We start from the raw sequence: 288,358 nt of genomic DNA on the forward strand, positions 1-288,358 counted from the left end.
AACTCTCCTTTTACACCCACTCCTTCCTTTCTAAACTCTCTTTTTTACACCCACTCCTTCCTTTCTAAAACTCTCCTTTTACACCCACTCCTTCCTTTCTAAACTCTCTTTATACACCCACTCCTTCCTTTCTAAACTCTCTTTTTACACCCACTCCTTCCTTTCTAAACTCTCTTTTTACACCCACTCCTTCCTTTCTAAACTCTCTTTTACACCCACTCCTTCCTTTCTAAACTCTCTTTTTACACCCACTCCTTCCTTTCTAAACTCTCTTTTTACACCAACTCCTTCCTTTCTAAACTCTCATTTTACACCCACTCCTTCCTTTCTAAACTCTCTTTTTACACCCACTCCTTCCTTTCTAAACTCTCTTTTTACACCCACTCCTTCCTTTCTAAACTCTCTTTTTACACCCACTCCTTCCTTTCTAAACTCTCTTTTTACACCCACTCCTTCCTTTCTAAACTCTTTTTTTACACCCACTCCTTCCTTTCTAAACTCTCTTTTTACACCCACTCCTTCCTTTCTAAACTCTCATTTTACACCCACTCCTTCCTTTCTAAACTCTCTTTTTACACCCACTCCTTCCTTTCTAAACTCTTTTTACACCCAATCCTTCCTTTCTAAACTCTCTTTTTACACCCACTCCTTCCTTTCTAAACTCTCTTTTTACACCCACTCCTTCCTTTCTAAACTCTCCTTTTACACCCACTCCTTCCTTTCTAAACTCTCTTTATACACCCACTCCTTCCTTTCTAAACTCTCTTTTTACACCCACTCCTTCCTTTCTAAACTCTCTTTTTACACCCACTCCTTCCTTTCTAAACTCTCTTTTTACACCCACTCCTTCCTTTCTAAACTCTCTTTTTACACCCACTCCTTCCTTTCTAAACTCTCTTTTACACCCACTCGTTCCTTTATAAACTCTCCTTTTTACACCCACTCCTTCCTTTCTAAACTCTCCTTTTACACCCACTCCTTCCTTTCTAAACTCTCTTTTTACACCCACTCCTTCCTTTCTAAACTCTCTTTTTACACCCACTCGTTCCTTTCTAAACTCTCCTTTTTACACCCACTCCTTCCTTTCTAAACTCTCTTTTTACACCCACTCCTTCCTTTCTAAACTCTCTTTTTACACCCACTCCTTCCTTTCTAAACTCTCTTTTTACACCCACTCCTTCCTTTCTAAACTCTCTTTTTACACCCACTCCTTCCTTTCTAAACTCTCATTTTACACCCACTCCTTCCTTTCTAAACTCTCTTTTTACACCCACTCCTTCCTTTCTAAACTCTCTTTTTACACCCACTCCTTCCTTTCTAAACTCTCTTTTTACACCCACTCCTTCCTTTCTAAACTCTCTTTTACACCCACTCGTTCCTTTCTAAACTCTCCTTTTTACACCCACTCCTTCCTTTCTAAACTCTCCTTTTACACCCACTCCTTCCTTTCTAAACTCTCCTTTTACACCCACTCCTTCCTTTCTAAACTCTCTTTTTACACCCACTCCTTCCTTTCTAAACTCTCCTTTTACACCCACTCCTTCCTTTCTAAACTCTCCTTTTACACCCACTCCTTCCTTTCTAAACTCTCTTTTACACAAACTCCTTCCTTTCTAAACTCTCTTTTTACACCCACTCCTTCCTTTCTAAACTCTTTTTTTACACCCACTCCTTCCTTTCCAAACTCTCTTTTTACATCCACTCCTTCCTTTCTAAACTCTCTTTTTACACCCACTCCTTCCTTTCTAAACTCTCTTTTTACACCCACTCCTTCCTTTCTAAACTCTCTTTTTACACCCACTCCTTCCTTTCTAAACTCTCTTTTTACACCCACTCCTTCCTTTCTAAACTCTCATTTTACGCCCACTCCTTCCTTTCTAAAGTCTCATTTTACACCCACTCCTTCCTTTCTAAACTCTCTTTTTACACCCACTCCTTCCTTTCTAAACTCTCTTTTTACACCCACTCCTTCCTTTCTAAACTCTCTTTTTACACCCACTCCTTCCTTTCTAAACTCTCTTTTTACACCCACTCCTTCCTTTCTAAACTCTCATTTTACACCCACTCCTTCCTTTCTAAACTCTCTTTTTACACCCACTCCTTCCTTTCTAAACTCTTTTTACACCCACTCCTTCCTTTCTAAACTCTCTTTTTACACCCACTCCTTCCTTTCTAAACTCTCTTTTTACACCCACTCCTTCCTTTCTAAACTCTTTTTACACCCACTCCTTCCTTTCTAAACTCTCTTTTTACACCCACTCCTTCCTTTCTAAACTCTCTTTTTACACCCACTCCTTCCTTTCTAAACTATCTTTTTACAACCACTCCTTCCTTTCTAAACTCTCTCTCACCTCCTCCCCTTTCCCCCTTCTAACTCCCCTCTTCCTCTGGGAGGTGGGTGAGGGTGCTAATGGCTCTTCTTGATACTGAAACCACATTTACGTCATGGACTGTTTCCACCGCATGAAAAGACAAGGGAAGAAAATGGAGAGCAAGAGGGAAAGAGAGAGTGAGAACACACTCCATCATGCTCAGAGGCGTTAAGATTGACAGGCCTTATCTCAGGGCTTGTGTCGCAGGATCCTAACGTTGGTTTCAGAGGCCCCAGACACTACTCTGAGTTAGGAATACTACACACCAGGGCAAGGGTTCCTAAATCTATGGGAGCAACTGTTGGCCAATGGCCAATTTCTACTGAGTCGCAGCTTAGGTTTGGCTGTGGCTACTTGGAGATCAGGAGATGAGTATGGAAAGATATTCAGAAGCATTGAGACGAACCCTCATTACAACCCCCGACCCCTGACCCCGAATTGTACCTTTCGCTTCCGGGGTATGGGGTCCACAAACGGAAAGTGAGTGCTCTCTGTGACGTCCTCGATGACGTCATCACCCTGGGAGGGGAGCAGGAAGCTCTTGCTGGCATCGTTGGAGAGGGGTGGGGATGGTGTGGAGGGCACTGATTGGTCGCTGGTGTCCCAGCTCCAGTTGCCACTGGTGGAGCTGCTGTAGCTGGTCGACAGCGCCTCCTTCCACCCCCTGCTAGCCGACTCCGGAACTGCAGCTGGAGACAGCGAAGGGCCGGTCATTACCATGCTATCATAGCCAAGGAGGAAGCCAATCTGAGAATTTAGCTTTAATTCACGTATTACTCTAAAAGCCTTGTCACAACATGTGTTTTGCATTGCCTTGTGGTGAAACATAATGACAAATAAGAGGTAGAGCCTCCTAGCAGGATGAGGTGTGTGTTGGGGATTTTATTAACTCATATGAATCAATGACTGACTGGTCCATGGGCGCCAGTGTAGATGAGAAGGATCCTACAGAGAATAGAGTCATAGGAGTGTTGTCTTAGGGTAGATTAACATCTTATCCCTCAAAGACATTGAGAGTTAAGCACAACAGCACAACAATGAAACCAGGGGAAAGAAAATAAGATATTGGAGGGAAAACAGGTACAGTTGAATCATGTACTGTATGAAAAGAGTTTGATGACATTTCTGATGTATCATGAAAATGTAATACAGCTTTGCCCTTTCTCCCCACATACAGCACAGTATACCCTCCCAGCACCTAATACAGTGCATTCGGAAAGTGTTCAGACCCCTTCACCTTTTCCACATTCCACAACCTTACTCAAAAATGTATTAAATTGCCCCCCCCCCTCATCAATCTACAAACAATGCCCCATAATGACAAAGCAAAAACTGTTTTTTGACATTTTTCAAATGTATTACAAATAAAAACTGTAATATTACATTTACACAAGAATTCAGACCCTTTACTCAGTACTTTGTTGAAGTACCCCAGTCTAACGTCCTGAGCGCTCTGGTGCAGATTTTCATCAATGATCTCTGTACTTTGCTCTGTTCATCTTTCTCTCAAACCCGACAAGTCTCCCTGTCCCTGCAGCTGAAAAACATCCCAACAGCATGATGCTGCCACCACCATGTTTCACCGTAGGGAAGGTGCCAGGTTTCCTCCAGACGTGACACTTGGTATTCAGACAAAATACTTCAATCTTGGTTTCATCAGACCAGACAATCTTGGTCTGAGAGTCCTGTAGGTGCCTTTTGGCAAAATCCAAGTGGGCTGTCATGTGCCTTTTACTGAGGAGTGGCAACCGTCTGGCCACTCCACCATAAAGGCCGGATTGGTGGAGTGCTGTAGAGATGTTATTCTAGAAGGTTCTCCCATCTCCACAGAGGAACTCTGGAGCATCGGGTTCTTGGTCACCTCCCTGACCAAGGCACTTCTCCCCCGATTGCTCAATTTGGCTGGGCGGCCAGCTCTAGGAAGAGTGTTGGTGGTTCCAAACTTCTTGCATTCAAGAATGGCGGAGGCCACTGTGTTCTTGGGGACCTTCAATGCTGCAGAAATTGTTTGGTACCCTTCCCCAGATCTGTGCCTCGACACAATCCCGTCTCAGAGCTCTATGGACATTTCCTTTGACCTCATGGCTTGGTTTTTATCTCTGACATGCATTGTCAACTGTGGGACCTTGTATAGACAGGTGTGTGCCTTTCCAAATCATGTCCATCCAATCAATTGAATTTACCACAGGTGGTCTCCAATCAAGTTGTAGAAACATCTCAAGGGTGATCAATGGAAACAGGATGCACCTGATCTAAATTTCAAGTCTCATAGCAAAGGGTCTGAATACTTACAGGACCAGTCAAAAGTTTGGACACACCTTCTCATTCAAGGTTTTTTCTTTATTTTTACTATTTTCTACATTGTAAAATAATAGGGAAGACGTAAACTATGAAATAATACATGGAATCATGTAGTCACCAAAAACATGTTAAACAAATCAAAATGTATTTTATATTTGAGATTCTTCAAAGTAGCCACCCATTGCCTTGATGACAACTTTACACACTCTTGGCATTCTCTCAACCAGCTGGAATGCATCAAAAGTACATTTGTGGATGTCTTTCCTTCTTAATGCATTTGAGCCAAGCAGTTGTGTGTGACAAGGTAGGGGTGGTATACGCAAGATAGCTATTATGGCAAGAACAGCTCAAATAAAAAAAGAAAAACAACAGTCCGTCATTACTTTAAGACATGAAGGTCAGTCACCGCGGAAAAAAAACATCAAGCGCTGTGGTGAAATTAGCTCTCTTGAGGAACGACACAGGAAAGGAAGACCCAGAGTTACCTCTGCTGCAGAGGATAGGTTCATTAGAGTTAACAGCACCTCAGATTGCAGCCCAAATAAATGTTTCACAGAGTTCAAATAACATACACTTCTCAACATCAAGTGTTCAGAGGAGACTGCATGAATCAGGCATTCGTGGTCAAATTGCTACAAAGAAACCCCTACTGAAGGATGTCCAAATTTGAGATTTTTGGTTCCAACGTCTGTGTCTATGTGAGATGCAGAGTAGGTGAACGGATGATCTCCGCACGTGTGGTTCCCACTGTGAAGCATGGAGGAGGAGGTGTGATGGTGCGGGGGTGCTTTGCTGGTGACATCCTCTGGGATTTATTTAGAATTCAAGGCACACTTAACCAGTATGGCTACAGGAGCATTTTGCAGCAATACGCCATCCCATCTGGTTTGCGCTTAGTAGAGTTGCAAAGGGTCAGAAACGTTCCAGGAAATTTCTGGAAATTTTCTGTGGAAAGTTAAGCCCTGGAATTTGGGGAATTTTGCTTAAATACATAAAAAAAAGATAGCTTATAACAGTGAATCTTTTTTGTGGGATACACATAAGGAAATTCTAGGTCTTGTGGCATATTTTGGTTAAACTTTCCCCAATTCAATGGAATTGCAACCCTCTGCATGCACAGTGCATTCTTCCATCACATGTACAGCTGATTCTCAAGATCTTGCACACTCATGAGATGCTATTGAGCCCACACTACTACACTATCCGAGCCAAGGAATACATACTTTCAGGTAAGGTAAGTTTTTATCATACTACTGGGTGGAGTGAATATATTTTATGTGACATACATAATTTTTTTGTTAACTAGTAAATCCTAACAATTTCTGCTAGTTAGTTTTTGCTACCATGTGTGTTTTAGCTTGCTTGAGCCTGCGAACTGAGGAGTGTTAATTCACCTGCTTCCATACATGTTTCATTTTAAAACATGTATCTTACAAAGGAGTTGTTTAATCTAACTGCTTATCTATTTATCTGTACATGGAAATATCCCCATTAATTCCCACTGAAAGTTTCCACCTCTGAATATTCCCCAAAATGTGCAACCCTAGCACTTAGTGGGACTATCATTTGTTTTTGAACAGGACAACGACCTAAAACACACCTCCAGGCTGTGTAAGGGCTATTTGACCAAGGAGACGGATAGAGTGCTGCATCAGATGACCTGGTCTCCACAATCACCAATTGAGATGGTTTGGGATGAGTTGGACCGCAGAGTGAAAGAAAAGAAGCCAACAGGTGCTCAGCACCTGGGAACTCCTTCAAGACTGTTGGAAAATCATTCCTCATGAAGCTGGTTGAGAGAATGCCAAGAGTGTGCAAAGCTGTCATCAAGGCAATGGGTGGCTACTTTGAAAAATCTAAAATCTAAAATAAATGTAGTTTTGTTTAACACTTTTTTGGTGACTATATGATTCCATATGTGTTATTCATAGTTTTGAAGTCTTCACTATTATTCTACAATGTAGAAAATAGTAAAAATAAAGAAAAACCATTGAATGAGTAGGTGTGTCCAGACTTTTGACTGGTACTGTATCTAAACAAGGTATTTCTGTTTTTAATTTGTTACATTTATGTTTTACATTTGCAAAAAAATCCAAAAACCTGCTTTCGCTTTGTCATTATGGGGTATTGTGTGTAGATTAATGAGTGTTTAAAAAACTTTTTTTTTTTGAATAAAGCTGTAACGTAACAAAATGTTGAAAAAGTCAAAGGGTCTGAATACTTTCCGAATTCACTGTATGTTGTGGATTAACCCACTTGAATCAATAACATAACTAAACTGTGGAGATGGGGACAAGAGTGGTTAAATACAGTATATTTACAGTATACTGTAGATTTAGGGAAGGGGGAAGAAAACCCCCAAAATGTTAATGGGTAGGTTTTAACCACAATGGATCCCGGCCAGGCTTACATAGGGAGTCGTTTTCCAAAGGCACACTGACCCAGCTACACGTGACCCTAGTGTGTGTTTCAACACAGTGGCTAGGTACCAGCCCTCATATCCTCACCTCAGAGTGATCAGAACATCTAATGAGCAATAGGGGGAAATGGATGTGGATTTAGAGGTACAGTAGGTTTGTAGGGTTGCCAGCCCTCCTGGTTTGGCCTGGGGTCTCCTGGAAACAGCCTTATTCCTTCTGGCGAGCAGTACAGCTGTTAATGCCTAAATGAAATTAATATATTAAGTGTGAGCAAGGTCTTTTATAATCTGTATAACCCAGTCATCTGGTTCTGAGTTGACAAGCCCTAGTATAGAGGTCATTTTTAGTCATTTATCAATAGAGGGTGATGACAAAAAAATTGGGAATTTCTGGTAAAACCGATAAACAAGTGTCCTCTCCCCTCTCTTATCCCTCTATCACTCTCGTTTTCTCTATAAAACAAATAGCAGTCAGCTTAATGGCACACCCAGGAGTTGCCGTGTTCCCTGATTAAAAATACAAACTGAATAAAAATAGCATAAAGTGGGGTGGTAAAAAAACAACAGCAAAAGAAAATCAACTCAGAAACTATTTTATTTTATTTTTTCATTAGTCCACTGTTGCTGTTGTCAGAAGTCAAGTTTATAAGATATTGGGTTTTCAAGAAGCCAAGTGTCAAGCTGCAAAATGCTATCCAATATCTTGAAAACTTGACTGCTTTTGAGACTAAATCAACACTGGACTAATGAAGAGATCGTGGACTTACCAAAAGATAGTTTTGGAGTGGATATTCCCTTTAAGGCTAAATATAGAGGGACAATTCTGACACATGGGCCCATTTCACCAGTCCCATCAAGGAAAAAGCCCTTTTAGGTTTAGGGTTACAATTAAAGTTACAATAAGGGTTAGGTTTAGGGTTAGGGATTTGGGGTTAAGTTAGGGTTAAGGTTAGGGTTAGGTTTAAGGGTTAGGAAAAATAAGATTTTGAACAGGAATCAATTGTTTGCTCCCCACAAGGATAATAAAACTAAGATATGTGTGTGTGTGTGTGTGTGGGGGGGGGGGTCTTACCTGAGGATGTCTGGGTGAGGACCAGTGGGGAAGTGGATAGCGATGTCAGGACGGTGGCAGCCATTACCTCCTTATCGGCACGACCCGAGGATTTCCTGCAATACACACCAGATACCAGGTTACACATTATGGACATAAAACCGATGGAGTCGCTAGAAACCAACAACCAACATGCTTTTCCTGCATAGCAAACTGTATCAAACCAGCACACCTGTAACAGTCATTCTACAATATATATGTAGGCATACTAGCATAGAAAAATGGCCCATAGTTCACTATAATGTCCTCAGAGTTAGATTTCCGCACTGCAGACTGACCAGTAGCTGTGTTCGCCATTGCAGACCACCCATCAACTGAGTATGCCATAGCCAAACCTAGAAACCAGGAAAAAGCCCAACCCTATCCCAATCCCAACTCTGAAATATACCAGCCAGGCTTTCTTTAGACAGAACAACAAACTATTTTATAGCATGGAATGGAAAATTAGAGTACAATAATAAATACTGTGTTCCACTCCCCTGTGAATGCTGAAAATTCCCCTTTAGCACGGAATTCTGACCAGACCGACGTTTGGATAACGTTCAGATAACCAGAACACTCCTTTTGAAGAGAACTGTCACTTTAGTCTAGCAGTGGGTGAAGGTTAAAGACACTGGCGAGTCCCAGCTAATGGCTTGGTCATGACTACAAGATCCGGTTTTGTTTATACATGGTTCATTACTATTGGTTGAGAGGGAAATTCCAAACGTCTGAGATGGGTCACAGGACAAGCTTCTCTAGCTACCTGAGAGAATAAGGATGATATGATCATATGATAGGGGGAAGCTGGCTATGTGTGAGGCATATATTCTGCTACAGCTGTCAGCTGCTTTAAAAAAGGAAGTGAAGTGAAAGAGCAAGAGGATAAGAGAGCAAGAGAGACCAGAGACAGAGAGAGAAAAAGAGAAAGAGAGAGCAAGAGAGAAAGAGAGACCAGAGAGAGAGATAGAGAGAAAGAGACCAGAGAGAGAGAGACCAGAGACCAGAGACAGAGAGAGAGAAAGAGAGAGAGAAAGAGAGACCAGAGACAGAGAGAGAGAGAAAGAGAGAGAGGGAGAAAGAGAGACCAGAGACATAGAGAGAAAGAGAGAGAGAGAGAGAGAGAGAGAGAGAGAGAGAGAGAGAGAGAGAGAGAAAGAGACCAGAGAGAGAGAGAGCAAGAGAGACCAGAGAGAGAGAGAAAGAGAGAGCAAGAGAGAAAGAGAGACCAGAGACAGAGAGAGAGAAAAATAGACCAGAGAGAGAGAGAGAAAGAGAGAGAGAGAGAGAAAGAGAGACCAGAGAGAGAGAGAGAGAGGAAGAGAGACCAGAGAGAGAGAGAGTAAGAGAGACCAAAGACAGAGAGAAAGAGAGAGAGAGAGAGAAAGAGAGAGAGAAAGAGCTCACTCAATTCAATTCAATTCAATTAAAGGGCTTTATTGGCATGGGAAACATGTGTTAACATTGCCAAAGCAAGTGAGGTACACAACATACAAAGTGAATATAAAGTGAAAAACAACAAAAATTAACAGTAAACATTACACATACAGAAGTTTCAAAACAGTAAAGACATTACAAATGTCATATTATATATATACAGTGTTTTAACAATGTACAAATGGTTAAAGGACACAAGATAAAATAAATAAGCATAAATATGGGTTGTATTTACAATGGTGTTTGTTCTTCACTGGTTGCCCTTTTCTCGTGGCAACAGGTCACAAATCTTGCTGCTGTGATGGCACACTGTGGAATTTCACCCAGTAGATATGGGAGTTTTTCAAAATTGGATTTGTTTTCGAATTCTTTGTGGATCTGTGTAATCTGAGGGAGATATGTATCTCTAATATGGTCATACATTGGGTAGGAGGTTAGGAAGTGCAGCTCAGTTTCCACGTCATTTTGTGGGCAGTGAGCACATAGCCTGTCTTCTCTTGAGAGCCATGTCTGCTTCTCTTGAGAGCCATGTCTGCCATGTATGCTCACTGAGTCTGTACATAGTCAAAGCTTTCCTTAATTTTGGGTCAGTCACACTGGTCAGGTATTCTGCTGCTGTGTACTCTCTGTGTAGGGCCAAATAGCATTTTAGTTTGCTCTGTTTTTTTGTTAATTCTTTCCAATGTGTTAAGTAATTATCTTTTTGTTTTCTCATGATTTGGTTGGGTCTAATTGTGCTGTTGTCCTGGGGCTCTGTAGGGCGTGTTTGTGTTTGTGAACAGAGCCCCAGGACCAGCTTGCTTAGGGGACTCTTCTCCAGGTTCATCTCTCTGTAGGTGATGGCTTTGTTATGGAAGGTTTGTGAATCGCTTCCTTTTAGGTGGTTGTAGAATTTAACGGCTCTTTTCTGGATTTTGATAATTAGTGGGTATCGGCCTAATTCTGCTCTGCATGCATTATTTGGTGTTTTACGTTGTACACGGAGGATATTTTTGCAGAATTCTGCGTGCAGTCTCAATTTGGTGTTTGTCCCATTTTGTGAAGTCTTGGTTGGTGAGCGGACCCCAGACCTCACAACCATAAAGGGCAATGGGATCTATGACTGATTCAAGTATTTTTGGCCAAATCCTAATTGGTATGTTGAAATTTATGTTTCTTTTGATGGCATAGAATGCCCTTCTTGCCTGTCTTTCAGATCGTTCACAGCTTTGTGGAAGTTACCTGTGGCGCTGATGTTTAGGCCAAGGTATGTATAGTTTTTTGTGTGCTCTAGGGCAACAGTGTCTAGATGGAATTTGTATTTGTGGTCCTGGTGATTGGACCTTTTTTGGAACACCATTATTTTGGTCTTACTGAGATTTACTGTCAGGGCCCAGGTCTGACAGAATCTGTGCATAAGATCTAGGTGCTGCTGTAGGCCCTCCTTGGTTGGTGACAGAAGCACCAGATCATCAGCAAACAGCAGACATTTGACTTTGGATTCTAGCAGGGGGAGGCCGGGTGCTGCAGACTTTTCTAGTGCCCGCGCCAATTCGTTGCTATATATGTTGAAGAGGGTGGGGCTTAAGCTGCATCCCTGTCTAACCCCACGACCCTGTGTGAAGAAATGTGTGTGTTTTTTGCCAATTTTAACCGCACACTTGTTGTTTGTGTACATGGATTTTAGAATGTCGTATGTTTTACCCCCAACACCACTTTCCATCAATTTGTATAGCAGACCCTCATGCGAGATTGAGTCGAAGGCTTTTTTGAAATCAACAAAGCATGAGAAGACTTTGCCTTTGTTTTGGTTTGTTTGGTTGTCAATTAGGGTGTGCAGGGTGAATACATGGTCTGTTGTACGGTAATTTGGTAAAAAGCCAATTTGACATTTGCTCAGTACATTGTTTTCATTGAGGAAATGTACGAGTCTGCTGTTAATAATAATGCAGAGGATTTTCCCAAGGTTACTGTTGACACATATTCCACGGTAGTTATTGGGGTCAAATTTGTCTCCACTTTTGTGGATTGGGGTGATCAGTCCTTGGTTCCAAATATTGGGGAAGATGGGTTGGAGAGTTTTTATTTTGTCCTGTAACTCATTCAATGTAATTGGAGAATCCAGTGGGTTCTGGTAGTCTTTAATAGTTGATTCTAAGATCTGTATTTGATCATGTATATGTTTTTGCTCTTTATTCTTTGTTATAGAGCCAAAAAGATTGGAGAAGTGGTTTACCCATACATCTCCATTTTGGATAGATAATTCTTTGTGTTGTTGTTTGTTTAGTGTTTTCCAATTTTCCCAGAAGTGGTTAGAGTCTATGGATTCTTCAATTACATTGAGCTGATTTCTGACATGCTGTTCCTTCTTTTTCCGTAGTGTATTTCTGTATTGTTTCAGCGATTCACCATAGTGAAGGCGTAGACTCAGGTTTTCCGGGTCTCTATGTTTTTGGTTGGACAGGTTTCTCAATTTCTTTCTTAGATTTTTGCATTCTTCATCAAACCATTTGTCATTATTGTTAATTTTCTTCGGTTTTCTATTTGATATTTTTAGATTTGATAGGGAAGCTGAGAGGTCAAATATACTGTTAAGATTTTCTACTGCCAAGTTTACACCTTCACTATTACAGTGGAACGTTTTACCCAGGAAATTGTCTAAAAGGGATTGAATTTGTTGTTGCCTAACTGTTTTTTGGTAGGTTTCCAAACTGCATTCCTTCCATCTATAGCATTTCTTAATGTTACTCAGTTCCTTTGGCTTTGATGCCTCATGATTGAGTATTGCTCTGTTTAAGTAGACTGTGATTTTGCTGTGGTCTGATAGGGGTGTCAGTGGGCTGACTGTGAACGCTCTGAGATACTCTGGGTTGAGGTCAGTGATAAAGTAGTCTACAGTACTACTGCCAAGAGATGAGCTATAGGTGTACCTACCATAGGAGTCCCCTCGAAGCCTACCGTTGACTATGTACATACCCAGCGTGCGACAGAGCTGCAGGAGTTGTGACCCGTTTTTGTTGGTTATGTTGTCATAGTTGTGCCTAGGGGGGCATATGTGGGAGTCTCTCTCTCTCTCTTCTCTCTCTCTCTCTCTGACCTCTCTCTTTGATCTCTCTCTCTCTCTGACCTCTCTCTCTGATCTCTCTCTCTCTGCTCTCTCTCTCTGACCTCTCTCTCTCTCTGACCTCTCTATCTCTCTGACCTCTCTCTCTCTCTCTCTCTCTGACCTCTCTCTCTCTTCTCTCTCTCTTCTCTCTCTCTCTCTCTCTCTCTCTCTCTGGTCTCTCTATCTCCCCCCATCTAAAACATAAACAGTTATGTCATACAAAACTCCACACACCTACACCCACTACACTGAAATACAACGAAGCTCACAATAACAACAACAAAACGACAGACGGTCTGGTCTGCAGCTTTAAGAGGTCCGCCTCCAGACTGCTCCCCTACACAACCAGAGTAAACTGGTTTGAGGAGCGCTCTCAGCCAAGCCCTAAGCCCTGGCAAAGCTGCACTACACACACACACTCACAAATGCACACGCACACACCAAAACCTCTGCCCTAAGTAAACACACAGCCAAAATGTCTCCTGCGTTTCTCTTCTAGCTGGGTCAACTTCCAAACATGAGAGAGAAACAGTGCTGGATGGGGTGCAGACAGATCTGAAAGGAATGCATCAACTATGAAGCAATCTGTCTTTATAACACACAGACTAAAACAATAACAGAGAGAAGAGTAGAGGGCAACATAGACTTTACACATCACTGTTTTCACTTGCTCAGACTGACCTCATGGTTAGCCAAGTTTAACATCTCAAAAAACAAGACTGTGTGTGTGTGTGTGTGTGTGTGTGTGTGTGTGTGTGTGTGTGTGTGTGTGTGTGTGTGTGTGTGTGTGTGTGTGTGTGTGTGTGTGTGTGTGTGTGTGTGTGTGTGTGTGTGTGTTTATGCATGGAATGGGTCTAATCTGCTTATCTCTATCCAAGTGTGTCTGTGGATCCTCTGACATTGAGGGAAAACATCAGGAATACATGTGAACACACACACACACACACACACACAGCATACATTTTGCTGCCATTCTCCGACCTCCTCTTTAGTCTGTGTCTGCTGGGAGTACGTGGGCATTTCCATATAAAAGGACCCGTGTGCACCAACATGTGACGTTCATGGGAGCATGTCAAATTGAGTGTCAAATGAAAGATAAGAGCCTATATTTTTTTTAAACGAAGGCATAGACACAGTACCAGTCAGTTTGGATACACCTACTCATTCAAGGGTTTTTCTTTATGTTTTTATTGTCTACACTGTAGAATAGTGAAGACATCAAAACTATGGGTGGCTACTTTGAAGAATCTCAAATCTAAAATACATTCCGATTTGTTTAACACTCTTTTGTTTCTCCTCTGAACAGTTGATGTTGAGATGTGTTTGTTACTTGAACTCTGTAAAGCATTTTTGTGGGCTTCAATCTGACGTCCAGTTAATTGGCGATGTCTGAGGCTGGTAACTCTAATGAACTTATCCTCTGCAGCAGAGGTAACTCTGGGTTTTCCTTTCCTGTGGCAGTCCTCATGAGGACCAGTTTCATTATGATGGTTTTTGCGAAATTCGTGAAAGTTCTTGAAATTTTCCACATTGACTGACCTTCATGTCTTAAAGTAATGATGGACTGTCGTTTCTCTTTGGTTATTTGAGCTGTTCGTGCCATAATATGGACTTGGTCTTTTACTAAATAGGGCTATCTTGTGTATACCACCCCTACCTTGTCACAACACAACTGACTGGCTCAAACGCATTAACGAAATAAATTCCACAAAATATATTTTAACAAGGCACACATGTTAATTGAAATGCATTCTAGCTGACTACCTCATGAAGCTGGTTGAAAGAATGCCAAGAGTGTGTAAAGCTTTCATCAAGACAAAGGGTGGCTACTTTGAAGAATCTCAAATATAAAATATATTTTGATTTGTTTGACACTTTTTTGGTTACTACATGATTCCATGTATTATTTCATAGTGGTGATGTCTTCACTATTATTCTACAATGTAGAAAATAGTACAAATTAAGAAAAACCCTTGAATGAGAAGGTTTGTCCAAACTTTTGACTGGTACTGTACATTTTCAACCATTTTCCATCCTAAAAATGTTGAATAAGTAAAGGCTTTGATTTCTGGTCAGATGGAAAAGGGTCTACCAGGAAATGTCTTAGAGGATATCAGAAATACATCAATGTTGAAGTAAAGACCCCTGACAATTAATAAACACTTATATTTAGTTTGGGAGAAATCATTTGCCTTCTGTAAGTTTAAGAAACATTGCCTTGTGCCTTGTAATTCTGTTACCGAAAACCCACAAATCTACAACATACACTACACGACCAAAAGTATGTGAACACCTGCTCGACAAACATCTAATTCCAAAATCATGGGCTTTAATAAGAAGTTGGTCCCCCCTTTGCTGCTATAACAGCCTTCACTCTTCTGGAAGGTCTTCCACTAGATGTTGGAATATTGCTTCAGGGACTTGCTTCAGTTCAGCCACAAGAGCATTAGTGAGTTGGGGCACTGATGTTGGGCGACTAGGCCTGGCTCGCAGTCGGCTTTCAAATTCACCCCAATGGTGTTTGATGGGGTTGAGGTCAGGGCTCTCTTCATGCCAGTCAAGTTCGTCCACACCGATCTCCACAAATAATTTCTGTATGGACCTAGCTTTGTGCACAGGGGCATTGTCATGCTGAAACAGGAAAGGGCCTTCCCCAAACTTTTGCCACAATGTTGGAAACACAGACTAGTCTAGAGTGTCATTGTATGCTGTAGCATTAAGATTTCCCTTCACTGGAACTAAGGGACCTAGCCCAAACCATGAAAAACAGCCCCAGACCATTATTCCTCATCCACCAAAATGTACATTTGGCACTATGCCTTGGGGCAGGTAGCGTTCTCCTGGCATCCGCCAAACACAGATTTGTCTGTCAGATTGTCAGATGGTGAAGCGTGATTCATCACTCCAGAGAGCGCGTTTCCACTGTTCCAGACTCCAATGGCGACAAACTTTACATCACTCCAGCCGACGCTTGGCATTGCGCATAGTGATCTTAGGCTTGCGTGCGGGTGTTCGGCCATGGAAACCCATTTCATGAAGCTCCAGAAGAACCGTTCTTGTGCTGACATTGCTTCCAGAAGCAGTTTGGAACTCGGTAGTGAGTATTGCAACTGAGGACAGATTATTTTAACACGCTACGTGCTTCAGCACTCGGTAGCCCCATTCTGTGAGCTGTGTGGTCTACCACTTCCTGGCTAAGCAGTTGTTGCTCCTAGATGTTTCCACTTCACTAAAACAGCACTTACAGTTGACCGGGCAGCTCTAGCAGGGCAGTAATTGGATGAACTGACTTGTTGGTATTACTGCAATTGAATTGGCTACAAGGGGAAAACATAGTTGTCATGAACTACAATTGGGTCACCTGCTACTGTCCTTCCTTCCACTGGCATAGGCTACTGTTATGCTAAGTTCATAACTGTTTTTTTCTCTTTCTGTCGGGTGTTCAAAGCAAGACTGTGAAAACAGTCTGGACAATCCGTCCCTCTCACTTTCTCTCTTCTCTCTGTCCAATTAATGTCACCTCTCCCAGCTCTAACTGACACCTACCATGACACCTACCACCTATCCTCTTCCCATTTACTGGAACAAGCATCGTCACCCACTGAGCACCGGCAGACGCTGGACATCCATGGACATTGAAAAGTAGTTGAAATTGAGTCATGTGCTCTATCTACTGTGCTGTGCTCTACTGTGATGTTGTGAAACTTGTGAAACAAAAGGCATCTATGATTGTTTCAGATTTGGTCTGGTCCAGACTAGAGGTCGGCCGATTAATCGGAATGGCCGATTAATTAGGGCCGATTTCAAGTTTTCATAACAATCGGAAATCGGTATTTTTGGGCGCCGATTTGCCAATTTTTTTTTTATTTATTTTTTTTACCTTTATTTAACTAGGCAAGTCATTTTCATTTTCAATGACGGCCTAGGAACGGTGGGTTAACTGCCTCGTTCAGGGGCAGAACGACAGATTTTCAACTTGTCAGCTCAGGGGATCAAATCTTGCAACCTTACAGTTAACTAGTCCAACGCAATAACTACCTGCCTCTCTCTCGTTGCACTCCACAAGGAGACTGCCTGTTACGCAAATGCAGTAAGCCAAGGTAAGTTGCTAGCTAGCATTAAACTTAACTTATAAAAAACAATCAATTATAATCACTAGTTAACTACACATGGTTGATGATATCACCAGATATTATCTAGCGTGTCCTGCATTGCATATATTCTAACTGAGCATACAAGCATACAAGTATCTGACTGAGCGGTGGTAGGCAGAAGCAGGCGCGTAAACATTCATTCAAACAGCACTTTCGTGCATTTTGCCAGCAGCCCTTTGTTTTGTGTCAAGCATTGCGCTGTTTATGACTTCAAGCCTATCAACTCCCGAGATGAGGCTGGTGTAACCGAAGTGAAATGGCTAGCTAGTTAGCACACGCTAATAGCGTTTCAAATGTCACTCGCTCTGAGCCTTGCAGTGGTTGTTTCCCTTGCTCTGCATGGGTAACACTGCTTCGAGGGTGGCTGTTGTCGTTGTGTTCCTGGTTCGAGCCCAGGGAGGATCGAGGAGAGGGACGGAAGCTATACTGTTACACTGGCAATACTAAAGTGCCTATAAGAACATCCAATAGTCAAAGGTTAAATGAAACACAAATGGTACAGAGGGAAATAGTCCTATAATTCCTATAATAACTTAAACCTAAAACTTCTTACCTGGGAATATTGAAGACTCATGTTAAAAGGAAACACCAGCTTTCATATGTTCTCATGTTCTGAGCAAGGAGCTGAAACGTTAGCTTTCTTACATAGCACATATTGCACTTTTACTTTCTTCTCCAACATTTAGTTTTTGCATTATTTAAACCAAATCGAACATGTTTCATTATTTACTTGAGGATAAATTGATTTTATTGATGTATTATATTAAGTTAAGATAAGTGTTCATTCAGTATTGTTGTAATTGTCAGTATTACAAAATTGTTTTTTTTTTTTTTTAATCGGCGGATGAATCGGTATCAGCTTTTTTGGTCCTCCAATAATCGGTATTGGCGTTGAAAAATCATAATCGGTCCACCTCTAGTCCAGACCAACCAAATGTAGTCGTGTTTGGTTGGGGGCGGAGCTCCCAAATATGCAAAATAAGGATATTGCATAGTTTTACCTTTGTGTACCTATACATCACCATGAAGATAATTATATTAATATCCTTAATTATGCATTTCTGTATAGTACAGATGTAATTCCAATCCTGTAATTCAGTTACCAGATGTAAATCCACTTCACCTGCTGTAATATCCAAAAGACATTCTTTCCAACTCAAGGTGTCATGTCATAGCGGACACCCCATTCTTTCCAACTCAAGGTGCCATGTCATAGCGGACACCCCATTCTTTCCAACTCAAGGTGTCATGTCATAGCGGACACCCCATTCTTTCCAACTCAAGGTGTCATGTCATAGCGGACACCCCATTCTTTCCAACTCAAGGTGTCATGTCATAGCGGACACCCCATTCTTTCCAACTCAAGGTGTCATGTCATAGCGGACACCCCATTCTTTCCAACTCAAGGTGCCATGTCATAGCGGACACCCCATTCTTTCTGCAGACATCTATGAATCTTCATTTGGAGCAGATCTTTTTTGGAAAATGTGTCCACATAAAAACCTGAGGGAGATTTTACTGTGATTCTGTTACCAAACTTTGCATCTGCATAGTTCTTCCAGTAAATTAGTTTGGGTTACATTTTCAGTGTAAATTGTTCCAAGTAGTCCTTGTGCATATTGTTGTATGGTTTGTTAAACTTTGAAATAAATGTTTTTTGTTTGACATACAATTGAAAAATCTTTGTTAAAGCGTAAATCCGTTACCGTGGAATTGCCCATGTGTCATACTAGCAGTGGACTGGACCATTCCCTCTGGCCGTGACACACACACGCCCCTCCTGATTTCCTGACATGAAGAGTTTCCGCTCCTCTGCGTTTCCCGACAGGGATCTCTAGTCACAGTGCTGAACCAGAGCTTCATCAGGTGTGTGTGTTTGTGTGTGTATATGCGTGCGTGTTTGTGTGTAACTTACATCTATACCCTTGAGTTTACCTCCCTCTATGGTCAATCTACTGTTGTTCAGCAGATAACTTTATATCCATGTTTACACAAGACAACAGAACATGGCCAACAGCCTAGCAATAAAACCAACCCACACAGATAATAAACACACATATTTATACACACATGGACACACATACAATAACATTCATATACACACATATGAAACTACTGAGAAAGAAAAGGTTGAACATGATTTCAAGGCATCAGTCCATCCTTCCTATACTTAAGCAATAAGGCCCGAGGGGGTGTGGTATATGGCCAATATACTACGGCTAAGGACTGTTCTCAGCACGACGCAACGCGGAGTTACAAACATAATTTGAACAGTAAACGAGATTTGCATCATACCGTGGTATATTTTGTGATATACCATGGCTTTCAGCCAATCAGCATCCAGGACTCACACTACTGGTTTATAATAGCCGAAATGTTCGGTATGTACTTGAGTTTGTGTATATAATCTGTTTCATATGATGAACATCCATGGGATTGAAACACTGTCACTTAGGATGGAGCCATATAAATGTCCAGGTAACTGCCAAAATAAAGGAAACACCAGCACAAAGTGGCGCTGGGCCACCACAAGCCAGAATAGTTTCAATGCACCTTGGCATAGATTCTACAACTGTCTGGAACTCTATTGGAGGGATGCAACACTATACTTCCAAAATAAATTCCATAATTTGGTGTTTTGTTGATGGCGGTGGAAAAACGTATCAGGTGCCGCTCCAGAATCTCCCAAAAGAGTTCAATTGGGTTGAGATCTGGTGACTGAGACGCCCATGGCATATGGTTCATATGGTTTTCATGCTCATCAAACCATTCAGTGACCACTCATTCCCTATGGATGGGGTAATTGTCATCCTATGAGGGCATAGCCATGGTAGACAAAATAATGGCCTGCCCAGCATTTTATACATGACCATAAACATGATGGGATGTTAATTGATTAATTAACTCAGGAACCACAGTGGTGCACCTGCTTTCAATATACTTTGTATCCCTCATTTACTCAAGTGTTTCCATTATTTTGGCAGTTACCTGTAATTGTCAACAAGGCAGACATTCTAAAGGAGTTTCAAATGATTTAAGACATCTACAGGTCTTAGTTTGTCTGACTTTACTCCTTTGTTTTTTTATTCTTCAATTTCTCACATAGTTATAATGATCGTGTTCTTTTTCAAAGTGACCCTGGATGGGGCAACCATGGAATTAGAATACGCATTCAATTCATAGGATCTCAATGGGACCACGCCCCTTTGGCAGCATGACAGTCGATAGGCCAGCTAAAGTAAAGAAGCCAGGTGCAGCCTGTCACACACACACACACACACACACACACACACACACACACACACACACACACACACACACACGAATAGGGCCCCAGAGCACCAAGAGATTGCAGTGTTGCGATATTGGCTGGAAACTGGAGCCAAGCCAATGAAACGCAGTGGAGCAACAGGCCCAGAGAGAGGGAGAGAGGGAGAAAGAGAGAGAGAGAGATGTGTGTGTGTGTGGGTGTCTAAGTTACTAAATCAATACTCTGGTGAACTTCTGGTAAGAGCTCCTTGGTTTCCTGGATGATACACACCCACGCATGTTAAGAAGAGGGAAGAGTATCTCACCAGCCCCAAAAAGAGATAAATCTGCAATGTCTTTGTTTATCTAGCGTGCTAAAGTTAGCCTCAACAGCCGACCCCATGCCCAACACCTTTGTCCACCATCTTTCCACCAGAAGTGTGTGTGTGTGACAGGCTACACCTGGCATCTTTACTTTAGCTGGCCTATCGACTGTCATGCTGCCAAAGGGGCGTGGTCCCACTGAGATCCTAATAAATGAACGTGTGTGTGTGGGTGTGTATCATCCAGGAAACCGAGGAGCTCTTACCAGGAGTTCACCAGAGTGTTGATTTAGTAACTTAGCCTTTCATTCCATGGCCTATCCATGAGGAAGCTAGCTACCACCACGGAGAGAGAGTGGGTTTACACAGTTACATGGACACTGGGTCAGTGATGCTCCATGAATACAATCACACTAAGATAAATACCTTTTAGAAATAGCATCCATCTATCCATCCATCCAGCTGTGTCTGTCTTTTCGTCCGCTCCACCATGTGGATAATTAACATGGTTTATCTTTCAATGTGTTCCGACTCCACTTTACATGAACTCAAATCAAATCAAAATCTGATTTATTGGTCACGTACACATGTTTTGCAGATGTTTATCGCAGGTGCAGCGAAATGTTTATGTTTCAACAGTGCAGCAATTCCAAACAATACAAAACAATACACACAAATAAATCAAAACAAATTTAAAAAAGAGCAATGCCAAGAGTCAGGAATATAAATATATATGTATATAATGGTGTGAACAGACAGTATGGACAGTATATGAATAGGAAAGGTGTGTACAGTGATAAACCAACTACTACACCCCATTCAAATGCACTTCAATTTTACATTTTGTCTTACCCATTCACCCTCTGAATGGCACACATACACAATCCATGTCTCAATTGTCTCAAGGCTTAAAAATCCTTCTTTAACCTGTCTCCTCCCCTTTATCTACACTGATTGAAGTGGATTTAACAAGTGACATCAATAAAAGATCATATCTTTCACCTGGAATTACCTAGTCAGTCTATGTCACTGAAATAGAAGGTGTTCCTAAAGTTTTGTACACTCAGTGTACATTCTGTATGAAGTGGGTAAAACAGTATGTAAATATGTAAATATGATTAAATTCACCACTGTTCAATGACAATGTGTGTGTGTGTGTGTGTGTGTATCCTCACTTGGCAGGGTTGTTGCCTCACAGACTGAGCACAGACTAACATGACATCTGTTGTGTATTTGACCTTGGCTGGGTGAGGAAGGGGGGTGAACAACATCCCCTCTTCCATAGAGAATACACACACATGCATAACAACATTGCAAATGTTGAGACAAACCTTCCCTTGGGCAGAGCATTTTATTTATTAATTTATAAAACACATGTTCCATCTCCAGTCCCCCCCACCCAGCCAAAAAAACACAGATATTTGTCATTCAATTGTGTTTTGATTAACAAGATCTCACGATTTGACCAATTTGACATTTATTCCTGTTTCTCCAAACAACACATTTTTGACACATTGGGTTGCCACGGTCGATCGGTTGAGCCTCCTGGCAAGACACCTGGCGGCTGGTTATATTTAGGCATTAATTCCGAATGGTTAAGTTAAGGGTTAAGGTTTGGGCATCTAGAAAAACTCAAGCCTATTTGAACGTACTACCACTCAAAGCTGCCCCTAGCGGTGAGGTTTGAAGGCATGTCCCGACGTCCTCGGGACATGGATGGACATCCAATTTCGAAGTGATATTTTGAGTGACCTGGCTGGTTTTGATATTGGTCCAGCTCCCTGTAGAGGGACAGGCTGCCATGAAAGGAGGGTTACTCCTCTGAACTGTAGCTATTATCTAGTATCTCTCTCCCCTGTTCCAACAGCCTGCTGTCTCCTCTACCTCCCCTAATAATAGTAACCCCCGGCCTCCCTCCTCTCTATAATATCCCCATCTTGGCCTTCCTCTAACATGTTACGTAATGGCCCCTGCCTCCTCTCTCCCTCCCTCCTCTCTATAATATCCCCATCTTGGCCTTCCTCTACCATGTTACATAATGGCCCCTGCCTCCTCTCTCCCTCCCTCCTCTCTATAATATCCCCATCTTGGCCTTCCTCTACCATGTTACGTAATGGCCCCTGCCTCCTCTCTCCCTCCCTCCTCTCTATAATATCGCCATCTTGGCCTTCCTCTACCATGTTACATAATGGCCCCTGCCTCCTCTCTCCCTCCCTCCTCTCTATAATATCCCCATCTTGGCCTTCCTCTACCATGTTACGTAATGGCCCCTGCCTCCTCTCTCCCTCCCTCCTCTCTATAATATCGCCATCTTGGCCTTCCTCTACCATGTTACGTAATGGCCCCTGCCTCCTCTCTCCCTCCCTCCTCTCTATAATATCCCCATCTTGGCCTTCCTCTACCATGTTACGTAATGGCCCCTGCCTCCTCTCTCCTCCCCTCCCACCTCCTCTCCATCTCCCCTTTTTTTACAGCAGTTTACAGCAATGATATACACTCATTCATGTCTTCCTCTTCTCTCTATTCCTTCCTCTATTTACTTCTCCCACTCCCCTCTCTTCTTCTCTATTGAATAAATATCTCTCTCTCAGACAACTGTTACATGGATAGCCTCAGAGCATCTTGTTAATCCACATCGCAATCTTCCAATCTCTTCTCACATGCTTCTACTGTTATATAAGCACCAATAACATACGCCCCATTGTATGGTACAGAGATAAAACAGTTAGTCTAAGCAGAACTGTGTAAAGTGACGCAGAGCTGTGGTCTTTAATGTGAACCATAGGGATGGGGTGAATGGGATAGCAGACACTGGATAGCAGAAGGGTGCGGGAGGGGGAGAAGAGGAGCAGGGGCCTGTGTGTGGCACGGAGGGAGGGAGAGAGAGAAAGTAGTCAAAATGACTCGCACTAGTTAGACAAACTTGTTGCTACCATAGGTAACCCATAAATACATTATTTGGAAATAATAATAAATAGTGTGGAAATTGAGCAAGTTGAGATGACTAAACTGCTTGAAGTAACCCTGGATTGTAAACTGTCATGGTCAAAACATATTGATACAATAGTAGCTAAGATGGGGAGAAGTCTGTCCATGCTGCTCTACCTTCTGAACAGCACTATCAACAAGGCAGGTCCTACAGGCTCTAGTTTTGTCGCACCTGGACTACTGTTCAGTCGTGTGGTCAGGTGCCACAAAGAGGGATTGCAATTGGCTCAGAACAGGGCAGCACTGCTGGCCCTTGGATGTACACAGAGAGCAAACATTAATAATATGCATGTCAATCTCTCCTGGCTCAAAGTAGAAGAGAGATTGACTTCATCACTACTTGTATATGTGAGCGGTATTGACATGTTGAAAGCACCGAGTTGTCTGTTGAAAAGACTAGCACACAGCTCAGACAACCACGCATACCCCAAAAGACATGCCACCAGAGGTCTCTTCACAGTCCCCAAGTACAGAACAGGCTATGGGAGGTGCACAGCATTACATAGAGCCATGACTACATGGAACTCTATTCCACATCAGGTAACTGATGCAGCAGTGGAATCAGATTAAAAAAACAGATAAAATACACCTTATGGAACAGTGGAGACTGCTAACTAACAAACATAGACACAGACACATGCTTACACACACATGATAACATACACACGTACACACACGAACACATGGATACACACACATAATAACATACACACGTACACACACGAACACATGGATACACACACATGATAACATACACACGTACACACACGAACACATGGATACACACACATGATAACATACACACGTACACACACGAACACATGGATACACACACATGATAACATACACACGTACACACACAAACACATGGATACACACACATGATAACATACACACGTACACACACAAACACATGGATACACACACATGATAACATACACACACGAACACATGGATACACACACATAATAACATACACACACGAACACATGGATACACACACATGATAACATATGCACTCTACACACACGAACACATGGATTTTGCATTGTAGATATGTGGTAGTGGAGTATGGGCCAGAGGGCACACACTTAGTGTGTTGTGAATTATGTAATGAATGTATTGATTGTAGTGTTTTTAAAATTGTATAACTGCTTTAATTTTGCCAGACCCAAAGAAGAGTAGCTGCTGCCTTGGCAGCAGGTAAAGGGGATCCATAATAAATACAAATACCTTCTGGTCGTGCCTGTCTTGGCTGCATCAAGTCATTGTAAAGAAGCTAGCTAGCTAATGTAGAAAGGCTAGCTAATGAAGAAAGGCTAGCTAATGTAGAAAGGCTAGCTAATGTAGAAAGGCTAGCTAATGAAGAAAGGCTAGCTAATGTAGAAAGGCTAGCTAATGTAGAAAGGCTAGCTAATGTAGAAAGGCTAGCTAATGAAGAAAGGCTAGCTAATGAAGAAAGGCTAGCTAATGTAGAAAGGCTAGCTAATGTAGAAAAGCTAGCTAATTGAGGCTATTTTGCAGCGCCCTCCGTTGTCTACAACAACTGCATTAATATTAACCAACAGCATACCTGTTGGTTGATCACTATAGCCTACTCCTTCTCAGTAGGCCAATTTAATTCCCTAATTTGATTTTGCATTGATTAGAAATCTCCCACTTCACTTGCTACACCGACAATAACAACAAGCCACATGCTGTGAAACATGTCTAGGCTACCAGTGTTTTTTTAAGGTGAGGGGATTAATAAAAACGGTCATAAAACTGTTGTTTTATTAAAATGTCAAATGCATCTATCCTGGTAGGCTATGTAGCAGTCTCACATAGATAATTTTATTTCATTTTAGACACAGCCTTTTCGTTGTTAAAATATAACTATATATGTTTTCATTCTCAAAAACGAATACTCTCACAAGTAATGGAATACTAACTCTCCAGTGGGCAATGCATCTCAGTGTTAGAGGCTCACTGCAGACCCTGGTTTGATTCCAGGCTGTATCACAACCGGATGTGATTGGGAGTCCCATAGGGCGGCACACAATTGTCCCAGTGTCATCCTGGTTAGGGTTTGGCCGGGTTAGGCCGTCATTATCAATAAGAATTTGTTCTTAACTGACTTGCCTAGTTAAATAAAACATAAATAAAGTAACATCTATTAGGATATTCCAATAACTATGCCCATGCCTAATGAACCATGAGTGTGATGATAGCTATTCAGTCCACAGACAAAAAAAGTCTCTCTCTCTCTCTCAATCCTAGAATGCTATCTGTAGCCTCAGTGCCCAGCACTAACAGATACCTTGTACCGACAGAAAACTGTAGGTTCTGTTTCTGTGTGTTTGTGACACAAGAGCTTAATTCCCCTGCAGTCTCAACCTCCCCTGACACACGACACACATGCACGCACACAGTCATCTTCCCCGTAACTGACTTAAAGCAGATAGCCTCTGGCATGATGTCCACTCTGTAGATGTTTCACATTCTTTGACCAGTTTCTCTTCCTTGCTAGATACAGTAGCTTCAGAAACTATTCACACCCCTTTACTTTTCCCACATTTGTCATTTTCTGTTAACCATCCGCACAAAATACTCATTAATGTCAAAGTGGGAAAAAAATATATCTTGATTAGATACAGCGCATTCGGAAAGTAATCAACCCCCTGAGTCAATACATGTTAGAATCACATTTTGCAGCGATTACAGCTCTGAGTCTTTCTGGGTAAGTCTGTAAGAGCTAAGTCTGTAAGAGCTTTGGATAGTACAATATTTGTACATTATTCTTTTAAGTCTTCTTCTTTTGATCATTGCTTGACAGCCATTTCATGCTTTGCCATAGATTTTCAAGCTGATTTAAGTCAAAACTGTAACTAGACCACTCAGTAACATGCAATGTTGTCTTGGTAAGCAACTCCAGGGTTTAGTTGAAGTTCGGAAGTTTACATACACTTAAGGTGGAGTCATTAAAACTCGTTTTTCAACAACTCCACAAATTTCATGTTAACAAACTATAGTTTTGGCAAGTCGGTTAGGACATCTACTTCGTGCATGACACAAGTCATTTTTCCAACAATTGTTTACAGACAGATTATTTCACTTATAATTCACTGTATCCCAATTCCAGTGGGTCAGAAGGTTTACATACACTAAGTTGACAGTGACTTTAAACTGCTTGGGCAATTACAGAAAATTATGTCATGGCTTTAGAAGCTTTTGATAGGCTAATTGACATCATTTGAGTCAATTGGAGGTGTACATGTGGATGTATTTCAAGGCCTACCTCAAACTCAGTGACGCTTTGCTGACATCATGGGAAAGTCAAAAGAAATCAGCCAAAACCTAATTATAAATTGTTGACCTCCACAAGTCTCCCATCGCCATCCTTTCGGAAAAGCTGACCACGACTCAATTTTGTTGCTCCCTGCCTATAGACAGAGACTAAAACAGGAAGCTCTCGTGCTCAGGTCAGTTCAACACTGGTCCGACCAATCTGATTCCATGCTTCAAGATTGCTTCGATCACGTGGATTGGGATATGTTCCGCATTGCGTCAAACAACAACATTGACGAATACGATAATTCGGTGAGCGAGTTTATTAGCAAGTGCATCGGCGATGTCGTACCTACAGCAACTATTAAAACATTCCCAAACCAGAAACCGTGGATTGATGGCAGCATTCGCGGGAAACTGAAAGCGCAAACCACTGCTTTTAACCAGGGCAAGGTGACCGGAAACATGACCGAATACAAACAGTGTAGCTATTCCCTCCGCAAGGCAATCAAACAAGCTAAGCGTCAGTACAGAGACAAAGTAGAGTCATAATTCAACGGCTCAGACACAAGAGGTATGTGGCAGGGTCTACAGTCAATCACGGATTACAAAATGAAAGCCAGCCCCATCGCGGACCAGAATGTCTTGCTCCCAAACAGAGTAAACAACTTCTTTGCTCGCTTTGAGGACAATACAGTGCCCCTGACACGGCCCACTACCAAAACCTGTGGACTCTCCTTCACTGCAGCCGATGTGAGTAAAACATTTAAACGTGTTAACCCTCGCAAGGCTGCAGGCTCAGACGGCATCCCCAGCTGTGTCCTCAGAGCATGTGCAGACCAGCTGGCTGGTGTGTTTACGGACATATTCCATCAACCCTTATCCCAGTCTGCTGTTCCCACATGCTTCAAGAGGGACACCATTGTTCCTGTTCCCAAAAAAACTAAGGTAACTGAACTAAACAACTATGGCCCCGTAGCACTCACTTCCATCATCATGAAGTGCTTTGAGAGACTAGTCAAGGACCATAGCACCTCCACCCTACCTGACACCCTAAACCCACTCCAATTTGCTTACCGCCCCAATAGTTCCACAGACGGCGCAATCGCAACCACACTGCACACTGCCCTAACCCATCTGGACAAGAGGAATACCTATGTGAGAATGCCGTTCATCGACTACAGCTAAGCATTTAACACCATAGTACCCTCCAAACCCGTCATCAAGCTCGAGACCCTGGGTCTCGACCCTGCCCTGTGCAACTGGGTACTGGACTTCCTGACGGGCCACCTCCAGGTGGTGAGGGTAGGTAACAACATCTCCACCCCGCTGATCCTTAACACTGGGGCCCCACAAGGGTGCGTTCTGAGCCCTCTCTTGTACTCCCTGTTCACCCAGGACTACGTGGCCATGCACGCCTCCAAGTCAATCATCAACTTTGCAGACACTACAGTGGTAGGCTTGATTACCAACAACGACGAAATGGCCTACAGGGAGGAGGTGAGGGCCCTCGGTGAGGGTGTGGTGTCAAGAAAATAACCTCACACTCAACGTCAACAAAACAAAAGAGATGATCGTGAACAGCAGAGGGAGCTGTTTTGTCCCTAGAATTTCTAAACACACAGCTGGAGGCAGGGCTTTCTCCTATAGAGCTCCATTTTTATGGAACGATCTGCCTACCCATGTCAGAGACGCAAACTCGGTCTCAACCTTTAAATCTTTACTGAAGACTCATCTCTTCAGTGGGTCATATGATTGAGTGTAGTCTGGCCCAGGAGTGGGAAGGTGATCGGAAAGGCTCTGGAACAACGAACCGCCCTTGCTGTCTCTGCCTGGCCGGTTCCCCTCTTTCCACTGGGATTCTCTGCCTCTAACCCTATTACAGGGGCTGAGTCACTGGCTTACCGGGGCTCTCTCATACCGTCCCTGGGAGGGGTGCGTCACATGAGTGGGTTGAGTCACTGATGTGATCATCCTGTCTGGGTTGGGTTGGCATCCCCTACTTGGGTTGTGTCGTGGCGGAGATCTTTGTGGGCTATACTCAGCCTTGTCTCAGGATGGTAAGTTGGTGGTTGAAGATATCCCTCTAGTGGTGAGGGCTGTGCTTTGGCAAAGTGGGTGGGGTTATATCCTTCCTGTTTGGCCTTGTCCGGGGGTGTCATCGGATGGAGGCACAGTGTTTCCTGACCCCTCCTTTCTCAGCCTCCATTATTTATGCTGCAGTAGTTTATGTGTCAGGGGCTAGGGTCAGTTTGTTATATCTGGAGTACTTCTCCTGTCCTATTCGGTGTCCTATGTGAATTTAAGTGTGCTCTCTCTCTAATTCTCTCTTTCTTTCTCTCTCTCGGAGGACCTGAGCCCTTGGACCATGCCTCAGAACTACCTGACATGATGACTCATTGCTGTCCCCAGTCCACCTGGCCGTGCTGCTGCTCCAGTTTCAACTGTTCTGCCTTATTATTATTGGACCATGCTGGTCATTTATGAACATTTGAACATCTTGGCCATGTTCTGCTATAATCTCCACCCGGCACAGCCAGAAGAGGACTGGCCACCCCACATAGCCTGGTTCCTCTCTAGGTTTCTTCCTAGGTTTTGGCTTTCTAGGGAGTTTTTCCTAGCCACCGTGCTTCTACACCTGCATTGCTTGCTGTTTGGGGTTTTAGGCTGGGTTTCTGTACAGCACTTTGAGATATCAGCTGATGTACAAAGGGCTATATAAATACATTTGATTTGATTTTTATTTGATTTGAGGGAGCACCACCCTATCCACATCGACGGGACAGTAGTGGAGAGTGGTAGTAAGTTTTAAGTTCCTCGGCGTACCCATCACAGACAAACTGAAATGGTCCACCCACAAAGAAAGCGTGGTGAAGAAGGCACAGCAGCGCCTCTTCAACCTCAGGAGGCTGAAGAAATTTGGCTTGTCACCAAAAGCACTCAAACTTTTACAGATGCACAATCAAGAGCATCCTGTTGGACTGTATCATCGTCTGGTATGGCAACTGCTTCGCCCACAACCATAAGGCTTTCCAGAGTGGAGTGAGGTCTGCACAACGCATCACCGGGGGCAAACTACCTACCCTCCAGAACACCTACAACACCCGATGTCACAGGAAGGCCATAAAGATCATCAAGGACGACAACCACCCGAGCCACTACCTGTTCACCCCGCTATCATCTAGAAGGCAAGGTCAGTACAGGATCAACAAAGCAGGGACTGAGAGACTGAAAACAGCTTCTATCTCAAGGCCACTAACATTGAGTGGCTGCTGCCAACATACTCCAGCCACTTTAATAATGGAAAAATGTATGTAAAAAATGTATCACTAGCCACTTTAAACAATGCCACTTAATATAATGTTTACATACCCTACATTACTCATCTCATATGTATAGTGGGGAGAACAAGTACAGTGGGGCAAAAAAGTATTTAGTCAGCCACCAATTGTGCAAGTTCTCCCAGTTAAAAGGATGAGAGAGGCCTGTAATTTTCATCATAGGTACACTTGAACTATGACAGACAAAATGAGGGAAAAAAATCTCCTCTATAGCAGTGATGTTTTGGGGCTGTTGCTGGGCAACACAGACTTTCAACTCCCTTCAAAGATTTTCTATGGGGTTGAGATCTGGAGACTGGCTAGGCCACTCCAGGACCTTGAAATGCTTCTTACGAAGCCAGTCCTTCGTTGCCCGGGTGGTGTGTTTGTGATCAATGTCATGCTGAAAGACCCAGCCACGTTTCATCTTCAATGCCCTTGCTGATGGAAGGAGGTTTTCACTCAAAATCTCACGATACATGGCCCCATTCATTCTTTCCTTTACACGGATCAGTCGTCCTGGTCTCTTTGCAGAAAAACAGCCCCAAAGCATGATGTTTCCACCCCCATGCTTCACAGTAGGTATGGTGTTCTTTGGATGCAACTCAGCATTCTTTTTCCTCCAAACACGACGAGTTGAGTTTTTACCAAAAAGTTCTATTTTGGTTTCATCTGACCATATGACCTTCTCCCACTCTTCTTCTGGATCATCTAAATGCTCTCTAGCAAACTTCAGATGGGCCTGGACATGTACTGGCTTAAGCAGGGGGACACTGCAGGATTTGAGTCCCTGGCGGCGTAGTGTGTTACTGATGGTAGGCTTTGTTACTTTGGTCCCAGCTCTCTGCAGGTCATTCACTAGGTCCCCCCGTGTGGTTCTAGGATTTTTGCTCAACGTTCTTGTGATCATTTTTTTCAAGCTTTTGCAATAAATGCAAATTAATTACTTAAAAATCATACAATGTGATTTTCTGGATTTTTGTTTTAGATTCCGTCTCTCACAGTTGAAGTGTACCTATGATAAAAATTACAGACCTCTACATGCTTTGTAAGTAGGACAACCTGCAAAATCGGCAGTGTATCAAATACTTGTTCTCCCCACTGTATATACTGTACATCTTCATGTTGACATGTATCACTAGCCACTTTAAACAATGCCAATTTTATATGTTTACATACCCTACATTACTCATCTCATATGTATATACTGTATTCGATACCATCTACTGCATCTTGCCTATGCCGTTCTGTACCATCACTCATTCATATATCTTTATGTACATATTCTTCATCCCTTTACACTTGTTGTGAAATTGTTAGGTTAGATTACTCGTTGGTTATTACTGCATTGTCAGAACTAGAAGCACAAGCATTTCGCTACACTCTCATTAACATCTGCTAACCATGTGTATGTGACAAATAAAATTTGATTTGATTTGATTTGGTTCATCCTTGGGAGCCATTTCCAAACGCCTGAAGGTATATCACTTTCATCTGTATAAACAATAGTACGCAAGTATAAACATCATGGGACCAAGAGCGGTCATACCGCTCAGGAAGGAGACGCGTTCGGTCTCCTAGAGATGACAATACTTTGGTGCGAAAAGTGCAAATTAATCCGAGAACAACAGCAGAGGACCTTGTGAAGATGCTGGAGGAAGCAGGTACAAAAGTATCTATATCCACAGTATCCACAGCAAAACGAGTCCTATATCAACATAACATGAACGTCCGACGTCGCCGGACGCTCTGGACTGGATACTGTCGCCGGACGCTCTGGACTGGGTACTGTCGCCGGACGCTCTGGACTGCCGAGGCGAACTGTAGGCCTGGTGCGTGGTGCCGGCACTGGTGGTACCGGGCTGGGGACACGCACCTCAGGGCGAGTGCGAGGAGCAGGAACAGGGCGTACTGGACTGTGGAGGTGTACTGGAGGTCTGGAGTGTAGAGCTTGCACAACCCGTCCTGGCTGGATGTTTATTTTCACCCTGCAAATGCAGGGCACTGGCACAGGACGCACTGGGCTGTGCAGACTCACCGGAGACACAGTACGCAGAGCCAGCGCAGGATATCCTGGTCCAACGAGGTATACTGGAGACCAGGAGCGCTGAGCCGGCACCCTCCTTCCTGGCTGGATTCCCATTCTAGCCCGGCCAATGCAAGGAGCTGGAATAGAGCGCACCGGGCTAGAATAGTGCACTGGAGACACCGTGCGCTCTACCGCATAACACGGTAACACAGTAAGCACGACAACAGATCCAAAGAGGATGCAATCTCTATTACACACCACACTAACCTTTCACACCTGGACAAAGGGAAAACCTAGGTGAAAATGCTATTCATTGACTACAGCTCAGCATTCAACACCATAGTGCCCTCAAAGCTCATCACTAAGCTAAGGACTCTGGGACTAGACACCTTCCTCTGCAACTGGATCCTGGACATCCTGACGGGCCGCCCCCAGGTGGTAAGGGTAGGTAACAACACATCCGCTGTGCTGATCCTCAACACAGGGGCCCCTCAGGGGTGAGTGCTCGGTCCCCTCCTGAACTCCCTGTTCACTCATGACTGCACGACCAGGCAAGACTCCAACACCATCATTAACTTTGCTGATGACACAACAGTGGTAGGCCTGATCACCTCTGCCTATAAGGAGGTCAGAGACCTGACCGTGTGGTGCAAGGACAACAACCTCTCCCTCAACGTGATCAAGACAAAGAAGATGATTGTGGACTACAAGAAAAGGAGGACCGAGCACACCCCCATTCCCATTGACAGGGCTGTAGTGGAGCAGGTTGAGAGCTTCAACTTCCATGGCATCCACATCACCCCCAAACTAACATGGTCCAAGCACACCAAGACAGTGGTGAAGAGGGCACAACAAAACATATTCCCACATATGAAAAGGTTTGGCATAGGTCCTCAGATTCTCAAAAGGTTTTACAACTGCACCATCGAGAGCATCCTGATGGATTGCATCACTGCCTGGTTTGGCAACTGCTCAGCCTCCGACCGCAAGGCAGTACAGAGGGTAGTGCGTACGGCCCAGTACATCACCGGGGCAAAGCTTCCTGCATTCCAGGACCTCTATACCAGGCGATGTCAGAGGAAGACTGCAACCACCCTAATCATAGACTCTTCTCTCTGCTATCGCACTGCAAGCGGTACCGGAGCGCCTAGGTCCAAGAGGCTTCTAAACAACTTCTAACCATTAGACTCCTCAACAGCTACAATATTATCACGAAACTTAGGTGCCAATATGATGTGTATTGCGATTCTCACGGTTCTCGCGATTCTACAATGCATTCGGAAAGCATTCAGACCCATTGACTTATTCCACATTTTGTTAAGTTACAGCCTTATTCAAAAATGTATTAAATATTTTTTTTCCCCTCATCAATCAGAACACAATACCCCATAATGACAAAGCAAAAACAGTTTTTAATTATTGCAAATGTATAAGAAATACAAAAACTGAAATATCACCTTTACAAAAGTATTTATACCCTAACTCTTAACCCTTAATTGTCTTGAAGCACCTTTGGGAACAATTACAGCCTTGAGTCTTCTTGGGTATGACGCTACAAGATTGGCACACCTGTATTTGGGGAGTTTCTCCCAATAATTCTTCTTTGCAGATCCTCTCATGCACTGACTGTCAGGTGGGATGGAGAGCATCACTGCATAGCTACTTTCAGGTCTCTCCAGAGATGTTTGATCGGGTTCAATTCTGGGCTCTGGCTGGGCCACTCAAGGACATTCAGAGACTTGTTCCGAAGCCACACCTGCGTTGTCTTGGCTACATGTCTTGGCTGCGTAGGGTCGTTGTCCTGTTGGAAAGTGAACCTTAGTCCCAGTCTAAGGTCCTGAGCGCTCTGGAGCAGGTTTTCATCAAGGATCTCTCTGTACTTTGCTAAGTTCCTCTTTCCCTCAATCCAATCCCTGCCGCTTAAAAATATCTACAACATGATGCTGTCACTACCATGCTTCACCGTAGGGATGGTGCCAGGTTTTTCTCCAGACTTGACTCTTGGCATTCAGGCCAAAGAGTTCAGCCTTGGTTTCACCAGACCAGAGAATCTTGTTTCTCATGGTCTGAGAGTCATTTATGTGCCTTTTAGGTGACTTTTTGGTGCCTTTTACTTAGGAGTTTCTTCTGTCTGGCCACTCTACCATAAAGGCCTGATTGGTGGAGTGCTGCAGAGATAGTTGTCCTTCTGGAAGGTTCTCTCATCTCCACAGAGGATCTCTGGAGCTCAATCGGCTTCTTGGTCACCTCCCTGACCAAGGTCCTTCTCCCCTGAATGCTCGGTTTGGCCACACATGCTTTCTGAATGCACTGTATGCGTATGTATTGCGATTCGATGCTGTGATTGTATTGCGATCCGGTTTCCCAAACATATTGCTCACTATATGTCTGCCGCAGAGGGTCAAGAGAAAACTCGTTTCGACGTGTCATAGAAATAAGCATGCTGAAATTAATTGGCCCCCTATTTAAAGATGGAGAACAAGCTATGAAGAAACAATACCAGAGTTTTGGTGCAGGTACAGCCAACTAGGCAAAAAATAATATTGCGATATTATACAATATATCATCAAAAGTAATATCCAGATATGTATCTATTTTTTCCACTATCAGTAACATTGAGTGCGTATCCCTATGCAGTGACACAAACAGTTTGTGTGTGTGTCAATGTATGTCGTCGTCTGGTCAACAGATGGTTTACTGCCCGACTATCACACTGCCATCAAGGTTAACCTGTAGCTATGGCAACACCTGTCTGCACCAATAACAGTAGTGTTGCTGTGACCACAGGACCTTTGTTTGAATGGTGACCTTAATTTGGGTTTTCTAGAAAATTAGACAGGAAAGTGTCCACACATGTACACAGTAGGACACACACTGTACACGATAGGATACACACCATACACACACACACTACGTGTACAGTAAATATCACTGCTTCCTTTTTGTGGTGGATGTTGTCAGTTCCATATTTTTTAGCCATATTTAGCAAGTCATGTGTCAATGCATCAGGCAACTAAACTGCACCAGGCAGAAGCAGTTGTTCTACAGGGCTTGAAAAGCATCTGCCACAGACATTCAATCAAATCATATTCAAATCTAGCTATATAAATCAAATCAAATGTTATTGGTCACATACACATGGTTAGCAGATGTTATTGTAACTGTAGCGAAATGCTTGTGCTTCTAGTTCCGACGGTACAGCAATATCTAACAAGTAATATCTAACAATTCCACAACAAATAACGAATACAAACAAATCTAAATAAGGAATGGAATAAGAATATGTACAAATAAATATATGGATGAGCAATGTCAGAGCGGCATAGGCTAAGATGCAATAGATGGTATAGAATACAGTATATACATATGAGATGAGTAACAAAAGATATGTAAACATAATTAAAGTTGCATTATTAAATTGAATAGTGTTCCATTTATTAAAGTGCCCAGTGATTACAAGTCTGTATGTAGGCAGCAGTCTCAATGTGCTAGTGAGTTTAACAGTCTGGCTGTTTAACAGTCTGATGGCCTTGAGATAGAAGCTGTTTTTCAGTCTCGGTCCCATATTTGATGCACCTGTACTGACCTCACCTTCTGGATGGTAGTGGGGTGAAACAGGCAGTGGTTGTTGTCCTTGGTGATTTTTTTGGCTTTCCAGTGACATCGGGTGCTGTAGGTGTCCTGGGGGACAGGTAGTTTGCCCCCGGTGATTCATTGTGTAGACAGCACCGCCCTCTGGAGAGCCCTACAGCCCTACAGTTGTGTGCGGAGCAGTTGCTGTACCAGGCGGTGATACAGCCCGACAGGATGCTCTCAATTATGTATTTGTAAAAGTTTGTGAGGGTTCCTCAGGTTGAAGAGGCACTGTTGCGGGTGGGTGGACAATTTCAGTTTGTCAGTGATATGTACACCGAGGATCTTAAAACCTTCCATCTTCTCCACTGCAGTCCCATCGATGTGGATAGGAGGGTGCTCGTACTGCTGTTTCCTGAAGTCCACAATCCTCTCCTTTGTTTGGTTGACATTGAGTGAGAGGTTATTTTCCTGACACCACACTCCAAGAGCCCTCACCTCCTCCCCATAGGCCGTCTCATCGTTGTTGGAAATCAAGCATATTACTGTTGTGTTGTCTGCAAACTTGATGATTGAGTTGGAGGCAAGCATGGCCATGCAGTCATGGGTGAACAGGGAGTACAGGAGGGGGCTGAGAACGCACCCTTGTGGGGCCCCAGTGTTGAGGATCAGTGAAGTGGAGAAATTGTTTCATACCTTCACCACCAGTCAGGAAGTCCAGGACCCATGCAAAGGGAGGCCCAGGGCCTCCCATGCTCCTGAGACCCAGGGCCTCAAGCTTAATGATGAGCTTGGAGGGTATTATGGTGTTCATAATACCCTAGGTATTCCTGTTGTCCAGATAGGATAGGGCAGTGTGCAGTGCGATGGCGATTGCATCTTCTGTCGTCTGACAGGTAAGGTGGAGGTGATATGATCCTTGACTTGTCTCTCAAAGCACTTCATGATGACAGAAGTGAGTGCTACGGGGCGGTAGTCATTTACTTCAGTTACCTTTGCATTTTTGGGTACAGGAACAATGGTGGCCATCTTGAGGCATGTGGGAACAGCAGACTGGGATAGGGAGAGATTGAATATGTCCGTAAACACACCAGTCAGCTGGTCTGCGCATGCTCTGAGGACGCGGTTAGGGATGCTGTCTGGGCCGGCAGTCTTGCGAGTGTTAACACGTTTAAATGTCTTAATCACATCAGCCACGGAGGAGAGCCCACAGTCCTTGGTAGCGGGCCGCATCAGTGGCACTGTATTATCCTCAAAGTGGGCAAAGAAGGTGTTTAGTGGCTGGTTTTCCTTTTGTAGTCCGTGATTGTCTATAGACCCTGCCACCCGTGTCTGAGCCGATGAATTATGACTACACTTTGTCTCTACACTGACATTTTGCTTCTGTGATTGCCTTGCGGAGGGAATGACTACTCTGTTTGTATTTGGCCATATTCCCCGTCGACCTGCCATGGTAAAATACAGTGGTACGCGCTTTCAGTTTTGCACGAATGCTGCCATCTATCCATGGTTTCTGGGTAGGGTAGGTTTTAAAAGTCACAGTGGGACAAACTTCTCCTATACACTTCCTTATAAACTCACTTACCGAATCAGAGTATACTTCAATATTATTATCTGAGGCTACCCGGAACATATCCCAGTCTGCGTGATGAAAACAATCTTGAAGCGTGGATTCCGATTGGTCAGACCAGCGTTGAATAGTCCTTAGCACGGGTACTTCCTGTTTGAGTTTCTGCCTATAGGAAGGGAGAAGCAAAATGGAGTCGTGGTCAGATTTTCCGAAAGCAGGGTGGGGGAAGGGCCTTGTAAGCATCACGGAAGTTAGAGTAACAATGGTCCAGTGTTTGTCCAGCGCGAGTACTACATAACCAAAACCATCGGAGTGTTGAGAGAGACTTGGTGTCTGTCATTTCAAATACCTGATGAATAATTTTTGCTTTTTGTACTCTGGGTGTTGGGAAACCAAAACAAAATGATGGAGATCCAATAACATCAACACAGCTCATTCTGCATGTTTTCAACTAAGATGCCTGTGCTGTGTACAGTACAGTACTTCTCGGACCAAGGAGATGGAGGAGGACAGGAGTGGGAGAGGGAGTCTAGAAGAAGAGAGGGAGTCTAGAAACAATAACACATGGAACCAAACCTCTCCTCTGCTCCAAACCAAGTCTGCACTTTCATTTCATATAGCCAAATATCTGCAGGGCATAGAGAAAGACACACATATACAGTGGCCCGGAAAATACTATCATTACCGTCATCATAAAAAAGGAATGATACCGGCAGGGAAAAAGATAACGATTCTCTCAAGCTCTGTTAATTTAGATGGAGAGCAGCGGTAGACAGCAATCTTCAAGTCTTTCCACAGATTTTCAATGGGATTCAAGTCTGAGCCACTCAAGAAATGTCCCATTATTGTCCTGAAGCTATTTCATTGTTGCTTTGGCTGTATGCTTGAAGTCATTGTCCTGTTGGAACGTACATTTGACCCCAGTCTAAAGTTGTTTGAACTCTGAAGCAGGTTCTCATCAAGGATTTGCCTTCATTTGGCTCCATTCATTGTTCCTTCTATCCTTACCAGTCTCCCAATCCCTGCCACTGAAAAGCATCCCCAGAGCTGCCACCACCATGCTTGACGTTAGGGACTGTGTTAGAAGGGTGATGAGCTGTGCCTTGTTTTCTCCAGATTTGTGCTTTGCATTCAGGCCAAAGAGTAAAATCTTTGCCTCACCAGACCACAGAAACGTTCACGTGCCTATTTGCAAATTCCAGGCGTGCTGCCATGTGCCTTTTTCTCAGGAGTGGTTTCCGTCTGGCCACTTTCCCATAAAGTCCAGATTGGTGAAGTGCGGTAAAGACTGTTGTCCTTCTGGCAGGTTCTCCCATCACAGCCAAGGAACTCTGTAATTCTGACAGAGTGGTAATCAAGTTCTTGGTCACCTCCCTGACCGAGGTCCTTCTTGCCCGGTTGCTCACTTTGGTAGGATGGCCAGCTCTAGGCAGAGTCTGGGTAGTTCCCTATTTTTTTCTATTTCCCAATGATGGAGACCTCTGTGCTCTTGGAGACTTTCAACACTCTAGAAAGTGTACAGTCGTGCCCAAAAGTTTTGAGAATGACACAAATATAAATTTTCACAAAGTCTGCTGCCTCAGTGTCTTTAGATAATTTTGTCAGATGTTACTATGGAATACTGAAGTATAATTATAAGCATTTCATATGTGTCAAAGGCTTTTATTGACAATTACATGAAGTTGATGCAAAGAGTCAATATTTGCAGTGTTGACCCCTCTTTTTCAAGACCTCTGCAATCTGCCCTGGCATGCTGCCAATTAACTTCTGGGCCACATCCTGACTGATGGCAGCCCATTCTTGCATAATCAATGCTTGGAGTTTGTCAGAATTTGTGGGGTTTTGTTTGTCCACCCGCCTCTTGAAGATTGACCACAAGTTCTCAATGGGATTAAGTTCTGCGGAGTTTCCTGGCCATGGACCCAAAATATCAATGTTTTGTTCCCCGAGCCACTTAGTTATCACTTTTGCCTTATGGCAAGGTGCTCCATCATGCTGGAAAAGGCATTGTCCATCACCAAACTGTTCCTGGATGGTTGGGAGAAGTTGCTCTAGGAGGATGTGTTGGTACCATTCTTTATTCATGGCTGTGTTCTTCGGTAAAAAATTGTGAGTGAGCCCACACCCTTGGCTGAGAAGCAATCCCACACATGAATGGTCTCAGGATGCTTTACTGTTGGCATGACACAGGACTGATGGTAGCGCTCACCTTGTCTTCTCTGGACAAGCTTTTTTCCAGATGCCCCAAACAATCGGAAAGGGGATTCATCAGAGAAAATGACTTTACCCCAGTTCTCAGCAGTCCAATCCCTGCAGAATATCAGTCTGTCCCTGATGTTTTTCCTAGAGTGAAGTGGCTTCTTTGCTGCCCTTCTTGACACCAGGCCATCCTCCAAAAGTCTTCACCTCACTGTGCGTGCAGAGTTCGGATCACAAAGAAGAACATTCGTGAGACGCAGAAAAAATGAAAAGATGCTGGAGGAGTGCTTGACGCCATCTGTCAAGCATGGTGGAGGCAATGTGATGGTCTAGGGGTGCTTTGGTGGTGGTAAAGTGGGAGATTTGTACAGGGTAAAGGGGATCTTGGAGATGGAAGGCTATCACTCAATTTTGAAACGCCATACCCTGTGGACGGTGCTTAATTGGAGCCAATTTCCTTCACCAACAGGACAATGACCCAAAGCACAGCTCCAAACTATGCAATAACTATTTTAGGGAAGAAGCAGTCAGCTGTTATTCTGTCTATAATGGAGTGGCCAGCACAGTCACCGGATCTCAACCCTATTGAGCTGTTGTGAGAGCAGCTTGACCGTATGATACGTAAGAAGTGCCCATCAAGCCAATCCAACTTGTGGGAGGTGCTTCAGGAAGCATGGAATGAAATCTCTTCCGATTACCTCAACACATTGACAACTAGAATGCCAAAGGTCTACAAGGCTGTAATTGCTGCAAATGAAGGATGAAAGCAAAGTTTGAAGGACACATTTATTATTTAAATTCAAAAAATATTATTTAGAACCTTGTCCATGTCTTGACTATATTTCCTATACATTTTGCAACTAATTTCATGTATGTTTTCATGGAAAACAAGGACATTTCTAAGTGACCCCAAACTTTTTTGAATGGTAGTGTTCATATTACCTCCATTACCTTGACTAACCTGTACCCTGCACATTGACTCGGTAACGGTACCCACTGTATATAGCCTCGTTATTGTTATTTTATTGTTGTTATTATTATTATTTAGTTTTTTTACTAAATATTTTCTTAACTCTTATTTTTCTTGAAACTGCACTGTTGGTTAAGGGCTTGTAAATTAGCATTTCACGGTAAGGTGCTGTATTCAACGCATGTGACAAATAAACGTGATGAATTGATGGAACAATGTTTTTAAGTGTTCAATCATGATTGTGGCTGACAGACACGATAGGCTACATTGATCGATGAACTACGTCAAATTGGCTAGCTAGCTAATAACAGATCACCTCAATATGGCTGGTTAACAAGCTAACTTTCAGGAGATAAACTAGATGGCTCTATCCAGGTATTGTTTCATTTGCTTGCCATCTATATTGGTGATGACAGTAGTCTGACTGACAACTTTACCAGGACAAGGACTCGCTGATGACGAGGTTGCTAAAGGACGAGGTTGCTAAATGACACTGTTTCCTTAGCTAGCTAGCTACATGTAAAAATGGATAGGTTACCCTCAACTATCGTAAATGACATCATCAATTGATGTTTAGTGATCATGAAAAGCATTCAGTTAATGGCGGTATAACTATGATGATAGAGCTAGATGTGGAATAATGGAACTGTGTACTTCTGACAAGAGGGGATGACATTAAAGACAAATAGTTAGAACATTTATTTAACCACCCCTTGAAAAAGGCATGCACTTGTCAATGGTTTTAGCGGAGTTGGGGGTCTCCCTGCCCCGTAACAGTCTAATCGAATGGTCTGATTGATAACGTCCTATAGTAAGTATTATACTATTCTATAGAAAACTGTGTTTTTCTCTCTCAACAACACACAGACTTCCAGGGCATGAGCCAGTGTGTGTGTGTGTGTGTGTGTGTGTGTGTGTGTGTGTGTGTGTGTGTGTGTGTGTGTGTGTGTGTGTGTGTGTGTGTGTGTGTGTGTGTGTGTGTGTGTGTGTGTGTGTGTGTGTGTGTGTGTGTGTGTGTGTGTGTATTAGTAGGACCTCTTAAGAGGCTCCAGCATAGAGCCCCATGGTGTAAACACAGCAGAAATAAATAGAGATGAAAACATGTGAAGAGAAACAGCTGAACAAATCAAACAAACAGGCCTTCAGTAGAGAGAGACAGAGAGGAAGAGAGAGACCGAGGGAGACCGAGACAGACAGACAGACAGACAGACAGACAGACAGACAGACAGACAGACAGACAGAGCTAACAGTTTGAGTGAAAGGAGAGGGACTGAAATAAAGACAGTCCTGTGCCTCTGAAGAGTCTCTCCCTTTCTACTAACGCCCTCCTCGGAGCCAAGACTCTTCACTGAGACTCTAAACCCTATCAACACACACACGATTCGGAAACAGCCACAGATTTAATTTGGTGAATACAGCATCAAAAACTAAAACAACAACTGCAAACATCAGAAGCTGATCTTAGACCAAGGCACCAAAAATATAACCAAAACAAGACAGTCGAAACAACATGGAAATCAACATGAGTGCTTTCCTCATTCAGAGAGGGTGTGGCACTGGCATAGATATACACACACATACGTACACACACGCACAAATTTAGTCTGCATGCTAATTTGTGTGTTCTAGCCAAGCTGATGAAACGTTTGCTCATACTCTAAGTTAATTTGGGAAGCATGTTTGGACACACAAAGGTTTCATCTACGTGTTGATGAGGTGCTAACCCTTCAGAGATGGAGGATGAAACCACAGCCCTCTCCACAGTCACATCTAAGCTCCAGGAATGCCAGCGCACGTGCACCATAGCAAAAGGATTCAAAATATCTATGACGTGCACACATTAAATCATACTAAACAACAGACGCTCACACCCAGACACACACATCCACACCTGCAATGTACACACAGAAACACACTATTGCCCTGACGTATAGTTTGATAAGAACATTAGAGCTGATGTTGTGCTGTAAATTTAAGACACATAGAGGATGACAGAGGCCCAGTAGCTCAAACCTCTATTACAAGCTGAAGAGGGGATGACAAGAGGCCCAGTAGTTCAAACCTCTATCACAAGCTGAAGAGGGGATGACAGAGGCCCAGTAGTTCAAACCTCTATCACAAGCTGAAGAGGGGATGACAGAGGCCCAGTAGTTCAAACCTCTATCACACGCTGAAGAGGGGATGACAGAGGCCCAGTAGTTCAAACCTCTATCACAAGCTAAAGAGGGGATGACAGAGGTCCAGTAGTTCAGACCTCTATCACAAACTGAAGAGGGGATTACAGAGGCCCAGTAGTTCATACCTCTATCACAAGCTGAAGAGGGGATAACAGAGGCCTAGTAGTTCAGACCTCTATTACAAACTAAAGTGAAACCAGAGAAAGTGTCAGCTGGTAACCAGCATCCCGGAGACGCCTCTTCACTATTGACGTTGAGACTGGTGTTTTGCGGGTACCAAGCTTGACACTCTAATGTACTTGTCCTCTTGCTCAGTCGTGCACCGGGGCCTCCCACTCCTCTTTCTATTCTGGTTAGGGCCAGTTTGCTCTGTTTTGTGAAGGGAGTAGTGCACAGCGTTGTACGAGATAATCAGTTTCTTAGCAATTTCTAGCATGAAATAGCCTTCATTTCTCAGAAAAATAGACTGATGAGTTTCAGAAGAAAGTTATTTGTTTCTGGACATTTTGAGCCTGTAATCGAACCCACAAATGCTGATGTTCCAGATACTCAACTAGTCTAAAGAAAGCCAGTCATATTGCTTCTTTAATCAGATCAACAGTTTTCAGCTGTGTTAACATAATTGCAAAAGGGTTTTTTAATGATCAATTAGCCTTTTAAAATGATAAACTTGGAATAGCTAACACAACGTTCCATTGGAACACAGGAGTGATGGTTGCTGATAATGGGCAGCTGTACGACTATGTAGATATCCATAAAAAATGTATAATGTCTATAAGGTCTGATCAATTGATGTTATTTTAATGGACAAATAAATTGTTTTTCATTAAAAAGGGAAATGTCTATGTTACCCCAAACTTTTGACCGGTAAGTGTACATACATTTGAAGTTGGAAGTTTACATACACTTAGGTTGGAGTAATTAAAACTAGTTTTTCAACCACTCCACAAATTTCTTGTTAACAAACTATAGTTTTGGCAAGTCAGTTAGGACATCTACTTCGTGCATGACACAAGTCATTTTTCCAACAATTGTTTACAGACAGATTATTTAACTTATAATTGACTGTGTCACGATTCCAATGGGTCAGAGGTTTACATACACTAAGTTGACTGTGCCTTTAAACAGCTTGAAAAAATCCAGACAATGATGTCATGGCTTTAGAAGCTTCTGTTGGGCTAATTGACATCATTTGAGTCATTGGAGGTGTGCCTGTGAATGTATTTCAAGGCCTACCTTCAAACTCAGTGCCCCCTTGCTGACATCATGGGAAAATAAAAAGAAATCAGCCAAGACCTCATAAAAAAATTGTAGATCTCCACTAGTCTGGTTCATCATTGGGCGCAATTTCCAAACGCCACGTTCATCTGTACAAACAATTGTACGCAAGTATAGACACCATGGGACCACGCAGCCGTCACACCGCTCAGGAAGGAGACACGTTCTGTCTCCTAGCGATTAACATACTTTGGTGCGAAATGTGCAAATCAATCCCAGAACAGCAGCAAAGGACCTTGTGAAGATGCTAGCAGCAAAGGGCCTTGTGAAGATGCTAGCAGCAAAGGACCTTGTGAAGATGCTAGCAGCAAAGGACCTTGTGAAGATGCTAGCAGCAAAGGACCTTGTGAAGATGCTAGCAGCAAAGGACCTTGTGAAGATGCTGGAAGAAACAGGTACAAAAGTAAAGGGTACCAAATACTAATTGAGTGTATGTAAACTTCTGACCCACTGGGAATGTGATGAAAGAAATACAAGCTGAAATAAATAATTCTCTCTAATATTATTCTGACATTTCACATTCTTAAAATAAAGTGGTGATCCTAACTGAGAAGTAAGACAGGGAATTTTTACTAGGATTAAATGTCAGGAATTGTGAAAAACTGAGTTTGAATGTATTTGGCTAAGGTGTATGAATACTTCTGACTTCAACTATACATACACATACTAGGGAGCTGTAATTAATTACAATGACCATAATCCATCTACTTGTCCGGTCTGTTTCTTTTATACCTGCTACAGGATCTGATAATGGTGCCGGAGGGGAGGGCTGCCGGTTTTTACGGGCTCCTAACCAACCATGCTATTTTTATTTTTTAATTTTTTATTTGAAACTCATTCTGTACATAATGTTGCTGCTACCGTCTCTTATGACCGAAAAGAGATTCTGGACATCAGAACAGTGATTACAAATGTTTTTCACCAGGATTATTTATTTTTACACTGCTGCTACTCACTGTTTATTATCTATGTACAGTCACTTTACAAATGACCTCGACAAACCTGTACCCCCGCACATTGACTCGGTACCGGTACCCTCTGTATATAGTAGAGGTCGACCGATTCATCAGAATGGGCGATTAATTAGAGCCAATATCAATCGGAAATCGGTATTTTTGGGCGATTTGCTGATTTAAAAAATTACAATAATTATATATATTTTTTAAATATTTTATTAAACTAGGCAAGTCAGTTAAGAACACATTCTTATTCTCAATGGCGACCTAGGAACGGTGGGTTAACTGCCTTGTTCAGGGGCAGAACGATTTTCAGGGGCAGAACGATTTTCACCTTGTCAGCTCGGGGGATCTAATCTTGCAACCTTACAGTTAACTAGTCCAACGCAAAAACGACCTGCCTCTCTCTCGTTGCACTCCACAAGGAGACTGCCTGTTACGCGAAGGCAGTAAGCCAAGGTAAGTTGCTAGCTAGCATTAAACTTATCTTATAAAAAACAATCAATTATAATCACTAGTTAACTACACATGGTTGATGATATTACTAGATATTATCTAGCGTGTCCTGCGTTGCATATAATCTTACTGAGCATACAAGCATACTTATAGATGTCCACCTATTCAAGGTTGGAACCATCCAGGGTGGTGATGCTGGTCAGGCGTGCGGGTGCAGGCAGCGAACGGTTGAAAAGCATGCATTTGGTTTTACTAGCGTTTAAGAGCAGTTGGAGGCCACGGAAGGAGTGTTGTATGGCATTGAAGCTCGTTTGGAGGTTAGATAGCACAGTGTCCAAGGACGGGCCGGAAGTATATAGAATGGTGTCATCTGCGTAGAGGTGGATCAGGGAATCGCCCGCAGCAAGAGCAACATCATTGATATATACAGAAAAAAGAGTCGGCCCGAGAATTGAACCCTGTGGCACCCCCATAGAGACTGCCAGAGGACCGGACAGCATGCCCTCCGATTTGACACACTAAACTCTGTCTGCAAAGTAATTGGTGAACCAGGCAAGGCAGTCATCCGAAAAACCGAGGCTACTGAGTCTGCCGATAAGAATATGGTGATTGACCGAGTCGAAAGCCTTGGCAAGGTCGATGAAGACGGCTGCACAGTACTGTCTTTTATCGATAGCGGTTATGATATCGTTTAGTACCTTGAGCGTGGCTGAGGTGCACCCGTGACCGGCTCGGAAACCAGATTGCACAGCAGAGAAGGTACGGTGGGATTCGAGATGGTCAGTGACCTGTTTGTTGACTTGGCTTTCGAAGACCTTAGATGGGCAGGGCAGGATGGATATAGGTCTGTAACAGTTTGGGTCCAGGGTGTCTCCCCCTTTGAAGAGGGGGATGACTGCGGCAGCTTTCCAATCCTTGGGACGATATGAAAGAGGTTGAACAGATTGGTAATAGGGGTTGCGACAATGGCGGCGGATAGTTTCAGAAATAGAGGGTCCAGATTGTCAAGCCCAGCTGATTTGTACAGGTCCAGGTTTTGCAGCTCTTTCAGAACATCTGCTATCTGGATTTGGGTAAAGGAGAACCTGGAGAGGCTTGGGCGAGTAGCTGCCGGGGGGCGGAGCTGTTGGCCGAGGTTGGAGTCGCCAGGCGGAAGGCATGGCCAGCCGTTGAGAAATGCTTGTTGAAGTTTTCGATAATCATGGATTTATCGGTGGTGACCGTGTTGCCTAGCCTCAGTGCAGTGGGCAGCTGGCAGGAGGTGCTCTTGTTCTCCATGGACTTCACAGTGTCCCAGAACGTTTTGGAGTTGGAGCTACAGGATGCAAACTTCTGCCTGAAGAAGCTGGCCTTAGCTTTCCTGACTGACTGCGTGTATTGGTTCCTGACTTCCCTGAACAGTTGCATATCACGGGGACTATTCGATGCTATTGCAGTCCGCCACAGGATGTTTTTGTGCTGGTCGAGGGCAGTCAGGTCTGGAGTGAACCAAGGGCTATATCTGTTCTTAGTTCTGCATTTTTTGAACGGAGCATGCTTATCTAAAATGGTGAGGAAGTTACTTTTAAAGAATGACCAGGCATCCTCAACTGACGGGATGAGGTCAATGTCCTTCCAGGATACCCAGGCCAGGTCGATTAGAAAGGCCTGCTCACAGAAGTGTTTTAGGGAGCGTTTGACAGTGATGAGGGGTGGTCGTTCGACTGCGGCTTCGTAGATACAGGCAATGAGGCAGTGATCGCTGAGATCCTGGTTGAAGACAGCGGAGGTGTATTTGGAGGGCCAGTTGGTCAGGATGACGTCTATGAGAGTGCCCTTGTTTACAGATTTAGGGTTGTACCTGGTGGGTTCCTTGATGATTTGTGTGAGATTAAGGGCATCTAGCTTAGATTGTAGGACTGCTGGGGTGTTAAGCATATCCCAGTTTAGGTCACCTAACAGAACAAACTCTGAAGCTAGATGGGGGGCGATCAATTGACAAATGGTGTCCAGGGCACAGCTGGGTGCTGAGGGGGGTCGGTAGCAGGCGGCAACAGTGAGAGACTTATTTCTGGAGAGAGTCATTTTCAAAATTAGTAGTTCGAACTGTTTGGGTATGGACCTGGAAAGTATGACATTACTTTGCAGGCTATCTCTGCAGTAGACTGCAACTCCTCCCCCTTTGGCAGTTCTATCTTGACGGAAGATGTTATAGTTGGGTATGGAAATCTCTGAATTTTTGGTGACCTTCCTGAGCCAGGATTCAGACACGGCAAGGACATCAGGGTTAGCAGAGTGTGCTAAAGCAGTGAGTAAAACAAACTTAGGGAGGAGGCTTCTGATGCTGACATGCATGAAACCAAGGCTTTTTCGATCACAGAAGTCAACAAATGAGGGTGCCTGGGGACATGCAGGGCCTGGGTTTACCTCCACATCACCCGCGGAAGAGAGGAGGAGTAGTATGAGGGTGCGGCTAAAGGCTATCAAAACTGGTCGCCTAGACCGTTGGGGACAGAGAATAAAAGGAGCCGATTTCTGGGCATGGTAGAATATATTCAGGGCATAATGCGCAGACAGGGGTATGGTGGGGTGCGGGTACAGCGGAGGTAAGCCCAGGCACTGGGTGATGATGAGAGAGGTTGTATCTCTGGACATGCTGGTTGTAATGGGTGAGGTCACCGCATGTGTGGGAGGTGGGACAAAGGAGGTATCAGGGGTATGAAGAGTGGAACTAGGGGCTCCATTGTAAACTAAAACTTCAACTGCTACGCCATCTTGGAGTACGAAGAAGTCTGAGCAAGGAACTGAAACGTTAGCTTTCTTACATAGCACATATTGCACTTTTACTTTTACTTTTACTTACACTTTGTTTTTGCATTATTTAAACCAAATTGAACATGTTTAATTATTTACTTGAGGCTAAATAGATTTTATTGATGTATTATATTAAGTTCAAATAAGTGTTCATTCAGTATTGTTGTAATTGTCATTATTACAAAAAAAAAAAAAACGTCTGATTAATCGGTATCGGCTTTTTTGGTCCTCCAATAATCGGTATAGGTGTTGAAAATTCATAATCGGTCGACCTCTAGTATATAGCCTCGTTATTGTTATGTAAATATACTGTGCTACTTTTTGATTGATCACATTTTATTATTTACATTATTTTTTTAAAACTTTAGTTTATTTACTAAATATTTGATTAACTCTATTTCTTGACCTGCATTGTTGGTTAAGGGCTTGTAAGTAAGCATTTCACGGTAAGCTGTTGTATTCGACGTATATGACTAATTAAATTTGGTTTGATTTGATACAGACTCCATGCAGGCTGTCATGTGCCTTTTTCTGAGGAATGGCTTCCGTCTGGCCACGCTACCATAAAGGCCTGATTGGTGGAGTGCTGCAGAGATGGTTGTCCTTCTGTAAGGTTCTCCCATTTCCACAGATGAACTCTGGAGCTCTGTCAGAGTGACCATCGGGTTCTTGGTCACATGGTTTCCGGGTGGGGGTGGCGAGAGTTGTGTAGTTGGATGAAGAGATGTGGGGTTGGGGAATGGGGTGGGAGGTTGGGGGTAGAGGCTCAATTATTGTTTCATTTTTTTCCCCTTTAGATACTACATTTATTGTATTTTTGGCTCTGTGTTATGATCATGGTGATCAATGCTTTGTATTTGTGTACAAAAATATTTTCTTCTCATTTTTGAGTGGCAGATGGAACTATGAAGTTAGATGAATTTGCCTGTAATGAAATTATTTGTTCAAGAATAAAAACACCCAAAATATGTCCTTTTAGAAACAGCAACTCTCTCAGTATAGTGATGCAGCTCTTTAGTTGTTGTACACATGGAATTGTGTCATTCCTGACTTTATCCGCAAGGTTATATTGCATTTTCAGTGAGTTTAGCAGTTTGCCCTATCCAGCTGTAATTTTTCTCCATTCAGGCAAGCCTGCGCATGCCTACATGGAACATGTCACACAAAATGGAATATAACGCTGCAGATACATTTCATGTGTTCAACATCTAAAGACATCTAGGGGTATTTTCATGTTCAAGTATTGCCGTGGCGCTATGCATGTAGAGTAGTGAAAGGTGGACAGGGCATTGATAGGACAGCTCAGTCCTCTCTCTCTGCCAGACTGACAGTCACACACACTGAGGTCTTTGTGACTTGCTCTGGCGTGATGATACTGGAACACACTAGTGGAGCTGAGCTTAAGCACCATAACGTAGTGACCCTCCTGTCGGAAAGCTCCATGTTAACTTGGCAGGAGTGCACCCACAGAATGACCCTCTCTCTGTCTCTCACTCTAATTCTCTCTCTCTCTCTCTCTCTCTCTCTCTCTCTCTCTCTCTCTCTCTCTCTCTCTCTCTCTCTCTCTCTCTCTCTCTCTCTCTCTCTCTCTCTCTCTCTCTCTCTCTCTCTCTCTCTCTCTCTCTCTCTCTCTCTCTCTCTCTCTCTCTCTCTCTCTCTCTCTCTCTCTCTCTCTCTCTCTCTCTGCTGGGCATATACAGCAAATGTTACCTAACAGGGGGTTAGAGAAGAAGATCAATTATGACATCTATAGGTTACATGTAGCTTCACTACGTTCCCTTACAGGAGGGGTTGGGGGGAGAACGAGAGACTATACAGAGATCCATACTGTATGGCGCCAGTACATGATTCCCTTATAACAGACTAATGTTAATTAAGTAACTGTCATGATTGGATTGGCATAATGTCTTTACTAATCCAATCAGATTGTGGCTCTTGTGGGTGTAGCCAATCAGTGAAAGCCAGTGGATCAGTCATCCTGTCACTAATCAGTGGAGGGGGAGAGTCGACACTGTCAATCAATGATTCACTCTGACTAAATGAAGGACAGAATACAAGCATTGGGTATTGTCCACATTGCACAGTTGTTTGGACAGCAGCTTGATTTGAACAGCAGCTTGTCCAAAATGAAGGGGATTGACATTGACAGTTTGCCAAGGCAGAAGCTACTCTTCCTGGGGTCTGGCAAAATTAAGGCAGTTATACAATTTTAAAAACATTACAATACATTAATTACAGAATTCACAACACACTAAGTGTGTGCCCTCTGGCCCATACTCCACTACCACATACCTACAACGCAAAATGTGTTTGTGTGTGTAGAGTGCATATGTTATCATGTGTGTGTTAGCATGTGTTCGTGTGTGTAGAGTGCGTATGTTATCATGTGTGTGTATGCATGTGTCTGTGCATATGCTTGTGTTACTTTACAGTCCCTACTGTTCCATGAGGTGTATTTTATCTGTTTTTTTAATCGGATTCTACTGCTGTATCAGTTACCTGATGTGGAATAGAGTTACATGTAGTCATGGGTCTATGTAGTAGTTGATCATACTGGCATTATTTTAGGCTTAGGGATTATGTTTTAGGTTTAGGGTTGGAATTAGGGTTAGGGGCTAAGTTTACGTGTTAAAGTTAGGGTTAGGTTAAGGGTTAGGGGTTAGGAAAAATAGAATGGGAATCAATTGTTTGTTCCCCACAAGGACAGTAAAACAAACATGTGTTTTATTTATTTTATTACACCTTTTTAACGTCCCATCCACAAGGGGGCACTCTACACAGGGCAATGTCCCAATCACTGCCCTGGGGCATTGGGATATTTTTTTAAATAGACAAGAAGAAAGAGTCCCTCCCAACACCACTTCCAGCAGCATCTGGTCTCCCATCCAGGGATTAATCAGGACCAACCCTGCTTAGCTTCAGAGGCAAGTAAGCAGTGAGATTTTTTTTGTTATTTTTATTTAACCGGGTAAGTTGACTCAGAACACATTTTCATTTACAGCAACGACTTGGGGAATAGTTACAGGGGAGAAGAGGGGGAATGAATGAGCCCATTGGAAGCTGGGGATAACTAGGTGACCGTGATGGTTTGAGGGCCAGATTGGAAATTTAGCCAGGACACCGGGGTTAACACCCCTACTCTTACGATAAGTGCCATGGGATCTTTAATGGGCACAGAGAGTCAAGACACCTGTTTAATGTCCCATTCAAAAGACAGAACCTTACACAGGGCAATGTCCCCAATCACTGCCCTGGGGATATTTTTTTAGACCAGAGGAAAGAGTGTCCCCTACTGGCCCTGCAACACCACTTCCAGCAGCACAGGTCTCCCATCCACAGACCAACCAGGACCAACCCTGCTTAGCTTCAGAAGCAATCCATCAGTTTTATGTATTTATTTTTTTTATTTCACCTTTATTTAACCAGGTAGGCTAGTTGAGAACAAGTTCTCATTTGCAACTGCGACCTGGCCAAGATAAAGCATAGCAGTGTGAACAGACAACACAGAGTTACACATGGAGTAAACAATTAGCAAGTCAATAACACAGTAGAAAAAAATGGGCAGTCTATATACAATGTGTGCAAAAGGCATGAGGAAGTAGGCGAATAATACAATTTTGCAGATTAACACTGGAGTGATAAATGATCAGATGGGCGTGTACAGGTAGAGATATTGGTGTGCAAAAGAGCAGAAAAGTAAATAAATAAAAACAGTATGGGAATGAGGTAGGTGAAAAAGGGTGAGCTATTTACCTATAGACTATGTACAGCTGCAGCGATCGGTTAGCTGCTCGGATAGCTGATGTTTGAAGTTGGTGAGGGAGATAAAAGTCTCCAACTTCAGCGATTTTTGCAATTCGTTCCAGTCACAGGCAGCAGAGTACTGGAACGAAAGGCGGCCAAATGAGGTGTTGGCTTTAGGGATGATCAGTGAGATACACCTGCTGGAGCGCGTGCTACGGATGGGTGTTGCCATCGTGACCAGTGAACTGAGATAAGGCGGAGCTTTACCTAGCATGGACTTGTAGATGACCTGGAGCCAGTGGGTCTGGCGACGAATATGTAGTGAGGGCCAGCCGACTAGAGCATACAAGTCGCAGTGGTGGGTGGTATAAGGTGCTTTAGTGACAAAACGGATGGCACTGTGATAGACTGCATCCAGTTTGCTGAGTAGAGTGTTGGAAGCCATTTTGTAGATGACATCGCCGAAGTCGAGGATCGGTAGGATAGTCAGTTTTACTAGGGTAAGCTTGGCAGCGTGAGTGAAGGAGGCTTTGTTGCGGAATAGAAAGCCGACTCTGGATTTGATTTTTGATTGGAGATGTTTGATGTGAGTCTGGAAGGAGAGTTTGCAGTCTAGCCAGACACCAAGGTACTTATAGATGTCCACATATTCAAGGTTGGAACCATCCAGGGTGGTGATGCTAGTCGGGCATGCGGGTGCAGGCAGCGATCGGTTGAAAAGCATGCATTTGGTTTTACTCGCGTTTAAGAGCAGTTGGAGGCCACGGAAGGAGTGCTGTATGGCATTGAAGCTCGTTTGGAGGTTTGATAGCACAGTGTCCAATGACGGGCCGAAAGTATATAGAATGGTGTCGTCTGCGTAGAGGTGGATCAGGGAATCGCCCGCAGCAAGAGCAACATCATTGATATATACAGAGAAAAGAGTCGGCCCGAGAATTGAACCCTGTGGCACCCCCATAGAGACTGCCAGAGGACCGGACAGCATGCCCTCTGATTTGACACACTGAACTCTGTCTGCAAAGTAATTGGTGAACCAGGCAAGGCAGTCATCCGAAAAACCGAGGCTGTTGAGTCTGCCGATAAGAATTTGGTGATTGACAGAGTCGAAAGCCTTGGCGAGGTCGATGAAGATGGCTGCACAGTACTGTCTTTTATCGATGGCGGTTATGATATCATTTAGTACCTTGAGTGTGGCTGAGGTGCACCCGTGACCGGCTCGGAAACCAGATTGCACAGCGGAGAAGGTACGGTGGGATTCGAGATGGTCAGTGACCTGTTTGTTGACTTGGCTTTCGAAGACCTTAGATAGGCAGGGCAGGATGGATATAGGTCTATAGCAGTTTGGGTCCAGGGTGTCTCCCCCTTTGAAGAGGGGGATGACTGCGGCAGCTTTCCAATCCTTGGGGATCTCAGACGATATGAAAGAGAGGTTGAACAGGCTGGTAATAGGGGTTGCGACAATGGCGGCAGATAGTTTCAGAAATAGCGGGTCCAGATTGTCAAGCCCAGCTGATTTGTACGGGTCCAGGTTTTGCAGCTCTTTCAGAACATCTGCTATCTGGATTTGGGTAAAGGAGAACCTGGAGAGGCTTGGGCGAGTAGCTGCCGGGGCGGAGCTGTTGGCCGAGGTCGGAGTCGCCAGGCGGAAGGCATGGCCAGCCGTTGAGAAATGCTTGTTGAAGTTTTCGATAATCATGGATTTATCGGTGGTGACCGTGTTACCTAGCCTCAGTGCAGTGGGCAGCTGGCAGGAGGTGCTCTTGTTCTCCATGGACTTCACAGTGTCCCAGAACGTTTTGGAGTTGGAGCTACAGGATGCAAACTTCTGCCTGAAGAAGCTGGCCTTAGCTTTCCTGACTGACTGCGTGTATTGGTTCCTGACTTCCCTGAACAGTTGCATATCACGGGGACTATTCGATGCTATTGCAGTCCGCCACAGGATGTTTTTGTGCTGGTCGAGGGCAGTCAGGTCTGGAGTGAACCAAGGGCTGTATCTGTTCTTGGTTCTGTATTTTTTGAACAGTGGGATCAGTGGGATGCAGGATGGTATGCTGCTGTGAGTGCATGCGTGTTTGTGCGTATGTGGGTGTGTTTACTGTGAAAAATTTTGTGGCAGGGTGAAACCAGTAGAGCCACTCCAACCAGTTACCCAGTCAGCTGTGGTCTGTGACCAGGAGGGAGGGGAAAGGGATAGTGGGGAGGTGAGAGGTCAAAGGTCAGGGGAAACCAGATCTGCTTTGTGCAAAACTACACAGGAGGCACACGTAACTGTAAAATGGGATGACCAGCTAAGAGTAGCACAAGGAAATTTGTAGAAAAACAAACCAACTTTATCATGCCGTTATTAAAAGGTGCAATATGCAGAAATGGCTTCGCCATTTCCTGGTTGCTACAATTCTAATAGTTTGCCTAATTTTTGTGTATCTGACAACACAGGCAAGTATAGTGTAGAGCAGTGGTCACACACCTTTTCTGAGTAATTTAATAAAATAAATACAGTACAAACACACCTACTCTTTCCAGGATTTTTCTTTATTTTTACTCATTTCTACATCGTACAATAATAGTGAAGAAATCAAAACTATGAAATAACGCATATGGAATCATGTGGTAAAAAAGTGTTAAACAAATCAAATATATTTTATATTTGACATTCTTCAAAGTAGCCTTTGCCTTGATGACAACTTTGCACACTCTTGGCATGGTAAGTCATGGCAGTCCCCTGATTATGGTGAATTATGCAATGCATTAAGGAGCGATTGGTGTGTGTGTGTGTGTGTGTGTGTGTGTGTGTGTGTGTGCGTGCGTGCGTGGACATGAAAATAGGATTTGGAGCAAGTTTTCAAGCATGAAATATCCTTCTATATCAGCCAAACAACTTTCTTACTGTCCTTATTGTTCTTTCTTCTGTTCTGAACCTTTTAAGATGAAACTGACAAATAGACTTTAGAGACAGAGACAAGCTGTTTCTGGTCAGAGAAGAGGTGAGAGGACAGAGAAAAGGAGAGAGAAAAGGAGAGACAGAGAAAAGGAGAGAGAAAAGTAGAGAGAGATAGAGAGAGAGAGAGAGAGAGAGAGAGAGAGAGAGAGAGAGAGAGAGAGAGAGAGAGATAGAGAGATAGAGAGATAGAGAGATAGAGAGATAGAGAGATAGAGAGATAGAGAGATAGAGAGATAGAGAGAGAGAGAGAGAGAGAGAGAGAGAGAGATAGAGAGAGAGAGAGATAGAGATAGATAGAGAGAGATAGAGAGATAGAGAGATAGATAGAGATAGAGAGAGATAGAGAGAGATAGAGAGAGAGATAGAGATAGAGAGATAGAGAGATAGAGAGATAGAGAGAGATAGAGAGAGATAGAGAGATAGAGAGAGAGAGATAGAGAGAGAGAGATAGATAGAGAGATAGAGAGATAGAGAGATAGAGAGATAGAGAGATAGAGAGATAGAGAGAGAGAGAGATAGAGAGATAGAGAGATAGAGAGAGAGAGAGAGAGAGAGAGAGAGAGAGAGAGAGAGAAACATTTTACATTGGGTTAGGAAAAAATAAGGAAACAATCTCAACAGAGAAAAATGTCCTCCTGTGTGCTACCTATAACCCCCCTATAGATTCCCCATTTAATAAAGACCATCTTTCCATCCTAGAGGGGGAAATAACAACCATTTCCAGGCCCAGGGACATGTACTAGTCTGTTGTGACCTAAACGCAAGAACTGGACAAGGACCTGACATTCTCAGTCAGCACACAAGGGGACAAACATCTACCTGGAGGTGAGAGCATTCCCGCCCCAATATGCTCCCTTAGACACAACTACGACAAAACAAGCAACAAAGACGGGTCACAACTCCAGCAGCTCTGTCGCACACTGGGTCTGTACATAGTCATAGCCAATCCCTTTTCGACAATTTCTTGGACAAAACGTTCCGCTGTAATAGGGAAGGTGTCAACCTGGCAGTAGAAAGTCTAAACACTATATTTGACCTCTCAGCTGCCCTATCAAGTCTAAATATTTCAACCATACAACCTAAGAACATGAACAACAAATGGTTTAAAGAAGAATGCAAAAACCTACAAAAGAAACCTATCCTATCCAACCAAAAAACTGAGACTACACCTTCACTATGGTGAATCACTAAAACAGAATGAAAAAACATGGAGAAAAAAGAAGGAACAGCAGTCAGAAATCAGCTCAATGTAATTGAAGAACACATGGAATTTAACCACTCCTGGGAACATTTAAATACACTAAACAAACAACAACATGAAGAGCTAACTATTCAAAATGGGAATGTATGGATAAACCACTTCTCCAATATGTTTGGCCCAATAACAAAGTACAAACAGCCAAAACAGATACATGATCAAATAAAAATCTTAGAGTCAGCTTTTAAAGACTTTCAGAACCCACTGGATTTTCCAAATACATTGAATGAACTACAGGACAAAATGCAAACCCTTCAACACAAGAAGGCCTGTGGTGTTGATGAAATTATAAAATATACAGACAAAAATTTCCAATTGGCTATACTTAAACTCAGTATTGGCATCTTTCCCAATACGTAGAGCCAAGGACTGATCACCTCAATCCACAAAAGTGGAGACAAATTCAACCCCAATAACTACCATGGGGGATACGTGTCAACAGCAACCTTGAGAAAGTCCTCTGCATGATCATTAACTGCAGACTCCTACATTTCCTCAGTGAAAACAATGTCCTGATCAAATGTCAAATTGTTTTTTTACCAAATTATAGTACGACAGACCACATATTCACCCTACACACCCGAATTGACAAACAAACAAAACAAAAGCAAAATTGGCACAAGGATCTGCTATATAAATTGATGGAAAGTGGTGTTGGGGGGGAAACATACAACATTAAAAACTATGTACACAAAGTGTGTGGTTAAAATAGGCAAAACATGGACAGATTTCTTTCCTCAGGGTCAGGGGGTGAGACAGGGATGCTGATTGAGCCTCAACCTCTTTCAACATTTATATCAACAAATTGGTGAGGGATCTAAAATAGTCTGAAGTCAAATGTTTACAAATGATCTGGTGCTTCTGTCCCCAAACAAGGGGGGCCTACAACAGAACATATATCTTCTGCACAGATTCTGTCAGACCTGGGCCCTGACAGTAAATCTCAGTAAGACACAAATAATAGTGTTCCAAAAAAAGGTACAGTCGCCAGGACCAAGAATACAAATTCCATCTAGACACTGTTGCCCTAGAGCCCATAAAAAACTATACATACCTCAGCCTAAACATCAGCGCCACAGGTAACTCAAACAAACCTGTGAACTGAGGCAAGGAGAGACAAGGCAAGAAGGGCCTTCTATGCCATCAAAATGAACATCAAATTCAACATACCAATTAAGATCTGGATAAAAATACTTGACTCCCTCATAGAGCCATTTGCCCTCTATGGTTGTGAGGTCTGGGGTCCCCTCACCAACCAAGAATTCACAAAATGGGACAAACACCAAATTGAGGCTGCATACAGAATTCTACATCCACTGTGGGCAACATAAAATACTAATAATGCATGCAGAGTAGAATTCGGACGATTTGCACTAATTATCATAATCCAGAATAGCATAATCAAATTCTACAACCATCAAAAAGGAAGCGATTCCTAAGATAATTATTGACACATTGGAAAGAATCAACAAAAAACTAAGCAAACTGGAATGTTATTTGGTCCTAAACAGAAAATACACAGTAGCAGAATACCTGACCACCGTGACTAACCCAAAATGTAGAAAAGCTTTGACTATGTAAAGACAGTGAGCATGGCCTTGCTGTCGAGAGAGGCTGTCATAGGCAGACCTGGCTCGCAAGAGAAGGCAGGCTACAGTAGCTTCAGAAAATATTCACGCCCCTTGATTTTTTCCACATTTTGTTGTGTTACAAAGTGGGATTAAAAGTGGGATTACCTTCAAACTCAGAGCCTCTTCACTGACATCATGGGAAAATCAAAAGAAACCAGCCGAGACCTCAGAAAATAAATTGTAGACCTCCACAATTCTGGTTCATCCTGAGGAGCAATTTCCAAATGGCAGAAGGTACCACGTTCATCTGTACAAACAATAGTACGCAAGTATAAACACCATGGAACCACGCAGCCATCATACCGCTCAGGAAGGAGACGCGTTCTGTCTCCTAGAGAATAACGTACTTTGGTGCGAAAAGTGCAAATCAATCCCAGAACAACAGCAAAGGACTTTGTGAAGATGCTGGAGGAAACAGGTACAAACGTTTCTATATCCACAGTAAAATGAGTTCTATATCGGCATAACCTGAAAGGCCGCTCAGCAAGGGAGAAGCCACTGCTCCAAAAATGCCATAAAAAAGCCAGACTATCGTTTGCAACTGCACATGGGGACAAAGATCATACTTCTTGGAGAAATGTCCTCTGGTCTGATGAAACAAAATATAACTATTTGGACATAATGACCATCGTTATGTTTGGAGGGAAAACGGGGAGGCTTGCAAGCTGAAGAACATCATCCCAACCATGAAGCACGGGGGTGGCAGCATCATGTTGTGGGGGTGCATTGCTGCAGGAGGGACTGGTGCACTTCACAAAATAGATGGCATCATGAGGAAAGGAAAATTATGTTGATATATTGAAGCAACAACTCAAGACATCAGTCAGGAAGTTAAAGCTTGATCGCAAATGGGTCTTCCAATGGACAATGACCCCAAGCATACTTCCAAAGTTGTGGCAAAATGGCTTAAGGACAACAAAGTCAAGCTATTGGAGTGGCCATCACAAAGCCCTGACCTCAATCCTATAGAAGATTTGTGGGTAGAACTGAAAAAGCGTGTGTGAGCAAGGAGCCCTACAAACCTGACTCAGTTACACCAGCTCTGTCAGGAGGAATGGGCCAAAATTCACCCAACTTATTGCGGGAAGCTTGTGCAAGGCTACCCAAAACGTTTGACCCAAGTTAAATAATTTAAACGCAATGCTACCGAATACTAATTGAGTGTATGTAAACTTCTGACCCACTGGGAATATGTAAGAAATAAAAGCTGAAATAAATAATTCTCTCTACTATTATTCTGACATTTCACACTCTTAAAATAATGTGGTGATCCTAACTGACCTAAAACAGGGAATTTCTACTTGGATTAAATGTCAGGAATTTTGAAAACTGAGTTTAAATGTATTTCACTAAGGTGCATGTAAACTTCCAACTTCAACTGTAGGTAATTGTCCTGCTGAATGGTGAATATGTCAGGATTGTGCCTGTGCTTAGCTCTATTTAGTTTATTTTTATCCTAAAAAAAACTCCCTAGTTCTTGCCGATGACAATCATACCCATAACATGATGCAGCTACCACCATGCTTGAAAATATGAAGAGTGGTACTCAGAGATGTGTTCTGTTGGATTTGGCTCAAACATAACGCTTTGTATTCAGGATAAAAAGTCAATTTATTTGGCAATTTTTTTGCAGCATTAATGCAAACAGATTGCATGTTTTGGAATACTTTTATTCTGTACAGGCTTTCTTCTTTTCACTCTGACATTTGTGTTAGTATTGTGGAGTAACTACAACGTTGTTGGTCCATCCTCATTTATCTCCTATCACAGCCATTAAACGTTGTAACTGTTTTAAAATCACCCTGGGCCTCATGGTGAAATCCATGACCGGTTTCCTTCCTCTCCGGCAACTGAGTTTGGAAAGGTGTCTGTCTCTCTGTAGTGACATTGTTATAACACTGTCTATATCCATAATATGACATGTCTCTATTCCTTTGGAACTTTTGTAAAGTGTAATGTTTACTGTTCATTTTTTTATTGTTTATTCTTATGTTTATTATCTATTTCACTTGCTTTGGTAATGTAACCATATGTTTTCCATGCCAATAAAGCACATTTGAATTGAATTTAATTTAATTGAGAGAGAGAGAGAGAGAGAGAGAGAGACAGAGACAGAGACAGAGACAGAGACAGAGAGAGACAGAGAGAGACAGAGAGAGACAGAGAGAGACAGAGAGAGACAGAGAGAGACAGAGAGACAGAGAGACAGAGAGACAGAGAGAGACAGAGAGAGAGAGAGAGAGAGAGAGAGAGAGAGAGAGAGAGAGAGAGAGAGAGAGAGAGAGAGAGAGAGAGAGAGAGAGAGAGAGAGAGAGAGAGAGAGAGAGAGAGAGAGAGAGAGACAGATAGAGAGAGAGAGAGAGAGAGAGAGAGAGAGAGAGAGAGAGAGAGAGAGAGAGAGAGAGAGAGAGAGAGAGAGAGAGAGAGAGAGAGAGAGAGAGAGAGAGATAGTTGTGTCTGCTAGCTGTGGTGGTGGGGATCAGAAGGTCTTGTGTCAGTGCATTGAAGGCTATGAAACATACGCTGGGGTTAGAGTTGCAAAATACTAGCTTCCTCTCTCTCTGTGTGTGTAGGCTGAGCACTGTACACTGCTCTATTCTATTCTAGTCTGTGTGTGCCTCGCTCTATTCTTCTTCACCCACTTTCTCTCCGTCCATCTCTAACTCTCTCTCTACCTTTCTCCAACTCCCTCTCTCTCTAACTCTCTCACTCTCAATTCAAATCAATTAGCTTTATTTTCATGGGAAACATGTTTACATTGCCAAAGCAAGTGAAATAAATTATAAACAAAAGTGAAACAAACAATCAGAAGTGAACAGTAAACATTACACTCACAAACGTTTCAAAATAATAGAGACACTTCAAATGTTATATTACTGGCTATGTACAGTGTTGTAACAATGTGCTAATAGTCAAAGTAGAAAAGGGAAAATAAATAAACATATATATGGGTTGTATTTACAATGGTGATTGTTCTTCACTGGTTGCCCTTTTCTTGCGGCAACAGGTCACAAATCTTGCTGTTGTGATGGCACACCTTGGTATTTCTCCCAGTAGATACGGGAGTTTATCAAAATTGGGTTTGTTTTAAAATTCTTTGTGGGTCTGTGTAATCTGAGGGAGATATGTGTCTCTAATATGGTCATACATTTGACAGGAGGTTAGGAAGTGTGCACATAGCCTGTCTTCTCTTAAGAGCCACGTCTGCCTACAGTGGTATTCAGGTATTCTGCCACTGTATAATCTCGGTTTAGAGCCAAATAGCATTCCAGTTTGCTTTATTCTTTGGCTAGTTTTTTACAATGTGTAAAGTAATTATTTTTTTGTTTTCTCATGATTTTATTAGGTCTAATTGTGTTGCTGTCCAGGGACTCTGTGGGGTGTGTTTGTGTTTGTGAGCAGAGCTCCAGGACCAGCATGCTTAGGGGACTCTTCTCCAGGTTTTCTGGATTTTGATAATTACCGGTTATCATCCTAATTCTGCTCTGCATGCATTATTTGGTGTTTTACGTTGGCTTTCTATCCATCTGTCTCTCAAGGTTGGGTCGTTTTTTTCCTGCTAAGGTCACAAGGTCAGGGAAGAGCCAAGGACCTAATCATGGCTAATAATAGGACTGGGCGGTAAACCGTAAAAAAAACTATATCCCGGAATACATTCACGGACCGGTTTGGATTTCAGAAATGACTCGAAAAAATTATGGCAATCATCGGTTTTGATCACCAGTAAGAAACTGCTAACAACCGAGAACTGCTAGCTCACTTTCTAGCACAACAAGCCAACAACTTCGGGAGGGCAAGCTTGCCAAATAGACTCCCGTAAATCAGAGAACTACCCTAGTGGTGAAAGTAAGAACTGCAATTGAAGCCGAAAATATACAGTCGGAGAGGAAAATTATTATTCTCACAAAGGATATTATTTTTTTAACGTAATAGAGGCAAATGATATCAAATTAGTGAAGAAAATAATGAATTCATGAAAATGCTGGAATCGATTAAATAATTATGCAAATGGAGATCATTGGTTGAGTACCAGAGTTTGAGGCTACAAAAGAGGATTTTGATTCCTATGCGATGTTCTACAAATAGGAATACCTCACTGTCTGTTTTGTCCTTTTTAGTTGACGTTTGGTTGAACAGCAATCAGAATGGAGATAGGCCAATTAAAACCACTTACAATTAAAGCATATCCAGATAAAGCATATTTAGAACTATGACTATTCAAAAACATCAAATACCGTAAATATTTTTAAAAAATACTGTGATATGATATTTATGCCATATCGCCAAGCCCTAGCGAATAAGCATGAAGAAATGCTGATATTTATGCCATATCGCCAAGCCCTAGCCAATAAGCATGAAGAAATGCTGATATTTATGCCATATCGCCAAGCCCTAGCCAATAAGCATGAAGAAATGCTGAGCTCTTTACTTCCTGGTTGCAACAGAGGATCATCCCACTGTATGCATGCACAACGCATTCCTCCCTCCCTCCCTCCCACTCACTCACATTATGAAACTGATTACACTTCTCTTCTCCAGCACAAACCAACAGATAATTAATGTGTCATCCAAGCATAACACACACACACACACACACACACACACACACACACACACACACACACACACACACACACACACACACACACACACACACACACACACACACACACACACACACACACACACACACACACACACACACACACACACACACATCCTTTCACCATGTTTATTTGGGCTTTTGATGAAATCAAAGAATGATTCAGGGTCAACCACAGTGATGCAATCTAATAGCAGAGAAAGAAAAGCTGTAACCACCAATGACACACCAACACATCCACAAGTTACCACACGTGTTTTCACTGGACTGTCTGGAGCAGCCCTGGGCTGATGAGTCAGACAGGCCTGGGGAGATGTAGCCTGCCTCTGTCATGGTGCAAGCTCTGGTCAGCAATGGTCCAGTTTACACATAGCCCACCCTCTGTGGGGTCGTGAGAAACTGGATGCATCTGGTTTTCAGGAGAAATGGAAAGAGAGCCTGTGACGCGACTTCCACTTGTGGATGTTAACAAGGTGACACTCCATCCTAACTCCTCCTCCACATTTACTGGATTGGATCAACAGTACAGAAGAAAACCTCCCCCGACAGTTTTTTTCTTCTAGTCAGGTCCAGAAAGAAATGCCGTTCCGGCTACGTTAGGTTACACAAAGCCCAGATACTGGAGCTGAAATGCTAGACATGCGAAATACAGAATGCTAGCAAGCTGGGCTACACCACCCCCTCTCCCCTGTTGCCATTCATCTAGAATGACCTTGGACCTATTGGTGTATGAGAGTTAACCCTTTGCGAACACACACCTTACAGCAAATATTCATAGGGCTGGGGGCAGAGGGTTAGAGTAGAGAGAGGGTTGGGGGAGAGAGAGAGGGTTGGAGGGGAGAAAGAGGGTTGGGGGAGAGAGAGAGAGAGAGGGTTGGAGGAGAGAGAGGGTTGGGAGAGAGTGTTGGGAGGAGAGTTAGAGGGTTGGAGGAGAGAGGGGGTTGGTAGAGAGAGAGGTTTGGGGAGAGGGAGGGTTGAGGAGAGAAGGTTGGAAGAGATAGAGAGGGTTGGAGGAGAGAGAGAGAGGGTTGGAGGAGAGAGAGGGTTGGGGAGAGAGTGTTGGAGGAGAGTTAGAGGGTTGGAGGAGAGTTAGAGGGTTGGAGGAGAGAGAGGGTTGGAGGAGAGAGGGTTGAGATAGGGAGGGTTGGGGAGAGAGGGTTGGAAGAGATAGAGAGGGTTGGGGGAGAGAGAGAGGGTTGGAGGAGAGAGAGGGTTGGAGAAGAGAGAGGGTTGGGGAGAGAGAGAGGGTTGGGGAGAGAGGGTTGGAAGAGAGAGGGCTGGGGGAGAGAGACGGTTGGGGAGAGAGAGGGCTGGGGAGAGAAAAGGTTGGAGGAGAGACAGGGTTGGGAGACGGGGTTTGAGGGTTCACAACCTTCCAGTCTCAATGAGATCCAGACTGAGACAGAGGGCAGGCTGGGGGGCTGTTCCTCTGACCTTCACCCATACACAGCACACTTCACTGCAAAAGTGTGTGTGTGTGTGTGTCTCAACTGTGTAAAGTGCTGTTACAGTTTATTTAAACCAGCACCAGGGTGAAACCAGTCGAGCCACCAGTCAGCTGTGGTCTGTGACCTAGAGGGTGGGGTTAGGTCAGGGGAAACTGACTCTGCTTTGTGCAGTGTTAGTCGGACGGCTCTTTGGTGTGCAGTGTTAAAAGTGTTAGTCGGACAGCTCTTTGGTGTGCAGTGTTAAAAGTATTAGTCGAACAGCTCTTTGGTGTGCAGTGTTAAAAGTGTTAGTCGAACAGCTCTTTGGTGTGCAGTGTTAAAAGTGTTATTCGGACAGCTCTTTGGTGTGCAGTGTTAAAAGTGTTAGTCGGACAGCTCTTTGGTGTGCAGGGTTAAAAGTGTTAGTCAGACAGCTCTCTTGACTCCCTGACCTCTTGTCTTTTGCAGCCTGACGTCTGGGGACTGCCATGACTTACCATGGTGAATAATGCAATGCACTAAGGGGGAGACACAGATTGGTGAGAGAGAGAGAGAGAGAGAGAGAGAGAGAGAGAGAGAGAGAGAGAGAGACAGAGAGAGAGACAGAGAGAGAGAGAAATGTCCTAGTCTCCATGGTGATTTAAGTGGCCAATGCCAGAGGGGGGATGGTGAGTTTGTCTGAACACCTCATCTTCCATGGATTTGATCTGGCTTTAGTGTGACATCCTCGTGGTTGGAGGAGAGGAGGGCAAGGGGCACAGAGATGGAAAGAGATGGAGGAGAGGACAGCAAGGGGCACAGAGATGGAAAGAGATGGAGGAGAGGACAGCAAGGGGCACAGAGATGGAAAGAGATGGAGGAGAGGACAGCAAGGGGCACAGAGATGGAAAGAGATGGAGGAGAGGACAGAAAGGGGCACAGAGATGGAAAGAGATGGAGGAGAGGACAGCAAGGGGCACAGAGATGGAAAGAGATGGAGGAGAGGACAGAAAGGGGCCACACAGATAGAAAGAGATGGAGGAGAGGACAGCAAGGGCACAGAGATGGAAAGAGATGGAGGAGAGGACAGCAAGGGGCACAGAGATGGAAAGAGATGGAGGAGAGGACAGCAAGGGGCACAGAGATGGAAAGAGATGGAGGAGAGGACAGAAAGGGGCACAGAGATAGAAAGAGATGGAGGAGAGGACAGAAAGGGCCCACATAGATAGAAAGAGATGGAGGAGAGGACAGCAAGGGGCACAGAGATGGAAAGAGATGGAGGAGAGGACAGCAAGGGGCACAGAGATGGAAAGAGATGGAGGAGAGGACAGAAAGGGGCACAGAGATAGAAAGAGATGGAGGAGAGGACAGAAAGGGCCCACATAGATAGAAAGAGATGGAGGAGAGGACAGCAAGGGGCACAGAGATAGAAAGAGATGGAGGAGAGGACAGAAAGGGGCACAGAGATAGAAAGAGATGGAGGAGAGGACAGCAAGGGGCACAGAGATGGAAAGAGATGGAGGAGAGGACAGAAAGGGGCCACATAGATAGAAAGAGATGGAGGAGAGGACAGCAAGGGGCACAGAGATGGAAAGAGATGGAGGAGAGGACAGCAAGGGGCACAGAGATGGAAAGAGATGGAGGAGAGTACAGCAAGGGTCACAGAGATGGAAAGATGGAGGAGAGGACAGAAAGGGGCACAGAGATGGAAAGAGATGGGAGGAGAAGACAGAAAGGGGCACAGAGATAGAAAGAGATGGAGGAGAGGACAGAAAGGGGCCACATAGATAGAAAGAGATGGAGGAGAGGACAGAAAGGGGCACAGAGATGGAAAGAGATTGAGGAGAGGACAGAAAGGGGCACAGAGATAGAAAGAGATGGAGGAGAGGACAGAAAGGGGCACAGAGATAGAAAGAGATGGAGGAGAGGACAGAAAGGGGCACAGAGATAGAAAGAGATGGAGGAGAGGACAGAAAGGGGCACAGAGATAGAAAGAGATGGAGGAGAGGACAGAAAGGGGCACAGAGATAGAAAGAGATGGAGGAGAGGACAGAAAGGGGCACAGAGATGGAAAGAGATTGAGGAGAGGACAGAAAGGGGCACAGAGATAGAAAGAGAGTATTCACATCAATTCACTGGTGTGTATTATTTACACTGATGGAAATGGTCTCTACAGTATGCATGTAAGACGCTACTAGGGCATTTTAAATTATTTGAATGTTTGAGTACTCACATTAAATTATTATCAAGTACTCGCAAAATAAATCTAAATTGAGAACATCAGATGCATGTACATTTATTTTAATTAGCCTAACGCCAGCCATGACATTTTTTCAACTATTAACCAAGGTTTCCAATATCATACTTGAGTCAACAATGAAAAGAAGTGCAATTTGAAATGTATTTATTGAACATGATATATTAGGGGTGTAATGGTACATGTATTCGTACCGAACTGTTTGGTAAGGGGACCTCGGTACGGTCTGCACTGTGAACCCGAATGAATACACAAACAAATATTTTCAAACATGTGAACACCACGCCTATAGGCAATTCCTACACTGCCATGTATGCCATTGTCTCTTGGGTACATCTGAGCTGAAAAAAACATTGTGGGCTAATCCATTAAACTAACTAGAGCCGATGCACGCGTTGTAATCCAAATTCAAATCATAACTGGAGCATTTCAAATTATCCTTTTGTGAGGCGCAGCCGGGAACTAGTTCTGTACGATGGAGAGTGATGGGGTGGATAAACCAGGAGGATCCTGCATCACCGTTTCAATCTCCAGTTTGGGAACATTTTCTATTAACAGTAGTTTACAACGGCAATAGAAAGAGAGTTGTAGACAAAACGTTAACAGTATGTCACAACTGATCAACGAGAATAGCCTGTGCAAGTGCCAACACCTCAAACATGTTGACATTATTTACACCGACTTCATCCCAGCATTCCACCAACACCTCAAACATGTTGACATTATTTACACCGACTTCATCCAGCATTCCACCAACACCTCAAACATGTTGACATTATTTACACCGACTTCATCCCAGCATTCCACCAACACCTCAAACATGTTGACATTATTTACACCGACTTCATCCCAGCATTCCACCAACACCTCAAACATGTTGACATTATTTACACCGACTTCATCCAGCATTCCACCAACACCTCAAACATGTTGACATATTTACACCGACTTCATCCCAGCATTCCACCAACACCTCAAACATGTTGACATTATTTACACCGACTTCATCCCAGCATTCCACCAACACCTCAAACATGTTGACATTATTTACACCGACTTCATCCCAGCATTCCACCAACACCTCAAACATGTTGACATTATTTACACCGACTTCATCCAGCATTCCACCAACACCTCAAACATGTTGACATTATTTACACCGACTTCATCCCAGCATTCCACCAACACCTCAAACATGTTGACATATTTACACCGACTTCATCCCAGCATTCCACCAACACCTCAAACATGTTGACATTATTTACACCGACTTCATCCAGCATTCCACCAACACCTCAAACATGTTGACATTATTTACACCGACTTCATCCAGCATTCCACCAACACCTCAAACATGTTGACATGTTTACACCGACTTCATCCCAGCATTCCACCAACACCTCAAACATGTTGACATATTTACACCGACTTCATCCCAGTATTCCACCAACACCTCAAACATGTTGACATATTTACACCGACTTCATCCAGCATTCCACCAACACCTCAAACATGTTGACATGTTTACACCGACTTCATCCCAGCATTCCACCAACACCTCAAACATGTTGACATTATTTACACCGACTTCATCCCAGTATTCCACCAACACCTCAAACATGTTGACATATTTACACCGACTTCATCCCAGCATTCCACCAACACCTCAAACATGTTGACATATTTACACCGACTTTATCCAGCATTCCACCAACACCTCAAACATGTTGACATATTTACACCGACTTCATCCCAGCATTCCACCAACACCTCAAACATGTTGACATTATTTACACCGACTTCATCCCAGCATTCCACCAACACCTCAAACATGTTGACATTATTTACACCGACTTCATCCCAGTATTCCACCAACACCTCAAACATGTTGACATATTTACACCGACTTCATCCCAGCATTCCACCAACACCTCAAACATGTTGACATATTTACACCGACTTTATCCAGCATTCCACCAACACCTCAAACATGTTGACATATTTACACCGACTTCATCCCAGCATTCCACCAACACCTCAAACATGTTGACATATTTACACCGACTTCATCCCAGCATTCCACCAACACCTCAAACATGTTGACATTATTTACACCGACTTCATCCCAGCATTCCACCAACACCTCAAACATGTTGACATATTTACACCGACTTCATCCCAGCATTCCACCAACACCTCAAACATGTTGACATATTTACACCGACTTCATCCCAGCATTCCACCAACACCTCAAACATGTTGACATATTTACACCGACTTCATCCCAGCATTCCACCAACACCTCAAACATGTTGACATTATTTACACCGACTTCATCCCAGCATTCCACCAACACCTCAAACATGTTGACATTATTTACACCGACTTCATCCCAGCATTCCACCAACACCTCAAACATGTTGACATTATTTACACCGACTTCATCCAGCATTCCACCAACACCTCAAACATGTTGACATTATTTACACCGACTTCATCCCAGCATTCCACCAACACCTCAAACATGTTGACATATTTACACCGACTTCATCCCAGCATTCCACCAACACCTCAAACATGTTGACATTATTTACACCGACTTCATCCAGCATTCCACCAACACCTCAAACATGTTGACATTATTTACACCGACTTCATCCAGCATTCCACCAACACCTCAAACATGTTGACATGTTTACACCGACTTCATCCCAGCATTCCACCAACACCTCAAACATGTTGACATATTTACACCGACTTCATCCCAGTATTCCACCAACACCTCAAACATGTTGACATATTTACACCGACTTCATCCAGCATTCCACCAACACCTCAAACATGTTGACATGTTTACACCGACTTCATCCCAGCATTCCACCAACACCTCAAACATGTTGACATTATTTACACCGACTTCATCCCAGTATTCCACCAACACCTCAAACATGTTGACATATTTACACCGACTTCATCCCAGCATTCCACCAACACCTCAAACATGTTGACATATTTACACCGACTTTATCCAGCATTCCACCAACACCTCAAACATGTTGACATATTTACACCGACTTCATCCCAGCATTCCACCAACACCTCAAACATGTTGACATTATTTACACCGACTTCATCCCAGCATTCCACCAACACCTCAAACATGTTGACATTATTTACACCGACTTCATCCCAGTATTCCACCAACACCTCAAACATGTTGACATATTTACACCGACTTCATCCCAGCATTCCACCAACACCTCAAACATGTTGACATATTTACACCGACTTTATCCAGCATTCCACCAACACCTCAAACATGTTGACATATTTACACCGACTTCATCCCAGCATTCCACCAACACCTCAAACATGTTGACATATTTACACCGACTTCATCCCAGCATTCCACCAACACCTCAAACATGTTGACATTTATTTACACCAACACCTCAAACTTCATCCCAGCATTCCACCAACACCTCAAACATGTTGACATATTTACACCGACTTCATCCCAGCATTCCACCAACACCTCAAACATGTTGACATATTTACACCGACTTCATCCCAGCATTCCACCAACACCTCAAACATGTTGACACCGACTTATTTACACCTCAAACATGTTGACTTCATCCCAGCATTCCACCAACACCTCAAACATGTTGACATATTTACACCGACTTCATCCAGCATTCCACCAACACCTCAAACATGTTGACATATTTACACCGACTTCATCCCAGCATTCCACATCCAACACCTCAAACATGTTGACATATTTACACCGACTTCATCCCAGCATTCCACCAACACCTCAAACATGTTGACATATTTACACCGACTTCATCCCAGCATTCCACCAACACCTCAAACATGTTGACATATTTACACCACTTCATTTACACCTCAAACATGTTGACATTATTTACACCGACTTCATCCCAGCATTCCACCAACACCTCAAACATGTTGACATTATTTACACCGACTTCATCCCAGCATTCCACCAACACCTCAAACATGTTGACATATTTACACCGACTTCATCCCAGCATTCCACCAACACCTCAAACATGTTGACATTATTTACACCGACTTCATCCCAGCATTCCACCAACACCTCAAACATGTTGACATATTTACACCGACTTCATCCAGCATTCCACCAACACCTCAAACATGTTGACATATTTACACCGACTTCATCCCAGCATTCCACCAACACCTCAAACATGTTGACATATTTACACCGACTTCATCCAGCATTCCACCAACACCTCAAACATGTTGACATATTTACACCGACTTCATCCCCGCATTCCACCAACACCTCAAACATGTTGACATTATTTACACCGACTTCATCCCAGCATTCCACCAACACCTCAAACATGTTGACATATTTACACCGACTTCATCCAGCATTCCACCAACACCTCAAACATGTTGACATATTTACACCGACTTCATCCCAGCATTCCACCAACACCTCAAACATGTTGACATTATTTACACCGACTTCATCCAGCATTCCACCAACACCTCAAACATGTTGACATATTTACACCGACTTCATCCCAGCATTCCACCAACACCTCAAACATGTTGACATTATTTACACCGACTTCATCCCAGCATTCCACCAACACCTCAAACATGTTGACATTATTTACACCGACTTCATCCCAGCATTCCACCAACACCTCAAACATGTTGACATATTTACACCGACTTCATCCAGCATTCCACCAACACCTCAAACATGTTGACATATTTACACCGACTTCATCCCAGCATTCCACCAACACCTCAAACATGTTGACATATTTACACCGACTTCATCCCAGCATTCCACCAACACCTCAAACATGTTGACATATTTACACCGACTTCATCCCAGCATTCCACCAACACCTCAAACATGTTGACATATTTACACCGACTTCATCCAGCATTCCACCAACACCTCAAACATGTTGACATATTTACACAGACTTCATCCACCATTCCACCAACACCTCAAACATGTTGACATATTTACACAGACTTCATCCCAGCATTCCACCAACACCTCAAACATGTTGACATATTTACACAGACTTCATCCCAGCATTCCACCAACACCTCAAACATGTTGACATATTTACACAGACTTCATCCCAGCATTCCACCAACACCTCAAACATGTTGACATATTTACACTGACTTCATCCCAGCATTCCACCAACACCTCAAACATGTTGACATATTTACACAGACTTCACCCCAGCATTCCACCAACACCTCAAACATGTTGACATATTTACACTGACTTCATCCCAGCATTCCACCAACACCTCAAACATGTTGACATATTTACACCGACTTCATCCCAGCATTCCACCAACACCTCAAACATGTTGACATATTTACACTGACTTCATCCCAGCATTCCACCAACACCTCAAACATGTTGACATATTTACACAGACTTCACCCCAGCATTCCACCGGTGCAAGACGGAAATATAAAAGAAACAAGAACACAACTTCGTCTCCCCTTTGCATTCAAGCAGCCCTGATTCTGATAGAGATAAAAATGACAGTACAGTATGCAGTACAGTATGCATTTCATGAGTGGCGCATGTAGCTTGTTGATGGCCAATCAAAAATCATCAAAGTAGCACTACAGTCATAGAACCTCAGTGTGTGGCAAAGAACGTTAGGAGGTTATATAATCAATGGAAGAACGTTAGGTTATATAATCAATGGAAGATGATGCAATTAAAGGTGCAATATGCAGAAATCTCTACACCATTTCCTGGTTTCTAAAATTCGAATTAAAGGTGCAATATGCAGAAATCTCTACGCCATTTCCTGGTTTCTAAAATTCAAATAGTTTGCCTAATATCCGTTTATGTGACAAAACAAGCAGTGTAGAGAACCATTGTACCATCTCATCTGCTGTGAAATATATTTTCAATAACCAAAAATATTGTATTTTCAGCTGTTTGAAAGTGAAAGATGCAAAAAACTAAACTTAAGAACTGGAAGCATAGAAATAGTAAACACAGATCTTTGGACCCGTGAAGACCTCTTTTTGTGAGGCCCAACATAACAATCCCTGTCACAACAGATAATGATAGGAACATTGTGAATGCCATCACAGAAGCTGGACTTGGGCCACAAATAGGGTGCTTTGCAGTTTTTGCATATTTTGCCAAATAACCAAAAATGAACTACAGTAACTGCTGGCAAGCGAATCGTGAATCGAAAGCCACAATACTGTACGTACCAAACTGTGGGTTTGGTGAACCGTTACATCCCTGGCATATATGTGCAAAATATCATGACTGTAGCTCAAATGGGACAGGAGATACACTACATGACCCAAAGTATTGGACACCTAATTCCAAAATGATGGGCATTAATATGGAGTTGGTCCACCCTTTACTGCTATAACAGCAGTATAACAACTCTTCTGGGAAGGCTTTCCACTTGATGTTGAAACATTGCTGCGGGGACTTGCTTCCATTCAGCCACAAGCGAATTCTAATTTATCCCAAAGGTATTTGATGGGGTTCAGGTCAGGGATCTGTGCAGGCCAGTCAAGTTATTGGACCACAGAGGATCATTAGCTTCTTCAAAAAGGGAATTGTTTTAAATCGCTTAGCCTACAGTCAGAAGGGTCCGCAATTTTGGAAGGGGACGCGGAAAATACCACATAGATGATTGTTGCTACTGTCAGTGAAAACCTGAGAGACCCAGCCAGGCATTTCGTGATATTAGAAAATACAATCGCAGAAAAACTGTTCGGAAAGCAAATGGCTATTGATGTAAAGAGATGGCAATGAAAAGACTCCAATCTATCTTTTAGATATCAAAATTCTTAACTTATAATTGAGCAAACATTTTATTGGCACCAGCGGGGAACATCTGCCATATCTCCAGTAAGCTTGCATATTCACTGTCTTTCTCATTGAGTCAGTGCCACTTTTGTTTGTTTTGGGACAATAATTTCCTACTCATATCGTATTGTGTCTCCCCTTTTCGTAGGCCAATTATATGGATTAGACAATGTTGTTTTTATTGACCTGTTAGTCAGTGTCAGCGGAGGAGGCTACCTTGTAATTTCTGAAGTATTCAAAAAAATGTCCGTACCGGTAAGAAAATAAATCTATCTTCACCCCTGGCTACAACAAAATCACCAACTCAGTCCTGAAGTTCGATTTGGCTTGTTGCATTGAAAGGGACTGTTATTTTACTGATTTAATGCCAATTTCCACAGTATGGAGAAATGGTTCTCTGTTTAAAGCCAGGAAAGATAGTGTACATTTTAGTGAAGTTCAATCTTGTCCATCTCTGCGTGGGCTGCAATTCTTCTGTGCGTTACTGTTCCAGGAACTGCATGCACACAGCTTAGAGAGAGATCATTGGTGAGGAGGCTATAAAACATATGCTGGGGTTAGAGTTGCAGTCTCTCTCTCTCTCTCTCTCTCTCTCAGGGCTGGATCGTTTTTTTCCTGGTCAGGTCACAAGGTCAGGGAAGCGCCAAGGCCCTAATCATGGCTAATAATATGGCTGGGTGGTAAATTGTAAATAAAGATTCTAGCACAAGTCAACAACTTCGGTAGGGCAAGCCAAATAGATCTGACTATCTACTAGTTGCGAAAGTAGTGCTGCGAACCTGTGCTTCATCCAGCCTCCATAACCACCATGCTGTTGATTACCTCTGCCGATTATGGATGAAGACTGTCATGAAAATAAATAACCGCCATAACCGTTGTTTTATCATTTGTATCTTTTTGTAGAATGAACAACTGACTTGGGACGACCGAGCATTCGTGTGGTTGAGTTCATTTACATGGTAACATGGACTCTTTACAACATGATGAAACTTTGTTGCTTCTTGCTGTAAAAAAACAAGCTGTTGTAACAAAAGAGTCCTTGGTTGCCTAGGCAATGCCCCCCTTCCAGCAGCAGCAGCACATGCAGTCAGGGGTGGAGGAGAGGAGAAAACGTGCGTATTTTGGCAGACCAATAACCGGCATCCAAAATTCCATGACCGTCATGGTCCTAGTGGCAATCTGTCGCATCATTGACATAGATAAACTAGGGGCACTATTTCCATTCACTTCAACAACTGCATCAGAGTCAATACCTGCAGGAGCAGAGATAAGAAAACATTTTCACAACGAACCAGCCAAAAAGCTGGCCCAACCATTCCACTGGACCTCTTTTAGTTCATTCACACGTTCTTTAGATATTTATCAGCTGTATCTGTGTGTGTGTGTGTGTGTTTGTGTGCACCTCCTGTGTCCTTCCTCTCCTCTGTGCAGAGAGGCTTGTTTTAGCTTGTTTGCAGGACACAGTAACCCAGCGATACAACCATGAACTGAACTGAACACTTTACACAACTGTGTTCGACACACGGCCCTAGCAGAAAACCCCAACTGTGACAGCTGGTAGGGGAGGTGGCAGAGGAGAAACCAGGCCAATTCCCCACTACACTATGAAAACACACACATAGAGAGATAGAGCTTCCATCCCCCATATAGACAGCTTCTCCAACCTATCAATGGTTCTAAAACATTTTGAATAAAAACGCTCTGCCTGCAGCCGTTCCCAGACCTCATCTGTTGTGTAGCAGTGTTATCTAGCAGAGCGCTGACGGGTCATGTCCCTGGACAGACACAGCTCTCTCTCTCTCTCTCTGACTGCTGCCTGTGTGTGTGTGTGTGTGTGTGTGTGTGTGTGTGTGTGTGTGTGTGTGTGTGTGTGTGTGTGTGTGTGTGTGTGTGTGTGTGTGTGTGTGTGTGTGTGTGTGTGTGTGTGTGTGTGTGTGTGTGTGTGAGTGTGCGTGCGTGCGTGCGTGCGTGCGTGCGTGCGTGCGTGTGTCAGCAACAGGGAAAACAGCCTTGAGCCCCTCTCGCTCTGCTAGTCATTGAGTCACACACAACAGTACAAACTGCTGAGAGAAAAATATGTCAACATACACACACTGGTCTGTCTAGCCACTCAGACTGCACTGGTCTGTCTAGCCACTCAGACTGCACTGGTCTGTCTAGCCACTCAGACTGCACTGGTCTGTCTAGCCACTCAGACTGCACTGGTCTGTCTAGCCACTCAGACACACTGGTCTGTCTAGCCACTCAGACACACTGGTCTGTCTAGCCACTCAGACACACTGGTCTGTCTAGCCACTCAGACTGCACTGGTCTGTCTAGCCACTCAGACACACTGGTCTGTCTAGCCACTCAGACACACTGGTCTGTCTAGCCACTCAGACTCAGGTCTGTCACTGACACACTGGTCTGTCTAGCCACTCAGACACACTGGTCTGTCTAGCCACTCAGACACACTGGTCTGTCTAGCCACTCAGACACACTGGTCTGTCTAGCCACTCAGACACACTGGTCTGTCTAGCCACTCAGACACACTGGTCTGTCTAGCCACTCAGACCAGCCACTGGTCTGTCAGCCACACACTGGTCTGTCTAGCCACTCAGACACACTGGTCTGTCTAGCCACTCAGACTGCACTGGTCTGTCTAGCCACTCAGACTGCACTGGTCTGTCTAGCCACCACTAGCCACAGAGTGCACTGGTCTGTCTAGCCACTCAGACACACTGGTCTGTCTAGCCACTCAGACTGCACTGGTCTGTCTAGCCACTCAGACTGCACTGGTCTGTCTAGCCACTCAGACTGCACTGGTCTGTCTAGCCACTCAGACACACTGGTCTGTCTAGCCACTCAGACACACTGGTCTGTCTAGCCACTCAGACACACTGGTCTGTCTAGCCACTCAGACTGCACTGGTCTGTCTAGCCACTCAGACTGCACTGGTCTGTCTAGCCACTCAGACACACTGGTCTGTCTAGCCACTCAGACACACTGGTCTGTCTAGCCACTCAGACACACTGGTCTGTCTAGCCACTCAGACACACTGGTCTGTCTAGCCACTCAGACTGCACTGGTCTGTCTAGCCACTCAGACACACTGGTCTGTCTAGCCACTCAGACACACTGGTCTGTCTAGCCACTCAGCCACTGGTCTGTCAGACAGACACTGGTCTGTCTAGCCACTCAGACACACTGGTCTGTCTAGCCACTCAGACTGCACTGGTCTGTCTAGCCACTCAGACACACTGGTCTGTCTAGCCACTCAGACACACTGGTCTGTCTAGCCACTCAGACACACTGGTCTGTCTAGCCACTCAGACTGCACTGGTCTGTCTAGCCACTCAGACACACTGGTCTGTCTAGCCACTCAGACACACTGGTCTGTCTAGCCACTCAGACACACTGGTCTGTCTAGCCACTCAGACACACTGGTCTGTCTAGCCACTCAGACACACTGGTCTGTCTAGCCACTCAGACTGCACTGGTCTGTCTAGCCACTCAGACACACTGGTCTGTCTAGCCACTCAGACACACTGGTCTGTCTAGCCACTCAGACACACTGGTCTGTCTAGCCACTCAGACACACTGGTCTGTCTAGCCACTCAGACTGCACTGGTCTGTCTAGCCACTCAGACTGCACTGGTCTGTCTAGCCACTCAGAGTGCACTGGTCTGTCTAGCCACTCAGACACACTGGTCTGTCTAGCCACTCAGACTGCACTGGTCTGTCTAGCCACTCAGACTGCACTGGTCTGTCTAGCCACTCAGACTGCACTGGTCTGTCTAGCCACTCAGACTGCACTGGTCTGTCTAGCCACTCAGACTGCACTGGTCTGTCTAGCCACTCAGACTGCACTGGTCTGTCGAGCCACTCAGACTGCACTGGTCTGTCGAGCCACTCAGACTGCACTGGTCTGTCTAGCCACTCAGACTGCACTGGTCTGTCTAGCCACTCAGACTGCACTGGTCTGTCTAGCCACTCAGACTGCACTGGTCTGTCTAGCCACTCAGACTGCACTGGTCTGTCTAGCCACTCAGACTGCACTGGTCTGTCTAGCCACTCAGAGTGCACTGGTCTGTCTAGCCACTCAGACTGCACTGGTCTGTCTAGCCACTCAGACACACTGGTCTGTCTAGCCACTCAGAGTGCACTGGTCTGTCTAGCCACTCAGACTGCACTGGTCTGTCTAGCCACTCAGACTGCACTGGTCTCAGACTGCACTGGTCTAGCCACTCAGACTGCACTGGTCTGTCTAGCCACTCAGACTGCACTGGTCTGTCTAGCCACTCAGACTGCACTGGTCTGTCTAGCCACTCAGAGTGCACTGGTCTGTCTAGCCACTCAGACTGCACTGGTCTGTCTAGCCACTCAGACTGCACTGGTCTGTCTAGCCACTCAGAGTGCACTGGTCTGTCTAGCCACTCAGACTGCACTGGTCTGTCTAGCCACTCAGAGTGCACTGGTCTGTCTAGCCACTCAGAGTGCACTGGTCTGTCTAGCCACTCAGAGTGCACTGGTCTGTCTAGCCATTCAGAGTGCACTGGTCTGTCTAGCCACTCAGAGTGCACTGGTCTGTCTAGCCACTCAGAGTGCACTGGTCTGTCTAGCCACTCAGACTGCACTGGTCTGTCTAGCCACTCAGACTGCACTGGTCTGTCTAGCCACTCAGACTGCACTGGTCTGTCTAGCCACTCAGACTGCACTGGTCTGTCTAGCCACTCAGACTGCACTGGTCTGTCTAGCCACTCAGACTGCACTGGTCTGTCTAGCCACTCAGACTGCACTGGTCTGTCTAGCCACTCAGAGTGCACTGGTCTGTCTAGCCACTCAGAGTGCACTGGTCTGTCTAGCCACTCAGAGTGCACTGGTCTGTCTAGCCACTCAGACTGCACTGGTCTGTCTAGCCACTCAGACTGCACTGGTCTGTCTAGCCACTCAGACTGCACTGGTCTGTCTAGCCACTCAGACTGCACTGGTCTGTCTAGCCACTCAGACTGCACTGGTCTGTCTAGCCACTCAGACTGCACTGGTCTGTCTAGCCACTCAGACACACTGGTCTGTCTAGCCACTCAGACTGCACTGGTCTGTCTAGCCACTCAGACTGCACTGGTCTGTCTAGCCACTCAGACTGCACTGGTCTGTCTAGCCACTCAGAGTGCACTGGTCTGTCTAGCCATTCAGAGTGCACTGGTCTGTCTAGCCACTCAGAGTGCTAGAGTGGGAGTCTAGACACTCAGACACACTGGTCTGTCTAGCCACTCAGAGTGCACTGATCTGTCTAGCCATTCAGAGTGCACTGGTCTGTCTAGCCACTCAGAGTGCTAGAGTGGGAGTCTAGACACTCAGACACACTGGTCTGTCTAGCCACTCAGACTGCACTGGTCTGTCTAGCCACTCAGACTGCACTGGTCTGTCTAGCCACTCAGACACACTGGTCTGTCTAGCCACTCAGACTGCACTGGTCTGTCTAGCCACTCAGACTGCACTGGTCTGTCTAGCCACTCAGAGTGCACTGGTCTGTCTAGCCATTCAGAGTGCACTGGTCTGTCTAGCCACTCAGAGTGCTAGAGTGGGAGTCTAGACACTCAGACACACTGGTCTGTCTAGCCATTCAGAGTGCACTGATCTGTCTAGCCACTCAGAGTGCACTGGTCTGTCTAGCCACTCAGAGTGCACTGGTCTGTCTAGCCACTCAGAGTGCACTGGTCTGTCGAGCCACTCAGAGTGCACTGGTCTGTCGAGCCACTCAGAGTGCACTGGTCTGTCTAGCCACTCAGACTGCACTTGTCTGTCTAGCCACTCAGACTGCACTGGTCTGTCTAGCCACTCAGACTGCACTGGTCTGTCTAGCCACTCAGACTGCACTGGTCTGTCGAGCCACTCAGAGTGCACTGGTCTGTCTAGCCACTCAGACTGCACTGGTCTGTCGAGCCACTCAGAGTGCACTGGTCTGTCTAGCCACTCAGAGTGCACTGGTCTGTCTAGCCACTCAGAGTGCTAGAGTGGGAGTCTAGACACTCAGACACACTGGTCTGTCTAGCCACTCAGACACACTGGTCTGTCTAGCCATTCAGAGTGCACTGGTCTGTCTAGCCACTCAGAGTGCACTGGTCTGTCTAGCCATTCAGAGTGCACTGGTCTGTCTAGCCACTCAGAGTGCTAGAGTGGGAGTCTAGACACTCAGACACACTGGTCTGTCTAGCCACTCAGACACACTGGTCTGTCTAGCCATTCAGAGTGCACTGGTCTGTCTAGCCACTCAGAGTGCACTGGTCTGTCTAGCCACTCAGAGTGCACTGGTCTGTCTAGCCACTCAGAGTGCACTGGTCTGTCGAGCCACTCAGAGTGCACTGGTCTGTCTAGCCACTCAGAGTGCACTGGTCTGTCTAGCCACTCAGAGTGCACTGGTCTGTCTAGCCATTCAGAGTGCACTGGTCTGTCTAGCCACTCAGAGTGCTAGAGTGGGAGTCTAGACACTCAGACACACTGATCTGTCGAGCCACTCAGAGTCCACTGATCTGTCGAGCCACTCAGAGTGCACTGGTCTGTCTAGCCACTCAGAGTGCACTGGTCTGTCTAGCCACTCAGAGTGCACTGGTCTGTCGAGCCACTCAGAGTGCACTGGTCTGTCTAGCCACTCAGAGTGCACTGGTCTGTCTAGCCACTCAGAGTGCACTGGTCTGTCTAGCCATTCAGAGTGCACTGGTCTGTCTAGCCACTCAGAGTGCTAGAGTGGGAGTCTAGACACTCAGACACACTGATCTGTCGAGCCACTCAGAGTCCACTGATCTGTCGAGCCACTCAGAGTGCACTGGTCTGTCTAGCCACTCAGAGTGCACTGGTCTGTCTAGCCACTCAGAGTGCACTGGTCTGTCTAGCCACTCAGAGTGCACTGGTCTGTCTAGCCACTCAGAGTCCACTGAACTGTCGAGCCACTCAGAGTGCACTGGTCTGTCTAGCCACTCAGAGTGCACTGGTCTGTCGAGCCACTCAGAGTCCACTGATCTGTCGAGCCACTCAGAGTGCACTGATCTGTCGAGCCACTCAGAGTGCACTGGTCTGTCGAGCCACTCAGAGTGCACTGGTCTGTCTAGCCACTGTCTAGACACTCAGACACACTGGTCTGTCTAGCCACTCAGAGTGCACTGGTCTGTCTAGCCACTCAGAGTCCACTGAACTGTCGAGCCACTCAGAGTGCACTGGTCTGTCTAGCCACTCAGAGTGCACTGGTCTGTCGAGCCACTCAGAGTGCACTGGTCTGTCTAGCCACTCAGAGTGCACTGGTCTGTCTAGCCACTCAGAGTGCACTGGTCTGTCTAGCCACTCAGAGTGCACTGGTCTGTCTAGCCATTCAGAGTGCACTGGTCTGTCTAGCCACTCAGAGTGCTAGAGTGGGAGTCTGGGCTGCATCATGTTATCTCCCCACTCCTGCTCCACTTAGCCTGCACTGGGAGTCTGGGCTGCATCATGTTATCTCCTCACTCCTGCTCCACTTAGCCTGCACTGGGAGTCTGGGCTGCATCATGTTATCTCCTCACTCCTCGATAAAAGCGTCAGCTAAATGGCATATATTATTATTATTATTATTACTCCACTTAGCCTGCACTGGGAGTCTGGGCTGCATTAGCTTCCCAGTCCCCACTCCTGCTCCACTTAGCCTGCACTGGGAGTCTGGGCTGCATCATGTTATCTCCCCACTCCTGCTCCACTTAGCCTGCACCGGGAGTCTGAGCTACATTAGCTTCCCAGTCCCCACTCCTGCTCCATGTAGCCTGCACTGGGAGTCTGGGCTGCATCATGTTATCTCCTCACTCCTGCTCCACTTAGCCTGCACCGGGAGTCTGAGCTACATTAGCTTCCCAGTCCCCACTCCTGCTCCACTTAGCCTGCACTGGGAGTCTGGGCTGCATCATGTTATCTCCTCACTTCTGCTCCACTTAGCCTGCACCGGGAGTCTGGGCTGCATCATGTTATCTCCTCACCCCTGCTCCACTTAGCCTGCACCGGGAGTCTGGGCTGCATCATGTTATCTCCCCACTCCTGCTCCACTTAGCCTGCACCGGGAGTCTGAGCTACATTAGCTTCCCAGTCCCCACTCCTGCTCCATGTAGCCTGCACTGGGAGTCTGGGCTGCATCATGTTATCTCCTCACTCCTGCTCCACTTAGCCTGCACCGGGAGTCTGAGCTACATTAGCTTCCCAGTCCCCACTCCTGCTCAACTTAGCCTGCACTGGGAGTCTGGGCTGCATCATGTTATCTCCTCACTTCTGCTCCACTTAGCCTGCACCGGGAGTCTGGGCTGCATCATGTTATCTCCTCACCCCTGCTCCACTTAGCCTGCACCGGGAGTCTGGGCTGCATCATGTTATCTCCTCACCCCTGCTCCACTTAGCCTGCACCGGGAGTCTGGGCTGCATCATGTTATCTCCTCACCCCTGCTCCACTTAGCCTGCACCGGGAGTCTGGGCTGCATCATGTTATCTCCTCACCCCTGCTCCACTTAGCCTGCACCGGGAGTCTGGGCTGCATCATGTTATCTCCTCACTCCTGCTCCACTTAGCCTGCACTGGGAGTCTGGGCTGCATCATGTTATCTGCTCACTCCTGTTCCACTTAGCCTGCACCGGGAGTCTGGGCTGCATCATGTTATCTCCTCACTCCTGCTCCACTTAGCCTGCACTGGGAGTCTGGGCTGCATCATGTTATCTCCTCACTCACGCGGCACAGAAGTTAACACACCTGAATAATACGACCCAGCATGTAGAATGTTGAAACTGTTCATTACTGTTCACAAAACAATGTCCATACAGGCTAGACACTTTTACAATGCAAGACGATACCGGTAGCTTCCAGCTTTAATTGTAGGCTAACTTTCCTTGCTAGCTTACAGCTGAATTCACAATCCTACTACTTTGTTTGTGATAATATGCAAACCATAACACAAAATATGCTAATTTAAAAGCTGGCAGGCACCAAAAATGTTACAAATTCACATTGTCTCCCATGCCACCAAAACAACATTCACTTCTTCGTCTTCCTTTACCTCACGTCTGGTTTCCACTAGATTCCCGAGTCACAAAGTCAGATTCTACAGCCACATTCTGCCTTGCAAATTAAGCAAATAATGTCATTCATTTCTTAAAGAGACAGTGCACACTATTTGAAAAGAACAGATTGCTTCTTCCATGCAAATGTTGTTAATAAGTACAATAAAAGAATACAGTATGTTCTCTTAGAAGTTTCCAATAAAAGAATACAGTATGTTCTCTGAGCAGTTTCCAATAAAAGAATACAGTATGTTCTCTGAGCAGTTTCCAATAAAAGAATACAGAATGTTCTCTGAGCAGTTTCCAATAAAAGAATACAGTATGTTCTCTGAGCAGTTTCCAATAAAATAATGCAGTATGTTCTCTGAGCAGTTTCCAATAAAATAATACAGTATGTTCTCTGAGCAGTTTCCAATAAAAGAATACAGTATGTTCACTGAGCAGTTTCCAATAAAAGAATACAGAATGTTCTCTGAGCAGTTTCCAATAAAAGAATACAGTATGTTCTCTGAGCAGTTTCCAATAAAAGAATACAGTATGTTCTCTGAGCAGTTTCCAATAAAATAATGCAGTATGTTCTCTGAGCAGTTTCCAATAAAAGAATACAGTATGTTCTCTTAGCAGTTTCCAATAAAAATATACAGTATGTTCTCTGAGCAGTTTCCAATAAAAGAATACAGTATGTTCTCTGAGCAGTTTCCAATAAAAGAATACAGTATGTTCTCTGAGCAGTTTCCAATAAAAGAATACAGTATGTTCTCTGAGCAGTTTCCAATAAAATAATACAGTATGTTCTCTGAGCAGTTTCCAATAAAATAAGTCCTAAAGTTATCTGTCTGGATCAAGTGTCATTTTGTGACTTTGGCTAATATATATTTTTTTGTGGTATTGTTTTGGTAATAAGTATCGTGATGGTATTGAGTATTGTAATACTAAACCTGGTATCGGTATCGAATGAAAAACGCTGGTATTGTTACAACACTACTATGTTATTAGCCATGTGGTCCCTACCTGCGTCGGGGGACAGGTATGTGGGAGGAGGGGTGGGGATTTCTCTCCCCAGGTGGCACTTGATGTCCGGTTTCCTGGAAACCATCGGGCACCAGCGGATTCCTCGCTTTCGAGTGCATGTGTCTGTCCGGCTTCTGCCCGTTCAGGATCAGGCAGTGAGTGGGACTGCCGTTAGTAAGGACCCCAGTCAGACCACTGTTCCTCTCTGCCTCGTCACCACAACCCATCTGAAGGATGAAGAACAGTACACACACAGCTGAGAAATGGTTGCAGTCTCAGAACTGTTATGTTGGTGCTTTTTAGTCCACATTTTATATTTATTTATTTTTATTTCACCTTTATTTAACCAGGTAGGCCAGTTGAGAACAAGTTCTCATTTACAACTGTGACCTGGCCAAGATAAAGCAAAGCAGTGCGACAAAAACAACAACAGAGTTACACATAAACAAACATACAGTCAATAACACAATAGAAAGATCTATGTAGTGTTTGAAAATGTAGAATATTAGGGAGGTAATGCAATAAATAGGCCATGGAGGCAAAATAATTACAATTTAGCATTAACACTGGAGTGATAGATGTGCAGATGATGATGTGCAAGTAGAGAATAGAGATACTGGGGTGCAAAAGAGCAAGAGGATAAATAACAATATGGGGATGAGGTAGTTAGTCGGGTGTGCTATTTACAGATTGGCTGTGTACAGGTACAGTGATCGTAAGCTGCTCTGACAGCTGATGCTTAAAGTTAGAGAGGGTGATAATTCTCCAGCTTCAGTCATTTTTGCAATTCGTTCCAGTTATTGGCAGCAGAGAACTGGAAGAAAGGCGGAGTTGGCTTTGGGGGATGCCCAGTGAAAAATACCTGCTGGAGCGCGTGCTAAGGGGTGGGGCTGCTATGGTGACCAGTGAGCTGAGATAAGCTGGGGCTTTACCTAGCAAAGACTTGTAGATGACCTGTAGCCAGTGGGTTTGTAGCAAGGGCCAGCCAACGAGAGCATACAGGTCACAATGGTGGGTAGTATATGGGGCTTTGGTGACAAAACAGATGGCACTGTGATAGACTACATCCAGTTTGCTGAGTAGAGTGTTGGAGGCTATTTTGTAAATAACATCGCCGAAGTCAAGGATCAGTAGGATAGTCAGTTTTATGATGGTATGTTTGGCAGCATGAGTGAAGGAGGCTTTGTTGCGAAATAGGAAGCCGATTCTAGATTTAATTTTGGATTGGAGATGGAGATATCCTTCCAGGATACCCGGGTGAGGTCGGTTAGAAAGGCCAGCTCGCTGAAGTATTTTAGGGAGCGTTTGACAGTGACAGTTAAGGACACAGGCAATGAGGCAGTGATCACTGAGATCCTGGTTAAAGACAGCAGAGGTGTGTACCTGGTAGGTTACCTGGAGTACAGTGGAAGTAAACCTAGGCATTGAGTGACGATGAGAGAGGTTCTCTCTCTAGAGGCACCAGTTAAGCCAGATGAGGTCACAGCATGTGTGGGGGCTAAGGCATATTGGGCAGGGCTGGGGGGTCTACAGTGAAATAAGGCAATAATTACTAAGCAAAACAGCAATAGACAGGGCATATTGACATTAGGGAAAGGCATGTGTAGCAGAGTGATCATAGGGTCCAATGAGTAGCAATAGGTGAGTCAGGGAGATGATTCAGTAGTTGCTACTACGCTAGTTGAGCTGGAGACAGGGAGATTCAGACAGCTAGCGGGCCAGGGCTAGCAGATGGGCCTTCGGCGATGTCGCAACAGAAGAGCCTGTTGGATCCACCTCGGATGATTACGTCGGCAGACCAGTCGTGATGGATCGGCGGGGCTCCGTGTCGGCAGTAAACGGTCTAGGCCATTTGGCAAAAAGAGGTATTGTAGCACAAGAATTAGCTGGTGGACCTCTTCGGCAAGCCCGGAGATGGGCCTAGCTCGAGGCTAGCTCAAGGCTAACTGGTGCTTGCTACGGGACAGAGACGTTAGTCAGGAGTAGTCACTCGGACAGCCACTAGCTATCTGCGATGATCCGGTGTAAAGGTTCAGAGCTTGTGGTAGGAATCTGGAGACGTGGTAGAGAAAAAGCAGTCCGATATGCTCTGGGTTGATATCGCGCTGTGCAGACTGGCAGGTATTGACTGAGCTGGGGCTGGCTGGTGTCCGAGTTAACGGTGAAGACCGCTAGCAGTGGCAAACTGACTACTAGCTAGTAGCTAGTTAGCTGGCTAGCTTCTGATTGGGGTTCCGTTTCTAAAGTATAGAAATAGCAGATCTGTACCACATTGGGTGAGGTGGGTTGCAGGAGAGTATATTCAGTCCGTAGATGGGAAGTGAGATTAAAATATATACAAAATATTTACGAGAAAAAAAACAAGGAAAACGATACGGGACAAGACAAAACACACGTCCGACTGCTACGCCATCTTGGAGAATGGGCCTGACAGTTTAAGGCCCAATCTACCTCTTTATTTTGGCTAAATTTTGGGGGAAAGAGACGTTGTTGAGAGATTTTGTGTTCAAAGAAATAGAAGCTGTCAGTTACACTAAATCTGTCCAACAATTAGGAGGCAATGACAACTAGAATATATAACCTATTGTTTAAAGTAGGGTTCCCCAACTAGCGGCCACAGGTGATTTAATTTGGCCCCTCAAGTTTTCTGAGCAAAAATGTATAATTAATGACCAACTTCCTGTAGCATTCACAAATAATAACCAAAGACTTGTAGCATTCACTAATAATGACCAACATCTTGTAGCTTTCACTAATACTGACCAACATCTTGTAGCATTCACTAATAATGACCAACTTCTTGCAGCAGGCATCACATAATGACCAACTTCTTGCAGCATTCACTAATAATCACTGTCTTGTAGCATTCACTACTAATGACCAATGTGATGTAGCATTCACTAATAATGACCAACTTCTTGCAGCGTTCACTAATAATGACCAACTTCTTATAGCATTCAATAATAATAACCAACTTCTTGCAGCGTTCACTAATAATGACCAACGTCTTGTAGCGTTCACTAATAATGACCAACTTCTTGCAGTATTCACTAATAATCAGCGTCTTGTAGAATTCAATAATAATGACCAACTTCTTGCAGCATTCAATAATAATGAGCATCTTCTTGCAGCATTTACTAATAATGACCAATTTCTTGTAGCATTCACTAATAATGACAAACTTCTTGCAGCAGGCATTATATTATGACCAACTTCTTGTAGCATTCACTATTAATGACCAACTTCTTGTAGCATTCACTAATAATGACCAACTTTTTGTAGCATTCACTAATAATGACCAACTTTTTGCAGCAGGCATTATATTATGACCAACTTCTTGTAGCATTCACTATTAATGACCAACTTCTTGCAGCATTCACTAATAATGACCAACGTCTTGTAGCATTCACTAATAATGACAAATGTCTTGTAGCATTCACAAATAATGACCAACTTCTTGTAGCATTCACTAATAATGACCAACTTTTTGTAGCATTCACTAATAATGACCAACTTTTTGCAGCAGGCATTATATTATGACCAACTTCTTGTAGCATTCACTAATAATGACCAACATCTTGTAGCATTCACTAATAATGACCAACATCTTGTAGCATTTGCTAATAATGACCAACTTCTTGTAGCATTCACTAATAATGACCAACTTCTTGTAGCATTCACTAATAATGACCAACTTCTTGTAGCATTCACTAATAATGACCAACGTTTTGTAGCATTCACTAATAATGACCAACTTCTTGCAGCATTCACTAATAATGACCAACATTTTGTAGCATTCACTAATAATGACCAACTTCTTGCAGCATTCACTAATAATGACCAACGTCTTGCAGCATTCACTAATAATGACCAACTTCTTGTAGCATTCACTAATAATGACCAACTTCTTGCAGCATTCACTAATAATGACAAACTTACTGTTGCATTCACTAATAATGTACAACTTCTTTCAGCATTCACTAACAATGACCAACTTCTTGCAGCAGGCATTATATTATGACCAACTTCTTGTAGCATTCACTAATAATGACCAACGTCTTGTAATATTCACTATTAATGACCAACTTCTTTCAGCATACACTAATAATGACCAACATCTTATAGCGTTCACTAATAATGACCAACGTCTTGTAGCGTTCACTAATAATGACCAGGCATTAATATAAAATTAACACAGGTCTCATAAACAATCTCTCAAGCACAAGCCCACATGCTAGTCAGTAGCCAGCTAATCTTTATAATTAAAGTCTAGCCAACTTGGATCTATTTGCTAGCTAACAAGATACAACAGTTGAATTGTTATGAACACACCCTTCTGACCGTCTCCGACAGTATGCTAGCTTGTCCACGTTGTTCAGATGTTGAAATCAAGTGGCCTACCTTATTTATCAGAATGAGAACTAGTTGTTAATTCCTTACATAATATTATTTTATGCTCATTGCACATTTATAAAACACAGACTAGACAGCCAGCATAACAGTCTGTGGCTAAAATGCTTCTAGCGGTACCCGTGCGCGACAGAAACTGAGCATTAATTTTGCAGAATCAATGTTCCTTGATACTCCAGTTTTAATAGGGTCTGCTCTTTGCGCAATTTGAGGAGTTGAGACATATAAAGGGTATTGTTAGAAAAGTTAGGTTCCCATCTATTACAGTAAAATATTGTCGAAATGTGTTTCAGTGTCCATATGACCGATTCTGTTGGACCAAACCTCAAATGCAAATAACGATTTGAAACCGCTTGTTGTCAGAGAGTGAGAAATTATCTTTCATCTTTGTTGTTGCAGTGGCAGGAGGGGGAGGAGCTTGTGAGTGGCAGGAAGGGGGAGGAGCTGGGTGTGTGCTATCCGGGATCCTTGGGACATCCCTACCCTAACCTTAACCCCTAGCCTTACCCTAACCTTAACCCCTAGCCTTACCCTAACCTTAATTCCTACCCTTACCCTAACCTTAACCCTTAGCCTTACCCTAACCTTAACCCCTACCTTTACACTAACCCCTACCCTTACCTTAACCCCTACCCTTACCTTAAATCCTACCCTTACCCTAACATTAACCTCAACCCTTACAGTTACCTAACCTTCCCTGACCCCTACCCTTACTCTAACCTTAAAGCCTACTCTTACCCTAACCTTAATGCCCACTCTCACCCTAACCTTAAAGCCTACTCTTAGTCTAACCTTAACGCCTACTCTTACCCTAACCTTAACGCCTACTCTTACCCTAACCTTAACGCCTACTCTTACCCTAACCTTAACGCCTACTCTTACCCTAACCTTAACGCCTACTCTTACCCTAACCTTAACGCCTACTCTTACCCTAACCTTAACGCCTACTCTTACCCTAACCTTAACGCCTACACTGAACCATAACCCTTACCCTACCCCCTACCCTAAACCCTCAACTTAACCCCAACTCCTACCCTTACCTTAACCCCTAACCTTACCCTAACCTTAACCATAACCCATGCCCTTACCTTAACCCCTACCCTAACCCTAACTCCTACCCTTACCCTAAACCCTAACCTTAACCCCTACTCTAATCTTAACCCCTACCCTAACCTTAACCATAACCCTTACCTAACCCTAACCCCTACCCTTACCTTAACACCTACCCTAACCTTAACCATTATCCTAACCTTAACACCTACCCTACCCTAAACCCTAACCTTAACCCTACCACCTACCCTAACCTTAACCATTATCCCTACCCTTACCTTTTTACCTGAAACAGGAGGTAAAAATACATAACATTGGTTCACAATATCAACACTCAGTGAGTACTGCCCCTATATATATAGGAGGTATTCATTTTTACTAATATTATTTCTTTGCTAACCAAGTATTTTCAAGTTTTAAGTTGTATTGTCAAATGCACAGTAATGGTGAAATTGTGGTGTAGATAATGGGGGGAGGGGCAGTAGACGGGCTGTCAGAGGGATGAACAGTAGACGGGCTGTCTGAGGGGTCCTCCGCATTTCCTGCAATTCTACACAGTTTGACTTATTATGCCTCTCTTAAGGGGTATTTTGAGGGGTATATGGAGGGGTAAAACACAGTATAAGTGGAAGGATAAGTAGAAGCCCCCCAACCACCCAATAAATATATTTTGGGGAAAACAGCTAACTTTCTGCATTTTGACACATTTTGACATGGAGCAGAGATTTTCTTTAAAGTGTAAGGATAAATGGAAGGCCCCCAACCACCCAATAAATATATTTAGGGGAAAACAGCTCATTTTCTAGAATTCTACACATTTTGCCATTGGGTAGAGAGGAAAGATCATTTGCACTACGACCAACTTTTTTTCAGCTCTACCGATAGTTTTGCAACAACTGTTTCGTTAAAAATAGCAAATGTGCCTCCTCTAGTCTTGGAACGTACATTCTAACCAACATCTGGCAGATACAGTGTGAGAAGCTGTGCTGGTAGGCTAGTCTCCATGGTGAGATTATTATGGATAGCAGTGAGAACATTTTTATTTGTCAAACGGCAGTCAAGCATCGATCATCATGCCACCAAAATAAGACTGTGAAGTTCATCATAACTTATTTCATTTTTCTGTAGCCTAATAAACTGCATGGTTTCCCGAGTGATATTGGGAGGAGCACACACCATACCATCGCGTGACTCCAAGTTTACTTTGATATCATGGTTATTATATAAATAGTTGCACATCAAGGCCTTTCCAACACCATTTCTCACATAATACATTTTACCGACACAACAAGATCTCATCATGTTGAACTAATAAATTATCTGTCAGCATCTCAAAGGTTGTACCGAAACTACCTGTTACCATCACAGCTGTCGTGATTTTTTTCTATACGGTATGACTTTACTCGCATTAAAACTGTGGATGGAAACGTAGTTAGTGTAATTAATTATACTGTGCTTAATGCTCCAGCTTAGCTAATGAACTACCTATGTTGGTTGAGCTGTGCATGACCAGAATGACACATCGATGAACCACTAAAGGCACACCCCATTTCTGTTGGAAAATTGAGAAGGAGGAGGAGTTGGACAGTTCTTCGTGTCCTAACGACCGTTAAAGCTCATTTCCTACAATTCTACACATTTTTTCCATTGCTTAAGACTTACTCATACAGTATGCTATCTGGGGAACCGCCGAACTCCAAGGGGCCCCCAACCAACAAAGAAATGTAATGATGTTTTAGATTTGAAAGAATTGAGCCTATTGGGGGGGAAGAATCGACCTGTTGTTAATTTTGGGACATACATGTCCCCCCGTCCCCCATGGCAATTTCACCTAAGATGCACAGGATACAGCAGGTGTAAAACACTACAGTGAAATGCTTATATGAAATGATTATAACAGTGACCGCAGTAATTTGACTGACCTAATCATGTCCAAATCATCTAAAAGTATCTCAAATTGATCCTGAAGCTCAAAAATGCAACAAGAAAATTCTAATATCTGTCCCATGACTTGAATGGAATTTGTGCCACAAATGCAAAAAAAACTTTAGCATGTGGAAACAGTGCCAGGGAAACTAAACCAAAGCATAGATTGCTGTCATATCTTGTCAATAGACTGCTTACAGGGTAAGGAAACCAATATGTTATTTTGTCATTCTTTTGAACAATCCCTTCACGGAGCACATTAACCCTGTGTAATCCTCCCGCTCACACGCCATCTGACAACACTTTGACAATAGGCTATAATACCAAACAAATAGCATGTAGGATGGCTAGCATGTAGGATGGCTAAACAAAAATGACGGTTTCTCAAAGACGTTTAGGGATATGACATCCCCTAGAAATTCACTGGTAGGACATTGTCCACTCTCTAATTTCTATATGGGGGTGTGTTGATGTCTTGGGACAATACAACATATCTGACATGCATTGTTGTTTTAAATAATAATAATAATATCAAGCAACACTTGTAGATAGTTTTCTTCCCTTCAAAGCAGGGTCTTGGTCAATGATGTATATAAACCGTGGATTGCTAATGCTATATGTTGGACTTCATGAGGCGTTGAAGCAACCGGTCGGCCATATTGGCATTTCCCAGTAGGAGCAGTCCTCCATAGGATTTAATGCAATTCTACACTATTTACATTCAATGTTTCAAGAAGAAAATGACAGGTATTTATGTTTTTTTTGTAGTGGGGACAGTAACATTTGTAAGATCTAAAAATTATACTTTAAGGAAAATGTTTTTATATATTTTTCATACATACATTAATGCTTCTGTAATATAATAAATATGGCAAAAAAATAATGTACATATGAATAAATGTAATTCTATAGCTTCCAAAATATTTGTTACAATGGTGGGGTATGAAAATGTATGTACTCTACTGTAAGTCGCTCTGGTTAAGAGCATCTGCTAAACGATTGAAATGTGGGGGAGTGAATAGACGGATTCAACACAGCGCCCCCAATCAGTCATCTAGTGTATATTATCTGAATCATTGGTCTTGATGCCTCCCTGCTGAAATTCTGGCAGGCAAAGCGGTCGCTATGGGGGAGGGGAAATTAGTTTGGAGTCCCAGCCCTTTTTCCTTTAAACTTTGAACATGCAATGAGCCGCCATTTTAACAGATTATATTCGTCATACATACTAGTTGCATTTAGGCTATAATTAACTTGGGTTAGACGCATAGCCTGCCTGACCTATATTTTCACTTTAAAAAGTAACCGATTCATGTCATTAGAAAAGTCAGAGCGGCCGGTTCTGTAGTTTGTTTCCCCGGTGTATGCAACAGTGTGCTTTAAGGAAAACAATGTGCTAATGTGAAAACTCGATTGATATATAATTGAATAGGGGGAAGAAGAATAACACATGCTTGCTTTTAATCTAACCAAATCACTGCAAAGAAAAATACATGAAGTCTAGCATGCAATGGATATGACAGTGTAATAGCACCTACTATTTTCCGGTGCGCATATTTTTCTCTCCCTGACGACAGGTCATTCCCATTGAGGATGATGTCCTGGTTTGTACATTCTCTCAAAGAGCCATCGTCTAGCACGATTGTGCAGAAAACTGCTCCTGATGCGGGCCCGCTCCCGCACGCCAGAATGACACCGCTGTCAGTAGTGGTGACACTCATTTCGCTTCCCTTGGAACCCTCTGCATGCTGGTCAATACCGGCTTGTTTCGAAGCGCCCCCGACCAGTATTTCAGCCGGAGACATGTCAAGCAAACGTTTAGAATTCATCGTGGGACCGAAGTGGTGACTAAAGAAAGATTACCCGCTTTCTATACCTTTTCGTGCAGAAATTTGGAAGAAAATACATTCAGGCCTGTCTTGAGTGGATCCCCGTGTGTTACCACTATTCTAAGGTATGGACTTCTCCACCAGCCGAGACAAGTTAAAAAGCCGACACAGTCAATTTGAAAGATTAAAGATTGTTTAGCTTTTTTTCCTCAAAAAAATGCCACGCCCCCACTCCCCTGCGCGTGCAGCCAGGCGAGATTCACAAGGCACCGCCTTCAATTCACTGCTATTGGTCCGCTGCCATCGCAAGCCAGAAGCCAATGGGTAGTTTGGAATGTGTCACTCACTTTTTTGTGTGTGAAGATAATGGGGGTGTGTCGCTCCAGTTTGCCGGCCGGCCGGTGAAAAGGGAGAAATGAAAACAACAAGTAGCCAGCCAAGGCCTAGATTTACTGTATGCTCCGCTAAAGTCGAAGGTGGGGGCCTATGTCTGTGCAGTGTAGCCTATGCATTTAGCCTTACTTCTTCAGGCTACAGAATATTCCAAAGCGCAACATTAATAAATTGATATGTTGTGCAACTACCATTTTTACCATGCCATGTTTTTATTAACCATATAGGTTTGCCTATGCCATTTTATCAGTGTAATAGCAATAGTGGTCGTGGTTACGAGTGCTGCTGAATGTTCGGTTAGTCCTGCTTACATTGTTTCCCGAATTGAAGCTGCTACATTGTTGCAGTTTTATTACAACGTTATTACAATGTAACAATTGCATTTATGTTGCAGCAAGATAATCATATAGCCTAGCCAGGTATTCCCATAGTGAGTTTTCAATGCGGTCGGGGGTACACAAAAATAAAAATGTGATTCACATTTATTTTTAAACATTTTTTAAACATTTAAACAACATTTGAGAGTGCGCTGACCCTGGTGCTAGAGGTGGTATGCAGCTGGAGGTTGAATGTTTGAAGGGGTACTGGACTATCAAAAGTTTGGCAACCACTGGGCCTATTGGGGAGACCGATGATAATCACATAGCTGGGCCTCCCAGGTGGCGCAGTGGTCTAAGGCAGGGGTTCAAGCCCAGGCTCTGTTGAACTCTGGGTTTGAGCCCAGGCTCTGGCCCAGCGTTGTCTGGGTTAGGGAGGGTTTGGCAGGGATATCCTTGTCTCGTCGTACATTATCATCGTACACTGTGTCGGGCTGGGCGCAGTGCACGCTGACCAGAAGTGTGCACCATGGCTCTCAACCTTCGCCTCTCCCAACACTGAGCGGGAGGTGCAGTAAAAGTGAATGCAAGTCACCCAGTAAAATAACACTTGGTTTGAAGTAAAATTGGGTTTGAAATATATTAAAAGTAAATGCACTTGCTAAAATATACTGAAGTATCAAAAGTAAAAGTATAAATCATTTCAAATTCCATATACAGTGGGGCAAAAAATGTATTTAGTCAGCCACCAATTGTGCAAGTTCTTCCACTTAAAAAGATGAGAGAGGCCTGTACTTTTCATTATAGGTACACTTCAACTATGACAGACAAAATGAGAAGAAGAAACATCCAGAAAATCACATTGTAGGATTTTTAATTAACTTATTAGCAAAATATGGTGGAAAATAATTATTTTGTCACCTACAAACAAGCAAGATTTCTGGCTCTCACAGATCTGTAACTTCTTCTTTAAGAGGCTCCTCTGTCCTCCACTCGTTACCTGTATTAATGGTACCTGTTTGAACTATTTACCTGTATAAAAGGGCTGATCCCTCACCTTCCTCATGATCATTGATGCCCCACGAGGTGAGATCTTGCATGGAGCCCCAGACCGAGGGTGATTAACCGTCATCTTGAACTTCTTCCATTTTCTAATAATTGCGCCAACAGTTGTTGCCTTCTCACCAAGCTGCTTGCCTATTGTCCTGTAGCCCATCTCAGCCCTGTGCAGGTCTACAATTTTATCCTTGATGTCCTTACACAGCTCTCTAGTCTTGGCCATTGTGGAGAGGTTGGATTCTGTTTGATTGAGTGTGTGGACAGGTGTCTTTTATACAGGTAAATAGTTCAAACAGGTGCAGTTAATACATGTAATGAGTGGAGAACAGGAAGGGTTCTTAAAGAAAAACTAACAGGTCTGTGAGAGCCGGAATTCTTACTGGTTGGTAGGTGATCAAATACTTATGTCATGCAATAAAATGCTAATTAAGTACTTAAAAATCATACAATGTGATTTTCTGGATTTTTGTTTTCGATTCCGTCTCTCACAGTTGAAGTGTACCTATGATAAAAAATTACAGACCTCTACATGTTTTGTAAGTGGGAACACCTGCAAAATCGTCAGTGTATCAAATACTTGTTCTCCCCACTGTATATACTATATTTTATACCATCTATTGCATCTTGCCTATGCCGCTCGGTCATTGCTCATCAATATATTTATATGTACATATTCTTATTCCATCCCTTTACTTAGATTTGTGTTTATTAGGTAGATGTTGTGGAATTGTTAGATTACTTGTTGATATTGCTGCACTGTCGAAACTAGTAGCACAAGCATTTCGCTACACTCGCAATAACATCTGCTAACCATGTGTATGTGACCAAAAACATTTTATTTTATTTTATTTGAATCCACTGCAGACAGAGTCTCTCTTTTGTAGATACTGTTTAGCGTTTCCAGTGGAATCAGTTGATATTGTTAGTATTAGGTCATGTCAGTGCCTTAGTTGTGGTGAGTCAATTATCCTTTTGTGTTTACGTTTTATTTTATTACCGTGAAGCTGCTCATTTCTATTTCTCAGATGGTACCAGTATCCAGGGTAGATAAAGCGCAGTTCTATTTTTAGGTTAAGTAATATCTAAAGAGGTTGCTACTAACTTAGTGGTAATTGCTGTAAAATGTGATTTATAAAAGGTTTTATACTTTCTCTTAAAACAGACTAGTTTTGGTTTGTAAATAAGTATTTGTTATTTATTATGCGCAACTTGTTTTAAATCCTTCACTATTTCAACATGGCTTGCTATTTGATAGGTTTAGTGCTCCCCAATACAAGCACATCATGTGTGGATATCTTTGCGTGGGGATTAGCGGTTACCTTGTTCTATTAGGTGACCACTGTGGGTTTTATTTGTCATACCAGACTTCAGAGTATTGTTTGTTTATGTTTTTTATTCTTCTTCAATGTTTTTTAATTGCTATTTTTGGATAAATGTTTAATGGATCAGTTGTTATTGTAATCTGGCATCTATCCTTTTCCCACCTGACTTTACATGGCTAGGCATAATGTCATGAGAGGGACAGCTGGTTGCTCGGTCACTTTTGCTAGCTGGACTGTTAAAACTTTTAAATCACCCAGTAAAGCGTAAAACTTTTCTTTCTCATTTAAATCACCTTAAAGTAGATATTGCTTTTCTTCAGGAGACACATCTCCGCACTTTCGACCACTCTCGTTTAAAAGGTCAATCATATTATTCCCATTTTCATTCTAAAACCAGAGGAGGAGCCATTTTAATTAGTAAAAACATACCATTCGCAATGTCAAGTGTAGAGGCAGACTCAGCAGTCCGTTTCATTATTGTAGTATGAAGACTGTATCATACACCTGTTATCTTGGCTAACATTTACGCGCCAAACTGGGATAACAGTTCATACTTCACAAATGTATATTCTCGATTACCAAATATGGATATGATATGAATTGTATACTGTCGCCCAATCTGGATCGTAACTCTCCTAAGATATCACCTTCATAAAAGACAGTATCCACAATCAAGCTATTTCTTAAGACATATGGCATATCTCACGTGTGCGTTTTTGCAATCCCATAGCTAGGGAGTATTATCTGTTCTCACCAGTTCATAAGAACCTTCTCATGTATAGACTACTTTTTCCTAGACAATACATTTCTGCCATTTATCACAGAGTGTGATTACCAAGCTATAGTCATTTCGGATCATTCTCCTCTTACTATGAAATTACTTATACCGAATACACAGCCTAATTTTTGCCCTTGGCGGCTGAACTCACTACGTCCATCAGAAGAAACCTTTGTTGCTTTTATATCATCTCAAATTGAACTATTTCTCAAACTTAATCAAACCCCTGCAATGTCTCCTACAGCAGTATGGGAATCAATGAAAGCTTATCTAAGGGGCCAAATTATTTCGTACAGTGCAAGATTAAGGAAGTGCAATATTCAACGCCTAGGGGAACTTAAAATTGGATTTGAATATGGCATATTCACACTCTTCATCCACAGATTTAGAGTAAACAACATTTGACAATTAAGACAGAGTTTAACGGCCATTGGTGAAAGAAGGTGAAGACCAAAGCGCAGTGTGGTACGTGTTCGTCATTTATTAAATAGAACTGAACACTAAATACAAAGTAACAAAAAGAACAACCGAAACAGCTCCATCAGGTGCAAAGCACAAAACAGAAAGCAACTACCCGCAAGAGCAAGAGCTACCTAAGTATTGTCCTCAGTCAGAGAAAACGATAGACAGCTGTCCCTCATTGAGAAACATACCCGGCCAAAAACAAAGAAATACAAAAACATAGAAAAAGGAACATAGAATGCCCACCCCAGTCACACCCTGGCCGAACCAAAATAGAGAATGACAGTATCCCCTCAAAGGTGTGGACTCCGGCCGCAAAACTTGACTCAAAGGAGAGGGTCCGGGTGGGCGTTCCTTACGGAGGCGGCTCGGGTGCGGAATGTGGACCCCGCTCCACCTCAGTCTTGGCCCAATTAGGTGTCGCAGCGGGCCCCGGACTGAAGGGCGCCTCTGGACTGAGGGGCTGCGATTCTGGCAGCTCCGGAAGCTCCGGACTGACGGGCGACTCTGGCAGCTCCGGACTGACGGGCGACTCTGGCAGCTCCGGACTGACGGGCGGCTCTGGCAACTCCGGACAGGAGGGCGGCTCTGGCAACTCCGGACAGGAGGGCGGCTCTGGCAACTCCGAACATAGAATGCCCACCCTAGTCACACCCTGGCCTAACCAAAATAGAGAATAAAAGCCTCTCTATGGTCAGGGCGTGACACAGAGTTTGATCTTCTTTCAACTCGACAAGCTGAAAATCTCATTTCTAAATCTCTACTCTAATTTGGAACATGGAGAGAAATCAGGGAAAACGTTAGCACACCAGATGCAGAGAACCGCAAATCAAACCATACTGTACCTGAGATAACTGATAATCTCTGTAACAAATGTATTGATCATTTAGAGGTCAATTCATGCTTTCATAACTGTTACTCGCAATTATACACTTCGGAATCTGCTGGTACTGCTACATTACTCGACACCTTTGAGAGTTTAGATATTCCAACAGTTGAACCTGAGATAGCTGCTGAATTAGAAGAACAGTCTCTGTAGAAGAGATTCTGTTTGCAATAAAAATGTATGTAGTGTGGTAAATCCCCTGGACCAAATAGATTTCCGAGCAAAAAAAAAAAAAAATCTCAGATCAACTCTCCCCTCTCTTGCTTTCTGTATTTGAGCAACAATGAGACAAGCATGTGTATAACTTATCCTGAAAAAATGTAAACTCTTGAGTGTGGTTCATATAGGCCAAATTCTTTACTGAATTGCGATGTAAATAGGCTTTTTAAGATGATTGCCTGCCGTTTTGAGTCAGTCCTTCCCTCCATTATCTCTACAGATCAATCTGGTTTCATAAAAAAATGGTCATTCTTTTTTCAACATCAGATGTCTTTATAACATACTTTATAATCCCTCTTCATTTGACACTCCAGATATTGTTATCACTTGATGCTGAGAAGGCATTTGATAGGGTGGAGTGGGATTAATTACTTTATAATCTCAAACAATTTGGATTCAGTCCCAATTTTAAGTCCTGGATCAAAGTATTTTCTTTCTCCGCTATGGCTGCAGTGCGCACAAATAAAAACTTTTCATCCTATTTCCAACTTCGACATGGGACAAGACAGGGTTGTGCTCTATCCCCTCAGCTGTTTGCCATCACAAAACACCACTATCAAAGATTTTCGAAGAGGGCATAAAGATTCACTCTATACGGATGACATGCTATTATATATGTCTAACCCTTTAACTGGTCTTTCAGAGATCAAGTTTCTATTAAAGACATTTGCTAAAATATACGGGTATAAAAGTTAATTGATGCCTATTAATCCTTCTACCACGCAAATATGTTTTTCGTCATGTACCCTTCAGAGTGACTACATGGAAATAGGAAAAATTCAGAATTTGGGTCACACAAAATTTCAAAGATATCTATAAAGCCAATTTCCCTCCCTTGATACTCTGCCTGAAACAGGAACTTGAACGCTGTGATTTACTTTCATTTCCTTTGGGTGGAAGAATTAACACTGTTAAAATGAATGTATTACATACGTTTTTATACTTATTTCAATGTATTGCTATCTTTCTGACATTAGTTTTGTTTTATCTCCATACATAAACTGACATCTGCTTTTATCTGGAACAAGAAAAACCCTTGGATAAGTACGAGTGTATTGCAGAGGTCTCGCCCCCAGGGTGGTCTAGCACTTCCGAACTTTTAATATTATTACTGGGCAGCTAATATAAGAATCATTCTATACTGGATGACAGAAATCCCTGAAATTCAAACTTCCAGCGCCGACAGAGATGGCCGCCTCACTTCGCGTTCCTAGGAAACTATGCAGTTTTTTGTTTTTTTCGTGTTATTTCTTACATTAGTACCCCAGGTCATTTTAGGTTTCATTACATACAGTCGGGAAGAACTACTGAATATAAGATCAGCGTCAACTCACCATCAGTACGACCAAGAATATGTTTTTCGCGATGCGGATCCTGTGTTCTGCCTTTCAAACAGGACAACGGAATGGATCCCATGCAGCGACCCAAAAAAAACAACTCCGAAAAAGAGGAAAACGAGGCGGTTTTCTGGTCAAACTCCGGAGACGGGCACATCGCGCACCACTCCCTAGCATTCTTCTCGCCAATGTCCAGTCTCTTGACAACAAGGTTGATGAAATCCGAGCAAGGGTAGCATTCCAGAGGGACATCAGAGACTGTAACGTTCTTTGCTTCACGGAAACATGGCTCACTGGAGAGACGCTATCGGAGGTGGTGCAGCCAGCGGGTTTCTCCACGCATCGCGCCGACAGAAACAAACATCTTTCTGGTAAGAAGAAGAGGGGCGGGGCGTATGCCTTATGGCTAACGAGACATGGTGTGATGAAAGAAACATACAAGAACTCAAATCCTTCTGTTCACCTGATTTAGAATTCCTCACAATCAAATGTCGACCACATTATCTACCAAGAGAATTCTCTTCGATTATAATCACAGCCGTATATATCCCCCCCCCCAAGCAGACACAGCGATGGCTCTGAACTAACTTTATTTGACTCTTTGCAAACTGGAATCCATTTATCCGGAGGCTGCATTCATTGTAGCTGGGGATTTTAACAAGGCTAATCTGAAAACAAGACTCCCTAAATTGTATCAGCATATCGATTGCGCAACCAGGGGTGGAAAAACATTGGATCATTGTTACTCTAACTTCCGCGACGCATATAAGGCCCTGCCCCGCCCTCCTATAAGGCCCTGCCCCGAAAAGCTGACCACGACTCCATTTTGTTGATCCCTGCCTACAGACAGAAACTAAAACAAGAGGCTCCTATGCTGAGGTCTGTCCAACGCTGGTCCGACCAAGCTGACTCCACACTCCAAGACTGCTTCCATCACGTGGACTGGGATATGTTTCGTATTGCGTCAGATAACAATATTGACGAATACGCTGATTCGGTGTGCGAGTTCATTAGAACGTGCGTTGAAGATGTCTTTCCCATAGCAATGATTAAAACATTCCCTAACTAGAAACCGTGGATTGATGGCAGCATTCGCGTGAAACTGAAAGCGCGAACCACTGCTTTTAATCAGGGCAAGGTGACTGGTAACATGACCGAATACAAACAGAGCAGCTATTCCCTCCGCAAGGCTATCAAACAAGCTAAGCGTCAGTACAGAGACAAAGTAGAATCTCAATTCAACAGCTCAGACACAAGAGGCATGTGGCAGGGTCTACAGTCAATCACGGACTACAAGAAGAAATCCAGCCCAGTCACGGACCAGGATGTCTTGCTCCCAGGCAGACTAAATTACTTTTTTGCCCGCTTTGAGGACAATACAGTGCCACTGACACGGCCTGCAACGAAAACATGCGGACTCTCCTTCACTGCAGCCGAGGTGAGTAAGACATTTAAACATGTTAACCCTCGCAAGGCTGCAGGCCCAGACGGCATCCCCAGCCGCGCCCTCAGAGCATGCGCAGACGAGCTGGCCGGTGTGTTTACGGGCATATTCAATCAATCAGTCTGCTGTTCCCACATGCTTCAAGAGGGCCACCATTGTTCCTGTTCCCAAGAAAGCTAAGGTAACTGAGCTAAACGCCTACCGCCCCGTAGCACTCACTTCCGTCATCATGAAGTGCTTTGAGAGACTAGTCAAGGACCATATCACCTTCACTTTTTGAGGATCTGAGGGCCCATACCAAATCTTTACAGCCGCCTGAGGTGGAAGAGGCATTGTCGTGCCGTCTTCACAACTGTGTTGGTGTGTTTGGACCGTCCGAACTGGAACTTGAAGCTCTCAACTGTCTCCACTCCCGTCCAGTAGATGTGAATGGTGGTGTGCTCGGCCCTTCTTTTCCTGTAGTCCACGATCAGCTCCTCTGTCTTGCTGAGGTTGAGGGAGAGGTTATTGTCCTGGCATCATACTGCCAGGTCTCTGACCTCCTCCCTGTAGACTGTCCCATCATCATTGGTGAGAGGGTCTAGCACCTTTATGTTGTCAGAAAACTTAATGATGGTGTTGGAGCTGTGTGGGGCCATGCACTAGCGTAGCCTAGTGGTTAGAGCGTTGGACTAGTAACCGGAAGGTTGTGAGTTCAAACCCCCCGAGCTGACATGGTACAAATCTGTCGTTCTGCCCCTGAACAGGCAGTTAACCCACTGTTCCCAGGCTGTCATTGAAAATAAGAATATGTTCTTAACTGACTTGCCTGGTTAAATAAAGGTAAAAAAAAAAATAAAAAAAAAATAAAAAATGCAGTAATGGGTGAACAGGGAGTACAGAAGGAGGCTAAGTACGCACCCCGAGAGGCCCCCCGTGTTGAGGATCAGTGTGGAGGATGTGGTATTGCCTACCCTCACCACTTGGGGGCGGCTGGTCAGAAATTCCAGTATCCAATTTCAGAGGGAGGTGTTTAATCCCAGGGTCCTTAGCTTAGTGATGAGCTTGGAGGGCATTATGGTGTTGAATGCTGAGCCGCAGTCAAGGAACAAAATTCTCATGAAGGTGTTCCATTTGTTCAGGTGGGAAAGGGCAGTGTGGAGTGCAATAGCAATTGCATCGTCTTTGGATCTCTTGGGGAGGTATGCAAATTGGAGGGGTCCAGGGTGATGGTGTTGTTGTGAGCCATGACCAGCCTTTCAAAGCATTTCATGGCTACAGATGTGAGTGCTCTGAGTCGATAGTCATTTAGTCAGGTTATCTTGGCGTTCTTGGGCATGGGGACTATGGTGGTCTGCTTGAAACATATAGTATTACAGACTGGGTCAGGGATAGGTTGAACATGTCAGTGAAGACACTTGCTAGCTGGTTAGCACATGCTCTGAGTACGCATACTGATAATCTGTCTGGGCCTGCGGCATTGTGAATGTTAACCTGTTTAAAGGTCTTACTCACATTGGCTACGGAGAGTGTGATCACACAGCTGGTGCTTTTATGCATTTTTCAGTGTTGCTTGCCTTCACGTGAGCATAGATGCTATTTAGCTCATCTGATCTTTGTAATCCGTGATACTTTGCAAGCCATGACACATCGGACGAGCGTCAGAGCCGGTGTAGTAGGATTCAATCTTAATCCTGTATTGACACTTTGCCTGTTTGATAGTTTGCCGGATTGGCAGAGCAGGATTTTTTTTTGGGGGGGGGCATCACCTTACAAGAGATTTGCGATGAGGCACGTTTGGCCTCCCCTCATACATTTATGTGATTCTACCTACTGGATGCCACTTCACTTTCCTTGGCACATACTGTTCTCATTGTCAGAACCTCTGAGGGAGGTTAATGTTGGGACTAACCTGGCTTCGGAGAGTGTGATACATCGAAACAAGTATTTGAAAAAAAAGTGGGTTACTGTTATAACCCTGGTTCTCTGATAATATGAGTGAGACATATCACTGATTTCCCTGCTCGCAAGAGAGCAAGGAAGATAGACATGTTTGAGAATGACCAGAGGATGGGTGAGTTGCGCCTTATAAAGACAGGAGGGGCTCACTTCATTCGTCACTCAACCTGTCTATCTCTGACAGACGCTGTGTGATTCTTCCCCGAGTAGTGATTAGTAGAGGGGATCCCAATGAGATACATCTTAGTCATATTATCAGAGAACCTGATCCACTTGTTCAAACTGAATAATAGAAAATAGATTTCCTAAGATTAGCTGCTTTGTACAGGACTCCCACAGCCATTTGCATTCAAATTTGCATACAAATTCCTTGCAGTGTTGTAGCGGATTTAGAGGGCAGCTCGACATGGGACTCAAACACACACATAGCCCCTGGTCTCAAGGATCCCAAGATAATAATTAATTTGATGTGCTCACATAGGCCTACTACGGTCATTAGAAGGATAGTTAGTTAGTCGTAAAGCCCCATGATAAGGTCGTTAATAACCCTGAACTTAGTCACTGTTACTAGCCGGCTACCACCCGATACTCTACCCTGCACTTAAGAGACTGCTGCCCTATGTAGGTTTGAAGGGATTGTCCGTAGAGCTCTGAAACAGGATTGTGTTGAGGCATAGATCTGAAGGGTACCAAAAAATGTCTGCATCATTGAAGGTCCCCAAGAACACAGTGGCTTCCATCATTCTTAAATGGAAGAAGTTTGGAACCACCAAGACTGGTTCCAGGAGCCGGCCACCTGGCCAAACTGAGCAATTGGGGGTGAAAGGCCTTGGTCAGGGAGGTGACCAAGAACGCTATGGTCACTGACAGAGCTCCAGAGTTCCAACGTGGAGATGGGAGAACCTTCCAGAAAGACGACAATCTCTGCAGCACTCCACCAATGAGGCCTTTATGGTAGAGTGGCCAGATGGAAACCATTCTCAGTAAATGGCACATGACAGCCTGCTTGGTGTTTGCCAAAAGGCACCTAAAGGTCTGATGAAACAAAGATTGAACTCTTTGGCCTGAATGCCAAGTGTTATGTCTGGAGGAAACCTGGAAGCATCCCTACGTTGAAGCATGGTGGTGACAGCATCATACTGTGGGGATGTTTTTCAGCGGCAGCGTCTGGGAGACTAGTCAGGATCGAAGGAAAGGTGAACAAAGCAAAGTACAGAGATTCTTGATGAAAACCTGCTCCAGAGTGCTCAGGACCTCAGACTGGGGATAAGGTTCACCTTCCAACAGGACAACCATCCTAAGCACACAGACAAGACAACGCAGGAGTGGCTTCGAGACAAGTCTCTGAAAGTCCTTGAGTGGCCCAGCAAGAGCCCGGACTTGAACCTGATGGAACATCTCTGGATAGACCTAAAAAATAAGCTGTGCAGCGACGCTCCCCATCCAACCTTAGGGATCTGCAGAGAAGAATGGGAGAACTCCCCAAATACTGGTGTGCTAAGCTTGTAGCGTCATTGTTACGAATCCCTTTTGGCCCGACGGTCTAGGGGGGATGGTAATGAGACCCGTAACATAACTCATGCAAATTATTATTGTGACAAAGTAAAAGTGTGAACGAAATAACCACGACAACAGAAATCTACCGTCAAACTCTAGGTTTATTTATAAACACACGGTAATGGGGGGGAGCAGGAAAAGGGGCTGAGCTGTTTTGTTGCCGACCTCTTAACCGTACGAATTAGAGCAACACCTGTTGGTGGCTTGGCACGAAGAGGCATCCCTTGTTTGCGTTTAAGCAGGAAGCAATCATTAATCATATGTCCTACTTTATGGCAATAGAAACAGGGACGCTCATTCTTCTGGCGTGCTTGATATACTACTGCTGGCCGACTAGGGCTAAAGGTAGGAAACTCAGTGGCTCTACTCTCGGTTTGAGCCGAAAACACACTCTTGTGCGTCAACACAAACTCGTCTGCCAACACAGACGCTTCTGCCAGGGAGGATACTTTCTGTTCGTTTAGGTAAACTACAATGCGTTCGGGTAAGCAATTTTTAAACTCTTCCAACAAGATTAACTCCCGGAGAGAATTGAAATCAGTTACCTTACTAGCAGCATGCCATTTATCAAACAGATTTCCCTTGTCTCTAGCAAATTCCACATAAGTCTTACTAGAAGACTTTCTATGAGACCTAAATCTCTGTCAGTATGCCTCAGGCACAAGCTCATAGGCACGAAGAACAGTAGCTTTGACCACTTCATAATTCAAACTGTCCTCCAGAGGTAGCGCTGACAAAACCTCTTGGGCTTTACCAGTTAATTTACACTGAAGTAATAGGCACCATACCTCTTCAGGCCATTTCAATGCTACGGCTATACGCTCAAATACACAAAAATAGGAGTCAACCTCTGACTCTCTGAACAAAGGTACTAAGGCAATCTGCCTACTAATGTCAAACGTGTTTGAGGACACAGTAGGTGAGGACGGCTCACAAACAGGCACAGTAGGACCGGAGGCTAGCCTCGCTGTCTCTGCCTCGAGTTCCATCTGTCGCATTTTGAACTCCAACTGCCTTTGTTCTCTGTCTGCCTCAATTTTACACATCTCCAAATGCCGTTGTTCTCGTTCTTTTTCTGCCTCTATTTTACACATCTCCAACTGGAGAGTCTCTCGCCTAATTTGGGCTCTCTCTTCCACCTCCAGTTGGAACTGTGCTAAACGGACATCCCTCCTGGCATCACCATTTGACAGTGGGGAGAGTGGATCAAAACGGGACAATGTGGCTGGGGTTTTAGCCTCGCCCTCATTATCAGACACCAATGGGCTTACAGGAGCAGCAACATCCGCTACAGGGGTAGTAGGCTCAGGCAGCGGTAACACAAGCACCTGCTCTTCCCAAACATTATACATATTAATACTAGCCGTTTCACCTCCGCCTTAACTAAACTCTGCAGAATCGATACTGAATAATGGTCAGCCAAGGTCATTAAATCAACTCTACGACATTTGTCAAAAACCTCCCACGAAGGGTTATCCAAAAAGGATTTCAAATCAAAAGTAGTCATTTTACACTACTTCACAAGTGCCAAAGAAAATAGCAAATACTAATGCTACTTCAGCTATGACGCTCAACACTGAACTATACCACTACAACAATCTACATGAGCGGCATGGGTGTCAGTTATGACAGATCCCGGACGAGGCTCCACTTATGTTACGAATCCCTTTTGGCCTGACGGTCTAGGGGGGATGGTAATGAGACCCGTAACATAACTCATGCAAATTATTATTGTGACAAAGTAAAAGTGTGAACGAAATAACCATGACAACAGAAATCTACCGTCAAACTCTAGGTTTATTTATAAACACACGGTAATGGGGGGGAGCAGGAAAAGGGGCTGAGCTGGACCCAAGGAAAGAAACAATAAGTATACAAAAACACACCCCTAAGCTAGACTAGCCTACTTTAACAACAGCTAACTAACTAACCAAAAATACAGTGGGTGGTCCGCCCAGTTCTAACTAGTGTATTTAACAAAGTTCACCTACGGGTAGTGTATGCCCATGGGCGACTTGTCTTGGTTTCCCCTTTTCCCACCAGCAACAAACAAATACCATAACCAAAAATAATACTCACAGGTGATGACAAAGTGCTATGAAGTGCTTTAAACAAAAGAGAGGTTAAGACACAAAGCGAGAGTGAAACACAGAGACCTACAGACATGGCATTACAGAGAGATTGAGCTGAGCTGAGCTCTAGAACAAACAAATGATGGGGTTTTTAAACCATGGGGAAGGAACTGTGATAGGTCAGGAAATAGGAGGAGGTGTGTCTTCTGATTGATGATTGGGGAGTGATGATTTTCACCTGTGAGGGGAGGAGAGAAAAGAAACACACACACAGGATACACACAGACACAGGATAACTGTATCCGTAACAGTCATAACCAAGAAGACTCAAGGCTGTAATTGTTGCCAAAGGTGCTTCAACAAAGTACTGAGTAAAGGGTCTGAATACTTATGTAAATGTGATATTTCGTTTTTTATTTGTAATAAATTTGCAAACATTTCTAAAACCCTGTTTTTGCTTTGTCATTATGGGGTATTGTGTGTAGATTGATGAGGAATAGATATTATTTAATCAATTTTGGATAACATTTGGAAAAAGTGATGGGGTCTGAATCATTTCTGAATGCACTGTATATACTAAATATATATATATTCTGGACTCTGACATTGCTCGTTCTGATATTTCTATAAATATATTTATATTACGAACTCTGACATTGCTAAAGTTGCCAGAGGGAACCTTGGTGTGCATGTGTGTGTGTGTGTGTGTGTGTGTGCAGTAATGGCTGTTATGTGCCTCCAAAGGACCACAGTCCGTGACTCAAAGCACTGGCCTTTACCGCCTGTCCTGTCTGCTCTGTGGGTGTGTGACTTCGCCTCCAAGGACCACATTCATTTACCACTTTATAGTGTATAGTGTAGCCTAGGCATAGCCAATCTTCCCCGCACTGACAGTGGTAGCTTCCACTTGAACCACAGACTTTGAAATGACACGGTTTTCCCAGCCACGCCATCATTTCAACAACAAAAATATTTTACGAAAATAGGTCAATTAAAACATTGGAATAACTGGAAGGCCAGGCCCTAGACATAAGCAACATAAGCGGTCGCTTAAGGCCTCCGGCCGCTAGGGGGGCTCCAACCAAATTGTTATTATGTGTAGACTTGCAGAAAATGTTCTTTAAAACCACAACATTTTCTCTATGACCCATGGTAGAATTTTTATTTAAGACTTCAATTTGTTCTCTCCGCCGTCAAGAGGGAGACCACTAAAATGTTTTACCTGTGAGGTGGGGGGCCCCCAAACTAAATGTTGCTTAGGGTCCCAAAAAAGCTAGGGCCGTCCCTGCCACTTGGTTATGAAAGCAGCATTAGGCTAGGCCTACTGTTGTTTCAACAACATGCCTGACTCAGACCACGTTCAGCTGCAGGCAGCGTTCCCTTTGTTGTGGACCACCAACCCAGCAAAGGCCTATTTCAGGTAGAAAATAACAAACATAAAACATCATTAAAGACAACATGGTCATGCACACACAGACGCGTTTTAAGGTGCTACTTTATTACAAAAGTAAAAACTTGAGACTGATATTTTATGAATGATTATAAAACATTTACAATCTTTTGCACATTTTCACATGATGTTATATTATATTGTTTTCCACGTTAAAACCCTGTGTCATCTTAAAACCAAAATACGCTGCCACTCACAGCCCCATAAACCAATTATTGGGAAATAGTAGAATTAATATAGGGGATAACACTTCTGCTGCACTACATGTGTCATCAATGTGACGTTCTACCTACTACACAGAAACCAACCAAAATCAACTTTATTTCTCATTATTTCAATTCACAAGATAGATTGAAAGAGAGCGTCAGCCATTGAGAATTGAACATCAGTGAATCCTGAAAAGTAGACTAGCTCATCATTGCTCCAACGTAAAACCACAACATTTGTGATAACCATCAATATATCCACTAACATCAAGTCTTTCAGCATACGACCAATAACAAGTGATATAGTTCTGTATGACATCAAAACAACAATATTTCACATAATACCATTTGCCTCAAAATGTAGGCTATTTATGTGAGCGTGTCTTTGTCAGATATGTTTGTGCTAAACTGAGAGGCAAAATGAAATACATTGATGCACAATACATTATTTGCCATAATATGCATTTTCAAAATATATTTTAAAGTACTGTTTAGCTTTTATTTGGTCCTGGTCCGTCCATGTCTTTGTCAATTTAGTCTGTGCTAAACAGGATGAATGAAAAGTTTGTGAATTTCCTCAGGAGACTAGCAGTGACAGTGCTGGATGACAAAAGATATGTTCCCAAAGCTGCTTAAATCATCTCAGCTGTTAGTCATTGGTCATATCACATACACCAATACAACTGCACTATTGATGTTGAAAGCATGCAGGGTCGGCATGACCCCCAGGCAGTCCCTCTACCCCTCCACCCCCATATCTCTCCCTTGGTCCCTCAGAAGAAGCAACATCAAAGGCCCATCTCTAACAGCACAGAGAGGAGGAGAAAAGAGAGAGGAGATAAGAGAGGAAAAAGAGAGAGAGGATAATACAGGGAGTAGAACCAGAGTGTGCTTCCTCCCTCCTACTGACAACCTCCTGACAGTTTCATAATTTGGAGCATGGAGAGAGGAAAGTCTCTTTCTCTCTCTCTCAGCCCCAAATGGAATGTTATTCTTTTTTCTCCCATGACAAAACAGGAAAACAGAAAACAAACATTAGGAAATAAATAAAGTAGTACAATATTTTGTTTTTTCATTTGGTCAAAGACATGCATTATGTTTCAAGCAGGAAAATTGCACCAACAGCATTAAACACAGTACAAGTAGCGTCTCCATGGCAGTGGCATAAGCTATTTAAACACAATAGGTAAACATTTTTTATTACATAAACAGTGCATTAAGAAAATACAGAATGCATTTCATAAGATGTATTTCATAGTAAACCTATACACACCTATTCATCTTATAGAACTACATTTTCCACACGCTCTCCTAACGTTAGATGGCCTAACACATACTGCTGTTATTCATCCCTCATATACCTCTCTGTCCCTGAGCAGTTTGTGTCCCTCTTTACCTTTTGACTTGAAAACACCCCTTAATTAAACCCTAATGTCACTGTTTTTCTTCTTCAGTTCATACATCACATTTCCCCCAAGAGCTACAATAGAACAGAACTTTCAGCACAGGCTGGGGGGGGCTTCCAAAAGACGCTCACTTGTCATTTTATGCCCAACACTTTATTTTCTTTGGATTCCAACCCCTCAATGGCTGTTCCAACCGACAGACAGACTGCGGCCCAGAGTGCAGCAGTAGAGTCCTGGCATTGACTTCAGCCTGTGAAGCGAATCAGGGCCCTGCTACACAAACGCCCTTCACTGCAGTAACTACACGAAACCGCCAATAGCCCTACCACTCTCTAAGACTCCATTACCTTGGCCATAAAAGAACATGTTAGCAACGCCCCATAGGTCCTGGGCAGAGATTGTGAAATCGGTTGCCTTTCTCCTTCAGAGAAAGATCTACCCAGCCCACACCGTGTCCCTGACCCGTTGGCTTTGCCCTGTGTATCTCTGCCAAGATTGTGTATGTCTGTGTGTGTGTGTTTTGCCATGCAAATAACATTATTTTAAGCTTATTTTAAACAAAGAACGTGAATAACAACTTACAATAAATTAAATCTGACTAAAGTATAGCCAAATCAGTACTCTTTATGACAGCTCACCCCCAAATTGTGCCAATCAACCCCATTCATTTGAGAATAAGGCTCTACACCACAGAACCTGTGTTATTTGGATTCCACTCGACATTAGACCACTTTTGAGATGTGAAAAGGGAAGACTTAGGTGTCGGGTTAAACTGTCCCTATAAGTGTGTCAGTTGTTGCTCTGTGGTCAGTCACTGTGGTTGAAGCTCAGTGGTTCTGGATGGAATTAACAGTGTGAGGCAGCCTGAGGCGGACCACTGCTTCACTTGAACTGTGTCACCACTGACAACAAGAACAAGGCCATTTTACCCTGCCCTATCAACCGGCTGAGCTCAATACAGCGCTACAAGATGAACATCAGAGTCAGAAAGTTGGTCAAGATCTCCCAGCATATACTGTAACTCTGATACATGTACTTCAGATGTATAGTGAGTGATTGCCGTATGACACTTTCATTCAAAGACCCTTCCAGTTACAAGACATCTTCAGTGTGTGTATCTGTGGTTAGGGGCAACTTCTACCTTGAATACCAAGGAGTAAAGAGTGTACAGGAGAGTGGTGGGTTGGAGCCAAGCTCGCCTCCTCCAGGTCAGAGCATGTTAACGTCCACGTACCGTATAGACCTAGGCTACATGTCAGATTTTTTCTCAAAGTCAAACCATATCTGCCCTGCCCGGCAACAGAGAGAGGACCTGTTTGATATGTTTGCTTAAGGAGAGCTAATCACAGCCAATCTCCCAGACTCCCATCTGCTTCTATTACATAATTCCCAGCACAAGGTATATGTATGTGTGTGTGTGTGTGTCTGTATGTGTTTGTGTTTAATCCTTCCATGAGTCTCTGAGGCTTGGATTTAAACCTGTTAAAATCAGTAATATAGTCAAACCCTTTTTACCACCAGTGACGTCATCGGTAATGTCATCAGGGGGTTGGAACTTAGAAGTGAAGCCTTCCTGGAGTCTACACACTTCTTCTCTCTGTCATCTTTGTGAGAATGTGTGTTTTCATACACAGCAATGTTTGCGTACGGTGTGTGTGTGTGCACGTGTGTCTGTTATTGTGTGTTATCATGTTATGTTATTTTGGGGGATTGTGTGTCGCTCTGTACACAAGCCATGCTTTATTAACGGTACCATATTTATACAAAAATAAATCTATATGTAAAATGTGACATAAATGGTAAGGTAAGGTGAACAGTGACACAGTTCATAACATGATGCTCAGTCTGTTCTGGTTGGGACCTGTTTGAGTCTGAGAGGGTGCAGTCCAGACTGAGTTAGCCAGACTGGCTCTGCGGTAAAGCTCAGAGACGTAGGGTAGATTGGGTTCCTTTGAGTCCAGTGGTGTAAATGAGGGGGAACCCCTCAGGTTGTCCTGTGTGGCTCAGTTGGAAGAGCATGGTGTTTGCAATGCCATGGTTGTGGGTTCAATTCCCATGGGGGACCAGTAAGAAATTTTACTGCTGTAAGTTGCTCTACTGTGTACAAGAGTGTCTGATAAATGACTTGAGTTGTAACCCTTGAACTGGGGCTCCTATCCAAGGTTCAACTAGCCTGGAACCCCTATATGGGCTTCCCCAGTCAGTACCATGCCCACCACTGGTTGGGTCTGGTGCCTGACCCTGGGTTGAGATACTGTTTAAACCTGGTGTTAGAATGCATAACATTTGTGGCTCGATTTCAGCAGTTGTTCTCATTGCTATAAAGCAGGTTTTCCCAAAGTCGGTCCTGGGGCCCACCTGGGTACAGGTTGTGGTTTTTCCCCTAGCACTACACAGCTGATTCAAATAATCAAAGCTTGATGATGAGTTGGTTATTTGAATCAGCTGTGTAGTGAAACGGCAAAAACCAAAACGTGCACCCAGGGGGGCCCCAGAAACGAGCTAGGGAAACCCTGCTATGGAGTATCACAGTACGAGTCATAATACCCACAACACCTAGAGGTCAAACAGGGGAATGGTTCCAATTGTTTTTCTACCATACATTTCCCCATAGGAGTTTTTAGAAATACTTCAAATAAGGGCTGTGTTTCGTGTAAGTTTTGATAAACATGTAAATCTCTATAGACAACGTGAATTCTATCCATATATTTAACTGTATTTCTCCCCCAAAACTGAAATTGTAATTAGTTGCTAATTTGGCTATCATAAAGAACTACAAATGCATTGATGATGTGGACGAGACTGCCCAATTGAGGCAAAGGTAAGAATCTCTGGATTTACTATCTAATGTTAGCTAAATGTAGTAAGGAATAAATTGGCTAATTTCTTTAAATGGACAATTCTGTGAACTGTCTGGTGCAATATTTAAATTGACTCAATACCTGTTAGCAAATGTGTCAGCTAGAGATGACACAAATTTGGCTTGGTGCAGGAGATTGCATGGATTTGTTGTTTTTTGATCCTAATTAGCATTTTAGAATCTGAGAGTAAATAGAGACTAATATATTGGTAAAATTCCCCTTGTACGAGATTAACATTTACATGTCACGCCAGGGTAAGCCTACATGAAACAAAGCCCTTATTTTAAGTGTTTCTAACATCTCCTATGGGAAAACTTTATGGGAGAAAAACGATTGGAGCCATTTCCCTGTTTGAACGCTAGGTTTTATGGGTATTATGACACCTCCACTGTGGGGCTCTATGTACATTACTTCCAGTCACTTTCATAGTGTAAAGAAGGTGTAGACAGGGTCAGAAGAACCCAAACAGGTCAGAACCCAGCCCAGTGTGTGTGTGTGTGTGTGTGTGTGTGTGTGTGTGTGTGTGTGTGTGTGTGTGTGTGTGTGTGTGTGTGTGTGTGTGTGTGTGTGTGTGTGTGTGTGTAAGCCAGTGTCTCTCAGCTACAGGCCAGTGACATACATCTCCATCCCGTCGTTGAAGGTGAAGATGGTGGTGGTGCTGGCACTGTTGGCCCCCTGTTTCACATCACTGATGGTCTCATAGAAGTTCTCCCCCCCAGGCAAGGCCCTAGATGGAGGGGCCGGGGGGCATGCTGGAGGTCCCTGGGGGCATGGGGCCTCTGGAGACGATGCTCCCTGCTGAGGAGGCTTCTTCCTGGGCTTTAGTGTAGCGTTCGCCCCCAGCGCACCGTTATTGGTTCCTGCCCACTCATGTTTCCGGTGGGAGTTGATAGTGGCGTACGCCGGGTCCGACTCGGCCACCACACAGGGGGGGCAGGACCTGTCGCCGACGGGCTCGTAGCAGGGCTCCTCATGGGATCGGACCTGGCCACCCTGGATCCCCCGACCGCCACCCCATGCCCCGTTCCCTCCCTCATTCCCTCCTGCTCCTCCTCCCCTACCTCCTCCATTCTTCCCCCCAGAGCAGTGGTTGCGGGGGAGGGTCTTGGCTGCGCTGTGGTCTGGGGAAGGTTTCTTCTTCTGTGGTTTACACACGGTGGAGTAGGTGTCTGTGATCTGAAGATGAGACAGAGAGAGGGAGAGACACTTAGCTATCACATATAGTACAACTGTTGATGTTGTGGCTACACACATCTTACACATGCAGACTTGTTCAACAGGGAGAAGGCTATAACATAGCTTAAACAGTCTCACTTACGGTACATGGAAATAAAGGACAATATGACCGACCACAATGATTTACTTAAGTTTTGTATTTTTTTATTATACATGCAGTGTATTCGGAAAGTATTCAGACCCCTTGATTTTTTTCCACATTTTGTTACGTTACAGCCTTATTCTAAAATGGACTAAATAGTTGTGTTCCTAATCAATCTACACACAATACTCCCATAATGACAAAGCAAATGTATCTATAAAAAAATTGAAATATCACATTTACATAAGTATTCAGAACCTTTACTCAGTGCTTTGTTGAAGCACCTTTGGCAGCGATTACAGCCTCGAGTCTTCTTGGGTATGACGCTACAAGCTTGGCACACCTGTATTTTGGGAGTTTTTTCCATTCTTCTCTGCAGATCCTCTCAAGCTCTTTCAGGTTGGATTGGGAGCATCGCTGCACAGCTATTTTCAGGTCTATCCAGAGATGTTCGATTGGGTTCAAGTCCGGGCTCTTGCTGGGCCACTCAAGAGACTTGTCCCGAAGCCCCTCTTGTGTTGTCTTGTCTGTGTGCTTAGGATGGTTGTCCTGTTGGAAGGTGAACCTTCGCCCCAGTCTGAGGTCCTGAGCTCTCTATAGAAGGTTTTCATCAAGGATCTCCCTGTACTTTTCTCCGTTCATCTGTCCCTCGATCCTGACTATTCGCACAGATGCTGTCGCTGAAAAACATCCCCACAGCATGATGCTGCCACCACCATGCTTCTCTGTAGGGATGGTGCCAGATTTAATTGAAACAGGATTCAGCTGATCTAAATTCTGAGTCTCATAGCAAAGGGTCTGAATACTTAAGTAAATAAGGTATTTCTGTTTCTTATTTGTAATAAATGTGCACACATTTCTAAAAAGCATTTTTTTGCTTGTTATTTTGGGGTATTGTGTGTACATTGATGAATAAAGCTGTAACGTAACAAAAAGTGGAAAAAGTGAAGGGGTCTGAATACTTTCCGAATGCCCTGTACTCTGCAGACAGGCCTATGCCAAACGTTTAACACTGTAGGAAAATCCCTTGGTGTCTGAGAGAGCTAGAGAAGGAGAGCGATATGGAGAACGATAGGTAAAGAGAGAGATATGGAGAACGATAGGTAAAGAGAGAGATATGGAGAATGATAGGTAAAGAGAGAGATATGGAGAACGATAGGTAAAGAGAGAGATATGGAGAACGATAGGTAAAGAGAGAGTGAGCTGTTTGCTCAGCAAGCATTTCTCATGAGCAGTAGAGCAGAGGTGCCAGTCTGGGTGTGAACATGGAAGACACTCATGACCATATCCCAAAATCCTTTGGGACATTTCTCTCCTAATAAAACTATGACACAGGAATGCCATGGAGGTCACAACGTCAGTTAAATGAAATGCCTCTGTAAGGTTCTACACATGCCATTTGGTTGTGAAAATGTTAAAGACTTAAGAGCTCTAGTAGTTACCCTCACTCACTCACTCACTCACTCACTCACTCACTCACTCACTCACTCACTCACTCACTCACTCACTCACTCACTCACTCACTCACTCACTCACTCACTCACTCACTCACTCACTCACTCACTCACTCACTCATTGAGAAGCATGTTTTAGTGTTTTGGCTGGCATACAGATCCCTGACACACACCATTCTATTTTCTCCACTACTTGTCCGGGCTGACTGTGGTGAAATGTAACTGGTTTATCCTGTGGTTACGTAACTCTGCCACTCAACCCAGCACACAGCAGGCTGATAACACAGTTTACTCTAGCTTATCCTGCCTGGGAAAAATGGGTCAGGTTACTGCACTGTGCAAGTAGTGTCAACACATATACACACAGGCCTTGCATACTTTAGGTGCAGGCTGACACACAGACAGACAGTCACGAGGGCAATAAAACGTCACCATATCATCAAAGGCACCAAGCCTGCTGTACGCTTCACATGTACAATACTAGTGTTGAATTGAGCATAAAGTGCACTTGGAAAGTATTCAGACCTCTTGACTTTTTCCACATTTAGTTACGTTGCAGCCTTATATTTAAAAAAAAAATTATTCACCTTTACTTAACCAGGTAGGCTAGTTGAGAACAAGTTCTCATTTACAACTGCGACCTGGCCAAGATAATGCAAAGCAGTGCGTCACAAACAACAACACAGTGTAACACATGGAATAAACAAACATACAGTCAATAATACAATAGAAAAAGTCTATATACAGTGTGTGCAAATGAGGTAGGATAAGGGAGGTAAGGCAATAAATAGGCCATAGTGGCAAAATAATTACAATATAGCAATTAAACACTGGAGTGATAGATGTGCAGAAGATGAGTGTGCAAGTAGAGATACTGAGGTGCAAAATAAAATAAATAAATAACAGTATGGGGATAAGGTAGTTGGATGGGCTATTTACAGATGGGCTATGTACAGGTGTAGTGATCTGTGAGATGCTCTGAACGCTGGTGCTTAAAACTAGTGAGGGAGATATGATTCTCCAGCTTCAGTGATTTTTGCAGTTCGTTCCAGTCATTGGCAACAGAGAACTGGAAGGGAAGGAGGAATTGGCTTTGGGGATGACCAGTGAAATATACCTGCTGGAGCGCATGCCAAGGGTAGGTGCTGCTCTGGTGACCAGTGAGCTGAGACAAGGCGGGGCTTTACCTAGCAAAGACTTATAGATGACCTGGAGCCAGTGGGTTTGGCGACGAATATGAAGCGAGGGCCAGCCAACGAGAGCATACAGGTCTGTGGTGGGTAGTATATGGGGCTTTGGTGAAAAAACGGATGGCACTGTGATAGACTGCATCCAATTTGCTGAGTAGAATGTTGGAGGCTATTTTGTAAACGACATTTAGTTTTACTTGCATTTAAGAGCAGTTGGAAGCCACGGAAGGAGAGTTGTATGGCATTGAAGCTCGTCTGGAGGTTGGTTAACACAGTGTCCAAAGAAGGGCCAGATGTATACAGCATGGTGTTGCCTGCGTAGAGGTGGATCAGAGAATCACCAGCAGCAAGAGCGACATCCTTGATGTATACAGAGAAAAGAGTCGGCCCGAGAATTGAACCCTGTGGCTCCCCCATAGAGACTGCCAGAGGTCCGGACAACAGGTCCTCCGATTTGACACACTGAACTCTGTCTGAGAAGTAGTTGGTGAACCAGGTGAGGCAGTCATTTGTGAAACCAAGGCTGTTGAGTCTGCCGATAAGAATGTGGTGATTGACAGAGTCGAAAGCCTTGGCCAGGTCAATGAATACAGCTGCACAGTATTGTCTCCTATCGATGGCGGTTATGATGTCGTTTAGGACCTTGAGCGTGGCTGAGGTGCACCCATGGCCAGCTCGGAAACCAGATTGCATAGCGGAGAAGGTACAGTGGGATTCGAAATAGTCGGTGATCTGTTTGTTAACTTGTCTTTCGAAGATTTTAGAAAGGCAGGGCAAGATGGATATAGAGTGTCTCCCCCTTTGAAGAGGGGGATGACCGCTGCAGTTTTCCAATCTTTGGGGATCTCAGACGACACAAAAGAGAGGTTGAACAGGCTAGTAATAGGAGTTGCAACAATTTCGGCAGATAATTTTTAGAAAGAGAGGGTCATTTTGGAGCTCTGTCTGGATTTGGGTGAAGGAGAAATGGGGAGGCTTGGGCAAGTTGCTGTGGGGGGTACAGGGCTGTTTTCCCGGGGTAGGGGTAGCCAGGTGGAAAGCATGGCCAGCTGTAGAAAAATGCTGATTGAAATTCTCAATTATCGCAGATTTATCGGTGGTGACAGTGTTTCCTAACCTCAGTGCAGTGGGCAGCTGGGAGGAGGTGCTCTTATTCTCCACAGTGTCCCAGAAATTTCTGGAGTTTGTGCTACAGGATGCAAATTTCTGTTTGAAAAAGCTAGCCTTTGCTTTCCTAACTTCCTAACAAGGGTGTAGTGATTTCAGTTGAGGCGTTATGAAGAAACGTATTACATTCTTCCAACAGAATTCTCTCCATGACCTCAAGTTGGTGGAGCTTTGTTGAGTCTCTAATATGTTCAACCATGTTTCATCAGTTATTTCAATGTTAAGTTCCTCCTCCCATTTCTTTTTTATATAGTTTGTAGAATGTTTCTTTGAGGATTGAATACCCAAGTAGAGATTTGAAATAGTTGTTTTGTTTCTCCCCAAGTTGTATGCGTTAGTGAATACTTGGATTGATTTTGGAGGTGCTCGATGGTCAGTCACTTTTATCTCCCTTAAGAAATACTGTCGAACTTGTAGGTATCTGTAAAAATCTTGTTTATCCAAGCCATGTTTTTTACTTAGGTCCTGGAAGTTAGGGGCGGCAGGGTAGCCTAGTGGTTAGAGCGTTGGACTAGTAATTTTATAGTTTGTGTCAAATGTCCATTTATCTTTATTCTAGCGGTCGGACATGAAACAGTGTTTTGATGCACTGTATCACTTCTTTGTTGAAACCAAATCTTTCCATAACTTGTAATAGGTAATCCCATCCCACTGAATCAAATGATTTTTCTGCATCTAGGCTGATTAATATTGCACTTGTCTTATTCTGAGTAATGTGGTCCATGACATGTAGTGTTCTCCTTATATTGTCCTGTGTCTGCCTATTTTGTATGAAACCAGTTTGATCTCCGTCAATCAATTCTGGGATTATGTTCTCCATTCTTTTGGCTATTATTGATGCATAGTTTATAATCTGTGTTAAGAATAGCGATAGGTCTATATGAACTGCATTCTTTCTTATCTTTACCCTCTTCTGGGATTACTGATATGATGGCCTCTCTCCATGATGGTGGGAGACCCCCCCCCCCCCTCAGAGTCCAATTAAAACAGGCCTTAAGTAGAGGTGCTAATTGTTCTCTGAAGGTCTTGAACCATTCTGAAGGGAAGCCATCAGTGCCTGGAGACTTGTTGACTTTTTGTTGAGATATTGCTTTATTAATTTCTTCGTGGATATTTTTAAAGTTAGTCTATCATTTTGAGTTCAAAAAGTGCTATATTGTCTGTGCATCTGCCTTCTCTGGTTGTTTGTACAGATTTGTGTAATATGATTAAAATGCATTCTGTATTTCATCTCATTTGCATGTGATATTTTTTGTTTTGGGGTCTTTTATTTTGAAAATGGTATTCTGTGCTGGTTGCTTCCTGAGTCTCCATGCTAGTAATTTGGTTGCCTTTGAGCCTGCTTCATAATATCGTTGTTTCAGGAACCTAAGCTTTTTCTCTACTTCTTCTCTATAAATCTGGTCAATTTCCTGTTTTACCTTTTGAATGTCTCGTAATATAAGAGGGTCTTTGTATTGACTATGAGATCGTTCTAAGTTTCTTAGGGTTTCCTGTCGTTTCAGCAGTTTCTGTGCTTTAATATTTTTCTTGAGAGATGATGTGGCTATGATCTTCCCTCTAATAACCGCCTTAGCTGCATCCCACAATATAGCAGGAGATACTTCCCCATTATCATTATTCTCCAGATAGATGTTCAATTCTGTCTTTATTGATTCCTTGAATGCTGGATCATTCAGCATGCTTGTATTAAGTTTCCATATAGTATTTCTTGGTTTGCTATCAAGGTGCAGAGTTAGGTAAAATCCATTATGATCTAATAAGTCACTCTGCCCGATCCTACAATCCTTAAGCCCGTGTCTATCTGCACTGTACATGAAAAAGTAGTCTAACCTGGAGTATTCAGTGTGGCGGGCTGAGTAAAAAGTATATTCCTTATCGGTCTTGTGGGTGTCACGCCATACATCGAGCAGTCCTAGATCCTGCAGTTTCCTATTGATCTTTTTGGCAACTAGGCTCATTTTCCTATTTTGGTTTGTGCTGTCCAATTTTGAGTTTAGAATTGTGTTAAAGTCCCCTCCACAGATAAGAGTGCCAGTGGTTTCTGTGGCAATTAAATGAAACACCTTCCTGTAGAAGACCATGTCACTCCCTGCGGGTGCGTATACATTAAATAATGTAACTTCCTGTAGAAGACCATGTCCCTCCCTGGGGGTGCGTATACATTAAATAATGTAACTTCCTGTAGAAGACCATGTCACTCCCTGGGGGTGTGTATACATTAAATAATGTAACTTCCTGTAGAAGACCATGTCACTCCCTGGGGGTGCGTATACATTAAATAATGTAACTTCCTGTAGAAGACCATGTCACTCCCTGGGGGTGTGTATACATTAAATAATGTAACTTCCTGTAGAAGACCATGTCACTCCCTGGGGGTGCGTATACATTAAATAATGTAACTTCCTTGTTATCCAGTTTACATTTAACAAGTATAAATCTACCCTCTTTGTCTTTTATTTCTGACATAAACTCAAAATGAACTGAATTTGGGATCAAGATTGCAACTCCCCTTCTACCCATTTTGTAAGAAGAAAAAAAAGTGTTCCTATATCCCATTTTCTTGAGTTTCTCGTGTTCAGGTGTGGATAAGTGAGTTTCCTGCCAGAATAGTATGTCACCTCTCTCCCGTTTCATCTCTGCTATTACCTTACTTCTCTTGATGTCACTCCCCAGTCTGTTTAAATTGAGATGTATGACCTTACTTCTCTTGATGTCACTCCCCAGTCCGTTTACATTGAGATTTATGACCTTACTTCTCTTGATGTCACTCCCCAGTCCGTTTACATTGAGATTTATGACCTTACTTCTCTTGATGGCACTCCCCAGTCTGTTTAAATTGAGATTTATGACCTTACTTCTCTTGATGTCACTCCCCAGTCCGTTTACATTGAGATTTATGACCTTACTTCTCTTGATGGCACTCCCCAGTCTGTTTACATTGAGATTTATGACCTTACTTCTCTTGATGTCACTCCCCAGTCCGTTTACATTGAGATTTATGACCTTACTTCTCTTGATGGCACTCCCCAGTCTGTTTACATTGAGATGTATGACCTTACTTCTCTTGATGTCACTCCCCAGTCCGTTTACATTGAGATTTATGACCTTACTTCTCTTGATGGCACTCCCCAGTCTGTTTACATTGAGATTTATGATCTTACTTCTCTTGATGTCACTCCCCAGTCTGTTTACATTGAGATGTATGACCTTACTTCTCTTGATGTCACTCCCCAGTCTGTTTACATTGAGATGTATGACCTTACTTCTCTTGATGTCACTCCCCAGTCCGTTTACATTGAGACTTATGACCGTACTTCTCTTGATGTCACTCCCCAGTCCGTTTACATTGAGACTTTGACCTTACTTCTCTTGATGTCACTCCCCATTTATTGAGACTTATGACCTTACTTCTCTTGATGTCACTCCCCAGTCTGTTTACATTGAGATGTATGACCTTACTTCTCTTGATGGCACTCCCCAGTCTGTTTACATTGAGATTTATGATCTTACTTCTCTTGATGTCACTCCCCAGTCTGTTTACATTGAGATGTATGACCTTACTTCTCTTGATGTCACTCCCCAGTCTGTTTACATTGAGATGTATGACCTTACTTCTCTTGATGTCACTCCCCAGTCCGTTTACATTGAGACTTATGACCTTAAATTCCCCATGATGCATCAATATAAATAAAATACCCTGTGCACCATATCTGCCTGCTTATCATTAACCTAAACATGAATGACAAATCAAGAACGATAATAGGAGAAAAGCACTTTTAAAGAATAACCAGGCATCCTCTACTGATGGAATGAGGTCAATATCCTTCCAGGATACCCGGCCAGGTCGATTAGAAAGGCCTGCTCACTGAAGTGTTTTAGGGAGCGTTTGACAGAGATGAGGGGTGGTCTGTACTTAAAATGGATTAAGTAAATTGTTTTCCTCCTCAACCTACACACAGTATCCCATAATGACAAAACAAAAACAAGTTTTTAGAAATGTTTGCAAATGTATAAAAACACCAAAATCAGAAATACATTTTATACATAAATATTCAAACCCTTTGCCATGAGACTCAAAATTAAGCTCAGGTGCATCCTGTTTCCATTGATCATCCTTGAGATGTTCCTACAACTTCATTGGAGTCCACCTGTTGTAAATTCAAATGATGATTGGATATGATTTGGAAAGACACATACCTGTCTATATAAGGTCTCACAGATGACAGTGCATGTCAGAGCAAAAACCAAGCGATGAGGTCAAAGTAATTGTCTGTAGAGCTCCAAGACAGGATTGTGTCGAGGCACAGATCTGGGGAAGGGTACCAAAACATTTCTGCAGCACTGAAGGTCCCCAAGAACACAGTGGCCTCCAACATTCTTAAATGGAAGAAGTTTGGAACCACCAAGACTCTTCCTAGAGCTGGCCACCCAGCCAAACTGAGCAATCAAGGGAGAAGGGCCTTGGTCAGGGAGGTGACCAAGAACCCAATGGTCACTCTGATAGAGCAGATGTGTTGTTACCTACCCTTACCACCTGGGGGCGGCCCGTCAGGAAGTCCAGGATCCAGTTGCAGAGGGAGGTGTTGAGTCCCAGGGTCCTTAGCTTAGTGATGAGCTTTGAGGGCACTATGGTGTTGAACGCTGAGCTGTAGTCAGTGAATAGCATTCTCACGTAGGTGTTTCTTTTGTCCAGGTGTGAAAGGGCAGTGTTGAGTGCAATAGAGATTTCATCATCTGTGTATATGTTGGGGCGGTATGCAAATTGGAGTGGGTCTAAGGTTTCTGGGATAATAGTGTTGATATGAGCCATGACCAGCCTTTCAAAGCACTTCATGTCTACAGACACGAGTGCTACGGGTCGGTAGTCATTTAGGCAGGTTACCTTGGTGTACTTGGGGACAGGAACTATGGTGGCCTGCTTGAAAAATGATGGTGTTACAGACTTGGTCAGGGACAGGTGAAAATGTCAGTGAAGACACTTGCCAGTTGGTCAGCGCATGATCGGAATACACGTCCTGGTAATCCGGTGAAGCATGGTGGTGGCAGCATCATGCCGTGGGAATGTTTTTCAGCGGCAGCGTCTGGGAGACTAGTCAAGATCGAGGATTATAAAGAGCTAAGTATAAAGAGATCCTTGATGAAAACCTGCTCCAGAGAACTCAGGACTTTAGACTGGGGCGAAGGTTCACCTTCCAACAGGACAATGAACCTAAGCACACAGCCAAGACAACACAAGAGTGGCTTCGGAACAAGTCTCTGAATGTCCTTGAGTGGCCCGGCTAGAGCCCGGACTTGAACCTGATCGAACATCTCTGGAGAGACCTGAAAATAGCTGTACAGCGATGCTACCCTTCCAACCTGACAGAGCTTGAGAGGATCTGCAGAGAAGAATGGGAGAAACTCCCCCAAATACAGGTGTGCCAAGCTTGTAACGTCATACCCAAGAAGACTGGAGGCTGTAATCGCTGCAAATGGTGCTTCAACAAAGTACTGTGTAAAGGGTCTGAATACTTATGTAAATGTGATATTTCCGTTTTTTTTAAATACATTTGCTAACATTTCTAAAAACCTGTTTTCCTTTCTCATTACAGGGTGTAGATTGATGAGGGGTCAAACATGATTTAATACATTTTAGAATAAAGCTGTAACGTAACAAAATGTGGAAAAAGTGAAGGGGTCTGAATACTTTCCGAATGCACTGTATATTTTTTATACTCTGAAAAACCTCATACAAGAGAAGATTAACAAAAAGACTTCCCCTTTTCATAAGATTCAACATGAAATCTCTCTCTCGTCTCTCGCTCACTGTCTTTCTCTATCTCTCTCTCTTCCTGACAGACTTCGAGCCACACGTATATACCCTGCCCCCACAAATCTGTGGTGATCTTTTTTGATAAACAAAGACCCTACCATGCGCTGTGTGTGGGCTCTGTGCAGTCATTCTGTATGTGTATGTTTGTGTGTGTGAGTGTGTGCATGCACATGCGCTCTGCAGCGTTTTCAGCAGAGGAAGGAAGTCCAAGTCACAAGACGATGGGGGTTTCAGAACTTCAGTTGTTGAGGAAGCTTCTACGGTATTTTTTAAATTCTCCTCCTACTCTTATCCTTGTCTCTAAGATACTGTTCATATGTCTGCTCTCTGTGTGTAACAGAACTATTAACTTGGTATCAAAACACATTTTGAGATATCTTAAATATCGTATTTCTGTTATTTTGTGGATATCAGAAAATACGTAGTGAGTTTCAGGATGTTTTGTCTGCATTATGTATGTTAGGGGGTAAGACCCAGTTTGGGAGATCTGATTGGTTGAGAGCAGGCCAGCGCCTACCAAAGGCAAGTAGAGGAGTGGAGGAGCGAGAGGAGAGGGAGGAGTGGAGGAGCGAGAGAAGAAGGAGGAGTGGAGGGTAGTGGTGGAAATTCAACTGACACACTCCAGAGTATACCTGGGTATGTCTGAACAACAGAGAGAACTCAGAGTGAACAAGAACATTATTAAAGAGAAAAGGGGATTAATAACTGTTAATTTTGTTTCATAGATGATTTTATAGCTAATATATTCAAACTACGCAATAAAAAAATACATGAAAGAGGGATTAACGGGGAAGACGAGAGTGAAATATTTAGTGTTTGAGGGAGAAAGAGGGAGAGAAACCACTTAAACTCTGCTCACAGCCACACAGCAACAGTAGGCAGTGGCTCAAACCTGTTGTATACCCAGAGACAAGGAGTTCACCAGCTCATCAGCTGCTTCTTCCTGACTCGGGAGCTAAACTACAGCCTGGTCACAAGTAGCCTACTTCTGCTGCACTCTCCTCATAACATCCTGTACACTATGTATGGACAGAGGAGGACTCAGTGTCTTCCTGTTACATTCAGTTTAACAGAGGCAGGGGGATGTTAAATGTCAATAAAGTCTATATATGTGGAAACCTAAAAGAAGGAAATGAAAACGATCTGGAAATAAATGGAAAAATGTGCAATACGGACTCCCCTGGGGGACATTTGTAGATGATCTATGTTACCCATTCAGAAAAAGAGTTTAAGTCAAGTTAGAACCTGTCTATTTAGGTGAACATGGAAGAACGTGGCCCTCCGAGTTTAATCCTGAACCCCACCCTGAAGCTAAAACAGTCAACACAAACTAACAATCCCCAGACCACTGGTCACTCCCTTAAGACACAGACACAACGGCAGCGTTTGCTGGACAAGCGGGTGGTCCCTAAAACACACCGTGCTGAACGAACGGCAGACAAACATCAAATCAACATTTGGTCGGGGTGGGTGGAGAGAGAGACACATTCACAGCCCAGTAAGCTGTACAACTGTCACACCCTGATCTGTTTCACCTGTCTTTGTGTTTGTCTCCACCCCCTCCAGATGTCACCCATCTTCCCCATTATCCCCAGTGTACTTATACCTGTGTTCTCTGTTTGTCTGTTGCCAGTTTGTTTTGTTTCGTCAAGCCTACCAGCGTTTTTTCCCGAGCTCCTGGTTGTCTCCAGTTCCTGTTGTTTTCTAGCTTTCCTGGTTTTTGACCATTCTGCCTGACTTGACCCTGCCGTTCTGTAACTTCAGACACTGCTCTGGACTACTGACCTCTGTCTGCCCTTGACCTGTTTTTAAATCTAAATCTAAATCCATCGACTTCCCAACAAACTTCAGGCCCTCAAATGTTTAAAAAGGATGCGGATCAGATGGTATCCTAAATGAGATGCTCATATTCACTGGTGCAAAATGTAAATGGGCGACATTAAAACATTTGTGTGAATGGTATTTGTGTGAATGGTAACCTGGGGAAGGTTTTCTGTAGTATAAATGTAAGAGTTCTAAACTTCCTTAATAAACACAATGTCCTGGGTAAAAGCCAAAGTGGATTTATACCAAAACATAGCACAACCGATCGTATTTACACCCTAAACACCCCGATAGATAAACATGTCCACCAAAATAATACCAACTGCTATCTTTATTGACTTCCAAAAATTATTTGATACTATTTGGCATACAGGATTGTTCACAAAGTTATTGAAAGTGGTGTTAGGGGTAAAACATATTACATAATTAAATAAATATGTGTAGCATCAAAATTGGCAAGAAAACAATAGAATTCTTTAACCAGGAGTTGGGCCTTTGCCAGGGTTGCAATCTATGCCCTGCGAGCTTCAATATTTACGTCAATGAATTGGTCATTTTAGAAAAATCCTCAGCCATTGGTGTTAGTCTGCACAATTCATAGGTTAAATGCATACGCATCTTCCCAGATGACCTGTGCCTGCTGTCACCCTCAGCACATAGCCTACAGCAGAGTTTGGACCTGCTAGAACAGTACTGCCAGACCCGGGCCCTGGGAGTAAACACCAAAAATACTAAAATAATGATATTGCAGAAAATATCCAGATCTAAGGGAATTAGACCAAGTTCTCATTTGGTACAACATAAAAAGTGTACTGCACACACTACAATGACTTAAAAATAAGCTCAACTGGACACCTAAATGAGGCAGTGAATGAACTGAGACAGAAAGCACAGAAGTATTCAACACCTGACCCAAAATTAAGTAAAGCTTTGACTATGTACAGACTCAGTGAGCATAGCCTTGCTATTGAGAAAGGCCGCCATAGGCAGACCTTTCTCTCAAGAGAAGACAGGCTATGTGCACAATGCCCACAAAATGAGGTGGAAACTGAGATACACTTCCTAACCTCCTCCTGCCAAATTTATGACAATTTAGAGACACATATTTCCCTCAGATTACACAGACTAACAAAGAATTTGGATTTTTTAATATTGTTTTTAGAAACTCTCATATCTATTGGGTGAATTACCACCGGGTCCATCACAGCATCAAGATTTGTGACCTGGGGGCCTCCCGGGTGGCGCAGTGTTTAAGGGCGTTGTACTGCAGCGCCAGCTGTGCCACCAGAGACTCTGGGTTAGCGCCCAGGCTCTGTCGTAACCGGCCGCGACTGGGAGGTCCGTGGGGCGATGCACAATTGGCCTAGCGTCGTCCGGGTTAGGGAGGGGTTGGCCGGTAGGAATATCCTTGTCTCATCGCGCACCAGTGACTCCTGTGGCGGGCTGGGCGCAGTGTGCGCTAACCAAGGTTGCCAGTTGCACGGTGTTTCCTCCGACACTATGGTGCGGCTTGCTTCCGGGTTGCATGCGCGCTGTGTTATCGGTCTGTATCGGAGGACGCATGACTTTCAACCTTTGTCTCTCCCGAGCCCGTACGGGAGTTGTAGCGATGAGACTAAAAAAATTGGATACCACGAAATTGGGGAGAAAACGGAGTAAAATTTAATTTAGAAAAGACAAAATAAAAAAAAGATTTGTGACCTGTTGCCACATGAAAAGGGAAACCAGGAAAAACAAACACCATTGTAAATACAACCCAAATGTATGTTGATTTATTTTCTCTTTTGTACTTTAACTATTTGCACATCATTACAACACTGTATATAGACATAAAATGACAATTTAAATGTCTTTATCATTTTGTAACTTAATGTATACTGTTCATTTTTATTGTTTATTTCACTTTTGTTTATTATCTATTTCACTTGCTTTGGCAATGTAAACATATGTTTCGCATGCCAATAAAGCCCTTAAATTGAATTTAATTGAGAGAGAGAGATGGGGAGGGAGGGGTTGCTTTACCCTCCTGACTCCAGACTGTCTCATTTCAAGAGACCCTCTCAAGTATCCCATAACTCCTCATGTCAATCATTCCAATTACTTCTGGTCTGGAACCGAGCGAAAAGTGGAACTGGCCAGAAGTAGTGCACTACATGAGGAATGGGGTTTCACTTGGTCCTATAGTTTGACTGATATGTTAGAGCTAAGGGTCAGGGTGTAGAGGTTATGGGTCGACCCCCATATTGGGGTTCCACATGGCTGTAACCCGACCCTGCAGTTTAACCACAGACCAGGCCCCTGACCCAGTTTGACTGGAAGACATGGACGTCAAAGGTTGTCTGTGTTATGATGGCACGGCCAATCAAAGAGGAGCTCTCTTGGTAAGCATGACCCCCTCTGTCACAATTCACACATAAAGTTAACCAGACCTGGGTTAAAATACACGTGTATTTGAGTATTTGTTATTTAAATACATGTTTTCTGTGTATTTTTGTATATTTGCCCGGGCGGTCTCTCAGACCTTGTATGTGTGTGTTCCTCTGGTCTTTTAGTGGTTCCAAAGGTCAAAACCAAAGCATTTGGTAAGTCACTATCGTCTTGGCCTTTGGAATAGCCTGCCAGAGAATCTGAGGGCCTCAGAAACTGTAGACATTTTTAAGAAAGACCTGAGGATAGATATTTTTAGCCATGCTTTTACACTGAACAAAAATATAAACGGAACATGTAAAGTGTTGGTCCAATGTTTCATGAGCTGAAATAAAAGATCCCAGAAGAGGTTTACATGCACAAAAAGCATATTTCTCTTAATTGTTTTGCACAAATTTGTTTACATCCCTGTTAGTGCGCATTTCTACTTTGCCAAGATAATCTACCTGACAGGTGTGGCATATCAAGAAGCTGATTAAACAGCATGACAATTACACATGTGCACCTTGTACTGGGGACAATAAAAGGCCCCTCCAACATGTGCAGTTTTGTCAGACAACACAATGCCACAAATGTCTCAAGTTTTGTTGGAGTGTGCAATTGGCATGCTGACTGCAGGAACGTCCACCAGAGCTTTTGCCAAATAATTGAATGTTAATTTCTCTACTATAAGCCGCATCCAACGTCGTTTTAGAGAATTTGGCAGTACGTCCAACCGGCCTCACAACCGTTGGCATGCTTTATGTATGTAGCACGTCTACAGAGGATGCATTTCAATCAATCAATCTTTATGTATGTAACACGTCTACAGAGGATGCATTTCAATCAATCAATCTTTATATGTAGCACCTCTACAGAGGATGCATTTCAATCAATCTTTATGTATGTAGCACGTCTACAGGAGGTGTATGGTGTCATGTGGGTGAGCGTTTTGCTGAGGTCAACATTGTGAACAGAGTGCCCAATGGTGGTGGTGGGGTTATGGTATGGGTTGGCCTAAGCTACGTACCACAAACACAACTATTTATTTGATCTCATTCTATATAAATAGAATACATTTGTCTCTTTATTGTATTCTTGTCTATCTTCATTTGTTATTTGTATTGTGTTTGCCTTTTATTATTTTATTTCTTTCAGCTACATACATAAAGATTGATTGAAATGCATCCTCTGTAGACGTGCTACATACATAAAGATGGATTTAAATGCATCCTCTGTAGACGTGCTACATACATAAAGATTGATTTAAATGCATCCTCTGTAGACGTGCTACATACATAAAGATTGATTGAAATGCATCCTCTGTAGACGTGCTACATACATAAAGATTGATTGATTGAAATGCATCCTCTGTAGACGTGCTACATACATAAAGATTGATTTAAATGCATCCTCTGTAGACGTGCTACATACATAAAGATTGATTGATTGAAATGCATCCTCTGTAGACGTGCTACATACATAAAGATTGATTTAAATGCATCCTCTGTAGACGTGCTACATACATAAAGATTGATTGATTGAAATGCATCCTCCTGTAGACGTGCTACATACATAAAGATTGATTGATTGAAATGCATCCTCCTGTAGACGTGCTACATACATAAAGATTGATTGATTGAAATGCATCCTCCTGTAGACGTGCTACATACATAAAGATTGATTGATTGAAATGCATCCTCTGTAGACGTGCTACATACATAAAGATTGATTGATTGAAATGCATCCTCTGTAGACGTGCTACATACATAAAGATTGATTGATTGAAATGCATCCTCTGTAGACGTGCTACATACATAAAGATTGATTGATTGAAATGCATCCTCCTGTAGACGTGCTACATACATAAAGATTGATTGATTGAAATGCATCCTCCTGTAGACGTGCTACATACATAAAGATTGATTGATTGAAATGCATCCTCTGTAGACGTGCTACATACATAAAGATTGATTGATTGAAATGCATCCTCTGTAGACGTGCTACATACATAAAGATTGATTGATTGAAATGCATCCTCTGTAGACGTGCTACATACATAAAGATTGATTGATTGAAATGCATCCTCTGTAGACGTGCTACATACATAAAGATTGATTGATTGAAATGCATCCTCTGTAGACGTGCTACATACATAAAGATTGATTGATTGAAATGCATCCTCTGTAGACGTGCTACATACATAAAGATTGATTGATTGAAATGCATCCTCTGTAGACGTGCTACATACATAAAGATTGATTGATTGAAATGCATCCTCTGTAGACGTGCTACATACATAAAGATTGATTGATTGAAATGCATCCTCTGTAGACGTGCTACATACATAAAGATTGATTGATTGAAATGCATCCTCTGTAGACGTGCTACATACATAAAGATTGATTGATTGAAATGCATCCTCTGTAGACGTGCTACATACATAAAGATTGATTGATTGAAATGCATCCTCTGTAGACGTGCTACATACATAAAATTGATTGATTGAAATGATTGATTAAAGAATTGATTGAAATCATCCTCTGTAGACGTGCTACATACATAAAGATTGATTGATTGAAATGCATCCTCCTGTAGACGTGCTACATACATAAAGATTGATTGATTGAAATGCATCCTCTGTAGACGTGCTACATACATAAAGATTGATTGATTGAAATGCATCCTCCTGTAGACGTGCTACATACATAAAGATTGATTGATTGAAATGCATCCTCTGTAGACGTGCTACATACATAAAGATTGATTGATTGAAATGCATCCTCCTGTAGACGTGCTACATACATAAAGATTGATTGATTGAAATGCATCCTCCTGTAGACGTGCTACATACATAAAGATTGATTGATTGAAATGCATCCTCCTGTAGACGTGCTACATACATAAAGATTGATTGATTGAAATGCATCCTCCTGTAGACGTGCTACATACATAAAGATTGATTGATTGAAATGCATCCTCTGTAGACGTGCTACATACATAAAGATTGATTGATTGAAATGCATCCTCCTGTAGACGTGCTACATACATAAAGATTGATTGATTGAAATGCATCCTCCTGTAGACGTGCTACATACATAAAGATTGATTGATTGAAATGCATCCTCTGTAGACGTGCTACATACATAAAGATTGATTGATTGAAATGCATCCTCTGTAGACGTGCTACATACATAAAGATTGATTGATTGAAATGCATCCTCCTGTAGACGTGCTACATACATAAAGATTGATTGATTGAAATGCATCCTCTGTAGACGTGCTACATACATAAAGATTGATTGATTGAAATGCATCCTCTGTAGACGTGCTACATACATAAAGATTGATTGATTGAAATGCATCCTCTGTAGACGTGCTACATACATAAAGATTGATTGATTGAAATGCATCCTCTGTAGACGTGCTACATACATAAAGATTGATTGATTGAAATGCATCCTCTGTAGACGTGCTACATACATAAAGATTGATTGATTGAAATGCATCCTCTGTAGACGTGCTACATACATAAAGATTGATTGATTGAAATGCATCCTCTGTAGACGTGCTACATACATAAAGATTGATTGATTGAAATGCATCCTCCTGTAGACGTGCTACATACATAAAGATTGATTGATTGAAATGCATCCTCTGTAGACGTGCTACATACATAAAGATTGATTGATTGAAATGCATCCTCCTGTAGACGTGCTACATACATAAAGATTGATTGATTGAAATGCATCCTCTGTAGACGTGCTACATACATAAAGATTGATTGATTGAAATGCATCCTCTGTAGACGTGCTACATACATAAAGATTGATTGATTGAAATGCATCCTCCTGTAGACGTGCTACATACATAAAGATTGATTGATTGAAATGCATCCTCTGTAGACGTGCTACATACATAAAGATTGATTGATTGAAATGCATCCTCCTGTAGACGTGCTACATACATAAAGATTGATTGATTGAAATGCATCCTCTGTAGACGTGCTACATACATAAAGATTGATTGATTGAAATGCATCCTCCTGTAGATGCTACATACATAAAGATTGATTGATTGAAATGCATCCTACATACATAAAGATTGATTGATTGAAATGCATCCTCTGTAGACGTGCTACATACATAAAGATTGATTGATTGAAATGCATCCTCCTGTAGACGTGCTACATACATAAAGATTGATTGATTGAAATGCATCCTCTGTAGACGTGCTACATACATAAAGATTGATTGATTGAAATGCATCCTCTGTAGACGTGCTACATACATAAAGATTGATTGATTGAAATGCATCCTCCTGACGTGCTACATACATAAAGACGTGCTACATACATAAAGATTGATTGATTGAAATGCATCCTCTGTAGACGTGCTACATACATAAAGATTGATTTAAATGCATCCTCTGTAGACGTGCTACATACATAAAGATTGATTGATTGAAATGCATCCTCTGTAGACGTGCTACATACATAAAGATTGATTTAAATGCATCCTCTGTAGACGTGCTACATACATAAAGATTGATTGATTGAAATGCATCCTCCTGTAGACGTGCTACATACATAAAGATTGATTTAAATGCATCCTCTGTAGACGTGCTACATACATAAAGATTGATTGATTGAAATGCATCCTCTGTAGACGTGCTACATACATAAAGATTGATTGATTGAAATGCATCCTCTGTAGACGTGCTACATACATAAAGATTGATTGATTGAAATGCATCCTCTGTAGACGTGCTACATACATAAAGATTGATTGATTGAAATGCATCCTCCTGTAGACGTGCTACATACATAAAGATTGATTGATTGAAATGCATCCTCCTGTAGACGTGCTACATACATAAAGATTGATTGATTGAAATGCATCCTCTGTAGACGTGCTACATACATAAAGATTGATTGATTGAAATGCATCCTCCTGTAGACGTGCTACATACATAAAGATTGATTGATTGAAATGCATCCTCCTGTAGACGTGCTACATACATAAAGATTGATTGATTGAAATGCATCCTCCTGTAGACGTGCTACATACATAAAGATTGATTGATTGAAATGCATCCTCTGTAGACGTGCTACATACATAAAGATTGATTGATTGAAATGCATCCTCCTGTAGACGTGCTACATACATAAAGATTGATTGATTGAAATGCATCCTCCTGTAGACGTGCTACATACATAAAGATTGATTGAAATGCATCCTCTGTAGACGTGCTACATACATAAAGATTGATTGATTGAAATGCATCCTCTGTAGACGTGCTACATACATAAAGATTGATTGATTGAAATGCATCCTCCTGTAGACGTGCTACATACATAAAGATTGATTGATTGAAATGCATCCTCTGTAGACGTGCTACATACATAAAGATTGATTGATTGAAATGCATCCTCTGTAGACGTGCTACATACATAAAGATTGATTGATTGAAATGCATCCTCCTGTAGACGTGCTACATACATAAAGATTGATTGATTGAAATGCATCCTCCTGTAGACGTGCTACATACATAAAGATTGATTGATTGAAATGCATCCTCCTGTAGACGTGCTACATACATAAAGATTGATTGATTGAAATGCATCCTCTGTAGACGTGCTACATACATAAAGATTGATTGATTGAAATGCATCCTCCTGTAGATAAAGATTGATTGATTGAAATGCTACATACATAAAGATTGATTGATTGAAATGCATCCTACATAAAGATTGATTGATTGAAATGCACTGTGCTACATACATAAAGATTGATTGATTGAAATGCATCCTCCTGTAGACGTGCTACATACATAAAGATTGATTGATTGAAATGCATCCTCCTGTAGACGTGCTACATACATAAAGATTGATTGATTGAAATGCATCCTCCTGTAGACGTGCTACATACATAAAGATTGATTGATTGAAATGCATCCTCCTGTAGACGTGCTACATACATAAAGATTGATTGATTGAAATGCATCCTCTGTAGACGTGCTACATACATAAAGATTGATTGATTGAAATGCATCCTCCTGTAGACGTGCTACATACATAAAGATTGATTGATTGAAATGCATCCTCCTGTAGACGTGCTACATACATAAAATGATTGATTGAAATGCATCCTCCTGTAGACGTGCTACATACATAAAGATTGATTGATTGAAATGCATCCTCCTGTAGACGTGCTACATACATAAAGATTGATTGATTGAAATGCATCCTCCTGTAGACGTGCTACATACATAAAGATTGATTGATTGAAATGCATCCTCCTGTAGACGTGCTACATACATAAAGATTGATTGATTGAAATGCATCCTCCTGTAGACGTGCTACATACATAAAGATTGATTGATTGAAATGCATCCTCTGTAGACGTGCTACATACATAAAGATTGATTGATTGAAATGCATCCTCCTGTAGACGTGCTACATACATAAAGATTGATTGATTGAAATGCATCCTCTGTAGACGTGCTACATACATAAAGATTGATTGATTGAAATGCATCCTCCTGTAGACGTGCTACATACATAAAGATTGATTGATTGAAATGCATCCTCTGTAGACGTGCTACATACATAAAGATTGATTGATTGAAATGCATCCTCTGTAGACGTGCTACATACTATTGATTGAAATACATAAAGATTGATTGATTGAAATGCATCCTCCTGTAGACGTGCTACATACATAAAGATTGATTGATTGAAATGCATCCTCTGTAGACGTGCTACATATTGATTAAAGATTGATTGATTGAAATGCATCCTCTGTAGACGTGCTACATACATAAAGATTGATTGATTGAAATGCCTCCTCTGTAGACGTGCTACATACATAAAGATTGATTGATTGAAATGCATCCTCTGTAGACGTGCTACATACATAAAGATTGATTGATTGAAATGCATCCTCTGTAGACGTGCTACATACATAAAGATTGATTGATTGAAATGCATCCTCCTGTAGACGTGCTACATACATAAAGATTGATTGATTGAAATGCATCCTCCTGTAGACGTGCTACATACATAAAGATTGATTGATTGAAATGCATCCTCCTGTAGACGTGCTACATACATAAAGATTGATTGATTGAAATGCATCCTCCTGTAGACGTGCTACATACATAAAGATTGATTGATTGAAATGCATCCTCCTGTAGACGTGCTACATACATAAAGATTGATTGATTGAAATGCATCCTCCTGTAGACGTGCTACATACATAAAGATTGATTGATTGAAATGCATCCTCCTGTAGACGTGCTACATACATAAAGATTGATTGATTGATTGAAATGCATCCTCCTGTAGACGTGCTACATACATAAAGATTGATTGATTGAAATGCATCCTCTGTAGACGTGCTACATACATAAAAAGATTGATTGATTGAAATGCATCCTCCTGTAGACGTGCTACATACATAAAGATTGATTGATTGAAATGCATCCTCCTGTAGACGTGCTACATACATAAAGATTGATTGATTGAAATGCATCCTCCTGTAGACGTGCTACATACATAAAGATTGATTGATTGAAATGCATCCTCTGTAGACGTGCTACATACATAAAGATTGATTGATTGAAATGCATCCTCCTGTAGACGTGCTACATACATAAAGATTGATTGATTGAAATGCATCCTCCTGTAGACGTGCTACATACATAAAGATTGATTGATTGAAATGCATCCTCTGTAGACGTGCTACATACATAAAGATTGATTGATTGAAATGCATCCTCCTGTAGACGTGCTACATACATAAAGATTGATTGATTGAAATGCATCCTCCTGTAGACGTGCTACATACATAAAGATTGATTGATTGAAATGCATCCTCCTGTAGACGTGCTACATACATAAAGATTGATTGATTGAAATGCATCCTCTGTAGACGTGCTACATACATAAAGATTGATTGATTGAAATGCATCCTCCTGTAGACGTGCTACATACATAAAGATTGATTGATTGAAATGCATCCTCCTGTAGACGTGCTACATACATAAAGATTGATTGATTGAAATGCATCCTCTGTAGACGTGCTACATACATAAAGATTGATTGATTGAAATGCATCCTCCTGTAGACGTGCTACATACATAAAGATTGATTGATTGAAATGCATCCTCTGTAGACGTGCTACATACATAAAGATTGATTGATTGAAATGCATCCCTCTGTAGACGTGCTACATACATAAAGATTGATTGATTGAAATGCATCCTCCTGTAGACGTGCTACATACATAAAGATTGATTGATTGAAATGCATCCTCTGTAGACTGTAGACTACATACATAAAGATTGATTGATTGAAATGCATCCTCCTGTAGACGTGCTACATACATAAAGATTGATTGATTGAAATGCATCCTCCTGTAGACGTGCTACATACATAAAGATTGATTGATTGAAATGCATCCTCCTGTAGACGTGCTACATACATAAAGATTGATTGATTGAAATGCATCCTCTGTAGACGTGCTACATACATAAAGATTGATTGATTGAAATGCATCCTCCTGTAGACGTGCTACATACATAAAGATTGATTGATTGAAATGCATCCTCTGTAGACGTGCTACATACATAAAGATTGATTGATTGAAATGCATCCTCCTGTAGACGTGCTACATACATAAAGATTGATTGATTGAAATGCATCCTCTGTAGACGTGCTACATACATAAAGATTGATTGATTGAAAGCATCCTCCTGTAGACGTGCTACATACATAAAGATTGATTGATTGAAATGCATCCTCCTGTAGACGTGCTACATACATAAAGATTGATTGATTGAAATGCATCCTCCTGTAGACGTGCTACATACATAAAGATTGATTGATTGAAATGCATCCTCCTGTAGACGTGCTACATACATAAAGATTGATTGATTGAAATGCATCCTCCTGTAGACGTGCTACATACATAAAGATTGATTGATTGAAATGCATCCTCCTGTAGACGTGCTACATACATAAAGATTGATTGATTGAAATGCATCCTCCTGTAGACGTGCTACATACATAAAGATTGATTGATTGAAATGCATCCTCTGTAGACGTGCTACATACATAAAGATTGATTGATTGAAATGCATCCTCTGTAGACGTGCTACATACATAAAGATTGATTGATTGAAATGCATCCTCCTGTAGACGTGCTACATACATAAAGATTGATTGATTGAAATGCATCCTCTGTAGACGTGCTACATACATAAAGATTGATTGATTGAAATGCATCCTCTGTAGACGTGCTACATACATAAAGATTGATTGATTGAAATGCATCCTCTGTAGACGTGCTACATACATAAAGATTGATTGATTGAAATGCATCCTCTGTAGACGTGCTACATACATAAAGATTGATTGATTGAAATGCATCCTCCTGTAGACGTGCTACATACATAAAGATTGATTGATTGAAATGCATCCTCCTGTAGACGTGCTACATACATAAAGATTGATTGATTGAAATGCATCCTCCTGTAGACGTGCTACATACATAAAGATTGATTGATTGAAATGCATCCTCCTGTAGAGACATAAAGATTGATTGATTGAAATGCTACATACATAAAGATTGATTGATTGAAATGCATCCTCCTGTAGACGTGCTACATACATAAAGATTGATTGATTGAAATGCATCCTCCTGTAGACGTGCTACATACATAAAGATTGATTGATTGAAATGCCTCCTCTGTAGACGTGCTACATACATAAAGATTGATTGATTGAAATGCATCCTCCTGTAGACGTGCTACATACATAAAGATTGATTGATTTAAATGCATCCTCCTGTAGACGTGCTACATACATAAAGATTGATTGATTGAAATGCATCCTCTGTAGACGTGCTACATACATAAAGATTGATTGATTGAAATGCATCCTCTGTAGACGTGCTACATACATAAAGATTGATTGATTGAAATGCATCCTCTGTAGACGTGCTACATACATAAAGATTGATTGATTGAAATGCATCCTCTGTAGACGTGCTACATACATAAAGATTGATTGATTGAAATGCATCCTCTGTAGACGTGCTACATACATAAAGATTGATTGATTGAAATGCATCCTCCTGTAGACGTGCTACATACATAAAGATTGATTGATTGAAATGCATCCTCCTGTGAAAGACGTAGCGTACATACATAAAGATTGATTGATTGAAATGCATCCTCCTGTAGACATAAAGATTGATTGATTGAAATGCATCCTCCTGTAGACATACATAAAGATTGATTGATTGAAATGCATCCTCCTGTAGACGTGCTACATACATAAAGATTGATTGATTGAAATGCATCCTCCTGTAGACGTGCATAAAGATTGATTGATTGAAATGCACTGTAGATACATAAAGATTGATTGATTGAAATGCATCCTCCTGTAGACGTGCTACATACATAAAGATTGATTGATTGAAATGCATCCTCCTGTAGACGTGCTACATACATAAAGATTGATTGATTGAAATGCATCCTCCTGTAGACGTGCTACATACATAAAGATTGATTGATTGAAATGCATCCTCCTGTAGACGTGCTACATACATAAAGATTGATTGATTGAAATGCATCCTCCTGTAGACGTGCTACATACATAAAGATTGATTGATTGAAATGCATCCTCCTGTAGACGTGCTACATACATAAAGATTGATTGATTGAAATGCATCCTCCTGTAGACGTGCTACATACATAAAGATTGATTGATTGAAATGCATCCTCTGTAGACGTGCTACATACATAAAGATTGATTGATTGAAATGCATCCTCTGATTAGATCCTGCTGTACATACATAAAGATTGATTGATTGAAATGCATCCTCCTGTAGACGTGCTACATACATAAAGATTGATTGATTGAAATGCATCCTCCTGTAGACGTGCTACATACATAAAGATTGATTGATTGAAATGCATCCTCCTGTAGACGTGCTACATACATAAAGATTGATTGATTGAAATGCATCCTCCTGTAGACGTGCTACATACATAAAGATTGATTGATTGAAATGCATCCTCCTGTAGACGTGCTACATACATAAAGATTGATTGATTGAAATGCATCCTCTGTAGACGTGCTACATACATAAAGATTGATTGATTGAAATGCATCCTCCTGTAGACGTGCTACATACATAAAGATTGATTGATTGAAATGCATCCTCTGTAGACGTGCTACATACATAAAGATTGATTGATTGAAATGCATCCTCCTGTAGACGTGCTACATACATAAAGATTGATTGATTGAAATGCATCCTCTGTAGACGTGCTACATACATAAAGATTGATTGATTGAAATGCATCCTCTGTAGACGTGCTACATACATAAAGATTGATTGATTGAAATGCATCCTCTGTAGACGTCCTACATACATAAAGATTGATTGATTGAAATGCATCCTCTGTAGACGTGCTACATACATAAAGATTGATTGATTGAAATGCATCCTCTGTAGACGTGCTACATACATAAAGATTGATTGATTGAAATGCATCCTCTGTAGACGTGCTACATACATAAAGATGATTGATTGAAAGATTGATTGATTGATTGAAATGCATCCTCTGTAGACGTGCTACATACATAAAGATTGATTGATTGAAATGCATCCTCCTGTAGACGTGCTACATACATAAAGATTGATTGATTGAAATGCATCCTCTGTAGACGTGCTACATACATAAAGATTGATTGATTGAAATGCATCCTCCTGTAGACGTGCTACATACATAAAGATTGATTGATTGAAATGCATCCTCTGATTGAAAGCACGTAGCTACATACATAAAGATTGATTGATTGAAATGCATCCTCTGTAGACGTGCTACATACATAAAGATTGATTGATTGAAATGCATCCTCCTAAAGTGATTGATTGAAATGCATCCTCTACATACATAAAGATTGATTGATTGAAATGCCTCCTCTGTAGACGTGCTACATACATAAAGATTGATTGATTGAAATGCATCCTCTGTAGACGTGCTACATACATAAAGATTGATTGATTGAAATGCATCCTCCTGTAGACGTGCTACATACATAAAGATTGATTGATTGAAATGCATCCTCCTGTAGACGTGCTACATACATAAAGATTGATTGATTGAAATGCATCCTCCTGTAGACGTGCTACATACATAAAGATTGATTGATTGAAATGCATCCTCTGTAGACGTGCTACATACATAAAGATTGATTGATTGAAATGCATCCTCTGTAGACGTGCTACATACATAAAGATTGATTGATTGAAATGCATCCTCCTGTAGACGTGCTACATACATAAAGATTGATTGATTGAAATGCATCCTCCTGTAGACGTGCTACATACATAAAGATTGATTGATTGAAATGCATCCTCCTGTAGACGTGCTACATACATAAAGATTGATTGATTGAAATGCATCCTCCTGTAGACGTGCTACATACATAAAGATTGATTGATTGAAATGCATCCTCCTGTAGACGTGCTACATACATAAAGATTGATTGATTGAAATGCATCCTCTGTAGACGTGCTACATACATAAAGATTGATTGATTGAAATGCATCCTCCTGTAGACGTGCTACATACATAAAGATTGATTGATTGAAATGCATCCTCCTGTAGACGTGCTACATACATAAAGATTGATTGATTGAAATGCATCCTCCTGTAGACGTGCTACATACATAAAGATTGATTGATTGAAATGCATCCTCCCTGTAGACGTGCTACATACATAAAGATTGATTGATTGAAATGCATCCTCCTGTAGACGTGCTACATACATAAAGATTGATTGATTGAAATGCATCCTCCTGTAGACGTGCTACATACATAAAGATTGATTGATTGAAATGCATCCTCCTGTAGACGTGCTACATACATAAAGATTGATTGATTGAAATGCATCCTCCTGTAGACGTGCTACATACATAAAGATTGATTGATTGAAATGCATCCTCCTGTAGACGTGCTACATACATAAAGATTGATTGATTGAAATGCATCCTCCTGTAGACGTGCTACATACATAAAGATTGATTGATTGAAATGCATCCTCCTGTAGACGTGCTACATACATAAAGATTGATTGATTGAAATGCATCCTCCTGTAGACGTGCTACATACATAAAGATTGATTGATTGAAATGCATCCTCCTGTAGACGTGCTACATACATAAAGATTGATTGATTGAAATGCATCCTCCTGTAGACGTGCTACATACATAAAGATTGATTGATTGAAATGCATCCTCCTGTAGACGTGCTACATACATAAAGATTGATTGATTGAAATGCATCCTCTGTAGACGTGCTACATACATAAAGATTGATTGATTGAAATGCATCCTCCTGTAGACGTGCTACATACATAAAGATTGATTGATTGAAATGCATCCTCTGTAGACGTGCTACATACATAAAGATTGATTGATTGAAATGCATCCCCTGTAGACGTGCTACATACATAAAGATTGATTGATTGAAATGCATCCTCCTGTAGACGTGCTACATACATAAAGATTGATTGATTGAAATGCATCCTCCTGTAGACGTGCTACATACATAAAGATTGATTGATTGAAATGCATCCTCCTGTAGACGTCCTACATACATAAAGATTGATTGATTGAAATGCATCCTCTGTAGACGTGCTACATACATAAAGATTGATTGATTGAAATGCATCCTCTGTAGACGTGCTACATACATAAAGATTGATTGATTGAAATGCATCCTCTGTAGACGTGCTACATACATAAAGATTGATTGATTGAAATGCATCCTCTGTAGACGTGCTACATACATAAAGATTGATTGATTGAAATGCATCCTCTGTAGACGTGCTACATACATAAAGATTGATTGATTGAAATGCATCCTCTGTAGACGTGCTACATACATAAAGATTGATTGATTGAAATGCATCCTCTGTAGACGTGCTACATACATAAAGATTGATTGATTGAAATGCATGGGAGAGTATTTGACTCAGTGTATTTGAGTATTATGAAATACATTCCAATATTCAACTACTTGTTATTTTTTTTCAAAGAAAGGTTATCTGAATACATGTTTTGAAAAGTATTTTGAAAAGTATTTGAACCCAGGTCTGAAGCTAACACACATTTACTGTACACAAACCATATATACCTAAGCAATGCACACACACAAATCCCGCCCTGACACAAATACCTTTTCCACCTCCACACACCCACACACACAGTCACATCCATCACCTCCATGGCTGTAGGTGTGTATCCCTGTCCGTTCTCCCCCGGGGGTGCAGGTGCTCGGTGCAGGGTGATGATGTCATCATCCTCTGGGGGCTTCCAGATGTACTGTTCCCCATTCCCCATGAATACCGTCTCCTGGTGGACACACAGAGAAGAGAGGTGAGGGCTCAGCTGGCAGCCTGGTCACCAAGGCCCATATTCACTATTAGAGCCTCAATGGTAGGAGTGCTAATCTAGAATCAGTTGATTATATGGACCTGATCCTAGACCAGCACTCATAACCAGGGCCCATATTCACTATTAGAGCCTCAGTGCTAATCTAGAATCAGTTGATTATATGGACCTGATCCTAGACCAGCACTCATACTCAGGGCCCAAATCGGTTATGGCTTTGACCAGCTCCTTTATAGTTGAGTGTAGGCCTTGTAATTAACAACATCCGGTATAAATTCCAGCAAAATAACTCAATGAAGCAACTGTTTTGCATACACACACGCAGGCAAACATAATTACACACACGCAGTAGATTATCTCTGGTAGGTAACCTCAGCTTTAGGTCCGGCCTGCAGATACATAGACAGTCGACACAGGATGCCCATGAAAAACAAACACTGAGTGTGTGTGTTCTCTTGTAAATGTTTATTCAGAGTCTTGTGGGAGTAGGAAGTGGCACGCTTGTCGGACAGGTAAACACAGTCCACACTGAACAGCAGAGAGTGGGAGGAGTGTGTGTGTGTATCAGTCCACACTGGACAGCAGAGAGTGGGAGGAGTGTTTGTGTTTGTGTGTATCAGTCCACAAACAGGTGGCTCTCATGTGACTATCTACACACATCCGTTCCACCACTGGTCTTGTAGGACAACGGGACAACGGTGAGGGACTGTGTTTGTAAAGAGGAATGACATGGTTGTCTAAATGGTTTGGGTTGTGCATATGGATCAAATTATGTTCTGGCATCAAATCATCTCTGTTCACACATTTGTAAGTGGACATTTAGAGTACTAGCAAATGTCTCCCCGTTTTACAGCAGACAATCTATATGCAACTGGTTTAGTCTCCCCTAAACCATATTACTGTGCCTCTTGTCTTTCTAGTTGGTATTTTTCATAAAAATATAACTGATCACAACAAAAGACTACTGGCGATAGAGAGAGAGCTAAATGTTTTGTAGGAAATTGAGATGGTTAATGAATCATTTGTGTTTCATATACACATGGCCCCCAGATCAAAGATCCTGCCCACGTGTATGTGTGTGTGTCTGTGTGTGTATGTGTCTCTGTGTGTGTGTGTGTGTGTGTGTGTCTGTGTGTGTGCATCTCAGAAGACAGCCCACACAGCACACAGCTGTCCAGAAATCAGACAGAAATCATAACCACAATCAGATGCTGCCATCAAATCACATTTTCTTCTTCATCTGTGGATATTTTTAACTCTTGGTCGATTAGTCAGATGTTTCTCAGCCTCAAGTGATAAAAAACGTCAATCTTTAGTTAGCTGAAAGAACTGTGACTTATATTATTTAAAATATTACTTAAAATATTACTTAAAAAATTAAAATATCCACCATTTATGGTTTCAGTGATTTATGAATGTTTTTATGAGCAACATTAGTAAACGCAATTTAAGTTCATTAAAGTTCCTGAGAAGTTTGTTAATTGTGCTTGTTAATACAATCTCATAGTTACAGGTATAATTTATATTCTAAAAAACGATTGCACACACAAGAATACACACGACTTGGCAGCCAGCCAGGCTCTTGCTTAATCGGCCCCTCAGCTTCACTAGCCACTCACACAACATGTCCTCCACAGAGCAGGAGAAGGGCGGGGACGCAGGCTCACACACACACACGCACATGCACGCGCGCACACACACACGCGCTATGGAGCACGTCCACACAGAGTACATAGGCATCAACATGACTACAAACAAGAGAACACGCTCACTGGCTTTCTCCAAAACACACACACACTAAATAGACAAAAACAAGCTCTCTCTCAAGGACACACTAGAGAGTGTGAGACGACACACAATAATGCACACACAGTTGTATATATATATATATATATATATATATATATATATATATATATATATATATATATATATATATATATATATATATATATATACAGTACTGTCAAATGTTTTGACACAGCTACTCATTCAAGGGTTTTTCTTTATTTTTACTATTTTCTACAATGTAGAATAATAGTGAAGACATCAAAACTATGAAATAACACATATGGAATCATGTAGTAACCAGAAAAGTGCTAAACAAATCCAAATATATTTTAGATTCTTCAAATGCCTGCTCTCTGTGGCAAGAAGCATCATTCACCCAAGGTTTGTCAAAATTTGTCCAGTGCTGTCTGAGATATCGTGTGTGACTAACGTACGAACTAACGGATGGATGGACACAGATCCACAGTCCCCTCCCCTGATTTCATCATGTGGGACAATAAGTAGATCATATACAAAATCACAGACCCACCGCTAAAATAACATCAATCTATCCAAATGTGTGACGGAGCAAATTACACGCACGCACGCACACACACACACACACACACACACACACACACACACACACACACACACACACACACACACACACACACACACACACACACACACACACACACACACACACACACACACACACACACACACACACACACACACACACACACACACACACACACACACAGACAGTGAGTAAAAACAGGTAGGACTGCCAAAAAAGTTTGATCTTTATCCAATCATTGTCCCTCCATTTCCCTCCTTCATTGCAGCCCCCAAATTGGCCTTGACTGTTTATAAACACTATTTCCAACAGGCTTATCTGATTAGAAAGTGATATCAAGCCCGGGGCACACTTAACAATGAGATTGAATCATGTCTGTGGGACATAGCCTAACAAAGAATAGGCTAAAGAATGAAAGATGGATAGTTTGTCATCCCTTTAGACATAATCTGTGAGGACCTGACTTTTAGTAATGTTGACAGATACTGTAAGGCCATTCGAGGCTGTGCTCATGTGGCTGGAAATAGTGATTAAGATCAGGCCCTGAACTGCTCCTTACACACTGATCTAAGGCCAGTTTCACATGTTTCCTCCCAATGGTTAAGATTAGGATTGGGATTAGGGTGATTTGATGCTAGAGTTGTGGTTTGGGAAACTTCAACCTGGATGGAGCGTATCTACTCAATTCAACTCAATTCAAAGGTCTTTATTGGCATGGAAAACATACTGTATGTTTACATTGCCAAAGCAAGTGAAATAAATCATAAACACAAGTCAAATAAACAATCAAAAATGAACAGTAAACATTATACTCTTCCTCTGAGCTCAAACACTGGATAATGAGTAGAAAGAAGAACAATCTGTAGGACATAGTTCCCCCTGGTGGATAAATGGTAGAACTGACAGGTTAATATTTTTTAAACCTTTATTTAACTAGGCAAGTCAGTAAAGAACAAATTCTTATTTTCAATGATGGCCTAGGAACAGTGGGTTAACTGCCTTGTTCAGGGGCAGATTGACAGATTTTCACCTTGTCAGCTCAGGGATTTGCTCTTGCAACCTTTTGGTTACTAGACCAACACTCTAACCACTAGGCTAGGCTGCCTGCTGCCCCTACACTCTAACCACTAGGATACCTGCCGCCCCTATTTTCCTTGATGCTGACAGGGACCCCATAAAGGAGACCATCCTTGTGAGAGTAAACATCCTCCAGCTCATCCCAACTTTCCAGCAGGACCTCAGTGCAACAGTTCAGTCTCCTACACTCTAACCACTAGGCCGCCTGCCGCCCCTACACTCTAACCACTAGGATACCTGCCGCCCCTACACTCTAACCACTAGGCTACCTGCTGCCCCTACACTCTAACCACTAGGATACCTGCCGCCCCTACTAGGCTACCTGCTGCCCCTACACTCTAACCACTAGGATACCTGCCGCCCCTACACTCTAACCACTAGGCCGCCTGCCGCCCCTACACTCTAACCACTCGGCTACCTGCCGCCCCTACACTCTAACCACTAGGATACCTGCCGCCCCTACACTCTAACCACTAGGCTACCTGCTGCCCCTACACTCTAACCACTAGGATACCTGCCGCCCCTACTAGGCTACCTGCTGCCCCTACACTCTAACCACTAGGATACCTGCCGCCCCTACACTCTAACCACTAGGCCGCCTGCCGCCCCTACACTCTAACCACTCGGCTACCTGCCGCCCCTACACTCTAACCACTAGGATACCTGCCGCCCCTACACTCTAACCACTAGGATACCTGCCGCCCCTACACTCTAACCACTAGGATACCTGCCGCCCCTACACTCTAACCACTAGGCCGCCTGCCGCCCCTACACTCTAACCACTAGGATACCTGCCGCCCCTACACTCTAACCACTAGGATACCTGCCGCCCCTACACTCTAACCACTAGGCCACCTGCCACCCCTACACTCTAACCACTAGGCCGCCTGCCGCCCCTACACTCTAACCACTAGGCTACCTACCGCCCCTATACTCTAACCACTAGGCTACCTGCCGCCCCTACACTCTAACCACTAGGCTACCTGCCGCCCCTACACTCTAACCACTAGGATACCTGCTCTAACCCGACCCTACACTCTAACCACTAGGATACCTGCCGCCCCTACGCTCTAACCACTAGGCTACCTGCCGCCTCTACGCTCTAACCACTAGGCTACCTGCCGTCTCTACGCTCTAACCACTAGGCTAGCTGCCGAGCCTACGCTCTAACCACTAGGCTACCTGCCGTCTCTACGCTCTAACCACTAGGCTACCTGCCGTCTCTACGCTCTAACCACTAGGCTACCTGCCGCCCCTACGCTCTAACCACTAGGCTACCTGCTGCCCCTATCAGCACAAGCTGGTGAAGAATTACACCATATATACAGAATCTCTGTCCACCTATCAGCACAAGCTGGTGAAGAATTACACCATATATACAGAATCTCTGTCCATAAGTACCTTCGGGAAGACGTGCAGGTGGAATGGCTCCAGCTGTTTCCGTGGAACCTCCTGGCTGCGGGGCAGCAGAGGGGGCGGGGCAGAGGGTGACTCTCCCACACTTGATTGGACACTTGATTGGTCATCTGACTCTGTGTTCCCTATCTCGTTCTTCGATGCCTTGTTCACCTTAATACATTAAATTTAATTAGAAACGAGTACAAATTCATATAAAATTCATATAATGTTCCAGAGCACCATTGGAAAGCAGTTGTAAAAACACTGTTTACCTTCTTGACCTTCCGGATGGAGGCGTACTCTGCCGTTACTGGGTCCTGAATGGCCAGGGAGGGAAGGGAGGACAAGAGCGAGCCGCTAGATCCGTTAACACCGTTAGCACCATTGGGCCCCTTCCCTCCTCCTCTACCAAGAATGCTACAGCCATTAACAGCCCCTCTGCCGTTCCCTCTGCCCTTCCCCTGTCAGATACACACACAAACACACAGAAGTGAAAGGTCCTTGTTATTCCGTTGGACCAACCAAAAAAAGCGAAATAACAAAAATAACAGTCATTTTTACAGGCAGGCGTTCACTATTGGGTAGCTTTCATAGCATAAATACGCACATTCCCATTTCCATTCCCATTCCCGTTTCGGACCACGTTGGTTCGGGTCCCATTGGGGCTCTGTGAAGCCCTTAGTGTTGCCGGGGTGTTGGCCGACGTGGGAGGGGGAGCGGGGGGCACCGTGTCTGCCTCTCGAACCCCTACAACCTCATACAGCCCATCATCAAGGCAACGGACGGGTGAATTCCGGATTCCCACCTCAGTGTAGGTGTGGTCTCTGACCCCGTCTCCTCCTCCCCCCCGAATGTCTCCCCCCTCGGGGTCTCCCTTCCCCACTGGTCTGTTGGGGATCTGGGGAAGCTGGCGGACCAGGGGTGGGCGGAGGTCAGACATGGAGCGACGGCTGTGGAGGAGGAGCAGGTCCATACTGGCTGGACGATTCTTACCCCCACCTAGAGCGAGTGAGAAGGAGGGGGACCTTTATTATCCCGTCATTGTTACATAGTTTCCATCTCTGCTATGTACCGCCAGTTTTCAAATTATTGGCAGTTGATTGTTAGTATTGTTACTTACTGTTGCCGTTGCAAGGCAGGCGGTTGATCTCATGCAGCCTGGTGTCAGATTTACTCATGGAACTGTTCTTGGGCTGACGGAGAGCACCCTGCAGAGAGAGAGAGAGAGGGGGAGAGAGAGAGAGAGAGAGAGCGAGAGAGAGAGCGAGAGAGGGAGAGAGAGAGAGAGAGAGAGAGAGAGAGAGAGAGAGAGAGAGAGAGAGAGAACCAGAGACAGAGACAGAGAGAGAGAGATGGAGAGAGACAGTGAGAGAGAGAGAGAGAGAGAGGGAGAGAGAGAGAGAGAGAGAGACAGCGAGAGAGACAGCGAGAGAGCGAGAGAGGAGAGGGAGAGAGAGAGAGAGAGAGAGAGAGAGAGAGAGAGAGAGACAGCGAGAGAGAGAGAGGAGAGAGAGAGAGAGAGAGATAGCGAGAGAGGGAGAGAGAGAGAGGTAGAGAGAGAGAGAGGGAGACAGCGAGAGAGCGAGAGGGAGAGAGAGAGGGGGAAGATAGAAACAGAGATAAGTACATAGAGACTGGTCAGATGGATGTACTGGTCATCTACAGGGTGGTTCTCGATGTGTTTGAAATAACTGTTGTTTGGTTCCCACCTTCTGCTAAAAATAAGGGTGAAAAGTATTTAAACTTTTATGCTGGGTGGTGGAGTGAGCACTCAAAGTCATGTGACAGGAAATAGGAATGCAATTTATTGAGAGGGTCGATAACAAATAACGGTGAAGGGATTGTGGTAGGTCTGAAACACACAACAGAAAACATACACATGAAATGAGGACTTAGAAGGGGTGAGGAAAAGAGAAGGGGGCCGCGTGGGAAGTGAAGATAACTCACCATTTCTACTGAGGTACCCTTCTCTCCATTGGACACAGGATGTTTGGTCTTGTTTTTCCTTGGGACACGAAGTAACAGTGATTACTACTATGTCATTATTAACCCTGTCTCTGCTGAGTTTCACTCAGAGCTGAGAAGTAAACATTCCTTCATGGTTGAACACATTTCCACACGTTACTATTGGTGCTCTGGGAACGTTCTGTAACCATGGGAGACTGTTGATTTCAGTTCAGCGAAGATGAAGGAGAGGAGATGCACATGTGCACCGACAGTACACACTTGCAGAGTTCACTTAGTACCATTGAGATGCCCCGGGGACTCAGGGGTCTCTCTCTTCAGCCCACGACACATCACCCCTCTCTAGACACCTCTCAGCTCTGTCTACCCTTGGGGAACAGTGGGCAGGTGTCTACACCTCCACATCCCACAGGACTGTCACACTATAACAACACATTGGAGGCAGGAGTTCGGCACAAGAACAATAAATTGTTTACCAAACTAAAAAGAGTAAAGAAGAGACTTTTATCCAAACAGTTTGTGGCAACATCAACATATTTATTTTATTGGTTACATTTACAGATTCCTTAACATTAATCTTAACATTGAGCTACTGTACATCTCTATGTCTGGTCACAGTGCATATCCCCTGGCAACAAAGCCACTGAGGGTTGAGTCTCATTAGTTCCTGAAGGTTCTGTAAGAACCACACCGTACTGTGTTCCATTGCTTTTGTCTAGCGAGAGGGAGCCCTGTTCCCTAGACTGTGGATGTGACCTGCCCTCTCCACTGTCCTAGGAAGAGCATTTGATCTGATCTGACAATACAAACCATTAACATTCATCACACATTCTCTTCTCAGGACGCACGAAGGGTGGGATGGGGGGGGAGGAGGAAAGGGAGGGAGGAGGGACAGACATTGTGAGATGGGAGAGGGGGAGAGATAAATAAAAGAGGAGATTAGGAAGAGGTAGAGAGAGGGATAAGAGAGAGAGAAAAAGTGATTGGGAGAGAGAGAGAGAAATCTGTGAGATGTGTCAAATGTGTTGGCAGTGACCTCTCACCTCTGGCAGCCCACACAGACCACCACGATGAAGATTGTGACCACGAAGGCTGACGCCGCAGCGATGGCCCCTAGCATTAGCATCTTACGGTATGGGTCGTCCGTCCCAGAGGCCATAACACACACACTAAGACACACACACACTCAGACACACACTCACAGACAGAGGGTGCTCAGGAAAACCTGCAGAGGAGGGGTTGGGAAAAGAAAGAAAAACTATGTTTAGGATCCACTTTGTTTTCGCTATTTTTACTTTTGACAGGCCTCATGTATTACTGGTTAAATAAAGGATGTGTTTTTGATATGAGGTTTTTGATATGAGGAGGTTTTTGATATGAGGAGGTTTTTGATATGAGGAGGTTTTTGATATGAGGAGGTTTTTGATATGAGGAGGTTTTTGAAAGTGTGATACGATTACAACCCCGGAAATCTGTGAGAAAGTAAGAGAGTTTGAGAGGGTGAGACAGATACTGTATCAACAGTGGTGAACAGAAACAGTGTCGCAGAGAGCTAGGTGAGCAGAGGGGTATGTGTGCTTGAGCGTCTGTCTGTGATTCCGGTTTCTATTTCGGGCTCACTACCACAAGTGCATGTTCACAAATAGAAAACGGAGAAACATGCTGCAATGTGCTCCACATAGAGCATCATTTTTGGACAGGAGATGACATATTTTCACCTACACTACACTCCCTCTCTCCATAATCCAAAGCATATACATTAAGCCAGCTACCATCCCACAGAAACGTGTAGGATTTCATCCATGTTACTACCTGTTTTCTCAAACTAGTCATTGTATTCTCGTGTAGTGAGTGATATATCTCATATAGGTTGAACAAAAATACACATGATGAATCCCCAAATAGTATGTCCAGTTGATACCATGAGACAAATCTTTCTGGCCATCAGAGTGCTTCATTTCATTTGCTGGCACAATATCTTTGTTTTCTGTCTCAATAAGAAGTAGAGTGATTCCTTTGATGTAGTGGCCTACATCCTGACAAGTCTAACACACTTCATCAGACACGTATTTATGATACACACACACACACACACACACACACACACACACACACACACACACACACACACACACACACACACACACACACACACACACACACACACACACACACACACACACACACACAAGATTACTTGTTGGTTATCACTGCATTGTCGGAACTAGAAGCACAAGCATTTCGCTACACTCGCATTAACATCTGCTAACCATGTGTATGTGACAAATACAATTTGATTTGATTTGATTTGACTACACACATATTCTGTAAACAGTAAAGCTCTGTTCCCCGGGTGCCGAAAACGTGGATGTCGATTAAGGCAGCCCCCTGCACCTCTCTGATTCAGTGGCGTTGGGTTAAATGTGGAAGACACATTTCAGTTGAAGGCGTTCAGTTGTATAACTGTCTAGGTATCCTCTTTCCCTTTCTATTTCTGGTGAAAAAGCCAACCCTCATCTGTATGGTGATCAGTCCTGTATGGTGATCCTGATACTCCTTGGCCAGGGTGTTGTAGAGGTAATCAGTCCTGTATGGTGATCCTGATACTCCTTGGCCAGGGTGTTGTAGAGGTAATCAGTACTGTATGGTGATCCTGATACTCCTTGGCCAGGGTGTTGTAGAGGTAATCAGTACTGTATGGTGATCCTGATACTCCTTGGCCAGGGTGTTGTAGAGGTAATCAGTACTGTATGGTGATCCTGATACTCCTTGGCCATGGTGTTGTAGAGGTAATCAGTACTGTATGGTGATCCTGATACTCCTTGGCCAGGGTGTTGTAGAGGTAATCAGTACTGTATGCTGATCCTGATACTCCTTGGCCAGGGTGTTGTAGCAGTAATCAGTACTGTATGCTGATCCTGATACTCCTTGGCCAGGGTGTTGTAGAGGTAATCAGTACTGTATGGTGATCCTGATACTCCTTGGCCAGGGTGTTGTAGAGGTAATCAGTACTGTATGGTGATCCTGATACTCCTTGGCCAGGGTGTTGTAGAGGTAATCAGTACTGTATGGTGATCCTGATACTCCTTGGCCAGGGTGTTGTAGAGGTAATCAGTACTGTATGGTGATCCTGATACTCCTTGGCCAGGGTGTTGTAGAGGTAATCAGTACTGTATGGTGATCCTGATACTCCTTGGCCAGGGTGTTATAGAGGTAATCAGTACTGTATGGTGATCCTGATACTCCTTGGCCAGGGTGTTGTAGAGGTAATCAGTACTGTATGGCGATCCTGATACTCCTTGGCCAGGGTGTTGTAGAGGTAATGCCCTATTTCCCCAATGAAATTAAAACCCACGCAAAGCTGGACAATCCGCTTGCCTGTTTCATGTTGATAACTTACACTGTTTTCAGCAAATCAGTACGCATGCATCACAAACTCATGGCCACACAGGTAATCACTCACACAAACTCATACACACTCACCACACAGTCAGTGAATCAGTGACGTGACCAAACCACTGGATTAGTAGGAAAGCTGAACACCAGGGACATGAATGACAAAAGAGCAGTCAGCAAAAAGAGGTCAGAGAGAGAGAGACAGAGAGAGACAGAGAGAGACAGATAGAGAGAGAGAAACAGAGAGAACAGAGTATGGTGATCCAGAGACTCCTTGGAGAGAGAGAGAGAGAAACAGTAGAGATGGAGAGATAAGAGGGTGTTGAGAGAGAAACAGTAGATGGTGATCCGAGAGAGGGAGAGAGAGAAACAGTAGAGAGAGAGCCAGGGTGAGAAACAGTAATCAGACTGAGAGTGAGAAACAGCCAGAGAGAGAGAGAGAATCAGTACTGTAGAGACAGAGAGAGAAACTTGGAGGGTGTTGAGAGTAATCAGAGTATGGGAGAAAGACAGGGTGTTGAGAGAAAGACAGAGAGAGAGATAGAGAGGTAGAGAGAGAGAGAGAGATAGAGAGAGGGAGAAAGACAGAGAGAGAGATAGAGAGAGGTAGAGTAATCAGTAGAGTGATCCTGAGAGAGAGTGTTGAGAGTAGATAGAGTGAGAGCGAGAGAGAGAGAAAGACAGAGAGAGAGAGAAAGACAGAGAGAGAGTAAGAGAGCTGAGAGAGAGAGAGAGAGAGAGAGAGAGTAGAGTAATCAGTAGAGAGAGAGACAGCCAGGGAGAGACAGGTAACAGAGAGAGAGAGAATTCCAGAATACACCATATTATCTACAGTGTATCTAATATATCTATAGTGTATGTAATATCATCTACAGCACATATGTCAGTGTCAAGGCCAGTACGGGCCACATCCTGATACTCCTTGGCCAGAAGGTGTTTACGGCCCCTGGGATGATCTTGATTTATTATTAGGCCAGGGTGTTGCCCGCAGACCGCAGTGATCCTGCAGCCCTTGGCCAGGTGTTTTACACGTAATCAGTACTGTATTTCCCATAATGCTTGGCCAGGGTGTTGTAGAGTAATCAGTAGGCTGCTTCATTTCAATATTTATTGGCCAGCAGTTGTCAGCATAACAGTAAAATTAATTGATCCAGATACCCATCAAAAATGGCAAATCAGGAAGGTGGATCCTGAGAACCTTGGCCAGGGGTTTCAAACAAGGTGGGAGTCTGAGTATTTGTTCACGGAGTTGTAGCTGGTAAAACCTGATCCTGTGTCTTCAGGGTGTGTGGAGAAAGTGTGGGTGATCCTGATACTCCTTGGTATCTGAAAGAGTATAATCTGGCCAGGGACATTATGAAACGAAACACGCGGACAAAAATCAGAATATGGACATGGAACAAAGGCTACAAAAGGCAGAGGAGGTAATCAGTACTGTATGGTGCCTCAAATCTGGCCAGGCTCTGTTGTAAAAAAGTACTGTAAATCACAAGGCCAGGGTGTTGTCAAGGCCAGTTTTATTTTGGCAGAAGAGATCAGTACTGTAAATGAGCCCTGCCATTTACGGAGGGGATTTCAGGTAAAAACTGTATGCATGATTAAAGTTTGGCCAGAAGTTTGCCCAGAAAAAAGGCAACTCTTTTTAAATAATCAGTCTGTAGCAGAAACACCATTGCCAGGGTGTTGTAGAGTAGACCAGTTGTCCATCAATCTGAAAAGAGCCAGGGTGTTGTAAAAGGTAAAAGATTTCATTGCATATTCCTTGGCCTGTGTTGAGAGTAATCAGTACATTTCCTGACATTGCCCAGTTGTCAAGGTAATCAGTACTGTATGGTGATCCTGGACTCCAGCCTAAGTAATCGTGACAGAGGAGTTTTTGGCTTTACGTCCTATGCATGGCACTGATACTCCTTGGGCATGATTTGTATGAAGAGGTGTCAAGATGTGTAAATGTAGATGGAGCTGCCTTGGGGTGTTGTAGGGTTTGACTGTATGGTGATCCTGAGCACCTTGCCAGGGTGTGGACACAGGTAATCAGGACTGGTGATCCTGAAGATACAGGGGGAAAAGATGCAAGGTGAAAACGCGACAGGTGAGCTGACAGCTTATCATTGTATCATACACCAGGAATCAGTACTGTGCGGTAAAGCCTGAAAATGGAGAGGTAATCAGTAATGATGGCATCATCACTTGGCCAGTTGTTTTAATCAGAGCCAAAGGTTTGAATCACTTGGCCAGTTCAAGGCATTTCTGACGGAGTTAGAAATCGGAGCATGGTGATTTGCCTTATCACACAGAGGTGCGATGGCTAAGCCAGGGAAAGGTGCTTCAAAGATGTTTCCTGATACTCCTTGGCCAGGGTGAGGAGATTTGTCTGTTCTTGGACAGCAAAGGGAAAGACACAACACAACTCCGAGACGAAATGTTTCTTTCTGATGTGAAATGGCTTTTCTGTGTGACATTACTGTAGTCATCTGAATGCAATGAACTTGCAGCTGCAGGGTATGGGATCGTGTCATCTCTGATATGTACAGTACAGTGAAGGCATTTAAAACCAAACTGACTCTGTGGGAGACGTACAGATGCGGAAAGAAAATTTGAGCCACTTTCCCAGCTGCCAGACCATGAAAGAGAACTCTCTACCAGTGTGTTGTAGAGCGCATCAGTTGGCTGATAAAATAGGTATGCTTGCCGCTGACTTTCGTAATCGCCGATTTGCTGACTTTGAAGCACAAAAAAGCAGGTTGTGATCCTGATAACCCATTTGCCTGTTGACGAGGAAAGCTCACCACCAAACCTCCAAATGGAGTTGATTGACCTCCAATGCAATGATGCACTGAGGGCAAAATATGCGGCAGTGGGTGTAATCTACGGAGTTCGCCCGATTCCTCCCGACACAATGCCCCAGCTGATCCTGCATCCAGGCTGCTCAAACGTTGCCGGGTGTTGTAGAGGTAATCAGTACTGTATGGTGTGAACTCCTTATGTTTGGCAGCACATACCTGTTGTGAACAACTGTTTTCTTTGATGAACTTGAACAAAACATCACACAGTAATCAGTACTGTACTGCTGAACACCTGGCCACTAGAGGTAATCAGTACTGATGGTGATTTCCTCAGCTCTTGAGCCAGGGTGTTGTAGGTAATCAGAACATTGATGAACTGGCCAGGGTGTGGAAAAGATGGGTGTATCACCCTCAACCTCAAACAAGTGAACATTACTGTGCAATCACATATTTAGAGTTTTTACTCAGTTCAAGTTTAAAAGTTAAAGTTTAGGGTTTGTTTTCACTGCATGTTCCTGATACTCCTTAAACAGGGTGTTGTTTTTGATTAATCAGATTTTTGCACTTTATTTTATTGTATTTCCAATTATATTTTAAAAATATTTCTCCTTGGCCAGGGGATGATAGAAAGGTAATCAGTACTTATTGATTTTTTTCTTTGAAGTAAATTTAGCCCACTTTTGCCAAATAGAAAATCAGTAGGCTACTGATGGTGCCTTGAATAGGGTTTCTTTCATTTAATGTTCATGTTATGGGGATTTTTATATAAAGGAAATTTGTCTTTTGTGTCTGTTGAAAATTAAAGATTACTGACAGAGCCATAAGTAAAATACTTGCTTTATTTATCTGGCCATATTGGAATATATTTGTTAGGTTTTCAGTAGGTTCAGTATTATGGTGATCCTAGACTATTGGCCAGGGTCATTTAGAGGTAAAATTTTTCAATGAACATTCGAACAGTCCTGATACCCTTGGCCAGGGTGTTGTAGCTAATCAACTGTTTTTTATTTGGCCCTCCGTCCATTTGTACTGTTGGTGATCCTGATATCTACAGTGTTGTAATAATCATCTACAGTGTATGTAACATCATCTACAGTGTATGTAAGGTAATCATACTATATGGTGATCAATCACCACCTTCCAGGGTGTTGGAGACACCTGAAACCCCACCTCTGCAAAGCTGGAATACCTAGGATAGGATAAGTTTTAATCCTTCCACACCCCCACCCCCCACCCTTTAAGATTTAGATGCACTATTGTAAAGTGACTGTTCTACTGGATGTCATAAGGTGAATGCACCAATTTGTAAGTCGCTCTGGATAAGAGCGTCTGCTAAATGACTTAAATGTAAATGTAAATGTAATCTATAGTGTATGTAATATCATCTACAGTCTATGTAATATAATCTACAGTGTATGTAATATCATCTACAGTGTATGTAATATCATCTATAGTGTATGTAATATCATCTACAGTGTATGTAATATCATCTATAGTGTATGTAATATCATCTATAGTGTATGTAATATCATCTATAGTGTATGTAATATATCTATAGTGTATGTAATATTATCTACAGTGTATGTAATATCATCTACAGTGTATGTAATATCATCTATAGTGTATGTAATATCATCTACAGTGTATGTAATATCATCTACAGTGTATGTAATATCATCTATAGTGTATGTAATATCATCTACTGTGTATCTAATATATCTATAGTGTATGTAATATCATCTACAGTGTATGTAATATCATCTACAGTGTATGTAATATCATCTATAGTGTATGTAATATCATCTACTGTGTATCTAATATATCTATAGTGTATGTAATATCATCTACAGTGTATCTAATATATCTATAGTGTATGCAATATCATCTACAGTGTATGTAATATAATCTACAGTGTATGTAATATCATCTATAGTGTATGTAATATCATCTACAGTGTATGTAATATCATCTACAGTGTATGTAATATAATCTACAGTGTATGTAATATCATCTACAGTGTATGTAATATCATCTACAGTGTATGTAATATCATCTATAGTGTATGTAATATCACCTACAGTGTATGTAATATCATCTACAGTGTATGTAATATCATCTACAGTGTATGTAATATCATCTACAGTGTATGTAATATCATCTACAGTGTATGTAATATCATCTACAGTGTATGTAATATCATCTATAGTGTATGTAATATCATCTACAGTGTATGTAATATCATCTACAGTGTATGTAATATCATCTACAGTGTATGTAATATCATCTACAGTGTATGTAATATAATCTACAGTGTATGTAATATCATCTACAGTGTATGTAATATCATCTATAGTGTATGTAATATCATCTACAGTGTATGTAATATCATCTACAGTGTATGTAATATCATCTACAGTGTATGTAATATCATCGACAGTGTATGTAATATAATCTACAGTGTATGTAATATCATCTACAGTGTATGTAATATCATCTACAGTGTATGTAATATCATCTATAGTGTATGTAATATCATCTACAGTGTATGTAATATCATCTACAGTGTATGTAATATCATCTACAGTGTATGTAATATCATCTACAGTGTATGTAATATCATCTACAGTGTATGTGGTTTTCTGTTTCTCTATGATAAAACTGCATCTCTTTTCCTACCTCTTCCCTCACACTCTTTTCATCTCTCTCTCCCTCCCACTCTTTCTGCATGACCCTGCACAGCAAATGAATTAGCACTTAGGAAAGCCCCTATGGAAAAGACAGAAAGACATACCCAGTGCTGGAGAAGCTGCTGAAAACAGTTATCGAGATAGATTTTTTACATTCTTTGTCATTTAGCAGACGCTCATATTCAGAGGGACTTACAGCAGTGACTGCATACACTTCCGTTATGGTCCCCCGTGGGACCCACAACCTTGGATTTCTCCTGCTCTACCAACTGATCTACATGGGACCAAGATATGGTGGGGGAGAGAGAGAGAGAGAGAGAGAGAGAGAGAGAGAGAGACTGGGAGATGAGACAGAGGGGGAGTGGGGGAGAGAGGACAGAGAGAAAGAGAGAGGGAGGGAGAGATGAAGGGGGAGAGAGAGGGAGGTCATTGGCAGCTGTTCCCCCGTCTTTGTCAGTTTCTTGTAAAATATTACATGGAGAAACGCAGGTATCATTTCAGCTTCCCCACAAGAGCAATCATCTGAATAACATAAAACACAGTAGGCTTGGGTGATATACCGTACACTGTGTATTTCAAAATACTGGCGGTATGATTTTCAATACTCGAAGGGGCTGCGGGGGTACGTGCTACGTCACTGATTATAACTGTAGGGTAAGTAACTAGAAGAAATCTAAAATGTGTCAAATAAATGATATCCAGCTCAGTTCTCCCGCTATGTATTTGGTTTGCTAACTTGCTAGCTAAGGGGCTAAATGTCAAGATCAAGCTTCTTGGTTCAAGCAGAGACATTAAATCCCCTCCTGGATCAAGATCCCTGTTACCTATATTTTATTTTTTTAAATAGCGCCCCTTTTTTATACCCAGGTATGGTACAGAAGCGGTAGGACCGCCTAACCCTACAACACACAGCATCTCACTATGTTATCCACATGCACACACACGCTATGTTTGTTCCCTCTGATCTTGCTAAAGGATTGTTCTGTCGTCAGTCAGATAGAGAAGGAAACCGTTCCGTGTTCTGGAGGATTTCACATGTTACAGGACATGTGGATATACTGTAGCTTACTGGGCATCCTGTACTATACTGTACTGTAATCCTGCTTGCGTTTTACAGGACATGTGGATATACTGTAGCTTACCGGGCATCCTGTACTATACTGTACTGTAATCCTGCTTTCGTTTTACAGGACATGTGGATATACTGTAGCTTACTGGGCATCCTGTACTATACTGTACTGTAATCCTGCTTTCGTTTCGGTAAATGTTGGAACATTTGATTTATATTTAGTTTTAACAAGGATTATAATTAGGAGGAGGTGGAGGACAGTTGTGAAGATGATGAAAGTGATGCTTCTGCGGATGATGATGGTGATGATGATGCAGACTATGACTCAGACCTAGAGCTGAGAACACCTTGAGAGGAAGTGTTTCTCCGGAAACTCAAAACAGCAGAAATGCAAAAGCGGAGAACCAAGACATGAGATAGTTGCATTCAGCAGCAGTGTAACAGAACAACCACAGCTACAAGTTAGGGCTTCCTCTACGAGCTTCCTTTGACAAACAAGACCAGAGCTAGAACACAACACAACTCAAGATGACGTACAGAGCTTGTGATTCTTTTAAACCTTTATTTAACTGGGCAAGTCAGTTCAGAACAAATTCTTATTTCAATGATGACCTACCCCGGCCAACGCTGGGCCAATTGTACACCACCCTATGGGACTCCCAATCACAGCCAGTTATGATACTGCCTGGATTCAAACCAGGGTCTGTAGTGACATCTCTCACACTGAGATGCAGTGCCTTGGATTGCTGCGCCGCTCAGGAGCCCAAATGATGCATGACGCATTGCCTATGAGCCCTGTTGAACATTCTTATAGCTCCCTATATAGTTCATGAAGGAAAGGACAGGGACTGATGAGTTTCCTACATCAGTGTTGATCAGAAAATGGCTTCATATTTGCAGGTGTTATTCTGTGATGTCCAAAGCCCTCTGATGATCTAAATGTACCTGTGGTGTTGCCTGTCAATGACCACTATGAAACAGCAGGAGGCAGGGGAGAGTTGACAGGGAGTGACAGGTGTACTTTCCAGCGGTGTAGTAGTCACTTCACTGACAGTCTTCTCCATTCAAAACATTCTGTCAGTCACTGTCAGCCCAGACCTTGAAAGTGAAGCTGTATTAGTTTAGGTCAATGGGAATGAACTGTGAGACATAAAGGTCTGAATGTTATCTTGAGATCCTTGTGAGGAAAACCCTTTAACATCATCAGCATTCTTGTTTATTTTATTTTTCATTTCACCTTTATTTAACCAGGTAGGCTAGTTGAGAACACCTTTATTTAACCAGGTAGGCAAGATGAGAACAGACCTTTATTTAACCATTTAAGGCTAGTTCAGAACAACCTTTATTTAACCAGGTAGGCTAGTTGTAGAACACCTTGGGATTTAACCAGGTAGGCCAGTTATGAACACCTTTATTTAACCAGGTAGTGCTAGTTGAGAACACCTTTATTTAACCAGGCCCAAAGGCTAGTTGAGCCCTGTTGAACATTCTTTAGCTTTAACCAGGAAAGGCTAGTTGAGAACACCTTTATTTAACCAGGTAGGCTTCATATTTAGTTGAGAACACCTTTATTTAACCAGGTAGGCTAGTTGAGAACACCTTTATTTAACCAGGAGGCTAGTTGAGAACAGGTTTATTTAACCAGGTAGGCTAGTTGAGAACACCATTTATTTTAACCAGGTAGGCTAGTTGAAAGAAGCTGTTTATTTAACAATGAACTGTGAGGCATAAAGGTCTGAACTTGAGACCTTTGAGGAAAATTTAACATCAGGTAGGCTTGTTTATTTTATTTTTCACACCTTTATTTAACCAGGTAGGCTAGTTGAGAACACCTTTATTTAACCAGGTAGGCTAGTTGAGAACACCTTTATTTAACCAGGTAGGCTAGTTGAGAACACCTTTATTTAACCAGGTAGGCTAGTTGAGAACAAGTTCTCATTTACATTTGCTACCTGGCCAAGATAAAGCAAAGCAGTATGACACATACAACAACACAGAGTTACACATGGAATAAACAAACATACAGTCAATAATACAGTAGAAAAAAAGTTAATATACAGCATGTGCAAATTAGGTAGGATATGGGAGATAAGGCAATAAATAGGCCATAGTGGCGAAGTAATTACAATATAGCAATTAAACACTGGAGTGATAGATGTGCAAGTAGAGATACTGGGGTGCAAAGGAGCAAGTTAAAAAATAAATACAGTATGGGGATGAGGTAGTTGGATGGGCTATTTACAGATGAGCTATGTACAGGTGCAGTGAACTGTGAGCTGTTCTGACAGCTGGTGATTAAAGTTTTTGCAGTTTGTTCCAGTTATTGGCAGCAGAGAACTGGAAGAAAAGGGGGCCAAATGAGGAATTGGAATTGGTGACCAGTGAAATATACCTGCAGGAGTGCATGCTACAGGTGGGTGATGCTCTGGTGAGAGATGAGCTGAGACAAGGTGGGGCTTTACCGAGCAAAGACTTTTAGATGACCTGGAGCAAGTGGGTTTGGCGACGAATATGAAGCGAGGGCCAGCCAACGAGAGCGTACAGGTCGCTGTGGTGGGTAGTATATGGGGCTTTGGTGACAAAACGGATGAGTAGGGTATTGGAGGCTATTTTGTAAATGAAATCGCCGAAGTCGAGGATCGGTAGGATGTCAGTTTTACAAGGGTATGTTTGGCAGCATGAGTGAAGGATGCTTTGTTGCGAAATAGGAAGCCGATTCTAGTTTTAACTTTGGATTGGAGATGTGAGTCTGGAAGGAGAGTTTACCGTCTAACCAGAGACCTAGGTATTTGTAGTTGTCCACATTTTCGAAGTCAGAAGCGTCCAGAGTAGTGATTTTGGACAGGCGGGCAGGTGCAGGCAGCGACCGGTTGAAGAGCATGCATTTAGTTTTACTTGCATTTAAGAGCAATTAGAGGCCATGGAAGGAGAGTTGTATGGCATTGAAACTCGTCTGGAGGTTAGTTAACACAGTGTCCAAAGAAGGGCCAGAAGTACACAGAATGGTGTCGTCTGCGTAGAGGTGGATCAGAGACTCACCAGCGGCAAGAGCGACATCATTGATGTTTACAGAGAAGAGAGTCGGTCCAAGAATTGAACCCTGTGGCACCCCCATAGAGACTGCAAGAGGCCCGGACAAAAGGCCCTCTGATTTGACACACTGAACTCTATCAGAGAAGTAGTTGGTGCACCAGGCTAGGCAATCATTTGAGAAACCAAGACTATCGAGTCTGCAGATGAGGATGTGGTGATTGACAGAGTCGAAAGCCTTCGCCAGGTCAATGAATACGGCTGCACAGTATTGTTTATTATCGATGGCGGTTAAGATATCGTTTAGGACCTTAAACGTGGTTGAGGTGCACCCATGACCAGCTCTGAAACCAGATTGCATAGCGGAGAAGGTATGGTGGGATACGAAATGGTCGGTAATCTGTTTGTTAACTTGGCTTTCGAAGACCTTAGAAAGGCAGGGTAGGATAGATATAGGTCTGTAGCAGCTTGGGTCAAGAGTGTCCCCCCCTTTGAAGAGGGGGATGACTGCAGCTGCTTTCCAATCTCTGGGAATCTCAGACGACACGAAAGAGAGGTTGAACAGGCTAGTTATAGGGGTGGCAACAATTTTGGCATATAACTTTAGAAAGAGAGGGTCCAAGTTGTCTAGCCCGGCTGATTTGTAGGGGTCCAGATTTTGCAGCTCTTTTAGAACATCAGCTGACTGGATTTGGGTGAAGGAGAAATGGGGGAGGCTTGGGCGAGTTGCTGTTGGGGGTGCAGGGCTGTTGATCGGGGTAGGGGTAGCCAGGTGGAAAGCATGCCATAGTAGCCATAGTGGATTTATCGGTGGTGACAGTGTTTCCTAGCTTCATTGCAGTGGATAGATGGTAGGAGTTGTTCTTATTCTCCATGGACTTTACAGTGTCCCAGAACATTTTTGATTTGATGTTGCAGGAAGCAAATTTCTGCTTGAAAAAAATAGCTTTGGCTTTCCTAACTGCCTGTGTATATTGGTTTCTTCTAGCTTCCATGAAAAGTTGCATATCACGGGGGCTGTTCCATGCTAATGCAGAACGCCATAGGATGTTTTTGTGTTGGTTAAGGGCAGTCAGGTCTGGAGAAAACCAAGGGCTATATCTGTTCCTGGTTCTAAATCTGTTGAATGGGGCATGCTTATTTAAGATGCTGAGGAAGGCATTTTAAAAAAATAACCAGGCATCCTCTACTGACGGGATGAGATCAATATCCTTCCAGGATACCCGGGCCAGGTCGATTAGAAAGGCCTGCTCGCTGAAGTGTTTCAGGGAGCGTTTTACAGTGATGAGTGGAGGTTGTTTGACCGCTGACCCATTACGGATGCAGGCAATGAGGCAGTGATCGCTGAAATCTTGGTTGAAAACAGCAGAGGTGTATTTAGAGGGCAAGTTGGTTAGGATGATATAGGGTGCCCGTGTCAGCTTTGGGGTGGTACCTAGTAGGTTCATTGATATTTTGTGTGAGATTGAGGGCATCAAGTTTAGATTGTAGGATGGCTGGGGTGTTAAGCATGTTCCAGTTTAGGTTGCCTAGCAGCACAAGCTCTGAAGATAGATGGGGGGCAATCAGTTCACATATGGTGTCCAGAGCACAGCTGGGGGCAGAGGGTGGTCAATAGCAGGCGGCAACGGTGAGAGACTTGTTTTTAGAGAGGTAGAAATTCAAATTAAAAGTAGAAGTTCAAATTGTTTGGGTACAGACCTGGATAGTAGGACAGAACTCTGCAGGCTATCTTTGCAGTAGATTACAACACCGCCCCCTTTGGCCATTCTATCTTGTCTGAAAATGTTGTAGTTAGGGATGAAAATTTCTGAATTTTTGGTGGTCTTCCTAAGCCAGGATTCAGACACAGCTAGAACATCCGGTTTGGCAGAGTGTGCTAAAGCAGTGAATAGAACAAACTTAGGGAGGAGGCTTCTAATGTTAAAATGCAATAAAAAACCAAGGCTATTACGGTTACAGAAGTCATCAAAAGAGAGCGCCTGGGGAATAGGAGTGGAGCTAGGCGCTGCAGGGCCTGGAATCACCTCTACATCACCAGAGAAACAGAGGAGGAGTAGGATAAGGGTACGGCTAAAAGCTATGAGAATTGGTCGTCTAGAATGTCTGGAACAGAGAGTAAATGGAGGTTTCTGGGGGCGATAAAATAGCTTCAAGGTATAATGTACAGACAAAGGTATGGTAGGATGTGAATACAGTGGAGGTAAACCTAGGTATTGAGTGATGAGAGAGATATTGTCTCTAGAAACATCATTGAAACCAGGTGATGTCATCGGATGTGTGGGTGGTGGAACTGAAAGGTTGGATAAGGTATAGTGAGCAGGGCTCGAGGCTCTACAGTGAAATAAGCCAGTAAACACCAACCAGAACAGCAATGGACAAGGCATATTGACATTAAGGAGAGGCATGATTAGTCGAGTGATCATAAGGGTCCAGTGAGTAGTGAGGTTGGTGAGATTCAGGCCCATCTCCACCACCCCACCCTGCTGTCTCCCACAGCCCAGCCACACAGCCTCTGAAGCAGCCACTTTCCCTGTGCCACTGCCCTGCCCCTGGTGCTACCGCCTGTTGTTATCCTTTAATGGTTTCTGCAAATTCCCCAAAGCCTCTTTTCCCTCTCCTCTCCCTTTGGGATTAAGGGGCCAAACGCCCTCCAACGCAATTTCCCTAATTGGAGATGTGTAGGCTACCCTGTCCTCTCTCACGCTGTCATCACATCAACACACATCGCACTAAGTGATTATTGTAGCAGAACATCCGTGTCTGTCTGTCTGTCTGCCTGCCTGCGTGCGTGTGTGTATTCAGTCCCTTAGAGTGAAAGGAGAACTGCAACCTGGTTCATCTTTAAATGCTTGACCTCTAAATCAATCTGTCATCACAGTACTTGGAGATTGGTCAGTGACTCGCACAAAATCTATGACAGATTTACATTCGTGGTCCTTCTGTAGCTCAGTTGGTAGAGCATGGCGCTTGTAACGCCAGGGAAGTGGGTTCAATCCCCGGGACCACCCATACGTAGAATGTATGCACACATGACTGTAAGTCGCTTTGGATAAAAGCGTCTGCTAAATGGCATATATTATTATTATTATTATATAGAATAAGCCTGGAAACATGACAACACAGTGAGCTGAGTTCATCAGAGGCCCCCAGCAGCACATTACAGCAGAGGAGAAATCACATTATGTCCTCAGCAATCTCTGGCCCTGCGGGACACCAACATACATCAAACACACAGACAGAGAGACAGAGAGAGAGAGAGAGAGAGAGAGAGAGAGAGAGAGAGAGAGAGAGAGAGAGAGAGAGAGAGAGAGAGAGAGAGAGAGAGAGAGTAGACTAGAGCAATAGGGAGAGGGTGAGAGAGAGAGAGGGAGAGAGAGTGAGGGAGAGAGAGGGGGAGCGATACAGTAGACTAGAGCAATAGGGAGAGGGTGAGAGAGAGAGAGGGAGAGAGAGTGAGGGAGGGAGAGAGAGGGGGAGCAATACAGTAGACTAGAGCAATAGGGAGAGAGAGAGAGAGAGAGAGAGAGAGACACACAGACACTTTTATTCTTTCTTTAATGATTCATCTTCATTTCATTAAAACCTCACCACCATATATCTGAATATCTGGGTTGCTTTACCTGTGACATTTCAACTGATGGCTGCCACGTCATTCTCTAAGCCACAGTATAAAACACACACACACACACATCCTAATACCATCTAATAACACTGTAATATTCTGTACATGGTTCCACTACAGTATGTGACACTGTCTCACTCATTATTTACAACCATTAAGCAGGTGATTTAGTTGATGATAAATGCACTTGTATGATGTGGATAGAGTTGCTGTGGTGGTTGTACCTGTCACTGGTAAATTGAATTGATTGGTCATGATTTGGAAAGGCACACACCATGTCTATATAACGTCCAACAGTTGACAGTGCATGTCAGAGAAAAAAACAAGCCATGAGGTCGAAGGAATTGTCCCTAGAGGTCAGAGACAGGATTGTGTCGAGGCGCAGATCTGGAGAAGGATACCAAAACATGTCTGCTAGCGGTCGACCGATTATGATTTTTCAACGCCGATACCGAATATTGGATGAGCCCACACACAAAAAAGCCGATACCGATTAATATGCCGATTTTTATATATTTGTAATAATGACAATTACAAGAATACTGAATGAACACTTTTATTTTAACTTAATATAATGCATCAATAAAATCAATTTAGTCTCAAATAAATAATGAAACATGTTCAATTTGGTTTAAATAATGCAAAAACAAAGTGTTGGAGAAGAATGTAAAAGTGCAATATTTGCCATGTAAAAAAGCTAACGTTTATGTTCCTTGCTCAGAACATGAGAACATACGAAAGCTGATGGTTCCTTTTAACATGAATATTCCCATGTAAGAAGTTTTAGGTTGTAGTTATTATAGGACTATTTCTCTCTATACCATTTGTATTTCATATACCTTTGACTATTGGATGTTCTAATAGGTACTTCAGTATTGCCAGCCTAATCTAGGGAGTTGATAGACTTGAAGTCATAAACAGCTCGATACTTGAAGCACAGCGAAGACCTGCTGGCAAATGCAGGAAAGTGCTGTTAGAATGAATGCTTACGAGCCTGCTGCTGCCTACCACCACTCAGTCAGACTGCTCTATCAAATATCAAATCATAGACTTAATTATAATATAATAACACACAGAAATATGAGCCTTCGGTCATTAATATTGTAAACCATCATTTCGAAAACAAGATGTTTATTCTTTCAGTGAAATACGGAACCGTTCCGTATTTTATCTAAAGGCGTCATCCCCAAGTCTAAATATTGCTGTGACATTTTGCACAACCTTCAATGTTATGTCATAATTATGTACAATTCTGGCAAATGAATTAAGGTCTTTGTAAGGAAGAAATGGTCCTCACACAGTTTGCAGCGAGCCATGCAGCCCAAACTGCTGTATATACCCTGATTCTGCTTGCACAGAACGCAAGAGAAGTGACACAATTTCCCAAGTTAAAAGAAATTCGTATTGATTTGAAGAAAGGCATTGATGTTTATGGTTAGGTACACATTGGTGCAACGACGGTGCTTTTTTTCATGAGTGCACTTGTTAAATCATCACCCGTTTGGCGAAGTAGGCTGTGATTCGATGATAAATTAACAGGCACCGCATCGATTATATGCAACACAGGACAAGCTAGACAAACTAGTAATATCATCAACCATGTGTAGTTAACTAGAGATTATGTTAAGATTGATTGTTTATTATAAGATAAGTTTAATGCTAGCTAGCAACTTACCTTGGCTCCTTGCTGCACTCGTGTAATAGGTAGTCAGCCTGCCACGCAGGCTCCTTGTGGAGTGCAATGTAATCGTCCATAATCGGTGTCCAAAAATGCTGGTTACTGATTGTTATGAAAACTTGAAATCGGCCCCAATTAAAACCTTTGGGCTCGGGGGCAGTATTTTGACGACTGGATGAAAAGCGTGCCCAAAGTAGACTGCCTGTTACTCAGGCCGAGAAGCTAGGATATGCATATAGAAAACACTCTAAAGTTTCTAAAACTGTTAAAATAATGTCTGTGAGTATAACGGAACTGATATGGCAGGCGAAAACCCGAGGACAAACCATACAAAAAAATTATTCAGCCTATCACTGTTTCCAATGGCTGTCATGTTTATTATGAGGGTGAAAACCTCCCAGATTACAGTTCCCAGGGCTTCCACTAGATGTCAACAGTCTTTATAAAGAGTTTCAGGCTTGTTTTTAGAAAGATTAGCTAGAATTTGAAGTTTTTCTAAGTAGCTCCGATTTTAGCTGTTGTGTTTTCATGCGCGTCGATGAGAGCGCGCTCTTTGTTGTTTATCTCTGGTAAAGACAATAACGATTCTCTATCTTGAATTTTATTGTTTATTTACGTATTAGGGTACCTGAGGTTTGATTATAAACGTTGTTTGACTTGTTTGGAGAAGTTTATTGGTAACGTTTTGGATTCAATTTGTATGCATTTTGAAGGAAGGGAACCGGTGGATTATTGAATGAAGTGCGCCAGCTAAACTGAGTTTTTGGGGATATAAAGAAGGACTTTATCGAACAAAATGACCATTTGTGATGTAGCTGGGACCTTTTGGAGTGCCAACAGAAGGAGATCTTCAAAGTAAGGCATTTATTATATCGCTATTTCTGACTTCATGGAGCTTTCGCAGTAAAAATCTGAAATCTGACACAGCGGCTGGATTAACAAGAAGGTAAGCTTTATTTCGATGTATGACACTTGTATTTTCATGAATGTTAAATATTTCTATTTCTGTCATTTAAATTTCACGCTCTGCAATTTCACCGGATGTTGTCGAGGTGGGTCGCTAGCGTAACACCTGCGCCAGAAAGGTTAATCGGCCGTTCTGATTAATCGGTCGACCTCTAATGTCTGCAGCATTGAAGGTCCCCAAGAACACAGTGGCCTCCATCATTCATAAATGGAAGAAGTTTGGAACGACCAAGACTCTTCCTAGAGCTGGCCGCCCAGCCAAACTGAGCAATCGGTGGAGAAGGGCCTTGGTCAGGGAGGTGACCAAGAACCCGATGGTCACTCTGACAGAGCTCCAGAGTTCCTCTGTGGAGATGGGAGAACCTTTCAAAAGGACAAACATCTCTACAGCACTCAACCAATCAGGCATTTATGGTAGTGGCCACTCCTCAGTAAAAGGCACATTACAGCCTGCTTGTAGTTTGCCAAAAGGCACCTACAGGACTCTCAGACCATGAGAAACAAGATTCTCTGGTTTGATGAAACCAAGATTGAACTCTTTGACCTGAATGCCAAGCATCATGTCTGGAGGAAATCTAGCACCATCCCTACGGTGATGGTGGTGGCAGCATCATGCTGTAGGGATGTTTTTCAGCTGCAGGGACTGGGAGACTAGTCAGGATCGAGGGAAAGATGAACGGAGCAAAGTACAAAAAGATCCTTCATGAAAACCTGCTCCAGAGCACTCAGGACCTCAGACTGGGGCGAAGGTTCACTTTACAACAGGACAACGACTCTAAGCACACAGCCAAGACAATGCAGGAGTGGCTTCAGGACAAGTCTCTGAATTTCCTTGAGTGGTGCAGCCAGAACCCAGACTTGACCCCGATCGAACATCTCTGGAGAGACCTGAAAATAGTTGTGCAGCAATGCTCCCCATCCAGCGTGACAGAACTTGAGAGGATCTGCAGAGAAGAACGGGAAAAACTCCCCAAGTACAGGTGAGCCAAGCTTGCATCATCATACCCAAGAAGACTCAAGGATGTAATTGCTACCAAAGGTGCTTCAACAAAGTACTGAGTAAACGGTCTGAATACTTAAGTATTTGTGATATTTTTTTTGGGGGGGGTTTCTTCTAAAAACCTGTTTTTGCTTTGTCACTAAGGGGTATTGTGTGTAGACTGATGAGGAAAAATACAAAAATACAATAATGTAACAAAATGTGAAAAAATTCAAGGGGTCTGAATACTTTCTGAATGCACTGTATATATATTTCCACACTATGAATTTGGAATAATACTGTAATACTGTGAAAAGTATGATATTGCCCTTTTAGAGTAATAGCTGTTTGAAAAGTCAGCCTGAAATTTCAGCCTGTGTTGGTGAGCTGGATTTTTGGCCTGCATGGTGACATCACCAGGCAGTAAGACCAATAACAAAGAGAGTTCCAAACCTCTCTGCCAATAACAGCTAGTGTAAGGTACTTAATTGTTACCCAGAAATGATTTGATATTGACATAAAACGGCTACATTGGACCTTTAACTTTTTATGGCTGTAGGGGCAGTATTGAGTAGCTTGGATGAAAAGGTGCCCATTGTAAACGGCCAGCTCCTCAGTCTCAGTTGCTAATATATGCATATTATTATTAGTATTGGATAGAAAACACTCTGAAGTTTCTACAACTGTTTGAATTATGTCTGTGAGTATAACAGAACTCAAATTGCAGGCAAAAACCTGAGAAATTCCACTTCCTGTTTGTATTTTTTCTGGGGGTGGCAGATTTTCAACCAAGCTCTCATTGAACTTACAGCGAGATATGGATGAGTTTTCACTTCCTACGCCTTCCACTAGATGTCAGCAGTCAATAGAACTTTGTCTGATGACTCTAATGTGAAGGGGGGTCGAATGAGACAGGAAATAGTCACCAGTGCCACGAGTTGACCATGCGTTCACGGTGCGCGTTCAGAGGGGAAGGACCTGCATTCCACCGGTCACCTGAAGTCATTCTAATTTTTCGGTTGGAACGTTATTCAAGATATACAGTGTATGTAAACAACATTCTAAAGATTGATTCAGTACATCGTTTGACATGTTTCTACTGACTGTTACGGAACTTTTGGACATTTCGTCACGTTATAGTGGACGCGCTTTGTGACTTTGGAATTGTTTATCAAACGCGCTAAACAAAGTAGGTAATTGGACAGAAATAACGGACATTTTCGAACAAATCAAGCATTTATTGTGGACCTGGGATTCCTAGGACTGCATTCTGATGAAGTTCATCAAAGGTAAGGAAACATTTATCATGTATTTTCTGGTTTCTGTTGACTCCAACATGGAGGCTAATTTGGCTACTGTTCTGAGCGCCGTCGTCTCAGATTATTGCATGGGTTGCTTTTTCCGTAAACCTTTTTTGAAATCTGACACAGCGGTTGCATTAAGGAGAGTTATATATATAATTCCATATGTATAACTTGTATTATCATCTACATTTATGATGAGTATTTCTGTTGAAACGATGTGGCTATGCAAAATCACTTGATGTTTTTGGAACTAGTGAATCTAATATGCCAATGTAAACTGAGATTTTTTTATATAAATATAAACTTTATCAAACAAAACATGCATGTATTGTGTAACATGAAGCCCTATGAGCGTCATCTGATGAATATAATTCAAGGTTAGTGATTCATTTTATCTTTATTTCTGTTTTTTTGTGAAGGCTATATTTTGCTGGAAAATGGCTGTGCTTATTGTGGTTTGGTGGAGACCTAACATAATCGTTTGTAGTGCTTTCGCTGAAAAGCCTATATGAAATGGGACACTTTGGTGGGATTAACAACAAGATTACCTTTAAAATGATATAAGACACATGTATGTTTGAGGAATTGTAATTATGAGATTTCTGTGGTTTGAATTTGGCGCCCTCTATTTTCACTGGTAGTTGTCATATGGATCCCGTTAGCGGGATTGCAGCCTTAACAGGTTTTAACGTAGGTATGTAGCTTACGGTCAACTTGCAAATGAATGTGTTTATCCTAGTTACCTACTATGTAAATGTAATGTAGTACCCGGGGATATTTAGATAAGTAACTACTACTAATTTGGATAAAAGCATCTGCTAAATGATATTCTTTTTTCCCTTCTTGTTGAATCATAGCCTGGTAGAAGATCTATTTGTGTTTTATCCACCTCCTATGCAATTGGCGATGGAAGTGAAAGGAATAGATTTGGCTACAAGTCTAAGATGATCTGTGACCAGGCTGACACAAAGAAGAGGTTTAAGATTAAATCAAATATACCACTGCTAACATGATATCACCTTTCACAATATGACAGTTGATTGATTCACTGGGCAGTTTATCTCAGTTTATCTCCATTTTCCAATGGTCCAATGCCAATGAGAGGCTGAGTAAGGCTAAAATACTTAACTGTGCAGATCCCACAGACTCACGCAAGGTGAGGGAAGGCAAGCCCACAGACTAACGCAAGGTGAGGGAAGGCAAGCCCCTCTCTTATAGCTTCAGCTTAATTAACCAATCTGAGTCAGAGGACAAAACAAGGATTTTTAGACTTAGCTAGCCTCATGGGATTGGGGATCTCTCTCTTGCTTGCTTTTTCTCTCGTATGCGCACTCACTCCATCTCCCTCGATCTCTCAATTTCTCTCTCTCTCTCCATCTTTCTCTCCCTCTCTCTGCTTATTTCAATCCTATAGTTCCTCATTATTTTAATGATCTGCGGGTAAAGGAAGTTTTCTGCTCGCCCATGCAGTTTACTTTTAACAACAGACAGAGCAGTTTGGGAATTGAACCAAAAACAGAAAAGTGTAGCTAGTTGTTCATTAAACTAGATAGAAATCCCTGTGCTTTATTATAAATGTGGTATCAAAACAACCAGCAACAGTACATTTCCAACCCATGTTGGGGAGAGAGCATCCGTGACAGTTTTCAACCTTTTGTGTTATCCGTTTCATACCACAGCTTAGTATGAATAGCATAGTAATAGTAATCATTCATTTTAGTATAAAGTGCAACACTTGTGGTCAACTCAAAGGGGTGCGTGGCACGTGTGCACATGCTTGTGTATCTCTTTCAGAGCACTCAGTATAACTGCTGGATCTTCTGAAACCTCCTTATCCCAAGCCGAGGAGACTGACTTCAGAAACCCTCCTAACTCACTAGTCTGCTGAACAGGAGACATCTCTTCGTCTGAAGTATCAGCCACCCACCTGCCTTTCAGAGGGCCTGACAGACACAGATATTCCTCCCCATCTCTCTGTCTCACTCTGTCTCTCTCTCTCTCTCTCGTTATTTCTGCCTTTGGTTTAAATGCATAATTCATTCCAGTGCAGATTTGGAGAGCCCTCCCAATCCCCCACCATTGGGGAGACAGAGAGGCTCAGCTCAGCTATTTGCCATCCTCTTGCCGCAATGTACTGAAACATCTAAACAGGAGAGATTCAGAGAGATTCGGGGAGATTCAGAGAGATTCAGAGAGATTTAGGGAGATTCAGGGAGATTCAGGGAGATTCAGTGAGATTCTGAAGAGATTTGGATCGATTCAGAGGGATTCAGAGGGATTCAGAAAGATTCAGAGGGATTCAGAAAGATTCAGAAAGATTCAGAAAGATTCAGAAAGATTCAGGGAGATTCAGGGAGATTCCGGGAGATTCCGGGAGATTCAGAGATATTCAGTGAGATTCAGTGAGATTCAGTGAGATTCAGTGCGATTCAGTGCGATTCAGGGAGATTGAGGGAGATTCCGAGAGATTCAAAGAGATTCATGGAGATTCAGAGAGATTCCGGGAGATTCAGAGATATTCCGTAAGATTCAGTGAGATTCAGGGAGATTCCGAGAGATTCCGAGAGATTCAGGGAGATTCAGGGAGATTTATCTCCTCCCCACACGTGTTCTGATATTCCCAGCTAGCTAACGTTGGGTCGGCTGTGAGCAGATTAATGATGATTTGACTGCTTAGTGTCTAATAAAAAGCCTTAACCCCTCAGAGATGCATGGAGATGACCCAGGAGAGGGTCAGGGAGAATGTATGATGGTGCTACCACCAAGCTTCCTCTGTCCTATACGTTATAGAATCACACATCACAGTGCCTCATCTCATGTCTCTGTCTACTTCAACCATCCAACTACATGTACTTACCTTCAACTCAGTATTTCACACACAGCTAAACACACACTGCAATGCAATCTACCAATCTAACACACTTTAACCTGATGCTTTTTTTAGCCTGACGTGACCCATATTTAACCTCTTACTCGAAGCTTCACACACACACACACACACACACACACACACACACACACACACACACACACACACACACGTTCTGTCTAGTCCTAGTCTGTCCTGGCCTAGTCTGCCCTGTTCCACCCCAGTCTGTCCTGTTCTAACCTAGTCTGTCCTGTTCTGTCCTTTTCCTCCCTAGTCTTCCCTGTTCTGTCCGAGTCTGTCCGAGTCTGCTGTTTTAACCTAGTCTGTCCTGTTCTGTCCTAGTCTGCCCTGTTCTGTCCTAGTCTGTCCTGTTCTGTCCTAGTCTGCCCTGTTCTGTCCTAGTCTGCCCTGTTCTGTCCTAGTCTGCCCTGTTTTGACCTAGTCTGTAATAGTCTGTCCTATTCTGTCCTGTTATGTACAAGTCTGTCCTGTTCACACCTATTCTGTCCTGTTCAAGTCTGTCCTGTTCTGTCCTAGTCTGTCCTGTTCTGAACAAGTCTGTCCTGTTCTGAACTAGTCTGTCCTGTTCTGAACTAGTCTGTCCTAGACTGTCCCGTTCACACCTTTTCTGTCCTACTCTGCCCTGTTCTGTCCTGTTCTGAACTTGCCTGTCCTGTTCACACCTATTCTGTCCTGTTCTGTCATAGTCTCACCTATTCTGTCATGTCCTGTCCTAGTCTGTCCTGTCCTAGTCTGTCTTGTCCTAGTCTGTCCTGTTCTGAACAAGTCTGTCCTGTTCACACCTATTCTGTCCTGTTCTGTCCTGTCCTAGTCTGCCCTGTTCTGTCCTAGTCTGTCCTGTCCCAGTCTGTCCTGTTCTGTCCCAGTCTGTCCTGTTCTGACCTAGTCTGTAATAGACTGTCCTAGTCTGACCTAGTCTGTCCTGTTCACACCTAGCATCTCCTAGTCTGCCCTATTCTGTCATTTTCTGTACAAGTCTGTCCTGTTCACACCTGTTCTGTCCTAGTCTGTCCTGTCCTAGTCTGTCCTGTTCTGAACAAGTCTGTCATGTTCACACATATTCTATCCTAGTCTGTTCTGTTCTGCTCTAGTCTGTCCTGTCCTAGTCTGTTCTGAACAAGTCTGTCCTGTTCACACCTATTCTGTTTTAGTCTGTCCTATTCTGTACTAGTCTGTCATGTTCACACCTATTCTGTCCTAGTCTGTCCTGTCCTGTACTAGTCCTCCCTGTTCTGTCCTAGTCTGTCCTGTTCACACCTGTTCTGTACTGCCCTAGTCTTCCCTGTTCTGTCCCAGTCTGCCCTGTTCTGTCCTGTTCTGAGCTAGTCTGCCCTGGTCTGTCCTGTTCACACCTTTTCTGTCCTACTCTGCCCTACTCTGTCCTGAACAAGTCTGTCCTGTTCACACATATTCTATCCTAGTCTGTCCTGTTCTGTCCTAGTCTGTCCTGTCCTGTCCTAGTCTGTCCTGTCCTAGTCTGTCCTGTTCTGTCCTAGTCTGTCCTGGCCTAGTCTGTCCTGTTCTGTCCCAGTCTGTCCTGAACAAATCTGTCATGTTCACACCTATTCTGATCTAGTCTGTCCTCTTCTGAACTTGTCTGTCCTAGTCTGTCATGTTCACACCTATTCTGATCTAGTCTGTCCTCTTCTGAACTTGTCTGTCCTAGTCTGTCATGTTCACACCTATTCTGATCTAGTCTGTCCTCTTCTGAACTTGTCTGTCCTAGTCTGTCATGTTCACACCTATTCTGATCTAGTCTGTCCTCTTCTGAACTTGTCTGTCCTAGTCTGTCATGTTCACACCTATTCTGATCTAGTCTGTCCTCTTCTGAACTTGTCTGTCCTAGTCTGTCATGTTCACACCTATTCTGATCTAGTCTGTCCTCTTCTGAACTTGTCTGTCCTCGTCTGTCATGTTCACACCTATTCTGTCCTCGTCTGTCCTGTCCTAGTCTTCCCTGTTCTGTCCTGTTCTGAACTAGCCTGTCCTGTTCACACCTATTCTGTCCTAGTCTGTTCTGTTCTGTCCTAGTCTATCCTGTCCTAGTCTTCCCTGTTCTCTCCTATTCTGTCCTAGTCTGTCCTGTTCCGAACTAGTCTATCCTAGTCTGTCCTGTTCACACCTCTTCTGTCCTACTCTGCTCTATTCTGTCCTGTTCTGAACTAGCCTGTCCTGTTCACACCTATTCTGTCCTAGTCTGTCCTGTTCTAGTCTTCCCTGTTCTGTCCTGTTCTGAACTAGTCTGGCCTAGTCTGTCCTGTTCACACCTTTTCTGTCCTAGTCTGTTCTCTTCTGTCCTAGTCTGCCCTGTTCTGTCCTAGTCTGTCCTGTTCTGAACTAGTATGTCCTAGTATGTCCTGTTCACACCTATTCTGTCCTGTCCTAGTCTATCCTGTCCCAGTCTTCCCTGTTCTCTCCTATTCTGTCCTAGTCTGTCCTGTTCTGTCCTGTTTTGTCTTATTCTGTCCTAGTCTGTCCTGTTCTGAACAAGTCTGACCTGTTCTGTCCTAGTCTGACCTGTTCTGTCCTAGTCTGACCTGTTCTGTCCTAGTCTGACCTGTTCTGTCCTAGTCTGACCTGTTCTGTCCTAGTCTGACCTGTTCTGTCCTAGTCTGTCCTGCTCTGCCTAGTCTGTCCTGCTCTGCCTAGTCTGACCGAGTTTGTCCTAGTCTGTCCTGCTCCCACTAAGTCTGTCCTAGTCTGTCCTGCTCCCACTAAGTCTGTCCTAGTCTGTCGTGCTCCCACTAAGTCTGTCCTAGTCTGTCGTGCTCCCACTAAGTCTGTCCTAGTCTGTCCTGCTCCCACTAAGTCTGTCCTGCTCCCACTAAGTCTGTCCTAGTCTGTCCTGCTCCCACTAAGTCTGTCCTAGTCTGTCCAGCTCCCACTAAGTCTGTCCTAGTCTGACCAGCTCCCACTAAGTCTGTCCTAGTCTGACGTGCTCTCTCCTGGTCTGTCCTAGTCTGACCTGCTCTCTCCTGGTCTGTCCTAGTCTGACCTGCTCTCTCCTGTACTGTCCTAGTCTAACCTGCTCTCTCCTGGTCTGTCCTACCTAGTCTGACCTGCTCTCTCCTGTTCTCTCCTAGTCTGTCCTGGTCTTTCCTAGTCTATCCTGCTCTGTCCTGGTCTCTCCTGGTCTGTCCTGCTCTGTCCTGGTCTGTCCTAGTCTGACCTGCTCTCTCCTGATCTCTCCTAGTCTGTCCTGCTCTGTCCTGGTCTGTCCTAGTCTGACCTGCTCTCTCCTGGTCTCTCCTAGTCTCTCCTAGTCTGTCCTGCTCTGTCCTGGTCTGTCCTAGTCTGACCTGCTCTCTCCTGGTCTCTCCTGGTCTGTCCTGCTCTGTCCTGGTCTGACCTGCTCTCCCCTAGTCTGCCCTAGTCTGTCCTGCTCTCTCCTAAGATGTCCAAATCTGACCTGTTCTCCCCTGGTCTGTCCTAGTCTGACCTGCTCTCTCCTGGTCTGTCCTAGTCTGACCTGTTTCTCCAGGTCTGTCCTAGTCTGACCTGCTCTCTCCTGGTCTGTCCTAGTCTGACCTGCTCTCTCCTGGTCTGTCCTAGTCTGACCTGCTCTCCCCCAGTCTGTCCTAGTCTGTCCTGCTCTCTCCTAGGATGTCCAAATCTGACCTGCTCTTCCCTGGTCTGTCCTAGTCTGACCTGCTCTCTCCTGGTCTCTCCTAGTCTGACCTGTTTCTCCTGGTCTGTCCTAGTCTGACCTGCTCTCTCCTGGTCTCTCCTAGTCTCTCCTAGTCTGACCTGCTCTCTCCTGTACTGTCCTAGTCTGACCTGCTCTCTCCTGGTCTGTCCTAGTCTGACCTGCTCTGTCCTGGTCTGTTCTAGTCTGACCTGCTCTCCCCTAGTCTGCCCTAGTCTGTCCTGCTCTCTCCTAGGATGTCCAAATCTGACCTGCTCTCCCCTGGTCTGTCCTAGTCTGACCTGCTCTCTCCTGGTCTGTCCTGCTCTGTCCTTGTCTGTCCTAGTCAGTCCTGCTCTCTCCTTGTCTGTCCTAGTCAGTCCTGCTCTCTCCTAGTCAGTCCTGCTCTCTCCTAGTCTCTCCTAGTCAGTCCTGCTCTCTCCTAGTCAGTCCTGCTCTCTCCTAGTCAGTCCTGCTCTCTCCTAGTCAGTCCTGCTCTCTCCTAGTCAGTCCTGCTCTCTCCTAGTCTGTCCTGCTCTCTCCTAGTCTGTCCTGCTCTCTCCTAGTCTGTCCTGCTCTCTCCTAGTCTGTCCTGCTCTCTCCTAGTCTGTCCTAGTCAGTCCTGCTCTCTCCTAGTCTGTCCTAGTCAGTCCTGCTCTCTCCTTGTCTGTCCTAGTCAGTCCTGCTCTCTTCTAGTCAGTCCTGCTCTGTCCTTGTCTGTCCTGCTCTCTCCTAGTCAGTCCTGCTCTCTCCTAGTCAGTCCTGCTCTCTCCTAGTCAGTCCTGCTCTCTCCTAGTCAGTCCTGCTCTCTCCTAGTCAGTCCTGCTCTCTCCTAGTCAGTCCTACTCTGTCCTTGTCTGTCCTGCTCTCTCCTAGTCAGTCCTGCTCTCTCCTAGTCTGTCCTAGTCAGTCCTGCTCTCTCCTAGTCTGTCCTAGTCAGTCCTGCTCTCTCCTAGTCAGTCCTGCTCTCTCCTAGTCAGTCCTGCTCTCTCCTTGTCTGTCCTGCTCTCTCCTAGTCAGTCCTGCTCTCTCCTAGTCTGTCCTAGTCAGTCCTGCTCTCTCCTAGTCTGTCCTAGTCAGTCCTGCTCTCTCCTAGTCAGTCCTGCTCTCTCCTAGTCAGTCCTGCTCTCTCCTAGTCAGCCCTGCTCTCTCCTAGTCAGCCCTGCTCTCTCCTAGTCAGCCCTGCTCTCTCCTAGTCAGTCCTGCTCTCTCCTAGTCAGTCCTGCTCTCTCCTAGTCAGTCCTGCTCTCTCCTAGTCAGTCCTGCTCTCTCCTAGTCAGTCCTGCTCTCTCCTAGTCAGTCCTGCTCTCTCCTAGTCAGTCCTGCTCTGTCCTTGTCTGTCCTAGTCAGTCCTGCTCTCTCCTTGTCTGTCCTAGTCAGTCCTGCTCTCTCCTAGTCAGTCCTGCTCTCTCCTAGTCAGTCCTGCTCTCTCCTAGTCTGTCCTGCTCTCTCCTAGTCTGTCCTGCTCTCTCCTAGTCTGTCCTGCTCTCTCCTAGTCTGTCCTGCTCTCTCCTAGTCTGTCCTCGTCTGACCTGCTCTCTTCTAGTCAGTCCTGCTCTGTCCTTGTCTGTCCTAGTCAGACCTGCTCTCTCCTAGTCTGTCCTGCTCTGTCCTTGTCTGTCCTAGTCAGACCTGCTCTCTCCTATTCAGTCCTGCTCTCTCCTAGTCAGTCCTGCTCTCTCCTGTTCTATCCTAGTCTGTCCTGCTCTCTCCTAGTCTGTCCTGCTCTCTCCTAGTCTGTCCTGCTCTCTCCTAGTCTGTCCTAGTCAGTCCTGCTCTCTCCTAGTCTGTCCTAGTCAGTCCTGCTCTCTCCTAGTCTGTCCTGCTCTCTCCTAGTCAGTCCTGATCTCCTAGTCAGTCCTGCTCTCTCCTAGTCAGTCCTGATCTCCCCTAGTCAGTCCTGATCTCCTAGTCAGTCCTGATCTCCTAGTCAGTCCTGATCTCTCCTAATCTGTCCTGCTCTCTCCTAATCTGTCCTGCTCTCTCCTAGTCTGTCCTAGTCAGTCCTGCTCTCTCCTAGTCTGTCCTGCTCTGTCCTAGTCTGTCCTGCTCTGTCCTAGTCTGTCCTAGTCAGTCCTGCTCTCTCCTCGTCTGTCCTGCTCTCTCCTAGTCTGTCCTGCTCTCTCCTAGTCTGTCCTGCTCTCTCCTAGTCTGTCCTGCTCTCTCCTAGTCTGTCCTGCTCTGTCCTTGTCTGTCCTGCTCTGTCCTTGTCTGTCCTAGTCAGTCCTGCTCTGTCCTTGTCTGTCCTAGTCAGACCTGCTCTCTCCTAGTCTGCCCTGCTTTGTCCTTGTCTGTCCTAGTCAGTCCTGCTCTCTCCTTGTCTGTCCTAGTCAGACCTGCTCTCCCCCAGTCTGTCCTGCTCTGTCCTTGTCTGTCCTAGTCAGACCTGCTCTCCCCCAGTCTGTCCTGCTCTGTCCTTGTCTGTCCTAGTCAGACCTGCTCTGTCCTTGTATGTCCTGCTCTGTCCTTGTCTGTCCTAGTCAGACCTGCTCTGTCCTTGTATGACCTGCTCTGTCCTTGTCTGTGCTAGTCAGACCTGCTCTGTCCGTATGTCCTGCTCTGTCCTTGTCTGTCCTAGTCAGACCTGCTCTCTCCTAGTCTGTCCTGCTCTGTCCTTGTCTGTCCTAGTCAGACCTGCTCTCCCCCAGTCTGTCCTTGTCTGTCCTAGTCAGACCTGCTCTCCCCCAGTCTGTCCTGCTCTGTCCTTGTCTGTCCTAGTCAGACCTGCTCTCCCCCAGTCTGTCCTGCTCTGTCCTTGTCTGTCCTAGTCAGACCTGCTCTCTCCTAGTCTGTCCTGCTCTGTCCTTGTATGTCCTGCTCCAGACTCATTCAGCAGCTGGATGAGCTAATGCCAATCACACACACAGCACTCTACTGTACATTATAATAGAGACCCAGTCACACACAGAGTACTGTACTCTATTGTACAAACACTGACCTAATCCCAATCACACACACTGTACGATAATGTATTACATGAATAAAAAGAGTTACACTGTCAAAAGTAGACCAAGTTCTCTGAAGGAGCTTGTTGTGAAAGAAACAGCCATTATTTCCTAACAAACTGTGAAGCTGCTCCAAGCAATCAGCTGTCAGGGTTGACCTGGTTAGTTGTGTATTTCTGTTTTTATTCAGCTTTCTCATGCGCAGTCAGTGGCGTGGTTGTCCTTCATATGAACTGGGTGATGGATCCTGCCTATCAGCTGTCACTATGGGAGATTGTACTGATTTTATGTATTAGGATCCCTGTTAGCCGATGGCAATGGAGACAGCTAGCCTTACTGGGGTCTGACACATAACCTAAAATACATTACAGACACAATACTTTACAATTGACATACATTTAAAAACATTCACATGTAGTGTGTGTGCCTCTATCAGTTATACACACGTCAGTACATACACACAACAAGTAGGTCACATGGGGGAGAGGCGTTGTGCCGTGAGGTGTTACTTTATTTGTTTTTTGTTGTTTACTAGCGCTGTATAAGATGGACGTTCCATGCACTCGTGTCTCTGTACAATACTGTATGTTTCCTTGAATTTGTTCTGGACCTGGGAACTGTGAAAAGACCCCTGAGTCTAGTGAGTCTAGTGTTCCTTTTAGGGCTTTACGACAAGCTATAGGACACAATGACAAACACAGTCATTGTGGTGCAAACATGTACACAGACAGACATGGCAGTGCCATATCCCAGGTCTCGGGTGGCGAGTGATGTTATCAAACTTTATGCAGGGAGATGTCTATTACTGCTCAGAACCAAATGACTCAATTATTCAGAATGGATGCCTGTGGCTGCTGCACTCACAGGACCTCTGAGAACAGGAGAGAGCCACTGGCACCTGACTATACGTGGGGAGGAGAGAAGGAGAGGAGGGAAGGATGGGAGGAGAGGAGGCATGGAGGAGAACATTAGAAAAGCACTAGCACAACACAAAGAAAGACAGGTAAGGAAAGGAAAGAAGAGGAGAGGATACAAATGTAGCTTCCTACATCTTGTCTATTGCCTTGGTGTCTTTGGGAGCAGAACAAGATCCACTTTGGTTCTGACCATCCTTTGATGGTAGATTTATTTTAATATCTCATACACAAGTTGAGCCAGCCATTGCGTTGTGCCTTTAGGGCTGGCCTCAGCTCCAACCAGAAGGGCTCAGTCTAGACAAGTAGTCTTGTCGTTGGAAACCATGAATCTCCTTGTCGTTGTGTTGATACCACATAACTGTTGTTTTGGTCCGGGTGTGGGCCTCCAGAGCCCTGGCCCTGACCTAGTGTTGACCTGCCTGCCCCCTCCCCTTGAGCCACACTGTCCTGCCACCCACAGAGCTACTGTACTGCACATCTGAGACACTTCCTGTGTGATGAAGCAACGTGTCCTCCGCTATAGACTGCTTCCCCCTAGAGTCTATTGTTCACCATCACCCCTGACACACCCACTGCCATACAAATTGAATTAACACACACACACACACACACGTCTAGCAAGCAGAGACAGGCTTGTAACGCTGGCCATATTTTCCTAGGGATAACTCCTGCTATGGTAGGAGACTCAAACAATAATAACCACCAGCCCATAATATTTTTCCTTGTTTTACTCTCCTTGTGGAGATTTCCAGTTCCCATAGCAATACGATCACTCACTCACACACATTTACAGCCATTTCACTTTGACAGATCAGACACACACTCACTCAAACCTACTGTCATTTTGCACTGACAGATCACACAAACTTGCTTCCATTTTAATCTGCAGGGCGGCGATGCAGCCTGTTTGAGTGGGTTGGGCTGCTACTCAATCTGACATCGGAAACTTCCAGGATAAATTCAAGATGTTTATGTTCATACTATAGTGTGTGTGTGTGTGTGTGTGTGTGTGTGTGTGTGTTTATGTGAGCCCTGTTCCCTCCCAGTTGTTGTGTTTGTTATGAGTGGAGTAGTTCTGTAGCACAAACCCGTGGTTTGGCTGAGTCACTCTCTTTGGAGCTGCAGGGGTGCAGGCAACCTCAGATGCCCTTATAAGCACCCCAACATCTCAGTGTGTGTGAGAGAGAGCCTCTGGTATAAACTAGAGCAAACTGTGGGTTCAGGCCTCTGCCTTGCAAGTACATCAGGGAGAGAATCTACTTACACACCTTCTAGCCTCTGCCGAGCCCCCAGCAACCCCTAGCCTCTGCCGATTCCCCAACCACCCCTAGCCTCTGCCGAGTCCCCAGCAACCCCTAGCCTCTGCCGAGTCCCCAGCAACCCCTAGCCTCTGCCGAGTCCCCAGCAACCCCTAGCCTCTGCCGAGTCCCCAGCAACCCCTAGCCTCTGCCGAGTCCCCAGCAACCCCTAGCCTCTGCCGAGTCCCCAGCAACCCCTAGCCTCTGCCGAGTCCCCAGCAACCCCTAGCCTCTGCCGAGTCCCCAACAACCAAATGTTCTGGTTCAGGAGAAATGGAAAGAGAGCCTGTGACGCGACTTCCACTTATGAACATTAACAAGGTGACACTCCATTCTAACTCCTCCTCCACATTTACTTGATTGCTTGAACAGTGCAGAAGAGAACCAGAATGTAGGGCACTGGTCACCAACAGATCAACTGGTCGATCTTCAAGGCATTCCTGGTCAAATCACCAAACATTTCTGTAAAAAACCCAATGATAAAGGCTTGCGTTCCTGTTGGCTGTAGGTGCACTTTATTCAGCAACCCTAGTGCCGGGAAGGCAAAGTGTTCCCATTTTGAACCATTTCATGTGTCTGAAGGTAGAACTCCGCCTACCCGGCAGGCCCAGAGGGCAAATCAAGTGCACCTATAGGCCTACCGCTGGCCAATCAGCTTGCTCTGATCACCTTGTCTACACAGTTTCCTCAAGCCATTGACTGTAAAAAGAAGCCTCGAACACACAGCAAAGTTGATAGTGTGAGATTTCTAAACTTTTAAAACCATGACTAGACTCAACGAATATAGCAAAGAACTGCTGTTTTTATGTGTATGTTCATGTTTAAGTAGATTTTTCAGCTTTGTCAACACTTTGTTAAACACCTTTATAAGCTATAAAATGTGCGTTCTCCCTACTAACACACACTACAAACAGCACTACAGCTACAATGAATGAGTATAGCAAAGTGTTCCGATAAGTTTGCATTGTTATTATTAGCCATTTGTGTATTTTTTAATATTGAGGAAGATTTCACTATCTCTGGTCATAGGAGTAACAACATGAGTTGATGCATGAGGCAGAAGTAATGCAGTGCGACTTGAGTTTCGCCATCGACTGGAAGACCCTGTCCTCTTTTCTCAGCGGAGGGTAGGAGGGCAGAGAGACCGTGAGTCGGGTGAGAGGCTAGCCTCACCTGTGCTCCCTCCCTCCATCAGACTGACCCTCAGATGCAGGTCATCAGTGCAGTAAAAACATAAGGGAAATGATTATGCTCACTGACAGAGCCAATGAAAAGTATTTGCCCCCTTTCTGATTTTCTCTATTCTCGTATAGCTTTGATACTGAATGTTATCAGATCTTCAACCAAAACCTAATATTAGATCAAGGCAACCTGAGTTTTTAAATAACAAAAAACATGTATTTATTTAATTAACAAAGTTATGCAACACCCAATTCCCCTGTGTGAAAAGTAATTGCCCCCTTACACTCAATAACTGTGTGTGACATCTTTGGCTGCAACCAAATGCTTCCTGTAGTAGTCTTTCACATTGCTGTGGAGAACTTTTGACCCACTCTTGCATGCAAAACTGCTCTAATGCATCAACATTTTGGGGGTTTCAAGCATGAACTAACTGCTCGTTTCAAGTCCTGCTATAACATCTCAATTTGGATTAGGTCTGGGCTTTGACTAGGCCATACCAAAACTTAAAATGTGATGCTTTTGAACCATTTTCATGTAGACTTGATTGGATCAAGTCTACTGAACTTCAGCTTCAGCTCACAGAAGGATGGCCTGACAGTCTCCTGTAGAATTCTGATACAGAGCAGAATTCATGGTTTCCTCTATTAAGGCAGGTCCTGAAACAGCAAAGCATTCTCAAACCATCACACTACCACCACCATGCTTGATCGTTGCTATGAGGTTCATACTGTGGAATTAAATGTTTGGGTTTGGCCAGACATAATGGGACCCATCGCGTTCAAAAAGTTGACTCAAGTTTGCCAAAAAGCACCTGGAATTGTCTGGATGATCATCAAGACTCTTGGAAGAATGTTCTATGGATAATTTTTTTTTAAACTTTTTGGTCGACAGGGGCCCCATAGCCAAAATGCAGTGATAATTTAGTGCCCTATAGCCTACTGCACAAACCTCATTGCTACAAACCTGTTTTTAATTGTTTAATGTTGCATAGGCTTCTGATCTGAGCGGTAGATCTCCGCTTGCATTTTGACTCAGAAAGTGATCTTCTCAGAAAAGGTTGGTTAACCACTGATGTATGGGATCTAGTTTAAGACACTTGTTTTCCGCCTGCTACGTTAGGTTAATACACACCCTAACCTCACACACTCTGCAAACACCCTGCCATGTTGCAGGAAGGGCACAGCTAGACCCACCCATCAACCGTCCTAACGTTCAGTAGAAGACGTCATGACCGTCCAACCTTCTATTCTGCACACAGAGCTTCTCCTTCCACACTCTTATAAATCAGTTTAAAATGACAGTTTATGGAAAAACATAATCCTAGGTGAGTTTCCTCCTCTCTCTCTCATCTGTCCGTCCGCCACAGTAAGAAAAAACAGCAGTAGAGAATGAATAGTCTGGGTGTGTCTCATAGGAGTATTTATACTGACTCCTGTCATTGAGTCATTGCGCACACATGTACAAACACACACATGCACACACACACACGCACGCACACCCTCAAGGCACCGTGCTTTACACCTCCATACCTAGACAAGGGTAATAAGCTGTTATGCCTGGTCAAGGCCTTGACCATGAGGAGCTTGATGAGATCATACAATCAGGATAACAAATTACTTAAGATCACACCTGTTTTCTAGGCTGGTGAATTTCAGGGCCAATATATCAGGGTTCTATAGGGCAAACAAAATTATTTGACAGTGTTAATTGGCCTGGTATTGTGTTGGACAGTGTTAATTGAGTTCAGACGGAGATTTCGTGACTGTGTAGATTCCTACATCTCTGACTCTCTATCGATCAGACAGATGAATGGAGGGCACACAGCAGGTGCATTCATTAAACACACACACAAACAGCCTCGGATTACACAGAAACTAGCACATCAGCCAAGCCCCCTGGAGAGGGAAAGAGAGGGGGAAAGGATAGAGGGAGAGAGAGGGAGCAATACAGTAGACTAGAGCAATAGGAAGAGGGTGACAGAGAGAGGGGGGGTAGAACAAGAGAGAGAGGGGGGGGATAGAACAAGAGAGAGAGATAGAGGGTTGGGGGGATAGAACAAGAGAGAGAGATAGAGGGTGGGGGATAGAACAAGAGAGAGAGATAGAGGGTTGGGGGATAGAACAAGAGAGAGAGATAGAGGTTGGGGGATAGAACAAGAGAGAGAGATAGAGGGTTGGGGGATAGAACAAGAGAGAGAGATAGAGGGTTGGGGGATAGAACAAGAGAGAGAGAGATAGAGGGTTGGGGGATAGAACAAGAGAGAGAGAGAGAGGGTTGGGGGATAGAACAAGAGAGAGAGAGAGAGGGTTGGGGGATAGAACAAGAGAGAGAGATAGAGGGTTGGGGGATAGAACAAGAGAGAGAGATAGAGGGGGGGATAGAACAAGAGAGAGAGAGAGAGGGGTGGGGGATAGAACAAGAGAGAGAGAGAGAGAGGGGGGATAGAACAAGAGAGAGAGATAGAGGGGGGGGATAGAACAAGAGAGAGAGATAGAGGTTGGGGGATAGAACAGAGAGAGAGAGAGAGAGGGGGGGGGGGTAGAACAAGAGAGAGAGAGAGAGAGGGTTGGGGGATAGAACAAGAGAGAGAGAGAGAGGGTTAGGGGATAGAACAAGAGAGAGAGAGAGAGGGTTAGGGGGATAGAACAAGAGAGAGAGAGAGAGAGAGAGAGAGAGAGAGAGAGAGAGAGAGAGAGAGAGAGGGTTGGGGGATAGAACAGAGAGAGAGAGAGGGTTGGGGGATAGAACAAAGAGAGAGAGAGAGAGAGGGTTAGGGGATAGAACAAGAGAGAGAGAGAGAGAGAGAGGGTTGGGGGATAGAACAAGAGAGAGAGATAGAGGGTTGGGGGATAGAACAAGAGAGAGAGAGAGAGAGAGAGAGGGTTGGGGGATAGAACAAGAAGAGAGAGAGAGAGAGGGTTGGGGGATAGAACAAGAGAGAGGGGGGGAGAGAGAGCGGGTTGGGGGATAGAACAAGAGAGAGAGAGAGGAGAGGGGGATAGAACAAGAGAGAGAGAGAGAGAGGGGGATAGAACAAGAGAGAGGGGGAGAGAGCGGGTTGGGGGATAGAACAAGAGAGAGAGAGAGAGGGGGGGATAGAACAAAGAGAGAGAGAGGGGGATAGAACAAGAGGGTTGGGGGATAGAACAAGAAGAGAGGGGGATAGAAGAGAGAGGGGGTTGGGGGATAGAACAAGAGAGAGAGAGAGAGAGGGTGGGGGATAGAACAAGAGAGAGGGGGAGAGAGATAGGAGAGGGGGATAGAACAAGAGAGAGGGGGATAGAGAGAGGTTGGGGGATAGAACAAGAGAGAGAGAGGGGGGGGGATATAACAAGAGAGAGAGAGAGAGGGGGGATAGAACGAGAGGGGGGATAGAACGAGAGAGATAGAAGAGAGGGTTGGGGGATAGAACAAGAGAGAGAGAAGAGCGGGAGGGGGATAGAACAGAGAGAGGGGGGAGAGAGAGAGAGGGGGATAGAACGGGAGAGGGGGATAGAACAAGAGAGAGAGGGGGATAGAGAGAGAAGGTTGGGGGATAGAACAAGAGAGAGAGAGAGAAGAGAGAGAGAGAGGGGGATAGAACAAGAGAGAGAGATAGAAGAGAGGTTGGGGGATATAAAGAGAGAGAGAGAGAGAGGGTTGGGGGATAGAACAAGAGAGAGAGGGTTGGGGGATAGAACAAGAGAGAGAGGGGGGATAGAACAAGAGAGAGAGAGTTGGGGGATAGAACAAGAGAGAGAGAGAGGGGGATAGGAGGGATAGAGGGGGATAGAAGAGAGAGAGAGGGTTGGGGGATAGAACAAGAGAGAGGGGGATAGAGAGAGAGAGGTTAGGGGATAGAACAGAGAGGGGTGATAGAACAAGAGAGAGAGGGGGGAGAACGAGAGAGAGAGGGGGATAGAACAAGAGAGAGGGGGTTGGGGGATAGAACGAGAGAAGAGAGAGAGAGAGGGGTTGGGGGATAGAACAAGAGAGAGGGGGATAGAGAGAGGGGGGGGGATAGAACAAGAGAGAGAGAAGGGGGTTGGGGGATAGAACAAGAGAGAGAGAGAGGGGGGGGATAGAACAGAGAGAGAGGGGGATAGAAGAGAGAGAGGGTTGGGGGATAGAACGAAGAGAGAGGGGGGAGAGAGAGAGAGGTTGGGGGATAGAACAGAGAGGGGTGATAGAACAAGAGATAGAAGAGAGGGGGTTAGGGGGGATAGAACAAGAGGGGGGATAGAACAGAGAGAGAGAGAGGGAGAGGGGGATAGAACAAGAGAGAGGGGTTGGGGGATAGAATAGAAGAGAGAGAGAGAGGGGGATAGAACAAGAGAGAGAGAGGGGGATAGAACAAGAGAGAGAGAGAGGGGGATAGAACGAGAGAGAGAGGGGGGGGATAGAACAAGAGAGAGAGATAGAAGAAAGGTTGGGGGATAGAACGAGAGAGAGAGAGAGAGAGGGAGGGGGATAGAACAAGAGAGAGAGAGGGGTTGGGGATAGAAGGGGGGGAAGAAAGAGAGAGGGGGTTGGGGGATAGAACAAGAGAGAGAGAGGGGGGATAGAACGAGAGAGAGAGAGGGGTAGAACGAGAGAGAGAGGGGGATAGAACAAGAGAGAGAGAGAGAGAGGGGGGGATAGAACAAGAGAGAGAGAGGGGGGGGATAGAACAAGAGAGAGAGAGGGGTTGGGGGATAGAACAAGAGAGAGAGAGGGGGTTGGGGGATAGAACAAGAGAGAGAGAGGGGGTTGGGGGATAGAACAAGAGAGAGAGAGGGGGTTGGGGGATAGAACAAGAGAGAGAGAGGGGGTTGGGGGATAGAACAAGAGAGAGAGAGAACGAGGGGAGGGGGGGGATAGAACAAGAGAAGAGAGAGGGGGGGGGGATAGAACAAGAGAGAGAGGGGGGGGGGGGGGGGATAGAACAAGAGAGAGAGAGGGGGTTGGGGGATAGAACAAGAGGGGGGATAGAGAGAGGGGGGATGGGGGATAGAACGAGAGAGAGAGGGGGGAGAGAGAGAGGGGTTGGGGGATAGAACAAGAGAGAGAGAGGGGTTGAACGAGAGAGAGAGAGATAGGAGAGAACAAGAGAGAGAGAGGTTGGGGGATAGAACAGAGAGAGAGAGAGGGGGGGGGATAGAACAAGAGAGAGAGAGGGTTGGGGGATAGAACAAGAGAGAGAGAGGGGGATAGCGGGAGGGGGATAGAACGAGAGAGAGAGAGGGGGAGAGAGAGGAGAGGGGGATAGAACAAGAGAGAGGGGGGATAGAACAAGAGAGAGAGAGGGGGATAGAACAGAGAGAGAGAGAGGGGGGATAGAACAAGAGAGAGAGGGGGGGATAGAACGAGAGAGAGAGTTGGGGGATAGAACGAGAGAGAGAGGTGGGGGATAGAACAAGAGAGAGAGGGGGGGGATAGAACGAGAGAGAGAGGGGTGGGGGATAGAACGAGAGAGAGAGAGGGGGGATAGAACGAGAGAGAGAGGGGGGATAGGGTTGAGGGGGATAGAACGAGAGAGAGAGGGGGGAGAGAGAGAGGAGGGGGGAGAGAACGAGAGAGAGAGAGGGTTGGGGGATAGAACGAGAGAGAGAGAGGGTTGGGGGATAGAACGAGAGGGGGGAGAGAGAGAGAGGTTGGGGGATAGAACAAGAGAGAGAGAGGAGAGAGGTTGGGGGATAGAACAAGAGAGAGAGGGGGAGAGAGAGGGAGAGGTTGGGGGATAGAACAAGAGAGAGGGGGGATAGAAGAGAGAGAGAGAGAGAGAGAGGGGGATAGAACGAGAGAGAGAGAAGGGGGGATAGAACGAGAGAGAGAGAAGGGGGGATAGAACGAGAGAGAGAGATGGGGGGATAGAAGAGAGAGGGGGGAGAGAGAGAGAAGGGGGGATAGAACAAGAGAGAGAGAAGGGGGATAGAACAAGAGAGAAGAGAAGGGGGGATAGAACAAGAGAGAGAGAGGGTTGGGGGATAGAACAAGAGATAGAAGAGAGAGAGGGGGATAGAACAAGAGGGGGGAGAGAGAGGGTTGGGGGATAGAACAAGAGAGAGAACAAGAGAGGGTTGGGGGATAGAACAAGAGAGAGAGAGAGATAGAGGGTTGGGGGATAGAACAAGAGAGAGAGGGGGGGGATAGAACGAGAGAGAGAGGGGGATAGAACAAGAGAGAGAGGGGGATAGAACAAGAGAGAGAGGGGGGGATAGAACAAGAGAGAGAGGGGGGGGATAGAACAGAGAGAGAGGGGGGGATAGAACAAAGAGAGAGAGAGGGGGGATAGAACAAGAGAGAGAGGGGATAGAACAAGAGAGAGAGGGGGATAGAACAAGAGAGAGTTGTGTTTTCTGTCTCTCTTAGCTATGAGAACACCACCTGGGACCCAGTCTCTCTTTCATGTGGGGGTGAATACATCAATAGAAAACTGCATTAATTCCTCCAAAAGAGCCCAGAATAGTCCCAGCATAATACTACATACTACATCCAGGCTCCTGATACAATACTGTTATGCACCTGACAAGGGCTGTGGTGGTCACAACGTTCGTCAGCCGGTGATTGTCAACTGTCGGTCTCACGGTAATTGACCGTTAATTAAAATAAAAACATTTAGCATCTCCTGGCTTCGACAGCTACAAGTCACTGATGCAAAACTTTGGAACATCTACATTTTAAAAAGTATTTAACAAATCTATGTAATATAGCCTACACCTTCACAATAAATTCATGATTTATTTTAGACAGGCCTAAAGAATGATGTGAAAATGTCTATTTCAGAAGAACAGAATAGCATACTATGAGTTGTCCTTATGTTAGGCCATGCTCTGGCTATGCCAAATGGCTGTGGGCTACACTAGTTCATTTAGCAGACAGGATTTGATTAGAATTCCATGGGATTATTTTATAGTATGAAGAATACAATTCAACAAAGCCGATTAAAATAGAAAGGATATTTTCTCCAAACGATTTGAGGGAGTGTGTACCTGTGGCTATTCTGTGTTGAGCGGTTAACAAAAAGAACTAAGTATTCCTACATGCTTTAGAGTTATTAACGGAACTTTAGTTTTTCTAAAAACGGTGGCCTATATGTTTAGATTTTTTTTAAATGTTACCCCTTTTTAGTGATATCCAATTGGTAGTTACAGTCTTGTCTCATCACTGCAACTCCCGTACGGACTCGGGAGAGGTGAAGGTCGAGAGCCATGCATCCTCCAAAACACAACACAACCCAACCAAACTGAACTGGTTCTTAACACAATGCCCACTTAACCCGGAAGCCAGCCGCACCAATGTGTCGGAGGAAACACCATGCGACCGTGCACTGCGCCCGGCCCACCACAGGAGTCACTAGTGCACGATGGGACAAGGACATCCCTGCTGGGACAAACCCTCCCCTGAACCGGACAACGCAGGGCCAATTGTGCGCCACCCCAAGGGTCTCCCTGTTGCGGCCGGCTGCGACAGAGCCTGGACTCAAACCCAGAATCTCTAGTGGCACAGCTAGCACTGTGATGCAGTGGCTTAGACCACTGCGCCACTCGGGAGGCCTATGTTTGGATTTTTAATACATTGTAAGGCTGCATAATGATTTGAAAAAAGTCACTTAAAAGGCATGAGCTCTGCTTTGTTTTTTGTGCAGGCTGTACACAATTTGACAAGCATTTGATAATGCCTAGAATTTCATGGCGGCATCCCCTTTGTGTGGCCGTAATGTGCCATAAAAAAAGCAATGCCTTTTGCGGACAGCGGTCGTTGTGCCCTTCTCCCTGAGTGCTGCACGCTCCATCACGTGATCGGGTCTTTCTCACAGGCTACAAGTGAAGACAGACACATCGGGGATGAAACTGCATGCGGCATTATCTAATTCAGAGGTGCATTTTGAAGATATTGGAAGAACTGTCCACTTTTACTTTTCATCAGCCAACAAGATGAGTCGGCCTAATGAACAGCAAAAGCACTAGCCTATGTCAATCTACCCATAGTACAAAAGTATTCTATTCTGTCCTAGAAATAAATATTCCAAGCATTGTCTGGGACAGTTGAGTGATGCAATAGATCCCAAATGAATACAACCACTAGCATCAAAAAAACGTTTTTATGCAATGTGTCTGACGCAACAGATCAGAACATTTTATGAGGTTTGAGGGTAAGACCCAAATGCAGACTGTGTTGAAGTAAAAATGTTTATTACAGCAACAGAGGCAAGCAAAGGGGTCGAAAATCCAGAGTAGTGGGGCAAAGCTATAGGACAGCAGGCAGGCTCAGAGTCAGACAGAGTAGTCAGGCAGGCGGGCTCAGAGACAGGACAGGCAAGTGTCAAAACCAGGAGGGTGAGAAAAGAGATACTGGGGAAAATCAGGAGCTGAGGCAAAAACGCTGTTTGAATTGACAAACCAGACAAACTGGCAACAGACAAACAGAGAACACAGTATAAGTACCCAGGGGATAATAGGGAGATGGGCGACACCTGGAGGGGGGTGGAGACAAGCACAAGGACAGGTGAAACAGATCAGGGTGTGACACGTTTAGTTTAAAATGTTGATAAACTATTAGGCTATTTCTTCACATTATAAGTGCAGCAATGCACACATGGTAGTTGGCTATAAGAGTGAATGTTCTATTAGCAGAAAACACCATCATCAAAAGTGACCGGAAATGCAATTAGGCATGTAATGCCTTTTATAATGAAAAGGTGCGTTTTTGTCGTGAGAATGATCTTCCCCAAACTTGAAACTCACGTACTGCTTATATATGCCAGTTAGGCTCTACACCCCTTGTGAAGAGGATAAATGTGCTACATTTTAAGAAGTTATTTGGCCACTTTAGTTGTGATGTAAACCTTATTAAAACATATAGGCCTATGGGCTAGGCTATATGAGGTGTGCAACTATGATTTGATGCCCAGCAAATAATGCTGGGCATCATTACCAAGTGATAATATTTAATTCACAAGTGTTAGGTTAATATTGTCACCCATCAGACTATTCTTGATTTAATCTTGTCTTTACAAATACAAAATATATGTGTGAAATGTGTTTTGATTTAGAATAGACCATTATCATGCACCTGTATCAAAACAGGGGCAGGGGGAAATACATGTCATCTATGCACTTAAATAATGAATGGAGGACGCTTTTCCCCGTGGTTTATTTTCATGCCAGCCAGGTACACTATACTCCTGTTGTAAATATAAACAGTGAGCTCAATATTAGGAAAGTTGAGAAATAAAATAGTAGGTCTAGCCTATAGAAAGCTGATGTGATCCTCCTCTTTTTAAGAGAGGCCATCACTCTTTCTCAAGCAATTGCAAAGCCTATAGAAATGTTGTGCAACATTAGCTCATAGGCTATCACAAAGTTTTTGATTTGATTTTGAAAAACACATTTGCATTGACGTCAGAGTGATTAAAGGGGAAAATAGAGCGCTGAGTCCCAGGCAGTTAGCAAGTTTGGTAGGCTACTAACGACCAGCAGAAGCATCAAAGCTTGGAGAAGCCTATTTACTGTGACTAAACGGTCATGCGGAATTTGGATGACTCGTGTGGATGACTCGTGACCGCTGATGTGGTGGTAATACGGTCACCGCAACAGCCCTACACCTAACATGTATTAACACAACATCACCACATCAGGGAGAAAATAATAGAAAAGCTCCCTTTATAAGAATAATTTCAACAAATGTGTTGAAGACACAACAGTTAATGATACCTTTCAATGTCAAAGTACTCCATTGATCCAATTTCTTCTTTTGTGGTTAGAGACACTAGCGACAGACATAACGTGCACATGATCAGTATGCTACTGACAATCGTAATATAAAAAGTAGCCAGCTAAGGGCTGCGGGGTTCATGGCCCCCAACAATCTGATGAACCCTGCAGCCCTTAGCTGGCTACTTTTTATATTACGATTGTCAGTAGCATAATGATCATGTGCACTTTATGTCTGTCGCTAGTGTCTCTGGCCACAAAAGAAGAAATTGGATCCATGGAGTAAAACTTTGACATTGAAAGGTATCATCAGCTGTTTGGCTGGCAACTGGTGCTTATGGAATAATATATAATTAAGCAATAAGGCCTGAGGGGGTGTGGTATATGGCCAATAAGGGCTGTTCTTAGGCACAACGCAATATGGAGTGCCTGGACACAGCCCTTAGCCGTGGTATATTAGAAATGTACCACAAACCCCTTGAGGTGCCTTATTGCTATTATAAACTGGTTAACGAATGTAATTAGAGCAGTAAAAATAAATGTTTTGTCATACCCATGGTTTACTGTCTGATATAACATCAGTATTCAGGGCTCGAACCACCCAGATTATAATAATATATACCATATGCTTTAATCCAAAGCAAATTCTATAATGCATGGATTTTACGTATGAGTGGTACCGGGAATCAAACCCACAACCCTGACGGTGTAAGCACCATGCTCTAGCAGTTGAGCCATACAGGAACACACTGCATGAATGATTCACTTTCATAATGAGTCAGAAAGGACAGTAAATCAGACTACAATCAGCTGGTTTATCTCTACACAGACTTTAAAGCACTGTAGTGCTGTTAATAACACTAGTCTGCATTGTATGCACATTTCCAGAGAATAAACTCGACAAGATTCAAACTATGACTTTCTGTACGGTTTCCATCCTGTTAAATCACAACTGTGGTTATGCGACCCCTTCACTCTGCATACCACACCTTGGCTCCAGAAATAGCTGTGTTTCTCAGAGTTGCTGCTCTTGATTTAAGACCAAGATAGACAGGTTGGTACTTGAGACAAGAAGCACACACGTCAGTGAAGAAAACACAGTCTTGCACTATGTGCACATCCACACGCATAAGTAGAAAAAGATAAAGAGAAATGCAAATTGAGAAGTATATGAGGCTAAATAAAAAACCTCTTCTCCCACATCTCCAAGCACCACAATGTGTAGGCGTTCACAGTTTCAGAGCAAAGAGTTTTAAATGTTAGACACCCTGAAAGGTTATCGTTTATCATCTAGCACAGATTTACAGTTAGATGATGCCTCCTTATGTGAAAGCCGTACAAATGTCAATTAGTTCCAAGAGAAGGTAAGTGCAATGTGATATCTTGCACGTCTTCATTTGAAAGTACAATACCTACGTTACAATTCTTGTTTGTCTGGAAAAGATCTGAAGCTCTATAAATAAAGGAAAGGAAAAGAACATGCAGTTCTGTTCTTGATCAGATGATGCTGCATGTGACAGTTGCTATGAGTAGTTGAAACACAGCACTTCCATCTCATGAACAGTTACTGAAGGTTACTGATGCTGAAGTGTCCTACAACATGCATCGCTGTACATTAAATCATCATATGGAATGCATTCAAAGTTTGCCTTATTATCTCCAATGTAGTGTTGAGACATATAGCTGAATCTATACAAACGGTGGCAATGGCACATTAACATATCTCAACATCTGGCCACTTTTGCGGTCTGAAAACATAGTGAGCTATCTCTTTAAGCTTGGTGAAGAAGAACAGTGTCTGCAGTGGAGAGTCCAGCCGATGTGATCCTCCTCGAGTGAAACTTTCCTTATTAAGAAGTACAACTAAGGCTAGAGGATTCCCTTATACAACCAATCAATACAACACTTGTCTCCCACTACTACTCAGAGTACCATTCTCCCTCCCTCCCTCCCTCCCTCCCTCCCTCCCTCCCTGTCTGTCTGTCTGTCTGTCTGTCTGTCTTTCCCTCAGAGTACCTGTCTCCTCTTTCTCTTCTTGTCCTTATATTCATGCTGATTCCCTATCTGTTTCCATTCTCTCACTACTCTGGTGATATATTCAGTCAGCCAAACAGATTCTTCATTGTGCAAAATGCCAGATGTTTTAATAAAACAATGACCCTTACATTTAAATGCCACGGAAGTGAATCCAACATGTGTGGAATGAGTGTTATTGCATGCAGCCAGCCATACCTTTTCACTGTCTTGTAATCACCTGTTCTACAGGGAAATACCCATCACTATAACGTCCCATACTGTCTTTCAATACTCAATGTTTATTTAGTCCCAAACCTTACGAGATCCCGCAAATAGACAACGTCCTCTGTGGGAGTGCAATAAAATGTTCATGAATAAATAAATGTCCACACACACTCTGAATAGCTCACTGTGTTCTCGCTTTGTGTGTGTGACAGAGATTCTTACTAACACCTGCGTGACAGCCATGGTGGTCAATAATCAGAAGCAGAGATGAATAAATAATGTCTCACTGAATACCAACACACACACACACTGATTCTGCCGATAGCAAGGAGAGATGTTTATGAGATTGTGAAAGGCCTCGTATTTACAAATGATGATACAATATAAAACACACACACACACACAAAATATAGAAACACACTCACACACGTTTCCATACAGCATTGAATCATATAATTAAAGCTTTTCTAATCCTGACTACCATGGGACTGACACAAGACCTGTACATACATCTGGCTGGATCTCTGAACCTATTGCCAGATGAATCCAATCTCAACAGATTAAAAACATTACTTCCCATTCAGATTACGGGTGTCACAAAATATGATGTTTATTGAGGCACGACATGCAGTAGCATGGATGCTAGTCTACCTCTCATTTTTCGCTAATGTTCACAGCGATGCTGATAGAAATGTAATGACAGAATGGACACAACGTGGAAGTCTATCATGTCGAATAGACAACCATCTCATTTCAATAAAACATTTTTTTTTTTTTAAACATTGTGAACGAGTTGTGGGTTCCTTTCCTATTTTAATCAATGACATTATCATAATGAGGCCATTATCATGCCAGTATCAGGAGCTGAGTCTCCCCATTGGACATGAATCAATACAGAGTTGTGGATTAATTCTCCTCGCCCTCCTAGTCCAATGCATATACTGTATACACTATCATAGAAGAAGCAGTAGTGATGTGGGAATAAACGATACAGTTACATATTGGAAAATGATTTGTTATGATTAAATGTATCGTATGGTTTTGACAATATCACACTGTTATGTTTGCTCTAGTCGGCTGGACCAGCACCACAACTCCACTATTTCTCCTTCATCTTCTTTTTCAATAGGGAGACAATCCGTTTTCAGCATTTTACTTCCATGACTGATCATGTACTTCTCATGCTCTCTCTTGTCCCTCTGCAGCAGACGTACGTTCGGAACATCGAATCGCAATACATATAGAATCGTGAGAATCGCAATACATATCGTATCGGCAACGGAGTATAGCGATAATATCGCATTGTGAGGTCCTTGGTAATTCCCAGCCCTACTAATCAGCAGAGGAACACCTCAGAGGAACACCTCAGAGGAACACCTCAGAGGAACACCTCAGAGGAACACCTCAGAGGAACACCTCAGAGGAACACCTCAGAGGAACACCTCATCTCTTCCAGAGTATGTGGTGCTGGTGATAATTGCATGAAAAGACAGTGTGTACTGTGAACATGACCTACCCCCTAGCTAGGTGATAACTACTGTGAAAAGATAAGACAGTGTGTACTGTGAACGTGACCTACCCCCTAGCTAGGTGATAACTACTGTGAAAAGATAGACAGTGTGTACTGTGAACATGACCTACCCCCTAGCTAGGTCATAACTACTGTGAAAAGATAAGACAGTGTGTACTGTGAACGTGACCTACCCCCTAGCTAGGTGATAACTACTGTGAAAAGATAGACAGTGTGTACTGTGAACGTGACCTACCCCCTAGCTAGGTGATAACTACTGTGAAAAGATAAGACAGTGTGTATTGTGAACATGACCTACCCCCTAGCTAGGTCATAACTACTGTGAAAAGATAGACAGTGTGTACTGTGAACGTGACCTACCCCCTAGCTAGGTCATAACTACTGTGAAAAGATAGACAGTGTGTACTGTGAACGTGACCTACCCCCTAGCTAGGTCATAACTACTGTGAAAAGATAAGACAGTGTGAACTGTGAACGTGACCTACCCCCTAGCTAGGTCATAACTACTGTGAAAAGATAAGACAGTGTGAACTGTGAACGTGACCTACCCCCTAGCTAGGTCATAACTACTGTGAAAAGATAGACAGTGTGTACTGTGAACGTGACCTACCCCCTAGCTAGGTGATAACTACTGTGAAAAGATAGACAGTGTGTACTGTGAACGTGACCTACCCCCTAGCTAGGTCATAACTACTGTGAAAAGATAGACAGTGTGTATTGTGAACGTGACCTACCCCCTAGCTAGGTCATAACTACTGTGAAAAGATAGACAGTGTGTACTGTGAACGTGACCTACCCCCTAGCTAGGTCATAACTACTGTGAAAAGATAGACAGTGTGTACTGTGAACGTGACCTACCCCCTAGCTAGGTGATAACTACTGTGAAAAGATAGACAATGTGTATTGTGAACGTGACCTACCCCCTAGCTAGGTCATAACTACTGTGAAAAGATAGACAGTGTGTACTGTGAACGTGACCTACCCCCTAGCTAGGTCATAACTACTGTGAAAAGATAGACAGTGTGTACTGTGAACGTGACCTACCCCCTATCTAGGTGATAACTACTGTGAAAAGATAAGACAGTGTGTATTGTGAACGTGACCTACCCCCTAGCTAGGTCATAACTACTGTGAAAAGATACAGTGTGTACTGTGAACGTGACCTACCCCCTAGCTAGGTGATAACTACTGTGAAAAGATAGACAGTGTGAACTGTGAACACGACCTACCCCCTAGCTAGGTCATAACTACTGTGAAAAGATAAGACAGTGTGAACTGTGAACATGACCTACCCCCTAGCTAGGTCATAACTACTGTGAAAAGATAGACAGTGTGTACTGTGAACGTGACTGTCACGTTCTGACCTTTATTTCCTGTGTTTTGTATTTAGTTAGTATGGTCAGGGCGTGAGTTGGGTGGGCAGTCTGTTTGTTTTTCTATGTTTTGGTTATTTCTATGTATCGGCCTAGTATGGTTCTCAATCAGAGGCAGGTGTCATTAGTTGTCTCTGATTGAGAATCATACTTAGGTGGCCTGGGTTTCACTGTGTGTTTGTGGGTGATTGTTCCTGTCTCTGTGTGTGCGCACCAGATAGGACTGTTTTGAGTTTTTCACATTTCTTGTTTTTGTTAGTTTGTTCATGTGTACCTTAACGTATTAAAAAAGTACCATGGACAATTACCACGCCGCGTATTGGTCCTCTGATCCGTTTCGCCTCTCCTCTTCGGAAGAAGAGGAGGAAATTCATTACAGAATCACCCACCAAAATCGGACCAAGCGGCGTGGTAAAGGACAGCGACGACAGCAGCAGCAGCAGCAACAACAGCGGCCAGCATCAGAGCAGAATCTGGACTACACAACTTGGGAGGAGATAGATAGGTGGGCGGGCGACCCAGGGAGAGTGCCTGGGATTCGATGGAGCAATGCAAGGAAGGTTACAGGAGAATGAGGTTGGCGAAGCCAGCACGGCAGTGCGACAGGTACGAGAGGCAGCCCCAAATTTTTTTTGGGGGGGGGCACACGAGGTGTGGTACTAAGCCAGGTAGCAGACCTGAGCTCACTCCTCGTGCTTATGATAAGCAGCGCACTGGTCAGGCACCGTGTTATGCGGTTAAGCGCACGGTGTCGCCAGTGCGTGTCCATAGCCCGGTGCGCTATAGGGCAGCCCCCCGAGAGTGCCATGCGAGTGTGGGCATTGAGCCAGGGCGTATGGTGCCTGCTCAGCGGGTCTGGTCGCCGGTACGCAGTCTTGGTCCAGGTTATCCTGCGCCGGCTCTGCGTGCTGTGTCTCTGGGGCGCTGGGAGGGTGCAGTGCGTCCTCTGCCTGCGCTCCACTCGTACCGGGCAACTGTGGGAGTGGAACCTAGGGGAGAGGTGCGTGTAGTAAGCACTAGATCTCCCGTGCTTACCCACAGCCCGGTTCAACCTGTGCCTGCACTCTGGAGGGTCCGGGCTAGAGTAGTTGTCCAGCCTGGGGAAGTGGTGCCAAGGTTGCGCACCAGAGCTCCAGTGCTCCCTCACAGCCCGGTCTTTCAGGCTCCTCCTAACACCAAGCCTCCTGAAGGTCTCCCCAGCCTGGTGGTTCCTGTGGCAGCCCCACGCACCAGGCTGTCTCTCAGTCTCCTCCCTGCAGGTGCTCCCGCCTGTCCGGCGCCGCTGCCGGAGCGTCCCACCTGTCCGGCGCCGCTGCGGAGCGTCCCTCCTGTCCCGGCGCCACTGCCGGGCCTCCCGCCTGTCCGGCGCCGCTGCCGGAGCCTCCCGCCTGTCCGGCGCCACTGCCGAGCCTCCCGCCTGTCCGGCGCCGCTGCCGGAGCGTCCCGCCTGTCCGGCGCCGCTGCCGGAGCGTCCCGCCTGTCCGGCGCCGCTGCCGGAGCCTCCCGCCTGTCCGGTAAGATAGACAGTGTGTACTGTGAACGTGACCTACCCCCTAGCTAGGTCATAACTACTGTGAAAAGATAGACAGTGTGTACTGTGAACGTGACCTACCACCTAGCTAGGTCATAACTACTGTGAAAAGATAGACAGTGTGTACTGTGAACGTGACCTACCCCCTAGCTAGGTCATAACTACTGTGAAAAGATAGACAGTGTGTACTGTGAACGTGACCTACCACCTAGCTAGGTCATAACTACTGTGAAAAGATAAGACAGTGTGAACTGTGAACGTGACCTACCCCCTAGCTAGGTCATAACTACTGTGAATCTCACTCTGTCACCTACTGTGCTGTTACATAAGGATAGAAGAGAGATGTTACATTTTCAAATGATGTTTCAGGAGTTAAAAGTTTCTATTCAATCCCTTTATCTAACTTTTGCTATGGTATATAGCCCCAAGGGATAAGTCAAATTGTACTCTCCCCTCCTCTTCTCCTCCCCTCCCTCCCCTCTCATCCTATCATCTCCCCTCTCATCTCTCATCTCTTCTGCCTTCATACATCCTCTTTCCTCTCTTCCTCTCTTAGTCCTCCTCTCTCTCCTCCTCTTGGCCTGTAATTCCCTATTGCACAGAATGAATAATTCAAGGTGATTTATCTGTCAGTGGGTTTTGGTGCCCTGAACCGGCCAGTCATGGACCTGTGGTACTAATGGAGGGTGGCAGGCTGACACCCTGACTACACCGTTCACGTTGCGTGAGCGAGTGTTGCAAAATAAATGTATCCAATAAGGTGGGGTCTTGCAACGGGCCGAGCGTCTCTAATAGAACCTGGGTACGTGGACGCTCGTTGACACTCGGCAGTTAGGATGAAATGATTGAATAACGTCTCTATTAGAGACGCTCTACGTGCTGTAAGTCCCCTCCTTATTGGATAGCAGGAAGATACAAACCCACGTGGATGAAAGACCAACTAGGAGAGATTCAAAGAAAACATCTGACTACTTTTGAGGTCTGAAAACATAGTGAGCTATCCCTTTAAGCTTGGTGAAGAAGAACAGTGTCTGGAGTGGAGAGTCCAGTCGATGTGATCCTCCTCTAGTGAAACGTCCCTTATTAGGAAATACAACTAAGGCTAGAGGATTCCCTTATACAACCAATCAATACAACACCTGTCTCCCACTAGTAGTCAGAGTACCATTCTTCCCTCCCTCCTTCCCTCTCTGTCTGTCTTTCCCTCAGAGTGCCACTCTCTCTCTCTCTGTCTGTCTGTCTTTCCCTCAGAGTGCCTGTCTGTCTGTCTGTTTCTTTCTTTCCCTCAGAGTACCACTGTCTCTCTCTTTCTCTCTCTTCTTGTCCTTGTATTCATGCTGATTCCCTCTCCATTTCCATTCACTCACTACTCTGGTGATATATTCAGTCAGCCAAACAGATTCTTCACTGTGAAAAATGCCAGGTGTTTTAATAAAACAATGTTAATCTCCCAGGAAAAACTAGCAACAGCTAGCTAGCAAAATGTCTATGAATGTTTCATATATTTTTGGTATTTTAACCTTTGTGTCATGATCGTGTCTGGTGGGGATAGACAAAATGATCACGCACACAATGGCGCACGTGCGGGCCGGTGTTGCAATGAGGTCCTGCACTCTCTGCCGAGGCCAGGACTGATCTGTCTGGGTAACTGGCCAATCTACTCCCCCCTGACCCACATGCACAAGTGGTGCAGCGGCCTGTTGATGTTGAAAGCTGAAACCTGAACTAAAGACCTTGGTTGAAAAGCTGACAGTGTTTTCATATACTTTTATCATATACTTTGAATCATGTGGTTCTGTTGGGCTAAATTTCTGTGAGCGCTGCTGTCTGTCCCGGGATCCTGCCAGATTCCGTATAGGGGGAGAGACGCGAAAGCCCAGCTAGCCTAGCTCGCTCGGCGGTCAAAAATGGAGCCGCTATTGAACGAATCCAACGTTGCAGGAGCTGCATTTACTTTGCTTTGTTCCGGGACAATGTGGACCGTGTTGACTTTCAATGTAGCAACTGCTTGCTTGCGGAGGACTACAGGAGCAAAGTAGCTACTCTTAGCGAGCAAGTAGCAAACCTACATAACCTACTGGGGAATCCACGCCCACCTACTTTTTATTTTTCTTCCGTGTTGGCTCTCCACAGCCGGCTGGCCGGTGCTAGGCAGGGTTCCATCCCCAAAGGGGTCTCCGCCTTCCCTGGAGAATGGAGCTGATCTCGACCCAAACAACCAGCCATGGAGGTATGTCCCTCACCGTGGAAGTCGAAGAAGGCACCCGCCAGCAACGGGGGTCTCCATGGAGACGTTGAGCCCGGAACTGACACAGACCAGAAACAGCTTTGCCGCCCTGGAACCAGAGGTTCTGGTGCCTTCGTTCGTGGTGGCTTCCCAATCAACATCGGATCCGGAGGTACCTGCATCTTCGTCCTCGGCTCTGTCTCTCTCTCTGGTGGCTTCTACCTTGGGTTCAGATCCTCGGAGCTCCCACCCACATCAGACTGCCTGCCGTGAGGCTGCCTGAGAGACTGGCCCATTCAACATCACCAGCTGTCATCATAGGCAGCTCTATGGTGATAAACATCTAGGTCCCCAAGGCAAAAACCCTGTGCTACCCAGGAACAACAGTACAGGACATAACAAGCCTGCTTCTGACTGTTCTACCACAGATGCCAGGAACTAACACCATCGTAGTCCATGTCAAAACAACATCAGGAGGGATAGATCAGAACATTTGAAAATGGATTTTAAAGAACTTATTTTAGCATTAAAAGACTCCAAAAAACGGCTAATAATTTCAGGTCCAGTACCATCGTTGGGCCGCGGGTGTGAAAGATTCAGCAGACTACTGGATTTACACATCTGGCTAAAAGACAACTGTAGCTCTGCTGGAGTCACTTTTAACACCTTCTGGAAACAGAAGATACTCTACAGGAATGACGGAGTCCATCCAAATCATCTTGGCTCCTGGACTCTGTCCACGCATTTCAAGGTTGTTGAAACAATGACTGGTAAATGATACCAGCTCAGTTAATCCCTACCATTGTGACAATGAGTCGTCATTATGCTGCATCAAATGTACATGATCTTAGGGGCAATGGCAAACACAATGTAAGTACTTTAATGAATGTACCCCTAATTGCACCGAATACATCTGTTTATCCTACAGCTATTGTAAGCAGTAATCATGAGCCCCTATAAACCAGAGTTACACTGTTAGCACTGAGGCGGTGTGCAGAAGTAGGAAGACCACTTTATGCAGCTCAGCCTGCACTATCAGCGCCAATGTAAATAACATGAGTAAGTCTACATTTGATAAGCTTCCCAGTAAAGCCTTAAAAACAATCAAGCAACCCAGAAAAGTGCTAAAAATAGCCCATATTAACATATGCAGCCTGAGAAACAAGGTCCATGAAGTCAATAATTGCTTGTAACAGATGACATTCATATTCTGACTATCTCTGAAACTCACTTAGATAATACCTTTGATAATATAGTGGTAGCAATACATGGTTATAACATCTACCGAAAATACAGAAATGCCATCGGGGGCAGTGTTTTGGTCTATATTTAGAACCACATTCCTGTAAAGCTTAGAGATGATCTAATGTTAGATACTGTTGAAGTAATATGGCAACAGGTTCATCTGCCTCACCTAAAGCCCATTCTTGTGGGAAGCTGTTATAAGCCCACCAAGTGCTCACAGTCAGTATCTGGATAACATGTGTGAAATGCTTGATAATGTATGTGATATCAATAGAGAAGTATATTTTCTGGGTGATTTAAACATTGACTGGCTCTCATCAAGCTGCCCACTCAGGAACAACGTCAAACTGTAACCAGTGCCTGCAACATGGATCAGGTTGTCGGTCAACCTACCAGGGTAGTTACAAACAGCACAGGAATGTATTGTATTGATTTACTAATGCTGCAGATATTTGCAGATATTTGCTTTAATGCAGTATCCAAATCCATAGGACGTAATGATCACAAAATAATAGCCATTTCTATGAAAACCAAAGATCCCATGGCTGGGCCTATTATAGCGTATAAGAGGTCATACAAGAAGTTTTCTAGTGATTCATATGTTGATGATGTAAAGAATATTTACTGGTCTGTGGTGTGTAATGAGGAGCAACCAGATGCTGCACTTGACACATTCATGAAACTACTTATTCCAGTTACTAATAAGCACACATCCATTTAAGAAAATTACTGTGAAAACTGTTAAATCCCCTTGGATTGATGAGGAATTAAATAATTGTATGGTTGAGAGGGATGAGGTAAAAGGTATGGCAATTAAGTCTGGCAACCAAAATGATTGGCAAACTTACTGCAAATGAAGAAATCATGTGACTATACTAAATAAAAAGAGACTACACTATAAAACAAAGATAAATTATGTAAAGAATGATAGTAGAAAGCTTTGGGGCACCTTAAATTAAATTTGGGGGGAAAAAGCCAACTCAGCTCCTTCATTCATTGAATCAGATGGCTCATTCATCACAAATCCCACTGATATTACAAACTACTGTAATAACATTTTCATTGGCAAGATAAGCAAACTTAGGGATGACATGCCAGCAACAAAAGGTGACACTACACATCCAAGTATATTGGACCAAATTATGAAAAACAAGAATTTTACTTTTGAATTCCATAAAGTCAGTGTGAAAGAGGTGAAAAAAATATTGTTGTCTATCAACAATGACAAGCCACCAGGGTCTGACAATCTGGATGGAAAATTACTGAGGATAATAGCGGACAATATTGCCACATCTTCAATCTAAGCCTACTAGACAGCGTGTGCCCTCAGGCCTGGATGGAAGCTAAAGTCATTCCGCTACCCAAGAATAGTAAAGCCCCCTTTACTGGATCAAATAGGCAACCAATCAGCCTGTTACCAACCCTGAGTAAAGTTTTGGAAAAAATGATGTTTGATGAGATACAATGCTATTTACAGTAAAAAAAATTGCAGACAGTATTTCATGCTTATAGGAAAGGACACTCAACAAGCACAGCACTTACACAAATGACTGATGATTGGCTTAGAGAAATTGATGATAAAATGATTGTGGGGGCAGTCTTGTTAGACTTCAGTGCAGCTTTTGACATTATTGATCATAGTCTGCTGCTGGAAAAGCTTATGTGTTATGGCTTTACACTTCCTGCTAAAATGTGGATAAAGAGTTACTTGTCTAACAGAACACAGAGGGTGTTCTTTAATGGAAGCCTCTCAAATATAATCCAGTTAAAATCATGAATTCCCCAGGGTAGCTGTTTAGGCCCCTTGCTTTTTTCAATTTATAATAACATACCACTGACTTTGAGTAAAGCCAGAATTTCTATGTATGCAGATGACTCAACACTATACACGTCAGCTACTACAGCAACTGAAATGACTGCAACACTCAACAAAACACTGCAGTTAGTTTCAGAGTGGGTGGCAAGGAATAAGTTAGCTCTAAATATTTCTAAAACTAAAAGCATTTTATTTGGAACAAAACACTCACTAAACCATAAACCTCAAACAAATCTTGAACTAAATAATGTGGAAATTGAGCAAGTTGAGACGACTAAACTGATTGGAGTAACACTAGATTGTAAACTGTCATGGTCAAAACATATTGATGCAGTAGTAGCTAAGATGGGGAGAAGTCTGTCCATAATAAAGCGATGCTCAGGCCCTAGTTTTGTCGCACCTTGACTACTGTTCAGTCCTGGCTCAAAGTAGAGGAGAGATTGACTTATTAGTATTGACTTATTGGTATTTACATGTTGAATGCACCGAGCTGTCTCTCTAAACTACTGGCACACAGTTCGGACACCCATGCATACCCCACAAGAGGTCTCTTCACAATCCCCAAGTCCAGAACAGACTATAGGAGGAGCACAGTACTACATAGAGCCATGACTACATGGAACTCTATTCCACATCAAGGAACTGACACAAGCAGGAAAATTAGATTTAAAAAACAGATAAAAAAAACCTTATGGAACAGCAGGGACTGTGAAGCAACACAAACATTGGCACAGACACATGCATCCACACACACACACACACACACACACACACACATATACGATAACATACGCACTATACATACGCATGGATTTAGTACTGTAGATATGTGGTAATGGTGGAGTAGGGGCCTGAGGGCACACAGTGTGTTGTGAAATCTGTGAATGTATTGTAATGTTTTAAAATTGTATAAACTGTCTTAATTGCTGGACCCCAGGAAGAGTAGTTGCTGCTTGAAGAGTAGCTGCAATGGGGATCTGTAATAAATACAAATACAACTGGCCGTGATTGGGAGTCCCAAAGGGAGGCGCACAATTGGTCCAGAGTCGTCCGGGTTAGGGTTTAGGGTTTGGCTGGGGTAGGCCTTCATTGTAAGAAGAATTTGTTCTTAACCGAATCGCCTTGTTAAATAAAGAATAAATCAAATGAAAAATGCACACAGACAGATACACCACGCACACATTCACTTACCAATCCAAACTAGGGGAGATGTTCTACAGTGGTCTGGCAATGGGTTAAACAGGAATTGTTCTCAGGCCCAGTGAGGGCTGGCTGACTGTTCAGTCACCCCGTAGAGAGGACTCCTGTTCTGCCTAGAAGTGTTCTTTATCTTTAATACATGAAGGAGAAACATCAAGCCTGGAGAAGGCCTCTTTAGAAACACTATGGAATCAAGACACTTTAGTCAGTTACCCCCACCCACATAATGATCCGGACCCATGCACCTGCACACACACACACACACATCTTACAATTTACTGATCTATACTTAGCACTTCTTAGAAGTGTGCATCTTACAATGTACATCTTACAATTTACTGATCTATACTTAGCACTTCTTAGAAGTGTACATCTTACAATGTACATCTTACAATTTACTGAGTAAATTGTAAGATGTGCATTGTGTGTGTGTGTGTGTGCTGGTGCATGGGTGCGGATCATTATGTGGGTTGGGGTAACACCCTGGGGATTGAACATGGGTTGTCTGCAACATCAAGACCAAATTAGAACTTTGAACACAGGTCTAGGTGTCTCTGAGTCCTCATGCCTCAAACAAGCAGATAGACATCAATAGTGTAATCCAGGTCACGGCACCGATGTAACTAAGGTGTCAAACAACATCCACTAGTTTGTAAGTTTGCTCGTTCAGTGACCCATCTCTGCTGCTTGTGCATTTGTATGTATGTAAGACACGGAGGATTTACATCGGGGTAGTTCATAGCATCTGTATACCCACATACCATCTAGAGTGTAATGTGCATCCCTGTCTGGAAAGAACACTACATGTGTTTCGGTTGCAAATGTTGATGACAACAGCTCTGTTTGCTTCACAGTGCAATTTAATTGTGCCCCGGCTGTACAGAAAAACACTTTACTTGAAGCACCATTTGATGCGTTCTATTGCCTTTTCCTAATGCCAGAGCTGGAATAGAGCATTATAAACTGTAAGAAAGTATTAATGTGATGATGTAGATAATATTCACAATATCAAAGCCTTCGTTAAAACGCTATAGATGGCTGCATCTACAATGTTAAAATAGAAAGACTCAAACCACCCTCATTCTGCAGTGAAACCATGAAAAGCAGCACGCCTAAGCTGAGCTCTGGTGTTTGGAGGACGTTTGACTGTAAACCCAATAGAAGTGTTCTGATACACTGAACGGATTTCAAAACAGAATGCAAGTCATCTGACACACCCAAAGTGGTTCTTCAATGTAAATATTGGTGTTTTTAAGAGTCTTGTGAATACCTTTGTGGGTGTTTCAGTGCATGTAAATGGAAGCATCAAAACACAAAAAGCATATGTTGGCAGACTGTGTCTCTCATATAATCAAATGGTTTTGAAATGCCAATGATTTATAGCGTGAATATTGATTGATGAGGATTTTCAGACAATATTTGAATTAAGATTTTAAAGAAAACTGGAAATGAATACATTTCCTAGGGCACTAATTATTGGCTACAGTCGCCAGGCCCATTGTGAGATTATAAATGATGTTACAATCTAAATGTTTAGGGATATTTAAATTATAGCAGGGGTAACATGAGGAAACATGTATAAAGTGCATCTTCATGTGAGAAGGTTGATGTGAACCCGGGTCTCCTGCTTATCAAAACACTTCCTTAGTCCACTCAGCCAGTCTGCAGGACTAAGGATGATAAAGAGAGAAGGTTGGAGATGCAACAGCTGCGTTGGAATGAGATCAATTTGGTTGATAGTTCTGATGGGTCAGGAGGCTGAGGGTCAAGGACCTGAATGATCTGTAGTGGAAAGAGAGACCATGTTACTGGAAGCAGTGGTGCTTCTAGAGGGTGACGGGAGGGAACCAGAATAATGATGTGTCTGAGTTTAAAGTTGTGATGGTGTTTGATGTGATGTTGGTGTTCATTGGAAATGTTAAACTGCTAACATTCTGTGCTAGCCATGCTCAGCAGGGGAAGATTCTGATAATGGAAACTCAAGAAGAAGAAAATCAAAAGCCATGTCCCTGGAGTTTAAGCCGAGTTGAGGGAAGACATTTCTGGGGCCCCACTAGCTATGTCCATAGATGATATTATAGAAAATGTGAAGGGAGGCAGAGTGATTGAGGCCAAAAGGTTGATCAACAGGAAAGAGGGTCAAAGAAATGAAAGCTTATCAGTGTTAATGAAGTTTGAGGTTTTGCCTAAAAAGTACAGATTTCCTGAATGATCTGTGGTGGAAAGTAGATTTCCTTAGTTTCAATGTCCCAGAATGTGTCCCATCCCCATTTTAAATGACAGAGAATGGGACATGTAGCTGCTCAGTGTAAAGGAAAGAAAAGATGTGCAAAGTGCGGAGGGGAACATGATTATGGTTAATGTGGGAGGAATGTGAAGGCTAAGTGTTGGAATTGTGGGGGGGAACACAGTGCAGCATTTGTTGGATGACAGGTACAGAGAGAGGCTAGAGAGGCCCTGAGATATACAGTCAATCATGATGAATCATATGCAGAGGCTGTAAGACAGATTGGTGGAACTACTAGGCAGACTGATAGAGCTACGATGTCATAAGGTGTATGCACCAATTTGTAAGTCGCTCTGGATAAGAGCGTCTGCTAAATGACTTAAATGTAAATGTAAATGTATGGCTGCTCCAATAGTAAGTTACTGTCAGAACCGGTGCTTCTACTAATACTGACATGCTTTCGCTGCCTGTTCAAAAATCTTGCTCACAAAAATGTGTCGTGTCAAAAGACACTGATAGTAAAAAATATTGACTTCATAGTTTTCATCGGAAAGATTATGAACACGACTCAGAGTTTGGAAAGCAGAAATGCCAGGTTGAAGATTATTGAGGATAAGGCAACAGATTAATTAGGGGTACAGTGTCCTGTCTTCCCAGGCTGCTGGCCTGGAGTAGAATCAGATGGGGCCAGAGTAGTGGAATAGTGGTGTGGTTTTAACGGGTGCAGGGTTATTTGGTTAGGGCAATTTCTTCACAAAGTGTAATGAATTCATACTACAGAAAAGTAGGCTGATACACAGCCAATACTGATGGCAGCCTGCACCTATAACATTTGTTTACAGACCGCCATAATACCAAAGAAGAAGAAGGAGACAGGTGAGAACACACTAAAAGCTCAGGTGAAACTCTCCAAAACAATCCAAGAAAGTATGCATCAATGACAATATGACTATGAAATGTTATTACATTGAAGAAGGAAACAGAAAAGGAATTCACTCAACATGAACATTTGTTTTGCGTAGCATTTCGGCTGCTAATGGTCGCTGTATGGTTATGCTTGGTGCATCAGTTCTCGATGCTACATGTGGTTGATAATTGACACAATGTCATTGTTGGCACCTTTCACACACACTTGTTTTTTTATGCAAATTAAGGCATGTCTTTTTATGCTTTTATGCAAATTAAGGCATATTTTTTTGTGAATACTGCTGGTTTATTTGCCTACTAGCTTTATATATTGTTCAAAGCTCCACCACATGCTATATGCTACACTAAATAGCCACTGCTAATTTAGCCTGATTTAGCTCAGGCTTACCACGCCACATGATTTATTGCATCTAGCTATTTATACCCCTTGACTTATTCCACATGTCGTTGTGTTACAGCCTGAATTCAAAATGTATTAAATAAGTCTCATCCATCTATACACAATAACCCATAATGACAAAGTGAAAACATGTTTTTAGAAATTGCTGCACATTTTTTGAAAATGAAACACATAAGTATTCAGACGCTATGCTATGACACTCCAAACTGAGCAGAAACTAGACCATGAAGTCTGCTGAGATAGAATTGTGATGAGGTATCTGGGGAAGGGTGTAAAACTATTTCTAGAGTGATGAAAGTTTCCAAAAACTCAGTGGTCTCCATCAGGAAATGTAAAAAATGTGAAACTACCCAGACTCTGCCTAGAGCTGGCCCTCCTGAGCAACCGGGCAAGAAGGACCTCGGTCAGGGAGGTGACCAACAACTTGATTACCACTCTGACAGATCAACAGAGTTCCTTTGGCTGAGATGGGAGAACCTGCCAGAAGGACAACCGTCTCAACAGCACTTCACCAATCTGGGCTTTATGGGAGAGTGGCCAGACGGAAACCACTCCTGAGAAAAAGGCACATGACAGCACACCTGGAATTCTCAAAAATGGCTTTGAAAGAATGAGAGCATTTGGCAAAAATATCCTCTGTCTGATGAGTCAAAAATGTGACTAATTGGCCTGAATGCAAAGCAGTATGTCTGGAGAAAACCAGACACAGCTCATCAGTCGTCTACCACCATCCCTACCGTGAAGCAGGACCATGCTATGGGGATGCTTTTTAGTGGCAGAGATTGGGAGACTGATAGAGGGAATAATGAATAGAGCCAAATACAGGCAAATTCTTGAGAACCTGCTTCAAAGTACAAATTATCTTTGACTGGGGAGGCGAGGATTTACATACCAACGGGACAATGACCCCAAGCATACAGCCAAAGCAATGCTGGAATGGCTTCAGAACAAGAAGATGAAAGTCCTTGAGTGGCCCAGCCAAAGCTCAGACTTGAATCCCATTGAAAATCTCTGGTAAGACTTGAAGACTGCTGTTCATCATCTAACTTAACTGAGCTTGAGGAAATCTGCAAGGAATATTGGGAGAAAATCCCCAAATCCAAATTCACAAAGCTGATACAGACATGCCCAGGACGACTCAAAGCTGATACAGACATCCCCAGGACGACTCAAAGCTGATACAGACATCCCCAGGACGACTCAAAGCTGATACAGACATCCCCAGGACGACTCAAAGCTGATACAGACATCCCCAGGACGACTCAAAGCTGATACAGACATCCCCAGGACGACTCAAAGCTGATACAGACATCCCCAGGACGACTCAAAGCTGATACAGACATCCCCAGGACGACTCAAAGCTGATACAGACATCCCCAGGACGACTCAAAGTTGATACAGACATCCCCAGGACGACTCAAAGTTGATACAGACATCCCCAGGACAACTCAAAGCTGATACAGACATCCCCAGGACGACTCAAAGCTGATACAGACATCCCCAGGACGACTCAAAGCTGATACAGACATCCCCAGGACGACTCAAAGCTGATACAGACATCCCCAGGACGACTCAAAGCTGATACAGACATCCCCAGGACGACTCAAAGCTGATACAGACATCCCCAGGACGACTCAAAGCTGATACAGACATCCCCAGGACGACTCAAAGCTGATACAGACATCCCCAGGAAGACTCAAAGCTGTAATCGCCGCTAAAAGTGCAATAAAGTATTGACTCAGGGGTGTGAATACTTAAATACGTGTTATATATTTCTGTATTTCATTTTCAATAAATGTGCAAAAGAAAACATTTTCTGAAGGCTCTGTATATGCATATTGCTATTGATATGTTTATAAAATGTATATTTCTATTGCAATGTATTAATATTAAGGCAGTTAATAACTGAATTATGCATTAATGTACTATCTTTATGGCTTGCTATTTTGCTATTTTTTTGCTTTGCTTTATTTGCTATTTCTGTCTCCCTGCAGAAAAATATACACAGTCAAAAGTTTGGACAAACCTACCTACTATTTTCTACATTGTAGAATAATAGTGAAGACATCAAAACTATGAAATAACACATATGGAATCATGTAGTAAACAAAAAAGTGTAAAACAAATCGAAATATATTTTAGATTTGAGATTCTTGGCATACTCTCAATCACACTCTTGGCATACTCTCAACCAGCTTCACCTTGAATGCTTTTCCAACAGTCTTGAAGGAGTTCCCACATATGCTGAGCACCTGTTGGCTGTTTTCCTGTCACTCTGCGGTCCAACTCATCCCAAACCATCCCAATTGGGTTCAGGTCATCTGATGCAGCACTCCATCACTCTCCTTATTGGTCAAATAGCCCTTACACAGCCTGGATGTGTGTTGGGTCATTGTCCTGTTAAAAAACAGGACAAGCGCAAACCAGATGGGATGGCGTATCGCTGCAGAATGCTGTGGTAGCCATGCTGGTTAAGTGTGCCTTGAATTCTAAATAAATCACAGACAGTGTCACCAGCAAAGCATCCCCACACAATCACACCTCCTCCTCCTCCATGCTTCACAGTGGGAACCATATATGAGGAGATCATCCGTTCACGTACTCTGAATCTCACAAAGACACAGCGGTTGGAACCAAAAATCTGACATTTCATTTCTCGTGTTTCTTGGCCCAAGCAAGTCTCTTCTTATTATTAGTGTCGTTTAGTTGTGGTTTCTTTGCAGGAATTCCACCATGAAGGCCTGATTCACGCAGTCTCCTCTGAACATGTGTCTGTCACTTGAACTCTGTGAAGAATTGATTTGGTCAGCAATTTCTGGGGCTGGTAACTCTAATGAACTTATCCTCTGCAGCAGAGGTAACTGTGGGTCTTCCTTTCCTGTGGCCGCCCTCGTGAGAGCCAGTTTCATCCCAGCGCTTGATGGTTTATGTGACTGCACTTTAAGACTTTAGAAGTTCTTGAAATGTTCCGGATTGACTGACCATCATGTCTGAAAGTAATGAGGGTCTGTCGTTTCTCTTTACTTATTTGAGCTGTTCTTGCAATAATATGGACTTTTTTTTTTTACCAAATAGGGCTATCTTCTGTATACCACCCCTACCTTGTCACAACACAACTTATTGGCTAAAACACAAGGAAAGAAATTCCACAAATTAACTTTTAACTAGGCATACCTGTTAATTGAAATGCATTCCATGTGACTGCCTCATGAAGCTAGTTGAGAGAATGCAAAGAGTGTGCAAAGCTGTCATCAAGGCAAAGCGTGGCTACTTTGAAGAATCTCAAAAGTAAAATATACTTTGATTTGTTTAACACTTTTTTGGTTACTACATGATTCCATAAGTGTTATTTCACAGTTGTTGTCTTCACTATTATTCTACAATGTAAAAAATAGTAAAAATAAAGAAAAACCCTTGAATGAGTAGGTGTCCAAACTTGACTCGTACTGTATACACAGTGCAAATGAAAATAATTAGACCCCTTGACTTTTTCTACATTTTGTTACATTAGAGCCTTGTTCTAACATGTATTCAATAGTTTTTTCCCCTCATCTACACACAATACCCAATAATGACAAAGCCTAAACAGGTTTATAGATTTTTTTGCAAATGTATTAAAAATAAAAAACAGATACCTTATTTACATGTAAGTATTCAGACACTTTGCTATGAGACTCGAAATTGAACTCAGGTGCATCCTGTTTCCAAATATCATCCTTGAGATGTTCCTACAACATGATTGGATTCCACCTGTGGTAAATTCAATTGATTGGACATGATTTGGAAAGGCACACACCTGTCTATTTAAGGTCCCACAGTTGACAGTGCATGTCAGAGCAAAAACCAAGCCATGAGGTCAAAGGAAATGTCCATAGAGCTCCGATACAGGATTGTGTCTGAATACTTACTGTATGTAAATGTAATATTTTGTTGTTATGGGGTATTGTGTAGATTGATAAGGGGGAAAAATACAATCAAAGGCTGTAACTTAACAAAATGTGGAAAAAGTCAAAGGGTCTGAATACTTTCCGAATGCACTGTATCAAGACTATAACTGTAAGGGCACAAGGTAGAGACCCAAATGCAGACACCAAAAGGGGTAGGCAAAAGGGAGGTCGGGGACAGGCAAGAGTTCATAAACCAGGTCAGAGTCCAAACAGTACCAGTGGATAGGCAGGCTCGAGGTCAGGACAGGCAGGGGTTCAGTGAACAGGTCCGAGTCCAAACGGTACAAGGGGATAGGCAGGTACGAGGTCAGGACAGGCAGGGGTTCAGTGAACAGGTCCGAGTCCAAACGGTACAAGGGGATAGGCAGGTACGAGGTCAGGACAGGCAGAGAGGTCAGAGCAGGCAGAGTGGTCAGGCAGGCTCGAGGTCAGAGCAGGCAGAGTGGTCAGGCAGGCTCGAGGTCAGAGACTGGGAAAAATAGGAGCTCGGAGAAACGCTGGTTGACTTGGCAAAACAAGACAAAATGGCACAGAGAGACAGGAAACACAGGGATAAATACAAAGGGGACTAATGGGGAAAACAGGAGACACCTGGAGGTGGGTGGAGATAATCACCAAGACAGGTGAAACATATCAGGGCATGACAATAACTACCAATTGGATATCATGAAATTGAGGCGAAAAGGGGTAAAAAGTACAACAAAAAATCTCATTTTATGCACTCTGGACATGTTTTGGTAGTACCCAACTTGCTAACTACTATCAGTTCATAATGGCCTGGTACTCAGGGCTCTATTGTCCCTCTAACCACTCTGACATCAATGTAAATGCTTTCGAAACATCCAACACTTATCAAGAAAACAATAGGCCTATCATACTTTTAAAACTCACCTCAATGTGATGATCAATTTGAAGAAAGAGGTTCAACAGTGAGTTGAAACGAGTGTAAATGATTCATTTCAATTCCCCCATATGCATATTAGCGCTTATGCATATGCTAGGCTTATGAGCCCAAGCCCCCCACCAAAGAAAACATCATTAAAATGTTGATTGTGCCGTTATACAATACGAAGCCTACCACATATTATGCATGGGAAAAAAACATCAAACATAACTGATTTAAAATGTATTTGATACATAGTTGGTCTAGTCTGTGAGTGTGGACTGTATTATTATACTTACTGGATGGACTGGTGGTTACCTTACGCTCCGAAATGTCTATCCATGAGTCTGGGAGAGAACGTATAGCCCTTGGCGATGCTGCTGGTTCATTGATTGTGCAGGGCGGCTTACAGTTGCCCTACAATTAGTGAATTTGTATTTGATTTTGATTAGCCTAGTAACATTACCTTTAGCTATACAGCATATCTCACCACCATGCGTTTCCATCTCCTCTCTCCTTTATTCATTTCTCAAGCGCACAGACGGGCTCTCAACAGTTTCGTGAAATTTGTTTAGTTGTGAAAACATGTTACTATCGATGTTCCCGAACGGATTTCACTTGGTTTTCCAAATGAAGCACTTGCTAGCTGCAGGATCAAGGTTGGAGAGCTCATGGCATACAGAGTTTGGGCGGAATATCCCCTGGCAGACAGCGAAAAAAATGCTCCTCAAACAGTGGTTGATGCGTGGAGTGAAACAAGGGTTCTTATATACTTATTTCCCAGCTGCTCATATTAAGCACATGCTCCGCTATAAAACCGAAGTCGCCTACAAAACTGACTGGCGGGAAAGCACGCGGCCTCCATTCACTATTCGAGTACACACAGATGACATGTCTTTTGTCCCCTGCGTATTTGATAATGGGACATTCTAAATCGAAACAAATTGTACATATTAGTAAAGGCAAGCAGTAGCGGTGCGTGCGTAAAATCACTGGGGAAGCCAAAAAGCCACATTATATGATGTGATGTGATAGTTGCGTTGTTTGCTCAATAGCCTGTTAATTAATATGTTAGCAACGGTGATATATAGGCCTAAAGGCAGAGACAATAAGAAGTCACAGTGGCAGAATAAATTCAACCACACATGTGTTTTATAAAAATAAAAAACACTGAAGACAAGATTACATTGAGAATAGTCTGATGGGTGAAAATATGATCACTTGATGAGAGAACAGCTGCGCAGCCTGAGGCAAGGAACAGAGCAAGTATTTTTTGCTACTTTCTCAAATCATTAATACCCTATAGTCTCTTCATGCAGCCCATGTCTGTTCTGATTTCTAAGACATTCTAAGGTTTGTATCATTCAAAACTAAGGTTGACAAATAACTACATCTAGCATATAGGACTTGTTTAAAATAATAACTTTTACGCTCAACATAGCCACTTCACATGCGCAGTCAGGGGTTAAATTATATTCTTCTTACTATAAAATTAAATAATGGCACTGGACGTATAAGCTTATCTTGAACAAGCCCACAGCCTATGTGTCACGCCCTGACCTTAGAGTGCCTTTTTATTTCTCTATTTGGTTAGGTCAGGGTGTGATTTGGGTGGGCATTCTAGTTTTCTATTTCTTTGTTGGCCGGGTAGGGTTCCCAATCAGAGGCAGCTAGCTGTCTATCGTTGTCTCTGAATGGGAATCATACTTAGGCAGCCTGTTTTCCACCCTAGTTTGTGGGATCTTGTCTTTGGACAGTTGCTGTTTAGCGCTACAGAGCTTTACGTTCGTTTACATTTGGTTGTTTTTTTGGTGTTCATTTAATAAAGTACGATGAACACTTTCCACGCTGCGCTTTGGTCTCACTCATTCAACGACGGACGTAACACTATGACATGGAGCATAGCCATATCACTAACATACAGTAGGCCAACTCATATTCTATTCTTCTGAAATACATTTCTTCATTACATTTCTTCATATCATAATGTTTCTGACTAAAAAATATAATGGATTTAATTTGATGGTGTATATTAATTACATGTATTTTTTGTACTTTTTAAAATGTAGATGTTTCACGCATCAGCACCAGCAGTTTATATGTGTGGAGGCCTGGAGATGCTCAACATGTTTATATTAAATAACGGCCAATTAGCATGAGACCAGCAGTCTTTTGCATGAAAATAACCGGCTGACAATATTTCTTGACCGCCACAGCCCTAAATATGATAAAGACCTTACAGATCTTTGAAGTGTTTTCATCAGTATAAAAATGTGAAAGACCTGTTAATGTTTTGTTGTCATTTGATAATTTGCAAAGAAAAGATAAAGCCCTTGAAACTTAAAATTCATTTCTTGATAAAGAAATTAGTTATAGTTATTGTACGGTATTCATTTTAATACCTATTTTCTCACATCCTTTGTTATAGCATAAGTGTACATTGGACCATTTTAAGTTACCAATGAGGAGTTTATCAGCACACCATATAGGAGTAGGGAATATACAAAAAGAGCGATTCCCATTTACAGTATTTAAACTAAAGGTCGACCGTTTAATCGGAATGGCCTATTAATTAGGGACGATTTCAAGTTTTCATAACAATCGGAAATTGGTATTTTTGGGCGCGGATTTGCCCATTTGTTTTATTTTTTATAACTATATTTAACTAGGCAAGTCAGTTAGAAACACATTCTTATTTTCAATGATGCCCTAGGAACGGTGGGTTAACTGCCTTGTTCAGGGGCAGAACGACAGATTTTCACCTTGTCAGCTCGGGGGATCCAATCTTGCAACGTCAACTAGTCCAACGCAATAACGACCTGCCTCTCTCTCATTGCACTGACTGCCTGTTACACGAAAGCAGTAAGCCAAGGTAAGTTTCTAGCTAGCATTAAACTTATCTTGTAAAAAACAATCAATCATAATCACTAGTTAACTACACATGGTTGATGATATTACTAGATATTATCTAGCGTGTCCTGTGTTGCATATAATCTGACTGAGCATACAAGTATCTAAGTATCTGACTGAGCGGTGGTAGGCAGAAACAGACGCGTAAACATTCATTCAAACAGCACTTCCGTGCGTTTTGCCAACAGATCTTCGTTGTGTGTCAAGCATTGCACTGTTTATGACTTCAAGCCTATCAACTCCCGAGATGAGGCTGGTGTAACCGAAGTGAAATGGCTAGCTAGTTAGCACACGCTAATAGCGATTGAAACGTCACTCGCTCTGAGCCTTGCAGTGGTTGTTTCCCTTGCTCTGCATGAGTAACGCTGCTTCGAGGGTGGCTGTTGTCGTTGTGTTGCTGGTTCGAGCCCAGGGAGGAACGAGGAGAGGGATGGAAGCTATACTGTTACACTGGCAATACTAAAGTGCCTATAAGAACATCCAATAGTCAAAGGTTCATGAAATAGAAATGGTATAGAGGGAAATAGTCCTATAATTCCTATAATAACTACAACCTAAAACTTCTTACCTGGGAATATTGAAGACTCATGTTAAAAGGAACCACCAGCTTTCATATGTTCTCATGTTCTGAGCAAGGAACTGAAACGTTAGCTTTCTTACATAGCACATATTGCACTTTTACTTTCTTCTCCAACACATTGTTTTTGCATTATTTAAACCAAATTGAACATGTTTCATTATTTACTTGAGGATAAATTGATTTTATTTATGTATTATATTAAGTTAAAATAAGTGTTCAATAATCGGTATCGGTATCGGCGTTGAAAAATCATAATTTAAACTCCAGAAGAAGGGATCTATACAGTATTTAAACTCTAGAAGAAGGGATCTATACAGTATTTAAACTCCAGAAGAAGGGATCTATACAGTATTTAAACTCTAGAAGAAGGGATCTATACAGTATTTAAACTCCAGAAGAAGGGATCTATACAGTATTTAAACTCTAGAAGAAGGGATCTATACAGTATTTAAACTCTAGAAGAAGGGATCTATACAGTATTTAAACTCTAGAAGAAGGGATCTATACAGTATTTAAACTCTAGAAGAAGGGATCTATACAGTATTTAAACTCCAGAAGAAGGGATCTATACAATATTTAAACTCTAGAAGAAGGGATCTATACAGTATTTAAACTCTAGAAGAAGGGATCTATACAGTATTTAAACTCTAGAAGAAGGGATCTATACAGTATTTAAACTCCAGAAGAATGGATCTATACAGTATTTAAACTCTAGAAGAAGGGATCTATACAGTATTTAAACTCTAGAAGAAGGGATCTATACAGTATTTAAACTCCAGAAGAAGGGATCTATACAGTATGTAAACTCTAGAAGAAGGGATCTATACAGTATTTAAACTCTAGAAGAAGGGCTCTATACAGTATTTAAACTCTAGAAGAAGGGATCTATACAGTATTTAAACTCTAGAAGAAGGGATCTATACAGTATTTAAACTCCAGAAGAAGGATCTATACAGTATTTTAAGGGATCTATACAGTATTTAAACTCTAGAAGGGATCTATACAGTATTTAAACTCTAGAAGAAGGGATCTATACAGTATTTAAACTCTAGAAGGGATCTATACAGTATTTAAACTCTAGAAGAAGGGATCTATACAGTATTTAAACTCCAGAAGAAGGGATCTATACAGTATTTAAACTCCAGAAGAAGGGATCTATACAGTATTTAAACTCTAGAAGAAGGGATCTATACAGTATTTAAACTCCAGAAGAAGGGATCTATACAGTATTTAAACTCCAGAAGAAGGGATCTATACAGTATTTAAACTCTAGAAGAAGGGATCTATACAGTATTTAAACTCTAGAAGAAGGGCTCTATACAGTATTTAAACTCTAGAAGAAGGGATCTATACAGTATTTAAACTCTAGAAGAAGGGATCTATACAGTATTTAAACTCCAGAAGAAGGGATCTATACAGTATTTAAACTCCAGAAGAAGGGATCTATACAGTATTTAAACTCTAGAAGGGATCTATACAGTATTTAAACTCTAGAAGAAGGGATCTATACAGTATTTAAACTCTAGAAGGGATCTATACAGTATTTAAACTCTAGAAGAAGGGATCTATACAGTATTTAAACTCCAGAAGAAGGGATCTATACAGTATTTAAACTCCAGAAGAAGGGATCTATACAGTATTTAAACTCTAGAAGAAGGGATCTATACAGTATTTAAACTCCAGAAGAAGGGATCTATACAGTATTTAAACTCTAGAAGAAGGGATCTATACAGTATTTAAACTCCAGAAGAAGGGATCTATACAGTATTTAAACTCCAGAAGAAGGGATCTATACAGTATTTAAACTCTAGAAGAAGGGATCTATACAGTATTTAAACTCTAGAAGAAGGGATCTATACAGTATTTAAACTCTAGAAGAAGGGATCTATACAGTATTTAAACTCTAGAAGAAGGGATCTATACAGTATTTAAACTCTAGAAGAAGGGATCTATACAGTATTTAAACTCCAGAAGAAGGGATCTATACAGTATTTAAACTCTAGAAGGGATCTATACAGTATTTAAACTCTAGAAGAAGGGATCTATACAGTATTTAAACTCTAGAAGGGATCTATACAGTATTTAAACTCTAGAAGAAGGGATCTATACAGTATTTAAACTCCAGAAGAAGGGATCTATACAGTATTTAAACTCCAGAAGAAGGGATCTATACAGTATTTAAACTCTAGAAGAAGGGATCTATACAGTATTTAAACTCCAGAAGAAGGGATCTATACAGTATTTAAACTCTAGAAGAAGGGATCTATACAGTATTTAAACTCCAGAAGAAGGGATCTATACAGTATTTAAACTCCAGAAGAAGGGATCTATACAGTATTTAAACTCTAGAAGAAGGGATCTATACAGTATTTAAACTCCAGAAGAAGGGATCTATGCAGTATTTAAACTCCAGAAGAAGGGATCTATACAGTATTTAAACTCTAGAAGGGATCTATACAGTATTTAAACTCTAGAAGAAGGGATCTATACAGTATTTAAACTCTAGAAGAAGGGATCTATACAGTATTTAAACTCTAGAAGAAGGGATCTATGCAGTATTTAAACTCCAGAAGAAGGGATCTATACAGTATTTAAACTCCAGAAGAAGGGATCTATACAGTATTTAAACTCCAGAAGGGATCTATACAGTATTTAAACTCCAGAAGAAGGGATCTATGCAGTATTTAAACTCTAGAAGAAGGGATCTATACAGTATTTAAACTCCAGAAGAAGGGATCTATACAGTATTTAAACTCCAGAAGAAGGGATCTATACAGTATTTAAACTCCAGAAGAAGGGATCTATACAGTATTTAAACTCCAGAAGAAGGGATCTATACAGTATTTAAACTCTAGAAGAAGGGATCTATACAGTATTTAAACTCCAGAAGAAGGGATCTATACAGTATTTAAACTCTAGAAGAAGGGATCTATGCAGTATTTAAACTCCAGAAGAAGGGATCTATACAGTATTTAAACTCCAGAAGAAGGGATCTATACAGTATTTAAACTCCAGAAGAAGGGATCTATACAGTATTTAAACTCCAGAAGAAGGGATCTATACAGTATTTAAACTCCAGAAGAAGGATCTAGAAGAAGGGATCTATACAGTATTTAAACTCCAGAAGAAGGGATCTATACAGTATTTAAACTCCAGAAGAAGGGATCTATACAGTATTTAAACTCCAGAAGAAGGGATCTTTACAGTATTTAAACTCCAGAAGAAGGGATCTATACAGTATTTAAACTCTTAGAAGAAGGGATCAGTATTTTAAACTCCAGAAGAAGGGATCTATACAGTATTTAAACTCTAGAAGAAGGGATCTATACAGTATTTAAACTCCAGAAGAAGGGATCTATACAGTATTTAAACTCCAGAAGAAGGGATCTATACAGTATTTAAACTCCAGAAGAAGGGATCTATACAGTATTTAAACTCCAGAAGAAGGGATCTATACAGTATTTAAACTCCAGAAGAAGGGATCTATACAGTATTTAAACTCCAGAAGAAGGGATCTATACAGTATTTAAACTCCAGAAGAAGGGATCTATACAGTATTTAAACTCCAGAAGAAGGGATCTATACAGTATTTAAACTCTAGAAGAAGGGATCTATACAGTATTTAAACTCCAGAAGAAGGGATCTATACAGTATTTAAACTCCAGAAGAAGGGATCTATACAGTATTTAAACTCCAGAAGAAGGGATCTATACAGTATTTAAACTCCAGAAGAAGGGATCTATACAGTATTTAAACTCTAGAAGAAGGGATCTATACAGTATTTAAACTCCAGAAGAAGGGATCTATACAGTATTTAAACTCCAGAAGAAGGGATCTATACAGTATTTAAACTCCAGAAGAAGGGATCTATACAGTATTTAAACTCCAGAAGAAGGGATCTATACAGTATTTAAACTCCAGAAGAAGGGATCTATACAGTATTTAAACTCCAGAAGAAGGGATCTACAGTATTTAAACTCCAGAAGAAGTATTTAAACTCCAGAAGAAGGGATCTATACAGTATTTAAACTCCAGAAGAAGGGATCTATACAGTATTTAAACTCCAGAAGAAGGGATCTATACAGTATTTAAACTCCAGAAGAAGGGATCTATACAGTATTTAAACTCCAGAAGAAGGGATCTATACAGTATTTAAACTCCAGAAGAAGGGATCTATACAGTATTTAAACTCCAGAAGAAGGGATCTATACAGTATTTAAACTCCAGAAGAAGGGATCTATACAGTATTTAAACTCCAGAAGAAGGGATCTATACAGTATTTAAACTCCAGAAGAAGGGATCTATACAGTATTTAAACTCCAGAAGAAGGGATCTATACAGTATTTAAACTCCAGAAGAAGGGTATACAGTATTTAAACTCCAGAAGAAGGGATCTATACAGTATTTAAACTCAGAAGAAGGGATCTATACAGTATTTAAACTCCAGAAGAAGGGATCTATACAGTATTTAAACTCTAGAAGAAGGGATCTATACAGTATTTAAACTCCAGAAGAAGGGATCTATACAGTATTTAAACTCCAGAAGAAGGGATCTATACAGTATTTAAACTCCAGAAGGGATCTATACAGTATTTAAACTCCAGAAGAAGGGATCTATACAGTATTTAAACTCTAGAAGAAGGGATCTATACAGTATTTCCAGAAAACAGTATTTAAACCAGAAGAAGGGATCTATACAGTATTTAAACTCCAGAAGAAGGGATCTATACAGTATTTAAACTCCAGAAGAAGGGATCTATACAGTATTTAAACTCTAGAAGAAGGGATCTATACAGTATTTAAACTCCAGAAGAAGGGATCTATACAGTATTTAAACTCCAGAAGAAGGGATCTATACAGTATTTAAACTCTATACAGTATTTAAAAGAAGGGATCTATTTAAACTCCAGAAGAAGGGATCTATACAGTATTTAAACTCTAGAAGAAGGGATCTATACAGTATTTAAACTCCAGAAGAAGGGATCTATACAGTATTTAAACTCCAGAAGAAGGGATCTATACAGTATTTAAACTCCAGAAGAAGGGATCTATACAGTATTTAAACTCCAGAAGAAGGGATCTATACAGTATTTAAACTCTAGAAGAAGGGATCTATGCAGTATTTAAACTCCAGAAGAAGGGATCTATACAGTATTTAAACTCCAGAAGAAGGGATCTATACAGTATTTAAACTCCAGAAGGGATCTATACAGTATTTAAACTCCAGAAGAAGGGATCTATACAGTATTTAAACTCCAGAAGAAGGGATCTATACAGTATTTAAACTCCAGAAGAAGGGATCTATACAGTATTTAAACTCCAGAAGGGATCTATACAGTATTTATTACAGTATTTAAACTCCAGAAAAGGGATCTATACAGTATTTAAACTCTAGAAGAAGGGATCTATACAGTATTTAAAAGAAGGGATCTATACAGTATTTAAACTCCAGAAGAAGGGATCTATACAGTATTTAAACTCTAGTATTTAAACTCCAGAAGAAGGGATCTATACAGTATTTAAACTCTAGAAGAAGGGATCTATACAGTATTTAAACTCTAGAAGAAGGGATCTATACAGTATTTAAACTCCAGAAGAAGGGATCTATACAGTATTTAAACTCCAGAAGAAGGGATCTATACAGTATTTAAACTCTAGAAGAAGGGATCTATACAGTATTTAAACTCCAGAAGAAGGGATCTATACAGTATTTAAACTCCAGAAGAAGGGATCTATACAGTATTTAAACTCCAGAAGAAGGGATCTATACAGTATTTAAACTCCAGAAGAAGGGATCTATACAGTATTTAAACTCTAGAAGAAGGGATCTATACAGTATTTAAACTCCAGAAGAAGGGATCTATACAGTATTTAAACTCCAGAAGAAGGGATCTATACAGTATTTAAACTCTAGAAGAAGGGATCTATACAGTATTTAAACTCTAGAAGAAGGGATCTATACAGTATTTAAACTCTAGAAGAAGGGATCTAATTAGGCACTACACAGGATTCTTATTTAGATCAGTGATACTATCAAGAGCAGTGTGTGGTTTCCTTTTTCCTTCATCAGGTTCTACATGGCACCTTTATTCTTAGACTGTAGTGTTTAGGAGTTTTAGCGAGAGAGGAAACAACACTAAAAGAGAAGGTATCTAATTATGCACAAAACAGGACTCACCATAATAGTGTTTTCAACCTTTTCCTCTTGCAAGGTGTTACACAACTCTTGATTAAGTGGTTTTACAATACACCATGTCATGCCTCAGAACACCTTAGATTGAATGTTTCAGTGCACCTTAAATCTGTCTCATAACCCCTTACACACACGTGCTTCAAAACTCCAGGTTTCCTCTCTTTAAAGTTGGTGTCAGTGCAGTTGCCACTAGTTTGTGTTACAAAACACTGCATTTTAACAGTGTATATAGTGTTATGAACATTCATATCATAACACAACCTAAGCAGGTTCTTCACACACACACACACACACACACACACACACACACACACACACACACACACACACACACACACACACACACACACACACACACACACACACACACACACACACACACACACACACACACACACACACACACACACACACACACACACACACACACACACACACACACACACACACACACACACACACACTGAGACAGCATGAATGTGAATGGCTGGGAATCCATTTTCTCCTCCAGTTGATGACTATAAATATGAAGAATTTGTCCACTCTGTTCTGAAAGGGAGAGCCAGTCCACCCTCCACACCCTCTTCAACCCTGTCTAATAAACATAGCATCATCTCTTCAGGAACAAGATGTGCATCAAATGGGGATGGGCTGAATCAAACCCGGACAGATTGATAGGGTCATGACTTTTATCATAACATCCTGATCTGCACCGCTCTCCGCTGCTGTCCATCACACCAACGGTGTGCTTCAGAATTGACAGGATCGCCACTAACCGGGGCATCTATCTATCTATTCGTAAATAATCTGCAAATTGTTAAATAGCCTACGACACCTGTTCAGAACTTCAACGCGCAATTCCCAAAGGACATAAACAAGTTCCTCACATCGCTGACCCATTGGCTCCAGTCCTTTACTGAGTATGAATTATTGATCAGACAGGTGGAAAATACGGCCCCTCTGGCGTCTCTCGAAGTGGTATGTCACATCACTGACAGCACGCAAAAAAAGTGATGAAAGTGTAGACCACCAAATAAACCGTTTTCAACCGGTAAAATATTATTCCTAATTATACTCACTCAGCCTCGCAGGTGAACCGGAGGAGCGATGTTGCCCGGCATTCCGGTCTCTCTCTCTCTCTCTCTCTGCAAGCTTTTCAAATGTGTTCTCTTGGGACAGCGCACGCCTTGGCTTTTGCAAGCATTCTCTGCAAAGATCCGCCCTCCTCACTCACTCAAAACCATCCCTCAATTTTCTGCGATATAAAACGCGAAATCAGCATAGCACTGTGCAAAACTGTAGTTTTCTGTTTCTGGAGCAGAAGTAGCGGCTTCTGTTTCTATTTTAGAAGATGCTTCTCGCGCTACCAGGGGCTCATCTCTCGGTTTCCTTTCCTGTCCATCTGTGCTCGCGATTGCTCTGGACCATGTGATGGAGGCAGGAGGTAGGAGGCAGGCGCCCTACCCATTCCCTGACGCGACCTCCTCCACATAGCTCCCCCCAATGGACAGCCTAAGAAATCATAAAAAGAGGTCTAAATAAATAATATTGACGATATGGGGACACGCACAGTATTTCTTGCGAGATGATAATGATCTAAATATAAATTATTCATAATAATAACCTCTGTATTTATTCCTCATCAAGTCTAGAATATTCTCATTGTAAAACATTGGAGCCATGCCACATAAGAGAGGCCACTGCTGCCTGGGCTATATAATACATACATAGTGCATGAGCTTGGGTCTAAGTAAGGAAACTATTCATTCACATTGCATGTAGCCCACAGCAAGTTTCTGGTAGCTTCCCTTTTTCCATGTATACTGGGCTTTATGGGGAATGTCCAGTGTGAGAGAAGGAGTGAGTGAAAAAGAGAGGGGGGAGACCGAGAGAGAGGGAGGAAGAGACAGAGAGAGAGGGGAGGGAGACCGAGAGAGAGGGAGGAAGAGACTGAGAGAGGGGGGGAGACCGAGAGAGAGGGAGGAAGAGAGAGAGAGAGAGAGAGAGAGAGAGAGAGAGAGAGAGAGAGAGAGAGGGAGGAAGAGACAGAGAGAGGGAGGAAGAGACAGAGAGGGAGGAAGAGACAGAGAGAGAGAGAGAGAGAGAGAGAGAGAGAGGGGGAGAGGAAGAGACAGAGAGAGAGAGGAAGGAAGAGACAGAGAGAGAGAGAGAGAGAGAGAGAGAGAGAGAGAGAGAGAGAGAGAGAGAGAGAGAGAGGGAGGAAGAGACAGAGAGAGAGAGAGAGAGAGAGAGAGAGAGAGAGGAAGAGACAGAGAGAGAGAGAGAGAGAGAGAGAGAGAGAGAGAGAGGACGAGACAGAGAGACAGAGAGAGAGAGAGAGAGAGAGAGAGAGAGAGAGAGAGAGAGAGAGAGAGAGAAAGAGGGAGGAAGAGACAGAGAGAGAGAGAGAGAGAGAGAGAGAGAGAGAGAGAGAGAGAGAGAGAGAGAGAGAGAGAGAGAGAGAGAGAGAGGGAGGAAGAGACAGAGAGACAGAGAGTAGCTCTGTTTAACCAGATATCTAACAGAACAGAGTAGGGAGAGTATTGCACGCTGTCCTAGATGGAAACCAAATCATTCAAGCATGCATCAACATACACAAATATACACAATTAAGCTAAATATAACTGCTGATTGGCAAAACAGTGATGTATAGGGGCAGTTGGAAATACCCTGATGGATCAAGACTGCTAAGACATGGGTGGTGTATATGTTGCTCTTGACGTTCGAATGGGCTTGCACTCACATGATGAATTGGTTGTCATTGTCACTGATGTATGCATGCATGTTTGAGCGTGTGTGTGAGATTAGGTGAATGCATGTATGTGTATGTGTGTGAGAGAGAGAGAAAGGGAGAGACGCTCTCAAGGAGAGAAAAGCCTCCTCCCTTTCTGCTTGTCAGAACTCCTTGTATTGTTGCTGGCCATGCACCCGACTCTTGGGCCTCTGCTACAATGCAGCTCTCCTCAGCGCACCATGGCACTGACTGGCCTGTCACTTCTAGTTAGTGTCTGTGTGGGGAATGGGGATGGGAACAACAGACCCCCACGGCCTATAAGGCCAGACTGGACACACAACAGCCCAGTCACACACACACACACACACACACACACACACTCACTCACACACACACACTCACTCACTCACACAGACACACACACACACACACACACACACACACACACACACACACACACACACACACACACACACACACACACACACACACACACACACACACACACACACACACACACACACACACACACACACACACACACACAGAGAGAGAGAGAGAGAGACAAACACACTGGGGCGATAAGGAGGTGTCAAAGGATAGCGGCGGTGAAAGGGGAACACAAGGAAACCTCCATTAGTTGTCGTAATAGAGTTCAGCCTTATTCCTGCTGGGCTGAACTGGGCTGCCTGCACCACACTAACACAACAGGCCTGCTTTTTCACTATTTCTAAAGAAACACAATATTTAAAGAAACCCACAGTTCACAGACATGCTTTAAAAAAACACAACTCACAGCCTTGCTTTTAATTAAAGAAACATGTGTTCTATATAACACATGACTTTGCATTGGGTTATTATTCAACACTAAAAAAGCAGTCTGGATCGTAATGTCTGGTCATTGTATTGACTCACTGTATTGATTAAGAGATAGACCATCTTTAGCATTGTTCAGTATTCTGAACACACTGACAAAACAGCAAATGATGATGAGGATAGTAACATCTTATAACTTTGTCTCTTACTATACTCTTGCTATACTTATATCAGATTACCATCCGGGGCTCCAAAAACACATTACACAACTCAAATCCCTCTAGTAATAGAAAACACATCCTCCACAGTGTAAAACATGTCCCCGCCCACCTGCCTCTAAAATACTAATCAGATATATTTCTAGTTGTATAGCGAGGTGGGCTACTGGGCCTAGGCTGGGCTGAGCGATGTGGGGCGATGGAGAGAGAGGGAGAGGGGGCTTTTAAGGAGTGGAGCGGAGGAGTGTGTGATGTTAAAGATTTATCACGCTTGTGCAGGGACGAGATGGGAACCTACCATGGCAACCAGAACCAAACAGGCATCTGAAAGAGACTGCTCTTAAAGGCTTTTCTATTATGGACCAGGCCACAATCAGAACGAGCAGGACAGAGGGCCAAGGTGGAGGAGGAGGAGGAGGGGGAGAGGAAGCAGAGGAGAAGGAGAAGGGGAAGGAGGAGGAGGAGGAGGAGGAGCCAGAGATTGGTATAGATGGAGAATGGAAGGACGAAGGGTCATGGTTAAGGTGGAGGAGGAGAATGGAAGGATGAAGGGTCATGGTTAAGGTGCAAGAGGAGAATGGAAGGATGAAGGGTCATGGTTAAGGTGGAGGAGTAGAATGGAAGGATGGTCATGGTTAAGGTGGAGGAGGAGAATGGAAGGATGAAGCGTCTGGGTTAAAGTGGAGGAGGATAAAGACTAAGAGGAGGAGAAGAAAAAAGAAGAGGGTTGAGAACCTTGGAGAGAGGGTGGAAGAGGAGAAAGACTCGGAGGAGAAGAAAGAAGAAGAGGGTGGAGAACCTTGGAGAGAGGGTGGAAGAGGAGAAAGACTAGGAGGAGGAGAAGAAAGAAGAAGAGGGTGGAGAACCTTGGAGAGAGGATGGAGGAGGAGAGAAAATAGGATTGATTGATATAATAATATAATATATGCCATCTAGAAGCTTTTATCCAAAACACTTTACCGCCATGTGAGCATATATTTTACGTATGGGTGATCCCAGGAATCAAACCCACTACCTTGGTATTATAAGTGACATGCTCTACTAACTGAAATACACAGGACCACAAGCGGCAAGGGAGATAGAGAGAGAGGAGGAGGGAGGATAGGAGGAGTAAGCAGGAGTGGGCATCTCCAGTCCTCCAGGGCCTGAATGGTGTCACTCTTCTTCTCCATCCCTAGCAAACACAGCTGATTAAACAAACTGCATTCTAAACTGAAGATCATGATTAGGTGATTATTGAAGTCAGGTGTGTTAGCTGAGGCTGGAGCAAAACTGTGACACTAATCAGGCCATTGAGGACTGGAATTTGGCCATTGAGGACTGGTGGAGAGAATAGAATATGGTGAAATGTATTGATGGAAAATATTGATGGAAAATGATGGAAAATGTGTGAAAAAGGTAAGACACACACAGAAACACAGGCCCTGCTCTCCTTGTCTACCTCCTGACTGCATCGTCAACCGCAACAGCCAACCTCACAAGGTCGTAAGGTCTAGAAACTGGGCTTGTGAACTTAGTAATAACCCCCCCTAATTATCCAGTGTCTATTTATATGATCAGTAACACTAAGGACATAGATTTGAGAAATATACACTCATATCCCAAAACTGAAATCTATGAAGGAGGTGTTGCTTTCTATCACTTATCTTCTCCCTCTCTCTATCCAGTCTTGATACAGTCACAGTATCTTCATACTGTCTATTACCACATAGTTTTCTACGAGTGGATGTATTTCCCTTCATTCAGAACTGTATATTTTATGATACATCTGATTTACCTTTTTAAATGCCCTTTCAAATCAGAGTTGAAACCTAATTTAACCCTACACACATTTGTGAAATAGTCAGCAGGGTCTTTTAAATGCAGAATAGGACAAATAAGACAAGACACAATAGGCTTGTAAAAAAGGCCATCCTGCTCTTCTCCTCTCTACCTAACTTCCCCTTAAGTCCCATTAGTTTGGCTGCTCAGCCTACCTAAGTTATCCCTCAACCATCATAGCCCTGCCTATCCCAACCAATAAGTGCTTGGAAATGTGCATCCGGACACTGCACCCGCCCACGCAGGTCTGTGTTATCGTCACCCAAAGTCACCCAAAGGCACCCAAAGTCACCCAAAAATATCAATAATAAAGTAAAGTACAAATACCCCAAAAAACGACTCAACCCTTGTGTAGTCTTAACATTCTGTATACTCCCCGTGTGTAGTCTTAACATTCTGTATACTCCCCTTGTGTAGTCTTAACATTCTGTATACTCCCCTTGTGTAGTCTTAACATTCTGTATACTCCCCTTGTGTAGTCTTAACATACTCCCCTTGTGTAGTCTTAACATTCTGTATACTCCCCTTGTGTAGTCTTAACATTCTGTATATATAGCCCCTACATGTGTCAAAGTCTTAACATTCTGTATACTAGGAAGAAACCTAGAGAGGAACCCTTGTGTAGTCTTAACATTCTGTATACTGACCCCTTGTGTAGTCTTAACATTCTGTATACTGGGGCACGGTCCCTTGTGTAGTCTTAACATTCTGTATACTCCCCTTGTGTAGTCTTAACATTCTGTATACTAGCCCCCCCTTGTGTAGTCTTAACATTCTGTATACTCCCCTTGTGTAGTCTTAACATTCTGTATACTCCCCTTGTGTAGTCTTAACATTCTGTATACTCCCCTTGTGTAGTCTTAACATTCTGTATACTCCCCTTGTGTAGTCTTAACATTCTGTATACTCCCCTTGTGTAGTCTTAACATTCTGTATACTCCCCTTGTGTAGTCTTAACATTCTGTATACTCCCCTTGTGTAGTCTTAACATTCTGTATACTCCCCTTGTGTAGTCTTAACATTCTGTATACTCCCCTTGTGTAGTCTTAACATTCTGTATACTCCCCGTGTGTAGTCTTAACATTCTGTATACTCCCCGTGTGTAGTCTTAACATTCTGTATACTCCCCAACAGCAACTCGCCCAAGCATTCCCCATTTCTCCTTCTCCCAAATCCATTCAGCTGATGCTCTGAAAGAGCTGAAAATTCTGGACCCCTACAAATCAGCCGGGCTAGACAATCTGGACCCTTTCTTTCTGAAATTATCTGCCGAAATTGTTGCCACCCCTATTACTAGCCTGTTCAACCTCTCTTCCGTGTCGTCTGAGATTCCCAAAGATTGGAAAGCAGCCTCTTCAAAGGGGGGGACACTCTTGACCCAAACTGCTACAGACCTATATCTATCCTACCATGCCTTTCTAAGGTCTTCGAAAGTCAAGTCAACAAACAGATTACCGACCATTTCGAATCTCACCATACCTTCTCTGCTATGCAATCTGGTTTCAGAGCTGGTTATGGGTGCACCTCAACCACGCTCAAGGTCCTAAACGATATCTTAACCTCCATCGATAACAAACATTACTGTGCAGCCGTATTCATTGATCTGGCCAAGGCTTTCGACTCTGTCAACCACCACATCCTCATCGGCAGACTCGACAGCCTTGGTTTCTCAAATGATTTCCTCGCCTGGTTCACCAACTACTTCTCTGATAGAGTTCAGTGTGTCAAATCGGAGGGTCTGCTGTCCGGACCTCTGGCAGTCTCTATGGGGGTGCCACAGGGTTCAATTCTTGGACCGACTCTCTTCTCTGTATACATCAATGAGGTCACTCTTGCTGCTGGTGAGTCCCTGATCCACCTCTATGCAGACGACACCATTCTGTATACTTCCGGCCCTTCTTTGGACACTGCACCAATTTGTAAGTCGCTCTGGATAAGAGCGTCTGCTAAATGACTTAAATGTAAATGTAAATGTGTTAACAACCCTCCAGGCAAGCTTCAATGCCATACAACTCTCCTTCCGTGGCCTCCAATTGCTCTTAAATACAAGTAAAACGAAATGCATGCTCTTCAACCGATCGCTACCTGCACCTACCCGCCTGTCCAACATCACTACTCTGTACGGCTCTGACTTAGAATACGTGGACAACTACAAATACTTAGGTGTCTGTTTAGACTGTAAACTCTCCTTCCAGACCCATATCAAACATCTCCAATCCAAAGTTAAATCTAGAATTGGATTCCTATTTCGCAACAAAGCATCCTTCACTCATGCAGCCAAACATACCCTTGTAAAACTGACCATCCTACCAATCCTCGACTTTGGCGATGTCATTTACAAAATAGCCTCCAATACCCTACTCAACAAATTGGATGCAGTCTATCACAGTGCAATCCGTTTTGTCACCAAAGCCCCATATACTACCCACCATTGCGACCTGTACTCTCTCGTGGGCTGGCCCTCGCTTCATACTCGTCGCCAAACCCACTGGCTCCATGTCATCTACAAGACCCTGCTAGGTAAAGTCCCCCCTTATCTCAGCTCGCTGGTCACCATAGCATCTCCCACCTGTAGCACACGCTCCAGCAGGTATATCTCTCTCGTCACCCCCAAAACCAATTCTTTCTTTGGCCGCCTCTCCTTCCAGTTCTCTGCTGCCAATGACTGGAACGAACTACAAAAATCTCTGAAACTGGAAACACGTATCTACCTCGCTAGCTTTAAGCACCAAGTGTCAGAGCATCGTACAGATTGCTGCACCTGTACATAGCCCACCTATAATTTAGCCCAAACAACTACCTCTTTCCCAACTGTATTTAATTAATTTATTTATTTTGCTCCTTTGCACCCCATTATTTTTATTTCTACTTTGCACATTCTTCCATTGGAAAACTACCATTCCAGTGTTTTACTTGCTATATTGTATTTACTTTGCCACCATGGCCTTTTTTGCCTTTACCTCCCTTCTCACCTAATTTGCTCACATTGTATATAGACTTGTTTATACTGTATTATTGACTGTATGTTTGTTTTATTCCATGTGTAACTCTGTGTCGTTGTATCTGTCGAACTGCTTTGCTTTATCTTGGCCAGGTCGCAATTGTAAATGAGAACTTGTTCTCAACTTGCCTACCTGGTTAAATAAAGATGAAATAAAAAATTAAAAAAATTATCAGGCATCCAGGTCGGATTGATCTTGTTCCATATCACGAAGGCATTGTATGAGGACACATCAATGATGTTATGGAAGAGGACCAGGGGCCAGCGGGCGGTAATTCTCCTGCAGCTGTAAGTTTCAATCACCTTCAGGTTGTCCAAGCCTCCTTTGTTGTGGTTGTAGTCCAGGATGATAGCTGGCTTCCTGTCCTCACGATCACTGATCTCAGCCGTTTTGTGCAGTGTGCTCAGGAGGACCACATTCTTGTACCTCTTTGGGAGGTAAGAAACTAGAGTGGTGGTGGGGGTGAAGGCAAACTTTGATGAGAAGGCCTCTCTCCCCCTTGTTGTGAGGAGTGCAGGGGGGAGCTCAGGCTTGTTCTTTCTAACTGTGTCAACCATGGTGATCTTCCTCTTCAGGAGCTGCTGGCTGAGTGCAATCAGTAGCACACATAATCTCCATTTCTCATTGTGTGTATGTGTGTGTCTTTGTGGTTTTTGTGGTGTGCAAATGATTTTACAACTGCCAGGTCAAAAAATGACCCAAAGACAATATCTGTACCCTGGTGGTGTACAGCTTTCATGGAAATATGAGCAAAGGAGATGTTTAACTTTTTCTAATGTTGGGGTCACTCTAGGAAAAGTCATCAAATTTCAAGTTGAAAAAATATAATTTAGGGGAGTATTCTCTGCTGTTAAACATAGTGGCGGGTCATTTTTTACCCAAGGGTTAAGTACACAAGGGTTAAGTACACAAGGGTTAAGTACACAAGGGTTAAGTACCCAAGGGTTAAGTACACAAGGGTTAAGTACCCAAGGGTTAAGTACCCAAGGGTTAAGTACCCAAGGGTTAAGTACCCAAGGGTTAAGTACCCAAGGGTTAAGTACACAAGGGTTAAGTACACAAGGGTTAAGTACCCAAGGGTTAAGTACACAAGGGTTAAGTACCCAAGGGTTAAGTACCCAAGGGTTAAGTACACAAGGGTTAAGTACCCAAGGGTTAAGTACACAAGGGTTAAGTACACAAGGGTTAAGTACCCAAGGGTTAAGTACACAAGGGTTAAGTACACAAGGGTTAAGTACCCAAGGGTTAAGTACACAAGGGTTAAGTACCCAAGGGTTAAGTACACAAGGGTTAAGTACCCAAGGGTTAAGTACACAAGGGTTAAGTACACAAGGGTTAAGTACCCAAGGGTTAAGTACACAAGGGTTAAGTACATAAGGGTTAAGTACCCAAGGGTTAAGTACACAAGGGTTAAGTACACAAGGGTTAAGTACACAAGGGTTAAGTACCCAAGGGTTAAGTACACAAGGGTTAAGTACACAAGGGTTAAGTACACAAGGGTTAAGTACCCAAGGGTTAAGTACACAAGGGTTAAGTACCCAAGGGTTAAGTACACAAGGGTTAAGTACACAAGGGTTAAGTACCCAAGGGTTAAGTACACAAGGGTTAAGTACCCAAGGGTTAAGTACACAAGGGTTAAGTACCCAAGGGTTAAGTACCCAAGGGTTAAGTACACAAGGGTTAAGTACACAAGGGTTAAGTACACAAGGGTTAAGTAGTCCTTTGAAGTATTTTTACTTAAGTACTTTACACCACTGGTGGTGACTATCAAGAGTACAGTGATGGGCCTCAACATCAGGTTCTAACACTGGACAGCACTATAGAGGGCAGACCCAAACCAATAAGTTATAAATATAGAGGGGTGAGGGCATGCACAGTGATCAACTGTTTTTTACATGGTCCTACGGATTTAGTGACCAATCGTTTTACAAGGATAATATTTTACATGAGTTCAACATAAGCAACACGGCCATGAAAAGGATGGAAGGCGTTGTGTTGATGTAATGGTGTCAAATGAACAGCGGGTGGCGCCTAAATTACGTAATGGTTTAGGACTCATCGCTCCTCCGTGACTCTAATGAGAGAAATATGCCATTCAGTAGCTGACACTGCGCTAATACTTTACTTTTAGGTTTCACCTTTACCAACATTTATTATGAAATTTGTAAACAAATTGTGAAAATATTGAAGCAAAAATGTCTCCGCACCTAAAATGTTGAGTAACAGGATATTTAAAACAATATCCTACCACTTTTGCATAATTATGTAGCCTACTCAATATAACATGTTATGAAAAGAGTTCGTATGAAAATTGTGTTTAAACTCTTGGGGGAAAAACATTACAGGGACCAGGTGAGAACACCAGACCTGTGTCACTGGACACTGTTAAATCCAAAGATACGTTTTTGACACCATCTAGCCTATCCCCCTTCTTTCCCCGCTACACACACACACACACTCGAGTGCTAGCGGTAATAGGCTATCAACTCAAGTTACCCCTCTCACACACAAAGCGATCATTTTGGGGAAAGAAAATGCATGGGACGCCAGTGCCTGGAGCTTACAGACACAGTTTTCACCGTTGACCGAGCTTGAAGCCATTTTTTGCACTGAAAGGTCCTTGCCATAGTGAACCAGTCTAGACCGTTGTGTGTGTTTTCATCGTTTTTCGAGTACTATTTGGGTTTTAATACAATGGGGTGCTGCAGCGGCCGTTGCACGCTCATCTTTCTTTGCGCGATCCAGCTGGTGAGTGGCCCGTTATTTCTATAGCCGAATACAAAAAGTGTAATTTTCTCTTGTTTCTTGATTTAGTTTAGAAAATTAAATGTTGTTTTGGGTGAAACACATTTTTTTAAATATTTGTTTTATCATGCCACGTTATTGTGCATTTACTGTGGACACTGACCAGTTTTGCTACCAGTGCTTTCGTGTTGAATTAGTGATAGCTGATGAAGGCAGCTTGATGGCCGGTGAAATACAATTGGCATACAGTAGGCCTATTATGTGGCCAAACATCCACGTGCAGCACACTTGTCTGTTTCTTTCCTTCACCTCGTCCATTCCACGAGGATAGGCTACTTCGCGAGTCGCGAGAGAACATATGGCAAGATTCAAGAGTGGTGTGTGTGCACTCCCTTATCCACAAGCTATAGTTATGTGCAGTTATTGGGCCAGATCAACTCACCACAAATGCAAAATAGCCCCTATGACACTGGTGCAAACATGTCCACGCACCTCTGCTGCACCTCTGCTGACCAAACAATTGTACTGTAGCCTACAAGTGTATCCATGTACTGCTATCCAATGTGTACTGTGATTTCTGCGTGACAATTGCCACAGTAGCCTATTGTATTGGTGTTTTGTGCAACATCAGCACCATTGTTTCTTCTCAGCTAAAGTTGTTACTGTGAGTGGCACGTCAGAGTAGGCTAAACTACATCAGTCACACCAGGAAGTTTTACAAAGACTGTTCAACCTCTTGTCACTGGTTGAGTCACTGTGTCAGGTGTCCGTTTGTAATCCTACCTCAGTGAAAACAAATACACGTGTGAGTTGGCTTTCATTGATTTCACAAATGGCCTGCTTTCAAACAGTTGATCCCTTTTTGACTGTGATGTACGATCCTATTAGTTTAGTTTGGATAGATCGTTTTGTAGGAGAGCTTCCACCCGACCAATAATCACCATGTGAGTCTATGATCCACAAAGTGAGGCTTCAGCTAGTTACAACCTGCTGGAGAGAGATGGTTCCCCGGTTGTGATCAGTGGAGTGCGAGACGTGACATTTTACACATAATGGCTGTGAACTTGCCATAAGTGCCCCCTCCACATTCTAACTAAACACTGAATTGTTCGATCTTGCCCATCTCTCCCTCTCTCCACCACCCTGCTGCAGGGAGGGGAAAGTGGAGGTGACAGGGTGTGAGAATGTTATTTATGATGGCATTAAAAGAGCTCTCTCACACAGTGAGGTTGGGTAAGCCCCTAGTATACAACCATATCAACAGCTAAAATACCAGTAACCCCATCTCTACTCAACCATTTATTTGTTTAAAAAACCATAGCTCTGGTAATTCTTTCCATGCACCAGGGATTAGGTTTAAGGACATAGTGAAGGGAGTAGGGAGAGAGAGAGTAAAGCACAGACATGAACACATTCATGGAATGTTTGCCTGTTTGGGGTGTGGGAAGGGTACGACATTCTTAGAAAAGAGCTTCCGAAAGGGTTATTTGGCTGTCCCAATAGGAGAACCCTTTTTGGTTCCCAGTAGAACCCTCTGTGGAAAGGGTTCTATCTGGAATCAAAAAGAGTTCTTCAAAGGCTTTTCCTATAGGGACAGCCGGTTCTAGATAGCACTTTTTTTTGTTAAGAGTGCATTTGTCCTCGACTAAGCTGTACCCCTGCACATCGACTCGATACCAGTACCCCCGGTATATAGGCTCATTAATGTTATTTTATTGTAACTTTTTTTAACTTTAGTAAATGTTTTCTTAACTCTTATTTTTCTTAACTGCATTGTTGGTTAGGGCTTGTCCATTTCAGAGTAAGGTCAACACCTGTTGTATTCAACGCGTGTGACAATTATATTTTCATTTGATTTCCTCCTTCATGTCCCTGTTGAAACCATCATTAAAACGTTTATGCCTTACTGGAGAGGAGAGGAGAAAAGGGTTTTTTCTCAGTCAAGAAGACACTTCTTGCCATTCACAGCTAGCAAAAGTAAAATGTGTGTGTGCAGTGGTCAGAATTCACGAAGGGGCCATGGTGATGTCATCCAGGTCCTATCAGGTCACAGTAACCCCCCGCTAGAGATTGATTGGTTCTCCTATAAACAACACAGCAGCATGGCGTGGAACCATGCTTGGGCTGAGCTCTATTCCCAATAAGTGGTAGCTCAATTACTGTATCCATTCCAAGCGCATGTGAAATTGACACACGGTTTTGTAGCAACGATTTCTACTTGATTTGAGTGGCTAGCGTTTATTACAGTTGTGGAGAATGTAGATGACAAAGGGTTCAATCAAAGTGATGTAAAGCCTTCAATTCATAACCTCAATCCATGTATAGTACTGTACCTGTTGCAGTACAGTGGGTTACAATGTAACTCATACTCATGTCTTTGTCCATAACAATATTCTGCTCCATTTGCTCTCTCATATAGTGCCTAATTTCTAGACTGGTGAGTACAGCAGTGTTCCAGAGAGCTCCATTACTGTATGAAAAATGGTGTGAATGATGGTGGTGGAAATGTAATAGTATTTCTATCAACAATGCCATCATCTCCTATTCAGCAGCACTCTCTGCACTCTACCAGGGTGCTTTACTCCTCTCCCTGCCTCGGGGGTAGCTGCCTGGCTGGCTGTGGGATTCCTGGAGATCAATCTCCTCCCTGAATGCTCTTTGCTTTCGACGTAATGTGTGTGGGGGGGGTCCAGGGCTGTTGACGACCGTCACCCCAGGGCAGGAATGTGACACACGTTCAGTGCATTTGGAAAGTATTCACTTTTTCCACATTCTGTTACGTTACAGCCTTATTCTACAGTTGATTAAATAGTCCCCCCCCCATCAATCTACACACAATACCCCATAATGCCAAAGCAAAACCAGGTTTTGCAGAAATGTTTTGGTTCCCCAGATCTGTGTCGCAACACAATCTTGTCTCGGAGCTCTATGGACAATTGGTTCGACCTCAAGGGCTTGGCTTTTGCTCTGACATGGACTGTCAGTCAACTGTGGTGTGTGCCTTTCCAAATCATGTCCAATCAATTGAGTTTACCACAGGTGGAATCCAATCAGGTTGTAGAAGCGTCTCAAGGATGATCAATGGAAACAGGATGCATCTGAGCTCAGTTTCGAGTCTCATAGTAAAGCATCTGAATACTAATGTATTATTGTTTATGATTTATTTGACCTTTATTTAACTAGGCAAGTCAGTTAAGAACACATTCTTATTGATAATGACGGCCTACACCGGCCAAGCCTGGACGACGCTGTGCCAATTGTGCGCCACCCTATGGGACTACCAATCACGGCTGATTCAGCCTGGATTTTAACCAGGGTCTGTAGTGACGCCTCTAGCACTGAGATGCAGTGCCTTCGACAATTTCCGTTGTTATTTTTAATACATTTGCAAAAATGTCTAAAAACCAGTTTTCGCTTTATTATTGCGGGATATTGTGTATACATTGCTGAGGAAAAATATTTTATCCATTTTTGAATAAGGCTGTAACGTTGCAAAATGTGGAAAAAGTCAAGGGGTCTGAATACTTTCCGAATGCACTGTGCATGTGCACACACAAACATGCACACGCAGTCGGGCAGACGGTCAAACAGGATGTTGTCCTTTTTTTAAAGAGACATTTTCACCAGAAACTGCTCCCTGTTTTAGTTTACCTCATAAATGACGCACCAGTGTCTACATGTCGCAGATACATTATTCACATGAGCTCGGCTGGTTTGTGTTTGTATACGATATTGAAGACCTCTGAGGCTCATCCTTTCCCTAGTGTTTGTTGCTCCTCCTTGACCCCATTGAAACCATTGTTAGAAAGCGAACACTTCACTGGAGACACCTTCGGCCATTCACAGCTAGATACCTCTCCTGTTCTCTTTACCTCCTCCTTGACCTTCTTACTTCCCCTCCCCCTCCTCCCTTCTCTTCTGGAGGCCTGGGAGCACTGTCGTGTTGATAACACCTGTTTAGCCAGCAGGATTCCGGCCCTGGGAATTCACCCTTCACTAGGACACCATGGATTACTGGACAACACACAGAGAGATAGAGGAGGAAAGAGGGCTGGGGAGAGAGGGCTGAGGGAGATGGAAAGAGAGGGTTGGGGGAGAGAGCACCTGGCCTAACCCTACTAGAATCTGAAGTCAAAAGTGTACTGTTTGCTGATGATCTGGTGCTTCTGTCCCCAACCAAGTAGGGCCTACAGCAGCACCTAGATCTTTTGCACAGATTCTGTCAGTTCTGGGTCCTGAGAGTAATTCTCAGTAAGACAAAAATAATGGTGTTTCAAAAAAGGTCCATTTGCCAGGACCACAAATAGACATTTAATTTAGACACCGTTGCCCTAGAGCACACAAAGTTTACATACCTCGGCCTTAACATCAGCGCCACAGGTAACTTCCAATAAGCTGTGAATCATCTAAGAGTCAAGGCAAGAAGGTCCTTCTATGCCATCAAAAGGAACATAAAATTCAACATACCAATTAAGATCTGGCTAAAGAAAAATTGAATCAGTTATACGACCCATTGCCCTTTATGGTTGTGAGGTCTGGGGTCAGCTAACCAACCAAGAATTCACAAAATGGGACAAACACCAAATTGAGAGACTGCTTGCAGAATTCTGCAAAAATATAATCTGTGTACAATGTAAAACACCAAATAATGCATGCAGAGCAGAATTAGGCCGCTAACCGCTAACCAGAAAAGAGACGTTAAATTCTACAACCACCTAAAAGGAAGCGATTCCCAAACCTTCCATAACAAAGCCATCACCTACAGAGAGATGAACCTGGAGAAGAGTCCCCTAAGCAAGCTGGTCCTGGGGCTCTGTTCACAAACACAAACATACCCCACAGAGCCCCAGGACAGCAACACAATTAGACCCAACCAAATCATGAGAAAACAAAAAGAAAAATACTTGACATATTGGGAAGTATTAACCAAAACAATTGAGCAAACTAGAATGCTATTTTGCCCTAAACAGAGAGTACACAGTGACCGAATGCCTGATCACTGTGACTGACCCAAACTTAAGGAAAGCTTTGAATATGTACAGACTCGATGAGCATAGCCTTGCTATTGAGAATACAGGCTATGTGCGCACTACCCACAAAATGAGGTGGAAACTGACCTGCATTTCCTAACCTCCTGCCATGTATGTCCATATTAGAGACACATATTTCCCTCAGATTACACAGATCCACAAAGAATTAGAAAACAAATCCAATTTTGATAAACTCCCATATCTATTGGGTGAAATACCATAGTGTGCCATCACAGCAGCAATATTTGTGACGTGTTGCCAAAAGAAAAGAGCAACCAGTGAAGAACAAACATCATTGTAAATACAACCAATATTTATGTTTTTGTTTTCCCTTTTGTACTTTAACTATTTGCACATTGTTGCAACAGGGAGGACTGGGGGAGATGGAGAGGGAGGGAGGGAGGACTGGGGGAGATGGAGAGGGAGGGAGGACTGGGGGAGATGGAGAGGGAGGGAGGACTGGGGGAGATGGAGAGGGAGGGAGGACTGGGGGAGATGGAGAGGGAGGGAGGACTGGGGGAGATGGAGAGGGAGGGAGGACTGGGGGAGGTGGAGAGGGAGGGAGGACTGGGGGAGATGGAGAGGGAGGGAGGACTGGGGGAGGTGGAGAGGGAGGGAGGACTGGGGGAGATGGAGAGGGAGGGAGGACTGGGGGAGATGGAGAGGGAGGGAGGACTGGGGGAGATGGAGAGGGAGGGAGGACTGGGGGAGATGGAGAGGGAGGGAGGACTGGGGGAGGTGGAGAGGGAGGGAGGACTGGGGGAGATGGAGAGGGAGGACTGGGGGAGATGGAGAGGGAGGGAGGACTGGGGGAGGTGGAGAGGGAGGGAGGACTGGGGGAGATGGAGAGGGAGGGAGGACTGGGGGAGATAGGGAGGGAGGGCTGGGGGAGATAGGGAGGGAGGGCTGGGGGAGATAGGGAGGGAGGGCTGGGGAGATGGAGAGGGAGGGAGGGCTGGGGAGATGGAGAGGGACGGAGGACTGGGGGAGATAGGGAGGGCGGGGGGAGATGGAGAGGGAGGGAGGGCTGGGGGAGATGGAGAGGGACGGAGGACTGGGGGAGATAGGGAGGGAGGGCTGGGGGAGATGGAGAGGGAGGGAGGACTGGGGGAGATGGAGAGGGAGGGAGGACTGGGGGAGATGGAGAGGGAGGGAGGGCTGGGGGAGATAGGGAGGGAGGGCTGGGGGAGATGGAGGGGGAGTGCTGGGGGAGATGGAGGGAGGGCTGGGGGAGATGGAGAGATGGGGGGAGAGAGGGAGGGATGGCTGGGGGAGATGGAGAGATGGAGAGGGAGGGCTCGGTGAGATGGAGATAATATATAATAATAATATATGCCATTTAGCAGACGCTTTTATCCAAAGCGACTTACAGTCATGTGTGCATACATTCTACGTATGGGTGGTCCCGGGAATCGAACCCACTACCCTGGCGTTACAAGCGCCATGCTCTACCAACTGAGCTACAGAAGGACCATGGGGGAGATGGAGAGGAAGGGAGGACTGGGGGAGATGGAGAGGGAGGGAGGACTGGGGGAGATGGAGAGGGAGGGAGGACTGGGGGAGATGGAGAGGGAGGGAGGACTGGGGGAGGTGGAGAGGGAGGGAGGGCTGGGGGAGATGTGGAGGGAGGGGGAGATGGGGAGATGGAGAGGGAGGGCTCGGTGAGATGGAGAGGGAGGGAGGGCTTGGTGAGATGGGGGGAGAGAGGAAGGGAGGGCTGGGGGAGAGAGGAAGGGAGGGCTGGGGGGAGAGAGGGAGGGAGGGCTGGGGAGATGGAGAGGGAGGGGGGGGCTGGGGGAGATGGGGAGAGAGAGAGGGAGGGCTGGGGGAGATGGGGGGAGAGAGAGAGAAGGAGGGAGGGGGCTGGGGGAGATGGAGAGAGGAGGGGCTGGGAGAGAGGAGGGGCTGGGAGAGAAGGGGCTGGGAGAGAGGGGGCTGGGAGAGAGAGGGCTGGGAGAGAGGGGGCTGGGAGAGAGAGGGCTGGGAGCGAGATAGAGGGCTGGGGAGAGAGAGAGAGGGCTGGGGGAGAGCGAGAGGGTTGGAGGAGAGGGAGAGGGCTGTGGGAGATGGAGACTCCATCCACACTCATCAGACATTTATGACATACAATGACAATGCATTTCTTCACAACATGCTTCCCTCTCCCTATGCACACAGACAGACATGCTTCCCTCTCCCTATGCACACAGACAGCCATGCTTCCCTCTCCCTATGCACACACAGACATGCTTCCCTCTCCCTATGCACACAGACAGACATGCACACACACAGCACAATCACACACTCCTGTGACCTTGCTCAGTGAGACACCTGTTTCTCCTCCTTCCCTCTGTTCTGACCTTTTTTCTCATTAGAGAAGGGGGGGGGGGTGTTGGAACAGCTTTCCTATGGAGTCCCTGAAGACTGCTGGAACAGCTTTCCTATGGAGTCCCTGAAGACTGCTGGAACAGCTTTCCTATGGAGTCCCTGAAGACTGCTGGAACAGCTTTCCTATGGAGTCCCTGAAGACTGCTGGAACAGCTTTCCTATGGAGTCCCTGAAGACTGCTGGAACAGCTTTCCTACGGAGTCCCTGAAGACTGCTGGAACAGCTTTCCTATGGAGTCCCTGAAGACTGCTGGAGCAGCTTTCTGAAGACTATGGAGTCCCTGAAGACTGCTGGAACAGCTTTCCTACGGAGTCCCTGAAGACTGCTTGGAACAGCTTTCCTACGGAGTCCCTGAAGACTGCTGGAACAGCTTTCCTACGGAGTCCCTGAAGACTGCTGGAACAGCTTTCCTATGGAGTCCCTGAAGACTGCTGGAACAGCTTTCCTATGGAGTCCCTGAAGACTGCTGGAACAGCTTTCCTATGGAGTCCCTGAAGACTGCTGGAACAGCTTTCCTATGGAGTCCCTGAAGACTGCTGGAACAGCTTTCCTATGGAGTCCCTGAAGACTGCTGGAACAGCTTTCCTATGGAGTCCCTGAAGACTGCTGGAACAGCTTTCCTATGGAGTCCCTGAAGACTGCTGGAACAGCTTTCCTATGGAGTCCCTGAAGACTGCTGGAACAGCTTTCCTACGGAGTCCCTGAAGACTGCTGGAACAGCTTTCCTACGGAGTCCCTGAAGACTGCTGGAACAGCTTTCCTACGGAGTCCCTGAAGACTGCTGGAACAGCTTTCCTATGGAGTCCCTGAAGACTGCTGGAACAGCTTTCCTATGGAGTCCCTGAAGACTGCTGGAACAGCTTTCCTATGGAGTCCCTGAAGACTACTGGAACAGCTTTCCTATGGAGTCCCTGAAGACTGCTGGAACAGCTTTCCTATGGAGTCCCTGAAGACTGCTTGGAACAGCATATTTCTGGATGCCCCAGACCCCTTGCTGTGTTGGGTCATTGCCAGCCACACCTCACTCTGTTTTGATGAATTTGACCAAACCTGTGGAAACGGGAGGGAGAGGGAGAGCTCAGGGGTTGTCAGGTGTGTACGAAAATGTATGCACTCAATACCGTAAGTCGCCCTGGATAGGAGTGTCTGCTGAAGGACTAAAATGTAAATGGAAAATGTCTCTCCGGCCATTGGGTTAGGCTAGTTTCAGCGTGATCTAATAAAACCAAGGCTGTTAGGGCTCTCTCTGCAAAGCCCTAGTGCTGTTCCTGCTTAGGGTAGGTCATGTGATCAGGTACTGACCGTACAGGCCCTCTCACTGACTTAGGTTGTTTTATTAGCCTAAGATATACATTACCCTGCAGCATATAATTGGATCATCACCATAAATAAGACACCATAAATGATGCTGTGGGCTAAAAATAGGACAGCTGAACCCATCTTGAAAGGCCCAGGCCATGTGATGATAGCAAGGTGTGGAGAGTGCTTTGTAATGTCTTTCTGGATTTGATCAAACCACTATGGCATCATTGGCATCCCCAATTAAATTGTGGTGTGCTGCATGGTGGCTGGACAGTGAGAAGCTAGTGGTGGTGATCTCTCTCTGAAGGCGGATAATGAGTTTCTATGAATTGGGAATATTGTCGTTCCTCTCCGCTCTGACGGTTCAGAACAGCTGGGGTTGCTCTCTGTATAGTACCACCCCAGAATGGCTGGTCTGGCCGTCTTCCATCTACTTGTTTTTTTTATAATTGTTGTTTTACGACAACTGATTCTGGTTTTGTTTTTGAGTGTCTGTTGTCCTCAAGAAGACCTGTTTGTGAGTCTTGAGCGGTCAAATATGAGGCTACATCAACATGAGAACTGGACACACACACATAGGCAGACCCAAATGCACACTGGTCTGAAGTAATGCAGAGCTGGAAAACACCTACCCTTCAACTATGACCCTTGAAATATGTGTACTACAGCACTGACATACACAAGACAAACACAAGCACAACACCCTACTCAACAATGATGTGCTTGGCTAGGTGGGGCGCTGGCTAGTTGGCTTTGGTGGGAAGCCAGCCAGATCGAGAGCCCTGATGCAGGCAGTGGAGACCATCTGCAATTCTAACGGGGCTGTTGTGTCTGTTAGGCATCATCATGAATGAGAAAAGAGAGAGGGGAGGGAGGAGAGGAGCAGTCATGGTTCTGTGCTTATCTCATCCTCTGGGAAAGGTTAACCCGCCCGCTGTGTCTGAATTGTGTCTTTCTGAATAATCCTGATGTAGCGGTAGCGGCACCTTGTGTGCTATGAATGCATAGTGTAGGATGAGTGTTACCTCAGTGTTTTCATGTGTAGGTAGGCCTTATCACAGTGTTCCAGTAACTGAGAAAAGTGAGCTGTTTTAGCCTAATTCTAGGCTATGTGGTTTCTAATATATTGGGACAAAAGACTTGCTTCTTTTATCCTCAAAACACGAACTTCCGTCTTTGGTGTGTATCACATAATCTTCCACACATTGCAAAGGGTTTAGGCTAGTTTAAGTAACACTGTGGGTTCCTTGCCAGTTCGAGCGTTAAACATTTAAATTTGACAATTAATATTCATGAGCTGAGGGTTACTGGTTGTCTCCCCCATTTGCTGGCTACCCCTCCCCCATACTCACGCACAAACACGTACACACAGACTTGTACACACCCGCGCACGCACACGCACCCACACAGTCTTGTATAAGTCACCTTGTGGGGACACACAATTAAGTCCCTTTCAAAATCCTTTTTTCCCTACCTTAAACCTAACCCTGACCCTAATCCTAAACCTAACCCGAACCTAAAAGTGTAGTGGAATGTTGATTCTTACTACGAAGGTGGCTGGATGGCATTCTCACATGTTGGATGCATCTCTGTCTTGTCGTTTGTCGTTATCCAACTGGCCGGTGTTGCCTGGAGTTCGTTTGCCTGGGGAGACATTTCCTGCCTCTCCTTCCCCATCTGATAGCGGAGTTGAAGGAGTACAGCAAGAGGAGCATGGCAATCAACGAAGGAGTCTACACTCCCAACGGGAGGCCCAGAGCGGATACAAACAAGAAATAGTTTCGCCACCCGGGGGCCTGATCTTCCTGCACCTTTGTCGCTGGGGGTACCTGTGTCTGCGGCCGCTGTACCTACTCCTACTCCTTCCCCACGATTTTGAAGTTGACGTCGGCAACCTTCCTTCCCTGCTCTCGATCTGTCGGAGGCACCATCCTGTGAAGCGTGGCAGTGGGTGGATTTCCTCGTCCTTCTCGCTGGCCATGATTTTGGGCAACTCCATGGTAAGAAATGTGACTGTTCCTGGTGCCAAAAACAATGTCCCATCCCGGAGCTGGAGTCAATGACATTACTAAGCTGCTCCCGAATGTACTACATCAGGACATGGACATTGATTCCATCGTAGTCCATGTGAGTTTTAATGACATTATGAAGGGCAGCTCTGAACAGTTGAAACTGGACTTTAAAGAGCTGATTGACTCCCTGCTAGACACTAACAAAAGACCAATCATATCTGGCCCAGTGTCCTCTCTGAATCGTGGCATTAAACGCTTTAGCAGGATTCTTTCTCTTCACAACTGGCAACGTGATTATTGCAGCACAATGGGTGTAACTTTTGTTAACAATTTCGATACCTTTTGGAAACAACACGTTTTATAAGGAGGATGGGATCCACCCAAATCATTTGGATTCCTGGATCCTTTCGCAAATCAAATCAAAGCAAATTTATTTATATAGCCCTTCGTACATCAGCTGATATCTCAAAGTGCTGTACAGAAACCCAGCCTAAATCCCCAAACAGCAAGCAATGCAGGTGTAGAAGCACGGTGGCTAGGAAAAACTCCCTAGAAAGGCCAAAACCTAGGAAGAAACCTCGAGAGGAACCAGGCTATGTGGGGTGGCCAGTCCTCTTCTGGCTGTGCCGGGTGGAGATTATAACAGAACATGGCCAAGATGTTCAAATGTTCATAAATGACCAGCATGGTCAAATAATAATAAGGCAGAACAGTTGAAACTGGAGCAGCAGCACAGCCAGGTGGACTGGGGACAGCAAGGAGTCATCATGTCAGGTAGTCCTGGGGCATGGTCCTAGGGCTCAGGTCCTCCAAGAGAGAGAAAGAAAGAGAGAAGGAGAGAATTAGAGAACGCACACTTAGATTCACACAGGACACCGAATAGGACAGGAGAAGTACCCCAGATATAACAAACTAACCCTAGCCCCACCGACACATAAACTACTGCAGCATAAATACTGGAGGCTGAAACAGGAGGGGTCAGGAGACACTGTGGCCCCATTTGAGGACACCCCCGGACAGGGCCAAACAGGAAGGATATAACCCCACCCACTTTGCCAAAGCACAGCCCCCACACCACTAGAGGGATATCTTCAACCACCAACTTACCATCCTGAGACAAGCCTGAGTATAGCCCACAAAGATCTCCGCCATGGCACAACCCAAGGGGGGGGGGGGGCGCCAACCCAGACAGGATGACCACATCAGTGAATCAACCCACTCAGGTGACGGACCCCTTCCAGGGATGGCATGAGAGAGCCCCAGCAAGCCAGTGACTCAGCCCCTGTAATAGGGTTAGAGGCAGAGAATCCCAGTGGAAAGAGAGGAACCGGCCAGGCAGAGACAGCAAGGGCGGTTCGTTGCTCCAGAGCCTTTCCGTTCACCTTCCCACTCCTTGGCCAGACTACACTCAATCGTATGACCCACTGAAGAGATGAGTCTTCAGCAAATACTTAAAGGTTGAGACCGAGTTTGCGCCTCTGACATGGGTAGGCAGACCGTTCCATAAAAATTGAGCTCTATAGGAGAAAGCCCTGCCTCCAGCTGGTTGCTTAGAAATTCTAGGGACAATTAGGAGGCCTGCGTCTTGTGACCGTAGCGTACGTGTAGGTATGTACGGCAGGACCATATCAGAGAGATGGGTAGGAGCAAGCCCATGTAATGCTTTGTAGGTTAGCAGTAAAACCTTGAAATCAGCCCTTGCTTTGACAGGAAGCCAGTGTAGAGAGGCTAGCACTGGAGTAATATGATCAAATATTTTGGTTCTGGTCAGGATTCTAGCAGCCGTATTTAGCACTAACTGAAGTTTATTTAGTGCTTTATCCGGGTAGCCGGAAAGTAGAGCATTGCAGTAGTCTAACCTTGAAATAGTCTTGATATGTTCTTCAAAAGAGAGATCAGGGTCCAGAGTAACGCCGAGGTCCTTCACAGTTTTATTTCAGACGACTGTACAACCATTAAGATTAATTGTCAGATTCAACAGAAGATCTCTTTGTTTCTTGGGACCTAGAACAAGCATCTCTGTTTTGTCCGAGTTTAATAGTAGAAAGTTTGCAGCCATCCACTTCCTTATGTCTGAAACACATTCTTCTAGCAAGGGCAATTTTGGGGATTCACTATGTTTCATTGAAATGTACAGCTGTGTGTCATCCGCATAGCAGTGAAAGTTAACATTATGTTTTCGAATAACATCCCCAAGAGGTAAAATATATAGTGAAAACAATAGTGGTCCTAAAACGGAACCTTGAGGAACACCGAAATGTACAGTTGATTTGTCAGAGGACAAACCATTCACAGAGACAAACTGATATCTTTCCGACAGATAAGATCTAAACCAGGCCGGAACTTGTCCTTGTAGACCAATTTGGGTTTCCAATCTCTCTTCACAGCATTATAAGGCTGCGTTGAGACAATGACTTATCAATGACCCAAGCCCAGCTCAGTTAATCCCTACCATTGTGTCGCTGAGTCATCATAATGTTTTAGCAAATTTACATTATACCAGGGGCATTGAATGCAAGTAACAATTTATTTCACTCTAACTGCCCTGAATGTCTCTGCTGATTTTGTATACCATTTATTGAAAATACAGAAATTCTAGTGGTGGAGTGTTACTATAATTTAATTATGCCAATGTGCTTTCATCAATTGAAAGCCCTTAATCTATTTTATGAGAATTTGTAAGATTTCTTGTTTGCATAAAATAGACGCAGACCAGTCTTTCAATAATAGGTAATATAATTTATTCTCGGAGCACGCTACCACTTAAACACATGCATCAGTTTATATACAGATCATGACGTCATTTCACTGCTTTAACAGAATCCCCTCCTCTCGACCGGGACAAAGTAAGGTGTAAAGTTAATTTTAACTTACTACCACACTCCCAGATAACTTTTGACCCCCCAACATTATCAATCACCACTGAACGGACAGTTTTAATTAACAGAAACCCTAGGAATGCACTCACTGCCTTATCTAAAAACCCCAGAGCTAAGTTTCAGTAGGGTCAACCATAGGCTAACAACCTTCTGTGTTTTCACAGTCCACAACCCATTCGTTTCTGCCTAGTTGGAATGGTGTTCATTAACTTTTTATTACTCCTTGTCCGTGTCTCACACAATCCCTTCTTATGAACTCATATTGTTAATCAGATATAATAAAACAGAGTATAAGTTTACTTACAGTTCCATTTAAAATGATTTGTTCAGTCATATTAATCATAATTTCCTAACATGGAGGTGTTGCTGTTTATATTCAGAACCACATTCCTGTAAAGATTAGAGAGGATCTAATGGAGAAAAAAATGAAGTAATATGGCTTCAGGTTCATCTGCCTCACCTAAAGCCCCATGGTTGGAAGCTGCTATAGACCAAGTGTTAACAGTCAGTATCTGGATAATATGTGTGAAATGCTTGATAATGTATGTGATATCAACAGTTATATATTCTGGGTGATTTTTAAATATTGACTGGCTTTCATTAAGCTGCCCCCTCAACAAAAAGCTTCAAACTGTAACCAGTGCCTGCAACCAGGTTACCAGTCAACCTACCAGGGTAGTTACAAACAGCACAGGAATGAAATCGTCGATATGTATTGATCACGTCTTTACTAATGCTGCAGAAATGTGCTTGAAAGCAGTATCCAGATCCATCGGATGTAGTGATCACTATGTAGCAGCCATATCTAGGAAAACAAAAGTTCCAAAGGCTGGGCCTAATATAGTGTATAAGAGGTTATACAATAAGTTTTGCAGTGATTCCTATGTTGTTGATGTAAAGCATATTTGTTGGTCCATGGTGTGTATGAGGAGTAAACAGACTTTGCACTTGACACATTTGTGAAATTGGTTATCCCAGTTACTAATAAGCACGCACCCATTAAGAAAATTACTTTGAAAACTGTTAAATCCCCGTGGATTGATGAGGAATTAAACAATTGTATGGTTGAGAGGAATGAGGCAAAAGGAATGGCAAATAAGTCTGGCTGCACAACCAATTGGCAAACATACTGCAAATTGAGAAATCATGTGACTAAACTTAATAAAAAAGAAGAAGAAACTACACTATAACTGACATAAAGAATGATAGTAAAAAAGCTTTGGAGCACCTTCAATGAAAAAAGGCAACTCAGGACCATCATTCATTGAATCAGATGGCTCCTTCATCACAAAACCCACTGATATTACCAACTGCTTTAATGATTTTTTCCATTGGCAAGATGATCAAACGTAGGCATGCCAGCAACAAACACTGACACTGCACATCCCGAGTATATCTGACCAAATTATTGAAGACAATAATTGTAATTTTGAATTCCTTAAAGTGAGTGTAGAAGAGGTGAAGAAATGGTTTATCAACAATGACAAGCCACTGTGGTCTGACAACTTGGATGGACAATTACTGAGGATTATAGCGAACGATATTGCCACTCCTATTTGCCACATCTTCAATTTAAGCCTACTAGGGAGCGTGTGCCCTCAGGCCTGGAGGGAAGCTAAAGTCATTCCGCTACCCAAGAATAGTAAAGCCCCCTTTACTGGCTCAAATAGCCGACCAATCAGCCTCTTACCAACCCTGAGTAAAGTTTTGGAGAAAATGGTGTTTGACCAGATACAATGCTATTTTTACAATAAACAAATTGACATCCAACTTTCAGCACGTTTATAGTGAAGGACATTCAACAAGCACAGCACTTGCACAAATGACTGATGATTGACTGAGAGAAATTTGTTAGATTTCAGTGCCGCTTTTAACATTATCGATCATAGTCTGCTGCTGGAAAAATGTATGTGTTATGGCTTTACAGCCCCTGCTATATTGTGGATAAAGAGGTACCTATCTAACAGAACACAGAGGTTGTTCTTTAATGGAAGCTTCTCCAACATAATCCAGGTAGAATCAGGAATTCCCCAGAGCAACACTATATACGTCAGCTATTACAGCAACTGAAATGACTGCAACATTTAACGAAGAGCTGCATTGTATTTGCGACAAATCGTTCACTAAACCCTAAACCTCAACTAAATTCGGTAATAAATCATGTGGAAATTGTAAGGTTCTGCTTTTCTTTTCTTAGTCTACCTTGTGTTATTTTTCTTTGTTCTTGAACGTAGCCCTGTTTCTCTGTGTTCTTGAACATAGCCCTGTTTCTTTGTGTTCTGGAACGTAGCCTTGTTTCTTTGTGTTCTGGAACGTGTAGCCCTGTTTCTCTGTGTTCTTGAACATAGCCCTGTTTCTTTGTGTTCTGGAACGTAGCCCTGTTTCTCTGTGTTCTTGAACATAGCCCTGTTTCTTTGTGTTCTGGAATGTAGCCTTGTTTCTTTGTGTTCTGGAACGTAGCCTTGTTTCTTTGTGTTCTGGAACGTGTAGCCCTGTTTCTTTGTGTTCTGGAACGTGTAGCCCTGTTTCTTTGTGTTCTGGAACGTGTAGCCCTGTTTCTTTGTGTTCTGGAATGTAGCCCTGTTTCTTTGTGTTCTGGAACGTGTAGCCCTGTTTCTTTGTGTTCTGGAACGTGTAGCCCTGTTTCTTTGTGTTCTGGAACGTAGCCCTGTTTCTTTGTGTTCTGGAACGTAGCCCTGTTTCTTTGTGTTCTGGAACGTAGCCCTGTTTCTTTGTGTTCTGGAACGTAGCCCTGTTTCTTTGTGTTCTGGAACGTAGCCCTGTTTCTTTGTGTTCTGGAACGTAGCCCTGTCTTTCATTTTTGTTAATTGTTTTCACCTGTGTTGGTTTCTCACCTGGTCTCATCAGCTCCCTATTTAGTTCAGTTCTTTCTGTTTTTATGGTTGTGAGGTATTGTTTGTTTTTGACTGCCTACCTGCCTGTGTTTGACCGTTGCCTGCCTGTGTTTGACCGTTGCCTGCCTGTGTTTGACCGTTGCCTGCCTGTGTTTGACCGTTGCCTGCCTGTGTTTGACCATTGCCTGCCTTTGTTTGACCGTTGCCTGCCTGTGTTTGACCGTTGCCTGCCTGCGACCACGATTCCTGCCTTCTGCAAGGCTTAAGAAACATCTGCTGCGCTCTGCCTGTGAATCTACACCTTTTTCTCCCTGTGTATTCGTTACAGAAATTGAGCAAGTTGAGGTGATTAAACTGCTTGAAGTAACCCTGGATTGTAAAGTGTCATGGTCCAAACATATTGATACAATAGTAGCTAAGATGGGGAGAAGTCTGTCCATGCTGCTCTACCTTCTGAACAGCACTATCAACAAGGCAGGTCCTACAGGCTCTAGTTTTGTCGCACCTGGACTACTGTTCAGTCGTGTGGTCAGGTGCCACAAAGTGGGATTGCAATTGGCTCAGAACAGGGAAGCACGGCTGGCCCTTGGATGTACACAGAGAGCAAACATTAATAATATGCATGTCAATCTCTCCTGGCTCAAAGTAGAAGAGAGATTGACTTCATCACTACTTGTATATGTGAGCGGTATTGACATGTTGAAAGCACCGAGCTGTCTGTTGAAAAGACTAGCACACAGCTCAGACAACCACGCATACCCCAAAAGACATGCCACCAGAGGTCTCTTCACAGTCCCCAAGTACAGAACAGACCATGGGAGGCGCACAGCATTACATAGAGCCATGACTACATGGAACTCTATTCCACATCAGGTAACTGATGCAGCAGTAGAATCAGATTTAAGAACAGCGGGACTGTAAAGTAACAAACACAGACACATGCATACACACACATGATAACATACACACTCTACACACACAAACACATGGATACACACACATGATAACATACACACGTACACATGGATTGTAGATATGTGGTAGTGGTATGTGGTAGTGGAGTATGGTCCTGAGGGGACACACTTAGTGTGTTGTGAATTCTGTAATGAATGTATTGTAATGTTTTTAAAATGGTATAACTGCCTTAATTTTGCCAGACCCCAGGAAGAGTAGCTGCTGCCTTGATAAATACAAATAGCTAAACACGTCCACACATACACACTGTGCCTCGGCATGGCTTTATTATTAATGCATTACAGTTGTCATTAGGTTTAATATCTTCAGATGGAGCGAATGGGACGGTAATAAAACAAAGACTACCTCGTGTGTGTGTGTGTGTGTTTAGGTTAATAGCCGTAAAATCAGATTTAAAAAACAGACAAAGTTTAATCTCTAAAATGCTATTGGGAGAACAGCAAAAACAAGCTAAAATTACCACAGCCATTATCACATTGGTTGATGTAATTGCCTAGATGACTCCTTTGGAAGCGCAATTAGTCATGCTGATGAGCTTATTGGTTTTTGTATGAGGAATTGTTTTTGTGATTGTGCGCAACAGGAACAGTGTGATTGTGGGTACATTTTTGTGAATAGGGTGCACCGTTAAAAAAAAATGTAACCTTTATTTAACTAGGCAAGTCAGTTAATAACAAATTCCTATTTACAATGGCGGGCTACCAAAAGCCATCCTGCCGGGACAGGGGCTGGGATAAAAAAATATATATTTTTATATTATAGGACAAAACACACATCACGACAAGAGAGACAACACAACACTACATAAAGAGAGACCTAAGACAACAACTTAGCATGGCAGCAACACATGACAACACAACATGGTAGCAACACAACATGAGAACAACATGGTAGCAACACAACATGGCAGCAGCACAACATGGTAGTAGCACAAAACATGGTACAAACATTGTTGGGCACAGACAACAGCACAAAGGGTAAGAAGGTAGAGACAACAATACATCACTCAAAGCAGCCAGAACTGTCATTAAGTGTCCACAATTGAGTCTTTGAATGAAGAGATTGAGATAAAACTGCACAGTTTGAGTGTTTGTTGCAGCTCGTTCCGGTCGCTAGCAGCAGCGAACTGAAAAGACGAGCGATCCAGGGATGTGTGTGCTTTGGGGACCTTTAACTTCCCTGGGATATGTGGGACGGTAGCTTCCCACCTTGTCAACAGCCAGTGAAATTGCAGGGCGCCAAATTCAAAACAACAGAAATCCCATAATTAAAATTCCTCAAACATACAAGTATTATACACCATTTTAAAGATACACTTGTTGTAAATCCAGCCACAGTGTCCAATTTCAAAGCACACAAAACGATTATGTTAGGTCAGCACCTAGTCACAGAAAACCATCCAGCCATTTTCCAGCCAAGGAGAGGGCTCACAAAAGTCAGAAATAGCAAGTAAATTAATCACTAACCTTTGATTATCTTCATCAGATGGCACTCACAGGACTTCATGTTACACAATAAATGTGTGTTTTGTTCGATGAAGTTAATCTTTATGCCCAAAAACCTCATTTGAAATTGGTGTGTTATGTTCAGAAATGCATTGGCTCAAACAAACATCTGGTGAAAGTGTAGAGAGCCACATCAAATTACAGAAATACTCATAATAAACATTGATAAAATATACAAGTGTTATGCATGGAATTATAGACAAACTTCTCCTTAATGCAACCGCTGTGTCAGATTTCAAAAAGGCTTTATGGCGAAAGCACACCTTGCGATTATGTTAGGTCAGCACCTAGCCAGAGAAAAACATCCAGCCATTTTCCAAAGAAGGAGAGGTGTCAGAAAAGTCAGAAATAGCGTTATAAATATTCACTTACCTTTGATTATCTTGATCGGAATGCACTCCCAGGAATCTCAGTTCCACAATAAATGTTTGTGTTGTTCAATAAAGTCCATCATTTATGTCCAAATACCTCCTTTTGTTTGCACGTTTAGCCCAGTAATCCAAATGCTCAATGCACGATCGCTTAGTTCTGACGAAAAGTTTAAAAAAGTTATATTACAGTCCGTAGAAACATGTCAAACGATGTATAGAATCAATCTTTAGGATGTTTTTATCATAAATCTTCAATAATATTTCAACCGGACAACTCCTTTGTCTGGTCCTTCTGTAGCTCAGTTGGTAGAGCATGGCGCTTGTAACGCCAGGGTAGTGGGTTCGATTCCCGGGACCACCCATACGTAGAATGTATGCACACATGATTGTATGTCGCTTTGGATAAAAGCGTCTGCTAAATGGCATATATTATTATTATTATTATTTAGAAAATAAAAGTAATGCAGCTGTCTCTCATGGCCACGCGCATGATTTAGCTCATGGCATTTGCCAGACACCTGACTCAAACAAGCTCTCATTCGCTCCCCCTTCAAAGTAGAAGCCTGAAACAAGGTTCTAAAGACTGTTGACATCTAGTGGAAGCCTTAGGAAGTGTAACCGCCTAGACACTGTATATTGGATTGGCAAATACGTGAAAACCTACAAACCTCAGATTTCCCACTTCCTGGTTGGATTTTTTCTCAGGTTTTTGCTTGCCATATGAGTTCTGTTATACTCACAGATATCATTCAAACAGTTTTAGAAACCTCAGTATTTTCTATCCAAATCTACTAATTATATGCATATTCTAGCTTTTGGGCCTGAGTAGCAGGCAGTTTACTCTGGGCACATAATTATCCAAGCTACTCAATACTGCCCCCCAGTCCCAAAGAAGTTAACAGAATGTGACTGGCAGAACTGGTGTTGTATGTGGAGGATGAGGGCTGCAGTAGATATCTCAGATAGGGGGAGTGAGGCTTCAGAGGGTTTTATAAATAAGCATTAACCAGTTGGTCTTGCGACGGGTATACAGAGATGACTAGGTTACAGAGGAGTATAGAGTGCAGTGTTGTGTTCTATAAGGAGCATTAGTGGCAAATCTGATGACCGAAAGGTAAAGAACATCTAGCCACAAGAGAGCACCCTTACCTGCGTGCCCTGCTTGCCCGGTTGGTATTTTGGCAATGATTACTACAATTTTAGATAGCTGGCTTGACTAACTAAACTTATTGACCAACCAGACTCATTGACCAGACTCATTGACCAATCAAAAACTGTTTAACTGTCATGGTCTTATTGAGTGACTGTCAGTGAGTAAGGAAAACTGCTTGACACACAACCACATTTTGAAATTGCACCTTGTGTATTCTACTATTCTATATCTCAACAGTAAGGTGAGTCCCCGACTTGAGTTCCTAAAAATATACTGTATCACTGGAGGCTGTTGAGGGGAGGACGGCTCATAATAATGGTTGGAATGGAAACCATGTGTTTGATGTGTTTGGTACCATTCTATTGACTCCATTCCAGCCATTATTATGAGCCATCCTCCCCTCAACAGCCTCCACTGATGCATATATATATATATATATATATAAAATATGACAGATGTCCGGACCTCTGTGTCCTCATATGTGTCTACGGCCCTGCCCAGGAGACTGGGATCTTCAGCTGGGGAAATCAGGGGGGTTTGTACCTTGAGGTTTATATATTGTGTGTGTGTGTGTGTGTGTGTGTAGTCTACAATTATGTGCGTGTGGGTCTTTTTGATAGATGATAATGAACTGCGTTTCCTTGGCACTGCCAGGTTGATGGAAGAGAGAGAGTGGAGGGAGCAGTCTGGTCACAGTGAGACAGCCTCAGACACACACACACACACTAGGGATGTGACAAATATATATTTTTTCTTAACGTTTAAACTTTTATCCGTTTTCCTATAAAAGTCCATGTGAATTCACGATGCATCAGCGCTGCTGCCACTAACGGTTTGGGTCTCACGGTACATATGTTTTCAGATGGTTAAGCACCTGTACTACCATTACTGTACCTCAATTCCACCTCGCAAGTTTGCCTTTCAACAACTTCTCATTTAACACTTCAAGGTATTGCCATACAGGACTTCGCTGCTGTCTCTTGCATTTCTTGCCCATTTTCCCAACTTTTAACGAAGATGACGTATTGGTGGAGAGTCGTCTCCAAAATAATTGATTCCTTGAGTCCTTGCACGTCGACTCCCGGCATCTATTCCTAGATTCTGCTAGGCATTGACTCATCGACTCCTAAGATTCTGTATTTTTGGAACAGAGGAGACTGATTAGTTGCCGTACTTCTGAGAACACAAACACTTGCATGTTTCATAGCGAGCTAGCGAGGGACGGAGAGAGAGGTCAGGCACCAGTCAGAACCGTGCACTAGGCCTATCTATCGGCAATCAAAATCTGTATATCGCAATGGAATGCTGTGTCCCGTAATTTCTTAGCCAGCAATGTCTTGCAACTTCAGTAAATCAGGGCATTTCATTCATTCAAGTTGTCCACCATGGTTCCTCTACCCAAGAAAGTGAAGGTAACTGAACTAAATGACTATCAGTGCAGTGGTTCCTCCTTTAAAAGTTGCAGCGTACTGCAGCAGAATTCTATGGCACGTTATTTAAGTGTGAACCACTAGTACCATTAATGCTAGTTGTGCTAGTTTGACCACCAGAGAGCATCTTTGAGAAACATTTGGTAGCCTTCAATAATGTCTGTACTAGAGATTGCGGGCATGCAGGAGACCGGGGTTCAAATCCCTGATGGGGAGGAAGTAGTAGGCAGTCCTTGTAAATAAGAATTTGTTCTTAACTTCACTAAGGTAGGGGGCACTATTTTCACCTCCGGATGAAAAGCGTGCCCAAAGTAAACTGCCTGCTACTCAGTCCCAGAAGCTAGGATATGCATATAATTGGTAGATTTGGATAGAAAACACTCTAAAGTTCCCAAGCTGTTACAATAATGTCTGTGAGTATAACAGAACTGATTTGGCAGGCGAAAACCTGAGAAAAATCCATCCAGGAAGTGGGATTTTTTTATGTTTGTAGTTTTCTATTGAATGCCATTACAGTATCCATTGACTTAGGACTCAAGTTGCACTTCCTATCGCTTCCACTATATGTCAACAGTCTTTAGAAATGGTTTCAGGCTTGTATTATGAAAAATGAGAGAGTAAGACCATTCTGAATAAGTGGACCCTACAGTGTCCCAGAGATTTTTCATGCACACGACCGAGAGCCCGCCTTTCTTGTTTACATTTTATATTGACGACGTTATTGTCTGGTTGAAATATTATCAATTATTTAGGCTAAAACCAACCTGAGGATTGATTATAAACATTGTTTGATATGTTTCTACAAATTTTACGGATACTATTTGGATTTTTTGTCTGCCTGTTGTGACTGAGTTTGAGCCTGTGGATTACTGAACAAAACCCTCGAACAAAACTGAGGTTTTTGGATATAAAGAGTGACTTTATCAAACAAAATAAAAATTTATTGCGTAAATGGCAGTCTTTTGAGTGCAACCATATGAAGATCATCAAAAGTAAGTGATTAATTTTATTGCTATTTCTGACTTGTGTAACTCATCTACTTGGCTGGTAACTGTTTGTAATGATTTGTCTGCTGGGCGCTGTTCTCAGATAATCGCATGGTATGCTTTCGCCATAAAGCCTTTTTGAAATCTGACACCGTGGTTGAATTAACAAGAAGTTCATCTTTAAACCGATGCATAATACTTTTTTTTTATAATGAGTATTTCTGTTTTTGAATTTGGCGCTCTGCAATTTCACTGGATGTTGGCCAGGTGGGACACTACCGTCCCACGTCCCCTAGTGAAGTTAACTGACTCCATGTGTTATTTCATAGTTGTGATATCTTCACTATTATTCCACACATGTAGAAAATAGTAAAAATAAAGAAAAACCCTGGAATGAGTAGGTATGTCCAAAGTTTTGACTGGTACTTGCTTAATTAATTTGATTAATATTATGGTATTTCTATTCCAAGGAAAATGTAAAACCCTTTGGGTTTCCGTCTGGATGGAATGGAAAATATGGCGCTGTACAACGTGACGGTCGGGAGTACAGTACAGTACAGTACTGGTCTATTTAGCTAAAGAATCCAGTGTCCTGCGGGCATGCGGGATGCCAGGGTTCAATTCCCCAATGGGGAGGAAGGAGTAGGCTGTCCTTGTTCTAAGAGCATAATGTTTCAACACCCTAATTTTCTAATTCTAGTCTAACTAATACCCAAACGGAGATTTAGTGAAAATAAAAATCTCATTGATTTATCAAGACCAGTCCCCATGTTTGTCTCAGAGCAGCGGGAAACGGTGCTAAAAGTTGTAGGCTTTTGCTTCAATATGATAACTTCAATATTCTCTTTAAATAAAAAAGACCTACACCACTTTTAACAGTACATTCCTCAACACTAGTGAGACTCATGTCGCCTACGGTAGGCCTACAGTTTATTGGAAAATATGATGTGACTCTCCACCAATAATGGCATAGAGAGGATTGGAGGATATTTCTGTAATTCAGTGATATTTATTCCATAGTAATTCATTATGGATCCATAACTAAATAAACAACCGCATTTTGAAAGAGTCTTTTTTATCATTATTTTATTAATGAAAGCATAAGATGCCATTATTAGTTACATTGTTTTAGTTTGAACCTGCTGACTGGCACTAAGAACAGAACAGCGGGAATGTTTTCCTAGTCAGCGCCATTATTAGTGCAATGCCCGTTAAAGTGTTGCCAGTGTGGCGGGGTGGGGGTCCACCCCCCTCCCTTCCCCATGGGCTAGGTCGGTCTTCTGTGCGCTGCTCTGCAACCCATCCCTTGCCCCCTGCCCTCGTGCCTTGAACCTTGTGTACCTTCAGTGGATACAGCTGGAGAACTGCAAGGCAACCCCATTGTGCGCCACTCAGGAGCCATGACCAATATATATTGTCCTGCTAATAACATGGTTACTAATATATCTGTGAGAATATCCAACAGGCTTTTATACTAAACCACAAATTACCTCTAAATCCTGCGGCTTAAGCTCACAACTTTTAAAGGAGGAACCACCGTAGCACTCACCTTTGTCATTATGTTTTGAGAGGCTAGTTAAGGATCATATCTCCTCTACCTTACCTGACACCCTAGACACACTTCAATTAGCATACCGCCCCAATAGATCCACAGACGATGCAATCGCCATCGCACTGCACTCTGCCCTATCCCATCTGGACAAGAGGAATACCTAGGTAAGAATGTTGTTCATTGACTTTAGCTCAGCATTCAACACCATAGTACCCTCCAAGCTCATCATTAAGTTTGAGGCCTTGGGTCTAAACCCCGCCCTGTGCAACTGGGTCCTGGGCTTCTTAACGGGCTACCCCAGGTGCTGAAGGATGGAAACAACACCTACACTTCGTGGATCGTCAACACAGAGGCCCCACAAGGGTGTGTGCTCAGCCCCCACCTGTACTCCCTGTTCACCCATGACTGCTCATCTCATATGTACGCTACGGTTCAAAAGTTTTGGGTCACTTAGAAATGTCCTTGTTTTTTAAATAAAAACTAACTTTTTTGATCCATTAAAATAACATAAAATTTATCAGAAATACAATGTAGACATTGTTAAAGTTGTAAATGACTATTGTAGCTATAAATGGCTGATTATTTGATGGAATATCTACATAGGTGTACAGAGGCCCATTATCAACAACCATCCTTCCTGTGTTCCAATGGCACGTTGTGTTAGCTAATCCAAGTTTATAATTTTAAAAGGCTAATTGATCATTAGAAAACCCCTTTGCAATTATGTTAGCACAGCTGAAAGCTGTTGTTCTGATTAAAGGTGCAATACAACTGGTCTTCTTTAGACGAGTTGAGTATCTGGAACATCAGCATTTGTGAATTCTATTACAGGCTCAAAATGGACAGAAACAAGGAATTTCTTCTGAAACTCGTCAGTCTATTCTTGTTCTGAAGAATGAAGGCTTTTCCTTGTGAGAAATTGCGAAGAAACTGAAGATCTCACACAATGCTGTGTACTTCTCCCTTCACAGAACAGCGCAAACTGACACTAACCAGAATAGAAAGATGAGTGGGAGGTTTCCGGTGCACAACAGAGCAAAAGGACAAGTACATTAGAGTGTCTAGTTTGAGAAACAGGCGCCTCACAAGTCCTCAACTGGCAACTTCATTAAATAGTACCTGCAAAACACCAGTTTCAACGTCAATAGTAACGAGGCAACTCCGGGATGCTGGCCTTCTAGGCAGAGTTCCTCTGTCCGGTGTCTGTGTTCTTTTGCCCATCTTAATCTTCTATTTTCATTGGCCAGTCTGAGATATGGCTTTTTCTTTGCATCTCTGCCAAGAAGACCAGCCTCCCGGAGTCGCCTCTTCACTGTTGACGTTGAGACTGGTGTTTTGCGGGTACTATTTAATACAGCTGCCAGTTGAGTTAGAGACAGCAGGTGCGGTAGAGAGAGAGTCCAGAACATCAGGTCCGGGACAAGGTAGCACGTCCAGTGGACAGATCAGGAGTTCCATATCCGCAGGTAGAACATTTGAAACTGGAGCAGCAGCATGACCAGGTGGATTAGGGAAAGCAAGGAGTCATCAGGCCAGGTTGTCCTGAGGCATGATCCAAGGGCTCAGGTCGAGGTAGAGAGGTCGAGAGAGGTAGAGAGAGAATAAATATAAAATACTTAAATTCACACAGGACACCGGATAAGACAGGAGAAATACTCCAGACTGAACCTAGCCCCTTGACGAATAAATACTGGAGGCTGAAACAGGAGGGGTGTTACTAGAATAATACACACTGATACATCAATTGTATATAAGAATAATCCCGACCAATACATTGCTTATCATATCCTGCCATATGTTACACAATCTATTGCAAGCCCAAGGGTTTCTCCCCTCTCTGGGTGTGGAGACTTCCTACCCTGTTATCAGATTCACAGTGGTCATAAGTTGTCTGTCACCGTCCATTGTCTGCTTTGTAGCATATTCTAATCATTCAATTAACAGATAAATCCCATTAACAAGGGGTCAGGAGACACTTTGGCCCTGTCCGACGATACCCCCGGACAGGGCCAAACAGGCAGGATATAACCCCACCCACCTTGCCAAAGCACAGCCCCCACAACACTAGAGGGATATCTTCAACCACCAACCTACTAAGGATCCCAATTGTTTTATGTTTAAAAGTTCACACCCCTAACACACACACACCTTCACTTATATCCCCCTCTATCTTACTCTTTCTCTTGTTCCATCTCTCATCTCTCTCTGGTATTAACTTTTTACAAACCCTCCCCTTGCAGTGATTCATATCTGTACAACAAACACACACGTGTTTGTCTTCCGAAGTGGTCTGGTATGTGACTCAGCACCAGTGTGTGTTAAACAGAGCTTCTCCACTGCTGTAGGGTTTAGGGGGGAGATTCTGTCTGGCCCTGTATGTAACTGAGAGGACCATCTATCAGTGTGTGTTGATAACCCCAGGGGGTCTGGTGGAAGGTGACTTTCCACCCATAATGACTCAGAAACCGCAACAGCAGGCTAGAATTAATGTCTTCATATCTGAACCAAATGGTGTGTGTCATCAGCTCTCACCTGATGAGTAAATACTTCCAGTGTATTCATGGGTGAAGAGCAGTGCTTTAATGTTTGATGAGGAGTAGTCTTATTTATGTTCTTCTCTGTTAGATATCTGGTTTAACAGAGCCATACACTCTCTCTCTCTGGTTTAACAGAGCCATACACTCTCTCTCTCGCTCTCTTTTCACTTGCTTTTCTCTCTTTTTCACTCATGGCCTCTAGTCTTTTCCCTCTGTATATGTCTCTCCCTCTTTTTGTCTCTCTAGTCTACAGTTAGTTCCTTCCCTCTCTTCCTCCCGTTTAGGCTGTGAGTGGTACAGGAGATGAGGCTTGAAACTGGTTGAATTATTGATCGCTGCCTGATTTATCATTTAGGCCAAACCCAAAGAGAGAGCGAGGAAAAAGGGGAGTGTTTTAGAGAAGATAGAGACCTCAGGTCTATGGGGTCACAGTCATAATTGGTCCAAAGTTAGAGGTCAGGGAGAGGGTAATAGCCTCTCTCTCTCTCTGTGTGTGTCTCTCGCTCGCTCGCTCTCTCTCTATCTATCACTACCCATTTCTCTCTCTCTGTATCACTACCTCTCTTTCTGTGTCTCTCTTGCTATCACTACCGCTTTCTCTATGTCTCTCTATTACTACCTCTCTCTCACTCCCTCTACCTCGCTCTCTCCCAGCACCCCTCTCTCTCTATCTCAACCCCCACTCTATCTTTCCCTGATGCTGCTGGTCTAACCTCAGCAACCCAAAGATATACAGACAAGCTTTAGTGCCGGAAGGAAAAAACAACAATCAGGGAAGGGGTGGAGGGGGTAGGGTAGAGTGGAGGGGGTAGGATAGAGTGGAGGGGGTAGGATAGAGTGGAGGGGGTAGGGTAGAGTGGAGGGGGTAGGGTAGAGTGGAGGGGTAGGGTAGAGTGGAGGGGGTAGGATAGAGTGGAGGGGGTAGGGTAGAGTGGAGGGGGTAGGGTAGAGTGGAGGGGGTAGGGTAGAGTGGAGGGGTAGGATAGAGTGGAGGGGTAGGGTAGAGTGGAGGGGGTAGGATAGAGTGGAGGGGGTAGGGTAGAGTGGAGGGTAGGGTAGAGTGGAGGGGGTAGGATAGAGTGGAGGGTAGGATAGAGTGGAGGGTAGGATAGAGTGGAGGGGTAGGATAGAGTGGAGGGGGTAGGATAGAGTGGAGGGGTAGGATAGAGTGGAGGGGGTAGGATAGAGTGGAGGGGGTAGGGTAGAGTGGAGGGGGTAGGATAGAGTGGAGGGTAGGATAGAGTGGAGGGGTAGGATAGAGTGGAGGGGTAGGATAGAGTGGAGGGGTAGGATAGAGTGGAGGGGTAGGATAGAGTGGAGGGGGTAGGGTAGAGTGGAGGGGTAGGGTAGAGTGGAGGGGGTAGGGTAGAGTGGAGGGGTAGGATAGAGTGGAGGGGTAGGGTAGAGTGGAGGGGTAGGGTAGAGTGGAGGGGGTAGGGTAGAGTGGAGGGTAGGGTAGAGTGGAGGGGGTAGGGTAGAGTGGAGGGGGTAGGATAGAGTGGAGGGGTAGGATAGAGTGGAGGGGTAGGGTAGAGTGGAGGGGTAGGGTAGAGTGGAGGGGGTAGGATAGAGTGGAGGGGGTAGGGTAGAGTGGAGGGGGTAGGGTAGAGTGGAGGGGGTAGGGTAGAGTGGAGGGGGTAGGGTAGAGTGGAGGGGGTAGGATAGAGTGGAGGGGGTAGGGTAGAGTGGAGGGGTAGGGTAGAGTGGAGGGGTAGGGTAGAGTGGAGGGGTAGGATAGAGTGGAGGGGGTAGGGTAGAGTGGAGGGGGTAGGGTAGAGTGGAGGGGGTAGGGTAGAGTGGAGGGTAGGATAGAGTGGAGGGGTAGGATAGAGTGGAGGGTAGGATAGAGTGGAGGGGGTAGGATAGAGTGGAGGGGGTAGGGTAGAGTGGAGGGGGTAGGGTAGAGTGGAGGGGGTAGGGTAGAGTGGAGGGGTAGGATAGAGTGGAGGGGTAGGATAGAGTGGAGGGGTAGGATAGAGTGGAGGGGTAGGATAGAGTGGAGGGGGTAGGATAGAGTGGAGGGGTAGGATAGAGTGGAGGGGGTAGGGTAGAGTGGAGGGGGTAGGGTAGAGTGGAGGGGGTAGGGTAGAGTGGAGGGGTAGGGTAGAGTGGAGGGTAGGGTAGAGTGGAGGGGGTAGGGTAGAGTGGAGGGGGTAGGATAGAGTGGAGGGGGTAGGATAGAGTGGAGGGGGTAGGATAGAGTGGAGGGGGTAGGGTAGAGTGGAGGGGTAGGATAGAGTGGAGGGGTAGGGTAGAGTGGAGGGGGTAGGGTAGAGTGGAGGGGGTAGGGTAGAGTGGAGGGGGTAGGATAGAGTGGAGGGGTAGGGTAGAGTGGAGGGGTAGGGTAGAGTGGAGGGGTAGGGTAGAGTGGAGGGGTAGGGTAGAGTGGAGGGGGTAGGGTAGAGTGGAGGGGGTAGGGTAGAGTGGAGGGGTAGGATAGAGTGGAGGGTAGGATAGAGTGGAGGGGTAGGATAGAGTGGAGGGGTAGGGTAGAGTGGAGGGGTAGGGTAGAGTGGAGGGGGTAGGATAGAGTGGAGGGGTAGGGTAGAGTGGAGGGGGTAGGGTAGAGTGGAGGGGGTAGGATAGAGTGGAGGGGTAGGGTAGAGTGGAGGGGGTAGGGTAGAGTGGAGGGGTAGAGAATAGGATGAAGGGGATGGGGTAGAGCGGAGGGGGTAGGGTAGAGTGGAGGGGTAGGGTTGAGTGGAGGGGGTAGGGTAGAGTGGAGGGGGTAGAGAATAGGATGAAGGGATGGGGTAGAGCGGAGGGGTAGGGTAGAGCAGAGAGGATAGAGAATAGGATGAAGGGGATGGGGTAGAGCGGAGGGTAGGGTAGAGCAGAGAGGGTAGAGAATAGGATGAAGGGGATGGGGTAGAGCGGAGGGGGTAGGGTAGAGCAGAGAGGGTAGAGAATAGGATGAAGGGGATGGGGTAGAGCGGAGGGGGTAGGGTAGAGCGGAGAGGGTAGAGAATAGGATGGAGGGGATGGGGTAGAGTGGAGGGGGTAGGGTAGAGTGGATGGTGCAGCGGATAGGATGGAGGGGATAGGGTAGAGTGGAGGGGGTAGGGTAGACCGGAGAGGGTAGAGAATAGGATGAAGGGGATGGGGTAGAGCGGAGGGGTAGGGTAGAGCAGAGGGGGTAGGATAGAGTGGATGGTGCAGCGGATAGGATGGAGGGGATAGGGTAGAGTGGAGGGGTAGGATAGAGTGGATGGTGCAGCGGATAGGATGGAGGGGGTAGGGTAGAGTGGAGGGGGTAGGATAGAGTGGATGGTGCAGCGGATAGGATGGAGGGGGTAGGGTAGAGTGGAGGGGGTAGGGTAGAGCAGAGAGGGTAGAGAATAGGATGAAGGGGATGGGGTAGAGCGGAGGGGGTAGGGTAGAGCGGAGAGGGTAGAGAATAGGATGGAGAGGATAGGGTAGAGCGGAGGGGGTAGGGTAGAGCAGAGAGGGTAGAGAATAGGATGGAGGGGATAGGGTAGAGCGGAGGGGGTAGGGTAGAGCGGAGAGGGTAGAGAATAGGATGAAGGGGATGGGGTAGAGCGGAGGGGGTAGGGTAGAGCAGAGAGGGTAGAGAATAGGATGAAGGGGATGGGGTAGAGCGGAGGGGGTAGGGTAGAGCGGAGAGGGTAGAGAATAGGATGAAGGGGATGGGGTAGAGTGGAGGGGGTAGGGTAGAGTGGATGGGGCAGCGGATAGGATGGAAGGGATAGGGTAGAGTGGAGGGGGTAGGGTAGACCGGAGAGGGTAGAGAATAGGATGAAGGGGATGGGGTAGAGCGGAGGGGGTAGGGTAGAGTGGATGGTGCAGCGGATAGGATGGAGGGGATAGGGTAGAGTGGAGGGGATAGGGTAGACCGGAGAGGGTAGAGAATAGGATGAAGGGGATGGGGTAGAGTGGAGGGGGTAGGGTAGAGTGGATGGTGCAGCGGATAGGATGGAAGGGATAGGGTAGAGTGGAGGGGGTAGGGTAGACCGGAGAGGGTAGAGAATAGGATGAAGGGGATGGGGTAGAGCGGAGGGGGTAGGGTAGAGTGGATGGTGCAGCGGATAGGATGGAGGGGATAGGGTAGAGTGGAGGGGGTAGGGTAGACCGGAGAGGGTAGAGAATAGGATGAAGGGGATGGGGTAGAGCGGAGGGGGTAGGGTAGAGCAGAGAGGGTAGAGAATAGGATGAAGGGGATGGGGTAGAGCGGAGGGGGTAGGGTAGAGCGGAGAGGGTAGAGAATAGGATGGAGGGGATAGGGTAGAGCGGAGGGGGTAGGGTAGAGCAGAGAGGGTAGAGAATAGGATGGAGGGGATAGGGTAGAGCGGAGGGGGTAGGGTAGAGCGGAGAGGGTAGAGAATAGGATGAAGGGGATGGGGTAGAGCGGAGGGGTAGGGTATAGCAGAGAGGGTAGAGAATAGGATGAAGGGATGGGGTAGAGCGGAGGGGTAGGGTAGAGCGGAGAGGGTAGAGAATAGGATGAAGGGGATGGGGTAGAGTGGAGGGGTAGGGTAGAGTGGATGGTGCAGCGGATAGGATGGAAGGGATAGGGTAGAGTGGAGGGGGTAGGGTAGACCGGAGAGGGTAGAGAATAGGATGAAGGGGATGGGGTAGAGCGGAGGGGGTAGGGTAGAGTGGATGGTGCAGCGGATAGGATGGAGGGGATAGGGTAGAGTGGAGGGGATAGGGTAGACCGGAGAGGGTAGAGAATAGGATGAAGGGGATGGGGTAGAGTGGAGGGGGTAGGGTAGAGTGGATGGTGCAGCGGATAGGATGGAAGGGATAGGGTAGAGTGGAGGGGGTAGGGTAGACCGGAGAGGATAGAGAATAGGATGAAGGGGATGGGGTAGAGCGGAGGGGTAGGGTAGAGTGGATGGTGCAGCGGATAGGATGGAGGGATAGGGTAGAGTGGAGGGGTAGGGTAGACCGGAGAGGGTAGAGAATAGGATGAAGGGGATGGGGTAGAGCGGAGGGGTAGGGTAGAGTGGATGGTGCAGCGGATAGGATGGAGGGGATATGGTAGAGTGGAGGGGGTAGGGTAGACTGGAGAGGGTAGATAATAGGATGAAGGGGATGGGGTAGAGCGGAGGGGTAGGGTAGAGCAGAGGGGGTAGGATAGAGTGGATGGTGCAGCGGATAGGATGGAGGGGATAGGGTAGAGTGGAGGGGGTAGGATAGAGTGGATGGTGCAGCGGATAGGATGGAGGGGGTAGGGTAGAGTGGAGGGGGTAGGATAGAGTGGATGGTGCAGCGGATAGGATGGAGGGGGTAGGGTAGAGTGGAGGGTAGGATAGAGTGGATGGTGCAGCGGATAGGATGGAGGGGATAGGGTAGAGTGGAGGGGGTAGGGTAGAGCAGAGAGGGTAGAGAATAGGATGGAGGGGATAGGGTAGAGTGGAGGGGGTAGAGAATAGGATGAAGGGGATAGGGTAGAGCGGAGAGGGTAGAGAATAGGATGAAGGGGATAGGGTAGAGTGGAGGGGGTAGGGTAGAGCAGAGAGGGTAGAGAATAGGATGGAGGGGATAGGGTAGAGCGGAGGGGGTAGGGTAGAGCGGAGAGGGTAGAGAATAGGATGAAGGGGATGGGGTAGAGCGTAGGGGGTAGGGTAGAGCAGAGAGGGTAGAGAATAGGATGAAGGGGATGGGGTAGAGCGGAGGGGGTAGGGTAGAGCGGAGAGGGTAGAGAATAGGATGGAGGGGATAGGGTAGAGCGGAGGGGGTAGGGTAGAGCAGAGAGGGTAGAGAATAGGATGGAGGGGATAGGGTAGAGCGGAGGGGGTAGGGTAGAGCGGAGAGGGTAGAGAATAGGATGAAGGGGATGGGGTAGAGCGGAGGGGGTAGGGTAGAGCAGAGAGGGTAGAGAATAGGATGAAGGGGATGGGGTAGAGCGGAGGGGGTAGGGTAAAGCGGAGAGGGTAGAGAATAGGATGAAGGGGATGGGGTAGAGCGGAGAGGGTAGAGAATAGGATGAAGGGGATGGGGTAGAGCGGAGGGGGTAGGGTAGAGCGGAGAGGGTAGAGAATAGGATGAAGGGGATGGGGTAGAGCGGAGGGGGTAGGGTAGAGCAGAGAGGGTAGAGAATAGGATGGAGGGGATGGTGCAGCAGATAGGTTGGAGGGGATAGGGTAGAGCGGGGGAGGTAGGCTAGAGCGGAGAGGGTAGAGAATAGGATGGAGGGGATGGGGTAGAGCGGAGAGGGTAGAGAATAGGATGGAAAGGGGGTGGTAGAGCAGAGGGGGTAGAGAATAGGATGGAAAGGGAGTGGTAGAGCGGAAGGGGTAGAGAATAGGATGGAGGGGGTGGGGTAGAAATATGATGGAGGGGGTGTGGTAGGGGGTAGAGAACAGGATGGAGGCGGTGTGGTAGGCGGTAGAGAATAGGATCGAGGGGTAGGGTAAGGCGTAACGGGTAGAGATCAGGATGGGGGGGGTGGGGTAGAGCAGAGAGAGTAGAGAATAGGATGGAAAGGGGGTGGTAGAGCGGAGGGGGTAGAGAATAGGATGGAAAGGGGGTGGTAGAGAGAAGGGGGTAGAGAATAGGATGGAGGGGGTAGGGTAATGCGTAACGGGTAGAGAACAGGATGGATGGGGTGGGGTAGAGCGGAGGGGGTAGAAAATAGGATAGAGGGGGTGTGGTAGGGGGTAGAGAACAGGGTGGAAGGGGTGGGGTAGGGAGTAGAGAACAGGATGGAAGGGGTGGGGTAGGGAGTAGAGAACAGGATGGAAGGGGTGTGGTAGGGAGTAGAGAACAGGATGGAAGGGGTGTGGTAGGGAGTAGAGAACAGGATGGAATGGGTGTGGTAGGGAGTAGAGAACAGGATGGAAGGGGTGTGGTAGGTTGTAGAGAACAGGATGGAAGGGGTGGGGTAGGGGGTAGAGAACAGGATGGAAGGGGTGTGGTAGGGAGTAGAGAACAGGATGGAAGGGGTGGGGTAGAGTGGATGGGCATCGGATTGGATGGATGGGGTGGGGTAGGGAGTAGAGAACAGGATGGAAGGGGTGTGGTAGGGAGTAGAGAACAGGATGGAAGGGGTGTGGTAGGGAGTAGAGAACAGGATGGAAGGGGTGGGGTAGAGTGGATGGGCAGCGGATTGGATGGATGGGGTGGGGTAGGGAGTAGAGAACAGGATGGAAGGGGTGTGGTAGGGAGTAGAGAACAGGATGGAAGGGGTGTGGTAGGGAGTAGAGAACAGGATGGAAGGGGTGTGGTAGGGGGTAGAGAACAGGATGGAAGGGGTGGGGTAGGGGGTAGTGAACAGGATGGAAGGGGTGTGGTAGGGAGTAGAGAACAGGATGGAAGGGGTGGGGTAGAGTGGATGGGCATCGGATTGGATGGATGGGGTGGGGTAGGGGGTAGAGAACAGGGTGGAAGGGGTGTGGTAGGGGGTAGAGAACAGGATGGAAGGGGTGGGGTAGGGGGTAGTGAACAGGATGGAAGGGGTGTGGTAGGGAGTAGAGAACAGGATGGAAGGGGTGGGGTAGAGTGGATGGGCATCGGATTGGATGGATGGGGTGGGGTAGGGGGTAGAGAACAGGGTGGAAGGGGTGTGGTAGGGGGTAGAGAACAGGATGGAAGGGGTGTGGTAGAGTGGATGTGCAGCGGATTGGATGGAGGGTGGGGTAGAGCGAAGGGGGTAGAGAATAGGATGGAGGGGATATTGTAGAGCGGAGAGGGTAAAAAATAGCATGGAGGGTTAGGGAAAGGTTAGGGGGGGCTGGAATAAAACATCTGCATTAACAGATCCTGGTCCTGTGGACTGATCTGAGTGGGAGACACATTTCTCCAGAGGTCAAAGTTCAACTGGGGAGTGTTGTTTTTTTTCCCTCTTCTTTGATCTCTCTGAGTGAACCTGCAGAGTCCACGCTGACAGAGGAACAGTGAACCTGCAGAGTCCACGCTGACAGAGGACAGTGAACCTGCAGAGTCCACGCTGACAGAGGACAGTGAACCTGCAGAGTCCACGCTGACAGAGGACAGTGAACCTGCAGAGTCCACGCTGACAGAGGACAGTGAACCTGCAGAGTCCACGCTGACAGAGGACAGTGAACCTGCAGAGTCCACGCTGACAGAGGACAGTGAACCTGCAGAGTCCACGCTGACAGAGGACAGTGAACCTGCAGAGTCCACGCTGACAGAGGACAGTGAAATTGTATTTGTCACATGCGCTGAATACAACACCTTATCGGGAATTGTTTACTTTAACCAAAAATGCAGTTCAAGAAATAGTTAATAAAATATTTCCTAAATAAATAAAAAATTAAATCGAATCAATCTAAAAGTTACTCAAGAAATGTACATAACAATAACGATGCTATATACAGAGGGTACTGGTACCGAGTCAATGTGCAGGGGTACAGGTTAGTTGAGGTAATTTTTAAAGTGACTATGCATAGATAATAAACAGCGAGTAGTGTAAAAACAAAGGGGGTCAATGTAAATTGTCTGGGTGGCCATTTGATTAGTTGTTCAGCAGTCTTATGGCTTGTTAAGGAGCCTTTTGGTCCTAGACTTGGCGCAACTGTACCGCTTGCGATGCGGTAGCAGGGAGAGCAGTCTATGACTTGGATGACTGGAGCCTTTTGACAATTTTTTGGGCCTTCCTCTGCCTAGTATATAGGTCCTGGATGTCAGGAATATAGGCCCCAGTGATGTACTGCATTACCCTCTGTAGCACCTTACTGTCAGATGCCAAGCAGTTGCCCTACCAGGCGGTGATGCATCCGGTCAGGATGCTCTCGATGGTGCAGCTGTAGAACTTTTTGAGGATCTGGGGACCCATGACAAATCTTTTCAGTCTCCTGAGGGGGAATAGACTTTGTCGCTCCCTCTTCATAACTGTCTTGGTTTGTTTGGACCATGGTAGTTTGTTGGTGATGTGGGCACCAAGGAACTTGAAACTCTCGACCCGCTCCACTACAGCCCCGTCAATGTTAATGGGGGCCTGTTTGGCCCACCTTTTCCTATAGTCCACGATCAGCTCATTTGAGAGAGAGGTTGTTGTCCTGGCACCACACTGCCCAGTCTCTGACCTCCTCCCTATAGGCTGTCTCATCGTTGTCAGTGACCAAGCCTACCACTGTTGTGTCGTCAGCAAACTTGATGGTGCTGGAGTTGTTCCTGGCCATGCAGTCATGGGTGAACAGGGAGTACAGAAGGGGACTAGGTACGCACCCCTGAGTGGCCCCAGGGTTGAGGATCAGCGTGGCAGATGTGTTGTAACCTACCCTTAGCACCTGGGGCGGCCCGTCAGGAAGTCCAGTATCCAGTTGATTAGGGAGGAGTTTACTCCCAGTTTCCTTAGCTTAGTGATGAGCTTTGTGGGCACTATGGTGTTGAATGCTGAGCTGTAGTCAATGAACAGCATTCTCACATAGGTGTTCCTTTTGTCCAGGTGGAAAAGGGCAGTGTGGAGTGCGATTGAGATTGTGTCAACTGGGGTTCTGTTGGGGCAGTATGCGAATTGGTGGGTCTAGGGTTTCTGGCATGATGGTGTTGATGTGAGCCATGACCTGCCTTTCAAAGCACTTCATGGCTACCGATGTGAGTGCTACGGGGCAGCTCTAGCCTTTAGCTCGGTGCCGATGTTGCCTGTAATCTATGGCTTCTGGTTGGGAAATGTATGTACGGTCCCTGTGGGGACGACGTTGTCGATGCACTTATTGATGAAGGTGGTATACTCCTCAATGCCATTGGATGAATCCCGGAACATATTCCTGTCTGTGCTAGTAAAACAGTACTGTAGCGTAGCATCCACATCATCTGACCACTTCCGTATTGAGCGAGTCACTGGTACTTCCTGGTTTAGTTTTTGCTTGTAAGCAGGAATCAAGAGGATAGAATTATGGTCAGATTTGCCAAATGGAGGACGAGGGAGAGCTTTTTATGCGTCTCTGTGTGTGGAGTAAAGGTGGTCTAGAGTTTTGTTCCTCTGGTTGCAAGTGACATGAGGGTAGAAATGAGGTAAAACAGATGCCTGCATTAAAGTCTCCGGCCACTAGGAGCACCACTTCTGGAGGAGTATTTTCCTGTTTGCTTATGGCCTTATACAGTTCGTTGAGTGTGGTCTTAGTACCAGCATCGGTTTGTGGTGGTAAATAGACGGCTACGAATAATATAGATTTGAACTCTCTTGGTAGATAGTTAGGTCTACTTTTTATCATGTGGTATTCTACCTCAGGTGAGCAATACCTTGAGACTTCTTTAATATTAGACATCGCTCACCAGCAGTTATTGACAAATAGACACACACCCCCGCCCCTCGTCTTACCAGACGTAGCTGCTCTGTCCTGCCGAAATACGGAGAAGCCAGCCAGCTCTATATTATCCGTGTCGTTGTTCTGACAAGTCTCGGTGAAACATAATATATTTTATTTTTTAATGTCTCGTTGGTAGGATAGTTTTAATCGTAGATTGTCCAGTTTGTTTTCCAATGATTGCATGTTGGACAACTCACTCGCCAACAAATTCTCACAAGGCACCCAGACCTCCGCCCCCTATATTTCCGTCTTTTCTTCACGCTAATGACAAGTATTTGGGCCTGGTCTCCAGGAAGCAGTATATCCTTCGCGTCGGACTTATTAAAGAAAAAAGACATCCCCTCCGGTGCCATTAATGAACCTGCAGAGTCCACGCTGGCAGAGGACCTGCAGAGTCCACGCTGACAGAGGACCTGCAGAGTCCACGCTGACAGAGGACCTGCAGAGTCCACACTGACAGAGGACCTGCAGAGTCCACGCTGACAGAGGACCTGCAGAGTCCACGCTGACAGAGGACCTGCAGAGTCCACGCTGACAGAGGACCTGCAGAGTCCACGCTGACAGAGGACCTGCAGAGTCCACGCTGACAGAGGACCTGCAGAGTCCACGCTGACAGAGGACCTGCAGAGTCCACGCTGACAGAGGCCCTGCAGAGTCCACGCTGACAGAGGCCCTGCAGAGTCCACGCTGACAGAGGCCCTGCAGAGTCCACGCTGACAGAGGCCCTGCAGAGTCCACGCTGACAGAGGCCCTGCAGAGTCCACGCTGACAGAGGCCCTGCAGAGTCCACGCTGACAGAGGACCTGCAGAGTCCACGCTGACAGAGGCCCTGCAGAGTCCACGCTGACAGAGGCCCTGCAGAGTCCACGCTGACAGAGGCCCTGCAGAGTCCACGCTGACAGAGGCCCTGCAGAGTCCACGCTGACAGAGGACCTGCAGAGTCCACGCTGACAGAGGACCTGCAGAGTCCACGCTGACAGAGGCCCTGCAGAGTCCACGCTGACAGAGGCCCTGCAGAGTCCACGCTGACAGAGGCCCTGCAGAGTCCACGCTGACAGAGGCCCTGCAGAGTCCACGCTGACAGAGGACCTGCAGAGTCCACGCTGACAGAGGCCCTGCAGAGTCCACGCTGACAGAGGCCCTGCAGAGTCCACGCTGACAGAGGCCCTGCAGAGTCCACGCTGACAGAGGCCCTGCAGAGTCCACGCTGACAGAGGACCTGCAGAGTCCACGCTGACAGAGGACCTGCAGAGTCTACGCTGACAGAGGACCTGCAGAGTCCACGCTGACAGAGGACCTGCAGAGTCCACGCTGACAGAGGACCTGCAGAGTCCACGCTGACAGAGGACCTGCAGAGTCCACGCTGGCACTGTTATGTTCTTCATAGGGAGATGCAGAGAAAGACGGAGAGAGATTGTCTGGTGAGCTCCTGCTCCCTGGAGGCTGTTTTAACCATTAAAATGGTTATATTGACCATTTTACTGTGTCTGTGTATGTGTGTCGAGATGATATCTCTTAATCTCCATTCCCATTTCAATGGGTTGATTGCTATCACTTGTTATCGTTTCCAATAAATTGATTTGGAAGTGCTACACTCTGTTTGCAACTATTATATTACCTTTATTTAACTAGGCAAGTCAGTTAAGAACAAATTCTTATTTTCAATGACGGCCTAGGAACAGTGGGTTAACTGCCTGTTCAGGGGCAGAACGACAGATTTGTACCTTGTCAGCTTGGGGATTTGAACTTGCAACCTTCCGGTTACTATTGAGCCTCATCAAGCTCAGCTGCGTTGTGCGGAGCAATAAGCGGGAAACGAGGATCCATCTTTGTTTTCCGTCTCCTTGTTTAGTTGTTGATGAGTTATATGATGTTGTTCTAATCAAACCTCATCAAGCGGATGGATGGCAACAACAACACCAGTGGTAACATCCCATGTCTGATATACGATGGATGATAATTGAAAGGTGATGAAAAGAGCTGTGTTACTGAGTACCTAGTCAATTATGGGGAAGAGAATGGGGGTATAGAAAACTGCTGACAACTCCTTCCTGCTTACGTCTTCTGAATCCCTGTGAAGTCGACAAATTACCGTCTCGCTAATTAGGGCGAAACCCAAATGGTTTGTGTTTAAATCTAGGACAGGATGGGGGAGAACGAGGTAGAGGAAGAGGAGGAAAGGAAGGGTTGATTTAAGCTGCTCTTGTTTTGTCACTTCGCCTATAATCCTTCCGTCATTCTTTTTCACATTCTCTCTCTCTTCTGCTCTCACCCCCCCCTCTCTCTTTCTTCTGCCCTCACTCCCCCCCTCTCTCTCTTTCTTCTGCTCTCACTCCCCCCCTCTCTCTTTCTTCTTCTCTCGCTCCCCCTTCTCTCTCTCTCTTTCTTCTTCTCTCGCTCCCCTCTCTCTCTTTCTTCTGCTCTCGTTCTCCTCCCTCTCTCTGTCTCGTTCATTCATTCTCCCTGTCCTGGTTTTGTACTGTCAGCTTCTCCGAGGAATCAAAGCGAAGTGTGTGTGTGTGTGTGTGTGTGTGTGTGTGTGTGTGTGTGTGTGTGTGTGTGTGTGTGTGTGTGTGTGTGTGTGTGTGTGTGTGTGTGTGTGTGTGTGTGTGTGTGTGTGTGTGTGTGTGTGTGTGTGTGTGTGTGTGTGTGTGTGTTACAGTGCATTGTATCATCCCCATGTCAGAGACGCTGATTAAACGTTTACATTTTTTTAACCTTTATTTAACAAGGCAAGTCAGTTAAGAACAAATTCTTATTTTCAATGACGGCCTAGGAACAGTGGGTTAACTGCCTATAAACGTTGTATCATTCCTGCAGAAGCAGGGCAAGAGGCCTACAAGTGCCAGAGAAGATAAAACCAAATCCTCTGCTATTGTTAGCCTTGAAATCTCTTTGAAAACCCAAGACACTCCCCAACTTCCCAGCCAGGTGGAGAAATCTGAAACGGTCTCTAATAAGACAACCATAGCTGTCTCTGATGATCCAGGAAATTCTGATGGGAAAATGCGAGGGAAAAGAGCGAGAGGAAGAGACAAGGGAAAGATATGAAAGTCCAGAACGGGAAGTCAGAGGAAATAAGTTGCTTGGCTCTGTCAATGCGGGTTATCTTTGGCCTTCATGTTGGCCTGTGATGTTAGGCTGTGTCTGTGTGATGTTACTGGGTTTCTGTGTTTGTAATGTTCTGATGTACTGTAGGCTACACTGTAAAGGGGTAGCCGTAAATTAGGACGCATCTTACAGACAGCTCGGTGTTGAGTAAAGTTCTGTATTACACATTTCACAATCAGGGACAGCTGTCATTCGTTGTCTCTGATTGGGAATCATACTTAGGTAGCCTTTTTCTCTTTGTGGGAAGTTGACTTGTGTTAGTGGCACTTTGCCCTCGTAAGCTTCACGGTTGTTAATTTTGTTTCTTGTTTTGTTGGCGTCATTCCAAAATATAAGAAAATGTACGCTCACCACGCTGCACTTTGGTCTACTTCCAACGACAATCGTGACACCTACAGTAATGTAAATACGGTATCAAAGCAAGTACTGTGTAATGACATACATTACAATGATGTAAAATGTACTGTATTGTACTGTAAAAAAGAAAGTGGGGCGGCAGCGTAGCCTAGTGGTTAGAGCGTTGGAATAGTAACCGGAAGGTTGCGAGTTCAAACCCCCGAGCCGACAAGGTACAATCTGTCGTTCTGCCCCTGAACAGGCAGTTAACCCACTGTTCCCAGGCCGTCATTGAAAATAAGAATATGTTCTTAACTGACTCGCCTGGTTAAATAAAGGTGAAATTAAAATTAAAATTAAAAAATGCTACTAGAATCGGAATTAATGGACATTTACACATTACAGAATATTAATGAACATTTGATATTTTGTATCACTTGCACTTCTAGAGGCCTTAACAAATGCTTCCAAACTGGCAGAGATAACAGGGCAAAACAGACCAAAAGGACATGGCAAAAAGCTCAACCATTTAAGGTTTAAGACTTGCTGCCACTCCAATCCAACCTATACATGAGGCACTATAAGCGCATAGGAATTAAATTGGTACAGCATTTACATTACAATCATTTACATTATGCTGCAGTAAAAGATTTCAGAGTTTTTTTTACTGTTGATAATACCTAAAATTACTGTATAAGTTACAGTTTTCTGTTACAGTGTAGGCTGTGTATGTAATGGGGTTACTGTGTGGGCACCAGCCAATCGGCCATGGGAGGTACAGTCAGCTCCTATCACTGGAAAAATGTAGTCATGGCTTGGTCACTGGGCCTACTGGGGGGATGGGGGCAGAGATGGCTATGGAGGAGAGTGAAAGGGACAAACCAGGGGTTAATGAGAGAAAGGAGGGAGACCTGTGTAAAAAGCCATCTCCCTGCCTTATCAGTTGGAAGTAATGGGAAAACCCTGGGAGTTATGGACTGGTTACTGAGAAAGGGGGCGGTGGAGGAGAGGAAGGAGGATGGGGGAGGCAGTGAGGAAGATGAGAGGAGAATGGTACATGAGGAGAGAGAAATGTAGGACCCTTTCCACAGAGGGTTCTAAATGGAATCCAAAAGGATTCTACTAGTTATTCCTCAAACCAGAGTTCTCCTATTGGGATGGCCGAAGAACCCTTTTTTCAAAGAGTGTACGTGTGATGTATTAGATTTCAGACAGTGAGGAAGATGAGAGGAGAAACAGAGGATACATAAATGAGAGGGAGGAGTGAGAAACAGCCCTAAGTGTAATGCAGTCATATAACAAGTCATCTCAGCATCCAGAACTAAATCAGCTGTTTGAATGTTAAGAGATTACCTAACGAGCCATTTCAGCATTAAAACTATAAGCCTATTAATGTATGTGTAAATGCGTGAAGTGTGTGCGTGTAAGCTTAATTCCATCTCTCTAGCACCTCTAATGGTGTTCCCTGTAGGACTAGGCCTATGTGTAATTAGCAGTGCTAGCTGAGATCATTAACTCAGAGAGAATGGATGAATACCATTCCAGAACCACAGAACATGTTTCTTACCAAACGACTGCCATTAATCCTACAGGCAGTAAATGTGGCTTAGGGTGTTAATATTTCTTTACAAAAGAAAAAATCACTTTCTAAACATTTGGTGGGGAACTTCCAAGCACCCCTATTCTTTGAGAGAGTATGCCTTATTGATAGGTCTACATGTTCCATTTATAAAACTACAACTACAAGAAAAGGGTGGGTTTTTGAGTGCATTTGTATGTGTGAATGTGTGCTTCTCTGGCATTGCAGTCTGTGAACAGGCTGGTGCTGTACGCTCTAAGAGCCTTGGTGTGAGGAGCTGTTTGCTACAGGAACATAGAGGTAGGATACTTAGTGTTGAAATGGCCCTGAGGCTGCAGTTTTCACCAGGTTAAAACACCAGGTGAACACATTGGTACAACAAGATAATGGACCAATTAGAAGAGATTGGCAAGCTTTCACAGTGTACACACCTCTCTCTCTTGCTGTCTCCCTGTCTCCCTGTCTGTCTCCATGTCTGTCTGCCAGCCTGTCTCCCTGTCTGTCTCCATGTCTGTCTGCCAGTCTGTCTGTCTATGTCTCCATGTCTGTCTGTCTGCCAGTCTGTCTGTCTGTCTGTCTCTAACTCAACCACACACACTTTGCTTTAACAAGTTATTTTTGCCCGACAGCCCTTTCCAGGTTATCAGGGGTCATTACTGCTGTTATACTTAGGTGTGTGTGTGTTCTACATACACCAGTATTTTGTGAGTGCAGCTTTCCCTCTGTGGTGTAATCTACGGGCAGGAAAGATGAGCTGCCGTAGCGGACTTATCGCTAACTCCGCTAACTCAATAACACAACACTGATGACAGCAATCAATCTGAGAGGGCTCTCAAATTCGCACACACACGCACGCACGCAAACACACTCAGGGTGGTGTGTGGGCGCTGTTGCCCTAAGCTAATCCATGGGAAATGGGTTATTTGGAAGTGGAGTGGAATTTGATCAAATGGATACCAATACTCTTCCAGGAACTGAGATCCCACTACAGCAGCTCCTAAAAGCATTCCGCCACCCTGCTGTGTACATGAGTCCGTGTGTGTGTGTGTGTGTGTGTGTGTGTGTGTGTGTGTGTGTGTGTGTGTGTGTGTGTGTGTGTGTGTGTGTGTGTGTGTGTGTGTGTGTGTGTGTGTGTGTGTGTGTGTGTGTGTGTGTGTGTGTGTGTGTGTTACAGTGCATTGTGTTTGTTCCCCCTACCACACCTATTCTCCCACCATAAATGGTACGCAATTAGAGGGTGAGTATGGCAAGATGCAATAACACCTCAGCAGTGCTCTGTTCTTTCGCTCGCTCGCTCTCTCTCTCTGGTTTGTCTCTCTCTCACTCTCTCTCTCTCTTTGGTCTCTCGCTCTCTCTCTCTCTGGTCTCTCGCTCTCTCTCTCTCTGGTCTCTCTCTCTCTCTCTCTGGTCTCCCGTTCTCTCTCTCTCTGGTCTCTCACTCCCTCTCTAGGCTCTCTCTGATCTCTCTTTGATCTCTCTCTCTCTCTGGTCTCTTTCTCTCATCTCCCACTCTCTTTGGTCTCTTTTTCTCTGGTCTCTTTTTCTGGTCTCTCGCGCTCTCTGGTGTCGTGACTTTACTTTCATTAATCTGATGTCTGTTATTTATTGAATCCACTAACTATGTTTAATTATTACTCGATTTAAATTAATCATGTAACAATTAACTCAGGATTTGGGACACCACGGAATAAGTTTTTTAGTTACCATCTCCCAAATTAAACTCTTTAAGGTCTTTACCTATTTCATCGATAAACAGTCATCTTATTAATCAATCAATCAGTCAAATGTATTTATAAAGCCCTTCTTACATCAGTTGATGTCACAAAGTGCTGTACAGAAACCCAGCCTAAAATCCAAACAGCAAGCAATGCAGGTGTAGAAGCACAGTGGCTAGGAAAAACTCCCTAGAAAGGCCAGAACCAAGGAAGAAACCTAGAAAGGAACTGGGCTATTAGGGGTGGCCAGTCCTCTTCTGGCTTTGCCGGGTGGAGATTATAACAGAATATGGCGAAGATGTTCAAATGTTCAAAGATGACCAGCAGGGTCAAATAATAATAATCACAGTGGTTGTCGAGGGTGCAATAGGTCAGCACCTCAGGAGTAAATGTCAGTTGGCTTTTCATAGTTGATCTTTCAGAGTATCTCTACTGCTCCTTCTGTCTCTAGAGAGTTGAAAACAGCAGGTCTGGGACAGGTAGCATGTCCAGTGAACAGGTCAGGGTTCCATAGCCGCAGGCAGAACAGTTGAAACTGGAGCAGCAGCACAGCCAGTTGGACTGGGGAAACAAGGAGTCATCAGGCCAGGTAGTCCTGAGGCATGGTCCTAGGGCGCAGGTCCTCTGAGAGAGAGCGAGAAAGAGAGAAAGAAAGAAAGAGAGAAAGAAAGAAAGAAAGAGAAAAAGAGAGAGAATTAGAGAGCACATACTTAAATTCACAAAGGACACTGGATAAGACAGGAGAAATACTCCAGATAAAACAGACTGACCCTAGCCCCCCGACACATAAACTACTGCAGCATAAATACTGGAGGGTCGAGAGACGCTGAGGCCCTGTCCTACTATACCGCCGGACAGAGCCAAACAGGCAGGATATAACCACACCCACTTTGCCAAAACACAGCCCCCACACCACATTTTACATTACATTTAAGTCATTTAGCAGACGCTCTTATCCAGAGCGACTTACAAATTGGTGCATTCACCTTATGACATCCAGTGGAACAGCCACTTTATAATAGTGCATCTAAATCTTTTAAGGGGGGTGAGAAGGATTACTTTATCCTATCCTAGGTATTCCTTAAAGAGGTGGGGTTTCAGGTGTCTCCGGAAGGTGGTGATTGACTCCGCTGTCCTGGCGTCGTGAGGGAGTGTGTTCCACCATTGGGGAGCCAGAGCAGCGAACAGTTTTGACTGGGCTGAGCGGGAACTGTACTTCCTCAGTGGTAGGGAGGCGAGCAGGCCAGAGGGATGAGTTCTGGATGAGTTGTAGGGGTTTAATGGCACAGGCAGGGAGCCCAGCCAACAGCGAGTTGCAGTAATCCAGACGGGAGATGACAAGTGCCTGGATTAGGACCTGTGCCGCTTCCTGTGTGAGGCAGGGTCGTACTCTGCGGATGTTGTAGAGCATGAACCTACAGGAACGGGCCACCGCCTTGATGTTAGTTGAGAACGACATGGTGTTGTCCAGGATCACGCCAAGGTTCTTAGCGCTCTGGGAGGAGGACACAATGGAGTTGTCAACCGTGATGGCGAGATCATGGAACGGGCAGTCCTTCCCCGGGAGGAAGAGCAGCTCCGTCTTGCCGAGGTTCAACTTGAGGTGGTGATCCGTCATCCACACTGATATGTCTGCCAGACATGCAGAGATGCGATTCGCCACCTGGTCATCAGAAGGGGGAAAGGAGAAGATTAATTGTGTGTCGTCTGCATAGCAATGATAGGAGAGACCATGTGAGGTTATGACAGAGCCAAGTGACTTGGTGTATAGCGAGAATAGGAGAGGGCCTAGAACAGAGCCCTGGGGGACACCAGTGGTGAGAGCGCGTGGTGAGGAGACAGATTCTCGCCACGCCACCTGGTAGGAGCGACCTGTCAGGTAGGACGCAATCCAAGCGTGGGCCGCGCCGGAGATGCCCAACTCGGAGAGGGTGGAGAGGAGGATCTGATGGTTCACAGTATCGAAGGCAGCCGATAGGTCTAGAAGGATGAGAGCAGAGGAGAGAGAGTTAGCTTTAGCAGTGCGGAGCGCCTCCGTGATACAGAGAAGAGCAGTCTCAGTTGAATGACTAGTCTTGAAACCTGACTGATTTGGATCAAGAAGGTCATTCTGAGAGAGATAGCGGGAGAGCTGGCCAAGGACGGCACGTTCAAGAGTTTTGGAGAGAAAAGAAAGAAGGGATACTGGTCTGTAGTTGTTGACATCGGAGGGATCGAGTGTAGGTTTTTTCAGAAGGGGTGCAACTCTCGCTCTCTTGAAGACGGAAGGGACGTAGCCAGCTGTCAGGGATGAGTTGATGAGCGAGGTGAGGTAAGGGAGAAGGTCTCCGGAAATGGTCTGGAGAAGAGAGGAGGGGATAGGGTCGAGCGGGCAGGTTGTTGGGCGGCCGGCCGTCACAAGACGCAAGATTTCATCTGGAGAGAGAGGGGAGAAAGAGGTCAGAGCACAGGGTAGGGCAGTGTGAGCAGAACCAGCGGTGTCGTTTGACTTAGCAAACGAGGATCGGATGTCGTCGACCTTCTTTTCAAAATGGTTGACGAAGTCATCTGCAGAGAGGGAGGAGGGGGGGAGGATTCAGGAGGGAGGAGAAGGTGGCAAAGAGCTTCCTAGGGTTAGAGGCAGATGCTTGGAATTTAGAGTGGTAGAAAGTGGCTTTAGCAGCAGAGACAGAGGAGGAAAATGTAGAGAGGAGGGAGTGAAAGGATGCCAGGTCCGCAGGGAGGCGAGTTTTCCTCCATTTCCGCAAGGCTGCCCGGAGCCCTGTACTGTGAGCTCGCAATGAGTCGTCGAGCCACGGAGCGGGAGGGGAGGACCGAGCCGGCCTGGAAGATAGGGGACATAGAGAGTCAAAGGATGCAGAAAGGGAGGAGAGGAGGGTTGAGGAGGCAGAATCAGGAGATAGGTTGGAGAAGGTTTGAGCAGAGGGAAGAGATGATAGGATGGAAGAGGAGAGAGTAGCGGGGGAGAGAGAGCGAAGGTTGGGACGGCGCGATACCATCCGAGTAGGGGCAGTGTGGGAAGTGTTGGATGAGAGCGAGAGGGAAAAGGATACAAGGTAGTGGTCGGAGACTTGGAGGGATATCTTCAACCACCAACTTACTATCCTGAGACAAGGCCGAGTATAGCCCACAAAGATCTCCGCCACTGCACAACCCAAGGGGGGAGAGGAAAATCATGTCAGTGACTCAACCCACTCAAGTGACGCACCCCTCCTAGGGACGGCATGGAAGAGTACCAGTAAGCCAGTGACTCAGCCCCTGTAATAGGGTTAGAGGCAGAGAATCCCAGTGGAGAGAGGGGAACCGGCCAGGCAGAGACGGCAAGGGTGGTTCGTTGCTCCAGTGCCTTTCTGTTCATTAACCTGTTGACGGGGTAGGGTTCCCTTTTGGGAACGACCCCTCCCACGTTCAGCTGGAACGGTGGCGCATGGAATGCAAAAATATTCTTAGAAATATTTAACCTCCACACATTAACAAGTCCAATAGCTCAAATGAAAGATAAACACCTTGTTCATCCAGCCAGCAAGATTTCTAAAATGTTTTACGGCGAAAACATAGCACATATTTATGTCAAACCACCACCAAAGACACAGCTAATTTGAATAGCCAAGTTGAACAAAATATGCAATCAACAAACACAGGATTCAAAGAAAAATAATTCACTAACCTTTTGAAAATCTTCATCAGATGACAGTAATAGGGACATGTTACACAGTACATTTGTTTTTTTCAATAATATGCTATTTATATCCATAAATCTCTGTTTACAATGACGCAATGTTAAAAAAATGCTACTCAAATGTCCGGAGAAATGACGATAGCTCCGGCAGATAACGTCAGATAACAAGCAATACACATCATAAACTTTGACTAAATATACATGTTCTACATATAGATAGAAAGACACACTTCTTCTTAATGCAACCGCTGTGTTACATTTATTTTCACTAGGCTATAATATGAGACGGCGCTCACACATTAGCATTATGTCTCCACTATGTTGGACTCCACAGAAACACAAAAATAACCACATAAATATTCCCTTACCTTTGATGTTCTTCGATCATTACCAAAAACTGTGTTTGGTTTTCAAGTCTGTGTCTTTGGGCTATCAAACACTACAAATTCCGTCTGAAATGCAGCCAAAATTCTAGTGGATGCGCATCTAAACTTCAAAATTACATATTATATGTCGACGAAACTGGTCAAACTAAGTGCAGAATCAAGCTTTAACATGTTCTGAACACGCAAACCAATCCTTAGCTCGAACAGACAAACACACGTCGTTTGGTCAACCCTGGAAGAAAGAGAGCTCTGGACCCGACGAGCGCATCAAAGTGCATGTATTTTCGCGTGACCTGAAGGTTTCAGCCCGCCAAAAGTGGAGGCAGCGCGCGATTCTCACAATGACAAACCCCATTGAAAGCAGACATCGCGCTGAAGACATAGAAACTGTTCCCAGATCTGTAGCTGCTTGGGAAGGGTGGGGGCGATGACATCAAAGTTGTCCCAACTTTCTTGATGACAAGAGAGAGTTTGGGAGAATGGCTGCCCTGAGAGTTCTGCTTTACATACAGACATAATTTGAACGGTTTTAGAAGCTTTAGAGTGTTTTCTATTCAATTATAATTATTATATGCATATATTAGCAATTTTGGACAGATTTTTTTTCTGTTTACTATGGGCACGCAATTCCTCCAAAGGGGGCAGTAGTCAGCCCTATCTTTAACAGGTTTCATTACATCTTATCAAATACTCATTCTGAACGATCGTAGCCTTCTTGGATCTGAAAAAACCCAGCCTTGCACATTATTCAGTACTACACAAATTTGTTTAATCATTTATTTACTAGCTAACTAAATAATAACTAATAATAAACACACACTCTTACATGAGTCAAAGGTCTCTAGTGGACTGACAAGATATGACGGCTTGTTGCAACATAGATGGAGAGGCGGGAGGGGGGCAGAGAGAGAAAAAGGGACACATTCTATAACTATTCTCCCATTAACCATATACTTTGCACATGAACCACCGCCCGTTTGGAATAAGAAATGATGAATGTATTTGCATGTGAAATGTCGTTGTTCGTCATTTATCTCGGTCTGAAGTAAGCCTTTTCGGGAAAGTTGTTGGCCTTTCAGCTGTATGGCTCTGATTGTCCGAAAGGGGTCTCCCCTTTCAAGGCTTCTACTGTTGTTCACTCTGGAAGATAACCAGCCATGTCGACGGTTCCCATTGGTGATGAGCGTAGTAGGATAGTCTCACTTAGATTCAATGATTCACTTTTCTCGATATCAGACCAGTGATTGTCTGGGGTGAGCGTCTCGCCTTTTCCTCCTTGTGTTGGTATTCAGGATTCGGGCCAGAGCTGCAGCTCTTCGTCTCTCGGATCTAAAGGAAGGTGAATTTATTTCTTCACCTCGTGTTGAGGTTCAACGTTTCAACCATTTCCAGCATGAAGCTATCGCTCCACGCTTTTCTGGTCTAATGTTCATTTTGTTACCAAGGCTTTATGTACTCTGGCCAAAGGGGACGCCTCTGTCCGTCAGACACACTCTTCTGACCTTACTCAGGGCGTGGCTACTTAATGTGCAAAGGATATGATTAGAAGTAAAAACACATTCATATCTTTAAAAAACTTGTAAAGGGGTTATCCTTTCCAAGTTACAGTGTTTGGTCCTTACAGTTTTTAAAAACATCACAAAATGAAAACCAATATTACACTTGTTTTCCATAGTTCCCCACTGACCACTTCCCACATGATGTTAAAAATATTGTTCCATTATCACTTTTTTTAACGTTAGAGTTTTGGGCGGGCAAAAGTATCTGTGAACAAAACCATTCCTTTGGTTGATACTAAAGAGTAAGAGAGAGAGTCTCTCTCTCTTGTAATTTACAACCGGGTGTGAATGGTTGACCATCCAGCAGCTCCCCTCCTCCCCTCTGTGGGAAGGAGAGAGGCCTGGTTACCGTCACCCCCCCACCAGTCTGATCTGACCCATTCTGATCCTCACAGGACAGTCATGACACTGGTCTCTCTCTCTCTGGTCTCTCTCTCATTCTCTCTATTCTCAATTCAATTTTAATTTAAGGGGCTTAATTGGCATGGGAAACATATGTTTAAATTGACAAATCACGTGAAATTAACAGTAAACATTACACTCACAAAAGTTCCAGAAGAATAAAGACATTCCAAATGTCATATTATGTCTATTTACAGTGTTGTAATGATGTGCAAATAGTTAAAGTACAAAATGGAAAATAAATAAACATAAATATAGGTTGTTTTTACAATAGTGTTTGTTCTTCACTGATTTCCCTTTTCTTGTGGCAACAGGTCACAAATCTTGCTGCTTTGATGGCACACTGTGGTATTTCACCCAGTAGATGGATTGGATTTGTTTTTTCAAATTATTTGTGGATCTGTGTAATCTGAGGGAAATATGTGTCTTTAATATGGTCATACATTTGGCAGTTGATTAGAAAGTGCAGCCCAGTTTGTGGCCAGTGTGCACATAGCCTGTCTTCTCTTTGAGAGCCAGGTCTGCCTACGGTGGCCTTTCTCAATAGCAAGGCTATGCTCACTGAGTCTGTACAAATTCAAAGATTTCCTTAATATTGGGTCAGTTACAGTGTTCATGTATTCTGCCACTGTGTACTCTCTGTTTAGGGGCAAATAGCATTCTCGTTTAATCAGTTTTTTGGAAATTCTGTCCAATGTGTTTCTCTCTCTCTTCTTTCTCTGGTCTCTCTATCCTCTCTTACTCCGGTCTCTCTCTCCTCTCTTTATCTCTCTCCTCTTTATCTCTATTTCTCGCTCTCTCGCTCTCTTTCTCTGGTCTCTCCTACTAGCTCACATTTTCTCTCTCTCGCTCTCTCTTCTCTTCCATAAAACAATCGCTGAAAGCTAAACTTCAATCAATCACCTGTACTGCTACACGATACCTCATCATAAACAGATATTGTAAATCACAATCTTTCTCTCTCTCTCTCTCTCTTTCTCTCTCTCTCTCTTTCTCTCTCTCTCTTTCTCTGGTCTCTCTATTCTCTCTCGTTCTCTCTCTTTCTCTGGTCTCTCTCCTCTCTTTATCTCTCTCTCCTCTTTATCTCTTTCTCGCTCTTTCTGTGGTCTCTCTCGCTCTATCCATCTCCCTCCTCTCCTTTCTCTCTATATACACACACAGCTTTGTAACGGAGTTTGATCTTTCCTGTCATTTTCACAAGACGTTCGGAGCACATCAAAGACTAAAACCATTTCAATCATCCCAAAGCCCTTGCCTCCTAAACATCACAGTCAAGGAGGAGAGAGAATGGGAAACGGATAAGACCGTGATGAGAAGATCACGCGTGTAAGAGGAAAGACGTTTGATCTCTTCCTGGTCTGATAACTAAGTCATTAGGGTATGAGTGTTGGAGATAACACCACCAACACACACTGAGATGTGTTAAGAACAGGAAGCTGTGACATAGATAGTGGTTTTACTGATACAGGGAAGAAGCAGAGAGAAGCAGATAAGATCAACTTTCTTTGATATAGCCTACGCGTAGCACTTTTTCTAATAGCAACTGAACCAAACCCCTGAAAAGATCTCCTCTATGTCGCCTGTGTCTGTTGATAGTAGAATGTGATTCATACTTTAGCTGCAACACCAGGTGAGGTGACCTTTTCTACAAACAATGACCTCAATAAAACTTCTGTGAGATGGTTGCGTTCCAAGATGGCGTAGCAGTGCAGACGTATTTTGTTCGTCCTCTCGTGTACTTTTGTATTTTTCGTCTTTTTTGTATATATTTCAATTTTATTTTCAATCTCTTCTCCATTTTAGTTCAATTATACCTTCCGGTAACCTGTGTCACCGAATGTGATATGGAACCGCTATTATTTTCAATTTTTAGACCTTATATCAAGAACCTCCTAGCCATCAGAAGCTAACCAGCTAATTTGTTACAAGCTATTTAGTCATTGTTAGCCACTGCTAGCGGCCTTTACCTTCTGCACAGATACCAGCCCTTTTTTTTTGCCTGGATAATACTCGCCAGCCTACCACTATCGGAATGTTTCTCCACTACAATGCCGGATTCCTGCCGTAATCCCTGGACCAATACTCCTGATCTTCACAGCTAGCTAGCACCAACCGAGTTACCCAGTACTGAAGCTATCCCTGAGGCCCACCTCCCAGCCTACTCAGTTGTTCACCCGGATTCCACAAAAACACTGCTAGAACACACTACTCCACCGGCTCCTTGCCGTAAGCTCTGGACCTTGGCACCGGATCACCGCTGCTACCGAGTGGCTATAGTGGCTAACGCCCCTGCCACGAAGCTAGCACCAGTTAGCCGTGGGCCAGGCGCATCTCCCGGCTAGAAAACTAAATTACTACAACTACAATACCTCTTTCGCCATCTGGCTTGGATCCTTAGTCGACACGGCGCGCCACCGCACCACCACGCCTGGTCTGCCGACTGATCTCTATCCCCTGTGCCTTCAACCGGCCTCCGTCGGACATCGGAGCAGACGCTTCTACTAGCCCCGGGCTACTAACTTTAAATGCCGTGGCGCCCGCATGCTAGCGTAGTAGCGACTACTCCGCGGCTTCCCTGTTCCATCTATTGCTGCCCCCTGGACCCTATGATCACTTGGCTACATAGCTGATGCCTGCTAGACTGTCCATTAATCACGGTACTCCATTCTGTTTATTTTTTTGTTTATCTGTCGGCCCCAGCCGCGAACTCAGGCTCTGTATGTAGTTAACTGACCCTCTCTGCCCATTCATCACCATTTTACCTGTAGTTTTAGCTGATTAGCTGTTGTTGTCTCACCCGTTGTTGTCTTAGGTAGCTCTCCAAATCAACACCTGTGATTACTTTATGCCACGCTGTATGTCTCTCTCATATGTCAATATACCTTGTATACTGTTGTTTAGGTTAGTTATCATTGTTTTAGTTTACAATGGCGCCCCTAGTTCCACTCATTATACCTCTGATACCTCCTTTGTCCCACCTCCCACACATGTGGTGACCTCACCCATTATAACCAGCTTATCCAGAGATACAACCATCACTCAGTACCTGGGCTTACCTCCGCTGTACCCGCTCCCCACCATACCCCTGTCTGCACATTATGCCCGGAATCTATTCTACCACGCCCAGAAATCTGCTCCTTCTATTTATTCTTTCTCCCCAACACTCTAGGCGACCAGTTTTGATAGCCTTTAGCCGTACCCTCATCCTACTCCTCCTCTGTTCCTCAGGCCCTGCATGTCCCCAGGCACCCTCATTTGTTGACTTCTGTGGTCGAAAAATCCTTGGTTTCATGCATGTCAACATCAGAATCCTCCTCCCTAAGTTTGGTTTACTCACTGCTTTAGCACACTCCGCCAACCCTGATGTCCTTGCCATGTCTGAATCCTGGCTTAGGAAGGCCACCAACAATTCTGAGATTTCCATACACAACTACAACATTTTCCGTCAAGATAGAACTGCCAAAGGTTGAGGAGTTGCAATCTACTGCAGAGATAGCCTGCAAAGTTCTGTCATAATTTCCAGGTCTATACCCAAACAGTTTGAACTTCTAATTTTAAAAATGAATCTCTCCAGAAATAAGTCTCTCACTGTTGCCGCCTGCTATCGACCCTCCTCGCTCCCAGCTATGCCC

The 288,358-nt window shown here is 43.9% G+C and overlaps 3 protein-coding genes across 9 annotated transcripts in view; 1 reads left to right on the plus strand and 2 right to left on the minus strand.

The window, feature by feature from the left end:
* LOC118359591 (zinc finger protein 704-like) overlaps positions 1 to 92,273 on the minus strand; it is a 128,389-nt gene extending 36,116 nt beyond the window's left edge. The window contains exons 1-4 of one of the 2 annotated variants that reach the window (XM_052481885.1): positions 91,711 to 92,273; positions 82,790 to 83,016; positions 8,165 to 8,259; positions 2,817 to 3,061 (exon numbers count right to left, since the gene is read on the minus strand). In XM_052481885.1, the coding sequence (XP_052337845.1) occupies positions 2,817 to 3,061; positions 8,165 to 8,259; positions 82,790 to 83,016; positions 91,711 to 92,001 (858 nt within the window). In that variant the 5' untranslated portion in view covers positions 92,002 to 92,273. The remainder of the gene's footprint in view (positions 1 to 2,816; positions 3,062 to 8,164; positions 8,260 to 82,789; positions 83,017 to 91,710) is intronic. The other variant, XM_052481886.1, reaches the window with a different exon arrangement.
* A 14,989-nt stretch (positions 92,274 to 107,262) lies between these two features.
* Positions 107,263 to 224,843, minus strand: LOC118371512 (uncharacterized). 3 transcript variants are annotated; one of them, XM_052481888.1, is made up of 10 exons: positions 224,511 to 224,843; positions 157,215 to 157,292; positions 149,193 to 149,374; positions 148,132 to 148,189; positions 147,305 to 147,392; positions 146,792 to 147,183; positions 146,457 to 146,645; positions 146,188 to 146,355; positions 141,186 to 141,317; positions 107,263 to 112,884 (listed from the first exon to the last, which is right to left on the minus strand). In XM_052481888.1, the coding sequence occupies exons 3-10, from the start codon at positions 149,306 to 149,308 to the stop codon at positions 112,309 to 112,311; spliced, it is 1,719 nt and encodes a 572-aa protein (XP_052337848.1). In that variant the 5' UTR covers positions 149,309 to 149,374; positions 157,215 to 157,292; positions 224,511 to 224,843; the 3' UTR covers positions 107,263 to 112,308. The 3 variants fall into 3 exon arrangements, with proteins under 3 accessions (XP_052337848.1, XP_052337847.1, XP_035612875.1); XM_052481887.1 differs by having other exon boundaries at positions 157,215 to 157,356; XM_035756982.2 differs by lacking the exon at positions 157,215 to 157,292.
* A 9,625-nt stretch (positions 224,844 to 234,468) lies between these two features.
* The window catches only part of LOC118371511 (sodium/potassium-transporting ATPase subunit beta-1-interacting protein 3-like), a 163,589-nt gene continuing 109,699 nt past the window's right edge, over positions 234,469 to 288,358 (plus strand). For all 4 annotated transcript variants that reach the window (XM_052481889.1, XM_052481891.1, XM_052481892.1 and 1 more), the window contains exon 1: positions 234,469 to 234,770. In XM_052481889.1, the coding sequence (XP_052337849.1) occupies positions 234,717 to 234,770 (54 nt within the window). In that variant the 5' untranslated portion in view covers positions 234,469 to 234,716. The remainder of the gene's footprint in view (positions 234,771 to 288,358) is intronic.

Source organism: Oncorhynchus keta, chromosome 27, assembly GCF_023373465.1.
Source record: "Oncorhynchus keta strain PuntledgeMale-10-30-2019 chromosome 27, Oket_V2, whole genome shotgun sequence".
Lineage (NCBI taxonomy): Eukaryota > Metazoa > Chordata > Actinopteri > Salmoniformes > Salmonidae > Oncorhynchus > Oncorhynchus keta.

What these genes read in the sequence shown, in the direction of transcription:
- LOC118371512 (XM_035756982.2), bottom strand. Translation starts at nt 149,308, where the DNA reads ATGGCCTCTGGGACGGACGACCCATACCGTAAGATGCTAATGCTAGGG. An exon ending in AGGGTACCTCAGTAGAAATG is followed by an intron (nt 147,393 to 148,131) that starts GTGAGTTATCTT and finishes CTCTCTCTGCAG; the next exon opens with GGTGCTCTCCGTCAGCCCAA. An exon ending in CCTGCCTTGCAACGGCAACA is followed by an intron (nt 147,184 to 147,304) that starts GTAAGTAACAAT and finishes CACTCGCTCTAG; the next exon opens with GTGGGGGTAAGAATCGTCCA.